This window comes from Ochotona princeps, chromosome 2 (assembly GCF_030435755.1).
Source record: "Ochotona princeps isolate mOchPri1 chromosome 2, mOchPri1.hap1, whole genome shotgun sequence".
Classification (NCBI taxonomy): Eukaryota; Metazoa; Chordata; class Mammalia; order Lagomorpha; family Ochotonidae; genus Ochotona; species Ochotona princeps.
The window spans coordinates 118934129-119185067 of NC_080833.1; the positions used below are offsets into that span (position 1 = coordinate 118934129).

The following is a 250939-nucleotide window of genomic DNA, read 5'->3' on the forward strand; positions in this document are numbered from 1 at the left end:
CAGCGAGCCCAGCATTCAATTTCACCTCCCCTTGCTCAACTTTCATTTCTAAAAAAAAAAATTTAATTATTTTTATAGATTTATAGAGAGAAAAGGAGAGACAGAGAGATCTCCCATCCACTGGTTCACTCCCCAAATGGCCGTAACTATGCTGGTCGAAAGCCAGAAGCCAGGAGTTTCTTCTGCGTCTCCCACATGGGTGTAGCGGCCCCAGCACTTGGGCCATCCTCCACTGGTTTTCCAGATGTGTTAGCTGGGAATTGGATTGAAGTGGAGAAGCTGAGACTGAAACCATTGCCCATATGGAATGCAGGTGTCTCAGGCAGAGGCTTAATCTACTATACCATGGTTTTAGCCCCTTGACTTTTTTCATTATGGTTCAGATTAAAAAAAAGAAAAACACCCAGCAGAATTAATTTTTCTCATTCCATTGCTGATCCTTAAACTTTCTCCAGTAATCAAACAATTTTAGTTTCTGTACATCGTTGGACGTGTCTAAACTGAAAAGTTAGACCACGTTGATTAAGTGTCTCTTTCCTGGGGTGCATCTGTTCCCAGAAGCCTGGCTGAGACTCAGGCATTGAGTTCTGGATGCGTTGGCTCAGGACCTCAGATCCCAGTGTCTCTTATTTCCACCCTGAGATGAGTCTGGGTGCCTGCCAAAGGCTGATGTGTTAAAGCTTGGACCATGGGGTCAGCAGGTGGCATAGCAAGCTAATCCTCTGCCTGTGGTGCTGGCATCCCATATGGGAGTCAGTTCAAGTCCTGGCTGCTCCATTTCCAGTCCAACTCCCTGCTAATGGCCTGGGAAAGGAACAGAGGATGGCCCAAGGTCTTAGACCCCCTGCTCAAGCATGGGAGACCTGGAAGAGGTTCCTGGCTCTTGGCTTTCAGATCAACTCAGCTCTGGCTGATGGCAGCCATTTAGGGAGCAAATCATCAGATGGAAGGATGCAAGAGCTCTCTCACTCTAACTCTGACTTTCAGGCAAAAAGAAATCAATCTTAAAAAAATAAAATATACAAGCAAATAAAAAAAACTGGTCCTTGGGGTTGTAAGACTGGAAGGAAGTGAGACTTTGAGACCTCTGGAAGATGGGGTCTACTGGGTGGTCCTTTGTCATTATGGGTGTGGCCTTCCTGCAAAGGAGTTATCAATTTCTGAATTTGGGGTCTGCTCTCTCTCTCTCTCTCTCTCAATCACTCTCTCTAGCTCTCTCTCTCTTCCCCCTCCCTTATTGATTCTATGTGTGACTCTTTCTCCACATGTTCCTTGACATTGTCATCTGCCATCTGACCTTGAATCTCCAAAACTGGGCTAAATATGCCCTTTCTCTTCCTCCACAGCTTGTCTCAGATAACTCATTTTCAACACAAAACACTGGCTAACACCTCTGCCCCGCACACACCCAAGATAGCTTCTGGGGCAGCACAATAACACACCCCTTGTGCTCCAAGCAGTGCCAATATCACATTTATTATATCCTCATTTACTTTCCATGGCAAGTGAAAAAACATAATTTAAACCAATTTAATGTACAGATGTTTGATGAGTTTTCCTAGGAATTTTCAGAAAGAACCCCAGCGCCTTAAATAGCAAGGAACGGCCACTTTTAACATCTATACAAAACTCCACCTATGAAAGTCTCATGTGTAAAAAGGTTTTCTTTATTATAAGCAACACATTTGGGGAACAGGAAGGGGGTCGGACTGGGAGGAGGAGGGCACTGTGCAGGTGGGGTCCACACACCTGCCTGCGGTGATCCTGGGTGGGGAGGCGTGGCTGCTGGGGCTCAGGTGATCTGCAGCGGGGTCTCCAGCATCTCCATGAGGAAGGTGTCGATGGGCGTGTCTCCGATGAGCTTGAAGAAGAACAGGTGCTCCAGGCACTTCAAGCCAATGGAGCGCAGCGCTGGGAGGCGCAGCAGCAGCTTGGCAAACCTGAAGGAGAGCCAGAGGGTCGTTAGGGACCAAGCGGGGCACGCATAGGGCACCGGCTGCAAAGAGGCAGTCTCTGGGGTCTTGTCAGCCAACCTGGGACAGAAAAGCTGAGACAGGGAGAAGAGGCAGGTGGAGACTGTATGTGCATAGAACTTTAAAAACAGGCTGGAGAGCCGGCTCACGTCCAGGGCAGAAACTTTAACCCCATGACCTCTCAAGTACATCTGAATCCTGTGGCCATGTGGCTTCACAGTGTGGAGAGGAGGGACTAGACAACTGAGGCCAACTCACTTGGCTGACCCCAGCAGATGCTTCTTACTCTCTGCATGCCAAGGGGTTAGAGCATGGCACATCAGCTGTTCTGTCCTCACTAGGTGAGCACGCTGGAGCACCTGCTGTTGGCGAGAGCTGAGGCATCCCTGCTCTGAGGACACCATCCTTCCCCCATGATCATCAGTTAGTTGAAGTGACCATCGCTTATTCAGATGACCAAATCTCTATTTCCAATCTGTAACTAAATGTCACCAATTACCACGGGCCACTTCTTAGTCTGTGCCAACCTCTTGGGAAGAGGGAGAGAAATTACAGTCCTTGCCTCCCAGAGAACCCATCATCTGTATGGGGAGACCACAGCCGTGTGTGTGTGTGTGTGTGTGTGTCATACATACACACACCAGCAGGTTCTAGACAAGGTGTTGACACGCACACACACACATCTCACACGTACTCATCCGGACCACCTGCACCTCACGTGACCTCACCACTGGCACATGTACACAGCCCCCCACACTGTTCTGTGATTGAGGTTCACAAAAGGAAGAGGCAGCTGCGTGTGGAGGACTGTCTCATGTCTCTGCCTCTCTCTCCAGCCATCCAGGCCCATTGCTCTGTGTCTGCGTGGCTTTCTGCATTTCTCAATCCTTCCCTGCTAATGAAGCTCATTAAAAAAAATTTACTTTCATTTACTTGAAAGACCAACAGACTGAGACAGAGGAACACACCTATTCCATCCACTGACTTTATCCCTAAATATCCCGACAGAGCTGGGACCGGGCCAGGCGAAAGTCAAGAGCCTGAAACTCCACTCAGGCCTGCCATGTGGGTGGCAGGGACCCAATGACTTGAACTGTCACCTGCTGCTGCCCAAGCACATTAGCAGGGAGAGAATTCAGAAGCAGAGCAGGTTGAGGCTTGAACTGTCACTCCAGTCGGGATGCTGGCTTCACAAGTTAGTATCACAGAGTTTCACGGAATTAGGCAAAGCAAAAGGCATCTCTCGTGAGGGCAAGGTGAAATGCACTGAACTCTGAAATAGTCAAAAAGTTTTACAATCTGTAAACAGCCAATATGACATAATGCTGGTTTTGAGTTTAGGAAGCAAGACCATGGCTAACAGATATAACTGCAGTAATGGACATCAATGCTCACTGCCCAAGCCTGACATTAAAATTCCAGTGGGGACACTCAGATTCCAGAGTGGAGTGTCCAAGTTTGAGTCCCAGCTCTACACCCAATCCCAGCATCCTGCTGTTGCGGACTCAATGGCTAGAGTAATTAGGTTCCTGCCACCCATGGGAAAGACCTAAGTTCCTGGTTCCTTGCATCAGGTCTTCTTACCTCCCTACCTCCCCAACCAATGCGAGCATTTGAAAAGTGAACCCGTGAATAGCGGATGCCTCTGTCCCACTGTCGCGCTCTCACTTTCTCTTTCTACTGCACCAAATCAAATAAGTACTCACAGCCACGGAACTCAAGGCGGATTGGCCTGTGGAAGTGCCCGCTGCACGTGGGAGACTGTGTGTGAGCTCTGCAGCCTCTTGCCTCTTGATTTCTGCCTCTGACTTGGCCCCTGTGAGGTGTATTCTCAACAGTGCCCACGGGGCGGCAGCACTGCACCACTGAGAAGGCTTCCTTGGCTCTGCAGGCAGCCAGATGTGAGCAGTCTGCAGCACAGCGCCCACTGGTCAAGCCTGGGAAGCCCGGACGAACCTACAGCACACTCGGTCAAGGCAGCCTCCACACCCGTCCAGGCTGCACTGGCTGGACACAGCAGGCCAGCCAGGGACGTCGCTTCTGCCACTTTCCTGAACATCCAGGCTCTGTCCTAGTCCTGTGGTATTTCTCCCTGGGTTGCCTGGAAGACCTTTTCCAGGAAAACAGTCAAATTCCAAAGTTTCTAAAGCGATATCCTTTAGAAATAACCTAAGTGTCAACCATAGGGCAAAGACTAAACTACATCAGGATATGCCCACGCAGCAAAATGTTATAGCACCATTGAAAGATGATAATTTGTAGCTTTCGATAATCTGGTAAAATTCCTAGACTGGAAAAAGAAAAATATCACACACTAAATTGTCACTCCTTAGAGGTAAATAGATATTCTTGTGTGCATATACATAGGTACACAAGTGTACTGGAAAAAAATAGGAGAGTATTTGTAGTCAACCTACTTTGTGCCTTAAATATTGTCCTGATTTCTGACTGCACAATGTATTGCTTTTGAAACTAGGAAAAAGTGAACAAGAGTTGGGCTTCTTTTGTCTGTTTCCCAGTGTTTAGGAGAGAGGTGTGTCTGAGGCTTGTTATTTTTAACGCCTTGCCTACACTATTCACTCAGTGCCCACAGCCAATGCTACCATGGAGCTGGACACCATGGCAGACAGCATGCCACCTAGGGCTTACCCAGGGCCCATGGTTGTCTGAGGCCAGCCACATCTACACCCTTAAGCACTTGGAGTCTCCCCATTGCCAGGCAAGCAACTGCCACCTGTTGCCAGATGTACTCTCCTCCTCCTCCGTGTGCAGCAGGGCCCTGTGGCTAAGCTTCAGCCAGATAGGCGTGCATGAGTGAGGGTCCCCCCACTGAACTTGGCCTCTCTGTCCTCCCCTTCTGTCATCTTCCCCTGCCGGGGTGTGAAACACTGCATGGTGCTGGGTCCCAGTGGATCCACAGGAACGAAGGGGTCGAGGTCCCTGAGAGAACCCCTCCCACCCCCACACCAACTGCCCACTCAGCTGGATGGATGCTCAAAAAATAGACTCCCATCAGGTTAAACATCTGAAATTGGGTACCTCTGGTACTACGGTTTAACCTATCTGATGGATATACGAGGTCTCCCTACTCAAGCCCAAAGGGCTGAAATTCCCCTCTCAGATTCAGTCTCCAGCAACATACACAACACAGTTTCTCTTGGACATAAGACAGTGGCTTACGACTCGGGATAGGAAGCTTGAAGAAAATGGGGCTTCCCAGACGGGCATCTCACAAAACTCCCCCAATAATGAGCATCTCACAAAACTCCCCCAACCTCAAGGCAGTTTTCTCAGTTTCGTTTCCAGTTTTCTGTGAGAGCTGAAGATCATGCAAGGTTGCTTCATAAAGCTCATGGAACAGGGAATCTAAAGATACTTTCACTTTGGCAGACACGTTTTAAAAATCCATGCATAGTTTTTTTTCCACACTCATGCATTTCCAAGAGCTCTTGGAAGCACTCCCAGCTGCCCCCATTGTCACTGGATTAGCAGAGAGAGGGACACCCTCCCTGTGTTGTGCTCGGGCGAACTTTTTTCAGTGACTCAGGAGTTCCCATGCTGTTAGACGGCGTGAGATCTTCTAGAACAGCATCCTTCTTCCCAAATGAGGAGCCCAGACACAGGCCTAGAACGTTGTTGGTGGTTGCAGATGGCACCCAGGGGACTTGTGTCCAAGCTTCGGACCTACTGCAGTGTGTACCTGAATGGCATGCGGCTCCCATGAGGGCACAGCAGAGAGCAACACAGTCGATTCAGAACCGGGCTGATCTGCCTTGTGCCAGCTGTATGAGCTGGGGTCCTGGCCCAGTCTTCCTTAGGTGCTACATCTTATAGAAAACCCAACACAGTGACCCTCCATTGATGCGTCCTTTTGTTCGCCCAGCATTTAAATACATACACCATGCTGCCCTCTTACCATGGGGGATCAACTCCAAGATCTTCAGGGGATACATGAAACAGACAATGGGCCCAGAGCTTCCATGCATCCACTATGCTTGTTTCCACACATTGGTACTCACAACAAGTTCAATGCACGCATTAGGCCCAGGAAGGCATCAACACCACAACTCATAATAAAGAAGAATCATTCTAATAATATGCCATCATAGAAGTGATCTAAAATGTATGTATTGTTTATTTCTGGAATGTTCTGCTTCATAGTAGTTAACCTGGAGTATCCAAAACCACAGACGAGGGGAATTGTGGTGCTACGTCTTGGGTACTGGTGCCTGGGTGGTGAGTGGCAAGTAAGACAAACAGGACTCTGACCTCGTGGGCTAACACACTGGTGGCTTTCTGCTTGTCATACAGATCCAGCGGCATCCAGAGACCTCTGTGTGGTGCAGGGTGCCCTCTATGGGAACAGTGGGAGTGGCAGCATGGGTAGGACTGTTCTTCCAGCCCTCTCTCACCTGCCTGGTTGTTCGGGATACTTCTGCTTGGTGTAGGCCTCCAGGGTGGCATAAACCTTCTCTCGTAGAGTCTCCACCTCAGAAGGGTTGGACAGACCCTTGGCATCTGAAAAAGGCAACTGAGTTAGCTTCTGGTTTCTGCCTAGGCCAGACACTCTTGGACAGGGGCCATCCTCACTACCCTGGCTACCTGCTCCAGCCTTAATGGAGATACCTGAATAGGGCCAACTGTGCAATAAACACAACTGGACACTGGTGTCCCCCCAATTCTTTCTAAGCCTAACCTGATACCACCCCTTTCCCACCCCCACCCACTAAACCAGAGCAAAGCTTCATGCTAACTAGTCATCACCACCTCCTTCCAGAAGCACTTCTCTCCTGGGCCTGTTCTCTCCCTCCCCCACCCACTGACCCTTCCTAGGCTCATCTACCAGCCCGTCCTTCTCTCCTGACCTTCAGATTTCACCAGGCCCCAGGCCCAAGCCACAGCCTTCTGCTCCATCTTTCCTCACTCCCCAGAGGTCTGCATGCCCATCTCCTGTCCTTATCTGCCAACCTAAACCTGGCAGCTTCACAGACAGCCCTGCAACTGCTTCTCCCATGAAGCCTGAACTCAAATGGAAATACTTCCAAAAAACTTCATGGAAAAAACAGATTGATGAAAATACTATGGGGTTTAACGTTTTTTGACATCAAAATAAATTTATCTTTTAATTTTGTTTTTCCATGAATATTTTAAAGTCTGCTCCTGAAAAAAAAGCTGATTCTGGGATGGTTAATCTTAGAAGCTGATGATCCATCCTATTTGTTTGTCTGAGAATAAATCCTGATTCGTACATATCCACCCCCAGAACTTGGTCCCCCTGAGCCCCTGGATTTGTATTCATCTCAGTTAATAAGGACTCCATTATTCCAACTGTTCAGAAAAACAAAACAGAAACCCTAAGAGCTCTATTTAACACCCTCTTCCTTTCACATCCTGCATTTACCCCTTTAGCAAATCCCACTGACCCTACCTACAAACACATCCAGTCTCTGATCACTGTTGATGACCCCTTCACTATCACCAGACACTACTACCATCTCATCACTCCCACCCGAACATGTCCACTCCACACCAAATCAAAACCCTTTTCACGATGGCTCGGGGAGTGGAAGCAAAGAGTGGTTCACCCTTGTGTTCTCTGCATTCCTGGCCCTACTGCTCAGTCTCTGCTGAGCTGAGCACTGGCCATCAGCCTTGAGGAGAGCTGGACACTCCGCAGCCACTAAAGGAAGCAGCAGTCACCTGGGTTAAACAGCACAATGGCTCGCAGGCATCCCAGCTCTGACTTATCCATCTGCATGTCTTTCATTTTGGAAACCAGCTCCGTTAGAACTCTGGTCACAGGAAACAAAGGCAGAGTGTAAGGAAACCGAGGGCAAGGGCCAAGGACATGAACTCAACATTTGTTGTCACTGTACCCACCCTTTTTTGCAGATAATGCACCAGCTACTGGGAGTTCAGGGGTGAATCAGGCTGTCCCTGATCATCCCAAGAAACTTACTTTAATTGAAGAAACAGATGTTGGAACAATAAACAGTAACACAAAGTCCAGAAAGATGACTGTCTTAAGCCAGGTACAAGGGAGCCTCAACAAGGAAATGGTGGACTCTGAGCAGGGGCTTAGGAAGGTATCCCAGAAGCTTTGGGAATTAGGAGTGGACCAGGCTAAGCAGGGAGAGGGCAATTTGTATCTAGGACACAGCAGAGGGCAGCATGAAATGAAAGGGTAGGAATCCACGTGTATCCTGAAGAGGATGAGTTGTCCCAACGAGCAGGCACGTTGCCACCACCCAGACAGAACACGTGGAGCAGCCCAGGGATGGAGCACATGCGGAGATATGCTAGGTGGACATGCATCTGATCCAAGGAAGTCCCAGGCCCTGACATTGGACGAAGACCCTTTTAGGTTTACTCTTCTCTTCACTGACTGGGTCTTGCTCTTCTCACTGCCAAGTCACTGATTTCATTCATCTCTTTAAATCAGATGGTTTAATTTTCCTTCAACTCCATGCAGGCACAGAATTTCTGTGGAGGCACCACTGCCTGATACAGAAGATTCTGAGCTGCTACTTGTCCACCCCATGGATTACAGAGTACAACATAAACTCAGCCCACCCTAGTAGGCCTGGCTTCTGAAGATGACCCTTAACCCTTCCCCTATCCATGGCCCATAAAGCAAGCATTTTCTCAACCTATTTCCAGCTTGTCAGCTGGTAACAGTCATCCAAGCTCTTCTTGAAAAACTCTCAGGGATAATGGTTTGTTCTATCTGCCCAGCAAATATGTTGGCCTCTGGCTGCCTCAATCTTATTGCAACCCCAACTTTTCTTTAAATTTCTCCCTCATTCCCCAGATTTCTATTTTCATGTGCTTAGTGGTCACTCCATGGTCTAGTACAGCTGTTTAAGCTGCTCATCCTAGATGCCAGCACTTCCTACAGGGAGGTGCACATACCTGAGTGTGCATATGCACATATGTATACCCAGCCCCCACACGCTCAGGATAGCAAAAGGGAAACACCTGTCAAAGATGGAGCCAACCCCAGCGCTGTGGGCACTGCTCCGGTGGACATGCAGACCGGTGGCCAGGAGGATGCCATCCTGCACAGAAACTGAGCGGTGGGAGAAAGAGGCAATCAGCAGCTCATTCCACCCTGCAAAGGAGAAGAGGCAGCCTTAAGGGAGAGCCAGCTGCATGCTTCATGGACAACCATCCAGTGTTACATATTACCATCCCGCATAATGAAATCACATCTGCAACTCTAGGGAGGCTAAGAACTGGTTCAAGACAAGAACAGCCCTTAGTGAAGAAACATGGTCAGGCTCCGTGCATTCTCACTTCCTCTCCCATGCAACCCAGAATGACTGCCTGAAGACAAAAACCCTCTTCGTCATAAAAAGGCCAACAAATGTGGATTGGACATTTAGCAGGGCATGGTCATTATGTTAGCTGCCATGGCAGATAAAGTGCATATGCCTTATGGAGTCTGCCTTCAGGACCTGACAAGCCAGTTTTATTTCTTTGGCATTGTCTAGTAACACCCAGCACAGTGTGTAGCCTTCAGCTGACATGCAGGGATTGCTCATTATCTAACAGGAATGAATGAGTGCATTTGGTTCCCAAAGCTCAGCCAGTCTTCATGAGATTTCCCTGCTGGTTCAGTGACAAAAGAGACATAGCATGTGTCAGCAGGCTGCATGCTGCCCCAGAAATGAGAGGCAAGAAAGAGTGGAGCACATGGAATCCTAAAACAAGAAGGGGCCTTGTACTGCTTGTAGTGCATGCTTAAAGCAAAAGCTTTGGCTTCTCTACCTTATCTGTGAAATGGGAATAGCTTCATCTGCCAACTTCATTACAGTAATGAGGTACTGTCTCCAATTGTTGTCAATAAAGGTAATTCAACAGTTTGTAAAAATCAATGAGTGTAATGAAGCCATGGTAAAATTTGCATGGGCACAAAAGCCCCACTTCTCCAGTGATCAAGGATGTTTTATTTGGGAATGAAAGCTTTTTGGAAGTCCTATCTAGGTCAGGAAGTCTACAAATCACATGAGCTACTTCAAAAGTTTGTACATGGAATCAAAACGTAAGTTTATTTCAGTGCACAGTCTGAAACTCACACACGTTTTTCATAGTGTGTCTTTCCACAATCTTTTGGATGACTCCTCATATTAAAAACCTAACAGCCTTGGGGTTCACTTGGTGGTGAATAGAGCTGCATTCCCCCATCAGAATGTGTGAGTTTGACCCCCAGCTACAGCTCCGAATACCAGCTTCCTGACAACGTAGACCCTTCCAGGCAACAGCTGATGCCTCAAATAAGTAGCTGATTTTCTTCCACTCTCATGGGGAGCACATATTGAGTTCCCAAATCAATCTGGCCAAGTCTCAGACATTGCAGGCATTTAGTGAGTGAATCAAAAGATGAGCCTTTGGATAGGATTATCACATCAGTATAGTATACATCTTGGGCAAGTTGTAGCCATCAGATTACTTGTTTAAGAAGCCTACATGTAATTTCAAAATGCCACCCCAGGTTATCGTCTAGAGAAAATAGAACCCCAGCATGCTTTACCTGCACGGAGCAAAATGACCTGATCCTCCAAGGTGAGATCAGAGAAGTGGGGAATACGCTTGGCCCATTCCACAAGGGTGAAAAGCTGCTTATCAGCCGCATGGCATATGTTGGTGACAGGGTCATTCGTCTGAAAAGGAACAAAGGACTGTGAGGGGGCAGGTCTTGGGTCTTTAACACACCCCTTCCAGATATCAAGACCCGCGAAAGAAATAGGAGATGGCTGGAGATATGAGACACACACCGAATTCTCCATGTTCACGTCACCATAGGATTCTGTCTTTGGTTCAACAGCAAGTTCAGCTTCTAGAATCCTCTCCACGGGCATGTCTTCATGGCCACTACTGGCGCACTCGGCCTCACTCTCAGCTCGCTCCCGGCTCCTCTGCCTTTCTTCTTGCACAGCTGACATGCAGCAGGACATGCAGAAGTTACCATAATGCCCAGGACAAGTGCAGAAAACTCAGTTACCTCTCTAAGCCTCAGTTTCCTCATCTATATGATGGGGCTGTTACAATGCTCGCAGATGAAACAAGGAAAGCGAAGCATTGGCTATGACTGTTCAAAGCAAGGATGGCATCCTTAGTCCACGTTCTTGTCCAATCTATTCCAGTGACCACACTAAGAGATGGACATCTTAGCTCCAGTTCAGTCTGACTCTATCCTGTCTTCTAAGGCTACTGTTTCTTGCATTCTTCCTTCACCTGCCTGCTCTGATAAACCTTGAGCAGGCAATAGTTAAGTAGCAAGTACATTGCTTTAAAATTTCCTCTGTCAGTGCACTTATTTGGCATTCGTTATTGTAAAAAGTATTTAATTGCAGTTAAGGGAAAACACAAATCATGCAGGCAATGGTAGTTGCTTCTCTACATTATGCATTTCTTTTCCTGCCTGTATGGGAATGTAAGAGCAAGTGTCACAGACTTTAGCAATAAGGTCAACCATTCTTCAGTTGCCCATAGGATTTGCCAACTGTGCAGTCTCTGTTGTTAGGGACACAATCACAGGATGTATCTGCATAGAAATAACAAATGCAACATAGGATATAGGCATCAGATTTGGCTTAGAAAATTAGGAAGCAAAATGAAATTCGGCTTATAATAAATACTCTCTCATTCCTCCAAAAAAAAAAAGTTTCCTCTGTCAGATCCTATGCATCAGCCTTGGCATTCACATCCCATTAGGTCTGCCCCTCGTGCACCAGCCTGAACATAACATCAGCTGATCTGACTTGTCAGGGAAGATCTTCAGGGAGCCAGCTGCAGGGATGCAGTAAGTGAAGGGTGGAGGGCTGTCACCTATATGACATTTCCAATCAGTGCTGATTTGGGGCAGGGGGAGGGTACTAAGGCAGTGGTGTGGGCTGGGATTTTCTCAGCCTCCCCCAAACCTAGGGCTTCCCGCAGAGTTCGTTCCAGTTCTCGAAACCTTCTGGATCGGTGCCTCTTTCTCCCTTACCTCTGTTGGGTTAGTAGGTATTCTTCCATTATGTAGAAGGCTGCAGTTTCCATCTTATTCCCAGCAGTAATAAGCAGAATTCAATATTAGAACTCATTGTTTCATATCTCAAGAGTCAAGAAAAATTACACTCCGAAGCAGGCAACTATCCTGACAGTCACAGCTCCTTCACCGGTAACTCTGACTCAGCTCCTCTCCTTTTGTGCCCACAGCCTGCTTGCAAAGGCAGCCCCTAGTCTCTGAGGGGATAAGGAGGCCCAGAGGCCACAGAATGGGCTGGCACTGGGACACTGGACGTGGAGATGTGGAGTCTGTCGTGCAAGTGACAGACTATGGCCCTCCTCTAGGTCAGTGTGCGGTGTGGCCACTGAGGCTCCAGAGCTCAGCACAGAGGCCCCACACAGCCTCTAGATGAGAACGGGATTCTGTGGTTGGAAAAGTGGGAAGGTAAAGGACACGGAACCAAGGCAGGAGTTCATAAACCCAGGCAGTGAGAAGAGGGAGAACCTGACAGGAGCAGAGACAGAGCAGAGCAAACAAGAGAGAAAAGAGACAAGACCATGTACCCGAGTGTCAGAGCTCTACCACAGCCTAGTGAAATGGCCCTGGACATGCCACTTAGCCTATTACACCTCAGCTTCCCCCTCTGAAAAGCAGGAGTTGTAGTGTTTAATGGAAATCATTTTGTGATAATCAATGAAATAAATGACAGAGTTCAATAAACATGTCTACTTCCTCTCCGTCTATGGCTTCCTCCTCCCACTCCTTGTTTCTCTTCCTTTTCCTTTCTCAACTTCACTTTCTGTCCACCCTGTCTGTCCCTATTTACCGACCATGTACAAAATTCTAACATGCATTTCGTCATGCTTGGATTTATCAGTCCAAACTAAATGCTTCTTTCACTCTGTAAAGGTGAGTTCACAGGCTTCTATTTGTCTTAATTTTAAAAGATGGAGAAAAGCAAACTTTGTTAAGTTCTCTTTGTGGTTCTCAACCAATTTCTTCTACCGATTGGTAACATTGAGGAAAAGTAAGCTTCAAACTTCAGAGAATGTAACCTTGGTTTCAGGGAATTAGATTTTAGCCCAGATTTTGCCATGAATGGGGTGATCCTTTCTTATGATTTTTTTTTCTCTTTATACCCATCACAAATGAACAGTCCTGGATGTTAATGAAGGGTATCTTCTGGATTGCAGACACTGGGAACTAATGTTACTCGGCAACTCGGGCTGCATCCTAGAAACAGCAGATGCTCTAAAACAGTGTCCAACTCTCGCCTTACAACAGGGCTTTAATCATTCATATGAGCTGGATCTATTGTACAACATTCATCATTTATGGAACTCTTCCCCTGTCTCAGGATAATGCTCAACACTTCATAGAAGTTGTATTTCATTTAATCCTCACAATAACCCTCTTGGTGTGCTATGAGCCACAGAGAAGCTGGGAAGTTCTTTGAGGTTGCAGGGCAGACATGCCGTCTTAAACCATGCCATCTCCAGGCCGTCTCAAACCATCTCAACAGTCTCCAGGTCACTGAGCTTGCTATATTCATAAAGCCCCAAACGGATGCCAAAGCTGTTCACAAATGGCCTCAGAGATAATTCATTCCCCAGTCTTCAGAAATCACAGAAATAGGCTTTTCCAGAATTCCTGAGTAGCCTAGCCATCGGAGCGTCACAGTTCTACACCTGACAGTCATTTTCTGGCTGGGTGGGTGGGGCAGGTCCCAGCCTCTCAGAACCAGTGTTTTTCATATTTCAGGGCATGGATGCGTGGCAGCAGAGAAGACCAAATGTTCATTGTGGATTCTCACTAGGTACTCTGAAAGGGCAACAGGTACAGGCCTGTGAATCCTGAGCCTACCTCAATTCCATCTTTTTTTTTTTTTTTTTAAGCTACAACCTTCATAGAGTCTCTGTTCTCTGTTCTAGGATTTCATTATTTTCGTCCTCAGGAAAGGATCCAAACAGCCTCGAATTCTGTAAACTAATGCCAGAAACAACGATGGGAAAGGTCAGGCTGCCCAGAAAGGGGTCTTTTGCGAGTAGCCCCTCATACCATGAGATGACGAATCAACCTGTTTCTTTGCCTCTTCAATGTCAGGCCACATGGTACTAATTTCTTCTTCAGGAACTTTTATGGCTCCTTCTCTTCTGATGTTTACTACTTAGCTTCTCATCACAGTTTTTCCACATTTGTTTTTTTAAATAGAGGAACAAAACCTGTGTTGAATTTTCTATTAAAGTGTGGTTTAACAAGCAATGCTAGGTTTCAAAGAAGGCCTACAATCGGCATAGTAGGCCCTACTTTACATAGCTTCTACAAGCGGGAGCCATTCTTTTCCCCATTTGGCCCACTGACCACCCTGACCCAGATGGAGCTAGGAGATGCCCAGCGTGAGTGTTGAAAGACACACTGGCTACATTGCTTGTAGACGTGATGACTTCTCTGACGCAGGCCATTCACTTTCCTTTAATTCAGTATTATGGGCTTAATGAAAATTGTTAGTTCTCCAAATCAATTTAAAATATATCTCATCTGTCCTAGAAGGTAGGAAGACAGCTCCTGTAGCCATTACTTTTTCATGGTCATTAATTCCATTCAATCTCAATGAAGACAGCCTTATTAGGAAATTTTTTATATCAAATGTCCCATTCTTTAAGACTACTGATCTCCTTGTCATGACAGCTGTGGCATAAGCACAAAGTATGCACTCAGCACCCACGAGTAAGAGATTTTTAGCAACACATACAATTCTAAAATGTCTGATTTCAGCATTCAGTTTAAGCCTGTCACACAATTCAAGGCTATACCGAGCTATTCACTGGTAATACAGAAACGGAAAACACAAAAATAAGACAGAACTCCTGCCTTGAGGGAGACACACAGTAGACAGGATAAACAAGGTGTTCAAGAATGAGAAATGCTATGAGAAGCAGGTTGGAAGTGTTGGGAGTATTAGATCATGTAGCCAGGAGAGGCTCCACCTAGAAGATAATGACTGAGGACCCAGCTGAAAGAAGAGCAGAAGGGAGCTGCTGCAAATACCTGACGAAAGATTCTAGGCAGGCAGACAGCAAATGCAAAGGCCCTATGGTGGCGACATCCCTACTATGCTGGAGGAACAGCAAAGAGGCAGGAAAACTGAAGTAAGGAGGCTATGGGCAGCCCAGGTATAACCTTGAAGTCATAACAAGGATTTTGTCTTTTCTTTGTGAGAAGGAAAGGTGCTGGAGGACTTTGATGGAAGAATCATCTGCCATCATCCACTTGTTCAAAGCTTCACCTTGGCTGCTATTCCAAGAGGAAACTGTACATAAGCAAAGAGGAGACCAAGGAGATCTCTCGGGATGTTGTCTGGATTATTGCAAGAGGTGTCAGTGTTATGGGCCAACTAGAACTTCTGAAAAATAAATTGGTGGTTTGGGTGAATTTGTTAATAGTGAAAGTATTGAGGCATGGAAAGCTTCTGAGCGTATCGGGAGGAAGATACAGGATTTCTTCATTCATTATACATACAGCATGGGAGAAAAGTGGCAGTCAAAGGATTTGGGTTTGAGCAACTGAAAAATGGAACTGCCATTTGCTACTAAGGGGGAAATTGTGACAAATGGACATAGGAAAGGCAGATAATCAGGATCTCAAGTTAGGGTCTGGTGATTGGGAGATTCTGTTAGATGTCACAGCATGCGTTGCACACCAGCGGGAGACAGGCACAACCTGGGAGTTGGACAAGGAGCACATCTGCTCACCACTTTCCTTTGGACCTTTGGAAAACCCACTTCACCCGTCTGAGCCCGTCTCCACTCCCGTGTGATGTGCACAATTGATTTCTGAAGGCTCTCTCTTTCCCAACAGCCCCAAAGGCCAAGAACATCTTCCTTCCCTCTGATGGGTGGCATTTCCTCTTAGAAGGGGAGCAAAGAAATTTCCCTTCACAGACCTTTCAATCAGACTCATTTGTGGAGAAGGGAGAGTCTACCAGGGCTGCCTAATCCTGTCCCCATGGCCTCAAGGAGACACAACTTCTTTACTCTAAAATCTATTAAGACGCATCAGTGACACTGTGTACCTCTTCAATTTATTTGTGTTACTTAATGAGAAGACATTTTTATCTGTGAAAGGAACAGAAAGCGCCTCTGGATTTTTTTTTCCTGACACCCAAATAGTCCAACTAACCCACACTATAAATTAAAAGATATAATGGCTTAAAGTCACAATGATGGTCTCTGAGGAGAAGACTAGATTCATCAGACCTGCTAATGCCCATAATCCTAAAAGAACATGCAGTACACCAATTTGAAAGGGTTTACAGCAGACCCAGCTTACAAAATTCCAGAGAGTGAAATCAAATCTGAAGTTGTCTGCAGAGGGAGATCTAAGCTGACAAGAGAGAAGTTGGATCCAACTTGAAGGTCAGTGTGGTGTTCACGGAGAGAGCTCAGTGCAAGCACCCTGGTCCCTGAGCTCAGAGGCTTACTGCATTTACTTTTAACATTGGTTACTCATTACTATGTCAATTAATTCCATAATGATGTAAATTTTTTGCTGATGGTATGTTGGAGCTTTTAATTGATCGGGATGATACTCTGCTGGCTCTGTCTTCAGACCAGAGAGGGTATACCTAAGAAGCCGTTGAACTTGACTGGACAATAAGATGCTGGACTCTATGTTTGGTAAATGCTTGCAATGAGGGAATCTCAACTGAACTTCAACTGTGGTTATGCAACAAGGTGGAGGAATCCACCATGGGAGGAGGGTTTGGGGAGGGGTGGGGAGAACCCAAGTACCTATGAAACTGTGTCACATAATACAATGTAATTAATGAATTAAAAATAATAAAGAAAGAAAAAAAGAAAGAAAAAAAAAGAAAAGAGGGAGAGGGTCAAGTGAGAGGGCCACCATCTGTGCTCCAGAAGAAGGGTAACCATAGCAGAGGAAGACACTTCTCACCCTCTTTACCCTGGAGATACTTCCTGGGGGGGGGGGGGTGAAGGGACATTCATTTGCAATTCATGAAAAGTCATGGTACCCCAAGTCATCCTGACCCTTACTACAAACTTCTTCCTTGCACACAGTCCAATGCAGAGGGGTTCTTTTCCTATATACTCATCTCCTACAGTTATTCAGATGCAAACTCCTCTCCCCTGGGTGGAAGGGCGTGCTGGGGGAGCCTCACCTTCCCTCTTCATGCCCATGACAAGGCACTTCTGATAGCGACAGTATTGGCAGCGGTTGCGCTGGCGCTTGTCAATGAGGCAGTCTTTATTATCCCGACACGTGTAGATGAGGTCTTTCCTTATGGTTCTCTTGAAGAAACCTTTACAACCTTCACAACTGTACACTCCATAGTGCTTTCCTGGTGGCAAGACAAGAGTATTCCGTCAGTTGTGCTGTAGTTATCTGGGTCTTTGGTTCACAAGAACCCCAGGGTTTCCATCCTCCCCCTAGCATGGGAACAGGCATGCCATCTGGGCACTGGGGACAGATAGCAAATAATACCAGTGGATCACAGAACCCACAACAGCAGAGTAAATCCACTTTTCTCCTGTCTTCCTTCTGGCTCGCTAATTCCAGGAAGCACCAGTAGAAGAATTCTTGGCACAAGATTACTTCTACATTCATTTGATCAAGGCAACTCTTGGGTTTGATGAAGCAAATGATCTTCCTCAGTTCAAGACAAGTGTATATATACTACGTAAGATATGTGGTTGGCATGTACTACTTAGGAGGTGAAGAATCAGCCAAACTAATATTCCTCAACACTGAGGCCAAGGTTCTTAGGAAATTAGTATCCTTTATCATTAACTATGGGCAGATTCTGAATTAAGAATTTGTAAGGGCTACTGCCCACTAAAGAAATAAACTGGTATATAATAGTTACAGCAAATAGGATACTCAGTGTTGCAAGATGACATAAACATCTGATAGATCTGGTTTTACTTGACCCAAAATTACCTGCTGCATGTTTCATTGCCTTATTATCTACTCCAATCATTCAGTTCTCATTACCCCCAGGTTAAGTATGTCTAATTTGTGCCAGGAGAGCCACCATGCCCATCCCCACACAGGCATCATCAATCAATCATACTCCTCTAAGAAGAAGCCTTCTCTGTACTACACACCAGGCAGTGACGCTTAGGTGACTGGAATTGTAGAACTTGACAAATACAAGAAAACAGATTATTGCAAATGCATTTATATCTGATTTTTGAACTTGACATGTGATGACACATAGCTGTGGACCTGACATGATATTCTAAATCTGTTTTGTTTAGGTTGGTCTTAAAATGCATGTGAAGTCCCTGAGATGGAGTAGATGCAAACATCTGCCTTGCCAGGGCTTATATTTCAGAGGAAATCACCCTAAAATGAAATGGTGGCTGGGATGGCTAGTCCATGCTAATTAGCTGACTCTACTAACGCAGTGAGCCAACAGCAATGATAAATACAGGATTTTATCTTGGGCACAAAGAAATGAATGCTCTCAGCTCTGAAATATTTGTCTTTAAGAAACATGGGAACAATTTGTCAACTCTATGACCCAGTGATTCCCATGCCTTTTCAATATATGAATTAACCTGCCAGACTCTGCACTAAAATAACCATGGCAAGCAAAATGTTCTGTTGAACTGAGACTGGCTTTCTGTTATGGCAGTGGCGAAGTCTGCACAATCTAAAAATGGCTCTGATATCAAGCAAGCACAGCCCCATGGAGCTTCAAAATTCCAGGTGCCTGGAACTTTCCATGGCATGGCACAGCTTTAGTGGCTTTAATGACAATGACAGTCAGCCATTACAGACAGCTATAGAAAAGAAAACAACCTTCAATCTCTTAAGCAAGCAAATGAGACATTTCAATGTGCTCAAAATGGGTGCAGAGAGGAGTAGATGGCAGGGAAAGGAGTAGAAGGAGCAGAAAGCATGGGAATGAAGTGAAGGGGGTCGAAGTATAAGAGTTTGTGAAAGCACATTTGTTTTTGACTCTAAAAACATTTTAAATCTGGAATGTTGCAAAACACAGAAATATATTAAAATGTTAAGGGGTTTATCTTTCTTGGGGACATTTCTCATGATTTTTATTTTGCTTTATACTTTTCTAGTTCTTCCAAATGTTTTTATATTGAGATGTTATTTTCATAATTGTTTGGAACTGTTTTATGACGTTAAAATGTTTTTGAATTTAATGTTAAAAATATGAGTTCCTTGGCAAGCACAACAGCTGCTTTTCCCCAGTTATACATGCAGCTGGGTCACTCCAGAGTGAACCTTCAAAGCAGCTTTCTGTGACTCTACTCCTCCAGTGTAAAATGATGCTTCTCATTCATATATACTGGAGTGGTCCTTGTGGTGTGGTGAGTTATGTATGGTGCCTTTGGGGATGCCTCCATCCCATATTAGAATGTCTGGGATGGAGTCCTGTCTGTTTCCAGCCCAGTTCCCTGCTAATGTGCATAAGAGGCAGCAAACAATGAGCCAAGTGCTTGGCTTCTTGTTGCCCATATGGGAGCCTCAGAAGAAGCTCTTGGATTCTGGTTTCTATATACCCCAGTCACAGCTATTGAAGGCATTTGGGTAGTGAACCAACAGATAGAAGATCTCTCTCTCTCTCTCTCTCTCTCACACTCTTTCTCTTTCTCTGTGTGCATTTCTCCCCACCTTACCACAACTCTTCATTATTCAGTCTTTAAGACAAATAAAAAAATGGAGCACAATGGGTTAAGATACCATCTGTGATGCAGGTATCCCATATTATAGTAACAGTTCGAGTCCCTGCTGCTTCAATTCCAACCAAGGTCCCTGCCAACACTCGTGGGAAAGCAATGGCAGATAGTTCAAGTGCTTGGGCCCCTGCATCAATGTAAGAGACATGGAATGGATTTTGAGGCTCCTGGCTTCAACCTGGACCAGCTCCAGCTGTTGTGACCACGTAGGGGAGTGAATTAGCAAAGAGAAGTTTCCTTCCTTTCTTTCTTCCTTCCTTCCTTCCTCCTCTTCCTTCTCTTTCTATCCCTCCCTTCTTTCCCTCTGTGTGTATCTTTCTATGTAACTCTGCATTTCAAATAAACAAATAGGTAGCTTTTTTTAAATAAAAATAAGCTCACAGATAGTGCAGTCTATGAAATGAAGTCAGTGACAAAAATTTAGAGGCTAGTCCCAGCTGGCCATCCTAAAGGATGCACCGGTCCAGGTGTGCAGTAGGGTAAGCCTCTTCCTGGGATTGTGTCCTTGGGTAGCCAGAAGAGCATTTGCTGCAGCATGTACCTGAGGATCTGTCACCGCAGATGGCACAGATGTGTTTAACCAGAGATCCGGGGCTGGTGGATGGGTAGTTCATGTTTCCAATCCCAGGAATCCCTGGTAAGGGTTTGATGTCCTCTGAACTGCTAACACTGTTGACCACATTCAGCTACAAGAGAAAAACACACAATAAAGTCCACAGCCAGGGTCACCCCAATCCCTAGGCCCCATGCAACAAGGGCACACTCAAGACAAATTCTATTTCAGAAAGCCATTTCTAAGTTCAGAGCACCTGCATGTCTGTGATATGAATTTAAGGGAGGGGGAAAAAGGTGACATGAGAGGAATGAAATCACTTCCAGAGTCAAATTTAAACCTAAAATCACAACACACCTCCATTAGAATCTCTCTGATTTTATTCCCTTAACTCATGCGTTTTACTGAGCTGGAAATCCACGCTGAATTGCACACCTAGTACAATGTCAGCTGTGCATTTTTAAATATTTTATCAACTCCTCACTGCCTGTTCAGCAGTGCTCCAAGAAGAGCTCTGGCCCTCAGGCAAGACTGAGACTCTATGAGAGGCAAGCAAAAAATGTGAATCCATTCATTAACCAATCAATAGACATTCCCTGAGTGTTCACCTTGCCAGGGACTGTTCCAGGCACTGGGGTACAGAGGGAAACACAGGTGCACCTCTAGCAGGAGTTCACAGTTCATGGAAGAGAAGGAGAGCTAAAATGGTCATTTTCATGAGCCCATTGAAAATGCCAACCCTGATGCACAAATCAATACAGCAACACACACACACACACACACATACACACACACGATAGAACGCACCAGATCATGAATCTGAACTTGCTTGTAAATAACAGAGTATTCTTCTGAGAAATTACAAAATCTGTAGAGCCATATACCATACCTTGACTTCCCAGTGCCTGGTGTGGGGTCCAGCTGGTAGATTGGAAAGGCTGAATAAATGGTCATTCCAGTCACCTTTATCACCATCGTGTACTTCCTCCCTACCACCACCCCTGAGTTGCCCAGGGCTCCTGGGGAGATAACTAAGATGATGCTGATAAATGTTTTATAGCCATCAAAGAAAACAAGTCAAATAAGCATGAATCAGCCATCCAATCAGCATTATTTGAGTGCCATGACTGTAGAGCAACAAAATCTAGCAGGTATCTTTGCAAAGCCTCAAAAATGCACTGTTTCATGAAGTCAGATTCTGTGCAAAGATTAAGAAAATTGATAAGCAGATTTAAATGGAGATGGTGAAAGCATGCGTCAGTGTGCACCTGCCCAGTAGAAACCAGCTGACAAAATATCCAGAGCCCAAAGGAAGGGTCCCTGATTTGCCATGGTCTGTCTGACTTTGCAACATACAACTCAAATGACTGTACTTCTTAAACGGACCCAAAAATAGGGCTTTCCCCCTCTATTTAAGACCTTTAAAATAGAAAGAGTGATCAATAAAAAATAACCCACAGTGGAGACTGAGTTAAATTCCTTCTTAAGTCCCTAGTTCATCAGTTCACTAAGGACAGGAGGTGGAGAGAGACTGTGGGTTAAATGCCATTCGGGTTAGAAAATAACTCTGTACTGGCTTCACACTAAAGAACCAATCAACATCATAGGAATTTTGTTGTTGTTGTTGTTGTTGTTAGCAATAATTTACTGTGGATGAAAACACATACGTGATGGGAGATCCTTATGATCCTTTTAAAATCTTTTAAAAGTTTAATTGTTTTTAGGGGCTCAGGGAGAGGCACAGGTTCCATCCACTGGCTTGCTTTTCCAAAGATTACAATAGCTGAGACTTGACCAGGCTGAAGGCAGGAGCCAGGAACTCTATCCAGGTCATCCATTTGGGGAACTGGGACCCAACCACTGGAAGCATTACCTACTGCCTCTCAGCAGCTGCTTGAGCAAGAACCTGGAGTTAAGAGGCAGAGCTGGCTATCAAACCCATGTACTCGGATAGAAAAAGTTGGAATCTTTTTAAGATACATATTTATTTGAAATGCAGGCAACCAGAAAGACAGAGATACAAAGATAAATCTCCCATCCCTTGATGTACTCCCTAAATGACCACAAGCAAGAATTGGTCCCAGCCAAAATCAGAAGCCAGCAACATGATCAGGTCTCCCACATGGGTAGGAGGGACAAGCCATTTGATTCATCACCTGCTCCTTCCAAGGGTGCACATTAGCTGGAATCAGGAACAGAGCCAGAGCTCTAACCCAAGGACTCCAATATGTATGGGATGCAAGTTTCCAAAACAGCATCTTAATTATTAATGTCAAACACTCAACTCCAGATGTAGACATCTTAGCCACTAGAACATACTGCGACCTTCTCTACTCCTTTCAAGGTTAAGACACAACATCTGGAATCTGTGACCAATGTTTTGTTCTAATTTGGGGTAGTACAGTGATTCTGAATCCTTGATGCATGCAAAGGAGCTTTGTGAAACCAATGGTTGGGGCCTCTGCCTGGAGATTCTGACTCAGTCTGAGCTAAAGCCTTGGCACTGGCATTTGTTAAAATTCTCCAGATGATGTTAACGTGCAGCCAGGGTTAAGAACCACGGGGGTGGTGGGAACTCAATCAATGTGTTCCTAGGCAGCAGCTCTTCCTAGTGACTCAAATAGAAATTCACAAGTATTCTAGCTGACCTCAGCACTGTTCTCAAATACTCAAGTGGACAAGTAAGGTCAAGGGAACGAAAAAAGCAGGCCACTGTCACCTGTGGCTCAGGAGGACTTCACCTCCTCCTGCTCCACCCGGTCTGCAGAAGGGTTGATCTCACTGCATCATGCTGCAGCAACCACAGGAGAATTATTGCTTCCATTTAGGTCTCAAGAGCGCTCTGTGCTAATTAGTTCCTTTCATCCTTCTCATAACCTAAGGGGTCTTCCTACCTGTTGAATGAGACAATTCCGTCTTAAAGTATCTTATTCATCTATTCATTCAGATATATTATGAAGACAGCAAAAGAAAAAAAGACACAGGCTTCACCTCAAGAAACTGGCCATTTACAAGATTCAAAATCAGTTGAGATAGTGTAGGATGGAAAGATTGCACACTACTCTGATCTGGGAAGATGTTCTAAAAGAAGTGGCATTTGGGCTGGGACTGGAAAGCCTTCAAAAACAGGTAGGATTTGGATGGATCCAACACTGGGCAGCAAGGCTTTGAGAGCAGAAACCCAGAAGGAAGCTGGGCGGTGGGGAGAGGCGGGCTGCAATGAAGTTTAGAGGTTTGATTGTTGGGTTAGGATATGGATTTAGTTTGGGAGGCAATGAAGAACCACTGGAGGTTTGAAGCAGGAGGGGAAAAAATAAAGACCTTGAGACTCTACTGTGGTGATATGAAGAAGACAGTAGCATGGGAACAGGTCAAAGGAGACATTCAGGCTATTGTTCCAGGAGTGTCTGTTAGGTACCCAGTGAGCTTCTTTGCCAGGTCTAACCGGACGGAGGTAGAAAGAACTACAGGGTTCTAGTTCCCAGGTAATTGTTCTTCCATCACCATATTGTCTGCCTTGAGTGGCAGGAGATTCTCAATTTCCATTTGCCTGTGCAACTCAAGCATTGGCGAGGAACCCCTGGCAAAGCAGTCTGTATCTGGGGTATACTCTCCCTGATCAGAGTGAGCAGGTACTCCCTAACACATCTACATGAGTCTGGGAGATGGTGGGAGAGAGAGGCTGGGACAGATGTATTGCTATTCTATACTCTGCCCATCTTTCTGGGTGGTTTGGTTTTTGTGTGGACTCAGAGCAAAGGCAACCATCTGAGCACAAACCCATTAGCTGACTGGCCCTGAGGCCCATAACCTCCTGCTGTCTTGTTCCATTAGTGGCAGCTCTGCTGGAAAAGGCACTTTAGAGCGAAGATTTACCAGGTGTTCCCACCTACCCCTGCACACCAGCTGACTGCTGCCTGAAAACAGGATGGAAATTTGCCTGGCTGCTGGCTTGTCTGCCTGTCCCATGCAGACACAGACAGAGATCAAATGCTTTCTGGATGCTTCTGGAACCATCATGGAACAACCGGTCCCACTTATCTGAATTGTCTTCAGCACAGATTTGAAACATCCAGGCTACAAGCAGGTGCTCCTGTCCCATTTAGCTCCTGCCATTTAGCTTGGTAACTTTATCATGCTGGGTAATGAGCCTGGTCCCTGGGCCTGGATTCCTCTCTGTAACTGTTCCTTTCTCCCTGTGTGATCCTGACCTGGTCCTTTCACTTAGCATAGATTGTGCTTCCTCGTCTCTAAATCAGTGGTTTTCAAACTGGGAGACAGAGGGAGGCTGTGCAGAAGTCGGTTGGGGTTGGGATGGGGTAGTGGAGGCTTCCCATCTCCCACCCCCCGATTCACCCAGATCTGTTTTTATTTAGCATGTATGTCGGGCTTCCAAATATGCTTTCATTGGAAGCAAAGGCTTTATGGCTTAATTTGTTTTCATCATCAGGCTCGGATGACCTTTAAGGTCTATTCCAGCTCTAACATTTGCAATTTTAATTATCTAAATATTCTCTATAAAAATGCAAACAGGTTTCAAAGGATACTAACTCAGTTACCAATAAATACCTAAGCAGCAATTACCAAGGACAGAACCCAGGTCAGTAAGCAGGGTTCCAGGGTTCAGGAGGGGGAGAAGACATGTAGGGTCTGCTCAGAGTACAAAATACTCTCTCTCTCTCTCTCACACACACACACTCACACACACACACACACACACACACACATAAACACACACACACTCCGAATGTATCCTAGATCACTCTATCTGAAAGGTACATAAATGTCTTCCGAACTAAACGTTTAGCATTTGTTGTGGGCGGGGGATTGCTCACTCCTCCTAAATCCTACCCCACCCCCACCCACTTTCCCAGAGCAGAGAATAAATCGTAGTTTTTCCTTTTTTGGGTCTCTCTAGTGTTTACTGCTGGGCCTGCTTCAATGAGCATTTGTTGAACTGGATGTCTCTAGAACCTTTTCACAATACAGCACACCTGAATACATGGTAATCCAGGTGTCTAATACCTACCCCAAGTGATACTAACAATGACGCTTTCCCGCCATAAAATACTGTGGAGCTGAAGACGTGATTTTATAAATCCACATCTCCTTTACCTGTCATTTATCAGGGCCAGGACTTGTAAGTCCATACAAGAGGAACAGAAACTGAAACAAAAAGTGGTTTCCAAAGGTACCCGGGTCTCGGCCTCCATTGCTCTAGGTCAGCTCTCAACTCTTCAAACCAGGAAGCCCAATGAGAACCAAAAGAGAAGCTCAGACAGCAGAAGGACAGAGCCGGACACCTGCCTGCTGCCCCCACGTGGAGCCCCCTTCCCTCACTTACCAGGTCACCATGGGAGGAGTGGGCTTCCCCATGAGTCCCCTCTGAACCAGGCCTGGGCTGGGAAGGCACGATGCATGGAAACAGTCAGCCCAGAAAGTGCAGAGCACCGCTCACCGGAGCTCACCCCAAGGCCTGCTGCCTTGGGGCACCAGCTGCCCGGGTCAAGTCCTCCTGCTATGAGCTCTGCAGCCCAAGGCCAGAACTCTGCTCGGCATCTGAGGCTGCTGTGCCTCACCAGCACTTGGCAAGTTTTAATATCACTTCCCAAAGCCACCGTTGGCCTCGGCCTCTGCGCCCAGCCCACTTGGCCAGGCCCACGGCTTTCAGCTGACCTTTCAACCCCAAGCCCTCTGTACAGACATTCAGTCCAGGAATAGCGGCCCTGCCACTCACACGGCTATGGAGATGAGTTTACTGGCCAGGTCTGGCCCAATCAGACTTGAGTGTGGTTGCTAAAAGTGGCCTCAAAGGGACGGTGCCTTACCCACTTCCTATTCTTGAGCCCTGCCACTCTGTCTCACTTCACCCTATTTTACTTCTTCATATAATGTTCACTATTTGAAACCATCTCATGTATTCTATAGGCTTTTGTCTGTCTTGTCTGCCACAAGAATCGAAGACCTTAGATCACCTTGTTCAGAGCTTGACCCCCTGAGAGTAGCACCAAGTAAGGCCCTATGTGTCACAGACCCTCATGCGTGGTTTTCTTGAGTGAACATTAATGCTCTTTACAAGTCGTGTTCATGTCAGAACTTCTGTGTGTCTTTCTAACCACTGGCTCTGACTTGCCCCCTGGAGTATGCCTACAAGAGAGAAAGCACATCACCAACCTCGAGCATGCTGGAGGGGAGGGTAGCACTCACTCTGCTGCTGCCAGTAGGTGGGCATAGCACTGCTGTCAGGTCCCCTCTGCCCTGCACAGCCCTTTCTACTGGCAGCAAGGAATGTGGCTGGCAGATCCAACAGTCCCTCTCTCGGCTCCTCTTGGGTTCTGCTTCTACATCTAAGACAGCAGATAAACCCTCCGATTGCACCCTATCTGTACAATGTGGCCACCTCCCGCACACATCCCTGGAGGCACACTGAGCATCCGATCTTTAAGTTATAGCAATTAGTGGGAAGATCACTGCTGAAGTCAGCATGAGGTGCATACAGTATCAGAGAACACAGAGCTCCAAGTCAGAAGGCTGCAGTCCTGACCCTGCCTGTGCTGTTGACAGGCTGTGTCAAGTTGAGCAAATCACTCAGGCTCAACGAACCTGGTTATTTCATTTATGGAAAAATAGATTAAAACAAGACAAGCTGAGCGATCCCTGCTTAGGCAGGGCTGGGGTGGTTAGGATGAACTATGGGGCTTTTGCAATCTTTACAAGTGTCAAAATACAGAATGGGGGAAAATGTATATTTTGAAAAAGATCCCACAGAGAACCATTTGATTCACAATCGGGGTGGAAAACACTGATCAACTGTGACTCACAGAAGTTCTTTACCGAGCTGGTGGAGTGTTTTAAAGCCTTTGAACTTGAATGACATCCCACAGTCTCCAGTAACTGTGTGGACTTCCATGTACCATCATTCACTCATCTGTGTCACTCACCTGGCTCCCAGTTCCTGGAATCATTACAATTGAGGGTCTCCAATCCAAGAAGCAACAGTTATTTTAGGTTATTCCTGGCTCTAAGATTCTGTGACTCCCCCGCCCCACAGCTTTGTTTTCACATCCCTAGTGTGTGAGGTATTTCAGGAAAAGTCCAAATTTGGACTCTACGTTTCTTCTGTATTAGTGGGAAACACTACTGGCACAGGGGAGTCCCACTTAGTCTTTGAAATCTAAATTTGAAGGTGGCTTCAGGACCGTGTGAATGCCCTCCAGGGAAACAGGGCCAGTAGGTGACATCTGCACCTGTGTGTGCCCCTGTGTGTGCATATCTATTTAGGGATTATCTCATGTGAACAATGAGGTTCACAAACTTGAGACCCAGAGGGGGAATGGACAAGCTAAAGACCCAGGAGAGCTGGCAGCACCAGCTGAAGGCCAGCAGGCATGAGGTCCAAGAACAGACAATATATGACATCCAAAGGCAGGGAAAAAGTGATACATCTTGGGAGCCTTTGGGCAGGGAAGTGCTGTCTTACTCAGAGGAAGGTTAATCTTTTTTATTTTATTCTACCCTTCAACTGCTTGGGAGACACCCAACTGCATTGGAAAAGTCCAGCTGCTTCATTCAATCTGCCTGCTTAGGTTAGCATCATTCAAACACCTTCAGTAATGCATGAGTAGACATCTGAATATTCCATGCCCAACCACATGTAACTGACCATTCTAACACTCTATCATTCTTCCCCCAGATGTGTTGGGGTTGGGACAGTGGGGTTTCCCCATTGTAATCCAGGGAGAGGGAAAATATGTGCCAAATTCCTCATCTCTTTGCACCATGTCTTTTAGGTATGGGATGAGCCACAGCCATTCCTGCCACAGAGATGTTGGAATCAGCCACATGATTTTCTCGCCATCGCAGTAAAACTAGACACATGTAAGCAGAGGCTTCACCCTGCTGTGTAATGTGGTTTAGCCTTGGGGTGTGCTGTGAGACACCATAAAAAAAGAATACTCCAGGAAACTTCTGGGACTGGAGAAGCAGATCTGTGCCCAGCCTGCAACTGAACCCGGCTCACCCACATCTGAAGCAAAGTCATCCTAGCCTATTACAGACTTGAAAATGAATAGGCAAATGCCTGGTTTTGTAGGCGACTGTGCTCTCAGAATTGCTTAATATGCAGCCTGATTGCAGCAATGGCAACCTACATAGCAGGGACATGGAGGTGGGATGATGCTCTTGATGTGACATTGCAGGAAAGAGTGGAAGGACACCTGGGAGTCTTGTAGACCCTACAGGGCAGCAAGCGAGTCTTTGCCATCAACACATCCTCTTGCTCCACTATAACACAAGGTGCCTGGAATTAAGATAGTTTCCTTCCTGAGTCCCCATGGCTTCAGGGGCAGCACGTATGGTACACAGCTTACCTTCTCCACATTTATCCATATATGATGCCTGCCCATCATGTGCAAGCTTACAGAGACCAAATATGTCTTGAATATTTCTAAAGGTCCATTAATAGGAACATGTGATACCAGGGACTTAATAAATGCTCATTATTAACTTGAGAAGAATAAAGAGGGCTCCACCGCTCAGACCTGTAATCAAGAGGCAGGCTCACGGAGTTGGTCACTGCCTCCCAGGATATAAACAGTCGTCACTCCCCAGGACTGCTCAGTCTGAGGACTCACTGAACCAATGCCCTGCAGAAGGGAATTCTGCAGAGGCAACGCCAGCCCTCCAGCAAGAGACTCACTAAACACTTGCAGAATGCTGAGTCTGCTCCAGGAGCAGCCTGGTGAGTCCACTGAAGATAGCTAGAAAGACCACTGGGAGAAAGGATACCTACCTGAGAGCTGGGCGGTGCTACCAAATTGATTCCTGGAGGGGCTGCCAGCGCTCCTGAGGGTGGGCCCATGGCAGAGGTGATGACTCTGTATGGAGACCCCAGGGCATTGAGGGGTGTCCCCACTGCACTCAAAGTCCTTGGGGCACTCACTGGAGTGTCCGTGTAGCTGGGGTGGCTGTCCATGGGCTTCCCTGTGGACAGGGCTGCTGATGGGCTCATAGACGTGGAGCCAGTGTGACCCGGGGAGCCTGTAAGGGGAAAAGAACAGGTGACGAGAGGTTACAGGAGAATAGAGAAGTACTTGCAGGGACCTGGACCCACCCTGACTTTTGTCTCTTGTATCGTTCCCTCCTGTCAGCCACATCTACACACCTATACACCTTGGTGCACACATCTATGAGAAGGTAGAAGTAGAAAGGCAAGAAAAAACAAAGAGGAAAGAAGATGTGCTTTCACTGGAGTCTCACCTAGAGTCCATTCTGGACCCACAGAAAGTACAAGAGCACAACACATGAGTCCAGGCCTGGTCTGAACATACAGGGAAGGTGAGTCAACACCAAACGCCATGAGAGGCATGCAGTGAACAGGTGCCTAGGCTGCCCCAGAATTCCCTGTCCCAAACTCACAATGCTCTGAAATTGGAGCAATTCACCCATATTCAGCAAGCAAGGGAATCAGAGCTGGAGGGAACATAGTTCCTGGTCCAAAGGTCTCACTCCATAATGATGGGGCAGAGTGGCTGTCATCACATGCCTGACTGCCCAAATCTTTTGAAGCTTTAGGCCTGGCAAGTTCTTTTTGCTACTCACTTCTCCAATACCTAGGGATAGAGATTTGAAATGGCTGAGCATGGTTTAAGGCCAAAGAGGCCCAAGAATCAAAAGGCAGACAGATCTGCAGACAACTATTTCTGTCTTCAGAGACAGGGTGCTGTGGCCACAAGTTATCTGGGGAATGGGCTCTGAACTGACAAGCATGGCAGCAGGTGGCCACCTGGTACCAACTTTCTCAGACCAGTTGAGCCAGTAGTTATCTCAAGATGAAAGGGACAAAGGCACCCCTCTGTCATCTTAGATTCCAGCATGGAACACACTCTATAGAAGAACTCTAAACACCAGGAGATGTGCAGCAGCAAAGTAGAACCTGGGAAACATGATAAACCATCCCGTCCTGAGTCACAGCTCTGGATCCTTGTGCAGCAGGCATGTGAGAATATGTGTAACAAAGTTATGACAAAATACAAAGCACTTAAGAACTTTGTGGAAAATTGAATTGAAATGTACGTCTATAGGGGCCAGTGCTGTGGCTCAGGGAGTTAAACTGCTGTGTGCAATCCCAACATCTTATATGGGTCCCAGTTTGAGTTCCATCTGCTCTACTCCCAGTCAGCTCTATATTAACGTGCTTGGAAAAGCAACAGAAGATGACCAAGTACTTGGGTCCCGACACCCATGTGGAAGACCTGGATAAAGCTTCTAGCTCCCAACTTTAGCCTGCCCCCAGCCCTGGCTGATGAAGCCATTTGGGGAGTGAACCAGCTAATGGAATCTCTCTTTTTTCTCTTATTGTCTGTCTTTCTCTCTCTGTAACTCTGCCTTTCAAATAAATAAGTCAATAAATTTTTTTCTTTAAGATTTTATATTATTTTTATTGGAAACACAGATATACAGAGAGGAGAGACAGAGAGAAAGATCTTCTGTCTGATGATTCACTCCCCAAGTGACCACAATGACCGGAGCTGAGCTGATCTGAAGCCAGGAGCCAGGAGATTCTTTCAGGTCTCCCAAATAGGTGCAGGGTCCCAAGGCTTTGGGCTGTCCTCAACTGTTTTCCCAGGCCATGGGCAAGGAGTTAGATGTGAAGTGAGACAGCTGGGATTAGAACTAGCATCCATATGGGATCCTGGTGCTTTCAAGGCAAGGACTTAAGCTGTTAGGCTACCGCACCAGGCCTAATAAATCTTATTAAAAAACAAAAGATATGCTTAACTGATTCAAATGTCCAGTCGTCCCAAAGTCCTTCATGACACTCCTGATCTGGTCTAATGCAGTGTCTGTTTTCTCACAGTTAGTGGCCTGTTTTCGCTCCCCTCATAGCACTTTAAGATATTGTCCTGCCATCCTTGATTATTTCCCTGTCTTTTTCATGAGACAGAGAAGAGAAATTGTGTTAATTTCTCTTTCTCCACTCCTACCATGATACTTGGCATTGTCCGGGTAGTAAGTGGCAAAATCGAGATTGGAATCGTCAATCTGAAGCCCACACTCTCGCCTACATTTGGGCAATTTGGGGAGCCATCCACATAGCCCAGTAAAATATGACTCAATCATCAGGCAATCTCAAGCTGAAAGTCATTCTGAAGGACACAGCAAAAGGGCCACTTCTCAGAACTCAGGCCAGGGAAGCCTAACAGCCTCTCAGGCAGCCAACCAGCAGAAAGAACAATGTTAAACTCTTCTGAGTCACTGGAAGACCATGACATTTGAAGATGGCCATGTATGGATACCTTGAGTCAGTGACCAATACGATCTGTGACAGGTGAGTTGGGAGTCAGCCCTGACTTGGTGGGTAAGGAGCCATGAACTCCACCAAGACGGCAGCTGTCCTGCTTCCATGGCCAAGCTACTTGAAGGAAAGCGACTTTCCCCTCAAGCTCTGGCTTCCCAAATGCACCAAAGGGCTCTTTGGAGTTTGCATTAAACAGACCTCCGTGAGAATGTGCCTTTTATTGCAGGACTCCAGGGTCAAACCCAGGTCCTGACACCAGAACAAAGAGACAAGACACGAGGGAGTCAGCTTTGCACATTTATCAACCCAAGCCTTCCCAAGGGAGACCACCTGTATGTACCACCAGGGACAGGGACATTTTTAATGGTGTGTTGGCAAACTTTTAGAAAATAGTGATAGTTCTACTTTCTTCTCTAATTTTCTTCTGTTCATGGCTCATGACTGTGTCCTCACTTTGTTTAAAATTATCTTCCTAAAGGTAATTATTTAAGTTTTTAAAAAAAGACTAAATTGATTTTAAGAATCAGTCCAGAGAAAGGCATTTTTAGCCCATAGTAAAGATGCCCACATACCCTTTCAGAATGCCTGGGTTCAAAGCCCAGTTCCAACTCCTGAACTAGTGAGACCATGGGAGGCTGTAGCTATGTGAGAATCAGATTCCATTTTTTGCTGGGCCCTAGTTACAGGCATCTTGGAGTGAATTAGCAGATGCGCTTTCTCCCTCCCTCCCTCCCTCTCTTTTGTTTGTTTAAAATAAAAGTAAATCCTGAACCTTAAAAAATAATTAGCTTGAGTATATGGGATATCTAGCATACAAAATGTCATGAAAATGGATATTTGAGAAACTTCAACCTGCACACAAAGACCTACCTCCAACCATGAACTTTGACAATGTCATCAGATATTTAAAATACAGAATCAGATGATTTGCAAGTGGTTTGAGATTCCAAGATCTTTCTTGCTGTGATTATTACTATGACTAGTAAAATAATAAGGCAGTATGACTACTCAATGTTGATAAGGCTGGTACACAACCGAGACAAAATAAAATAAGTTCAAGTTTGGTTTCACTTAAAAATATGGTCTGTGGGGCAGGCATGGTGGCATACCAGGCAATCCTTCATCTGCAATGGTTAGCGTCTGATATGGGCACCACTGGAGTCCTGGCTGTATTACTTCCAATACAGCTCCCTGTTAGTGGCCTGGGAAAGCTGTGGATGATGGCCTAATGTTTTGGGCCTCTGCACCCATGTGGAAGACCTAGAAGAAGCTCCTGGCTCCCAGTTTCATATCAGTTCAGCTCTAGTGATTGCAGCTATTTGGGGACTCATTCAGCAATGAAAGACCTCTTTCTCTGTTTTTCCCCTCTCTCTTCGTAAATCCAACTTTTAACTAAAATGAATAAATCTTAAAATAAAATGTTATTTTCCCCTGCTGCTGAGTCAATGACTCAGAGGAGATGGGCCATTAATTATCAGATTTAAAATAAAACTTTAAAAGAACTAATTGCCTTATGCAAACATATTTTGGTGCTTGGCTTATCACAGTGACCCAAGTGTTCTTAGAAAAAAAGTAACTATTTTTTTTTGTTTGTTTTTTCTTTTTTTTTTTTTTAAGTGGGAGAAACAAGATGGTGGAACAGGGTAAGGACACATTTAAATGGAGAATCATTAGCCAGGGTGAAGTAGAGAGGCCTTGATCCTGGGAAACAGGAGAGACAGGCCAACAGCAGAGGGACACCTGGAGACCTGTGGACACAGGGAAGCAGCAGAGACAGTGGAGTGGTGTTGCAATGACTAGATACCCCAGTGGCGGTCAGAGATCTGTGAGCAGAGCTCCACCAGCAGCCAGGTGCTCAGCAAGTGAACCCAGCCACAGAACTGCTCATCCTGCTGAGTTCAATCCTAAGCAGAAGCAGAGTGGCAGAATCTAAAGAAGCAGGAAAGGAACAGGGTGGATTCCATAGCTCAGACCCCCAAGCGGTGGCACACTGGGCACCGTTTCGTGTGCTGTGGAAAAGGCTGTGGGGCTGAAGAAACAACAGTCAGCTCACAGGCCCTGAGCCAGGAGAGAACTCACTTACATCTCAATGCAGTGCACTGGTCTCACAGGGAAAATAGTACCGACTTGGCATCCTATGGGTTCAACCCAAAGTAGGTCCAGGTGGCCCATAGATCTAATAGCCAGCAGGTTCCAGCAAGACCAGCACCACTGACAGCCCAGCTGTTGTCTCCCAAATTCCAGGCACTGCTTAAACCAGGAGCAGGAGAAAGGCTGTGAAAAGTATTAAAACAGAGGAAGAAGGACACCACATAATGATCAAAAGATCCATTCAGCAAGAAGAGATCATCTCACTAGTTTCTTAGGATGTTTCCTTTTTCATCTCTAATCCTGTTTCTTTTTGCTCTCTTGTTCTTCTTTCCTAGTCTGGCTGAGTTTGTTTTCATCATCTTCTTAAAAAAATGGCTTTTTCTTATTGCAATTTGTACATTTTTACTTTCAATTCTATTTATTTTTGCTGTCATTTTTATAATTTCTTCCTCTTCATTTCTAAATTTTTTTCATAAGTCCTTGAGATGCATTATCAGATCATTTGTTTAAGATATTTCTATTTTTGTAAGCAACTGATGTTATAAATGTCCCTCTCTATATTGTTTTTGCTACATCTCATGGATTTTGATATTTTCCTTCAAAGAAGTTTTTTTTTTATTATACGTTTCTTCAGTGACAACAGGTAGGTCATATAGTAGCATCATTTTCTTCAAGAAAATCTTTGATTTTCTTTTACATTTCTTCACATTGGTCATTCAGTAGCATTTTCCTTCATGTTGTTGTAAATTTTTAATTTTTCTTACTGTTGTTGATTTTGTCTTATGGCTTTTTCGTTTAAGGGAATGTACATAGCTGTGTAATAGAGACTATCATATCCAGATGTAAAGATATATTGCAGTTTGCATCTGTACTTCCAAATCAAAGATGGACTCCCAATGAAACTGTTCAGTATATCTCGGCAATAGGATGCTGGACTCTGTGCCAATGTCAGGATACACTTCAATAGCAGAACGATGGACTTCTCACTGCTTGTGAAGTGCTATACTATTGTAGTAATATGGGGGAAATCAGTGTGGAGAAAGGGACTTGGGGAGGTGGGGAGGAGAAATTCCAGAGGCTATGAAATAAGATTTAAAAACATAGCCTCAAAATGAGAGGATGAATTGAAAGAAGAAATGCATTATTACTAAAATACCCACCCCACCACAAGGTAGGGAGTAATGACTTTCAACAGTTATGTTTCTCAATGGGAAATGAATCCACTCTCGCAGGTAGACAACAGTACACCCTTGTAAATTACATTTTTTTAAAGATTTGTTTCATTTATTTTTTTGGACAGGCAGATATATCAAGAGAAGGAGAGACAGAAAGAAAGATCTTCTAACCGCTGGTTCACTCCCCAAATGGCCGTAATGGCCTGATCTCAGCTGATCCAAAGCCAGGAGCCAGCAACTTCCTCTGGGTTTCCCACATGGGTGCAGGGTCCCAAGGCTTTAGGCTTTCCTGCACAGTTTCCAGCAGAAACTGTATGGGAGTTGGAACAGCCAGTGCCCCTATGGGCTCCTGGAGCATGCAAGGGAAGGGTTTAATCACAATTACATCTTTATCTGCTTCTCTCATTGCTCCTCTTCTTTTTTCCAGCCACCTGGTAACTAGAGCCAATACCAAAAGGAACTGCACATTTTCTAGAAACACTGTAATGTTTTTCTTTCCCTTCCTCATCAGGCATTCAGATTGATGTACAAGGACAGAAAATCTTCCTTTCTGGGTCAGCTGCTTCTAGAAGGATGAGGAGCATTTGCTACAAACTGACTCAGGGTGGACTCTGTTTGGACCTCAGCCCAGGGCACAGCTCATCCAAATCTAAAGCCAGGCTTTCCTCTAATACCCCTCTTTGGCCCTTGCTGCAACCTGAATATATTTGTTTCTCTGATGATCAGATTAGAACTTGATGTATCAGCAGGTGGCACCTCTGAGAGGTAAGGGGCCCTGTGGGCTCCAGCCTCACGAGTGAGACAAGTATCCTTTAAGAAAAGCTTTTGAGGAGAGGGAGCTTCCTGGCCCTTCCATCTCCTAGCAGCAATCACAGTACACAGTGCTTGTTTCCCTTTGCCCTCTCTGTCCTGTGAGGAGTCAAAAGAGACACCACACTGGAAGCAAGAAGTTGACTCCTCAACAGATCTTCAACTGCTAGCAGACACCTCACCCTGGATTTGGCAGCCTCCAGCACCAGGAAATCAACACTGTGATTGGTAAATCACACAGGTTGAGGTATTTAGACTGAGACAGTCCCTCAGCCCAATCCCAGCTGGAGGACCCTTGACCTCTGCAGCCTGTCAGCCTTGCTGGATCCCTGATGTTGTGTCTCCCACCCTAACTCCCACCATACACACACACACACACACACACACACACACACACACACATACCCTACTGCATAATCTTCCAGGCCCTCTGCCCACAAGCCTAGAAAATACACAAATTCCATGCGCTTTGGTGCTGATTCTCTTTATGCAGGCAATGATTTCATTAAAAATGGCGTATCTGCTGGGAAGTACTACAATTTCTCAGGAGGTTCCCGTCTCTCCTGGTAACAAACCCAAGGCAAACATCTCGTATTCTGAGATCACTCATCCCCAGTAGATCTCATTCTGTAGCCTCTGAGATCCCATCTGGCTTCATGGCTATTGGTAGAATATGGCTTTCTGAAAGGGAAAAGGAAGAAGAGCAGGAACAGGAGAGGGTCAATGTCTGGAACAGTCTGAGGCAGCACCAATGTAACTGGCCATGTTAAAATTTCAAGCTGCTTGGCATTGCCAGTCACAGCTGTGAAATACCCCACAGAGTACAGTATAGTACAGTGGTCTCTGCAATCCCTGTGTGCACTGAGGCACGGCAGCTCTGGCAGTGCAGTGCCATGGAGAAGATGGAGTTCTGAAACCAGCAAGTCCAAGGTTGTACTCAAAGCTTCACCACTTTCCAGCCATGTAAACCTGAGCAAGAAACTTGATCTTGAAATTACAGCTTCCTCACCCATAAAGGGAGACAAATATGCCTATCCTAGAGGCCCACTGGCCAGTGACAGTAGCTATATTTACTTCCTGTCCTACAAAGGGGAAGGGGAGATCATGTATGGCTTAAAAATCACAGAGGAAGGTTATGTATGTAAAGAGCTTATCTCAAGCCAGGAAAAGGACAAGTGCTCAGTTAAGGGTCACCCTTGTCATAGGTTGTTAAGGACAAGTCAGCTGTTTATCATCGGTGTGAGTTATCTGGGTGGTTAGTTTATAAACCATTGCTCTGAGGCCTCAGTGTTTCTCTATCCCCCAGCTACCCCAACCCTTCCCCAAATACCCTTAGATCTCCCCACAGTGGAGCCTGACATAGAGATCCTCCATGCCCAAGTTCTTTGTGCCCTACTGGACGTGACCTATTTTGAATTTCATCCCATTACTGTTAACAATAATCATTATGATGCCTAGCACTAAGCTTGAAACATGGTAGATGCTCCAAAATTAATATTTTCTTAAAAATGTTTATTTGAAAAGCTGAGAGAGATATCTCCCTTCGACTAATTCATGTCCCACACGTCCACAGTATCCAGTGCTGAATCAAGCAGAAGCCAGGAACTAGAAACTCAGTTTCCCAAGTATTTAAGGCATCACTTGCTGCCTCTCAGGATACACATCAGCAGGAAGCTGGAATGGAAAGCAAGTACAACCAGGAGATATTTTAAGGTGGGTATCCCAAGAGGTAACTCAGCTACTGTGCCAAAAGCTTGCCAAAAATTATTGACTAATCAATGAATACAATAACTATTGAGTTCACCAACAAAAATTATTTGCCCAAGAAGCTACCATCCCTGGTGTTTACCAGAACTGAAATCTCTGAACAACAAGTTGAGTGTGTGTGTGTTTGTGGGCAAGAGAGTGCAAGAGAGAGAGAGAGACTTACTGAGAGAGAGAAGCGAGGCTAGAGTACTTAGGACCACAGAGTTTTTACCAAGGTAAGAAGTTGCTTAGCAACCTCATCACTGGCCAATAAAAATAAAATGTCAAGCACGCAGTCTTTTTAGCTGGTCAGACATGGGAGCAAACTGCTTGGCATTTTCACCCCTTGCTGCTGTGCCAGGATGGAGCGTTCACTCTCCCATTAGCAACCCACTTCAGGATGGAGAAGAAACTTGCCATAAATCATTGACAATGGCTAATGCCCACCCATGGAGGAGGGGACTGAACCAAAAATTTGCTATTTCCTGGAGTTAGGACCATCCACATGAAGTGCCCAGAGCATCTTGGGAACAAATCCCAGCAACATCTCTCTCTCTCAGAGAACAATCACACCACAGCCAGCCTCCTTCAACCCATGCAGTGACATCGTGCCAAGGCTGACAACCAAGGAATATTCAGACACCTGATTGCTCTTCTTTGTCTAAGAAACTTAACACACAGGTGGGCTGCTGAGGAAGATGAACAGGGGGCTGACCTGTGAAGGCCCTTCAACGCTGTCTGTGCTAAGAAAACAGCCAATGCTAACACTCACTGAACAACTGTCACGAGCCAACCATGGCTCTAAGCACTCATGTAGATGTACTCACTTCTAACTGGCAACTTGGCTCTGAGGTTGATATGCTTATCATTCCTGTGGTACAGAGGCACACGTCCAAGGATAGAGAAATTAAGTAACTTGCAAAGCAAGGCTACCAATTATGCAAGCAACATTCTAGCTTGGGAGAAGACAGCAGATATGGGTTCTAATCCTAGCTCCATTGTACACTACATTGTTCAACTTCGCAACTTCTAGCATTTTCTCAGGACAGATTTTTCTGCTCCTTCCCAATCCAACTCTTGACCTCCGCTGGAATGCTGACCTGGACACACCAGTAGTGACCCCAGGCCCTCACAACTCAAAGCCTGTCCCTGTTTCCCTTCATCAAGGCTCCTAGCACAGTCTAACCCTCTCCTGCCTCCTCCCTCCACAAAAGAACCACCCAGGCACCAGGAACTTGCCAAGATGCATTTTTTTTTAGGTTTAAATTATTCTCAGCATTTGCACCCAAAAGCACTATCACGAAAGCATTAGGGTTCATCACACGGAGATTGGCAGGGATTCTAGACCCATGGACTGGGGTAAAGCACTGCATTTGAACAGATGGGAGAAGAAGTTATTAAGTATTAAGCACCCTGCAGGTGGGCAACCAGGCTTAGAAGCCCCAGCGTTTGGTGGGAAGCCTTCTCTACTACCACAGCCCTTTCTGGCTCTCCCAACGAGGGCAATACAGAAATGCATCTAGCATGTAGGACAGACCCTCTTTCTGTCCCTGGGAATATGAGAGCAAAATCATGCCTTAGCTATTGAGTTGACCCCATTGAATGCAATGCCAACCCAGGCCAGCCCATAGCTCCAGAGGAAAACACTGCCGCCTGGATTCCTGCAGACCCCAGAGGAGGGCTGACTGGCTATACAGGGTGAGGACTGGGCTGTTTCCTCCAGCTCCATAAGGAGGGTGAGGGAGAAAGTAGCATCCCCTGTCCCTGTCCTCAACACCTCCCCCACCCCATCACTCCCATCCCTCCTCACTCCCCTCATGCTCAAATCCTTAATGATGGAGGTAGTGAAAAGCAGGGAGAGAGTGATACCCAGCCTCATTATTACTGGCATTATAAGTAATTATAGCAAAACCTCACTCATTTGGATCAATTGAGAGAAAAATCAGTCTAAATTCGTGACAAGTTGGCAGATTACTTTTAAATTACAATTTTATTACTTCAAAGTAACACACGTGAATAGTTTGTGCTTCAAGCACCATGAGCTAATGGTTACTAAGTGGGGATTTTATAAAACCTGCTTTCAGAGAGTCTTTGGTAATTAACACCCTGTTAATATGCTAATGATGCTCCCACTCTGCTTTTTAAATTGCTTGAAAACAGATGTATCTTAAATAGACTCCACACTTCTATCATTTTATTTGCTTAGCAAACCTTTTCCCCTTTATTATTATTTTTTTGTGAATGAGCAAATACAAAGCAGTTCATATCATGACCTATTTTATCATGGTTTCAACGTAATTGTGTCATGAATTAATAAGCACCATTGCTTTTGTTTAGAAACCAGATTTTGAGGAGCGAAGGGAGCACCCCATTTATAAAAGAGGAAATAATTTCAGAGAAGTTAAGAAGCTTGCATAGGCTCACATGGAACAAAAACACCAGGCCTTCCACTCACTAGCACTCAAAAAACTCATTACATGTATGCTTTTTCCAACAAGTTAGTCACCCAAAAAATATGTGTCAACCCTGTAGTAGGCACTGCAAACATAGTGTGCCACCTGGAAGTCACTTTTTTCATTTGAGTTTCAACTTAACTCAATAGTATGTGAAGCACAAGTCATGCCCATTATATGGATAAGGAAACCGAGCTCCCAAAGCACAACAGATCTAAACCAGGCTGGTTTCACAGTATCTCTGTCAGTCCTTCTGCACAACGTTAGTGCCATTTTGCTTCCACACTCCATTTCCACCCAGGAAATTAAGGATCAAATTAGAAGCCTTGCTGGGCAGTTGGATAATGTGCTGTCCCTTAACAAATCAGAGTCACCTAGGAACTGCACAAAGAATGCTTCTGTAGGAACTGGCACCGTGGTATAGAGGGGTAAGTGGCTGCAAGCAGCAACAGTGTCCCGTATGGGGCCAGTTCAAGTCCTGTCTGCTCCACTCTGATCCAGGTCATTGTTAACGCTCCTGAGAAAGCAATGAAAGGTGACTCAACCCCTGAGTGCACGTGGGAAATCCAGAGGAAGCTGCTGGCTTCAGCTTGACTCAGCCCTGGCTGCCGTAGCCATTTGGGGAGTCAATCAGCTGATGGAAGATCTCTCTCATTCTGTCTTCCGCATTTCATTCTGTCTTCTCTAACTTTCAAATAACCCTTTTAAAACAAATACTTAAAGAGAGAGAGAGGCAAAAGGAAAAAAAGAAAACAGAGAGTCAAGATGATGGAATAGGGAAAGGACACATTTAAATGGAGAATCATTAGCCAGGGTGAAGTAGAGAGGCCTTGATCCTGGGAAACAGGAGAGACAGGCCAACAGCAGAGGGACACCTGGAGACCTGTGGACACAGGGAAGCAGCAGGGACAGTGGAGTGGTGTTGCAATGACTAGATACCCCAGTGGCAGTCAGAGATCTGTGAGCAGAGCTCCACCAGCAGCCAGGTGCTCAGCAAGTGAACCCAGCCATAGAACTGCTCATCCTGCTGAGTTCAATCCTAAGCAGAAGCAGAGTGGCAGAATCTAAAGAAGCAGGGAAGGAACAGGGTGGATTCCATAGCTCAGACCCCCAAGCGGTGGCACACTGGGCACCGTTTCGTGTGCTGTGGAAAAGGCTGTGGGGCTGAAGAAACAACAGTCAGCTCACAGGCCCTGAGCCAGGAGAGAACTCACTTACACCTCAATGCAGTGCACTGGTCTCACAGGGAAAATAGTACCGACTTGGCATCCTATGGGTTCAACCCAAAGTAGGTCCAGGTGGCCCATACATCTAATAGCCAGCAGGTTCCAGCAAGACCAGCACCACTGACAGCCCAGCTATTGTCTCCCAAATTCCAGGCACTGCTTAAACCAGGAGCAGGAGAAAGGCTGTGAAGGCAGCAGTACAGCTACAGCACAGGGCCACAGGGAATGGAGAGAGGTGAGCGAGGAATTGGGACTATGGAAACCATGCTGAAAGTCTAGCACAACAGCCCAGGACTGAAACTTGCTGGAGGGCTGGCAAAAGTGACTCCAAACGAAGAACCAGCTACGTAAGTAAAATTGACTTTTAGACCCATGGACAACTCGGCTTATGAACTGGTTCTAAGGAGAGGAATCTGCTAACCAGAATACCAATGACCAAGAACAAAACAAGAGACAGAGACACAATGAACACTACTGATGCCTCCCCAGCAAAGGAGCAAAAGCGTTTGTCAACCTCAATGTTACCCGAGGAAGACATCAAGGAAATGAGGGATAAAGAATTTTTTAAAACTTGTTACAAACCTTCTTAAAAACAATGAGAAGCACAGGAGTTCAAGAAATTTAAGGAATATATCACACAGGAATAGCAACACAAACAAGATCAAGCCAAATTATTCGATATGAAGGATATAATGGGGCGAATTAAAAATTCAGTGGAAAGCCTCAAAATAGAATAAGCAAGGCAGAAGAAAGAATTTCAGAACTAGAAAACATTTCCTTCAGCAATCAGGAAACAATCAAAAAGCTGGAAGTGAAACTGAGTCAAGCTAAGAAAAGTATTCAGGAATTACAGAGCACTATTAGAAGGCCCAATATACGAGTTATGGGAGCTCTATTGACAGAGAAAAGGAATAGCACCTACCAAAACCAAAGGCAAAAGTGTAGAACTTCCCAGTAAAACAGCAAAAGACTAACTCAAACAAGGAACAATCGATTGCTAAAATGATAGGACCAAATTACTACCTGTAAATATTACTTGAATGTAAAGGGTTTAAACTCTCATCAATCAAGTGTCATAGATTAGTACGCTGATTGAAAAAACAAAACCCACCTATCTATTGGTTACAGGAGGTACATCTTACTAACAAAGATACGCAATACTGAAAGTGAAAGAATGAAAAAGGTATTCTAGGCTTATGGAAATAAAGAACTGATACAATCATTCTTCTATCAGATAATATAGACTTTGATGTGAATAATATTAAACGAGATGAAGAAAGACACCACGTAACAATCTAAAGATCCATTCAGCAAGAAGAGATCATCTCACTAGTTTCTTAGGATGTTTCCTTTTTCATCTCTAATCCTGTTTCTTTTTGCTCTCTTGTTCTTCTTTCCTAGTCTGGCTGAGTTTGTTTTCATCATCTTCTTAAAAAAATGGCTTTTTCTTATTGCAATTTGTACATTTTTACTTTCAATTCTATTTATTTTTGCTGTCATTTTTATAATTTCTTTCTTCCTCTTCATTTCTAAATTTTTTTCATAATTCCTTGAGATGCATTATCAGATCATTTGTTTAAGATATTTCTACTTTTGTAAGCAACTGATGTTATAAATGTCCCTCTCTATATTGTTTTTGCTACATCTCATGGATTTTGATATTTTCCTTCAAAGAAGTTTTTTTTATTATACGTTTCTTCAGTGACAACAGGTAGGTCATATAGTAGCATCATTTTCTTCAAGAAAATCTTTGATTTTCTTTTACATTTCTTCACATTGGTCATTCAGTAGCATTTTCCTTCATGTTGTTGTAAATTTTTAATTTTTCTTACTGTTGTTGATTTTGTCTTATGGCTTTTTCATTTAAGGGAATGTATATAGCTGTGTAATAGAGACTATCATATCCAGATGTAAAGATATATTGCAGTTTGCATCTGTACTTCCAAATCAAAGATGGACTCTCAATGAAACTGTTCAGTGTATCTCGGCAACAGGATGCTGGACTCTGTGCCAATGTCAGGATACACTTCAATAGCAGAACGATGGACTTCTCACTGCTTGTGAAGTGCTATACTATTGTAGTAATATGGGGGAAATCAGTGTGGAGAAAGGGACTTGGGGAGGTGTGGAAGAGAAATTCCAGAGCCTATGAAACTGTATCAGAAGAAAAAAAAAACTAAAAAAACTAAAAAATATTTTTTAAAAGAGAGCGAGAGAAAAAAGAAAAGAACAACTTTGACCCAGGAAGCCAGTTTGGCATGCTGGCATATCAGGTACACTCCTGTTAGTCTACCAGGAATGTGCAAGGCTTTGTCAAGCGCCCACCCGGCTCACCTCTTGTTCCCCAAGTCCGTGAACAGCAATTTTGTCCACACCCAGCTCTTGAATCCTTGACCTCCATCCCTTTGCTGTCTCCATGGACTCATTTTCCAGATGGCTCTCCCAGCCTCTTAACTACCGACTTTTCTAAAAATTACAATCCTTTTAAAATACAGCAACATCTATTCCTAGCGCACCGTTACCACTAGGTAACATACGTGCCATTAGTTGTTCTCTGCTTCTAAATATATTGTGTTCTTTGGATTCCGTCACTTAAATTCAGTCCCAAGGGGAAGAATCCAGAAACAATGCTCTGGGGCTTCAGAGTTTGTAACTAGGTGGTGGCTCTCGCTTTCTTGATGTCCTGCACAGCTTCCGCGCAGTGCTTAGCTAGTATGTGATGAATGATTGACTGGTAGACATATCTCTCATCAGCACATTTCTTCCCTGCTCTGTTACTTGCATTCCTGGGCCCAGAAAATACAGGTGTTATGAGCTGCAAAGCTCTAAGAGCCCTTCCCTGTGATGTTCTTGACCAAAGAGGGATAAGGGAGATGGTAAGTCTCAGAAATGAAACCCATGCAATCACCCTTTTGGGGATATGATTAAACAGCCAGATGTCACTGAGGGGTTCTGAAAAGCACATGATGTTATTGGGGGAACATCATAGAGTTTGTGTTCAGAAACTGAGATGGCATAGCCCCATGCTACACCTGAGCTATGTGGTATAGCCTGCTCTACCTAAGCTTTAAACTTGCAAAACAAGATACTGTGCTGAATATTGCAGATGGTTGTAACCCAGCGTTAAACATCCATGTATCTACACATATATAAACACAGGAGGGACACAGTTCTAAAAAATAATAAAATGGAGCCTACATTGTGGCATAGAGGTTTATGTTTCCACTTGGGACCACTCATTCTGTATCCGAGTACTGATTTGAGTCCCAGCTGCTCTGCTTTTATCCAGCTCCCTGCTATTGTGCTTAGGAAAGAAGCAGCAGATGGCCCAAATACCTGGGTCCCTGTAGACTTAGATGGAGTTCCTAACCCCTGGCTTGAGCCTAACCTAGCTTGAGCCTCTACCGATACAACCATTTGGGGAGTGAACCAGCAGATGGAGGCTGTCTTTCTCCCTGTCTCTTCTTCTGCTTTTACATAGATAAAAATAATCCTTTTTTGAAATACTAAGAAAATAGAATTTTCCAGTTCTCTTATACTCTTATAGAGGGTAACATCATACTTGCAATCTGTCCCTGACCAAAATGTCATTCAAGATACAATCATATTTATTCTGTACTTCTTGTGATGATTCTCTGATTTCTTGCAAATACTTTTTTTAAAATAAAGACCACGTGTCTTCCCATGTTAAAGTTTTGTAGTAAATTCTGAAATCCTCTGAGGAGTTTACAATTCATCTTTAACCTGCAAACTCCTGCTTTCCTTTTTTTTTAAACTGTGTCCCTTCTGTGTTTAGATATGTGTAGATACATGAATGCCTAACGCTGTGTTATAACCATCTGTCTCCAACCTTCACAGCCCATCTGGTAATGACAACTGATGAAAGGGAGCAGGGACCCCAGGTTGGACACTCTGCAGTGTGGCAGGTCTTCACCAAGGCCACTGTCCTGTGACCAGGTTACCCTGACAACTACAGGGTTTGAAGTCCTAGGTTCTGGTTTCCACTCTGCCTCACTTCAAGAATTCATGCATTGCCATGAGCTTGGATAAGCTGTAATTCATTCATTCATTCTCTCTCTCTCTCTCTCTCTCTCTCTCTCTCTCTCCCTTCTCTCCTCCCCCCACCTCCATTCACTGGTCTAATCCTAAGATGGCTTTGATGGTCAAGGCTGAGCCAGGCTGAAGTCAGGTACCAGGAGCTTCATCTGAATCTCCCACAGGGATTTAGGCACCCAAGTGTTTAGGTTATCCTCCTCTGCTTTCCTAAGTGCATTAGCAGGCAACTAGATTTGAAGTGGAGCTCAGACAGGGTACAGATGAAGCATGCAGAGGTTTGACATGCTATACTACAGTGCTGGCCCCAACATTTTAATTTTCTGAAGACAGCACTTCATCTGGGCAGAATACCCCTCCCCACCACACACACTGCCTTACATCCTCAGCTCTGCTCACATCTCACAGTGCAGTGATACTGTCAGAACAGCTGCACTTCCTTTAGCTGGATTTAGTACCAGTCTCCAATTCTTCCATGGAAAAAGTGAACTTTCCTTGTGTATTTACAATTTGTCGGGCTTTATTTTTACTTAATCCTGTTAAATAAAAGTTGAGGGACAGCCTTTCCTTATATGGTTGTAGCACTGAGCTACTTTGCTGAAGGCTGGGGGATGACTGCTTTTGCTGCCATCCAAGGTATCTCTGAGGGGTATGGGGAAATCCAGTTGAAGACCATGATATCCTGGGCCAACCACACCTGCTCTCCCAAGTGTCCTCCCTGCAACTGAGGGCACAGACCAGATGATTGGCAGGCTGTTCTGCCTACATTTGAAAGTTTAACATCCCGACAGGAAAGTGGGAGGCAGAGTAGCTTTAAGCTGAAGTGGTGGCAGTCGCTGCTAACTGAAGAGAAATCAGAAATGGGAGATGGAAAGAAAACTCCCAAATGATCTGCAAGCCCACCGGAACACAGCTACATCTGTCCACATGTGTTCATGCATTAACCACGGCTGCACTGGTGTTACAAACGACCTGAGCATGTGAACAGCTGTCACGCACCAGGCAGCCAGCAGAGACTCAAATGTCTGCTATCTGGCCCTGGAGGGGGAAAGTTTGCCAAATCCTGCTGCCCCAGGATGGAAAGGCGGGTCCTCCACATTAACATCTGCAATCCACTGGAAAAGCATGTTAGGCTATGTGTAATTAGTACCATTGAGGGCCCAATCGCCTGCTCCCTTTTCTAAGTAATTTTCTTTCTTTGCTGAACATTTATATGTTAAAAAGAAAAAAAAGTGTTATGATACATAAATTTTGAAAAACATAGGGAAAGAATGGACTATCTGAGATGTTCTTTTACACGATGCAATCCTTTGGAGCTGACTGGGCACTTCGCCCCTTGTCACCACTACCCAACCCATCATGGGATGACAACCCCAGGAGAACACCAGGCACTGCTGCCCTGGCATTTGTGGATTTGTGTCCTGGCTCTGCTCCTCCCAGCCTGGAGATTCTGGACCATTGGCTCAGTCAAATGGGGATGGTGCTGATGATAGTGTCTTCCCCACAAAGATCCTTGAGCAGATTAAATGAGATGATGCATACAATGCCTTTGGAAGAAAGCTTGGCACATGGCAGGTGCCTCAAAAATGTTGGCTACTATTCTGAATCATCTGAGAGGATTACTGAGCCAAGACTGAGTCAATCTCAAGAGAGCCACCCAAACCCAGGCGTTGTACAAAATAAGCTGCTTCTATTTGCCAAGGCTCTGTCTTCTACTTCCAAATAAGAGGAGTGATACAAGTTTCCTCCAGGGGCACCTGCCAAGCAGCTATCTGATTCTGGTGGCTGAATTCCCTGTGAATCCAGAAGCCACGTAACAAGGAGGCAGGGAGGGTTGGGACTTTTTGACTCCTCTTTGCAGAATGTCTTCTCTCAGTTTCTGTTCAGTTCCCCATCTCTTGGTGAGATTGTAAATGTTTCAGAAAATAGTTTATACTAAATATGTTCCTTCCTACGTCTCATAAACAGTTCCTCCTTCCTACTCAAATCCTAACCACTTACACCCACAGAGGCTCCAATTAACCACCCACATATCCAAGGAAGGGGAAAAATATGTCCTGCACACACACTCATGTATACACACAAATACATATCTATACAAGCACCACTGCCTTAACGCCACTCTGGGGCTCCTCTCAGGTGAAAAGCGAGCTTTCTACACATGACCTGAATGATCCAGGCAGCTCTTGTGCACATCAGCAGAAGCTCAGGAGAAGCCACCAGTTAACTCTCTAGCACTCCCTGTTACTCCTCCCCTTGTAGCTCACTGCTCAATGGCCAAGCCATCGTGTGTGTAGCCACCAGTCATTGCTGAGGCTACAGAGTGGATGGGGTTTCCGTCTTTCAGTGGGTAGCAGCTGTCATCAGCCATGTGTGCCACACAGAGCTGAGACCCGAAGGTCATGCCATTGTCCAGCTGTAAGACCTTAACCAAGTTATTTCTCTTCCCACGCCTCTGTTCTGTAACCCACAAAGGGAGCATGGTGATGCTGCTACTAATACCTATTTGTTGTTCTGAGGATTACGGGAATGGAAACTGGACAAGTGTCTAAAGGGGCAGCGGGCATGCCTGGAACAGTGCACTTGCTCAATGAGAGGTGTGAAGCCCCTCTCTGCCTGAGCTGCTTCTCATCCTGAGGATTACTGCACAATTGGATGGGGAGATTACAGGCTTTGTTTTTACCATCTTCTAAGAGGCAGCAACTGTCTCAGCCCAGAAAAACAAATCTCTTACTGAGCAGCTGGCACACCCAGGACTTGGCAGGGAAAGAAAAAAGGCTCTCACCGCAGAGCCCAGAAGTGGGAGAATGTGCGCCTTGGCGGCGGAGGGGGGGCAACCACAACCCAGGTGGCTGCCACCTCCAGCCAGTTTGGCCCGTCTCTCCTTCATGGATCCGAGGGCACTTTGCCAATCCGGGGAACACCGGCTCTGGACACAAATCCTGGGTGCTGTTTCCCAAGGGTGACATGGCTTCCCCGGAAGTTCTCACACAAACCACAGGGGCCCTCTAACTTTCCATTGCTAATGTGTGAAAGAGCATGGAGTCACATCCCAGATTATTTAGTAAGTTGCCCACAAGGGAGAAGGTGGTTAGAGCTGCAGGGTTGCCCACTTGGAAGTCCCTGTTACCTGGTGGGGGCAGGGATTGCTGCTTTTTCCCTGCCTGGACACTGTGGATTCTCAGACTTCCTGGCCTCCTGTTAATGGATACGTGCAAACAAAATGGAAAACATCAACAAAACTAACCACATTGTGCACCTCCCTCAGGAAGGACAAGGAAAAGTAGCTGAAGAGGCGGCATTCCCACATTGCAACAAACTACTGCTTCCCTGCTGTACCATGATGTTCCCTTCTTGAAACGTAATTTCACTAAAATACTATAGTCCTCCCAGTCATGAAACCTCCACCTGCCAAACACATTGGGGCTTTATTCACTTACTTTGGCAGGTTCCTAATTCATCATTCTATACTCATGGCCTATATTTACACTAACGAACAGGTTAGTATCTTAGCAAAACAAAAAGGAGATGACGACATTAACTTGCAGGGACAGCCACTTTCTCTTGTGCTGACAGCCACTTTCTCAGTTCCCACATTATAGGCTGAGATGCTACATCGCATTTTAGAAATGAAGACACTAGGGCACAGAGAGGTTCAGGAGCCCATCTAAGGTCACACAGTTAGTGAGCAACCAACTAGGAGCTAAATTCACCTCCCTGTTACTCTCTCTTCACTGTATCAATATTAAAGAAACACTATTAAACATTTGAGAAAGAGGCATCTATGGAAGTGCTCTACCCCTCAACTATGCAGCCTGAGCTAGTCCCTTCCTTCAGGCCTCAGTTTACACATCCCTAGACTGGAAGTGCTAAGATCCTCAGGAGGTTCCCTTAGAATGCAGGTAGCCTCCCCATGTCCCCCTCCTCCCATGCCAGAACTTTGCACTAGATCTTCGTTTTCCAGCCCTTACTTTAGCTCTCACCCTAATCCTTCTACCTTCAACTCTTCCATTCTCCCCACCTGTCTCCTAGTGTCTTTGGCATGTGTAAAGCCGTAATCTCATGGAGCTTGGAGTTCTAAGACCCCAGCTGCAGAGGATACCAACACAGGAACTCAAATGCAAAGAAAGAAGCAATGCTCGGCTCTGAGTCAGCCTGAGAATGGAGCTGTAAGAGGCCCAGCTCTACACTGGAGATCAAATGTCCAGGTCACAGTCTTGGCTGCCACTCTCACTCCATCATCAAATGGACCCAAACAACTTGAACATTCCTTCTGGAACATTTCCATGACTCCTTACCTCCAGGTCCAAGCAGCAACCTCCTTATGCCTCTGATGCTACACACTTCACCCACTATTATAATGTGCCTGCTTAATGAGCCTGTCCCAGTCAGGCAGGCAGAGACTATCTCTCATTCATATTTGCATTCCCAGTGCCTGGCTCAGAAGCCTGAATGAATGAGCAAACCCTGGGGCTCAACCCCTCCAGGGCAGAGACCAAGTCCATGTTGCAACGTCCCACCAAACTCCTCAGAAGGGCTTGGCCTGCAAAGCAGGCAAGGTTTATTCCCAAGCCTTCCAATGAATTGGCTGTCTGTCCACAGGGGAGGTCAGCAGAGTGGGAACTTTTCAGTTCTCAAGACCTTACAAAAAATGTCTGCTTTGTCCTGCCTGCCAAAATCTATAGGGCAAAGGCTTCCCTTTTGCCTCACAGGAGCACAAGCTTTGTGTCACCAAGGAGCAAGAGGCCCCTTGCTCAGCTACTGGTTCTAGTACCTTCAAGCTGGCGGACAGGGAAATCGGGGGAGGTGAGCAGGCTACTTCTGTCACTAAGTCAAGGATGTGATGGCCCAGTCAAGGCAGCTGGGAGACACAGGCTCCGGAAGCTTCCATGAAGTGCGACAGGGCTGCCATGCCTGGCTGGGATCTTCAGCCTGCCAGTTCTCGTCTTAAGAGCCCAGACCACCTTTGCAGAGTGGGGAGAGCTGCAGGGATCCCAGCGTTGGGAAGGGGGCCTGCCAGCCACCTGCCCCAGGAGAGGAGAGAAGAAGCTATTAGCAAATCAAAAGGAAAGCCAACGCAGGCAGGAAAACCGGGTGGCAAATTGAAGGGCTGTGTTTTCTTTTCAAAAATCCAATTAGAGGGAAACCTGCTTTAAAGCAAAACAAGCACGCCCTTGTTTACAAAGTATCATGGGGACCCTCCGCCTAGGTGAAACTGCTCTGGCCGAGTTTTTCCCGTTACAATTCGGGTAACAGGTACATCCTTGCAATTTGCCTATCACTCTTAGACTTTCACACCCACGCAAACACATCAGGGTTTAACAATGCTTTTGCTCTTTGTCAGGAGGCAAATGCTCAAGCATGTTGTTGGGGAGCTATGGGGAGAACAGCCTCTACTCCTCACTCTATTTTCCCGCGTATCCCCTCCTGTGGTCAGTCTTTCTTTCTCTCTGCCCCCTCTCACTCCCTCTGTCTCACCCCCCACAGGCGCGCACACATACTGGCAGCAACACGCTATGCACCACTATAGATGCACGTAAACACTCCTGCTCTCTGTCTCATTCAACACTCATCCAGACATGCTGAGTCCCCGCTTTCCTCCTGCCGCCTCGGGACAGGTCCCCACGTGAAGCCCAAGTGGCATACTCACCGCCAAAGCCCGTGGGAAACTTCATGAAGTGAGAATAATTTCCATACATGTTTGCTCTTCAGTTCATAGCCCTCTTCCTGCTGTGCGTCTGCTGAAGAGCACGGCCTCTCCCGGTTCCCAGACGCAGCCGGGCTCCCTTCAACTTGGGCTAACAAGAGTGGTCATCGCTTCCTTGCAGCCCTGGGAGCAGGGGCTGGGCCAGCCCTCTGGGATTAGTCAGGAATCTGCCTCGAGATCCGAGAGTCCACATAGTGGGTTGGAGCGGTTGTGGCGGCTGCAGCTGGTGCCTGTCAGTAATCACGCATAACGCTGCTGCCGCCGCCGCCGCCGCGCCAATGCGACTCTTGCCACCGCGAAGCTGCCGCCCGAGATCCTGTTGCTAGTTTGATTAAGTCGGGGCTGGGCTGCTGCGTGCGGCTCTTCCAGCTCCTGGCTGGCTCCCTGAGGTGCCTACTAGGTGGCACCATCTATTATCTGGGAAGCCAATCGATGTATGACCTGGAGAGAGGTAGAGGGGGAATGGGACAGCCTCTCTAGGTGCCTTTTCCTTGACTTGCACCCGCGAAAATCAATGGAGGCTTTATTAAAATCCGTTCCCTCCCCCCCCAACTCTGGCGTCTGGCTGCCCAATGCACTTGGTATTTGATCTGTGAATGGGCGGTGGGGGCCGGGACCAAGAAGGGTTTCACAGGCACAATATTAGGACCGCACGAGGCTGGAGCTCCAGCTGTAGAAAACTAAACTTCCAGCTTTCACAGCTGGTAGCATCTGTTATACTTCAGCAAAGGAAGCTGGAGTATGCAGTTGGGATCCAGCGCTCACACACCTGAAAAACTCCCAGGTGGGGAGGAGATGTTGGCTGGAGGTAGTGGTCAGAATCTGACGGGCTCAGAGTCCACGCCACTGTCATCATGCTATCATTTTAAAAACTACCATGGGGTCCCCTTGCCACGGAGTCTTCTGGCTGGAAGGAACCCCTACCCCACCCCCAAACACATCAGGGTCTGAACATTCCTTTGATGGTTGGGTGTTGTACAGCATCCCTGCAAGGTACTCTCCAACCTACACTTGAACGTTTCTGATCACAGGGAGCTCACTATTATGCCCTTCTGTCTTTAGAAGGCTCTCATACTACAAGCAAGTTGCTTTGCTGGAGTTGAAATTTGCTGCTCCCAGTCCTACGCTGCTCCCTGAAGCCACACATAGGACTCTGGGGGCTCTTTCCCAGTGCAAATGCTGTATTTCTGCACGTTTGTACTTCTGCAAGTTCTGGCATAGATCGGCTGTGTCCATAACTAACAGCGTTCGCAAGGCACTCTTGGGCTCTTCCAGTCGCTGCATACAACACTAAGTGTTCAAGTCTGTTCAAACCTAGCCTTTGTCTAAAACTCCAGACATAGACTTCATTCATGGTGGGGAGGAGGTTAGCCAAACTTAAATGCAATTGCCTGGATATGCTCCACATCTTTTCATCTTCATGTAAGTGTTGGTAAGGTGATGGGATGCTGTCAGCACACTCAGCAAGGGCTGGTGTCATTGGCTGAGCATTGAAAGGCTACAGTAAGAATGAGTTTGCTTCCAATGTAGCCCAGGACACACAGCCAAAGAGGAAAGTCAAGTCTGGACCCCAGCAGAAAAACCCAAGTTTCCAAAGTTACAACCTAGAACACAAGCTAAGATTGAAAGGTTAGAGGCAAGAACAAAGTCAGGACCATTACGAAAGGAAGCTAAGTTAGGGATCAGAACAAAAGCAAGTCAGGAAAGAGGAAAATTTTTCCTAGCCCACTGTGAGAATGCTTGAGAACCCACAGCTCTTTTGGTTGGTTGCTGCATCTCACAGCATGGACTGAAAGCCAGGCAGGAAACTAGCATTGTGGTGCAGCACGTTAACCCTCCACTTATGACATGGCCATCCCAAATGTAAGTGCCCACCAAGGCATAACTGCTCCATATCCAAACCAGCGTCTTGATGATGCACCTAGGAAAGCAGCAGCAGATGGCCCAAGTGCTTGGGCCCCTGCCACCCACCTGGGAGACCTGGTGTGAATTATAGGCTCCTGGCTTTGGCCTGGCTCACATCTGGATGTTGCAGCCATTTGGGGCTAGGGATTCAAACAGCAGATGGGTGGTATCTTTCCCCCGCCTCTGTCCCCATCTCTGATGCTTTAGTTTCCAAATAAATCTTTTCAATATTTTTGGTTTGTTTTCAGAAAGACCTGGACAGATGAGCAATGCAGAATTCAGGAGGAGCATTGGCCTCTAGCATTACCCTTTGAGCAGCTCTACATATCAGTTAATGGACAACTAACTTGCTAACATTTCCTTGTTCCCCAAACTGTGTTCTTTTCTTGATAGTCTTTTTACAGATCATAGAAAATACATATTATTTTTAAAAAATCATGGGTAGCTTACAAAAATGTTTGTACAAAAATGAATCTCTCTGAATTCCATTTTTCCAAGGATTTTTTTAAGTAGCCTTGTACACATCTTTCCCCCATTCTTGGACAATTGGTTTGAGCCCTACCTGCATTATCTGCCTATATTTCTCTGAAATGAAAACATTTTTAATTCATGCATCATCCTAAATCTTTGGGGACCCCTATTTCTGGCATTTAGTACCTTTCTAATTCCTACCCTCATTTCATGACTTCTGAAAATATGATGAACTGCTTTCTATGTCTTACCTGAATTACTGATTAAAATGTTCAAAAGAATCTAACAAAGGCATAACAACATTTCGAAGGGTCACTCGCTAGTGCCACTTCGCTCTGCCACTTACTTGTTTTATGTCCTGGAAAGGCTCTGTGTCCTGAGAACGCACCACTCACTGGGTGCAAATCCTAGTTCCACTGCTTCCAGCCATGTTATATCGGCAAGTTACTGAATGTCCCTGGGTCTCAGTGACCTCCTAGGATTGCTGTGAGGACTAAATGACTCAACACAGGCTAATCCCTTAGAGTATGCCTGATACATAGTCAGTGCTCCATCTATGTAAGTGAATTTTATGATGATGTCAAGCTCACTTTAAGCAACTTGCTTACCTTCTGTTTCCATATTTTTGTTTGTAAAATGATGGAGCAGGCTAGATGAGCTCCCATATCCATCACAACTTTTAAAATGAGTACAATCTAATCCATTACTTATTCCTATCCTGCCCACTGTCTCCACAGCAGTATACACACTACAGTTCTTTAGTATATTCCTGTCACAGAACAGAATTAGTTATTCCAATTGGGTTTTTGCTGAGCCTGTGCTTGCAAAGATTCTTCCAAAACCATTTTTCAAAATTTCCGCCCAAGAGGCTTGCCCAAGATCAGTGTCAAAATGATCTGCTGGCAGATTGTGGTAGACTAGGAAATGATGCTTGCCTACTTTCTTATAGGATAAAAGGTTAATTTCTGGGTCCAGCTCAACAGCCTAGTGGCTAACGTCTTCGCCTTGCATGCACTGGCATCCCATGTGGGAACTGGGAACTAATCCCAGTGGACCCACTTCCCATGTAGCTCTCTACTTGTGTCCAGGGAAAGCAGTCAAGGACCGCCCAAAGCCTTGGGACCCTGCACACGTGTGGGAGACCCAGAAGAGGCTCCAGGCTCCTGGCTTCAGAATGGTGCAACTCCAGCCATTGCAGCTCCTTGAGGAGTGAATCAACAGACGGAAGAACTTTCTCCTTCTCTCTGTGTATCTGAATTTCCAATATAAACTAAACAAATTGTTTTTTTAAGCTAATATTTTGACACAGAAAGGCTTCACCATTGCGTCTCAACCTACCTTGTGAGCTTTTTTGAGAAAAGTGATCCACATCCGTCATGAAACAGCCAAAGGTTTACACAGCTCTGCCACTCTGCAGCAGTCTGACTTTAAGGAAGCCTGCTTTTTCTCTTGGGAGAACACCAATCTCTTATGAGGTTCATCCTTTTGATTTTGTGGGTCACATGTTAGGAACTGGGCACACAGTTTCTCTGTAAGGCAAATGCTAAGAATTCTTATCTTCTTATTTTTCTTTCCGCCTTTTCATCTGAATTCGTTATTTGGCCCATTTTCATTTCCCAGTGTGTCAACATTTAATTCCATCTCAGTTCCCACCATCACTACACTTAGCCTAAATCTTATAGAGCCTGTTGTCTCGTGTGCTCAGGTAATGCTTAGCAGGTGAAAATGTGGCATCCCTTACACAGTGAAGCTGAGTGGTTACCTGGTTTCCTTTGAGAATGGTTCATCTTTTCACATGACTCTTCAGACAGTGATGGTGCATTGGATGTTTTCCTGCATAAATGCTAGAACACAGATTTGCTCAATCAACATTTTTGCATCAGAAAATTCTTAACTCACTTATTCTATGCAGGAATAGTATACCAGAGGATATACACTAGTATGCTTTCCATATGCGTTAACATCCCTTAATAAATTACAATCTTGCTCTAAAGTTAAAGAAATATGAAAGTGGCTTTTCCTTTCAATTCAAAAAATTTTTTTTTTGCTTGGCACTGCTGTCTTGTCTAAAATTGTAATCGATATAACAACATTATCCTAACTGGATGATATTTCTAGCTTATGCTCTTCCCAGGCAACTTCTTTCATCACTCAAGCCGTTAATGCGTTAATGAATTCTCACTAGGATGTCAAGTGCTCAGTATCCATGTTAGGAGTTAACTAACTCATTCAAAACTATTCTGGGCTTACTTTTGGTCAATGCTAATTATCCAACCCTCTTAAATTATCTGTTCAGCTTTTGTAAAGCCATTACTACCTTTTAAAAAAATTTAAAGATTTTTTTATTTTTATTGGAAAGGCAGATATACAGAAAGATATACAAAGAGAAGGAGACAGAGAGAGAAAGCTCTTCCGCCTGATGATTCACTCCCCAAGTGACTGCATTGGCTGGAGCTGAGCTGATCTGAAGCCAGGAGCCTGGCACTTCTTCTGGGTCTCCCACATGGGTGCAGGGTCCCAAGATTTTGGGTCATGCTCAACTACTTTCCCAGGCCACAAGCAGGGAGATGGATGGGAAACTGAGAAGCCAGGATTAGAACCACTTCCCATATGAGATCCTGGGGAGTGCAAGGCAAGGTCTCCAGCCACTAGGCTACTACGCCAAGCTAGCCATCAGTACCTTTGAACAAATAAAAAGGACATGCAATTTCACTAGTGTATATCAATAATATATCCTATCTTGGTCATCAAAGGATATGGCTTTATCTCTGATTTTTTTGACCAAGGTTTAAATAAAATAATAATCTAGCAGCAAACACAAATGAAAATCCAGACTCATTGATTTGAAAATTGCCAATAAACATTAGATACAGAATTGACATGCCCATGTCTCGACACTGATGTTATGGATTCCTGTTTTTATATTAAGTCGTGACAGAAATGGGTAGAAAAGCCAGGTCCCCAATCCTGACTCCTGGCCAATATGTCATTCACCAGACCATGATCTTAGTCACCTTAATGAAATATCTTTATTAAATGTGTGCTTGTTATTATTGTTGATTCTTTCTGCTGTTACAATTCTCTAAGTTTTCATTTGGCTAACACATTGTGAGAGTTTATTATCTGTCCATTAGTGAGGATACACTAAGGGCACAGAGAAACACAGTTCTGACCTAATGCGGCTTATGCAATTTGCTGCAGGTGATCGATATTCAACAGGTAAATAGCAATATAAATCATGAAACTACTATAAAAAAATTACTGAACAAAATGAGAGATTATAGAGGGTATATCTGATTTAAGTGGAAAAGACTGGGTAAACTTTTTTTGAGAAAATATCGGGAATACTCATGTTGAAAGGACAAGTAGGATTCAGCCCCGGGGTGAAAGGGCAGGTGGCAAACGGGTATCAAGTGGAGAAAACAATAGGCGTAGTAGCCCTGGGAAGGGAAAAAGCTCCGTGTACCCAAGAAGCCGGGCGGTGAGAATGGTCAAGTCTCCCATGTCAGATGTGTCAGATGGTCTAATTGTACACAGTTTCATTGTTCTATTGTTGCATCCATGATTCTGTTTAACATGCCACATGAACTTCAGCCTCTGTGCTGCTGGATAACCTCCTACCTGGATTTGCCTCCCCTTAACCTGCTGATCAAATGGACGGCTCACTGCTTTCCAACGACAACCCCAACCCCCATCCCTGCATTCTTCCTTCTTGTGTATATTCATTCTCACCCTTTGTTCAGGCCTTCCCTTCCTTCTGTGCTCCAACACTAGTTGTTCTTCAATGTCATCCTTACAGGGCGTCTTAGATAGTTTTAAGTAGCCCTCCTGTCCCCTGACACTCTGTGTGTCTCTCTCTTTCTCTCTGTCTCTCTCTCCTCTCTCCTCTCTCTCTCCTCTCTCTCCATCTCCATTCCCTGGATGCCATAGTCTGTGGGTGAGCCTCTGTTGTATTGTTCACCATATTCCTTCTTGTATTATCAGGATTAGATCTGAAAAACCCTCTTCCTGGATGACAAATCCTAGAAGACTGACAACTGGATCTGAGTCATTTTGTAGACCCTAAAACCTCTACAGCAGAATCTAACATAGTAGAAACCTCGTAAGAATGAATGAATGTTTGATTGTGCTGGGACATTCTAAAGTCAGTGCCAAGCCTTTGGGAAGAAGTGAGTGCGTCCAACTCCAGGTTCCAGCAGTTTTTAATAGCTCAATGTCAATTTTCATGGGCTTATTTTCCTTTAATCACACACTGCTGTGTGGACAGGCTAGATACTAGTATTGGTACAGCACATCAGTCTTAATGACTGAAAGCCACTGAGGTCAAATTGAGGCACCTACACCAGAAAGAGTGATGATTATCCTTAAATTACAACTATATCAGCTAATGTCATTTCCACTAGGCCTCAATGTGTCCTGCAAGGCATCATCCAAGGCTTAAGAACCACCTCTAAGTTTATACCACAGCTAATTGCTTCAGGCCCTGTGAAACCATCTGAGTTACATTTGTTTTAAGGAAGTATTTCCAAAATTTTCTGGCACTGTAGTCACTTCAGAAGCTTAAAAAGTATAGCCAGAGATTGAACAATAAGCCTGGGGTTGTAGTCTGAGTCTTGTAACTGTGAAAAGAATCCCATGTGAGTGTATGGTGAAGCGGTTAAGATACCAGTTGGGGGGCCCGGCAGCGTGGCCTAGCGGCTAAAGTCCTTGCCTTGAAAGTCCTGGGATCCCATATGGGCGCCGGTTCTAATCCCGGCAGCTCCACTTCCCATCCAGCTCCCTGCTTGTGGCCTGGGAAAGCAGTTGAGGACGAACCAATGCATTGGGACACTGCACCCGCGTGGGAGACCCGGAGGAGGTTCCAGGTTCCCGGCTTCGGATCAGCGCGCATTGGCCCGTTGCGGCTCACTTGGGGAGTGAATCATCGGACAGAAGATCTTCCTCTATGTCTCTCCTCCTCTGTGTATATCTGGCTGTAATAAAATGAATAAATCTTTAAAAAAAAAAAAGATACCAGTTGGGATACCCATAAACCATATTGGAACTATTTCTGAGTCCTAGCTCTGCTCCCAATTTTAACTTCCTGTTAATGTATACTCTGGGAGGCAGCAGATGATGACTCAAGTATTTGAGACCCTGTCAATCATGTGAGAGACAAAATTGAGTTCCCCCAGCTCCTGAATTCAGCCTGACCTATGCTACCATTGCTATCGACCATTGCTACCATTTGAAGAATGAATTCATGGACAGATATCTCTCTCTCTCTGCCTTTCTCCAAAATAAATAAATAAATACATAAGTAAAAATAAGATTCAGAAATAGTGCTGCATCCTTTTAAAACATGAAAAAAGAGCCTGAGGGCTCTCATGTGTAGACAAGTTGGGAAATATTGACATAGGAAAACAACTTCTTATAACAATAGAAAGGAGGATCCATCAGCAGCTAATGAGAAACAGCTTCTCAGGGAAATTCCAAAGACCCTGGAAGATCCACTTCACCCATTTGCTAAGACACACAATTGGGGCTTGTGAACACAACAAACATGCAGAGCATGAGTTATGGCTTGCATTGCCCTTCTGCTGTGTAGCCATAGCATATATTAACTTGTGGTCTGCTGACACCAAGTTCTCAACATGACATGCTCTCACCTCATCACATATGTTGGCAATGAACTCCTACTCAATAAAGGCTGGATCCTCCATCGGTCCTCCCTTAGAAATAATCAATACTTCCACTCTTCTTCATACCCTCAGAAAAAAAAAAAAGCAAAACCAAACAAATCCCTTAACTTTTCATTACATCACTAACTGGACTTCCTCTGTACTATACCTAGCTGTTAAACTAGAATCATCTATTTAGTGCAGGAAACCTCTTACCATCTGTACATTAGCCAAAACTCGAGCATCTTGCCTTGCACACAGCAAGTTGTTGAATGCCTATTGAAAGGTTGCTGAAATAATAACTAGAAACAGACTTGATCCTGCTGTCTTGGGGCCATAAGCTATAACTTAAAAGATAGCATATAACTGTTCTTAACTGCAAACAATATAATGTTGTTACAAAATTTTCAGGGTAGAAGGAACGGTTGCATAGAGGTCTCCATCTCTTGGTTCCCAGCCAAATTGTGTTCACAAAACCTTCCTGTCATAAACAACCACAGCTGCAATGCACATGGGAGCTGTCAGGATGCAGAACAATTGTGATCACATTGAGAGGAGACTGGGGCTGAGACCAGGGGAAAACATCTGGTCTCCTCTGGAGAGGAGCTGGCAATGAAAAGAAGATGCTCTAATCCAGACTGGGTTCAGATCCAAAGACTCCTAGGCAAAGAGACAGATGTCAACTTCAGAGTTCAAGGAAGCCTGCTGAAGTCTCTGAGAGGAAAGAAGCCATGTTAAAGTTCAAGCCTAACCCGAGATATTACACCACGACCATGTGTGACCAGCATGTATTGAAAACCACTGTGTGCTGGCCACTGGCTATGCATCCATGTACTCAGGTATAGATTTGGAAGCTGCAACTCAATCTCACGCAGGCAGTCTATTTTCAGTTCCCACTTACTCTTGGGGAAGAGTCTCTAAATATACCCGCCAGTGAATGCAGGAGGCAGATAATCATTGCTGGCAGCTGAGCAGGGTGGGGCAGACAGGGAGTCAGGAACTCCACCATTAACCTCAGCATAGTCTCAAGGCCCCCACCACTTGTAGAGCTATATTTACATAAAACAAATGTCTGTTATGTCTGACTTGATTTTTATTTCTGAGCTCCCCATGATGGGTTTTGTATGACAGTGAAAGGTCCTGTGCTGTCCTCTCCAAAAGTCCACTAGCCAAAGCACATTCACATCACCAGGTAGGACTTGGGCAAACTGACCTTGTTTCCCTATGGGATAAACAACAGTTGTGCATTTTCCAATGTGTGTAACATTCAATAGCTACAGCAGGCCTTTGTAGCTCATTCATAAATGGCCATGAAATATTTTTAGTAAAAAAAATCCAGGCAGGCTGCAGTCAGGAAGGATGCTGGATATTAGAACATAAGAATGTATGTAGTCATAATGATTTTTTCAGTAAGGGGTAAAGCTGTTTCAGTTAGTATTCAGTGAATGCACTTTTCTTATGGCCCCAAACCAAACAGGCCGTAGTCTCCTCTCAACCTCCCATATTTCCAGACAGCTAATTTTGAAACTCCAGAAGGCATTTTTTTTTAAAGATTTTATTATTATTGGAAAGCCGGATATACAGAGAGGAGAGACAGAGAGGAAGATCTTCCATCCGATGTTTCACTCCCCAATTGAGCCGCAACGGGCTGGTGCGTGCCAATCTGATGCCAGGAACCAGGAACCTCTTCCAGGTCTCCCACGCGGGTGCAGTGTCCCAAAGCTTTGGGCCGTCCTCGATTGCTTTCCCAGGCCACAAGCAGAGAGCTGGATGGGAAGTGGAGCTGCCGGGATTAGAGCCGGCACCCATATGGGATCCCGGCGCGTTCAAGGCAAGGATTTTAGCCGCTAGGCCACGCCGCCAGAAGGCATTTAATTTAAAAGGAATTGGGAAGAAATGGTACTAACCACCAACATTCATATTATATTTTATCCAGCAACAAAGAAGAATCAAAACAACTGTAGGTGAAGAAGCAGTTCCTTGGCTCCAACAGAGAAGCTCTTTTAGTCAGAATGTTAAACAATATCAGAGTTTCAGAAATCTGTGTATTATACTAGCCTTGAAAAAGGGATGAGATCAAGTTTGACTGCCATCCATCCTAGGACATAGAACATTTGGAAGCTCCTTAAGGAGCAGAGGGTGGTGAAATCTGAACTGATTCCCCATAGTAGGGTTTTCCCCAGCAACCAGGACACCAGCTGCATTTGACCCACCTGGGAGACTGGTTAAGCACAGAGATATCTGGGCTTTACCCAAGCCTCAAAAACAGGCCTGGACATAGGCATGTCCTAGGAGACTAGTGACTGTGTGACTAATCTGGCCGGTGTGCACACACCACAGGGTCAGGGAACGTTCCTTGTTGTCTCCCGGTTACCTGGCAGAGTTAGTATCAATGACATTTTTGTCTAGTTTCCTAGAGTCAGTTGCTAAGTAGTAAAGTGAAGACTTGAAACCAATTCTTTGACTTTGAATTCTGTGTGGTTTCCACTTCACTTCACCATGAGGACACAGTCCTTGAGCTGTCCACAACCCTGTCACTGGCAAGCAGAAGTGCCAGCCTGCGGCCAGACGAACGTTCTGGAAGACAGAGTAGGGTGGGAGGTGGGGCTGTGCGTGTGTAAAGTGGGAATGAGGCACAGCTGGTCTGCAGCTCAGATCTTGGAAAGACTCCGTTGAGAGAAAGTAGGTGCAAAAAAAAGAGAAATGATTCATCAAAGCATTGAGAACACAGAGGGCCGAGAGCTGTCCCGGAAGCTCTCCTATTAGAGTGAACTGGCAGTATTCACGGGTCGACAGGAGAGAGCTGGGAGAGCTAGAAGCAGTCCCTGATGCAAAGACATGCAGAGCAGAAGGGTTTTTTCCCAGCTGCCTGTGACGTCACGTGTGAGCAGCTGTTAAGGATGCTACGCTATTTCTGACATGGCCCAAACATCAGTGACTCCCTCTGTGGAATTTCAGACACATCAGTAAGCTAGGGCACTGATATTTGGGGACTGGAGCCTTTCTGATGACAAATCAAATCCTATACACGAGGCTGATGTCGTCGGCCCTTCCCTGGGAGAGGCCACTTAGTCCTGCACTGGCGCATTTCGCCCTGATCCTGAGAAGGGGTTATCGAAGTAGAGATGGAGATGGCAGCGATGACAGAGAAGATTTCCCCTTGATATCCTGGCAGAAAGAGGTTCCAAGGCTACCAAAAACGGAAGCAAAAAGGGAGGAAATTAAATTAACCCAACAACGTATTCTTCTTCCGTTATTTTCCCCCCGAGGGCTTGAGGGGCAGGGATAAGTACGCTGCACGCTCCAGGGAGGCATCAGTCAAGTCTGGAAATCAGAAAAGCGATGCTGATTCATGATATAAAAATGAATCACGCCTTTTCCATTGGTGAGTGGGCAGAGGACGGTTCTCCAGCTGCTATTTATTGACTAGCTTGCCAGTGGTAGACCAAGAGGTGCGGTCAGTGAGTGAGGTGGAAGGGCGGCGATGGGCGGAGCAACTGCCAGCCTTCCTCCTTCCCTCTGCCATCCATCCTGTGTACGCCTGACAGAGTAATCCTGCTAATGCACATCTCTGATGCGTATCATCAGACCGAGTCCTTTTCAGGGCACAGAGACATCTCTACGCAGGGGCCCCCACCATTGCTTCTAGCGCTGTAGCACAGGTCCACCAAGCACCTTAAGCACATTCCCATCTCCAGGAAAGCACACGTGCAGCACCCTTGCCAAGTTCACCTTGCATATTCTTTGTCTCTTGCTTTTGCTCCAAATGCTTCCCTTCCTTGGATGCAGCCCTCCTCACTCTACACACCCATTAGCTGATTCCCAGATCACCCTTCTCCAGGCAGCCTAAACCCCACCTCTTCCGGATCCTGCCATCAGTGAGTCCCTGTCCCTTCTTGCTCCCTCAGGGCCATGAAGGCGTCCATCTGATTGACTCTGTTTCCATCTTTCCCCCTGCCCTTGGCACTCTCATGCCAACCCGCCACCTCCCAGCACAGTGTATCGGTCTCTGATGTGCACGTGGCGTTGGATTTTTCCCGAGAAGCATACCCACAAACTGATGCTGTTGAACCTGCTGCTGTGAAAAACCCACCCCTCCTACCCTCTGCTTTCACTTTTATAACTAAAGATCTTCCAGCTTGGCCTAAAGATGATGAGACATGGTTCTCCATTCTCCGCTGAAGCAGGTTCTCTGCTCCCACTTCTCTGGATCAAAGTCTTTTCCTTGGGAAGCTTTCCTCTGCCTTGTCTCCATCCTACTATACCGACCAAAGCTGGAAGCTCCGCATCGGCATTATGTCCGTGCACCTCTTCTTTCAATTAAATGATCTGCTAGCTGGTACATAAATGCCAGCCTCCCTCCATAGATGGAAAGCTCTCTGAACACGTGGCTTGCATGTGAGCTTCAGCGGCGAAACTTCAACCAATCCTGAGCTGTAGTTTGCAGGCAGGAAATAGGTGGTGAAGAGATGAAGAGTTTACCACCCTTCACAGCAGACTGCAGTCTTGTGTTCACAGTGTGTCTTCCCCACCCTTCGCTGTCTTTAAGATGATGCAAGACACACACCATATTCCCTCAATGCTTTCTTTCTTTAAATATTTATTTATTTTTATTGGAAGGATAGATATACAGAGAGGAGGAGAGACGGAGAGGAAGATCTTCTGTCCAATGATTCACTCTCCAAGTGACTGTAACGGCTGGAGCTCAGCCAATCTGAAGCAAGGAGCCTGGAGCTTCTTCTGGGTCTCCCATAGGGGTGCAGGGTCCTAAGGCTTTGGGCCATCCTCAACTGCTTTCCCAGGCCACAGCAAGGAGCTGGATGGGAAGCAGGGCTGCTGCAATTAGAATTGGTGCCCATATGGGAAGCTGGCGCATGCAAGGCGAGGACTTTGGCTGCTAGGCCACTGCACCGGGCCCAATGCTTTCAACATAGATGCTTCAGAATAGGTGTTCATTCTAGGTGCTCCCAAAAGAGTGTCACGTCAATATCTCTCCTGGAAAAGTACTCCAGATCCAGCGATGGCAAGTTGATAACACCACATCTGATTCCCAAGGAGACCAAGGAGACCAACATAGAGACGAACAGATTAACAAACACTAGTTGTTGAGCACCCAATCTATAAAATACATAGGAGCTTGAAATCTGTGTTTCCATATGCCTGCCTGCCTCTTTTTGTCCAGAAGCAGATACAGAGGCAGTGCAGGGTCAGATTATCAGTCCTAGCTTTGCCCTTGAATGTCTGGATGACCTTGAGCCGTCAGTGCACACTCTGATTGCCAGTTTCATCAGCCTTTAAAATGAATGCAAAATTCTTAGTTCGCAGGGATATAGTGAGGATTGAAAGAAAGAATGCATTTGAAAGTCTTTTGTAAAACGTGAAGTGTAATAACATGTATAATTATTATGAGTGCATGATGAAAAGGAAAAGGCAGTGAAATGAAATACGACGCTGGGAGTCTCAGTCACTCTCTAAGCAATGAGGCCGACAGGCTAGTAGTGGGGCAGGAGGTCCGAACTCTGGACCGGCTTCCCCTGACCCGGTGATAAATCCCTAAGCCTCTAAGACACAGGTTCATCATCTTGTCACATGGGCTCCAAGGCGCCTAGCTTCCTGGGAGGAGCAGGCTTACTAATAAAGAGATTGTCTTAATAATGCGAAGTACCCGGGTGCTATGGTAACGGGCATTACATGATCTAGAGAAGAGGAGCTGCTTTTGATAAGAATAGGGAGCCTGCAGATGGGGAAGGGGGCGGGGAGGCTCTCAGGGTGGGGGTGGAGGGAAAGGCAAGCATGGATAGACACAGAGGAAGCCAGAGAAAGAATGAGCAAACGGCTTCGCAGCTCCTGCCTCTGCTGTCTGGGCACTCTTAGCTGGACGCTACCTTGAGCATCTTCCAGATTGTCATGGGGGGCTGTTGCAGCCATGTGTATCTTTGTGGCCTTCTGAACACATAGGAACAAATTATCATCCAGTAGCCTATAAAAGCACACAATTATTATTAACTTTAAAAAAGAAGAGATGTAAGAATTAATAAAGAATTAGACCAGACTGAGACTTCACAAAAAATTATAAGTATTTTTTTTAAATATTTACCAAAAGAAACATTTAACAGGTTCTCGTATAACTCAGTCTTTCCTGGCCTATTGGTCAAAGATATTTTCTTAAGTCTTCCCCATGTGCAGAACCGTAAAGTTTGTGCTCTGGGATTAGAAGATCCATGCCAATGCCTCTGTCCAGGTCATCAAACTTCACTTTCCTCCTAAAACAACAGCCACCTGTCAGAGGGTGTACTGCAAGGCTGAGAGGACCACAGGTGCAGGGAGAGCGCTACAGACAGAGCAGGGGAAGAGGACAGCTGTCTGAGCACTTCCTGTTCCGGCTTGCACCTGGCCCTCGCCCACAGCAGCTTCCCTCAGGAGTCCCATAGCTGGGGTTCTGGATCCAGCTTGCCACCAGCCAGCTGTGAGCCCCCGGGTTCTTTTTAAAGGAATAAATCTGGTCCCAATTTTTCCCAATCCCATGACATGGCGCTTTCTCTTTGTGGGGTCCCCGAGGGTCTCTTGGTTAACCCTTGTCTTCTTTTCACCCCCTGCTATTTCCTCAGTAATCGCTGAGGTCCCGAGCCAATCTAAACAAGGAAGAGAGCTTGCTTCCTTCCTGAATTTGTATTTTGGTTTGGCCTCTTTGGTAACATTTTAAAAGGCTGGTTGAGTGTGGCTATTTTTGTGTTTATTGAATCACAAAGATGTTTCTCTTGCTGCCACTAAAAGAGGTGGATGTTAAAAGCAAAGGATTCGTTAAAGAGCTTCCTGGTTACCAGGATGCAGCACCCCCTGAAATGTTGTACCAAGAGTGGCTTTGAAGACTTTTCTTAAAAAAAAAATACTCTTTGCTTTTTCCATTAAAGTAATATCAAATATGCCTGCAGGCAAAAGGAAGAACTATCCACGATTCCTTTCAATATTTTATGTTAATTTAAAGTAGCTTTGGATTTTTCAAAAATATTCCTTAACCTAGAAACAAATAAACCAGACTTCAAACAATGGTGAAGTCTAGGCCATACAATCTTTCAGGTGTTTTCGGTTCTCTTTTGCAAACCTCTCAACACTTCATAAATTCTCTATCTCTTACATTTACAATAATAAAATCAACAGAAATATTTCTAAGTCTTAAACATGCTATCCTTTAGTCTTGAATTAATTGTTCTGGCCATTTGTACACCAGGAGTCAAGGCCAATTTCCTGCAAACATTTTATTTTATAAAACATGTATCTGAGGAACAATGGGGCAGACAAATAAGCAATAGCATGGACTTGTCACTTTTTCTTTGGAAAAAAAAATCTAACTAGATTTAATTATTATGAAAACAGTCAAAAGAGAACAAATGCTAATGAGGGTGTAGGAAACACGGGACTCCAGAACACGGTGTGTCGGGGGAAGTAGATCGGAATAACCACTACGGAAAACAATATGGAGGTCTCTAAGGAAATAAAAAATTAGACCTCTCCGTGGCCCATCAATCTCTTTTCTGGGTTTTTACCCAATGGAAATTAAGTCCTACCTCCTAAAGATACTTTTTCTTTCATGCTCATTTATAATATACAGGAAATAATCTGAGTGTCCCCGACAAACACACGGATAATGAAACTGGCACATTTACACAATGGAATCCTATTCAGCCCTGGAAAAGAACATGATCTTGCCATTTGCCAACACATGAATGAGCCAAGGGAAATGAGCCAGACATGGAAAGGAAAAAAATATTACCCTCTCTCACACAGATGTGTAATCTTAAAAAAAAAATCAAACATTCAGAGATAAAGAACAAAACCATGGTTACCACGGAGGAAGAGGAAATCGAGAGATGTATGTCAGAGAATACAGTAAGTTGCAATTACATAGGGATGAAGAATTCTAGAGATATTAATGCATAGTGTGAAGTCTATAGCTAACAAAAGTGACTCCACATGGAATCCATATCAAATGAATACATTTCAGCTGCTCTTGGCACAAAAGAAAGGACAAATAAATAAGTAAAATAATTAACTTAAAAATGAACAATTTTGAGATGGTATATATGTTTGTATCACTACAGTAACTTTTTCACTATCTCTATGAATCTATCATATTCACCTCACATTGTCATGCTTTGTGCCTTAAATATGCATAATAAAATCTATTTGCAAAAAAATATTGGAGCCCCCACCCTCTTGGGTCACTACTCCCGCGAGAGGGCATGAAAACTAGGAGGGGGGCTGGGGTGGCTAGAAGGAGAGGCACTCAGCAATATCTGTGAGGGCTGGAGAGTTGAGTTGGTTGGAGGGAACTAAGCTTCAGTGCCCATTGACAGGTACTGGAGCCATATGGGAAGCGGGACAGACTGGACTAGTCTGCTATGTATACTGGCAGGCCAGGGTGAGGGGCAGGCCTGGTGGCGGTTATTATGGGTCGCCCCGACTGGGCTGCAGACCCCACTGGTTGATGAAAGAGTCGAGTGCATGTTGGACAGAACCAGGCTGGACTGCAACACCCTTGGTTCCAGTGCAAGTCGGGACTGAGAACAGAGCCAGCCCAGCAATTGCAACCACCAACTGATTGTGGCGATGGACTGTGCCAGACCCGGTGCTTGCTGGAACATGCGGGAATCTGATCTGGGAATACCTCTAAGTCTCTTTGGTGATCTCCCCAACCGAACTGCTGGACTCAGAGCCCTGGCTAGGAGAGGACGGAGGACGGAACAGGTCAATCAACCACCTCAGCTAAACGTTGGGCAGCGAAATACTGAGTAAACGAAGACTCCATGATGGACTGTGACAACAGTGGCTTCTTCAATGACCTAATCGAGCTGGGAGGGATGTGACTGGCAGCGATCCATAACTGGAAAACTATTAAGACCACTTGAGCAAGTATCTCAGCATGCCCCACATCTGGGACCTTGGGCGGGTGGGAGACTGGGTGGGGATTCTCCCTCAATATCCCCCTTCATCTCAGATACATAAATAATATAATAAAAATATATATTAAAAAAATATTGGAGCCCCAAATCAAAGTTTAACAACATTCTTTGGACACAGCCACTTGGAGATTCATTCATCTCGATAACATAAGGCTTTCTGGTTCCCATGAGCGAATCCATCTCGCCAGCTACCCCTCCCCCATTGCTCTTTCAAGTAACATCTCACATCCATGTTTCTCAAGTCACTGAAGACACGTCATCAGGGTTCTTGCACCATTAGAGCTCATCTCCACTTTTCCCTGGGCTGCTGATTCGCCATATGCCATTAAAATCATGTGGCATGTGACTGGTGACATCAGAAGACCAAGGTTCAAATCCTGACTCAGCTTAAAAAACATACTTACCCTCTTTGAGCTTTCATGCTCCCGACAATCACGCATGGATGACAGTTGTGATGGTAAGAAGAAAACATACAAAAACACATGACTCAATGAAGAATACACATTAGGTACTCAGTCAACAGAAAAGCCACCTATGGCTATCCTGGTATTAAAAGAACAGTACAACACTGAAATCTTTCCCTGGAGTTCACCAAGACAGCCACCAGATCCTTTTCATCTTTTGCGAGTTGAACATTCAGTACCTGACCCCACCCCCCCACCTCAAGGGTAAGGATGATCCATGAAAGTCCTGTCAACAGTGCAATTATCTGTGCCTGTGATCCGTCTCAGCAGAAGCACTAGGGGCTCAGCATGGAACTGCTTTGCCTATAATGGAACAGTAGAAATGTTCTCGAGTAATCCAACAGCTCCAACAAACACAGCATAACAAACTATCATGTGCCAGGTGCTACTGATGGAGAGGACCAGAAGAACTTTAAGAAATGACCCCTGCCCTTTCGCAGATCACAGTCTAACAAATCATTTTTTGGTGTGGGCACCATGATTGTGCCACACTTGCTTTGGTGGTTGTCCTATTTGCCCCCTCACCACCAACACTTGTCAAAAGTGTCCATTTGCCCGCCTTGTGCCTGCTTCTCAGGTTGCATAATTTGGACTCTAAATCCACCACTGTACTGGAGAGCCATTCTGCAAAATCATCCAAAATGCCATTGCTTCAAATTTGAATAAACACATTACAGATATCTTTCACTTAACAGGATGGCAGAATCTGGTGCCTCCTCCTTTACTCCTTGAAGCATGTTGCTCTGGCCTCCCGTGCCACACGCTTGCCCAGATCCAGGTGTCCAGAAGAGACTGTGCTTGGATGTGTCAGTCATGTCCCACCCATCCTAACTCAGCTAAGCACATACCTTCCCTCCAAATCTGCTCTTCTTCCAGGCTTCTCCAGCCCAAAATGGCATTTTTTTAATCACTAAGTTGCTCCTAAGAAATGGAGGACTCATTCCTGGAACCACTTCCTGCCTTGCTCCTTCATTCTGTCCATTGTCTAATCCTGTCACTTCACTCCAACTCAAATGTGTCTCCCTTGCATTACCGTTTTCTTTTGCCTGGACTGTGAAAAAACTCTCACCTCTTTCCTTGTCCCTGTCTTATCCTGTCCACATAATAGCCACAAAATAGCGAGGGTGGTGTTTTTAAAAGCATGAATATGATCCTATGACTCCCATGCTTAAAATACTTTAAATTAGGTTGCCATATCCCTAATTGTATTGAGAAATTAACTCTCTTCTCATTCCAACTTCCTGCTGACATAGACTTTGAGAAGTAGAATTCATAATTCAAGTAATCAAGTTTCTACCAGCCAAGTGAAAGACCTGGACTGAGTTCCTAGTTGGGGAGTGACCAGCATATGGGAACCTTTCCTGTTATCTATCTATCCATCTAGGATCGATCTATCCATCTCTAACCCTGCCTCTCAAATAAATTTTTTTAAGAATGAAACTAAACTATAAACATAAAGAGTTCAATTCATACAGTGGCAGCTCTCTGGAAGGCCTAGAAAGTCACCAAGCAAGAGCTCTTTGAGACGAATGTTATAGAGTCAAGATTTCCCATACAAGGTCATGGTGACCTTATAGATAAGGAGAAGCGAGAGAGGCAATCAGGAATACCAGGAGCACCCGACAAAGAGCTGTTGCAAAACCACAGTTCAAATACACCAAAAGGAAATCTCTCCTGCTTCTGAGCATGGGAAGAAAATGTGAAACCAGAAGCCACCTGACTCTACTTCTTGGGGTATTTGCCACTCAAAAGGAAACTTAACACAGAATTGCATCTTTTACATGGCTCTGATCACACTACGTGGTCCTAAAGAGTAGTAACTATGTAATCATAATGTAAATTATCATTGATTTTTAATTTGTAAATTCAACAGAATGTAAATATTAACCTAATCAGGGTATGAGTGCTGGAGTAGTCCAAAAGTGGAGGAAAGCTGCATTTTTTGTTTCATAGAACTGAATTAGGAAACAATATCTGAACTTGAGTTACCTAGATAGATAATCTGTTTAAATATAAATTTAAATTTATTTAAAATTATACAAGTAAGCAGTGAAAACAGGAGTAAAATTAGGAGGTTTCTATAAATAAGCTAAACTCTTACTCATTAAGACTAAAACATTAAGTACTGCTTAATGTCAAAAATAATTTAAAACTTGGGAAATTCCAAAATGTCCATGGAAAATGGAAGGAAAAATTATTTTGGTACAAAAACATTTGAAATCTATGCATGCAGGAATTTTTTAGAAATTCATGGAACTGCCTATTAAATATAATTTTACACCAAAATAAAATTTTTGATTCTACTTTTCGGAATGCCTTGTTATGTAAGCATTAAAGTTTACCTGAAGAGTTACCAAAAAAAAAAAAAAAAAAAACCCCACATCTGGGGAATAAGGGATAAGGAATATTTTCACTATTTTCTTTTCTGTGACTCAAGCATTTACTACTCCATCCCTTTTGCTAGTTAACTATGGAGCGCATAAGAGACAAACCAAGATAATCCTGTTCTGGGCTCAGGGACTCAACCACAGAGCTCTCTGAGCCACAGAGGCACATGTGAGCACAGGAACCATCCAGGCCAGAAACCATCCACAGGGTCCCCTCAAGAGTCCTTGTGAAGTGGGTGCCGCTCCAGGTATGCCCTTCTAACACCCAAAATATAAACATCCTATAAATCTGAGATTCAGAAATGGCTAGCAAGACAGAGGATCTAAAGGTCGTAGAAGGCCACAACTCAAGAGTAGTGTGACTGGAAATGGCCTCAGTTGTGGACTGTGGAATGCAGTGGGCTGGTGAAGGAGGTGTGATACAGTGGTCAAAAAATCACAGACCCTGGTACAAACTGCCTATGGGACTGTCGCAGGTATTTTACCTGAGGCAAGTGAAGAAAAAGAATTAGACCCATTCAGCAGGGGTTGTGTTTGATTTAAATGATCTCATCTGTGTTAAGCAGTTTAGGACAAGGCCTAAGATGAATATTAGCTATTACTATTATTATAAGCAGATGCAGGAGTCTTAGGGACAAAGGTAAGTGATCGAAATTCTAGTTGGTGATGATTCGTAGGGTACTTTGTCTCCCTCACTGTTAAACGAAAAACTTGATTTCAGCCTGGAAAAGAGATGCTAATTTGGGGAGCAACAACTATTAACACATACACTAATAGCAGTTACTATCTACAGAGCACTGACCATGTGCAAGAGGCATGTGGAGTGCTTCCCACATGTTACCTCATTCCGTGTTCACACCACCCAGTGGGACAGACTTTGTTTCCACATTTCACAGAAGAAGCTCACAGGAGTTACTGCACAAAATTGTGTGCAAAGGCTATCATTCAACCATGTATTACTTATGGAGCTGGTGTTTGGAATAATTTAATTTCAGAGGCAAGTAGCCTCTGACCAATGTTAGCACAGCCAGGGGACAAGTCTGTGACCCAAGGTATCCCATGCAGATGAGGGCACTCCTATAGCGGATGACAGAGAGCATCCAGGACAGTGAATAAACCAGATGGGGCAAAGGAAGACGCAGAAATCACAGGGGAAGTAAGTTGCACTTTTCTGTAACATATGAAAGAAACATTAATGTTACACTAAATTAAAGATATATTTATATGTGTGAAAGGCAGCATGGCAGCAGAGAGTAAGAGAGAGAGAGAAACACTCTTCCATCTACTGGCTTGTTTCCCAAATGATCACAATGATTGGGGCTGAGGCTGGTCAAAGCCAGGAACAAGGAACTGCACCCGTGTCTGCCACATGGGTGGCAGGCGGCATCACAAGGGGCACCTTAATGCACTGTGCCAAAACATCAGCGTCAGTTGTTCTACTCTAGCAGAGCCACAGTGGGGGGAACCCACGGTTTATGAGACCTGATGCTGATTCAACTTAATGGGGCCTCTTTTTTTCCTTTAAAGTATTAAACATGGACATATATAGAGGTGGGTATTTTACTCATCATCTTACAGATCCCTCATCACTATGGATGCCTTCCTCAGAAACTGCAAGGCATTAGTCACCCTTGAAGATAGGCTTTTTATGGGTATAAGAAGTACCAGAAGACATCAGCGGCTGCACACCTGTCTGAGTTACAGGGAGTAGTCACACACAGTCCCCAGGCCGACTGGTACAAAGCCCTGCTCCATGCCACAGGATTGGTCATGCTACTGTTAGGCCAGGAGGCCTCCTTAGAGTCTCTATTGCTTTCAGATCCAGGACCTCTCCCATGAAGCTTCAGAAGCCACAGAAACACCCTCTATCCATCAATGCTTTCTATAGGTGTTTATTTTTTTCCACCCTGACCCCTGCCTCATGTGCCAGGGGCCCCCATCCTCCACACCCTCCCTCTTCCTTCAGCACCTCCTAATCCATCTCTGCTCCCTGAACACTCAAGCTTGTACAGGCTCAGGCTTCCTTTCCTTATGACTTTCAGAAAATTCTGTAGGTGGCAAGAAATTTAATCGGTAATAATAACACTTTCTATTTTTAGGGCTTCTGCCTTCTGAGCAACCCGAAGCAGTAACGGAATCAGTTGAAGGGTTGAAAGGGTCTTCCAAAGTTCTTCTAGGAAAGTCTCCTGCAGTGAGGCAAAACTTGTCTGAAACCTCTCTCGGCAGATGGTGGTCTCTCCTAATCTGACCCTGAAATCAAACTCAGCTCCAAGCCAGGGAAAATCAACCACCAGAACCTCTCCCTACTCCCAGCCAAGTCCTGTTTTTCCATCCCTTCTCCCATTTCTCCCTTTGGAAGGGTTGTAACCGACTCCTAATGTTGTTCCAGCCATTAGCTTCTTAATCAACCAATCTGCTCCCACCATTGTGAAACACAGCTCTAATTACATGTGACATACAAGGTTATAAGTGCAAAGTATCATAGAAACACACATGGGACAGAAATTATGGGAAAGTGTCATTATTTCTGAACTTAAACTCATGGTTCAACAGAAAGAGTTAGAGGGCAAAGGGCAGGCATAGGGTCCAGCTAGTGTTGCAGTCTACTTGATAAAGTGCTTGGATGTTTGAGGTCCAGCAGAGTGCAGAGTGGAATGAATGTGGAGGGAAGAAGAGGAGCCTCCAGAATAGAGATCAGATAATAGAAGTGAGGCCAGCTTTCTTCATGGCAGTGGGTAGTGGGGGTGTGAGTCCCAATGAAACCTTTGGGCAAAGCCAGCTTGGCAGACTTCAGTTTTAAGAAGCAGAGGGCACCTATACCAGAGGGGAAGGTGCTAAAAGTAAGACTGACACTGTCGCCACCTGTCCCATTACCAGGGTTCCAGATTCCTTCCACTGTTGGTCCCTCCCCACATGTGGATGCACAACCCTCCCTTTCTGTAGGCTGAGAAATCCTAGTATCCCGGTGCAGTTGCTAACCCATAAGACAGTAAGGAGAGCCTTTGGACTGGAGTCAAAAGCCCCAGTTTCAAATTCTCTCGGGCGTGCTTGACCTCACTGCTGGTGCCTCAGCCTCTTTAGGGCAAAAACACAGCAGAGACAGCTTCCTCTGGAGTCGGGTGGGAATGGCAGAGGAAATCACTTGTGTGGGGTGACCCACAGTGGTTCCTGGCACAGGCAGTGGTCAGTCAATGTGACCTTCCTGTAAATGTTTCTTTGGAGCCCTCTCTGTACTCCCTGTGAAACCTGTGTCTCCAGGTTTAGGGAGCCTTCATCTTTGGCAAGTAAGGGGTCCAGATGCTCTCTGACCAACAGTACCGCTCACGCAGCTCCAGTGGGGCTCTGCGGGATTCCTCTGCCGTGCTGTTGCGGTAGCATTGACATTTCCAGAAAGGGTGTGACTAATGAGAAAGGGTGGAGTGTGTGTGCATGTGCTTGCACACGGACGTGCAGGTGTGCATCTGTGTGTGTCAGTGCTGCTGATGGTGAAGGGAGGATAGTAGAAGCAGCAGAAAGCCAAGAAGGGGTGGAGCAAAGTGCAGCTGTGCTAGAGGACTAAAGACAATGAGAGGCTGGAGAGCTGAGGGAGGAGGTGGGAATTAGCCTGCCCATGTCTTCATTCAGTGCCAGGGGTGAGGGATACCCAGAGGAGTTGCCAGCATGTCCACACCCTCCCTGTGGACTCCCCACTGGTGTCCTTCCTCCGATGCCCTATCTCCAAGCTGGAAGCATTTCTCCAGGTCTAGGATCTGAGGGTGGAGCAGCGTTGGTAACCCCAACAGCTTTGAGGACTGCCCCCAAGTTTCCAGACTCTTCCAAAGCCAGGCTCTCAGAACACATGCTTCTCCATGACATCACTGCCAGCGACCTTTAGGGGCCAGCAGGGTGGAGTCCAAGGGAAAAAGGACAGGCCACAATTCTTTGGTCATCACAAAGATTGGGATTGTGAGCAGCCTGGAGCTGGACAGTGGCCTCAGTGGGGACAACGGCCCTCACTGGGTTGGGAATGGCTATCCTGCCCTAGGATATTGTAGGATTATAGTGGACCTGTTGTTTGGGGTCATTTTCTATATGAAAAAGCACATTGTAGAGTACAGAGGCTGTGTGTGTGTGTGTATGTGTGGTAGAAGTGTAAAAAATCTTGCAAAATTTCATTTCACTTTTAGAACAAATGGTGATGATGTGGAGCGGAAAACTTACAGCCCAGCCAGCAGAAAGAAGTACGTTTTTGCTCTTTGGAAGCCTGAGCGACGAGGGAGGAAAAGAGGAGTGGAAGCACGAGGGGGGAGGGGAAGACAGCAGTGGCTGGCTGCTGTTTCGAGGAGGACACCAAACAGCACTGGGAGAGATCGATATGCCTGATGGGCCCAATGCTGATTACTGCAGAGCAAACACAGCCAATCACCCTGTGTTCACTTTAAGTAATAGCCTTAAACACTTGAGGAAATAACTCAACTGCCTTATTGATTGGGGATTTCACCACCTCCCCCGCACCATGCAGCACACGTGAACGCCACCACATGCCCATACATATTGTTCAATTTCATTTGGCTCCTTTTTAAGACAATGAATGCAACTAGCCTGATCCGGTCCACCAGCTTGGAAAATAAACCAAAGATGTGTCTGTCTTTTATATACACATTCATCGCTCAAATGCCCAACTGCCCAAATGGAAGAATGGCCAGTATCATCTCTCTTGGGATCTCCTCCCCCAAAACTAAAGAGCCCCAGGTGCTCACTCAGCCACAAGCTGTTAGAGATAATTGAGAAATCTGATCAGTTCATCAGACTTCCACCACCCCCACTTCCCATGGTTGTCACTTCTAGCCCCTGCCTCATGGTGCTGCTGATAAAAACCATGCAGGTAAATTTCTGGTCCCTGTCAGGCCAGTATCTGGCTAACCCAAGATCCCCACATCAGCAGCAGGGTGTTTCCAGGGTAGACTAGCATACTGTACCAATGTGCACACACCTGCTGTTCCACTCACACTCAGCACCCATCCACTGCCCAAAGGCCAAGCCTCCAAACAGGAGAGGCTTCCAACGACAGCCAGAAGCTGACCACTCAGAGTTCTTCCCCCATAACTGACCTTAATCAGGGTGATCAAAACCACACTTGCCAGCTACACCACTGACCAGCTCAACAGGCTTAGAACATGTGTCTCAGATCTACCCAGTGCTATGTCCTTGTTTTACATCCTAAGAGAATGAGGACTAGCAACTCCAGGGGATTCACACTGAACCAGAGACTACTACAAATGTGGGGAAGAGCTGGGGTTGGGGTGCAGTCTGCCATGGGGGGATGTTGGGGTGAGGCCTGTAGGACTCAGTTTAATGCCTCTGATGTGTCTATGTGTGTGTGTGTGTAATACTTGGCTGTGAAGAGGTCCCATGTGCCTGCCTCTTCCATAATGGTGCCAAATCCTTGGAGATTCTTGGTCCTGCTAAGTTGGGAAGGTCATGCCTTTGCTGCCAGCTGTTTCTCATTGGGCATCTTCACACTATGGTTCCATCTGGCTCCAACAGAAGAGTCCTTAGACCCAACATATTTCTCTCTCTTCCCTCTGCCTTTCCCTGGCCCTTTCTCTAGTTGGTCCTTACCTACTCTCCTATAAAAAAATACCCTCCCCCACACACATACTCACTCCCCCCCCTGCAACTCCCTTGTACAGGGTGCTAGGAAAGAGATGTCACAGTCCTAATAGCTTCCTCAGTGACCACGTGGCCATGTATCTGGAGTTTCAGACACTCCACTTACAATCCAATCCCCTGCTAATGTGCTTGGAAGGAAGATGGTCCCATGACTTGGGTCTCTGCCACCAATATAGGAGGTCTAGATGAAGCTCCAGTCTCATTATTGGCCTAGACTAGCCTGGAAGGTCTCTCTCTTTCTCTCTCCCAAAACTGGTCTGTTGGGAGAGCAGAGAGGCACTTGTTGGGCCCTTCAGATAAGAAGGTCACTCACATTCATCCCTGGTCTGACCCTGCCACTGGTCTCTCTGCTCAACAGAACTGGTTTGAAGCTGTAGGGGTCCCTTCTTCACATGTGCACGTTCCTCTTGTCCAGCCTTTGCAGGAGCTTTCTTAGTGGCTTCCATGACAGTCTTCAATTTTCCTAACACTGAGAGGGATGGCATACAGGAAACCAAAAATGAATCAGCACCTACTATGTGCCAGGCACTGCTTCAGGAGCTACACATACCTAAGTAAGATTGACATACTCTCTGCCCTTGTGGGATGTACATTCTGATGTGGAAACAGACAACAGATGTGCACACACAGCCCGTAGTTACAGAATGAAAGAAGTGCTGAGAAGGAATTAGCAGAGGGCTCTGTGGCCCAAAACACCATAGAGGCCTGTCTTAGGGTGTGGGGAAAGGCTCTCTGAGATAGCCAAGCTGAGACCTGGACAGAGGGGCTGGAGGCACAGTTAGGATGAAATTAAAACCTTGCTCACCACAACTCTGTGAATCCCATCTGCAATTTTCACAAGAAATCCAGGTAAAGAATCCTTGGCTTTTTGTTCCTTTCCTTCACTTGGGGACCTTCTTCAAGTATCTTCACTGTAAATCATAGAGAGCACCTGGGACCCCAGCTGTAGGCAACTGCCAAGGTTGCCTTGTGCCTAGGCAACTGCTACACTGCTGGGAGAAAAGCAGCAAATAAATGGTGGACATTCTGGGACTGGTTAATGACAAATATTTACGTTAATTATACCAGTGTGCCAGCATAGTCACCTATTCTACTTTTAAAAAAGATATGTGGAGGGGGGGGTGCAGGTAGACACCAACATGGTAACAGGCAGGGTCTGGGGACCTGCGCATGAGTGTGCATGGGCCCTGGGTAGGGAGGCAAGGACCCAGGCTGGCACAGCACACTGCCAAAGAACCACCCTTGGGGATCTATATTCTCTTGGGCATGGAGGAAGATGGATTGCTCAGGGATGTGGTTCTGGAGATGTGTGGGAGGGAGGATTACTGAGGGAGAACATGTCAGGTGAGGAGTGACTTCTGGGGGACTTCCACCAACCAGGCTACTGTACTTAAAGTAAACGAGGGAGCTGAAGCCAAGTCATTTAGAGAGGGAAACCAGAGGACGTTTGAGGGCCACGTGGGAGACCTGAACTGGGACATTTGGTATGAACAGTTGCCTCCCAATGCACACAAAAGCCATCAATGTGGCATGCCTGGCAGGGCTCAACCACAGTATAAGCCGGTGAGTGTTGGGGCAGGGGTGGACCATGTTAGACTGGGCCATGACACTAACCAGCTCATAAGAGAACTGGGTCTGAGAGCAGATTCTGTAAGGGAGATCATGGGCTCACCCCATGGAAGCTGGTTTGCCCGAGGGTTGGGGGTGGTGTTAGGCTGAGCTACGCATGACTATGGAACTCAACAACACTCATGGGAAATGGGACTTGGAACATACCAGGATGGTCCAGACTGTGGCACCCAATGACTCACCCAAGATTTGGGTATGCAGTGGGCCAGGCTGTAACATCCACCAACACACACAAAGGCTAACACCAGCGAAAGACTGTGCTGGGTAAGGGCCTAGCAATCATTGGCACATCTGAGATCTGGGTCTGGGAGTGGGTCTGGTAGAAGAAATTGGGGTACCCTGCTGGTGGGCCAACACTCCCACTGGTGGGCATGTGATTGAGGCCTGGGTGTTGGTCAGGCTGGGTAGGGTGCTTCATTTGTCAGCAGGTGTGTGAGTGAGCTCTGTAGGGGGTGGACTGGGCAGGGCCAGGCCAAACCAAAAAATAACATATTGGCATGTGTGGGAGCCAGGATGGAATTTGGCCCACGCTGCATTAAGCTAGGCTATCACACCTACTGGTTTGCGTGAAAGCCAGGGATGGGGACAGACTAGGCAGGGCTAGTCTGCAACACCCACCAGTGAGAGCTGGGACTAAGGACATGCTAGTCCAGGCTGCAGCATCTGATGGCAAAGGCCAAGCTGAGTGATGAGTTATGTCGGGTTGGGTTGGAACAAACACTGGCATGCACAAGATCTGTGGCTCTGAGTGAGCCTGGACAAGGAGCTAAGGGGACACCCCTGCTGGGCTGTAGTTCCCACTGGTGAGCACAAAAACTAGAATGCGGGTAGCAAACTAGTTGGATATGGCTGCCATATTCCTCGGCATGGGTATGGACTATGTCTGAGCTGTGCCAAATTGGGCTAGGCTCCAGCACCAGTTGGTGGTCACAAGAGCTGGAGTGGCTATAGGACAGGCTGGGGTAGGTGTCTGCACCCAGTAAACCACTTGAGAGCCATGTCTGGGAGTGGACCAGGCAGGGCTGGGCTGTAACACCCAACAGTAAGAGCCAGAATGTTTGTTAGCTGGTTGGACAGGGCCTTTGTATCTGCCAGGTAGGGTGTGGACTAAGTTAGGCTGGGCCAAGAACCCACCAGTGTGCACAACATTTGTGACTTTACAGAGGAGCTTTGGAGCTACTCTGTCAGGATGCAGTCCCTGTAGATGACCGCAACAACCAAAGCTAGACACAGTCCAGACCTAACCAGGTTCCAGTACCTACCAGCAAATGTGTGAGTAGGCTGTGGGCCGGCCAGGCTGGGCCAGTTCATAGTACCCACTAGTGGATGTGAGAACCAGGACAGGGTGCAGGACAGGCCATGTTAGGCCACAACAACAGCCAGTTAACATTAGGGCCTGGACTGGGAGCTGGTTGAGCTGAGGTAGGTTACAGCAAGCACCAGCACCAGGACTAGCCAGGCCACAGCATCTGCCAGTGAATGCCAATGTGAAGTTAGCCACACTAGTCTAGGCCATAACACCCCCCAGCACACGTAAATTCCGGTTCGGGGCTGAGTCCAGCAGGGGTTCTGCAGAGGTTCCCCTGCTGGGACACTGCTTCCACTGGTGAGCATGAGAGCTATGATTAGGCAGGCATAACAAGGTCGGGAAGGGTTACAAAACCCCTTGGTCTGCATGTGAGTTGAGTTAGCAGGAGGGCCAGGCTGAGCTAAGTGACTATATCCAGTGTTGCATGCATGACCCAAGGTAAGTGCAAACTGGTTGGACTTTGCCACAGCATCTGTTAACAAGCGTTGGGACTGGGGATAAGGCCTATCAGTTGTCAAAAATTTTAAAAATAAATAAAAAATAGTCCTATCAGGCTAGACCAAAGGATCACCTGCAAAGTGTAAAATCCGGGTCTGGGAGTGGACCCAGTAGGGAAACTGTGGGCACCTCTTTTATATGCTGCAGCTCCTACCGGTGAGCATGAGAACCAGAGCTAACTGCAGGCCTAATTGGACAGGTGGTGGCACCTGCTGGCATAACTAAGGACTGGATATTGGGGTCAGTTGGGCTGAGTTGGGCTTCAATGCCCATCGATGTGTACTCGTGTTGAATGGGATGTGGGACGGACTGGACCAGTCTGATGCACATACCAGCATGCATAGGAACCTGACCTGGGAGCTGGCCTAGTTGGGGTCTTTGGAGGTTGTTCAGACTAGGCTGAAATTTCCTCTGGTGTGTGAGAGGGCCAAGTATGTGGTGGGCAGGTTTAGTTTGCATATGAAATCGGGCTGGAACAGAGCTGACCAGGTGACTTCAGCAACCATAGTGCGTAGACTGATTTGGGTGTTGGATGAGCTGGATCCCACACTGGCCGACCCACACACACAAGTCAGATCAGGTGAGGTGTAGTGAGGTTTCTTTGGGAACTCCCAACTGGATCACTGGATTCAGAACTACAACCACAGTGAAAATCACAGGACCTGTGGTCTCTCTGTGCAGGGCATGTGTCAGAACTGGGCTGGCTCAGTTGCCGAGGCCTATGCAATGGGCTCCATGCCCAGATGCTCATGGGGGACATGAAAACCAGTTCATCAAGGCCTGCACAGGATGTTTAGTATCATGGAGGGCAAAATAAATTGGACAGCTCTCCCAGTCAAGCTTTGACAGTGAGCATCTGGGCAAGTGGAGACTAAGGTATACTATATCAGCAAGTGGACCCTGGAAGGATTTCCTCAACCTTGGAGCAACATCTCAGAACTACTGAAACCATGCTCCACATCAGGGACTTTGGGATGACATTAGGTAGCCATCCCCCATTCCTGGGTACTGATGCAGACGCACTGTTGGAAGCAGCCCTCTTCCCTTCTCTACTCCCTTCCTCCGGTTACAGGAAGAAAAAAAAATGGAAACAATTATCTCATCCACTTTCCCCCATTCTTCACCCCTCTGCACCCTAGTCGGTGATCCACATGGGCTTGCATCCCTCTCAACTATGAAAACATCATCAAAAATAAAATGAACTTATTATATATATTAAAAATTGAAAAGCACCTGGGGAGCTTCCAGCTCTGGGCATGCAGCCCTTGTAAAGTGTCAGTACTGAGCTTCCTCTGAAGACCCAAGGCAGATTGTTCTAATTGTTCTATGTCCTTGGAAGACAAAGCAGGCCAGAATTTAAGACACTGTGAAGAGAAGCTCTTGGGGACGAGGTCGGAGCTTTTGAATGTAAAGGCCCTGCAAGGGCCAGGCAGAGAGCAACGGATGGAAGATCTTTGTCATTTCTCTCTTTTTCTCTCTCTCTATAACTCTGCTTTTCAAATAAACAAAAACATAATAGTACACACATAAATCATAAACAAAATGCAGGCCTCTTGTGAGGTATAAAGCAATGATGACTCATGGCACGGAACATATGTCCTACAAATATTGGTGTTTCTTTTCCAACTACTCCCCACTTAGGTGTTGGAGCAGACAAGTTGCTCCAACTTCCCATTCCCAACTGTACCATCAAAGCTCTGTAAGCCAACGGCATCAGCCTTGTGGCTACAGCACTTTCCCAAGCAGGGCAAGGGATCATGCTTGGCCATTGGCACACCTGCATCTGAAGCTAGCCCCTGCAGAGGAGAACCCCCAAGCACAAGCTGGAGGATCAGTGAGGGGGCTCCACACACTTGCCCTTTCTTGATAGAGTAGACCTGACTTTAAAAACATAATAATAACTTAATAATAATAAATTTAAAAGCTCCAAGCAAAACAGAATTTATACCAACAGCTTACACTAATGGCTTCTTAAAAATCCATCTTGGCTTATCATCTGGAATAAAAACAATGATTTCTCCTGGCCAAGCTTGCTATCTTTGGGGAGTATTTTTCATAGACATCACTTCACTTGATCCTCAGAACGCTGAAAGGGAGACTGAACAGGCTTAGCTGTTCCCTTTCAACAAAGAGCTCCATGGTTTAGAAGTGGGCACAGGCACTGGTATGCGCGAAACCTGGCACTGGGAGAGTTTCTGATGGAGGAGCCTGGGCAGCTCCTCTGGCAGGACACAGTCCCTACAGGTAAGCGCAAGAAGCACAATAGGAAACAGCCCAGAACAGGCTACGGAAATTATCCCACTGGTATACACATGGCATGGATTGGGGGCAGACCAGGCTAAACCTGTTCACATCACCCGCTGGTGAGTCCGAGCGCCAGAACAGAGTGTGGGTCGAGCCAGGTTCGGTTGCGACACAAACTAGTACACAATAAGGAATGCCAAGGTGAGATGAGCTGTACCAGATGTGATTGCAGCGCCCAAACAGTACATGTGATAATCAGGGGGAGGAGGCAAAGCTGACAGGGGAATGTGGGCTCCCCTACTGGACAACTACTTTCATTGGAAAGCGTGGGTCGGGATGGGGGCAGATCAGAATAGGCAGGGCTGTTACACCTGTGGGCCTCATGTGGGCTAGATAAGGGAAGGGCCACGGTGGGCTGACTGTTCCGACTGGTGCAAGCAAAAACTAGAGTGGGTGAGGGTTGGTTGGGCTAGCCGCAGTACTAGCTGGCAGAGGCTGGCACTTGGAGCTAATTCTGTCAAGTCTAATGCCAGAACTACCTGGAGAGTGCATAATCTGGGAGTGGGTGTGCCCTAGAAGGGAAATAGTGGGCACCTCCATCGGGGCTACCACTCTCATTGGACAGCACGAACACCACGACAGGGGCAGGGGTGGCTGTACAGAAGGGCACCTGCCAGTAGGTATGTGGGCTGGATAGTAGGTTGGTTGGGTTGAGCTGGGCTTCAATGCCCATTGACACGTGCGAGAGCTAAATAGGATGTGGGACAGACTTGACAAGCCTGTGGTGTGTACTGGCAACCATGGGAACCAGGGTAGGGGGCAGAACTGGTGGGGGTTATGGGGAGTCGCCCCAACTAGGCTGCAGCTCCAACCGGTTTGCGTGAGGACCAAGTATGAAGTGGGCAGAATCGAACTGGACTACAACACCCGTTGGTTCAGCAGGAAGACAGGGCTGGAAACAGAATGAACCCAGTAATCCCAATGACCAGCATGAGCATAAGCCGATTGGTGTGACGGATGGTGTCGGACTCTGTACTAGCAAACTTGCGCAAGAATCAGGCCTGGGATCATCTCAGACGAAGTTTCTTTGGAGGTCCCTCCAACTGAACTACTGATCTTAGAACCCCAACCACGAAGAGACTGTTAGCCAGTGGATTCTGAATAGGGTTCATTGCGATTGGAACTGAGATATTGGCAGCAATCCAGAACTTATGAACAATCAAAACTGTATGAGCAGGACCCTCAGAGCGTGCCTCCCGTTGGGGATCTGGGATGGGTGGGAGGTTGGGTGGGGCTTTTCCCTTTGTTTTTTTCCCTGACCTACAGGGTAAAATTATATTGCTGTGGAAACAATGATATTACCCACTTTCACCCTGTAGCCCTTGACACTTTGTTCCCTAATAAACTAAGTAAGATTATTAAAAAAAAAATTTAAAACATTATTAGAAAAAAAAAAAGAAGTGGGCACAGGGTGGGGGAGGAGGACCCAAACCCCAGCTGGTGGCAGTCTCTTCCCCCTTTAGGCTCTGCCCACTAGCAAGCTCTGATGTTTGGAATCCTCCTCCATTCCACTCAGCTACTGCATCACTGGAGATGCCCAGAAGGAGCTCAGGCAACTGTGAGGATGAGGGAAGGAGTGTGAAAAAGTGGCTTTGCCAAGATAGCTGCCCTGGGAATAGTCCGCAGGTTTGCTAAGTGCTCTACCAAGTACAAATGGCGGCAAGGGGGGTTTCTAAGTCACAACCTGTCCAGAAGTCTTTGCTCACTGCACCAACCCTCTCTCCACTTGGGACCCTCGGAAAATCAGAAAACTCTCTGAGGGGTCAGTTCACCTGAGGTCCAGGCTGGGCTGAGCCTCTAACCTCAACTCGAGGATGTAGTGCAGGTACCGTGTAGTTAGGTAACATGTTATTCTAAGATCCTAAAGGACTCCTGCGAGACTCTGATGTGTGGTAGACCTGCTCTGTCCAGCAGCACAGAGGGTCCCAGAACAAAACAGCAAGTATGTGTGCCCCAGCATCCCCAGAGGTCTTAGGCTCTTTGGATAAATGGGTGAACAGACCTGACAACATCTCCTGCTTTCATGCGGCTTATGTTCCAGTGGAGAAGCCTGAAAAGGAAGCAAGGAGCCTAAGTCAGGGGACAGGTGTTCCACTGGGAGAATGGCAGTGCCATCCGCTGAACTGGGGTACTGACAGTGGAGCAGCTGAGTGTTGGCCAGGAGCTCAGATTGTTGTGTTGACTTCTGATGTCTACTTGTTGAGGCAGCAAGGCACTCAAGCCGGCTATGTGATCCTGTCTAAAAGATTTTAGGCCACAAACTCAATGGCACTTGCATTATCCAGAAATAAAGGCCCATGGGGGAGGCTACCCACCAATGTCATTTTTAATCACCGAGTGTCCAGCTGTCCACACCAGGCCATGTGTAACCTCTTACAAAATGGAACTGAAGGCTCTGAGGCTCACAGCATAAAAAGCAGCCAAAGGAAAGCATTTCAGAACACGTCTAGTGATGTCCAGAAATTTCCCAGGTTGAGTCAAATCCATGCTCCACTCCTTAGATCCCACTTAGATCCAGAAAAGCCAGGTTCAGGCCTTGTGACAATAAATAATTCAGACTCAGTCAACATTACTTTTTTTTTTAATTTGAAAGACAATTAGCCAGCACTAATTGAGGACCTACTGTGCATCAACACTCCGTGAAGTACTTTCATTTCTATTTTCCAATCATAGAATCTGTTATCCATTTCTGAAGATGAAGCAATTAAGATTCATAAAGATTCAAACTTGGCCAAGCTCACAGAAGCAGCAAGCAAAGACACTGGTATATGAATCAGCCTTTCTATTCCAAACTCATGGCTGTCATGCCCTGTTTTCCGTGCACTAATATTTCAAGGTCCAATTCATCTAACATCTGCTCTGTGGAATCTGTGTCCAGCCCCAGGTCAGATCATTCCCCAGTTCAGCAATTAGTATATGCTCCTCCAAAGGAACCATAACTGTCCCAGGACAGGTAGGACCTGTGTGTTCTGGTCCTTCTCACCAGATTGCAATGTACTTGAATACAGAAACTACTCATTCTTCCTCCAATGCTTTTTAATAATCCTTAAAGTGATATGTGCAGTACACTTATTAAAAGAATGATAGTTTGCACTTCTTCCATTCTCACATGCAATATTACTGTTGAGGCTCATTCAGTCACTGGTTCTATTTGCCTCATCACAGTTAGAAATACGTTAACACCTATTCAGAGAAGTTAGAGGACTTGACCAAAGCCAGACAGCTGTGTGGAGCGAGAGAGACCTGATCCCAAAGTTGTGACATTTGATTCAGTGTATACTGCAATGGCCAGGTGATCAGGGCTGGCTAGTATCCCTTGGCCCATTCTGAGCCTTGGGTCTGTCCTAGAAGTGGAAATTTCCTCTTTTGCCTCACTCTTAGCAAGGGGAGGCAAGCTCTGAGGCAGAGAGCAGCTGTGGGCAGGCAGGCCTCTGAGCAGACCTGGGACCCAGCGCTAGAGGGTAGGCACCTGTTCTGATCACCTTCTATCCCCATTCTAGATTACAGGCCAGGTCAATACAGGACACTCAGCTCTGCACAGATGAGATAAGCAGATGTTCACAGTCCAGGAAGCAGGAATTGCCACGTGGGATTCACTAGGGGAAAAGGGGAACAACCAGAGACTGTGGGACACAGGCTCCATGGTGTTAACAGGGTAGACTGCTCCTTGGTTCCCTGGGGGAAGCTATAACAGCAAACTGAATAATTGTAATTGTGCAGCTGTCAGGAAACTGAGCTGTGCCCATCCTTTGGGTGAAGAGGGTTGTTTGAGCAGGAAATGCCACATGCAGAAGCAGAGGAGGGATGGGAGGCAAACGTGCAGTTAAGCCATGCCAGGCCCTCCCAGCTTTCTCAGAAGACAAGGCAGCAAATCACATTGGGCCTTTCCCACCTGTCTTGCCTTCACCAACTACTTCATGTTGCTGAGAAATTTTTATTTGGGGATAATTTCTGCTTACAAAAATGTGACAAATACAAAATAATTCTTTGTACTCTCACACAGCTTTCCCTGAAGTTAGCATCTCATGTGATCATGGTGCTTTGACCAAAAGAGAAACTGCTGCTGGTAATCACCAAACTACAGACATTGTTGGGTTTTTTTTTTTTAAAGATTTATTTATCTTCATTGAAAAATCATATTTACAGGGAAAAGGAGAGACAAAGAAAAAGATCTTCTGTCCGCTGGTTCACTACCCAAATGGCTGCAATGGCCAGAGCTGAGTCGATCTGAAGTCAAGAACCAGGAGCCAGGAGCCTCTTCCAGGTCTCCCACTCAGGTACAGGATCCCAAGGCTTTGGGCCATCCTCTACTGCTTTCCCAGGCCACAAACAAGGAGCTGGACAGAAAGTGGAGCAGCCAGGATATGAACCAGTGCCCATTTGTGATTCTAGTGCATGCAAGGCAAGGATGTTAGCCACTAAGCTACCAAGTCAGGCCCTTTTCCTTTTCTAAAAGGACCTGACATAGCAGCCTAGTGACTGCTAAAGTCCTCGCCTTGCACATACCGGGATCCCAGATGGGCACTCCACTTCCCATCCAGCTCCCTGCTTATGATCTGGGAAAGCAGTCAAAACAGCCCCAAAGCTTTGGGATCCTGCATCCACATGGGAGATCTGGAAGAGGTTCCTGGCTCCTGGCTTCAAATCGGCACAGCTCTGGCAATTGCAGTTGCTTAGGGAGTGACTCATCAGACGGAAGATCTTCCTCTCTGTCTCTCCTGCTCTCTGTATATCTGACCTTCCAATAAAAAAAAAATCTTTAAAAAATGTTTTAATTTTTCATGATACAGCTCCTTATGCTCATGGATTTCCCCTTCTACCCTTCTACATTCTTTTCCTTCTAAAATATTTATTTGTTTGTTTGTTTGTTTGTAAGGAAGCTCAAATAGAGAGAGAAGCCTTTCAGACACCAATATACCCTCAAGGGACCAGCATGGCTAAAGTTGGACAGAAACTGGAATCCAGAAACTACATCTGGATCTTCCAATCCAGGTACCACATTGCATGTGATCATCCTGTCTCCTTACTTGTCTCTATCCTGGGCAGTTTTTCCATCTTAGCTTTTCATGACTCTGATGCTTGTAAGGAGTGTTGGTTGGATGTTCTATAGAACATCTCTCCCTAACCCCAATCCTAGAGTGGGCCTGTTTGAAGCATTTGTATGCTTAGTCTAGGGTTTTGGATTTAGAGGAATAACACCACAGAGGTGTGCTACCCTGCTCATCACATCGGGGATTTGTGATGTCCACATAAGGTGGTGTCTGGTCTGCATGATCACTCCACAAAGTGACACTTTGTCCCATTCCACAATTTCCAGGAAGAGTAAATCACTAAATTCAGCCTGCACTCAAGGGAAGGGGAATAAATGCCACCTCCTGAGGGGGGAACACTCTACATGCATTATTGAGAAGTCTTCTGTACAGATATTTGTCCCTTTTCCTAACTGGCATATTTTATTCAGTGATTTATTTAAACCAACACAAACCCATGAGCAATTATTCTATTTTTTCAGGTTCTAATACAAGACTACCATCATCACCTTTGTGCTAGCTGAGAGTTCTTATGGCCTGGTCCCAGTGTCCTCTTGAATGCTCATTTTTTTCTTTCCCGAGTCCATCATTGCTTTTTACAATGATAGGATACTGTAGGCTTATCTTGGTTTCTTTTTTTCTCCTGCTCTTTCAAGAATCTGCTGTTTTCCAAGGGACCCTAAGTTCCTTTTACTGTACCACAATAATTAGAAAACAAAACCTGACTGCCAGACCTGTTCATTGCTTCCAAAGGTATTACTACATTGAAATTCACCAGGTGCAGCCCGGCGTGATAGCATAGCAGTTAAAGTCCTCACCTTGAACTCACCAGGATCCCATATGGGCACCGGTTCTAATCCCAGCAGCCCCGCTTCCCTCCCAGCTCCCTGCTTATGGCCTGGGAAAGCAGTCGAGGACAGCCCAAAGCTTTGGGACCCTGCACCCAAGTGGGAGACCTGGAAGAAGCTCCTAGCTTTGGATTGAGTCAGCTCCAGCCATTGCGGCCGCTTGGGGAGTGAACCATCAGAAGGAAGATCTTCCTCTCTGTCTCTCCTCCTCTTTGTATATCTAACTTTCCAATAAAAATCAAAATAAATCTTTAAAAAAAGATTCACCAAGTGCACAGAAATATATTTCTGATATTAAGCAACACATATCCACATCTCTATATGCTCTACTTCTACCTGCCTACAAATATCAGGGTACTTAATTAAGTTGGTGGAGGAAAAAAATGAAAGTTTCTTTTGGTGCAAAAATAAAATAGAAATTTATGCATCATTCTTGCATAACATGCATTTTCCACAAACATTATGGTGCTCTATATTTAAATAAGCATGGTTTTACTGACTATGATTCAGCACCACAGGATCCATCCTGGTGTCCCTTTCTATTTACCTATAACTGACTACTGTTCTACATTATTTTTTGCCTTCCTTTTCTCATTTATTTTCTACAGATTTTCTTTTTAACTGCACTTCAACAGTGGAAATGCTTTAAGGTAGAACCGGGTTCCTCAAACTTCATCATGCATCGGAATATCCTCAGAGAGTTAGTTAAAATACAACCACAGGGCCTGTGCTGGAGTTGCTGATTCAATAGGTCTAGGCTGCAGCACAGCAGTTTGCATGTTAAGAAATTCCCAAGTGATGCTGTGAGTCTGAGGATCACTTGCAGGGCCTTGGCCCTATATTCTCCAGTGAAGAAGCCCTCCTCCCATTTGAAAGAGCAGTAGCTCAAATAGTCGCTGTGGGGCTACTTCATTCTGCCATGTCCCCACAGTGACAGCTACATCGGGCTGTACGCTTGGGAACTGTGAACAAGGCTGATCCATTGCTCTGAAGCCACCTGTGCAAGGAGCCTGAACTATGCAGCAGAAAGACCCAGTTTCCAATAACGGCTCCATTGCTATGCACAGACATCTGGTGGGCAATGTAGAGTCTGGGTCTTCATTCTATTGGGTAACCCAGTGTCACCCAATACCCAAGACAGGTGGGACTGGGAAGGGGTAATAAAGTGCCCTGGAAAATAAGCACTGAAGAAGAGAGGGAGAAGGAAGACATTTTGAGTTATGGTTCTTCTGGTGTTACAAATAGGCGGAGAGTACAGAGTTTTGGACTCAGCCTAGGGGCAGGTGCTGTGAGGAGGAGGGAGACTGCAGTAGAGGAGCACCTGGTATGGTTTTGGCATTCTGCCTCAGAACTCCCGCAGGTCAGCTAAAAGCTGCACTCAGCAGCATTCAGAAGCCACTCTAAAGGGTGATGTTAAGAAGTGTCCAACTGCCCAGGGTCTCACCCCAGGAAAGCAGGAACATCAGCTTCTTCCTTTAGAAATCTGTGCAGCCACAGGTAAAGAGTCTTTGCAAAGAAAGAACATTTGTGCAAATCTTGCTTTCACTTGAATCTTCCTCCTAATAAGAAACAGGAAGGAGGATGGGGAGGACTGGTCTGGGGCACAGAATCTCATGTGGTGTCCCCTTGGGTGCCCATTGCAAAGAACCATGTGGGCAGGTGGTTTTACTCTTTGTGAAAGTTCAGACAGTTCCTGGGTATCATGAATGCATGTCCTCCCATTGAATTCCTTTAGTGAAGTCCTAACGCCAGCACTTTGGTGTGGCTATGGAGAAAGCGACTTTAAAAAGATCTTAGAGTTATAGCGAGGTAGTTATGGCTGATGTTAATCCAATCTAAGCAAGGTCGTTCTAACAAAGGATTAGAACACATAGGTCAGAGGGACACCTATGTGAAGAGAAAAGAAGGCAGCCAGGTTCAAGCCAACTAGAGAGACCTCAGAGGAAGCCCCTCCTGCAAAAGCCTTCATCTTGGACTCAGCCTCCAGAATCATTGCTTAAATTATTGTTTAGGTCCCCCAGCCAGGTGTGTGGACATTACTGTGGCAGCCTTGGGTAACTAACACACTGGGGACAGGGTCTTTATGTGATCTGAAGGAGGTGACCCAAGAGATTCTTGGCTGCAGTACAGCTGATCATGTCATCACTGTTTATTCCTATACCAACTTTGAACCACCATTACACAACTCATACTTGAGTTTTTCTCACATGCTAGCCATGATACCAGGTTAAGTTTGTTTTTATAATAAGTATTAATTAATATTTATATGATATTTATTATCTAGAAAAACCATACAGCATAATATCTAATATAAATTTAATAACCATATAGTATTTAGTACATATACACACTGTGACATAAAATAATGTCACATTAATGATTTAGCATAGTATTTCTCCTACTACATTAATTAATGATAAAGGAGATGCAACATACAATATTACATTAATGTTCATACAAACCTAAAACTCAAAAAAATGTTCACTGCAGGCATAGAAATCTAAAACTTACTAGAAGGACTAAGTTCTAGTGTTGTATAGCACAGTCGGGTGACCATAGTTCACCATAATTTATTGCATAGTTCAAAATAGCTAGAAGACAGGATGCTGTTGCTCCAACACAAAGAAATGACACATGCTTGACATGCTAATTACTTTGACTTGATCCTACACATTGTATGCATGTATCAAAATAAAATACTAGGCCCTGTAATCACATATAATTATCATGAGGCAATTTAAAACTTGTTAAAGTTTTAAAGTTAATTGGTTTCTCTGAGATGCACCAGTTGGGGCTTATAGGAACCAAGGGAAGCCCAGATCCTCTGATTACAGGGCCAAGGTTCCTCTGCCATATTCAGGGGGCTCCCTCGAGGCTCTTTAGACCAAGGTATTGAGGATTGCTCGCTGCTCTCCGTTTCTGAAGTGACCTCAGAGCTCCCAGAAATACACTCACTGTGGTCTGTGTCTATGTCCTGTGACACAGAGATGGGAAATATGTATCAAGACCCAATTTTATCTTGAGAGGAATCTTCCAAGCAGGATCCTGAACTGACCACCACATTTCCTGTGGCTCGTTAGAGACATCTACAATCCCAAGACATCACTAGGGATTCATTTAGGAAAGAACATTTGTTCTCTAGGAATTAGGCTGCTCTGCCCTATTCAGGTAAGTTCACTGAAGAAATTCCGGAGCTCTTGATCAATACCATTTTAATGCAATACATTGATAAAATATTTATAATATAACCTCCCTCTCATGGGCACTGTTTTTTTTTTTTCAGAAGCACAGAGGTGTTTCAACAGATTGCCCAGAGCAGTGAAGGAATGGCCTGGTTGTCTGTGGAATGTGAGCATTTCTGATTTCTCCACTCCATGCATGCCACCCACTGCAAAGAAAGTCAATGCCCATTAGGCTCTAGCTGCCACTTCCACATCGCAGCTGAAAGAGACAGAGATTAAAAGAGAAATCTTCCATAGAATTTTCTGTGTCTGGTTTCTGTTTAACTACCTTTATTTTCCAGATAGCATACCTAAGCCTCAATGTTTGAGATGTGGCATTTTTAGGAAAATGAAAGAACAAAATCATCAGCACCATGAGAAATCTTAGAGCTCACTTTGTCTGATTCTCTTACACGAGACAGGAGGAACATGATGGCAAGCCTGGAGATGTGACTTGTCAAACATCAGAGTAGGCTCATGGCAGAAAGGGCTGGAGGGTCCTCCTGGCTCCCACTCCAAAGGTCCCAACTTGCTCTGCAAGAGTCAGACCAACATAAAGCAGACTATCACACCCTAGCTGACTCACCACACTGTGAAATGAATGTGCACGGTTGGAAAGGGTCCATTCACAAAAGAACCCAAATGAACACAAGAGAGAAAATAGATCTTTAAATCACACGACAGGAATTTCAGCTGTCCACATGGAAGCACTTTTGGCTTCCAGAGTGATAAAGTATCAATTTGAGCAAATGTTCAGAAATTCTCAACAGCACCAGAGACAAGCATCTGTCTGTGATCATTGCAGGATCTTGTGGCCCCAAATAGGGAGCAAATAACCTCCCAGTCCACCCAACTCTATTGGAAGTCGGTTCTGATTCCAAGAGTCTTCTGCAAAGCCCTAGTCACACAAACTGCTGTGACTAAGCCCATCTATATCACCAATCTGATCATTTCTATAAAAGTTTCTCTTACAGTTTTTGTTTTGGCCACCTTGTTCTATTGTTTTGTTTTTGCTTTGGGTTTTTTTTTTTTTTTTTTAAGTTCTTGAGACTAATGGCCAGCAGGTTCTGGCAAGATCAGTACCAACAGCAACCTAGTTATTTAGGACACCTGATGTCTCCTTAATCCTGGGGACTGTTTAAACTAGAAGTGGGAGAAAGGTTTTACAGACAACAGTACAACCACAGCACCAGATCACAGAAGTGGAGAATATTAAGCCAGGGGCTGGGGTTTTGGAGACCATGGTAAAACCTAACACAACAGTCCAGATCTGAAACTCACTGGAGGAAGCGGCACAAGTGACTGCAAGGAACTGGGTACCAAACACAATCAGTAAAATCCAACTGTAGACCTGCCCTAAGGAGAAGAGCTGGCTAACCAGAAGTACAATGACCAAAAGCAAAAGAAAAGACACAGGGACAATGAATATTACTGAAGACCCTCCTGCAAAGGAGTAAAAGCCTTTACCAACCTCAGAGTTAACTTAGGAATACATCAAGGAAATGGAGGATACAGAATTCAGAAAACTCATTATAAAGCTTCTTATCAGCAATGAGAAGCACATACAGGAGTTCAAGGGTTTTAAAGAATATGTTATATGGGAAATAGCAGCAAGTGACACAATAGAGCAAATTAAAAATTCAGTGGAAAGTCAATAAAGTGAATGAGGCAGAATCTTTTTTATTAAGATAATTATTTTTTTATGTTTTTATATAGTTGATTAGGACGATTAGCGTCAAGGGAGGTGGGTGAGACCATTATTTCCACATTCTCGGTTTTTTCCTTCCTGTATCTGGGGGAAGGAGGGAGACAAAAGGGGAAAAGCCACATACAGCCTCCCAAATGCCTCTACACCCTGGGATGGAGGACAGCCACCCAACATACCCCAGGTTCCCTGATATGGAGCATGCTCTCAGGGTCCTGCTCAAGAGGTTTTGATAGTTCAACAGTTCTGAATTACTGCCGATTTCACACTCCAAGCATGATGAAATCTTTCCAACACTTGGCTTGGGGTAGTTGATCAATTTGTTTTTTTCCTCGATCCTCTGTTATGGTACCAGGTTTCCTCTGAAGACTCCAGTGGACTGTCATATCCTCCATGTACAACTAATATGCTGTCCACTGCTCTGTCTAAGCCACTGAAGAGTCCCAGCTCTGACACATGCACTCCACGGTCAGACCATGGAACCTGCAATTCTCTCCATGGTTGGGGTTCTGAGTCCAGCAGTTCAGTTGTGGAGGTTCCCATAGGAACTTCATCTGAGGTGATCCCAGACCTGATTCTTGTGTGTGCTTACCAATACAGGAACCAGCACAGTCCATCACCCCGGTCAGCTTATGTACACGCTGGTGATTGAAATTGTTGGCTCAGTTCTGTCTCCAGCTTATCTTCTATACAAACCAATGGGTGTTGGAGCTTAGCCCAATCCTGCCAAACACACACTTGGCCCTCATGCAAAACAGTGGGAGTTGCAGCCTAGTTGGAGTGACCTGCACTAATCCCCACCAGATCCTCCCCCTACCCTGGTTCATCTGCTTGCCAGTATGTACAGCAGATTGGTCCAGTCTGTCCCACATCCCATTCAGCACTCATACATGTTACTGGGTATTGAAGCCTAGTTCAACCCAATCAGCCCCACTATCCAGCCCATACACATGCTGGTGGGTGTCACTCTCTGTCTAGCCATGTCTGTCCCAGTCCTGGTTTCTCATGCTTACCAGTCGGACTGGCAACCAAAGAGGAAGGTGCCCACTGTTTCCCTATTGGACCCACTCCCACTTATCTTGCACTCACCAGGTGGTTCTGCAATGTAGCCTGACAGAATTTGCCCCCTGTGCCAGCATCTACCAGCTGATGCTGCGACAAAGCCCAACAAACCCACACCCACTCTGGCTTATGCATGCACCAGTAGGAATAGTCAACCCAACCTGGCTTTCCTCTAATCCAGCTCACATGAGGCCTACAGGCATTGCAGTCCTGCTTGGCCTGAACTGCCCCCATCCCAACTTTCACGCTCATCAGTGCAAATGGTGGTCCGTCAGGGGAGCCCCTAGCAAACCCCCTATCGGCTTTGCCCCCTCCACCCTTCCAAGTCTCATGTGTGCTCGTTTGGTACTGCAGTCCGGTCTGGCATGGCCTGCCTCACCTTGGCATTTACCAGCAGGTGCTGTAGCCCGGCCTGGCTCACTCCACTTCCAATTCCAGCCCACACTGGTAGGAGTTACAGCTTAGCCCAGCCCAGCATGCCCACAGTCCTGGCCCTCATGTGAACTGGCTTGTGTTGTGACCCATCTGGCCCGACCCACACTCCATTCTTGTGCTTGGATTCATCAGTGGGTGATATGAACAGGCCCAGCCTAGTATGCCCCCAACCTGAGCTGAATGTATGCTGGTGGGTACCATTAACTGTCCTGATCTGGACTGCTTCCTTTCTTGCTACTTGTGCCCACCTCCAGAGACTGTGACCCAACAGAGTTGCCCATGCTCTTCCATCAGAACCTCTCCCAGTGCCAGATAGCAGCCCCTACTTTGGCCCTCGCACTAGCAAGTGGGAACCACAACCCAGTCAGAGTGTCCACTTTTTCCCCAACCAGCTCTGTTCCCAGCCACAGATCTTGCACGTGCCAGTCGGTGGTTGCTGTGACCCAGCTTGGCATAGTCTCTCACCTGTTTTGGCCTTTGCCTTTGGATGCTGTAACCTGGCCTGACCTGGCCTGTCCCCAGTCTCAACTGTTGCTGGCAGGTGCTGGCACCTGGCCCTGCTCGGTCTGTGCCCATCCATGACTCATGTAAACCAGTAGGTATGACAGACTAGCCCAGCATGACCTGTGCTCCAGCCCGGTTTCTGTACTTGCCAGTGAGCTAAAGTTTGTTCAGTCCTGCCCAGTCTGCTCCCTTCCAAAACCAGCCTACACACTTGCCAACAGATGGAGCCACCTTGCCCAGCCTGCCACATTGCCGTGCCTGGACCACATGCTCACAGTGGGAGCTATGACCCACTAGGGGAGTTTCTCAAGTTCCCCCACTTGGCCCACTCCCGGACCCAGATCTCATGCATGCCAGCAGGTGTTAGGCCCTTGTCCAACCATAGCCTGTCCCTCCCTCTTGGCCTTCTATGAGCTGGTGAATGTTGTGCCTCACACCCTGTTTTAGGATGCACATGCGGTGCTGCAGCCTGAACCTGCCCAGACTACTCTCGGTCCCTGTACCCATGAGTGTTGGCAGGTTCCATGGTCACACTAAGGTCAGCCCATCCCTACCCAACTCTTTAACTAACCAGCAGAACTTGTATTTCCACAGGGTTTGGCCCACATATCCCCCAAAGAATCTACTCCCGGACCTGGTTCTCTCATATGCTTGTTAGTGATATGACCCTGCCTAACGTGACCCATCCCCTGTTCTAACACTCACTGTTAGGTACTGGGATCTAGCTCTGCCAGACAGCCCCCAGCCCTAGCTTTTGTGTGTACTAGCATGTGGTGGTTGGCAATGTTCCATGTTAACAAGCCCAACTAAAGACTTCCATGTAGGCTGGTGCATGAGTCTGACCCAACAGATCTTCCAGTTTCTTGCATCCAAAGCACAAGGTCTCAGATCCCTTGCTTACCTGCAAGTACAGTGGCCCTGTGTTGGGAGTCCCTCAGGATTGATTCCTCATCTACACATACAGCAGCTCTACTCAAGGATGTCCCTAGGCAGTAATGCCATATCCCTAAGACCCCAGTGCTCATTACTGGCTGACCAGCTGGCAAAGCCCGACGTTGTTGGCACTCTGGCCTCCCACAAGCTCAGGATTTGCCCACTGCCTGATGGAGAGCTATGATTCCCCAGTAAGAAGCCTGGCCTGGCGTGGATTCCCCCAGCCACAGCCATGTGGCTGGGAAGTTCAGACATTCACACCTCTGCCCAGACTTACCTGGACTCTTCTGCCTTCATAGTGTAATTACTGTGGAGGGAGAACTCTATCAGGCTTAGACAGGCCCAGGATTTACCTACCGCCTGGCAGTGGTGGCTGGAACTAGGGCCCCAAGCATTGAGTCCAACCTGGTTCAGGTCGCCCCAGCAACTGCTGGGAGGTCTGTACACCTAAGCCCTGAAGTTGAACTCACCTGGGCACCTCACACTAAGATGGTGGTGGTGGGTAGAGCCAAGGACCCGAGCTGTATAATTACTTTGATGGGAAAAATTTCTCAGGCCTATAGAAGCCCAGGATTTGTCCACTACCTGGCAGCAGTGGCTGGAGTTAGGGCCCCAAGCACTGAACCCAACATGACCAAGGTTCCTCAGCATGCGCCATGCTGCTTGGAGGTCCATACACCCAAGCTCTCAGGTCGGGAAGATATTTCTTACCACAATGGCGAAACAATCAAAAAGTTAGAAGGGAAATTGGGCAGAGCTTAAAAAAAAAAAAGAGTATTCGAGAATTAACAGATGTTATTAGAAGGCAAAATATAAGAGTTATGGGAGTTCCAGAAGATGCAGAAGGAGAAACTGGGTTTACAGATGTATTCAATGAAATAATAAATGATAACTTCCCCAATATGGAGAAAGAATTAGAAAGCAACATTCAGGAGGGGCACAGAATTCCCAATAGCATTGGCCAAAAGTGATCTTCACCACTTCACATAATAATCAAGCTCTCTGCAAACATAAGGAAAAAATTCTTACATGTACACATGAAAAAAAAATCAACTGACATATAGAGGAATCCTAATCAGACTCACAGCTGACCTCTCACAGGAAACCCTACAGGCCAGAAGACACTGAAGCAACATATTCCAGATCCTTAAAAAAAAAAAAAAAAAAAAAAATTGTCGGCTCAGAATAACTTACCCAGCAGAACTCATTTGTCTTTCAAAATGAAATACAATTCCCCCAGAGTAAAGAAAAGCTCAAAGAATATGCCAATTCCAAACCTGCCTTACAAATGATACTCAAAGCTGTTCTATTGACAGAGCAAAGTAATAGCACCCACCAAAACCAAAGGCAAATGGGAAGAACATTCCAGTAAAATAACAGAAGACTAAATCAAACAATGAACAACTCATTGCTAAAATTACAAGACCAAATTTTGACCTATTCACATTAACCTTGAATGTAAATGGATTAAACCTATCAGTCAAACATCATACATTAGTAGGCAAGGTTTAAAAACAAAACCCAATTATCTGTTGCCTACTGGAGTAACATCTCAATGACAAAGATCAGTGTAAACTATACCTCATGGATTTTGATGTTTTACTTTTATTTTCACACCTCCAAAATCCTTTTTTCTTATATTGAATTCTTCATTGACTCATAGATCATACAGCAGCATCCTTTTCCTCAAGAAGGTTTTTGATTTTCCTTTTAATTTCTTCTGCAGCACATTAGTTATTCAGTAGCACGTTATTTAACTTCATGGCATTGTAAATTTCTATTTTTCTTCCTGTTGTTGATTTTGCATTGTGGCTTTTCATTTAAGGGAATATATAGTAACTGTGTAATGGAGACTATCATATCCAGATGTGAGGATACAATGCAAAATGCATCCCTACTTCCAGACAAAGATGGATTCCCAATGAAACTGTTAACTATATCTCAACAATAGAATGCTGGATTTTCTGCCATTGTCCATGCCCGCAATGATAGACTTGGGAGTATTTGTGAAGAACTATATATTGTAATAATATAGGAGAAATCAGCATATAGGGGGAGGAGATTTTGGAATGAGGTCAGGGAAATCCCAGAACCTATGGAACTGTATCATAAAATAATAATAGTAACAATAATAATAATTTAAAAATGGAGAAAAGTCCTTGTCATAAGTCAGAATTTGGCAAGTGGAATTTCAGGCTCTTACATTTCATATTTTTTTTATGAAACCCACCACCTCCAACCACCTCCAGAGTTGACCTGCTGAGAAATTAGAAGCCTAACAGCATGATCCAGACAAGCAAACAGTCAAGCACAAAGCAAGGCTTATTCACAGATAGTACAGATCTGGAATGGGCCAGGTCCTGGCTATCAAACCAGGGACTTATATATGCAGCAAAATTCCAACTTTAGAGAAAAAAGTTACTTTGCTTTCCACCCTTTTTGTATAATTTACTAAATTCAGGTTGCTTGAAGTTTAAGGTGCATAGCAGAAATAGGATGAGGTCTGAGGCTTGACAACACTAGTTAGAGATGCTGGAGATAGCTTGAAACAGGCCACCATCTTTTATCTCTCCTCCTCTCTAAGACCACACTGATGCCTCAGGGTCACCCTGGAGACATCCAGAAAGTCTGCAACCTTCAAGTACCAGCAACCCATGAAAATGAGGTAAGTTCTGTCTATAGGAAACAAGAGAACACCAAACTTTCAGGTGACAAAGGGAGCCAAGACCTTTCAAAACAACACGTTGAAAGGCAACTCTGCAATGTCCCTAAACAAATGCCAACCACCATCTTTGGGCCTCATCCAGACACCTCTCTCCTCCAAGACAAATCTCAGACTGATTCCCACTGAAGTTGAGCAACAAAGAACCTGTTACTGGAAACGGTCTCCCACACTGTTGTTCGCTGTCTCAAAAACTGGAATTAGCCAGCTAGCCTGCCCCCAGAGTTTACAACAGTTGCTCTGCTCCTATGAATCTCCACAGCTGTCAAATGCAAGAATGACAGGCCCTTGCGGCTCAGCTGAAGGTCACCCACTGCACATGAAGACAGAAACGATGTATATGATGACAGAGCCACAGAGGAGTAGGCTGACTTCTTAGGCATCCATATGTTCTCAGATACTTGTCCCCTCCTGGGCTTTGCTTTAACTCTCAGTGCTCAAAGATTTTAGTAAGAGTACCGGCTGTGAGAAAAGCAATGGCAACCCAACAAAGACTCCCAGGTGTTAAATCCATTTGTTTCAAGGCTATCCCCAAAAGCTATTAGGAACTTGGATGCAAACAGATCCCTAAGTTTCATTCACTTCATTGGACCCAAGGCTTGTTCTGAACCCCCACATCCTGTTGATGTTGCTTCTGTTTTGAGCCAGAGGAAAGCAGATAGATTGATGAATTTTCCTTCCCTTGCAGCCTGTGCTGTGTTGAGTTTCTGTTTATGTACACACCAGGAAAACATTAAGAAAATAGCTGTTGGTTCTTCCTATTTCCTCTTCAACACATCCCAGGAGAGAATTCTTTCTATGTGAAAAATGAGTGTGTAGGAATGCACCGATGTGCGCATGCACAAATTACAAATACTCAGGCTAGAATCTGGCAAGTGGTCAAATCCTTTACTTTAAAAACAATGGAATCCCTTGCAAAAGTCTCCACAGGAAGATTCGCAGACTTCAGAAAAATATTAAAAACTGTTACTATTGACTTCCGTGTGCTCATATCTCCGTGAAGGCATGGTTACCTTCATGGAAGAGATTCTGTCATTATTTTGGGATCCATGATACCCTGCCCTATATCTGAAAATGACAGTCACTTAAGAAAACACACAGCTGGCCCTCTTCATATACTGGTTAAGCCAACCATGTATGGATTGGTAATATTCAGGAAAAACAGTTGCACCTATACTGAACAAGTACAGAAGATTTCTTCTAAAAATGGAAGCAGAACAACTGTATACACAGGCTTTACATTGTATTAGGTATTATGAGTAATCTAGAGATGATTTAAAGTTCATGGGAGTACTGCTTGGTTAAAGGTAAATGCTGCACCACAGCAGTAGGCAGTGAGCTAGGTTGCACTGCACCTAGACTGTGGGAGATCGCCCCTGGATCTCTGCCTGCTTGGCCTATGTGGGAGGTCATACACGTGGCACACTGTGTCCCCATGGAAGCCCCCTGACAACTGAGACCATAAACTGGCCTGATCATTGGCTACACAGGCAAGGATAGTGGGCTGCTCTCCAGTCTCTCTTCTCTGTTCATGGACAAGCTGTGCTGGGACTTCCTTGATAAGCAACTCTGATAAGTCAAGTGCATCCCATGTTACCTGCCAAACCTGCCTGGTTTATGTGACCCTCAGTCTATCTGCCAGCCACGAGTGTTGTAAATGACCTGTAACATGATTGGAGAGTCCAGAGAGATAGACGTGCGTTCTAGTCAATTACATGCCATTGTTGGGTGGCAGGACTGTCAGGAGATAACCCCTACTTTTCCCCCTTTTTCAGTCTGTATAAATTTGTGCTTGCATTACAATAAATGGCCATAGCTACCACTGACCACTGTAGCCTTTTACCCTCAGTGGTTTTGGAGGTCTGCTAGTCAGGAAACCCCAAGACCAGGCAGATATTACACTGCTGGCAGAAAAGCGGCTGATAGCTATTGGGCATCCTGGACCTGGTTAATGCCAAATATTTGGGTAAATCATGCATAATCACCTATTCTATTTTTTTTTTAGGATATGCCAGGGGCAGACACTAGCATGCTAACAGATGGGGACTGGGAACCTGCGCATGAGTGTGCATGGGCCTTGGGGACGCAGGCAAGCACACAGGGCAGCACAGCACACTGCCAGAGAACCAGGCTTGGAGATCTGCATGCTCTTGGGCATGGGGGACTGTGGATTGCTCAGGGAAGTGGATCTGGAGATGTGTGGGAGGGAGGATTGCTGAGGGAGAAAGTGGCAGGTGAGGAGTGACTTCTGGAGAACTTCCACCAACCAGGTGACTGCACTTATAAGTAAATGAGGGAGCTGAGACTGGGTAGTTTAGAGGAGGAAAACTGGAGGACCTTTTAGAGGCAAACCAGTATACCTGCCCACATGGGAAGCCTGAGTTGAGACTGCTTGGTGTTAGCTACCACCTCCCAGTGCACACAAAAGCCATGGATTGGGGGCATGCCTGGCAAGGCTCAACCACAGTACAAGCCAGTGAGTGTTAGGGCAGGGTGTGAACCACATCAGGCTGGAGCATGACATTTATCAATTCATAAGAGAACCGGGTCTGAGAGCAGATTCTGTAAGGGAGATCATGGGCTTACCCCTGTGGGACTGAAATACCAGCTGGTTTGCCCGAGGAGGTGGTGATGGGCTGAGCAAGACAAGACCGTGAAATTCAATAATACTAATAAGTACTGTGGTTGAGAAGAAGCTGGGATGGTCCAGACTGTGGCACCCACTGATTCACTCAAGATTTGGGTATGCAGTGGGCCAGGCTATAACATCCACCAACACACATAAAGGCTAACACCAGCGAAAGACTGTGCTGGGTAAGGGCCTAGCAATCATTGGCACATCTGAGATCTGGGTCTGGGAGTGGGTCTGGTAGAAGAAATTGGGGTACCCTGCTGGTGGGCCAACACTCCTACTGGTGGGCATGTGATTGAGGTCTGGGTGTTGGTCAGGCTGGGCAGGGTGCTTCATTTGTCAGCAGGTGTGTGAGTGAGCTCTGTAGGGGGTGGACTGGGCAGGGCCAGGCCAAACCAAAAAATAACACATTGGCATGTGTGGGAGCCAGGATGGAATTTGGCCCACGCTGCATTAAGCTAGGCTATCACACCTACTGGTTTGCGTGAAAGCCAGGGATGGGGACAGACTAGGCAGGGCTAGTCTGCAACACCCACCAGTGAGAGCTGGGACTAAGGACATGCTAGTCCAGGCTGCAGCATCTGATGGCAAAGGCCAAGCTGAGTGATGAGTTATGTCGGGTTGGGTTGGAACAAACACTGGCATGCACAAGATCTGTGGCTCTGAGTGAGCCTGGACAAGGAGCTAAGGGGACACCCCTGCTGGGCTGTAGTTCCCACTGGTGAGCACAAAAACTAGAATGCGGGTAGCAAACTAGTTGGATATGGCTGCCATATTCCTCGGCATGGGTATGGACTATGTCTGAGGTGTGCCAAATTGGGCTAGGCTCCAGCACCAGTTGGTCGTCACAAGAGCTGGAGTGGCTATAGGACAGGCTGGGGTAGGTGTCTGCACCCAGTAAACCACTTGAGAGCTGTGTCTGGGAGTGGACCAGGCAGGGCTGGGCTGTAACACCCAACAGTAAGAGCCAGAATGTTTGTTAGCTGGTTGGACAGGGCCTTTGTATCTGCCAGGTAGGGTGTGGACTAAGTTAGGCTGGGCCAAGAACCCACCAGTGTGCACAACATTTGTGACTTTACAGAGGAGCTTGTGGAGCTCCTCTGTCAGGATGCAGTCCCTGTAGATGACCGCAACAACCAAAGCTAGGAGCAGTCCAGACCAAGCCAGGTTCCAGTACCCACCAGCAAATGTGTGGGTCAGTTCTGTGGACAGGCCATTTTGGGCTAATTCATACATAGCACCCACTAGTGGATGTGAGAACCAGGACAGGGCACGGGTCAGGTTAGTCACAACAGCCAGTTAACATTAGGGCTAGGATTTGGGGCTATCTGAACTAGGCTGAGTTGCAGCACCTGCTGGTGGATGCTAAGGTGAGGCAGGCCATGCCAGTCTGGACTCAGCACCTACCAGCACACATAAGACCCGGGATGGGGAGCAAGCTCTATCAGGACTCCCCTGCTTGGACATTGCTGCCACTGGTGAGTATGAGAGCTGGAAGTGGGCACAGACCAGGTTGGCAGGGCTACAACGCCCATTGGCCTCCATGTGAACTGGTGTAGTGGGAGAGCCAGGCTAGGCTAAGTGACCATATCCACCAGTGCATGCATGACCCAGGATAAGTGCAACCTGGTTGGACTTTGGTGTAGCATCAATGAGCAGGTGCTGAATTGGTGGGAAATTCCTTTCAGACTAGACCATAGAATCTTATTGAAAATGAAAAATCTGGGTATGGAAGGTGGTCCAGTAGGGAAACTATGTGCACCTCTCAGATGGGCTACAATTCACAAAGGCAAACATAAGAACTAAGGCTGGGGGCAGGCCTGACTAGACAGGTAGTGGCACCCACTGGCATGAGTGTGGGCTGGACAATGGAGCTGGTTGTGTTGAGCTAGGCTTCAGTGCCCATTGGTGTGTACTAGTGTTGATTAGGATGTGGGATAGACTGGACAGGTCTACTGTACAGTATCCAGGGATGGGGGAGGGCCTGTCGGGTGTTATTAGGGGTCTCTGGCACTAGGCTGCAGTTCCCATTGATGCACATGTGGGCAGAGTATGTGGTGGGCAGGGTTACAGTGGGCTGTAGCATCACTGGTATGTGTGTGAGATGGTACTGGGGACATTACTAATAAGGTACTGCAACCACCACTGCGTGTGTAGGCTGATTAGGTGATGGACTGAGCCAGATGCAATGCTGGCTGGCACACACATGAGTTAAGTCTGGGGTTACTGCTGGTAAGGCTTCTTTGGGATCCCCCTCCAACTGGATCACTGGACTCAGAACTCCAACCATGGTGAAAATCATAGGGTCTGTGGTCTAACCACAGATCGCATGTGTAGAACTGGGTCTCCATGGTTGCTGAAGCCTGTGCTGTGGACAACATGCCTAGATGCTCATGGAGTCATATCAACCAGTTCACTGAGGCCTGCAGAAAATGTCTAGTACCATATAGGGCAGAACAAATTGGATAGCTCTGCTGAACAAGTGTCTGGATGAATCAGGACTCTAACGTGTGCTGTGTCAATGGATCTTGGAAGAATTTCCCTAAACTTAGAGCACTGAAATCGGCAGCATCTCAGCTCCCATACTGGGGACACTGGGATGACATCAGGTGGCCTTCCCCCAATTCTTGGGTACTGATGCAACTGTTTCGCTGGGAGCAGCCCTCTCCCCTTCTATTTCCAGTTTCTGCAGATACCAGAAGAAAAAGTGAGATTGGAGGTAGTTGTGTTATCCACTTTCCCCCATTCCTTGTCCTCACCCTAATTGGAGGTCCTCATTGGCATGTGTCCCTCTCAACTATGTAAGAATTATCAAAAATATAATTAATTTATTTTTTTAAAAAAGGTAAATACCACAGAATTTTCTTTAAAAAATACTTATTTTCATTTGAAAGAGTTGCAGAGAGAAGGAGAGATAATCTTTCATTCTCTAATTCACCTCCCAAATGGCTGTAATAGTCAGAGCTGAACATATCTGAAGCCAAGAGGTAGGAATTTCTTCCAGGTCCCCCACGTGCGTGCAGGTGCCCAAGGACTTGAGGCATGGTCTGATACTTTCCAAGACCATAAGTATGGAGCTGAATTGGAAGTGGAGCAAATGAGACTTGAACCAGTGTCCATAGGGAATGCCACTTTTGCAAGCAGAATAAGAGGAATGAGTGAAAAACCTGTCTCATTTTTTAAAAAAAGATTTAATTTGTTTTTATTGTTAAGTCAGATATACAGAGAGGAGGAGAAACAGAGAGGAAGATCTTCCGTCCCTTAACTCACTCCCCAAGTGGACGCAACAGCTGGAGCTGAGTCAATTTGAACCCAGGAGCTTCTTCCAGGTCTCCCACATGGGCACAGGGTCACAAGGCTTTGGGCCATCCTCGATTGCTTTCAAACAGGAACTGAGATCCTCACTGCTTAGCGTCTCCATGGCCCAATCCACAAGTGCAGGCTCTGGCACTTGGCTCTCTCCTAATATCTGTTTTAACTCAGGACTCTGGATTCTTGAGGCATGAACTCAACTAACAGAGTGGGCCACGTCTGTCCTGAGGAGTTTAGAGTTTCCTGGGAGCCACCCTCCCAGTATGGCTCTGAGTGGGACTCACCTTCAGGCTGAGAAGTACTGATGGTCGGGTCCAGCACGGTAGCCTAGTGGTTGAATCCTCATCTTGCACACCCCAGAATCCTCTATGGGCACTGGTTCATATTCTGGCTGCCCTACCTTCCATCCAGTTCTCTGCTTGTGGCCTGGGAAAGCAGTACAGCAAAGCCCAAAGTCTTGGGCTCCTGCATCCATGTGGGAGACCCAGAAGTACCTGGTGCCTGGCTTCAGATTGGTTTAGCTCCGGCCATTGTGGCCACTCGGGGAGTGAATCAGCAGATGGAAAACCTTCCTCTCTGTATCTCCTTTCCCTCTCTAAATCTGACTTTCCAATAAAAATAAATAAATCTTTTTAAAAAAAGTACTGATGGTCCCCACTTGTTACACAGCTCTAGGACATCAAAACTTTCCTTGCTTTCCATAAACTCTGCCACATCCGAAAACAGTCCCCTATTGGACTCCGACTCAGTCCTCCAGATGGAGAGGGCTGTCTCCTTCCTGCTGGAATCCACAGTCGTACCACCTTCCTGGACTCCTTATTTCTGATCCCAAGTAAACAATAAACAAGTTTCCAAGAAATGTTTTCAAGCGTACAACTTCCTTACAGAGCATAGCTGCTCAAAACGTCTCCATGAAATCACAAAATCCCTGTCGAGACTAAAATTAATCTCAGTCTCCTCCAATTACTGATAAGTAGACAATTTATCCTCCATTACAAAAGTCTGGGTTAGAACATGTGATATTTTCTGAAATAAGTCTCTTTAAGTTGACAAGTCTATCTTATTTTTTTTTTTTTTACTAAATCCATTATTCTCAACCTTCACTGCATGACAAACAAAGGAAAAAGTATTATACCTGTGGCAACTCTTTGGACCCATCCCCCTACCCCAGTTCTGATTTAATTAGTCTGGAGCAAATCCCAGACACCAGCCTTTTTTATAGCTCCCTGGGTGACTAAAGGGCACCTAGGGTTGCAAATCACTGTTCTTGACAGGACACACCTTCTCCTTCCTGGGAGTGATAAATCTCTACCTTCCCATACCGAGGTTGCACTGGTCAAAAGAAAAAAATTTTAAAAACCTATATGGAGTATTGGGAGGAAAAAGTACCAAGGGAAATCTTTAGAAAAACACATTCCTGCTTAAACATAAATTTGGTAAATAAATGAAATGAAATTGCTGTGGCTGTTAGGTCACCATGGAAAGTTTCAAGTGGAGAGCTTTGCTCTCTAGCGGAGTGTGGTCAGTGCTCTGTTAGGCTGCGCGTGTAGGGCAGCTGGGCTGCGTTCTTGGTTCTACAGAAGCACTGGAGTAGCATCGAATGGCAGGTTTGGGTTTTTGTTTGTTTGTTTTTTGGTTTTTAGTTTTGTTTTTCTCCACATGAGTCTAAGGTGGCCAGTGCTAAGAAGAGTCTAAACAAAGCGCTTTTTCTAAATACCTTGAAATTCATACAAGATGTAGTTCTGCCCTTTTCAGATTGTTTATTTCTGAGTAAAAGAGAGAGAGGGAGAGGCAGAGAGAGTGAGCTTCCATCTGCTGGTTTACTTCCCACATGGCCACAATAGCCAGGACTAGACCAGGCTGAAGCAGGGAACCAGGAGCTTCAGCTCGGTCTCCAGCATGGGTGGCCAGGACTGTCTTTCACTGTTTTTCCTAGGACATTAGCAGGGAATTTGGTTGGAATTAAAACAGCGTGGGGATGAACCAGCACCCAAATGGAATGCTGGCATTGTGAGCAATTTAACCTGCCACACCACAATACCAGCCCCATACTGGCTTTTTAATACAAAAGTAAATTCCAATTTTTCTTAAAGTAAAATCCCAATTTTAGAACACCTTGAAGTGTTTCTTACCTATGTAGTGCAGTTAGATGGTATTGCTGGCTTTGACTGAATTGTGGTAAGGCAAGTATGTTCGACTAGACTAAAAGTAGCCAGTTGCCATGGCTGCTTGCTGACATCCAAGGCAGATGCTGAGTTGGTAGCCAGATGCTTTGCAGGGTGACAATTGCCCATGTGCTTGGTTATATTGAAAATGATGGCTGCCTGGACACGTGGTCCCCATATGAAAATTTTTTTTCTTGTAGAAATGCATCACTAGCTAAGGGTTCATGATTCACATTGACAACGGGAATGGAAGCAGAGAGCAAGGTTTCCAGAGCATAAACAGAAGGCCAACATGTCAGGCCAAACCCGGGGAAGCAGCAGAGGAATCTGTGTTGGTTTCTACTGACCTCAACTACAGTCAATAATTACACTTGCCTGAAGATCAGGTACTAGAGATGAAATCACTACTTTCCTTGAAATAAAACCCATTTCGTAAAGACATTTTGCAAATTTACATGTTGAAGTATGCTTTTCATTTATGGCAAAAACCACAACAAAGGGAAACAACCCAGTGTGTCGTAACAACGCTAAATGAGAATCTGATTTTGTTGCTAACAAGCCGCACACAAGGCAAGATGTTTTCTCTCTCTGGCTTCCTTTTTGAGGTTTCCCAACCTTGGCTGCTCAGCAGAATGCCCAGAGAGGCATTAAGCATATCAGACACTGACTCAATTGGTCTGGAATGGGATCCAGGCATCAGAATTTCCTAAATACCCCCAAGTGATTTCCACATGGAAGCAAGCTGGGAAGCTCTGCTTCCCATCAGCTCTCATGCTGCCTCGGGATTAGGAGTTCTAGCTTTTGGGAGTGTGTGGTTTTTAGACGAGGTTAGTAATGACTGATGTAATACAGAAGAACACCCAATGCTAGCCACTTTGACTTATAAAAAGGCCACTGTTCCTTTCCTTTAAAAAAAATTATGTCTATTAGTCAAACAAACAAAAAAATCTGAAACTGCTTTGGAAATAAGCTCCTAGACAGGTTATGCCTCTGACATTTTTGCCATTCTAACAATTTGTCCATCAGCCCTTCCTATAGCTCTGTCACCGAAAGAATCACCACTTGTAAGTGGTGATTTCACTGTAACTAAGGTTTTCTTGGTCACATTTCAACCTTTCCCTTTCCCTAATGTGTCCTGTGGGCATTTGGGCCGTGGACCCGTGTACATTTGCACATTTGGCCTTGATTCTTATTTTGGTTTGGATTTGTTGCCAGCTGTCCCAGCCCAAGTCCAGTTTCCCATGGGCTGGCTGAACAGCCAGCGTACACTAGCTCAATAATATTCCCAGGCTGGAGTTCCTCCAGTCATGTTATGCCAGGGGAACTGAGTCTCTGTTGATTTCAGAGGCTCCCTGTGTTCTCACAGCCAGGGAGCCATCCTGGAAGCACGTGCATGGACGGTTCCAGAATGTCTTTTCAACACTGTCCAGTCACTGATTCCAGCTGTGGTGAACGAACCAAAGGGAGAGGGAAGGAAGGCCAAAGAAGAAGGAATTCAGAGCCAATTTCCACAAGCAAGCAATTGGATAAAAGTTATGAACCAAAACACACTTGTAGACATTTACATACACTACAGAATTAATACAAGAATTAAGGTATGTAGGTCGAGAGACTGATTAGTAAACTTCAGGTTTATGACTGAATTCTTCATTTAATTGCTTCAATCTGCACTTTTGTACGGCTAGAGAGACGCAGCATCTCTCCATCAACACTGAGAAGCTATTGCTTTTCCACCTGAAGGTTGAGGCGATGCTGTGAACATACATCTGGCCCAAATTTGGTTCTTTGGCTCAAGGGCTGACTGGGTTTAGATGGGATACATTTTTATCACACACAAAAAAATATTTCTTGTGCTGTTCCTGCTTTGTAGAACTGTGCTTTGTGGCAAGATTTCTTAGTGTGCAAGAATCAGGAGTACTGATTTGGTTTCTGCTTGGCCATATATTCCCCATTTTCAAGATTAAAAACCATGTTGAAGAAGAGCATCACTTAGGTTTTAGCATTATTCATTCAGATCGCCCTAGATCTTTCCCACCAGACGTAGAAACAAGAGAAGCCAGAAACAGAGAGCCTCAGGAAAGGTCAGGGACACGTTTAAACATGTCCCACTAAGCAGTTCTGCCACAGTCCCTGATCTCTAGCTCCCACGCCAGCTGTCACTCACTGTACCTTTTCCCTGACTCATCCTTGCCCAGGACCAGGGAAAGTATCCAAAGAAATCCCCAACTCTACAGAGCAGTGAACAGGTGCTCGGTTAGCCCCAGGAGAAGCCCACCGTGGTAAGGCAGGATGTGGAAGTCCCCTGTACCAAGGCCAGGATGGATCACTAGGTCATCCTGGGGAAGACAGGGGAATGCATAACTTTTTTTTTAACAGATTATATTCTAAGGGTGGGTGCCTAGAGACATTGTGCTGTCTGCCCTGTAAAGCTAGCTCAGTGGTGAAGAGCATGGGATTTGAAGGTAAACTGTGTTTTGTTTTATACCCAGGTCCTTTGTTCACTTACAGGGAAACCCTGGGCAAATTCCACAGAAATGGGTATAGACTCACCTTGTCTTTTTTTATCCTGTAAAAGTGGGAGAAAATCAATCTATTCCATAGAACTATTTTGAGGTTTAAGCCAAAGTGCATGATGAAGTATAAGAGGGTTACAAGAAATTCAGTCATATTATCTTTTTTTTTAAAGATTTATTTTTATTACAAAATCAGATATACAGAGAGGAGGAGAGACAGAGAGGAAGACCTTCCGTCCAATGATTCATTCCCCAAGTGAGCACAATGGCCGGTGCTGTGCTGATCCAGAGCCAGGAGCCAGGAGCCAGGAACTTCCTCCAGTTCTCCCACGCGGGTGCAGGGCCCCAAAGCATTGGTCCTTCCTCAACGGCTTTCCCAGGCCACAAGCAGGGAGCTAGCTGGGAAGTGGAGCTGCCAGGATTAGAACCAGCGCCCATGTGGGATCCTGGCGCATTCAAGGTGAGGACTTAAGCTGCTAGGCCACGCTGCTGGGCCCCAGTCATATTAACTTTTTAAAATAATTGACCTTTTTAAAAAATGTGTAGTTTTTGTTTTTGTTTATTGTTTGAGAAGCAGAGTTTATAGAGAGGGAGACAAATAAAGAGATCCATTAGCTCACTCCCCAAGTGACACAATGGCCAGTTCTGGACCACGTTGAAGCCAGAAACCTGCAACTCCATTCAGGTCTCTCACATGGATGTAGGGACCCAAGCACTTGGGTCATCCTCTGTTGCTTTCCCAGGCCCAGCAGCAGGGAGCTGGATCAGAAGTGAAGCAGCCAGGATTCTAATTGGTGTTCACATGCTATGATAGCATCACAGGTAGAAGTTTAACCCACTGTGCCACAATGTCAGCCCCTTTGTTATGCCTGATGGTTGTCTTGAATGATGGACTATAACTAAATCTGTGCCAGTAATACAACATTGCTCAGAGCTGAATTTTGTACACTGACTTAATTTTATAGGGAGTGTTTTTAGCACTTCAGATTGAAAACCAAAGCATGGCATAAGCCACTAAGTAGTGGCATTAGCTAAAGCTAGTATGAATATTGCCAGGGAAACCAAGACATACAGCCTTGGCTGGTTCTTAAGCCTGATTCAGACCAAGGCAAGGACAACGTGGTTCTGTTAACTGTCCCAATTAGGGATATTTTTAAAGGAAAGCAGTTTTATAGCTTTCAGACGCACACTAGAAGTGAGAATGGGCTGAGGAATTATTGTGCAATCACGCTTTTTAGAGGCTGCATTAGCAGCTAGGTTGATTAACACATCAACTCTGGGTACATGAGGGTCTCTAACATGTTAGAACAGATTGAGAAAGTTCATACTTGTGTATGTTAAAAATTTTTCAGAACACTCTGCTAGTATTATGTCTGAGCCCCTTAGGTTCTCTTTCCCTAGGCAAAATAAAAGAATTTCAATTCCTGGCCGCATTTCCACTTGTCTTCATTATAAAGTGGGGACAGTAGGATCACTTTCCCTAATGGACTGAGCCAAAGCTTGTAAAACATTTAATCATGTACTCAGCACAATGTAAGTGCTCCCAAACAAGTGCAATTGTTTTAGTGGCTGTGGCTTTGTTGCCTCAGTTATTCAATCATTTAACAGACTTTACACCATACCTACCTCTCGGGGGTCTTCTGTCTAGCAGGCCCTGAGACCACTGAGGGATGAGGCAACAGTGCTCTTCTGCAGCAGAAACACTGGAGACAAACTGGTGGTGAAGAATATCCGTTTATTTGAGGGAAGTCACAAGCTTATACAGGAGAAGGGGCACAGTCCGGATAGTACAACAACATTGTGACTGGTTAACAGATATGTCTATATCTTCTGGACCCTCCAAAGAAGTTAAAGGTTAGGAAGCATAGGAAGCACAGGAAATTGTATCTCAGGCCAGGCTGGTTAAAGCAAGATGAATGTAACATTTGACTTCCTAGAGTTGTTTACAAGGAAGTCCTAGCAGAATAGGGAAGAGAGACTGAGGTGCAGCCCATCACTCCTGTTGCATTCCCAGTGAACAGGCCATGTTGAGATCTGTTAGCCAAGGGCACAGTGTGCCATGTACCTATGGCCTCCCATATGGGTTAGGTGTGGGAGATCCAGGGGCGATCTCCCACACCTACCCTAGACACAATAATCTGAGAGTATATGAAGATCAGGCTTTCAGACCAATAGTTAAGGTGTCCATATCCCGCTTCAGAGTACCTGAGCTTGATTCCTGTCTGCAATGCCTTACTCCAGCCTCATTTCAGTGCAGACCTTGGGAGGCACTGGCTCAGTTGGTTCCATGTGTGAGAGCCACATTGTGTTCCAGCCTCTGGCTTCTTCAAACATTTGGGGGATGAACCAGTGAGTAGGAACTAACTCTCTCTCTCTCTCTCTCTCTCTCTGTGTGTGTGTGTGTGTGTAAGCCTCTCAAATGAGTACAATAAATAATGGCCATAAGGAATGACCATTCAGCCCAACAATTAAGAGGCCTGTGATGCATATCAGAGTATCGGCCCCAGTTCCAGATTCCAACTCCCTGCTAATGCAGACGTTGAGAGTCAGCAGTAATGGCTCAAGCATCTGGGTTCCTGCCATCCACATGAGAGATTGGGATCGTACTCCTAACTTCTGTCTTTGCCCTGATTGGGCCACTGTGGGTACTTGGAGAAGTTGAACCTGCAAATGGGAGTGCGGCATGCTCGTGTGTGTGTGTGTGTGTGTGTGTGTGTATGCCTGTTCATCTGTTTGCCTTTTGAACAATAAAAAAATTAATAATAACAAAAAGAAAGAGAAGAAACAAGAGTATCTCAACAAGTTAATGGAAAATGTATACTGTCCAAAAACTGAGACATTTTTACCCCAGAACTAAGCTTGTCTTTAATTCCATTTTGCAAGACCTTTTTAAGTAGCCTCGTATACCAGAGGTTCAATCCCTCAAGATGCACAGATTCCATGTTCTCATATAATTTTTATCTATTTATTTAAGAGGCACACAACATGATAGAGCAGAGAACTTTCATCTACTGGTTTACTCTACAAATACTAGAAAGCATTTCACAAATGAAACTTGAAGACATGGCACAGCAATTGTCTACGTAGTAAATGGACATGTAAAATTCAAATCTGAACTCATACTGCCTAGTTTCAGAACCAGGCATTCAAATATTTCTTACACAAAAGAAACAGCAATCATTTTATTCGTGAAGGAGGATGAAGGTTTGGACCAGAATTGTAACAGTGGAAATGGAATGAGAGATGAAATTCAAGAAAATGCCTGAAATGGAAACATCAGAACATGGTGATTGAACATGAAAAGTGATGATGAAAAACACATAGTCAAAGAATACTGAAACTTTTAAAAAAGATTTATTTATTTATTGGAAAGAATAGATTTACAGAGAGAAGAGACAAAAAGAAAGATCTTCCTTCCACTGGTTCACTCCCCAAATGGCTTCCAAAAGCTGGAGCTGACTTGATCTGAAGCCAGGAGCCAGGAGCTTCTTCCAAGTCTCCCATATGAGTGCAGGGTTCAAGGAGTTGAGCCATCCTCAGCTGCTTTCCCAGGCCACAAGCAGGGAGCTAGCTGGGAAGTAGAACAGCTGGGACATAAATTGGCTCCCACATAGAATCCCGAAGCTTGGAGGGGGAGAATTAGCCAATTGAGCCATTACCCTGGGCCCAAGACTGAGACATTTTTACCTATGTGATTGAATAGATGGAAATCCTTCATTCAATTAAGAGTACAAACAGATTACCTTTGAGGGAGGTTATGGACTGAATGCTTGTGATTCCCCCAAATGCCCATGCTGAATCCTAACCCTCGTGTGATGGCATTGGCAGGTGATAAGCTCAGGAGGGCAGAAGCTTTACAAGTGAGATTAGTGAAGGGGTGTTTCTCAACCTGCCCAGTAGAGAAGGACACAGAGAGCAGATGTCTGGCCTGTGAACCAGAAAGCAGGGTCTCCCGAGACCAAATCTGTTAGCTTTGACCTAGGGCTTCAAAGCCTTCAGAATTTGAGAACTTGATCTCCGTTGTTTGTAAGCTTTCCAGTCTATGGCAATCTATCATGTCAGGCCAGAAGGACTAAGACAAGAGGGGAGACAATAAGTCCATACTTGGATATATTAGTTTCAGCTACTGAGGAATATACTAACAGTTACAGCCAGAAAGCCCTGGAAACTGATGTCTGGAGGGAGCTTAAGACCAACAGTTGGGAGCCAGTAGCCCCAGACTTGGTGATCATGGTCACACGTGTAAATAAGATTATCCACTGAGCAGGGGATAACAAACGACAGGCCCATAGGGAACATCAGCATCTGAGAAGCAAGCAGAGAAGGCGAGCCTGCCCAGGAGGTTGTGCAGACTTGAGAGGCGGGAAGAAAACCAGGAAACAAGTGGTTGCCTGGAAACCAAGAGAGGAGCAGGTGATGGTCAGTAGGGCCCAGGCTTCAGAGAGGACAAACAGGAAGAGGACTGAGAACACATGATTAGGACAGGCTCTGTTTGGAACTGAGGGTGACTTGGTCAGATGTGACCTGAAGGCAACAAGTGATCCTGGCCCTTGCCAGAGTCTCCTTGCATGCCCCTGGCGTACCCGATACGAGGCTGGGTCTGCCCGCTGGGGAGTTATGGACTCAGCTGCTAAGACAGAAAGCTAAAGGGGCAAGGGGAGGTGGCAGATGGGCCACTGCTGTTGACACATTCATTACCAGGTGCTACTTCAGGTCCTACAGCCTGACACGAAAGAGCCATAGAAACAAAGCATAAAGCATAAGCAACTGATTTAAAAACAAAACAAGAAAAGCAAAACAGAAGAACAGACGCTCTGTCCTTCTGTAGCAAGAGAAAAACAAAGTCCAGTCCCATCCTAATGAAACTTCCATGCAGATTCATGGCTACCAGCCTATGGCTGCCTGACCTTTGACCCCAGGCTAAACAATGACAGAATCTTATTAAACCTCAGCAAAAGATTCAGGAAGAGGCAACAGGCCTTCCAAGCATCTCGTTTCATTTCCAAGCACAAATAGCTTGCAAGTGACCTTGAAGCTAAGGGAGAGATTTTTCCATTCAAGACAATAGGGCAAAGACGAAGTCGTGACAGGGTTTTAAATGGGAGCCACAACAATACTGCAAAGCCACTCTGGTTTTAATACCCCCTCGGGAGAAAATGTGGAAAATTATGAGCTGTGCTATGGGAAGATATGTGAATGCAACCAGACCCTTTCTCAATTCTAGGCCCTTCTGCTTAGGAGGAAAACATACTCTCTGTAGGCAGATGCGTGACCTTTCCATATGAGCTGTCCATTAATTATCTCCACACCCTTCAAGTGGTATTGCCTGGGCCATTTCTCGGACTCTGAAACCAGGTTCCACATCCAAGTTTGTGTGATCAGCCAGGCATTACAAGGTCTTGCCATTCATCTACCACACTTCATTTTTCATGTGGTGAAAAGACCAAGTGGAGCATTCCTGTGGGGAGAGACCCCACCCAGGCCTCCCCTAGTGGCCTCCTTCAGACTCATAACCCCTCACACCATGAATTATGCCACAACTGGCGGCTGCAACCTGTTGCCATCAGCTTGCTTTTCTCTTGGCAAGATATCAGCTCTATCCCTGGAGACAAATTCATCCTTTGTAGAGTTCTAGAAGATTCCATAGGACAGGGGAAGCTGCTCCATCCCAGCACAAGGGTCCTATGTGGCTCTGAGTCTCAAGCCAACATCTCAGTCTGGCTGTGCTCCTTTCTGTGTCTCATCAACAATTCTGCCACAGTGGGAGGTGGTGTTTTTCAGTCTTTCATTTCACCACCCCTGCCCCCTCTTCCCAGCAGTTGTCAAAGCAACAGGCTAATTCACAGGAAAGTTCAATAAGGAGAAACGATGCGGTGAGAGGGATAGGATAGGAGGAAAATGACTGAGATAAGCAAAGCACAGGGGTCTCACAGAGCATATTGCAGGATTCCTGACCTGCAACCTCAGGTACACCTTTTTCTTCTGGCTGCGAGACTAAGGTGGAAGTTCAGGATCCCATTCTCTTTGGCCTCAAAAGTTTCTCATGGTCTGGAACATGAGGAGAGAGAAGTGCAAGGATTTTGAAGGGTCGCTCTCCAGTATATACTGGTTTGCACTGTGACCCACATGTTCACATGGGGCACATTGACTCCATAGGCCTTGCTTGGGCCAGCTCTGCTTGCGTAATCTCCCTCTATTCAGACTCTACTAAGAACAGGGAGAGAGGCCACCTGCAGCCTCCAGCCACAAAAGCCCGGCACTGAAACTCTGAGCTTGCGAGCTGAATCCCACCTCTCTCCAATTCCAGCCATTTGCCCCCAAATCAGTTACTTGTTCTGGCCATTTCAGCAACTACTCAGGAATGACTGAATGGACCCACCATTCAGATGAACCGGCATGCCTTTGGGACCTGCCAAAAGGAAAAGAACCTCAAGTGGTCTGGTGTATCTCATTGTACTGACAAGAGTTGATGCAGACAAGCTGCATATTTTCTGGGGAAAGTTTCCAATCTTAGATAAAGGTGAATGGCAGTGCCACCTATCTCAACTGGAACTGGGGACCTTGGGCAGCGCTGATGGGTATGTCTGTAGCAAGTCTGGAGAACAAGACCCATTTAAATGGGGGTGTCGTGATCCCCAGACTATAGAGGGAGAGTGCAACTTCAAATGGCCATTGGTTCTGTTCGCTTCATCAAAACTTACCATTTTAGAAAACACAGAAGAACTAGACTTTTTTGAAAGTATTCAAAGATAATAATAAAAATGTTTAAAAAGATTTATTTATTTTTATTGCAAAGTCAGATACACACAGAGGAGGAGAGACAGAGAAGATCTTCCATCCGATGACTCACTCCCCAAGTGACTGCAACAGTTGGAGCTGTGCCAATCTGAAACCAGGAGCCAGGAGCTTCTTAAAGCTCTCCCATGTGTGTGCAGAGTCCCAGGGCTTTAGGCCGTCCTCGACTGCTTTCCCAGGCCACAAGCAGGGAACTGGATGGGAAGCAAGGCTGCCAGGATTAGAACTGGCACCCATAAATTCACAATAACCTCACATTCCCTTAGACACCAGGAGTTTCTCCCAAGAAATCAAGTCTCTGCCTCATAGATCAAGGTCTGGGCTAAATGATACTAACAATGACAGCTAAGATTTTTGTAATCCAAGGCTCCCTCTAAGACAACATGTAAGTCATTGGCAGATAAAGCTTGGAACATATCTGGGTTCTGACCCTAACCAGGCAACCCAGCAGCTCTTCGAAGAAAACTGCATTAAAGAGATTCATGGTGGTCCTTGACGAAAGATGGGGCTAGAGCGAGAAACATCTCATACTTCCGTGATCACATGACTTCAGAAACAATGACTAGCATTTAGTGAGCTTTCACTATGTGCTAGGTATCATCCCAGGTCACTCACTGGTTTCATGCTTACAGTGACTCTTACAAATGGGGAAAGGAAAGCACACATAGATGAAGCCACTTGCCCAATACATATAAACAAAAGGTGGCAATGCCAGGATCCCAGTAAAGGAATCCTGGCTGCAGAGCTCACCTGTCTACCTCTGGGCCCCAGCCACTCTGCAGCTGAGCCCAGCGAGACATCTGGAAGGCAGGTTAACATGCAGTCTGCTGAAGCACACTCTGAGTTTCCCATTCAGTAGCTCTGGCTGGGGCCCTGGGGATATACATTATCAGAGCCTTCCCAGGTGTTGCACGTGCTACTGGACCACACACACACAGAGTCCCTGGCCTAGGTTATTTTGACTTGGGAGAACACTCAAACCCTTGCTCCTTCCCCTTTTTCTTCCAATTCAAACACAAAGCTCTATGAAGGAAAGCATTGCTTGCACTGAGCAGCCTCATGAGATCAATCAACCAGCCCATTGTTCAAGGTGCCTCCCCAGTTTCTCAGGTTGATCAATGCTAAGACCTGCGAGCTTGCTGAAGCAGAACCTGAGCCTTCCCCAGGACCACTGTCTATCCTCACCCCTTTGTAAACCACACTCATAAATCTCCTGCATTTGCTGGCATGGCTTTTGTAGATGTTTGTAAAGTGATTGTACCTCCCCAGGTCAACTCATGCATTCACTTCAGAATCACTTCAGAAATATGGATGTCAAAAGAATACACACAGAGAGGTGAGGAAAATCAGAACAAACATAAAACACAAGCTGAACAGTGCTAGCAAATAGACATGACAACCATGTAACAGACTCACAGAAGGAAGCACACTAGGCTCCGAGGTTGAGTTTCATGGACACACCGACCCACTGAAATCTACCAGCTGTTTCTATCATTAAAAGGCGCCCTATCTGACGTAGGCTACAACAGTTCCACAATACTCACAAGTGAAACACAAAAGTGCAGCTCAGGGCATTTCTTACAGCAACCCTGAGAGCACACTTTGGGCTCTAGTATTCTACAAAACATGGACCCTACGGAGAGCCACATGTCAAGGCCAAATCCTGGCCTGCAGATTTGCAATAAATATTTCTGTAGTGCAAACACTCTTCGCAGTTTAGCTCTTCACTCTCCTTAGTGTAAAGTGCATTGATGTGAAGAACTACAGCCACACTTCATTCCGAATACCCTATAATTCTGACACTTTTACACTGCCCTTCCAGTCAACTGAACTTGTTAACCTGAATTTAATTTTCTAATACTCCAACACTGTTATTAGATAATTAAGGCTGAAGTCATCACACATTCTCTTCACCAAAAAAAAGCCCAGTCTTCTTAAATGATGGCTGTTAATAGATTTCCCACTAAGCCTTCTCATCAAAGAATTCATTCATTAATAATCATGGTCTGTGACATCTTCTAGTCTGACATCTTTCAGGACCATTTGTAGCCCAATGGAAACCCCTGAAGCCTACTATCATAGGCTGGGATTCAAGGATTAGCCCACAACATATGATTTGTTTGAGTTATCTGCTCCTAACCTTGGTTTGTGTCATTTGCTCACTGGGAGAGAAAAAAAAAACTTACCACATAAACATTTTTGTTTATTATGAAAGGAATTAAAAAGCTGAAAGAACCAATGTCAGCCCTTAAGACGATGAATTGAAGTTGTAATGGTCCTAACTAATGGTCATTGGTTGGCTTTTGTCCAGGAGTGCCATGCATCCCCAGCAGTAAGAAGCCACAAAGGTATAGATTCCCATCCTTCAACACAGTGGACTAGTCAGGGGCTCCATCACTGCCCATCTGTGCTTGCTAAGATTCAGAGGCTGAATTCACCTGACACAGCTACACTGATCATTATGCCTTAGGGATGAAAAGCCAAAAAGTGCAAATAATTTGTAGTTAGCACATGGGTTATGAATAAAAGGTCTATCAAAAGCCAAAGTCTATCAAAGCCAAAGTGCAAACAGGCAGGGGTAGAGAACAAAAAGAGATGAGAACAAAAAGCTAGTTGAAATAGGAAAACAAGAGTCAGTCTGAAGAAAATTCTGGAGATGCCAAGCCAGTACCCACAGGAGGACTTAGTATTCTTCAGGAGTAGCTTACCCAGACCCTCACCCAATCTATCTTCCAATTACCAGCTTGTGCCTACAGCTTGCCATGAGACATAAACAAATAGGTCAGCCCGTCTCAAGCAAGGCATCACCAAACTGGCATTCTCACAGTCTCTCATCTTCTAGGCTTCAGGGATGTGTTTCTGATAATAATTAATCGCTATGGCTTTCAATTACCTTATACATACTTTGTTACGTAAACGTAAACTGACTTGAATTTTTCCCTATGGTAACTCTTCTTTCCCTCACTGATACACCAGTGTATGTGTGTGTGTGTGTGGGGGGGGGGGTGTTTAAGCAAAAAGACCGAAATGAGGCAAGTGCCAGTGGTCTGTGATGGCACATAATCTGAGGATGACTCAAGGGAGTAGGACATATGACACTAGGCATCACAGAGCATAGAGGTAAACAGTTTCTTGAGCCAAACAAACTGGAAACTCATGGAAACAACTCAGAGAGGAAACGGTATAGCTGCAGCAGATCTATGGTTTCAGAGGGCCTGGGAAGGCACCAGGACTCCACAGCTCAATGCTCACCAAGGCCAAGGGCAGCCCAAGGTAATTAGAAAGAATTTTCTCTAAGTCTGGGCTAATGGGCCATCTTGGTGCTAATCACAGATCTTCCTCCTGAGAAATGCTCCAGTAATTTCTTCAGTTGGTTTCACTCATTTGAAATTTTCTAGGACTGTGGCATGGAGATGCTGATTGCTGGAGCAGAGGGGTGCTTAGGTTACTTCCGTTTTTAATGACTCCTTTACAGTGAGTGGTAGCCAACCTTTGAGACAGCCCTCTGCAATTGCTCCCTCCTGCTTCTGTGCCTTTGTGTCGTCCTTGCCAACACTGTGCCATGCTGGTCTGTGTGACAAATGAAATATGGCATAAGTGACAATGTCTGAGTTCCTCTGCTAACTCCTGAGAGACACTCTTTTTATGTTGTGGCCCTCACAACGCTGGTTCTGGGAGAAGTCAGCTTTCATGCCATGAGGATGCCCAAGCAGCCCTAAGGATAATTCCAGGTGAAGACCAATTGAGGCACCCACTTCCAGTCATGCAAGAGAGCTGTGTTGCAAGCAGATCCCCCAGCCCTTGTGACACCATCAAATGAGCATCATGATGGAAGTCTCAGAGAGTCCCAGAGCCAGAACCAGTCAACTAATCCACTTCTAGAAACCAAGTAAGAGAAATGCTTATTGAAGTTTTTTTTACATCATGATTTCTTGGAGTAATTTGTTAGGTAGCAGTAGCAAATAGATTCATAACACATGTGCTAACTACAAATTATTCTTAATGTTCATTTAAACCAGATAACCAAGTATATTTAATTTCCAGAATCATAAAATATTTGATGAAACCTATTGCTAATCCCCTGTAAATAGCCCCCACATTTTCATAGTTTATTGAATTTATCACATTTGTTTATTTTTTGATTAATGGCTATATAATTTATTTGGGATTACAGTCTGTTCTCCACTAGTAGTTCCTAGAGACAAGGCATCTAAAAGCTAGCCATTGTGTATTTCTGCAGGTCTTAGGATAATTTCTAGGCTATTACTTGGGACATGAAATAATAAGTTATTTGTGTTTAAGCCACAGAGGGATAGAATTATTCCATTGGTCTATGTGACAAGTAATATAGAATGTAAGCAATGATGTCAGAGTGCTTGGATTCCATACCTGGTTTTGCTTCCAATTCCACTTCCTTGGTGATGCAGACTCCAGGAGCCAGCAGTGATGGCTCAAGCAGCTGCTTTCCTGCCACCTGCATATGAGACATGCGTTGAGTTCCCAGCTCCTGCTCTTGGCCCTTAGGCAGGAGCTATCTGGAACATGAACGAACAAATCTCTCTCTCTCTTCCTTCCCTTCTCACTCCCTCTCAAATAGCTTTTTCAAATTTCAAAGTTAAAATTACAATTTAAATTAAACTTTAAAAATCACATTCTCATCAGAAGAATTTATCTCATCAAAGAAATGTATTTTCTCCCATAAATTTAGCCAAAAGATGTTACGGCCCCAGGAAAGAATAGATAGCACAGGTGGCTTCTGAGTATTTTTGCCACCTACAAAGTAGATCAAACAACTTCAGAATTGTGCTCGTCTCTATAGAAGTTAGGCAAAAAAACCCCTAAAACCCAAATCATTATTTCTCACCACAGGAAAGGTGAGACAAAAAGCACTGTCTACAGAAAATGGATCCACTTACGCCAGAGTGTCATCCTGAGGGACGACAGCCTCCAGTTCCTGGAGCTTCCTGATTTGAGGACTTCTGGAACATCTGGAAGGAGACAGAAAAAAAAAATATTCCAAGGCCAAATAGGATTTCTGTTTAGACTGTTGCCATCTGAATTACACGGTCTCCTTTAATTAGTGCTAGCACTAATTTAACAACCAAAAACTACCAGTAAAAGTCTTAATTTGCTTGCCTTAAAAGAATAAAAACCACTCATTATTGGTTGGAAAATGAAAGAAATGAAATTCTAATAAAAAAAATGTTTTTTCCTGAAAGACCATAGAGAAACAGGTTATTCAGGGGGTATTTTCCAGGTATTGTTTTTTTCCGTATACTTCTAGAGTGCCTTTCTATCTGATGAGATAGTTGTTGCTTTTCATCTCACCCCCCGACAAAGCTCTTCTACTACCCAGACTGGCTGAAGGAACCCTCCTCTGTGCTCTCCCTCCACACTTTAAATGTTATGATATGAAGTCCGCAGAGCCCAGCACACACCTGGCACAGGTAAGAAACAGATGGTTCCCTAACACATACACTGGACTCAGAATTTCCACCCCATTGCGCTCTTTCTCTTATCAGACTTATTTGATCATTTCTTTGGAAGACGTTTTTTTCTGCTCATTCGCTTTTACACGTCTGTGTTTTGAATCGACAACAGGCAAAACACAAACAAACAAACAAACAAAACAGGACAAAAATATCTTCATTTTATTGCTCAATCTGTGAGCCTACTACAACCCCCCAAAGGCTAGCATGTAACTTCACAGGCAACAGAAGGGCTGTAAGCAAAACAAGCATAGCAGCTAGCATCACTGAGAGTGTGGAAAAACCGGAACCTTTGCAGATTGTTGGTGGTGATGTAGAGCCGAGCAGTGATTGCAGGACTTAGCTGGGAAGTGCCTCGAAAATCTAATAAGAAAAGCATCACGTGACTTCACAAATCCACTCCTAAATACAGAGAGAACTGAAACCAGGCATTCAAACAAAAAACCTTGCATGCAAGCATTCATAGCAGCACTATTCCTGATAACCAAAACATGGAAGCAATCCAAAGATCTATTGATTGTTGAGTGTCCGCATGCAGGGGATACTATCTGCTCACAAATGAATGAAGCTGTGAAACACGCCATGGCAAGAGTGCACAGAACATGAGTACATTTCTATAAAATGTCCATATTGGGCAGATCCATGCAGGCAGGAAGATGACTGTGGCACAAGCCTTCAAGGAAGATGGTGTGTGGGTGACAGCTGAAGGATGAAGAGTTTATGGTGATGAAAGTGTCCTGTGATCGATTTTGGCGCTAGTTACACATATCTGTGAGTATACTAAAAACCACTGAATGGGTGAATGGTCTGATATGCAAATTATATCCCAATAAAGACTTCTTGAAAAAACAAATCTGTCATGTGTCATGAAGGAATATGCTGAGTGGTTGAAATTTCTCTAGATCCTGTTTGTGTTGCTATTTATATGATTATGCATATTTTAAAATCTCCACAAAGTAAATTTTATTGTGTAATAGCAGTATATCATAAAAAGTTTACTGTGTGTAACCTTAGTTGGAATTATAAGTGAGGCTCCATGATCAGTTTCAATGGAAATTGGTGAAACTAATTAGAAATTCCAGTCTGTGCACAGAGGGAACACTGAAGACTCGGGCTTGTGGTATAGCCAGTTAAGCCAACGCCTGCAGTGTCATCCCTTAAGGGTGCCAATTTAAGTCCCAGCTGCTCTGCTTCCCATCCAGCTCCCCACTAATGTGCCAGGGAAAGCAACAGAGGACAGCCCAAATGCTTGTGTCCCTGCTTCCATGTGGGAGACCAGGAAGAAACCATTTGGGGATTGAGCCAGCAGATCCAAGATTCTTTACTGTGTGTGTGTGTGTGTGTGTGTGTGTGTGTGTGTGTGTCCCTCTCTATAAATACATTAAAATAAATACAACAAAATACATATAAATACAACAAAAACTTTATAAAGTTAAAAAATACAACAAAAACTTTTACACTCAGTCCCAAGGACCCCAACCTAAGCCTAACCCTAACCCTCGATACTTAGCAGCATTCTACAGATGAAACCCAGTTACATTAAAAATGAAACCACATCAGAGAGGTTACCTCTCTTGCAATCCCATGTCTATATCACACGTGACTGGGAAGTCAAGCTTTCACTCCAGCTCAGGAGATTGCTCTGAAGTCTACATTTAACATGGACCAGATAAATAAACTCCACCTTTCTTCTGCAGGTATACCAACAAAGTTGAAAAAGAGTTTGTACAACCCTCCAACTCGAAGCCTTCACAAGATGATTCAAGACTTATAAACACATTACAGTGTGATACAATGCCTATTTACCATCAGGAACCCTCCATTTTACCTTCAGTCAGAGGTGAAGGGATTCTAGGAGCAGCAAATACAGAAATGGTCACCAGGAGATCAAAGCTTTCCAGCACCACAGGCCCCAAGGGAAAGACATTACAAAAGTGCCAATACATTCGCTATCAAAACTCTGTTAATCTCACCAACTGGAAAAAATCCTAGAATAGAAGCATGAGGGAAAAAAATCTTGGGTTCAGAAGGACCTATGCCGCAGGTGGTCTGGGGAGACACCCAAGAGCCTAGAGAATTTTAAGGCTGTCACTAACCATGTGACATGTAAACAAAGCAGCACTTTTTAGATGTTCTCTGTAATTAAGTCTTTCTACAACCCCAGTGCTCAAAGTGCATGCAAGTCGTGTGGGTTCCAGCTGTGTGGCTCCCTATACAGCAGTTTGTTATTTGCAGTAGGATTTAGTGGCAGGTAAAGGGATATTTTAAAATAATTTTTAAATTTGGTCTCTTCAGCCTAATATGAATGCTTACTCGTAAGTGGTGGATCCCTCAGAAAAGTTGTGCAAAAGTCACACCCTATCCCCTGTTCCGTCACCTTCCTAATCCCATCTACCTGGGAACCAGCACCTAACCCTAAGACTTCCTGTTCCTCCACCAGCCTGTCCTCAGAGGATGCAGCCAAAGTGTTCACTGCCAAATTGCCTTGTTTCACAGTCTGCCTTTTACCCTTGGTTAATACATGCAGTTCATCAGCCACACATATTCACTCACTTTGGAGGCTGATTTGAAAGATTGGATTCCCAAAAGTGTTTAAATATAAATCCTGGGAAATGTTTATGTGACATTCCATGTGTAAAGGAAAATTTTCCTAGCTGTCACTGTAATATCTTCCCAACAATGGGGACACAATGAGGATTGAAGGAGTATGAACTTGGTTGAGCCATTCTGAGATCGTCCATCTGAACTGACATCCAGACCTAATGCAAAACCACATCAGAAAACCAGGCCCTATACACAGACAGTCCTTTTACAACACACAAGCTCTTGTGCTGGGATTTGTGCTCATTGCCTAAGGACACACGCCCATCCTCTACTGATCCAAAGACCCCACTACTGCTGGAGTGGGCTATATTGTCCTGGGGATCCCACACAGTAACTCTTCTTTTACTTCATTGAGCATCTCTGGGCTGTAGTTTCCTCATCTCTAAAATGTAAAAGCGCAGGAAGGGTTGGGAAGAACTGACTCACTGTTATCATCGCTTCCAGAGCTAAGATTCTGCAACCCTTTCCTAGGGACTAAGCAAGTCCTATTCATCCAAGCACCTTCTGAGTCCAGACTTAAGCTCCAGCCACTATTGCTCTGACGACAGAATGTTGAACATAGAATGTTCTTAAGGCAAGGAAAATGAGTCATAAAGTAAATTAAGTGACTTGCATTATACTAAAAGCAGAGATAGGACTAAAATTTGAGTCTAATTTTCAAGTTCACCACTCAAACCAACACAGCCCAAAATTTTTTGACATAGTAATGAGTAACCAATATGTTAAAAGTAAATGCGAGTTCTTAACCACCTTCTGTGACCACCTCATTGACATTTCAATTTTAGTTTATACACAACATATAACATACATAACATCATATCATCTTAAATTAAGGCAAACATGTGGTATTTAACCTTTTGGGATTGGCTCATTTCCCTTAGCATTATGGTTTCCAGTTTGGCCCATTTGGCCACAAAGAACTGCATTTTGTTTTTTTTAATAGCTGAGTAGTATTCCATGGAGTAGATGTACCATAGCTTTCTTATCCAATTCTCTGCTGATGGCAACACAGCCCAAATTTTACCAGAAAAAAAAATCTACCATTAAAAACCAGAGTTTAGGGCCCAGAATGGTAGCCTGGTGGCTAAGGTCTTGCCTTGCAGGCACTGGGATTCCATATGGGTGCCTATTATAATCCCAGCTGCTCCACTTCCCATCCAGCTCCCTGCCTGTGGCCTGGGAAAGCAAGTACAGGATGGCCCAAAGCCTTGGGACCCTGCATTCGTGTGAGAGACCTGGAAGAAGCTCCTGGTTTCTGGATTCGGATTGGCTCAGCACCGGCCATTGTGTCTACTTGGGGAGTGAACTGGCAGACGGAAGATCTTTCCTCTCTGTCTCTCCTTCTCTTTGTAAATCCGACATTCCAAGAAGATAAATAAATCTTTTTTTTTATTACGTTGCATTATGTGATAGTTTCATAGGCTCCGGGATCTGTTACTAAGCTTTCCTTGTTGTTCTCCGTCTATTCTAGTTTTTCGTTTGTTTGTTTGTTTGTTTGTTTGTCTGTTTGTTTGGAGGGGTTTCTGGAGTGATCCTGATGGTCATTACGAGAGAGGGTGGGGACCCAAAGTCGAAACCAGGCAAGGACCAGAAAAAGCTCCTCTCCCTAGTCCCGAAGGAAGTTTACTGTTCTTTTGTTTCTGTGGACCGCTCAGTGCTCCTGGTTGTCGTTCCGATGACCTAGTCAAGATTCTTTTTTTGTAAACATATACCAAGCACAGAGTCCAGCATCTTATTGTCCAGATAAATCCAACAGTTTCTTGGGGAGACCATCTATGGTCTAAAGGTAGAGCTGGCAGAATATCATCCCGATCAATTGAAAGCCCCAGCACAACATCAACAACAATTTACAACATTATGGAATTAATTAACATGCCATTGAACAATCAATATGTTAAAACCATGTAAGTTCTTAACCACCTCCTGTGACTACTTCATTGACATTTCATTTTTTGTTTATACACAGAACCGGCTGCTATACACCTTAAAGTGGCTATGGGGTACTGTTCAGGTGTCTCATGTCTATTTTCATTTTAGTATTTGGCAGTTTATAGTGTTGAAGCATAATTTTGCTGAACTTAGCAGATTTTAAGATAGTCTAAACTGGCTTATAAATCCAACAAGGCATATGTCAACAGTTGAGGTGCAGAACAGTTTTAGGAGGGGTGTGCAGAGAAATCTTCAATACCCTAGTGAGGAGTAACTAATCTTTGTGTCCTACCTAGTAAGGTAATATGTGGATCCACGCTGACTGTTTCCTGAAAAGTAACTAAATCTTAAAAAATAAACAACCAGTGTTTAAAACTCTGAAACATGTTGAGTCACTGTTTTAAAACTAATGTAATTATCCAGTTAAGAATTTGATCTGTGATTTAATTTTGACAATCTTGTGTCTTATTTAGATCTCAGAAGCAGTCATTTTAATATAAGCATTATTGGGCCTGGCATGATAGCATAGTGGTTAAGGTCCTCGCCTTGGATGCACCGAGATCCCATATGGGCTCCGGTTCTAATTCCGGCAGCTCCACTTTCCATCCAGCTCCCTGCTTGTGGCCTGGGAAAGCAGTCGAGGACGGCCCAGAGCTTTGGGACCCTGCACCCACGTGGGAGACCTGGAAGATGTTCCAGGTTCCCGGCTTCAGATCAGCACAGCACCGGCCATCCCATTGCAGTTACTTGGGGAGTGAATCATTGGACGGAAGATCTTCCTCTCTGTATATTTGACTTTGTAATAAAATAAATAAATCTTAAAAAAAAAGTGACTTATCACTTTTCATATTGGTCTTCATCACCTGGTGTCAGTGTTTATCATGTTTCTGCGTTATAAATTTATTCTTTTTTTTACTCTTTATCTGATACTTTTACTCTTTGTGGGAAAGTAATTTTTGCATGTGATCCAGCTAGTTTATTTAAAAATATTAGGTTTTCCAACTATAGAATATAGCTTCTTTATGACTCACAGGTTACTTTAGTAGATGAGATCAAGTGATTTTTTTTTCAAGGGTTGGCAGTGAGTTGCTTTTGTTGTTTAAATATTTTTAAAATATGCATTCCATAGGTACAGTTCCAAGGAGACAATACCACTTCTCCCCTCCTGTCCTCTCATTGCTCTCCCTTCCTATTTGGAAATTATTTTGAATAAATGAACCAGGCTATATTAAATGTTCTCCGTGATTATTCATTCACTTGGCTCTGACTGAGCACCATGTTAAAGCTATTTTGAGCAAAGCATCTTGTCAAGCAGACTTAGGTGCTTCCTTTGGGTTCTATCAACCCAGGGCAGCCTCCCTCCAGACCTCATTCTCTACAATAGCATACTCTGGGTATTCAGGCCAGTGGTTCTCAAACCTCAGCTCTCATCAGAATCTCTTGAAGGGCTTCTTAAAGATTTATTTATTTGCAAGGCAGATTTTTACAGAAAGAGAAGGAGAGACAGAAAGAGGTTTTCCATCTGCTGCCTCACTCCCCAAATGGCTGCAGCAATCAAAGTTGAGCTGATGTGAAGCCAAGAATCAAGTGCCTCTTATGGGTCTCCCACATGGGTGCAGGGTCCCAAGGCTTTGGGCCATCCTCTGCTACTTTTCCAGGCCACAAGCAAGGAGCTGGATTGGAAGTGGAACAGCTGGAACACAAATCAGTGCCCACATGAGATGTGTCACTGCAGGCAAAGGATTAGCTTACTATACTACCATGCCAGCCTTCACTGGAAGGCTTCTTAAGACTCAGATTGCCACACTTCAGGTTCCGAAGCAGCAAGTATAGGCTGAGGCCTGAGAATCTGCATTGCTAGTGAGGAAACCACACGTTAAGGATCACTTCTTTTTAATTTCTATTTTTTTAAATTTTATGGTACAATCCCATAGGGTCTGGAATTTCCCCAACCCTCCCCAAATTCCCACCCCCGACTGATTTTCTCCATACTATTACAATAATATAGTCCTTCATAAGCAGTTATAAGTGCATCATCAGTCTGTTATTTAAGTGTGCCCTGACATTGCTGGTACAGACAATGGCAGACAGTCCAGCATCCCATTGTCTAGATATTTCCCACAGTTTCATTGGGAGTCCATCTTTGATTTGGAAGTACAGGTGCATACTGCATTGTATCTTCACATCTGGATATGACAGTCTCTATTATGCCTTCACTATACATTCCCTTAAATGAGAAGTCACAATACCACGTCAACAACAGATACAAAATTAAAACAGAAAAGTTACCGCACCATGGAGTCGAAAAGTGCTCCACTGAATAACCAATATGCCAATGAAGAAATGAGAAAGGAAACACAAAAGCCTTTTGGGTGAAATGACTCTGCTTTAAGGGGCCAGTGCAGGGGTGCTGCCTGCTATCCTCTGCTTGTAGTGCTGACATTCCATATAGAGGCTGGTTCTAATCCCAGAAGCTCCACTTCTGACCCAACTCCCTACTTATGACCCAGGGAAGCAGCAGAAGATGGTTGAAGTCCTTGGGAACCTGCAGTTATGTGGGAGACCCAGAAGAAACTCCTGGATCCTGGCTTCAGACAGGCTCAGCTTCAGTCATTACAGCCATTTGGGGAGTGAACTGGAAGACCTCTCCATGTCTCTTCTCCTCTTTCTGTAATACCAGCCTCTCAAATAAAATAAGCATTCTTTAAAAAAAAAAAAAAAACAGGGTCCGGTGCTGTGGTCTAGCAGCTAAAGTCCTCGCCTTAAACACGCCAGGATCCCATATGGGCGCCAGTTCTAATCCTGGCAGCTCCGCTTTCCATCCAGCTCCCTGCTTGTGGCCTGGGAAAGCAATTGAGGACGGCCCAAAGCCTTGGGACCCTGCACCCGTGTGGGACACCCAGAAGAGTCTCCTGGCTCCTGACTCTGGATCGGCACAGCACCGGCTGTTGCGGTCACTTGGGAAGTGAATCATCGCACGGAAGATTTTTCTCTCTCTGTCTCTCCTCCTCTTTGTATATCTGACTTTGTAAGAAAAATAAATAAATCTTTAAAAAATACAAATAAAAAATTAAAATACTATTTTAGCTTTTCCATCATTTATAACTGCATTCAATCTTATCTGATACAAGCCATCCCCACATCAGGGAGCTTTCTTCTTCCCTCTGTTGCCGGATCAGGACACTTTGTGACCTTGTAGCTTTTGGGTCTGCACTAGGACATATGGCTACTTCATCCAGAGCCACAGCAGATAGAGCTCAGGCTGTGAATGAAAGCAATCACAGACATTTCTATGCTTAGAACCTGAGACCTGCCCAGCTCAGCACCCAGGAGAGTTAAAAAAGATTAAAGCTGAAAGAGATGTTAATTATCATTGGGTCTAATTCCTTCCGCCCCCACTTCCTTCCTATTAAAGATGAGAACACACAGGGCCCAGAGATGCTCAGTGTCTGAGATGACTCAGTGCGTTACAAGTGTGGAGTGAATGCAGAGATTCCACAGTCCCCCTCCACCTGTAGAGGACAGGATTGCGATCTCGCCTATTTGAGACCAAGCACGGCCATCAGGTAGGTCTAGTATGATTTTACATCTTGCAAAAGAGCCAACAGTGCAAATCAGAGTGCATGTTTCCACCTCTTCCTCCTGAAGACTGGAAAATCCGGAAAAATTCAGACTCATAAAAAAGCAAATTCACAGTGACTTCACTAGTATGGCTTTTATTCCTGTCCCAAAGTCCTGTCATTAAGATACACAAAGCTAACTATGCCTTCCGCGGAATACTCCTGGGTCTGAGTACTCCATCCAGTTCGCACTTATTGTATGTGGTCAAAGGTACCATTTGCTCAGCGCAGAAGAGAACAGCACTGACTCTACAATGGATGGGGTGAGTGCAGAAGGGGAAGAGCAATATATAAGAGACCCAAGAAGCCGTGACTTCCCACTAGAATGAACCGTACAACCTGTCGATACATACAATTTCACGGCCCTGTCTAGTTTACCCACGGGCAATAAATGGGGTTAATCACATTTGAACTGCTGCTTATTAGCTTTAGGAAATGTTAAGCCAGTGACAGAACTGGATGATACCAAGCTCTCAGATTGGCACATTAGAAGCTATACTCTAATTACTAAGACTCAGATGCAGAACACTATGAAATATGCCAGGCCCATGTTACAGCTTGAATGTATGCATTCGACCCAAAAATTCACATGAAGGCACTTCAGGAAATTCATGGAAAATAGAATTAAAACAGGCTTATCTTTTCTTCAGGTTTATCTTGATGCAAAAATATAAAAAGGAAATCCACGCATACAAAAGTTCTTTCCAAAGAAGTTCATCAAAAATGAGCATTATGGAAAAATTAGATTTCAAAATGTTTCACACCAAAATCAACTTACCTTTTAATTCCATTTTCTTGAATTCTTTCAAATACCTTGGTCTGTTGGAACTTCAATCCCAATGTGATAGTGTTATAAGATGGGCCCTTAGGAGTCAACTACATCATGAGGATGGAGCCCTTGGGAATGATATTAGCAGACAGAATGCCAGCCACTGGCTGGTTCTTTGGCCCATCTACCTGGTGAGGACACGGTGCTCATCCCCTCTGGACCAACTTGGAAGCAGAGAGAATCCTTCACCAGACAGAGACACTTCTAGTACATTGATTCTGGAGCGCCAAGAGCCAGAAACTGAAAGCAAGAAATTTCTATTTCAGGAAATAGTTTCAAGAACTTTGTTACAGCAGCATCAATACACAAAGACAGTAGATGAGCCACTTAAATGAGTATAGTGGGAGTGGAAGGAGAATCTTGAAAAGAGAAAACAGCAAGTTTTAAAATGCCACAGAGCCTGAGCTGTTTTTTCCCCAATCTTTTTGAACCACCTCAGAAGTCCGTTCCTTACAGGGTCCCCCCTTTAAAGGCAGGAGCTGAAAAGTTTCTGGAAGTATTCGTGTAGGATTTTTTTTTTCTTTAATATAAACTAACACCCTCCTTCTTGTTGGAAAAGCAAAGGTGTGGCAAGGGAAGACACGCCATTCTTCACCCCGTCTCCAGACATATTCATTCTGTGAGTACTTTAGATGGTCTCCAAGGATACATTCATGTTTACAGGCAATGGGAGGGAGGTGAAGTGAAGGGCAGATCGCATGCAGCTCCTCCTACAGACTGTGGGGTAAACATTCAGGATGTTTACATGTTGTTGCAGAATGGTCACGAAGCCACAGAGTTGATTTGGCTCTACCTCTAATCGTGCCTCATGCACCAGAACAGTGTCAACATTTGGTTTCAGCCTCTTTTCAGTTTGGTACCAATTGGTGAACTAGCACTGACACTCTAGCAGCTGCGTGTAAGGAAAAGGCTGTTGTAGGGGATGGGTCAGGGATGACAAGAAAGGCTGGAAGTTCAGAGAGCACAGAAGCTCAGGGGAACCCTGAGCTCTCTGCATTATTGTCGTCCCAACTGGGTTTGATTGAGTTTCTGGTGGTTGAATCAAGGCTGCAAACTCTATGACTGCAAACTTTATGACTCTAGTAACCCGTTGTGGGTGCTCAGCCTCACAGATCTACTCTATCATTCATGTCCCTGCTGTGTAACAAGGAATAACGTCCCCTTTTCTTGCTCAGTAGAGACCTGCTAGAAGATCTTGCACTTAAGGAAACTATCTAACCTACACCATGGCTGTTCCCCCAGCAAACTTTCAGGTATAACGCTTAGGGTAGATTTAATGTTTGAGAATGTGAACATCTCACCCTGTCCTACTTTGAGGTATTAGAAACTGCACTTTTACTTCCCTGATGTGCTAGGTCTCCATCACTTGACGTGTTTTTTTCCATGTCTTCCCTTTAGCCTCTCACAGGTGTGGGTACCAGAAAAAGGCTTCCAGATTATACTCTCTGGCTGCCCCCAATGTTGGAGCTCAGTGGGTCTCTGCCTGCTCACAAGGCTGGGAGAGCTTGAAAACAAGGGTGTAAGAAAGATCTGAAGAAGAGCCCTGAAGAAGCAGCAAGGACAGACGTGCATGGTTGCTATAGTGATTGGGCAGCGTGGAGATCTAAACAAAGCAACCCTTCCCTGCAAAATGCAAAAGAGCGGATGCCCAGGAGTTCAAACCCAGCTCACCCTGTGAGCGAGACAGCAAAAACTTGGTCACTGCCCACTCACTGTCACACTGCCAAAAGCCACATTAGCAAAGGGAGGGGAGGAGGACACATACTGGAAAGTCATGAGGGGAATATCTGCGAAGTTTAGAATAAGATCGGACCTGCACTGTGGTATAGCAGCTTAAGTTGTCTGTCACGATGCCAGCATCCCTAACTGGAACACAAGTTGGAGTCCCAGCTCTTCCACTTCTGCTCAGCTCCTTGCTAACATGCCTGGGAAATCAGTGGATGATGACTCAAGTATTTGGGCCCCTGTCTCCCACATGGGAGACCAGAAAGGAGTTCTGGGTTCCTGGTTTGCACCTGACCCTGCCCTGGTTGTAGTGGTCATTTGAGGAAAGAATGAATGGTAGAAGAGTCTCTGTCTCATTGTTGCAATCACTCTCTACCTCTTCCTCTGTCTCTTGTTTAACTTTCAAATAAATAAATCTTTTTTTAAAAAAGATAGTAAACAGTAAAAGCAAAACCCCTATTCACTATACTCTCTGAGTTTCATTTTGTTTTGCTTTGCTTATTTTTCTTTCTTTTTTTTTTTCAAGCAGAACTAACGTCACATCTGTCTCCCCAGTCCTCGTATCGGGATAACCAAGCACAGGGCTGGGGCAGTACGGACATACCTGTGCCAGGACCTGGTGAGGAGGGGCTCCCCCACCTACCTGAGCCTCAGACTGCGGTTTCAAGCTCCAGATGGTGATCATGATTGTTAAAAAGCAACCATTATCCCCGTTAATGAGGATAATAAAACTGAACAATTCATGAGCACCGACAACATATGGAGCACCCTGCAAAATACAGATTTACCAATGTTGTCAGGAAATGAAGTTTTCCACATCAGTGAGTTTTCTGGAAAATTAGGGCTTACCTCTTTATCTTCTGTATTTTTTTTTTCTGTAGGTATTAACCATTTGGGATGGAAATGTGTCAAACATACTATACATTTCCTATCTTGCTAAATAGCGTAACAAATACCATGCACACCATTTGGTCTGGTTGCCTCATTAGAAACATGCAACAGAGCACAGGGTAAGAGTCTCCATTCATTGCATATTTGTGTCTTCATTGGGATAGTTAATTCAGTCAACTGAACACAGATCTCTCTGGACATCCCTAGCCAGCTATGTCACCATCAAAAAAGAACTCTATGGGAAACACTGAGTAAAGTTCAGTCAGTAGTATCAGATTCTATGGGGAGAGAACCCAGAAATCTATCTTAATTACACGTAGTGGGCAATTCTGACATGCACCAATGTTTGTCAAGTTCCAACTCCAGCTTTGCTCATAGGTTGTACTAAGACTTCTTTAAATGAATGGATTCCTTGGGCTGCATAAGAACCTGAATGGTATGTTTTGCCTTGTGAGAGTCAACTTCCTTTTCTGATTTTCTAACATAGTGGTTAGGATCTCTGACCAGACATAAAAGATCACATAGCATACGATTGCATTTACATGAAATATCCTGAATAGACGTATTTGTGGAGACAGAAATTATACTAGTAGTTTCCAGAGACTGGAATAAGCATGACAACTCAGGGGAACCAAGGTTTCTTTTTGAAGTAAAGAAAATGAAATGTTGGGTTAGATCAGGATTATGGCTGTACAACTTTGTGATACAAAAGCCCAAAGAATTATATCTTTTAAATGATGCAGTTTGTGACACATAAATTTTAATCTTAATCTTTAAAAGGTATTGGATAACCTGAGTTCAAATTCTGGCCCTGTCAAAGCTGATGTATGACCTTGCACAACTTAATTAACTTCTTTCAAACCCAGTTGTGTTGTCTTTAAAGTGTAAGATAATAGCCTCCATGTCACAGGCTTGTGTTGAGATTTAATATATGATCTTTGTAAACAATGATCAGTTGTTGGGGGGTCAAGTCACACTACCCAAGAATGTTGGTCTCAGTGGACAAGAATATGCCATCCCAAAATACCCCATTTTGCCATAGTAGTGCAAGTTGGTTAATTTGAAAAACTGCAGACACAGGAGTAGCTCTGAAAAATTGCCTTTTTGTAAAGGAAATTTACATCTATAAGGGAATTTTTGTTGTTAAAGAGTTTGTATGAGGACTAGAGCTGCTCCAAAGACAAATTTTATCACCTGAGAAACTTAGCTGCATAAAGAAGCTAGCTTTGTTCATCACATATTTCTTCCCTTCTTGCTCCCATAACCTAACCACTCTGCTCCCCAGTCCTTATTACTTCCTATAGCTCAGGAATCATCTCATATGTTTGTATGAGACCCCCATGCATGCATTACTAAAATGTTTCCTTCCTATTAATCCTTTTGATGTCAATTTAATTCACAAGCCACCCAGGAAACCTAGAAGAGCAAAAAGATAAATTTTTGCTTTCTGTACACTGGTGCATCTTAGGTGCTAATGAATGTTTGCTGTTAATCCAAAGGCAGAAAGGAGGTTACATCGCTTTGATCACCTATCACAAGGGTCAATACTCCTTTAGGAAAAGACCAACTAACAAGCAAAAAGCGTAACGAATATAGTTTAGTATCAAAGCTTTGTGTGACATAGGGAGCCTTCAGCAATCAAGAGCCAAAGACCAGGGAAACATGTTTATCTTTCTGCTTCGGTTTGATGAGAAAGGGTCAGCTGTACTGTGACTTGGCAAAAGACTATGACATAATGATAATAGACCTGTTCATTCATAATTTTCACAGCTTTGTCACAGGCTCCTCCTCCAAGTACAGGATCTTCAGGGGAAAGGTCAGAGATAAAGTCTTATGGTTCATATGGCTTGCTTCTGGGAAAGGGGCTTTAGTTTCTATGGCCCACCATAGAGGCATAGAATTCCAGTTTCTATAATTCACTTCTGGGCAGAAGGAAGAATGAAAACATCATACGATGGGAGAAGATCAGGAAGACCTCCTTCTGATTTCTGATGGCCTTGAGATAAAAATACACGCTCTGTGGCCTGGCACGTAAGCCTAGTGGCTAAAGTCCTCGCCTGGAATGCGTTGGGGTGCCATATGGCCGCTGGTTATAATCCTGGCAGCCCCGCTTCCCATCCAGCTCCCTGCTTGTAGCCTGGGAAAGCAGTCAAGGACGGCCCAATGCCATGGGACCCTGCACCTGCATGGGAGACCCAGAAGAGGCTCCTGGCTTCAAATTGGTTCAGCTCCAGCCGTTGCAGCCACTTAGGGAATGAATCATCAGACAGAAGATCTTTCTCTCTCTCTCCTCCTTCTTCTCTCTGTATATCTGACTTTCCAAAAATAAATAAAGTAAAAAAAAATATTGGCTCTGACAAGGGACCATTATCTTGGGATCTTTCTGAGCCCTGATACCACCCAACCATCCTTGAACATTAAAATGCACAAGAATCATCTATTGCACATGAAAATATGAATACCCCCTAGATGGGTATGTTTATGAGTCTGGAGTGGCTTCAGAATTACCATTTTTAATGAGCTTACCATTCTGATTACAGATGGTATAGAGATGACACTACGAGAAATCCTGTTTTAAGCTCATAAACTGGAAATGATTACAATGTTTTCAGAATAATGTGCTAGTCTTTCACTTAAGATGTGCAAAAAATTGGAAAGACTGTTGCTTCTCCTATCCTTACACTGAAAAAACAAAATCATGGGAAGCAGCAGGAACATGTGCTGGGTTCCGAGCAGAGGTCAATGACAACAGCCGAGAGCTCTGCTCCTAACATGAAGCAAAACACCTGCCTATGGCTACGAAAAGACTTAATCACAGCAATGGAGAACGCCTCCCTTGTCCTGTACCACCAGGCTAACAAGCATCGGCTAAGATGTAACAGCCATGTTTTGCTGAGAGAGGTTCCGAGGCATCAACAAATTCCTGCTGAGCACAAAACACTGAGGGCTGAGCAGACACTGAAAAAAGAAAAAACAGCTAGAGGACTCTATTACTGTAAAATCAGGGGCAATGGGAAGAAGAGAAGGGGAGAGTAAAAAAGAAGGGAAGCCTTATACCTACAAAACTATATAATGGAACATAAGAATTGAATGTACAGGAGACATTTAATTCCCATAGGAATAACAAAATCACAAACCGATTCGACTCTTTAGTGGGCTGACTCATACCCCCACATTAAATGTCGAGAGGGAGAAAAACCATGCCTATTTCCAAGCATAGCGACAAAATAATTCAGTCTGTGTCATCCTGCATAGGATGGCTGGCTTTCCTCAAAAACGTAAAAAGACATACAAGGAAACAAGAAGAAAATCAACAAAAGACTAGCAGTCAGATTCAGATATGACACATGTGTCAGAAATACCAAGAAGAGAATTTCACACAATTATGATTATTATGTTAAATGCTCTAGTTGAAAAGGTGATAACATGCATAAAGAGGATAACTTCTACAGACAAATGGAAACTATAGAATCAAATGGAAATGCTGAAAGTGAAAAACGCGGCAGTGGGACAGCGTGCTTTCAAACGGGCTCATCAGTCAACTTGAGACAACTGAGGCAGAATAACTAAACTTGAAATCACCCAAATTGAAATCCAATTAAAAAAAAAAAGAGTAGGCAAACAAAAGACACCAGGGCAGAAAATTTAAGTTCTGCGGGGCAATATCAGTCTAATGTGTAGGTAATGGAATCTTAGGAGAAAACATAGCATAGCATTTTCTTAAATACTTAAATCTATCTTCATTTATTTTTCATTTTCATTGTTCTTTCATTTTTTGTGTAGATTCAAGAGTGTTTCTGGTGATTTTTTTTTTTTGTCTGCCTGAAGAATTCCCTTTACCATTTCTTGTAGTGTATGTCTGCTGGAAAAAAGTACAGTTTTTGTTTGTCAGTATTTGGTTGATGAAGTGTATGTTTCTAATTTTTGAAAGTTTTTTGTTGTTCTTTGGTGGATATAGAATTTTGGACTGACAATTTAAAAAAAAATGCTCTGTTTGAGGAGCCCGGCAAGGTAGCCTAGTGGCTAAAGTCCTTACCTTACCCAGGATCCTATATGGGCGCTGGTTCTAATCTCGGCAGCCCCGCTTCCCATCCAGCTCCCTGCTTGTGGCCTGGGAAAGCAGTCAAGGATGGCCTAATGCCTTGAGACCCTGCACCCATGTGGGAGACCTGGAGTGGACTCCTAGCTCCTGGCTTCGGATCAGCATAGCTCCGGTCGCTTGGGGCTGCTTGGGGAGTAAATCATTGGACAGAAGATCTTCCTCTCTGCCTCTCCTCCTCTCTGTATATTTCCTTTCCAATTTAAAAAAAAATAAATCTTTTTTAAAAAATTCTCTATTTGAAAATCACAATTACAGAGAGAGTTCTTTCATTTGCTCCTTTATCCGCAATGGTCAGGTTTGGATCAGGTGGAAGTCAGGAGCCAGGAGCTTCTTCTGAGTCTCCCATAAGGACTTGGACAGTCTTCCCCTGCTTTCCCAGACACATCAGCAGGAAGGGCACTCAGAAGCAGTGTGCTGGTGCTCAAAGGGACACCAGCCTTTCAGAAAACAGCTCAACCTGATGCACCAAATTGCCAATCCCAGTGTTCTTCTTTTAGCTCTAAAAGAATGCCACTCCATTATCTCTAGTTTGCATAGTTTGTGGCAGTAAGTCAGCTGTCCCAGTTTTTTTGTTGTTGTTGTTCATCCAAATGTGGTGCCTTTACTTTTTTTTACATGTTCTAGCTACCTTCCAGAAAATTTCTTGCATTCAATTTTCTGTAGTTTGAACGAAGCATTTGATTGTATAAATTTTGGTACTTATCCTACTTGATGTGATCTAAGTTTCTTGGTTTTGGCGGTTTTTTTTTTTCTTAATTTTGGACTTTGTCATTAAGGTATAATCTTTAGGCTGAGTACTGAAAAATGAGTCTTAGAGAAAGAAAGGATAATTAGTGTTTCAAAGGAAAGGATTCAAAAGATGAAAGATACAATACAGTATCATAAACGTGAAAAAAATCTTCACATTTCCAACAAATTAAAAAGACATCTGCAGATACATAAAAAGTAAAAATGAGAAGGTGCAGTAAGTACGGTTAGAGAGACAGATGGGGGAAATATTTTGGAAAGCATGTAATATATACTAATTATTCTTAGGCTCAACATTAAAATTTTTATTCATAGGAGTAACATAATCAGATTTATATTCAGTTTGTAATTAATAACGTTATTCTGCCTACTTAGTGGAGAGCAGATTATGCAATATTATATATGACCTAGAACCTGAGTTCTACACATTTCCTTGGACAATAGACAGATGAGCTCTTTTTTTCCACCTTCCTTTATCCTATATAATCCATATGAGTCTTCCTATAAAACTAACTTCTACTATGGTCCATTCTTTGGGATAATACTAAGTTTTTTCCAATACCCTTTATACAGTTAAAGTATATTTTCCAATTCTAATTGCTTCTAGGTATAGTCATGTGCTTGAGTTCTGGCCAATACAAACAAAAAATAATTTATTCAATATCACTAAAACTAAGTATTTAGGTACTTAGGAAGAGCATCTAACCTACTCTAATAATTAAGCCAATTAGCTACCTGGTTTAAAAGTGAACTAATCTGGGCAGATATTTGGGACAATAGTTAAGATGCTGGCTCCACTTCTGATGTGACTTCCTGCTAATGTGCACCCTGAGAAACATCTGATGATGGCTCAAGGACTTGGATTGTTGACACTCAGATGGAACACCTAGACTGAACTCCTGAAGGTCCTGGCTTGTGGCCTGACTCACCCCTAGCTGTTTTAAGTATTTGCGAAGTAGAACAACTACATAGAAAACTTGTCTCTGTTTTTCTGCCTTCAAAATAAATTGAATTAAGTAAAATCTAAAAACAGTAAACTAACATTTTTCAATGATTCATGAATTCTTGGTGCTAATGTGTTGGCTCAACTGACTAATCTTCCACCTCTAAGAACTAGCATCCTGTATGGGCACTAATTCATCCCAAACTGCTCCACTTCCCATCCAGCTTCTTCTTTGTGGCCTGGGAAAGCAACAGAGCATGGTCCAATGCCTTGGGACCCTACTCCCAGGGGGAAGACCACAAAGAAACTTTTGGCTTCAAATAGGCTCAGCTCTAGCTGTTGTGGCCATTTGGAGAGTGAACCAGTGGATGGAAGATCTTTCTGTCTCTATAAATCTGTCTTTGTAATAAAAATAGATTATTCGTTAAAATGTTTAAGTATTTAAAATATTTTTAAAATATCCATTAAAATAAATTCTTCGGATATAGTATCAAAGAAAAATAATTTACAGAATGATTGGGAATTGATAAATTAAGAACAGATGAGTAAAAGTTTGTACATTCTCCAACTCATACAGCATGTAAGGCCACAGACTTCATCAGTTTACCTTTAGAGAATCCCTAACAGAACCCTGAGATTCATACTGTAGCAAAATAACACTATAGTATAACAGTACTGTAGCAAAATAAGCTTCTGTTTGCAATGCTGGATCCCATAAAGGCAGCAGTTCGAGACCCAGCTGCTCACTTCCAAGCCAACTCTCTATGTTTGAGGAAAGCAGAAGAAAGTAGCATAAGTGTTTAGTTCCCTGCTACCCAAAAGGGAGACCTGGAGAAAAGCTCCTGGCTCCTGACTTCACCCTGGTCCGGCACTGACCATTGCAGCCAAATGGAGAGACAACCAGCAGATGGAAGATTCTCTCTCTCTCTCTCTCTCTCTCTCTCTCTCTCTCTCTCTCCTCTCTCTCTCTCTCCTCTCTCTCTGTCTCTCTTCTCTGTCTCTCTCTCGTCTCCCTCTCCTCTACCTCTCTCTCTCATCTCCCTCTCCTCTACCTCTTTCTGTAATCATGACCTTCAAATAAATACTTTTTTTAAAAATTAATATCTTATACATTAGAAACATAAAATGCTACGGATGAATCATGCAGCTTTAGAGATGCCTTTTGCATCTTTGTTATTCATTTTTTAAAAGCAATAAAAGAGAAGACAATGGCTAAGCCTACTTGCAGCAATGGCATCCCATGTGGCCACTGGTTCATGTTCCGTCTATTTCACTTTGGATCCAGCTCCCTGCTAGTGGTCTGGGAAATCTTCAGAGGATGTCCCAAAGCCTTGGACCCCTGCACCTGCACCTTCTGGAAGACCCAGAAGAAGCTCCTGGCTCCTGGCTTCAGGTCCACCCAGATCCAGTTGTTGAAGCCATTTGGGGAGTGAGCTAGTAGAGGAAGATCTCTATCTCTCCTCCTTTTGTAACTCTGCCAAACAAAAATAAAATAAATCTTTTAAAACAAACAAAAACAAAGATAATAGTACCAGTCTTTAAAAGTAAAGATAGCACTACAAATATTAAATGAGGAAGTATCCGTGTGGTAGATTGCTATAACCATACAATTATTTTCTTTCCCTGTATCTACACCTTTTGCTAAGTGACTGAACTCCTTTAGCAAAAGTAGTGGAATACATTTCTCACACCTCAATACTTAATTCAGTCATGCAACTTCTTTGGACTAATATATATGAAGCCTTACATGTTTCTGCCTATTTTCTTGGGTCTCTTCCATCATCTCCTTCATTACTATGTGGACCTGCCTCATTTGATGGAATGTAAGAGAAACCCAGATCAGAACTGAGTCATATAAATCTTCTCAGTCAAGCCAACCCCCAGACAGGAGAGCAAGCCTCACCAGATCAGCAGAGCCACCTAGATAATATCTGGGTATGTAATCAATAAACACATTGATGTATGCACTAACACTGTATTATTTTAATTAATTGGTTACTTTGAAAGGCAGAATAACAGAGAGAGGTGGAGAGAGACAGAAAGAAGGAAACAGCACATGCATGGGAGCAACATCTTCCATCTACTTGTTCACTCCCCAGATACCCACAACAGCCAGACAGGACAGATAAAAGCCAAGAGCCAGGAATTGCATCCAGGCTTCCACATGGCTAGAAGGGATTCAAGTACTTGAGCCATCACCTGTTGCTGCCCAGGCAGATCAGCAAGAAGATGAATTGGCAGAATAACTTGAACTTGGTACTCTAAAAGGGAATGCAAGGGAATGCAAGCAACAGTTTAACCTTCTGTCTCACACAACCCACACTGAAAGCATTGTTTTGACAACAGATAGTCTGTAAGATTAGGCAGGAAAGTACTATACAAATTTAAAGTTCAGAGGTTAGTTGCAATCGGGGTTCACCTATGAGACATTAGAGTCTGTGAAAAATCTCATTAAATTCTGTTCCAGAGAGTTATGGGACCAAAATGTGAGTTGGATAGGGCCTTGGAGATGGTCTAGTCTATCATTCTACCTACGCATAAAATCTCTTCTCTCCTTACTGGCCTTGCTTCCCTTTCTACTGTACCAGCAGACCTCTATACTCAAACAGCTATGAAGGATGCTATTTTGAAGTCCTGCCTTCTCTCTATCGGTTCCTGTGCAGACAACCCAGGAGGTTTGGGCCAGTTCCATCGTTCCCAAATGGCCACATCTGTATGACATCATGTGTCAACTGTGTCATGCTGCAGTTTGCCATTTACAATTTTCCCAGATGCTTTCAACAGGCAACCCCTCTGACATGCTAAAAGCTGCTAATGCTGGATCATTTATCATTTTCCCGCACAATGCATTCATCTTAAAGACCCAGCTTGAGGCACATAAGGACACCCTCTATGAATACAGGACTAGTTTATAAAAGTTCATGAAAATAAGAATCCTCCTGGATTTCCAAAGGAATGGAAAGCCACAAGAATAATTTGGAGAAGAAACCAGGCAAGCTGTTTCTAATTCTCCAAAGGAAGGAAGAAATTATTTAGCTTGATTTAGGGCTCTTTCAGGCACCTCACACATTGTTATCACTGAACAAATGCTTATTATTCTTAACAATGAGGTAACCTGAGACGGACGGTTTCTTCCCTAAAAGGAATAAGGAGTATTTCCAGGTCCCACTTCTATATCCTGAATGGTGCCTTCACCTCGGCAGCTGAAGAATCTTTCTTTCCCCCTCTAACCTGGAAGAAAGCAGGAGGCAGAGTGCCTGTCTACAAAAATGACAAATCAGACATGACATACAGACAGACCCATTACCTCTGTCATATTTCTCCCCTCAACTTTTCTCAGCAATTAAGGTTTCCATGAGCCTCCCACTCCTTTTCAAATCCTGCTCGTGAGGCAGTTGTAATTAAATCTCCTTGATTTCCCAATGCTGCTGCTTATAAAATCAGGATTTTTTTTCTTCATAAAAGTTCCCCTTTAAAATTTCCCCTGAACATGCTTTCTTGATTTTAGCTCTGATGATCAACAAAATCTTTTCCTGCCTGTCTCCCAAGTCTAAATTCGGGTCAAACACTAGCACTTCTCTAGCTATCTAACCTGGCTTCATTTGAACATCCTTTCTCTGGATTCTCACAGCCTGTTATACACGCCTGGATCAATATTTAGCACACTGTCTTATCGTCATCAGTGTCCTCACTGTCTCCCAAGTCTAGCCTGCCCACAAAGGTCAGGATCATGTCCAGTGAAGTGAGTTGTTTTTGCATCCACGGGCTGAGTTTTGCCAGTGGACTATCACAGGAATTACACTGACCACTTGTCTGTCCATTGCAGCAATAATTTTGCTTCCTTTGACAGTTCTGTCACTGTATTAAGCCTACATATCCCATTGCCTTTGTCCTTACCTTGTCATCACAAAGAGAACAAGATGCCATAAATTAGCAAAAGATGAGTTTTGTAGAACCTTCTGAAACCTTCATATATCTCAGATAATCCTTGGGTATCTAGTACGGGACCAGATTTATGCTAAACACTATAGTGAACAATGAGAATTGTATTATCTGCTCTGTGATTGAATATATGCACATGTATATATATATATATATGTATATATATATAGTGTATACATACATACATATATGAAACACTAACTTTACATTATGGCACTAGAGTGTGATTTAAGTCACACAGACAATGTAATGGAATTTATCTGACAGATAAATTCTGACAGAGAGATTACTGGAAAAGAAGGAAAGTTGAATGGGTTTTCAGGCAGCTTGGCCAAAAGAGCTAGATTAGATCTTCCAAAGGAGCAGGATCTTAGCAGAGGGCAGAGCGGCCCAGCATGATACTTACAAGGATGACTTCAACAAGCCATAGATCTGCAGAGTCTATTTAGATTTGCAGAATAATGAGTATACTTGCCTGGCTGGGATAGAGGTCCTGTGACAAGGAATAATGGGAAATTAGGCTCCAAGGCCAGGCTGAATTATCTTCATTTTTTCTCCCAATAAAAAGAACCACCCAAGTCACCTACTTCTAACAGGCTCTGTCAAGCCCAAGAACAGGAAATGTGCACTTAAATAGGGAATGTGCTGAATTGCCATAACTCAGCCATCAAGAGCAACGTGTTAACTCTTAGCTGGCCAAAGACTATTCCTTTGATTTGTGCTTTCTCCACTTCTACCAAGCAGTACAAAGTGTATAGCTACTGCATGCTGATCTGTTACACTCAAAAGTGAAGATGACAGAATTCCTAATTTGGGAAAATGTATTTTTCTCTTTCCTCTTTGTTTTTTTCTGCCTTCATGATTTTCTGCTCTTCTAACCCTTTATCAAAGGCAGGATTCTCTGAAAGAGGGAAACAAATCAGTACATAGTCTGATTTTGAGTGTAAAGTGGTTGAGTTTTGAGCACCTTCTTGGTAATGTTAGCTCTTCCACTGTTCTCTCCTCTGCGGTTAACAGTCTGCTCTGTCTGCCAGAAAACTTTTGCGTCTGCTTCTGATGAGAAACAAGACACCTCTCTTCTTGTCCACATGAAGCATGAAGATGGTGGCCACTCCAAAACCTTACAATCCAACTCACTCTTCTGAACACGACATGGTCTAGCCTCTGAGCAGACTCCAAACCAGCACAGGATGCCTGGAAAACTCTCCCTCTCATCATGCCAAGCGATGTGTCTCCTGTCATTTACATAAATCTTGAAATCCGGCCTTCCCTGTAGTCTCTACTGACTGCAGAGAGGATAACGAAATCCTTCCCCTCAGCAAATCCTGTCTCCGCATGAAACACAGTGGTCCCCTTTTATTACCTCCCCCAGCCAGAGCACAAGCCCTGCATTCCCCTTTACTCCGCACCTCTAAGCACATGTGCCCTTGAACTGCACTTACTATAAATAGCTTATTAACTTATCTGTGTTGTAAACCCTTTGTCAACCAAGCAGTCTTGGGCTTGTCAGAAATCCAGACAACTTGCCTTGTCTAGAGTTGTTTTCTCCAGTAGTTTCAGGCATGACTAAACCAGACAAGCATTCATCCACACTGCACGACTGCCCCTCAAGATCCCAGGGGGATGGGTCCCAGGACCCCTCACAGATACCGAAATCTCAAGATATTCAAGTAACTTACATAAAATAGCACAGTATTTGCATAAAACCTATTCACATCCTCTCATACACTTTGAATGATCTCTAGGCTAGTTACAACACTTAATATAATGTAGGTATGTGTAAGTACCCTATTGTGTTATTTAGGAAATAGTGATGAGAGAGAGAAGATTGTTCATGTGCAATGCAGATAAATTTTTTCCTAATGTTGAATCAGATTATGTGAATATATGAACAAGGAGAGCCGACTGTATTTTCCTGCTGGAATATGCTGATGATCACAATTGTTAGAACAATTGTAGCACAGTGGATTAAGCCACTAAAGTACCAACATCCCATCTTTTTTTTTAAAGCATAAATCACTGGAATAAATCACAAAAGACCAAAGTATAATACATCAGTCCACATAAAAATGTAGAACTTTTGAATTCTGTAAACCTAATAAAAATACACGACAGTGGCAGACTTTAGGCCCAATGGTCATGATGCTGGTTAAAATTCCCACATCCCACAATGGAGTGCCTGGGATAGATGTTCAACCGGCACCCCAAACTCCAGCCTCCTGTTACGTGGACTGTTGGAGGTAGAAATAATGGTTCAAGTGCGAGGGATACTTGCATTGCATTCCCAGCTCTCAGCTCTACCTCCTGACTGCTGAAGGCATTGGGGGAGTTAACCAATAGATAGTATAACATTCTCTCTCTCCCTTCCTCCCTCTATTCCTCCAAGCCTCACTTTCAAATTAACTAATAATACTTTTTTTTTAAAAAGCCAGTAACAATCTGAGTAAAATTACCCTTAAAAATTAGATACAGATATAACTACAGATTTCCCACAAACTGTTTTGTAAACCTCCTAAAAGCTGATGGCCAGACACAGAAAGAAACAACTTGTGGAAAAGTAAACAATCATCTACCAAGCACATTTTAAAGGTTTGACTTTTGTGAAAAGCAAAGACACACAAAAGACAAACACACACAAGAATCAGTGAGGACACTTTTTAACCTACCAGTTTAATTGTAATGGTAAGACAGAGTGTAATGGTAATGATACAGTGAGTACAGACAGTCATCACACTGAAGTGTAAAGGGATTTGCCCCTAAGAACAATCAGGTCTGTTCTCAAACATTTATCATCAGTAATATTCGAATAACAATAAATTGCATAAGTCCACATTCTAATATATCCAAATAATAAACACTAAACTGTTTTCAAAAATCATGTAGCAACTTTATGAAAAGCAAACACACTGTATTTACAGTGTGATCTTGATGTGTGAAACGCTGATTTGTTTAAATCCTGGACAGGAAGAAGGAGGTAAGAGAACAAAAAGGTTTACTGGGAAGTTGTCCCCAGAAAGAAACAGAGAGACAGCAGGAGCACATGAAGAACTCTCAAACTATAAATTAGATGTGGAAAATATGTCCAGACCAAGAGAGTGTCCTTTCAAAAAGGGCATTTCTTGGAGGACCTGGCCAGGTTCCTATGGCAGGGCAACACCCCGTTGCCAGCTAAGGTCACCGTCACAACACTGGGACTTTAGCTGAGATGTTAAAGCCAGTCACCAAGGAGCTAGCAGCTGGAGCCAAGGTGGCTCTTGGAAGGCCATCTGAGCGGCCCACATCTGTGTTTACACAGAGAAGGGGCTGAAAATCCCCCCAAGACATCAATAGCCATTATGGAATTACACATTCTTTTTTCTCCTTCTTTCCTTCTTTATACTTTTCTATGTTTTCCATATTTCTGCAAAATGCATAATAATCAGAGGAGGAAAACAATATCCTCAGAAAAATAAGAATTTTTATTTTAAATTGAGGACTACGTAGAGATATCTGTTTTCCTCAATTTTTCTTCCTCCCGTCACCACACTCCTTTGAGAGTAAAATGTCTAATATATTCATGGTTTGCTTAGCGACATTTGTGTTAGGCTATTATATCCAGAACAAGACAAAGCTTTGAATTACACACACAATGGGACTATTTTTGGTTCATTCTTGGAGGTCTTCCACTCCTTCAAATTACATGAGGAAGTTTCCAATGTCTTTCCTACAGTTGGAATGCATTGGAAAGAAAGAGAAGAAGGCAGCATGGGCAAAGAAAAGGGTCCACACTTACTGTTTGTCACAAAGGGGCCAGGTGATGGGTTTTACAGTATCCATGATATTATCTATCTGCAATTAACAAGAAGCAAGGCTTGGAGTCAAGAACATTGCCACACAACTGGCAAGAACTGAAGACAGAATCCACTCTATGCTCAGCCTCAAATCTTCGTTCATTTATCTGCACCTCACTGCTTCAGTCAAGGTGTGCCCATACCCCTGCTGTTTAGCAAATCTGGGAAAGCTGATAACTAGAAATGCCCTTGCATGCAATAGGAATTCTGCCAAGAATGGTCCAGGAGTCAAGAGACTTGTTCCTACAATGACTGTGTCCAAGATGTCAGATGACTTTGGATGGATGGTTTGCTCTTCTACCCAGAGTAGCAATGGCTAGGACCAGTGCTTACAAAAGGTCTTTCCTGCCCTTAACCTCGGACTCCCTCAATGTTTATTTATACAAAGGCACTTTAGAAAGTTCCTGGAAAATGAAATTGAAAGATGAGGTCCTTGAATACAAAAAATTGTGAAATCCTTATATACAAAGACTCTTCTAAAAGTTTCTGAAAAATGTGTATTATGATAAAGTTATTCATGAATTTTAAAATGTTTGCACCAAAATAAGATTTTCTAGTTTTCTTGTTCCGTGATCATTGTTAAGCATCCTCATATATGCATGAAGTATTGCTTTTAGGAACAAGCCAGTGCTAGTGCCAGGCTGCATTTAAATAGCTCATCAATTTATTCAAAAAGTCCCCTGTGATTACCTCATCCAGAACCACTGATAAAGATCATTGCATTCACGTTGGCACTGTTTACCAGCCAAAACCAATGGGTACAGCAGTAATTAAACAATGTAGAGTCTCATGAAATACCAGGCAGAGAGAAAAAAATGGGAAATGGATCCAATGTTTTCTGTGCTGGGTTTCTAAGATACCTCATTCATGCTTTCCTCCTCTTTTTTAAGATTTGGGGGGAGGACTGGTTTAAGTGAAGCATGAGTGTGTGATGGCCAGAACCAGGATGGGCTGCAGTACTCATTGGTTCCAGTGGAGGTCGGGGCTGAGAATAGAACCAACCCAGCAGTTGCAACCACCAGCCGATCGGGGTGATGGACTGTGGTGGGCACTGTGCTTACTAGTAGTGCATGTAGGAGCCTGGACTGGGAACACCTCAGAGTTTCTTTGGGGATTCCCCTGAACAAAATGGAGGAATCAAAACATTAACCAAGAAAAGATGGAAGATGGAGTAGATCAATCAACCACCTCAGCTATATGTTTGCAGCGGAAAACTAGACAAGGGGAAACTCTAAGATGGACTATGTCAATCAGTGGACTCTGCACCAGTCTCATCGTACCTGGATTGTTGCTGATGATATGTTGGAGCTTCTAGTTGATCGAGGTGATGCTCTGCTGGCTCTGCCCTCGGACCTGAGAGGGCCTCCCTAAGAGGTCGTTGAATTTGGTCAATGGGACACTGGACTCTATGTATGGTGTATGCTTGCAATGAGGGAATCCCAGAACAACTTGAGCTGTGGCTATGCAACAGGATGGAAGAATCCACCGGGGGGCTGGAGGGTTTGGGGTGAAGGGGAGAGAATCCCAGTACCTATGAATTGTGTCACGTAATACATTGTAAATAATAGAGAAAAAAATAATAAAATAAAAAAAAAAGATTTGGGGGGAGGGGGGGAGTCAGATATACAGAGAGGAGGAGAGACAGAGAGGAAGATCTTCCTTCCAATGGTTCACTCCCCAAGTGGCCGCAACAGCCACCGAAGCCAGGGGCCAGGAACTTCCTCCAGGTCTCCCATGCAGGTGCAGGATCCCAAGGCTTTGGGCCATCCTTGACTGCTTACCCAGCCAACAAGCAGGGATCTGGATGGGAAGCAGGGCAGCTGGAATTAGAACCTGTGGCGATATGGGATTCCAGCGCGTTCAAGGCAAGGACTTCAGCTGTTAGGCTATAGCTCCTCTTTCACTGGCTACCCCAGCTCAGTCTCCTTTATTGGCTTTTGCTTCTCTTCCCAACTTCTACATGTTACATGAACCCAAAGGTCAGTCCTCTAGCTGTCTTTTCTCTACATTCACTCCCAGGGATCATCTGGTCCAGAGTTCAGTGTATCACCTGAGGACATTCAGATTTCTGCTTAAGCCCTAACTTAAGCCACACTCTCTAAAATAAGCTTCTTGTTGATGTCCAAATATTGGTACATGAGATAGGCATTTCTGAATGCAGCTGACCCAGACCATAAAATGGCAGTGCTATCACTCTAATTCCTCCTATGCATGGCTCCTCATTTTAGTGAATTCACACATTTACCAGTCACTCTGGCCAAAAGCATTGAAGTCATTTTGATTTTTTTTCTCTTACACACCCCCCCACACACACACATTCTGAAGGCTCTGTTCCCCAAATATAAATCCATGTTACCATTCTGAATGAAGCCACTGTCTCCTGCTTTCTGATTCTGGCAATAGCTACCTGTTTCCCTCCATTCCACTCTGATCCTTCACTTTCTACTCTCCAGAAGGCTTTTTTAAAAACACAAATTAACCATTGTCCTCCTGCCCAAATCATTCGATGGCTTCTCATGTCACGGAGAACAAAAGTCAAACTCCTTCCCACGCCAGCAAGGCCCCCTGGATTCTGTAGTTGCCAGACTCTATGACCTTCTCTCTCCCAACGAAGTCCCATCTCACCTCATTGGTCTCCCCTCTGTTCCTCTAATGTACCCAGCACATTCCTACCTGGGGGGCCTTTGGCCATGTCATTTCCTACTACCTGCAAAGCTCCTCTATTCGCTTTTGGCCTGGGTTACTTCTGCCTCTTATGCCATCCCCAAGATATCTTCCTGGTCTTACCTGATAGAATCACCAACACTTCTATCCCCATACTGTTTCTAGCTTCCCTCACAGTGTTTAGCACTACCAGGCATAGCATTTCACAATTATCATTTACTTATTTGTTTTTCTGGTACTGTCACTAGAATGCAGAGAGCTAAAATTGTTGTCTTGCCTTTCTACTGCTGTATTTTCACTGCTGAAAAAAGTACTCAAATATTTGTCAAAATGATTAATGAATACATATACTGTCACAAAATAACCTCCAAAACATATTTTTTAAAGATTCATTTTACGTATTTGAAAGAGACAGAAAAATAGATATTCCCATTGCTGTTTCACTCTCCAGCTGGCCACAATGGTTAGGGTTGAACCAATCTGGATCCAGAAGCCAGGAGTCAAGAATTTCAGCCAGGGTCTCCCATGTGGGTATAGGAGCACAAGTACTTAGGCCATCTTCCACTGCTTTCCCAGGCATACTAGTAAAAACCTGGATCAGAAGTGGAACAGCCAAGACTTAAATTGATGCCTATATGAGATACTAGTATTGAAGGCAGTAGATTAACCCACTGAACCACAATGCCAGCTCCTCCAAAATACACAAATATGTAACAACTGGAGCCAGTGTTTTGGTGCAGTGGGTTAAGCTGTCCCCTGCAATGTCAGCATGCCATGCCTCAGTTCAAGTCCCACTGCTCTATTTCCGATACAGGTTCCTGTTAATACTCCTGGAAAGGCAGCAATTGATGGTTTAACTACTTGAGTCCCTGCCACCCATGTGGAAATCCAGGATGGAGCACCTGGCTCCTGGGTAATGTCCTTGGTCTGATCCAACCCTGGTTGTTACAGCCATTTTGGGAGTGAACCAACAAATGAAAAGTAACTCTCTCCCTCTATCTGCAACTGTTAAAAAAAAAAAAGCAATAAATCTTTAAAACATACCAAACTTCAGGTGATGCCATATTTCTGAAAATAAGAAATTGTAAAAGACTCTGGGAATGGAAACCAATGGGTCTTTATAAATAAGGAGGAAACTATTCTTCAGTGACCATTTTTGTATTTGAGTTTTTCAGTGGGTATAAATTATATTTACAGTGTTTTAAAATATCCGTTCATGCAGTCACTTGTGTTGTTCCATTTATAGCTCAATACTACATTGACCTTAGGAATAAACCCTTCAACCTTCCCTACTGTCTACCACGGTCCTTTTTGACATCTCTGAATGAGAGCCTCCGCCCCTCAGACGGTTTTACCCACAGAGGGGAATTTCCTCACTCCCGGGACCAAAAGACAAGGATTTGATTTCTCCAGTCCTCCTGAAAGGTCATATAAATATACAGTTCTGATGGCATTTAGGGACAATAGTTCTGTAGGACACTTTTCTTCTTCCCTCCCAAGGAAGTGGAGAGTTTTGTTATCCCCAGGTTAGCATTTCCTGCCACCTCAGTGGCTCGTGGCTGTTCCAGACCTACAAGCAGCCAATTCTAGGTTGTTTAGCCTCATCATCACGGATCATTTGTTTGGACAGCACTATAAAGGACAGCTTGAAAGTGTCTTCCTGCAGGAGGTGAAAAGGGCTATTTCCTGCCCCACTGCTTGTTCCTGGCCCAGCTCCACAGAGCTCAAGAACCAAAGATGTTCTTGTCTTGCTTCATAGATGAGGACACAGAAGCCTAAGCAGGGAAGACCCTGTCCAAGGTTACACAGTGAGTTCAGGAAGGCACTAGCACCAAAACTTAGATCCCCAAATTTCTGGTTGCAACCTTTTTACAGTGAGATCCCCCATATCATTCTAAATCCAACCTCATTATACTTCCTAACATAGCTTTTAGAGGGACAGGGACATGGTGAGGAGGCTGCAGCTTACAAAAAGGCAGCTCCTGGTCTCTAAGAGGCACTGGCCTCTCCAGATTTGACATGTTCTTGAGGCCAGCTTGGGAACGCTCCTAGGACTTTCAGGCCCCCCCCCTGGGAATTTCAATGAACCTCCTATGCATACATGCAATTTCCCTCTCATGCTTCAGAAGCAAGTATGCTTGAAGCTGACTGCAAATTTCTTTCCTTAAAAATAAACCAGGGAGTGAAGGGTAGTAATTGTAAAAGCAAAAATCAGATAGTCAAATTAACCACTCTTCCCTTTGATAATGCATGATTCAAGAATGTTTCAGAAGATAGCAACAGGGGCTGGCTCATCGTGGTGCAGTGTGTTATGCTGTAGTTTGTGAGGCCAGCATCCCATATTGGAGTGTTGGATCCATTCAGCTCCGATAATGCACCTGGGGAAGTTTTCAGAAGACAGCCTAAGTTTAGGGATCTCTGTTATCAACCTGGGAGACCTGGATGCTGTCCGTGGCTCCTGATCAGCCAGACCCAGACCTGGCTGTTGCACCCATTTGCAGTTCACTAGCAGATGGAAGTGTGCTTGCTGTCTCTCTCTCTCTCTCTCTCTCTCTCTCTCTCTCTCTCTCTCTCTCTGGTTTTCACTTTCAAAGAAGCACATCTTAAAAAACAAAAAACTACAAAGACATCAAAAGGCCAGGCATTTGGTGTAGTGGTTAAGATTGCGCCTAGATCACCCTCATCCGCTCTTGGAGTACTTGCCTTTCATCACAGCTTCCTGTTGATGCACAAGCAACAGTGGAAGATGAATCGAGCAGCTGGGTCCCTGCCACTCACATGGAAAATCCAATTGGAGTTCTGGCTCCCGGATTCAGATTGGCCCAGTCCTGACTCTTGTAGGCACTTGAATCAGTAAATGGAAAATCCTGTGTCTCTCCCTCCCCATCTCATTTCCTCTTTCCCTTTGCCTCTCTTTGAAATAAAATATTAAAAAAAAAAAAAGAACTCATCAATGACATGAGATTACATTTGAAATCAATGTATTCATCAAAGATTACATATTCACACACCCTCTCCTAGTTGAAATGGCTGACAAGATTCGGGAATGACAGCTCTGACGGGAGGAGAAGAGGCAGCTTTAAGTACAGCCTCCCTAGAAAGTTCACCAGCAGCTTTGTACCTGTGCTGATGGCCTCCTACAGGCTGGTGTCGTATGCAGAGACTGCCTGTGTCATCTGTGCTTTGCATGGCCTTGCTGAATGCTTGTACCCACGCAGCTGTGTTCCCGCCTTACCCACGCGGTGCGCCCAGGAACCTGACCAGCCAATCTGCAGTGTTTAGAACCACAAAGACCTGGACAACTGCACTCTCAGCCTCTCTTTGGAGACCTTCTGCAATCACCTCTGACCTCTGACAGGGCTCAGTAACTAACAACAAACCAAATTTTAACTCCCCAATAAACTAGTAATTATTACTACAATTGTTATTTCCTAGGGGAGCATACAGGATCGTTATTTGGTATTGCCGTTATATGGTTTTTTTTAAAGATTCATAACTATTTCAGATTCACACAAAAATAACTTATTTGTCTTCTTTTGTTGACTGTTTTCTTACATGTATCTCAAATATCTTGCTTAATGCTTAAAACAATCTTAGAAATCAATTATGACTTCCCACTTTGCAGATGACAAAATTTAAGATAAATTCAGTCAACGCACTGATATCAGGCTCATCCTGTTTTAACAACCAAGTAACATGGCCTTTCATTAGTGAGTATTTAGAGCATTTATAGGATGCTATAGGTACCGTTAAGGAACTGATTCTAGGATTTGGCACTGTGACATAGTGAGTAAAGCTGTTGCCCGTGGGCCTGGCATGAAAGCTTAGTGGCTAAAATCCTAGCCTTGCATGCACCAGAATCCCATATGGGCTCCAGTTCTAATCCTGGCAACCCTACTACCGATCCAGCTCCCTGCTTTTGGAATGGAAAAACAGTGCAGTGCAAAAACCCTGCACCCATGTGGGAGACCCAAAAGAGGCTCCTGGCTCCTGTCTTCAGATCGGCTCAGCTCCAGCCATCGTGGCCACTTGGGGAATGAATCAATGGACAGATGATCTTTGTCTCTCCTCCTCTTCGTATATCTGACTTTGCAATAAAAATAAATAAATATTTAAAAAGAAAAAGCTTTTGCCTGTGATGCCAGCATCCCATATGGATGCCAGTTTGAGTCCCAGCTGCACCACTCCCAATTCAGTCCTCTGCTAATGCACCAAGAAAAGCAGCTGAGGATAGCCCCAATGGTTGGAACCCTGTACACCACAAGGGAGACCTGGAGGAAGCTCCCGGCTCCTGGCTTCAGACTGTCTTAGCTCCAGCCATTGTTGCTATCTCCAACATATTTAAGATCTCTGTCTCTCCCCTGGACCCACACCCCTCCCCTGTAACCCTGCTTTTCAAATAAATAAATGACTTTTTTTAAAAAGAATTCTAAAGTCTCTGACTTCTAGCTTTCAGCTAGTTAACCCCAGAGGTCATAATAACCCTAGGGTTAGCTTCATACTGCTGCTCCAATGAGAACCTGTAGAAGTTTTACAGGTACCACCACAGATGAGAACTGGATCAGAGAATTCATTCTCTTATAAATCTTTTGACCTCATAATGTCATTGGCTTCATTTCCTACAACAAGTTAACTGGGGAACTATATTATCTAGATGTTACATGAACATACAAATAAGTGAGTTAAGGTCCCTGCCCCCTAAGAACTCATAGTTTAGTGTAAGGAATGTGTAATTATGGCACACTGTGATGAGTGCGTCTTAGAAGTACACAGTCTAGGAAAACTTATAATAGCTCTATACCTGGGAATCCAAGAAGGTCTAGCATTTAACTAGATATGACATTTGACCTGGGTCTTAAAGGGTGAATAGGAACCTAGGAAGTCAGCAGAGTGTGAGAAAGACAACTCGAAAGAACATTAGATACCTTTGTGGCTATGTAGTGACCAGTGAGTTTGGAAAGGAAAGGTTCATTCTAGTTCTTAAGGCCCGCCCTAGACTATATCCTATTAAGAAAATCAGGCATCATCTGTACATAAAACAACAGTGAGCCATTGAAAGCTATTGAACAGAGTAGAACAGCCAGAAAGCTTTCTAATAAACAAGCAAAAATCCTCTCAGGAGCTTGAGTGGCCACCAAAAGATGAATAGGTATTTGGGTCTGTGCAGATTTGATGGCTCTGAATATTTAATTAAATGAATTTCCTAAACGCAGAAAGTATGTTACATGTTAATGTGTTTCTGTCTCTCTCTCTCTGCTTCGCTATGGCAACTAATCTTAATTACCTCAGAACTCTGAGCTTAAGAACATAGCTCACCTGTTTATCTTCAGAGGGAACATGTCAAAAGTTTATCTGAGAATTAAATGTACATTTTTATAGGTTCTGGGCTTAACTAAATAGCACCGAAATCCATCTACAGGTCACTGAAAGTGTAAGTTCCCTGAGTGATGGCGTAAAAAGCATTTAGGAAGTGACATGACTACTAAAAGAATAGAAAACTGCATTAGAAGATAACTCACAGTACCCTTGGTTCTGTTGACCATGGGTAAATTCATGTCCCTTGGTTCCTACAGCATCTTCCTCTATTACAAATAAAATCCGTGGAGCAATGTAATCTAGTCCACATCCTTGTCCTTCCTGCTGCCGCCTCATTTAGCACCACACACACGGGCACGTACCTGCCACTCCACACCTACATCAGCATCATAGCCTGTGATACCATAGTGGTATATGTGACTCCAAACGCTGAAAACTAAGTCCTCCCCAGGCACAGTCAGTTTGGAGGCAACTATACAGGATAGCAAGGCAATTGAAAAAGGACACAGTTCTGTGGAAGTTAGGCAAAAGGGGGAAATCCGCAGAAGAAAAAATATGCACCAGTATACATATTCAGTAACCAGAAAGCACCAATATTATGCCAATGACTGGCCCAGGACATCGCGAAAGATAACAGAAACCAGAAATGAGTCTGCTTGATAAATTCAGTTCTAGAGCCACAGAAAGTGTACAGAAGAAAAAACTGAGACTCAGAGATACTCATTCACTTGAAAATCAAAGATCACATTGGATAGGATTTGGAGTGAGCTGAAAGAGCAAAAGTGGAAGTGAGGACTGAGCCACTGACACTTAACAAAAGCTTGGAACAACATGTAAAAGAAATTCTGAGACAAACATTATTATAGTATAGTAGGCTAAGCCTCTACCCCCGGTGTTAGCAACACATGTGGGCACCTGTTTGTGTCCCAGCTGCTCCATTTCCAGTTTAGCTCTCTGCTAATGAGCTGGGAAAGTGGTGCAGGAAGGCCCAAGTTCTTGGGACGCTGCACCCCTATGGCAGACCCAGAAGAAGCTCAGCTCGGACCACTGTGGGCCTTTGGGGAGTGAACCAGTAGATGGACAACCTCTTTTTCCATCTCTTTTCTCTGTAACCCTGCCCTTCCAACAGAAATGAAACAAATCTTTTTTAAAAAGGAAAAAAATTCCTGATAGACATGTGAATTTGCCAGTGAAGCTGTCACTTGAGAAGTGTGCATCCTAGATGAGATAACTTGGGTTGGCATCCTGACTGCTCTCCATTCCAGCTTCTTGTTAATGTGGATTCTGGGAGGCATTCGGCAATGGTTCATCTGCTTGTATCCCTGCCACCCACATGGGAGACCCTGGCTGAGTTCTTGCCACCTGGCTTCCACCTGGCCCAGCCCTGGCCATTGCAGGCATTTAAAGAGTAAACCAATGAATAGGATCTCTCTCTCTCTCTCTCTCTCTCTCTCTCTCTCTCTCTCTCTCTCTCTCTCTCTCTCTAATAAACATCCACAGAAGTCCCTGAGTTGGGACCAAATGACCAAATGCACACATAGGGAGCAGATGAGGGACCAGAACAGCACCAGGAAGGAAGCCATGCAGAGCATGGTGCTCCTCCCAAAGACCTTCCTGGCATGTAAAGCCCAACAAGGGAGCAACAATTAAAGACAATTAGGAGATAATAAAGTGTGCCTCCTCTGCAGACTCAGAGATGGGTTCACATCCCAGCTTCATGCTTTAATAACTGTGAACAACTTACTTAGCCTTACATCCTGTTAATAACTTTATTGTAAAATTACAAAAGAGATAGTGTATGTTAAGTGGTTCTCAGTGAGAAGCCAGATGAGTGTGCTTTGTGTCATTAAGCCCCCAAAGCAAAATCATTATCTGTTCTTGCAAACCTGCTTCTCCTGCACCTGTACTGTCTATTTGCATGCTTTCTCCCCAGTTGCCACAAACAGGAGCCGTTCTTAGTATCATCTCTTACACCACCTGCCTTACACCTTCCTCAGCCATCATCAATATCACAGCTAATATTTCTGGTGCAGTTCTGTGTTCTTAAAATGCTCAGCCAACCACTTCCAAAAGCTTCTTCTTTATGTGGGGAAACTCTCAGGAGGAAGTTACTATCCTTTCCATTTTAAATTGAGCAAGGTGAAACTTCGGTTGCGAAACTTCCCTACAGTCATCCAGCTCATGAGTGAGAGCATTAAGATCCTACAGTTTGGGCCCGGCGGCATGGCCTAGCGGCTAAGAGTCCTCGCCTTGAACATGCCCCGGGAGCCCATATGGGCGCCAGTTCTAATCCCGGCAGCTCCACTTCCCATCCAGCTCCCTGCTTGTGGCCTGGGAAAGCAGTCGAGGACCGCCCAAAGCTTTGGGACCCTGCACCCACGTGGGAGACCCAGAAGAGGTTCCAGGTTCCCGGCAACGGATCGGCGCAGCACCGGCCCGTTGCGGCTCACTTGGGGAGTGAAACATCGGATGGAAGATCTTCCTCTCTGTCTCTCCTCATCTCTGTATATCCGGCTTTCCAATAATAATAAATCTTTAAAAAAAAAATCCTACAGTTTGAGTCTAAAACCTATGTGCATAAATATTATATTCTGTTACTCCCCAGTCAAGTTTCTGAACCCTGTGGATTCTCCCTTACATCCCATGGAACCACCATCCTCCAGTCAATGCACATCCTACAATGGGGTTGTAGGATGGTGGCTTGAGACAAGTGTAGGGAGCTTTGACTGGTAGGCTCAGGAGGAATTTGGTCAAGTGGGTTTGAATCTGAAAAGAAATGTCACTTGGGTGGGTAGCAGCCCCATCAAGGAGCATGGCCAGAAAGCCCAGATGCAAGCAAGAAGACAAGTGTCCCAGCACAGCCGAGAGACGCAGAGGGCCTGAAGCGAGGGAGTGAGAGCAGGAATGAAAAGAAAAGCTGGATGTGACAGACATTATCTCACCAGACACAAATACTCCCAAGGCTGGAACTCAGTTTAATAGTTCTGTTACTAGGGCAACAGCAAAGAAAGAACCTGCCACAGAGAGAACCTAGCATGGCCTGCTTCTATACTAGAAGCATGGTGTGTTGAAGCTGGGAAAACAAAGTCAAGTGACCAAGACTTCACATCAGCATTTTTCTAACTTTTTACTCTTTACTACCATTTGAAATTGGCTTTCTAGCAAGCAAGATAAAAAAAGATCCATGAAGCAGAATTCAGTTAAGCTCCATGATAGACACGCAACTCTACCTCTTTCCAATACCTGGGCTGAGCTAAAGACACTCCAACAGGCATGAGGAATGCCCTCCCTCATCCATCGTCCTGTGGATTTTTATGGAGAAGAATTCAGACAGACAGCATGCCAGGGAATGGAAGCAAAATCATTTATGAGGTTGATCAAGTATTTATGCCCAGTGAACCAGTTGCTCAACTATCTGCTTCCCTCCAATTTGGTGCCACTGGCATCATGGCCAGGCCTTGAAGGTAAGTTTCTCAGCCTGACCAGAGGGGAGCCTGCCCAAGGGGGCTAGGTTCAGGAGCTGTAGATGAGGTTTAGAAATTTTCTTAACAGTCTCAGGCAGAATTAATGGTATCCCATCTAACCTCCAAACCAAATGCCAAGTTGCCCCTCTATGTAACATCATCACAGAAGCCCCTAACATGGGTCTTAAACACTTGCATTCAAGGTCCTCACTTTATACAACACATATTTTCTTGGCAATCTGGAATACTGAAGGACAGACAGGACCAATGACCTTTATTCTTTCCCCAAGCTATGACTACACAAGCTAACATGAGGTAAAGTTTCTGCCTAAGGAACCATCCCAAACTTCTTCATTGCCATAGAATTATGGTTTCAAATATTGCTTCAAAGAGTAGGGTGAAGTGAGCGAGCACCCCAGTTACAGCGAGATGGCCACTGGGGTGATTGTATACTATCAAGACCATTGCTGTGCATGTAGCAGTTTACTCAGTGGGACACAGGATGCTGCATTTCATCTAGCACGGAAGTCCCTCTACAAAGACAGCTGTATAGGAACTATGAGTCACCCCAGACCTCAACAAGTCAACCCTCACTGATTCTATAACTCACTCTCTGAATGAGCTTGCACAAGTCAGTTTCCCTTGTAATTTTTTCACTCAAAACTAGACTGAAGAATTAATATAAGAAATAATACAAGAATTAAAAGCTTGAAAAACATCTTAGCTTTCTGAAAGACAAGGAATCCCAAAGCATGTTCAAAAAACGTGCACACAGATAGATAGAAATTTAATACAATCTAAAATCAAGATGTTATTAGTGCTAATGAAGGGATTGTTTAGTCAATGGAAGCAATACGAATAACAAAAATTATAAAATATGCATGCATGATGCAGTGCTGCTGCCCATGAGGTAGGAAGTTATTCTCAGGAGTGAGAATTCCTAGACCACCTCATCACTCAAGCCCTGAGAATTAAGGCAAGTGGTGCCTCTTAGAGACTGTTTCTTCATTCACGTGACAGCAGCCATACCACATGAGTGCGCTGCCTGACACAGAGGAAAAGAGCAGGTGGTAGATGCCATCTTTACTAGCCGCCTAGAAAAGCAATCCTCGTCATATAACAATGTTGTAGACATTAAGATGCCCCCCACAATCACTGAGCATAGATTCTTCTCATTTCAGAGTTCTCACAACAGTCTTCTCTTCCATCTTGAAGTCCACAAGGTATATAGAAAGAGGACCTGTTGACCCTGTTTGGCTCTGCTAGGTGTTACTGTTGGCATCATCAGAGTGTCAGCTTCAGAAATAATGACCATGACACATACACCTAGCCACAGGCAATTGTATACAAATTGATGTAAGCAAGAAACATGATCCAATATCTCCTGTAAAAATAGCATGCAATTCCTAAGCTTTCCCTCAGATTCCTCTGCACAATGAGTATTGCAGAAGAGTACAGTGTGGATGAAGTCCGAAAACAAAAGCATCCCCAGGGAATGGAACAAATTGTAATGCTCTCCTCTGGCCTTTCCTGTGCATGGGTCCCATCTCCCAAGTGGAAACTCCGACTGCCTGGAGGGAAAAGATAAAAATAGTTTACACCAGCTGGTACCTAAAACAGGCCCCAGTTCATGTGGAGACAGATACATGCACACATATTTAGCCATTAGGCCTCAACCCTCCTGGCATATCTTGAAACTCAGGCTGACATTTGCATTCATTTTCATCTGCTTTGAGATTTGTCCCAAGTCCCACACATGCTGTAGTGACTTTGTTGAGAACTGAAGCAATGGCAAAATCTGAAATGAGCTGTTAACCAACAGCAGCTCCTGAAACAAAGATTTCAAAACAGTAACATTCTATATACCTGAATCTGGAACATTCCCTTTATGGGAAGCAGAACAAACTAACAGTCATGAAACACATGTAAGTCCTGCCTTGAGCATGTCAAAGACTGAAGTTTTTAAAGTATATATTTTTAAATTGATGCATGGTAATTGGACATATTCACAGAGTGTGTAATGTGGTATTTCAGTACATGTATACAACGCAGAGGGATCAGTTCAAGGTAATTGGCCTATCACCTCAGACGTCTGTCATGATGTTAACAGCATTCAAAATCTTTTGTTAGCTATTTCCAAACATTCAGTTGTTGTCCTAGTGTACTACAGGAAGAAGCCATGCGTCCTATTCAGCTGGTCTCCTGTATCCATTAGCCACCCTCTCTCTAGTCCTTCCCTCCACAACATCATTTAACTTAATGACAAGGCATATGCATTCTTTTTTGCTATTTCTCTCCTGGACAAATACCCCAGAATTAAATTTCCCTTAGCACTTGTACTCAGGCACTAAAGTGGAATGCGTACCAATTAACCATTAGGAACCACTGTACTGTGTAAGTCCTGTGGCCTTGCCTGACTCTCTGACCCTACTCTGAGTCTTGACACTGCAAACATCCCTCCTCTCCCCTTGCAGCTGAATCCTGATGCCATTTGAAAATTGGGAAGGTCCTTCGAGAGCATCTGCTTTGTGTTACTGAAAGGAGGAAACTCCAGGATCTCGGTGATGTCTGCTTGGCCCTATATTGCCCTCCATGTCCCTTCTAGGATATTAGGGTCTGTAGCCACCTGTATTTTAGGTCAGGAGGGATGCTTGGAGGCATATTCGCACTTGAGAGGGATCTGCTAGCCTGGGAAGGCAGAGAGTCTCAATCAGATACAACTAAAAATAGAAGCCAACCCAAGACTAAGTCAGTGAGATTGTACTGATAGGAGAGGCCACTAGCGTGCTTGCCTGGGATGCACCTGTTCTCCTGGGATCCAGGCATCCTGGCCACCAAAGGGGCAGAGGTAGCTGATAAAACAGCTGCACACACCATTCGCAACCCCACTGCAGTGGAAGCCACAGGAGTAGCTCACTGGGGAAAGCAAATGCTGCCTCTGCAGCTACCTGACAAGTGGAGCCACACAGTGTGATTGGAAGGATCAGGAACGCACTCCTCTTGGAACCCACTGCTCTGCCGGGTGCTGCCCAGCACCTTTCCATTAGGAGGCAAGGTGGAAATCCTGAGTTGACTCGGGAATTATGTAGTCCACCTCCCTCCATAGGTAGATGTGGAAAATAAAGCACAGAGAAGTTAATCTACTCACCCAAGGGCAAACAGCCTGTAATTTCTCACAGCAGGACTTCTGAAACAAAGATATCACAAGACTTTTGACTGAAACAACTTTACTGTGAAGTGTCTGAAATCAGTTGGTTTAGGAAGTGCTACATTCTCCATTCTCCTCTGCCTGGTCTTCTTCTTCTTCAACATACATTAATTCAATCTCAAAACGAAAGGCATATTTTACGCATCTCGTTTAACCTGGCAAAGCCGAAGCTCACCCACAAATATTCAGATTTCAGGACCAAGAAAACAGAGCAGCAACAAACAGAAGGAATATTACTCAAGATCCTCCATGCATGAGGGTTTTTGTTTTGTTTTGTTTTTCATTGACAGTGCTCCAGAGACAAAGAGATGTAGCTGAGTGGTGTCAGTCAATAACCTTGAGTATGATTTATTTCTCTAAGGCTTGCTAAGGGAGCGAGCACTTAGAATCTTATGACCAAACAGATCAGACCAAACCTGAGGCTTTTGTCTTCAGAAAGTAAGTCTAGACAGAAGGCTGGAAATCAAGGGAGAAAAATGTGGAAATTCAGACTTTCTGAGGAAGAGGGGGAGTGGTGACAAAGGCGGGAAGTCAGCTAAATCACTGTGTGCTCTTTGGCAGTTTGGTCAGTGGTCATCTCTCCTTGAAAGAAAGCCTACAACACATTCAATGCACTCCCAACAAAGCAACCCCCTTACGCAGCTCAGCGTCACCAGAGCTCCCAGAGGACATGGTCACTTTTCAGATTAATTCTATTCCATGGAAGTCTTATTCCAAATTTCTTTCCTTGGCAATTATTTAGAATCTAGGGAGAGACTTACTTTTGAATACAATTTCTTTTTTAATTATGAGGAAAGGGTGGCTTCCCTATCTATTCGATCCCACTTCAATTAGCACAACTGTCGTTTGGGTCATTACCTTAAGTGTTTGAAATTTCTGCTTTAATAAGGTCACTCTCAATTTGGTAAACACTCCTAAAGTCATCATATTAAATCACCACCAGTCACCTAAGGAATGCTGAGTAAGTAAACATAATCAAGCATTAGCTAACTAGCCATGGATGCACTTGAGTTTATTAATTTCTCTCTTGGCAGAGAGGCAAAAAAAGGAAGCAAACCATCAGAGACATTCAAGCACCATTCATTTAATAAATAGTTCTTACATACCAGGTGCCCATCACCAGGCTAAGCTGAATACAAGCTCCATTATGTTATTGCCACTCACAGCTATGGATATGAATGTTTTCAAGAATAAAATTCTACTTTCCCAGAAAAATAAAAATACTTGCAATGCTCTTTCTTCATTTCTGCTCAATATACCTTTCTCCAAGAATGGATGATACCTTGCACCTCTTGAACTTCTAGATTCTGCAGGCCTCCCTCCAGAGGATTCCCAACCATCTGTCAACTGGGTAACAACTATACACTCATAGTAGAAGCACTGGAGAGGCCCAACAGTTACTAAAGTCTTAGAATACAAGCGGCACTAAATAGTTCATGTTGCCACACTTGGATTTCTTTATTAATCTATACATTTTAAAATAGATTATTTAGGAGGATGGAGTTCATATTTGTTCTACTAGGTTTTTCAAGTATTAGCACACACAGGAAGTTACTTCAAAAAAAATCACAGAAACTAGTTGAAAAAATAAGTTTATTTGGGGGCAAATGTTGAAATCATTACAAACAAAAGTTCATGACAAAAATGTGTATGATGAGAAAACAGACTTTAAAATATTTTTGCACCAGAATAAATTTAATTTGATTTTCCACAAACATTTTGAAGACCCCTTGTGTATTTTCCAAATGAAGACAGTCATATATATATAACCTGGGAAGAATGTCCTAAAAGAAACCCACCGTTTATCCAACAGAAGCAAGCATGAGCTAACTAGACACAAATCCACTTGAGTTTGTCAAAGGCAGCAGCCCAATTCCCATCTTCTGATAATACCACCCCCTAAAAAACATACCTATCTGAATTCAATTATCCAAGAAAACATCTACACTTACAACTGATCTTATTAAGCAAGTCACTTTATCAGCCAAGAAGGATCAAGCATTTGGGCAGGACACTTACCACGTTCCCTCTCTGACCCAATCAGCCTACTATACACCTCCAGGAGGCACGAATTCCCATGCGCAGTGAACCCCACGCGTGTCCAGCCTTCACACATATGCTGCAGACCCCTCCCTCTGAGGCCTCCACACTCCAGGAACAGCCCACTTACCAAAACACACCCAACCACCCCCACCCGCAGCACCCAGAAGCAGAGGTGAGGAATCCTGGGCCAGCTGCTCCTGAGGCTGCGGACATCACAATGGAGCCGACGGGCAGCCTCATTGTCATGTGAGTCTCCCCTGGCTCCCCTTCACTGCCAGCGCAGGGAAAGGGTGAGACCTTTCAGAGCGGCCAAGTGGGCAGGCTTCCAGCAGCAGCCTGGGAGCTAGCGAGCGGCAGAGCCACCCAGCCGGCAGGCACGGCATTGGGCCTCGCGTTTCAACTTCTGTTCAGTTCTCCTGTAATGGAAAATTGCTTTGCACAAAGCTAGAGTGTTACAGTTCTTTCCAGCGCCCCTCCCCCGCCCCGCCCCACCCTCGACAGCCTTCGGATCAGAGGGACAGCGCCCGGAGGAAGGTGCAAGGAGGGTAGCCCTGGCTTCTTACTATGTCCCTTGCTTCAGGCCCTGGTCCCCGGTGGTTACTCTTTTCCTTTGGAATGGGGCTGGTGTCGGGATCCAAGTGTCCACATAATTGCCTGTGTCAAGCGCAAGAAGTGGTTTGCTCAAGGCAGCAATTAACGGAATACCCTTCTGACATCCCCCTGAACACCCGGCGGCTATTCCTGAACGACAACAAAATCACTAGCTTGCCAGCCATGCATCTAGGACTCCTCAGTGATCTTGTTTACTTGGACTGTCATAACAACCGGATCCGAGAGGTGATGGATTATACCTTCATCGGGGTCTTCAAACTCATCTACCTTGACCTCAGCTCCAACAACCTAACCTCCATATCCCCATTTAGCTTCTCAGTGCTCAGCAACCTGGTACAGCTGAACATTGCCAACAACCCTCACCTGTTATCGCTTGATAAGTACACCTTTGCCAACACCAGCTCTCTGAGGTATCTGGACCTTAGGAACACCGGCTTGCAGACCTTGGATAAAACAGCTTTCCACCACCTCACAGTCCTGCAGACGCTCTATCTGAGTGGAAACCCTTGGAAGTGTAACTGTTCTTTCCTGGACTTCACCATCTTCTTGATAGTGTCCCATCTGGACCACCCAGGTGAGAGTTTAGCCGAGTTGGGGAAGAGGAACCGGCTTCAGAAGAGGTGTTAGTCAAAAGCTAAGATGGGAGAAAAGGGTGGGTTAAAGTGAATGTACTCTTTCCTGCTGCTCTGGGGGTTGACCAGAGAGGCTGGGTGCCCTGTAGGAAAAGTTCAGAGATAGAGTCCACGGAGCTGAGCTCAGGTCTTAAACTTAGAAGCTCTTGAAGATGTCACCATTTCTCACAGATTCAGTTTCTTGATCCACAAATGGGGAACTAACTTTACTTAACATACAGAATTGCCATTTCAAATAAAATGATGTGTGCAGAAATGATAGAATCCTAAAACTACAAAGTAACAAAGTAATAGGAGGACTCTGTGGTTCATTGGTTAAGCTGTTGTAGTCTGTTCAATTGGTGATTAAAAGTTTCCAGAATCTAAAAGTAACTTCAGTGATGTAAAAGCAGTACAGAACCCAATACGATTATGAGGTATAGAAGGGGATGATTTAATAGAGATGCAAGGAGGGACACGGGGACCACCTACACAATGAGAGGAATAGGGGCAGGGGGTGGAAAAAGAAAAGGCCTTTTGTTGTGTGCACATTGACCTCATCAGGAAGGAGAGAAGGGCACAAAACAGTGGAGAAAGGGCACACGGCTTGCTCACTGCGTGGCAGCAGATTCTCAAGTCTTACTGGTGCCAGCTGCTACCACTTTGCCCACTGTTCCCAACCTCTTCCATGACCCCAGAAGCTGTATCTCCGTGCTGTGTTTCGTCCTCTTCTTGGGACATCACTCTTACATCCTTTCCCCTCCATTTTCTCTGTCCAGCAATAGTCTTCCACCCAGAAATATCAAGAGCTCCAAAGAACTGAGCAATAACTCAGAGAGCCAGAAGCCACCAATAGAATCTGGTACAATTGGACTTGGCACTGAAAAACACACCCTTCTACAGCATATCTTCCTGTCCTTCCCTGGGTGCATGCTTTTGAAAATCACAGACCTCGCTTCAAAGTAGTCCTGTGAGGCTTCCACCCTGATGTCCCACCCCTGTGGCAATATCTAAAAAATATTCCTGGCCAAAGCAACAGACTTTAAGAGAAACTGGAGGAGAGGGAACAGAGTGGTGACTAGACATGAAAATGTCCCCTCTTGGCCTCCCAGTGGACCCCTCTAACAAAGTCTTCAGCAGAGTCAGAGCTAGGTGAGGCAAACAGGCTCCCAGGATGCAAATGTGAGGAGGAACTAGAAGTTATGCCTTGAGAATAAGCACATTGAGAATATGAGCCTCGGTGTACAGTAGGCACCTGACCCTTCCCTGCCACGTGTTTTTGAGCGACTACTAATTAACTTTGTCAGACATCTCTTTAAATTTATTTATTTGTTTATTTGTTGTTTGTTTGAAAAGCAGAGTTGGAGAGAGGGGAGAGGGTAAGAAAATCTTCCATCTGCAAATCTTCCATTTGCTGGTTAATTCCCCAAATGTCCACAACAACTGAGGGATGTGCCAAAAAGGAGCTAGGAGCTTCATCCAGGTCTCCCAAATGGGTGGCAGGAACCCAAGTACTTGGGCCATCTTCTGCTATTTTCCCAGGCACATTAGCAAGGAGTTGGATCAGAAGTGGAGCACACCAGAACTTGAACTAGTACCCATATGGGATACTAGTATCACAGGCAGTGGCCTGACCCACTATGCCACAGTGCAGGTCCTCAGATATGTTAACAATCCTAATCCTAACAGGAGACAGATGCAGTAATCTTGAATAGGTTGTCTTGCCTGTCCTGTCTGTACCACCATTCCTGGGAGACAGAGATGTTATCTACTTCACTCCATAACAGGTGCTGAGATGGTTTTTTTTAAAAAAATCTATGAAGATGAGTCTAAATCAGTCATTCTCATTCAATAAATGTTCGTGTAACTGGCCCGTAGAAGGCTCTCAACTTCTCTTGCCCATCCTGATCACATCAGAACATCTTCCTTGAGTAAAATTTTTGAGACTGCCAGAGGGACATCCTACTTTGAGAAGAGTCAACTAACTTGGCTGCCACTCCAGCCCCTAAGCCAACCATCCCTGCCTCTCTTTCCCACTCCCCACTCTGCCCAAACCATTCTCCTTTAATCACCTTTCTGCTTGCAATGGGTTTGTCTTCATGGAATTTTCAGGTTGATTGCTTTCCTTGACTCTAGATCATAAAGCAAGTCTGTGTCATTGCATGTATTCAAGGACATCTAGAGGAAGCATCTATCTGGGCAGTCTAAGTTCCTCACAAATGAAGAGTCTGTCTTTTGAGGTCAACAGCGTTCTCACGCACTGGCCAGTATACCCCACAGATGCACTCACAACTGTTGCTCTGCTCATTTCTCTGCTGTGTGGTAGCCCGGGGGACCCTTCAAACTATGTCATGCAGATATATGGTCCCATTGCTCCACATTGCTATTGTTTTCTCTGAAAAGCATGAGTGAATCAGCCGTAAGCCAGACACAAGAACAATTTAATTTGCATACAGCTTTGTCACTGGAGAGTATTTTTTTTCACAGTATCTTTTTCAATATCATATCAACCCTTAATTTTGTGCTCTCAACTAGTGGAAGAGGCCAGGTTTGGTATTTTTAACCCCATTTTTTGATGAAAAAAAGTTTGACTTGCCCAGAAATCACATAGGTGGTAAATGGCAAGAAAATGATTTGGTCCTCTTGGTTTCAAATTCAGGTCATTCTGTGAAACCAATTTCTCTTAAATCTCTGTATTACATAGTAGCTATCTCCCTGGAAATCAATGTAATTATAAATATGTCATGCCATAACCATTTGGCCACAGGTATCTAAACCCCAACATTATTCCCTGTCTTGCTACCATGTGAACATCTCCCAAGGTCATTCTCATTAGGCAGAATTATTATTTTTATTAGCTTGGTTAATAAGCGCTAATTATCATAAATTCATTTTACTCCACCTATACTTCCCTTGCAAACCAGAAAACCTAAATCCACACAGACAAAAGGATGAATCTAAGTTTAATGTTTCCTCTCATTTGGCCCTACTCATTTGGTTCACACATCCCTTACACAAATACAATCACAAACATGCACACAAACACACATACATATACACACACATATGAACACACAAATATAAACACAAAGAGATCATCTCAAAGACATACCATCTATGTACATTCATGCCCACATACATAACACATACTTATTAAATACACATACCACATTGCACACATAAATATATAATACACACCCACATGTACATGAATTTGAACACACAGTAGTATTCACCTGATGCTTCTCTTGCCCTTTAGTCACATCTCAACAAACACAAAGGTATTTCTTTCATTTGAATCGTACATAATGATTCATGGTCTATGCTAGATAGATATATCTCCTGATAAAATCTTAACCTCAAGCTCACCGTTTAATGTGACATTTGCTATCAAAATGAGAATCTGTGACATGTTCTAGAACAGAGCCCACACATCTCTCTTCAGGTGCCCACATTTTAGGAAATAGGGAGAATTTCTAGGAAATAAATGGAGAGTAATGTAACTTTTCATAAAGGATAACCCAAGGTACAAATAAGTTCACTTTAAATTTAAGGAGACACTAAAACTTAGCATTGGGAGATTTTATATGTGTTATTTTATAGGGATTCTTCAAAATTTCATTTAAAGGGCAGTATGAACAATTGGATATACATACGTATATATATATATATAATTTTATAGATATATAATTATTCTTTTTGAAAAGCAAGGCAGTGAAGTAAGGAAAAGTCGAAGCTACCTCTTACTTCACTTACTTCACCTCTTCATTTAAATAATTACTGAGTGCCTAGTATGTGCCAACAAGTGAAGGTAATTAAGAATCCAGAGACTGAGTAGGGAGACTCATGTGTCTCTGGGTTGTCTATGCCATATGTGTCCTTTGTCCACTCAGGCATAGTGTACTAAACAAGGCAGGACAAAAGAGGCCTTGTATGCCTATTGTGAAACAGCCTCAGCCACAGCTGACAAGAATAACCTCTACGCAGGAAATAGGACTCAGTGTTGACAGTTCAAGTTCTGGAGTGAGACAGGCTTGGGTTATAATCCTAGCCAGGCCATTTACAATCTTTAGAATATCAGTTGAATTTGCTTAGGCCCTCTGAACTTGAATTTCCCCATTTTTAAGACAGGGGTAATGATAGAACTAACTTTCAGGGGCTAGCACCGTGGTTTAATAGGTTAAGTTTCTGCCTAAAGCAACAGCATCCCTGTATGGGCACTGGTGTGTGTCCTGGCTGCTTCCCTTCTGATCCAGATCCCTGCTTATGGCCTGGGAAAGCCATGTAGCCGACCCAGAAGAAACTCCTGACTTCTAGCTTTGGATTAGCCCACTTCCAGTCATTGTGGCCATTTCGGGAGTGAATCAGTAGATGAAAGATCTTTCTCCTTATCACTCCTTCTCTCTGTAACTCTCTATTTCAAATAAAAATAAAATAAATCTTTAAACTAAAGGGATCTTGTTTTGAAAACAGCTAATCTCAATTATCATAAGGATAAAATAGGAATATTTATATATTTATAAACTGCTGTTAGGATGAAGTTTGACACACCATAACGTTCAATAAGCAAATGGCTCATATATATAAAAAAAAAGCATGTAGGATATAGGACATTACAAAAGTAGGCTGGCAAACACACACTAAACCCAAATAAGAAAGGACTTTGGAAAGTCTCTGTACATATGGTATTAGGGGACACTGTACCTGAAGAGACTGGCTGAAGACTATATAAGTAGAGATATCGTTTGGAGAATGGGCAGCAAATCCTAGGACACCAATCCCCAAGAAAATGAGCAAGGAAATCCTAGAGGAGGTTGAGTGTTAATTATGACACAGGGGTTCAAATGCAGAAGATCCAAACCAGAAGCCCAAATACATTTTTGATCTCAGACTAAAGCCATAGAGATCCAGGGCTGGGCCAATAGCAGTCAGGTGGCTGTTCCTAAGTTGACAGAATCCAAAACTGAAGCTCTACCTAAAGACACGTCTCATACCAGAGTCGGGAGTGGGTGTGCAAACAGCTTCCTAGGGGTGGCTACGGTTGTAGTACATAGACCTGAGAGAAAGAAGTCATCATTGTCATCAAGTCTGACTTTCTTGAGTTAAGAGTACCAAATGATAACTTTGTCCCAATATTTTCCCATCCACTGCCTGCTACTGCACTGCAATTAAACATTAGAGATTCGCTTTTTTTCAGTCCTATTGTCTTGAAGAGGGTCTTACTTATAAAAATACATAAACTCCTGGGGAGAATACTGTAAGCATTCCTTGCCCTTTATCAGCTGTCAAGGCAGAGGAAGGAGTAAATTCTTGGGAAATTTATTTAGTCAGGGTTAATTCTGCAACAGTGGAGAGCCATGCAGGAATCAAAGCTATAGGAAGGAAATGAAGAGGTGTTTTTTTTTTTTTTTCGATTTATTTTTACTTTTTAGGTATTTGAAAATAACTAAAAAATCAGGAGAGACAGAATCTTCCGCCTGCTGGTTCACTCACCAAATGGCTGTAAAATCCACAGCTGAACCAGTCCAAGCCTAGAGGCTTCTTCTGGATCTCTCACATAATTTTAGGGGCCCAAGCACTTGGATCGTCTTCCATTGCTTTCCCAGGTACATTAGGTTGCTGGATCACAAGTGGTGCAGACAGGACACAAACTGGCATTCATGGAATCCAGTGTAACAGGCAAAGATTTCATGTGATATACCATAGCACTGGCCCCAGTGAAGAGATCTTAAAAGGAAAGAAATGGCCATAATATAACCTTCATCGTATCACATTTGGTTGACAACAACCCCCAATGGAGGGCTATAGAAGAAGCCAAATCCTTCATTTTCCTTATCATAAGGCTGTATTGAATAAAAATATGGAAACATCCTCAAACTGGTAGCAAGGGAGTTAGTATCAAAGATCTGGAGGTAAGGGGACTTCCCCATGACACACTCCCCAGGTTTACCGAAAAATAGTCACTCCTCAAAGAGTTCACATATCCATTTCCCAAACAAAATATGACAACAGAAACAGAGTTGCACAGTGAAGTGTCAAGTACCCAGGGTGTTCTATATAAGAGGGTAAAACAAACGCAAGCATTCCATTTCTCTTTTGGCATAGGCCAACAAGTAGGAGGACTGATTCCTGGCCAGAACTGTAATTTTCCAGTCATTAATGCTGTTTGAAAGTAAAAATGGCAGTCAAGTTCTTCCCAGGATATTTTATGTGGTCTGCCAGGACAGGGTTGAGTGATTCTGAGAATGATCTAAAAAATGTACTTAATTCTAAGCTACTGGACACAGAAACATGATCTTCTGATACCCCCTTTCCCTCACTTCCAAACCCTTCCAGTACTGTTTGACCAAAGTTTCTGCACCAGTGGAAAAGATAGTTGTATGTGGTGTACAATACAATGGCAACTGGCTTCGTGTTGCTATTAAACTCTCAAAACTTAGCTAAAGCAACTGAGGGCCATGAAAATGTTATTCCTTTTTTGGTCAGAGAAACCTTAAGATGCTTAAGCTGCAACTCTGGAATTCATTCTTACAGTTAAGGGAGTATTGAGCCAAGTCCTGCACAGACATTTCCTGCCATCCAAGTTCAATGTTTTTCCCAATGCCAGGGTATTTTCATGCCATCAAGCACACCAGAGTTCATTCAGCTCTGAAATATGGTCATCATATAATGCTGGGGTGGTTTTATCACAAAGAAAGAAGCTACACCTCCTATTTTTAATAATCTAGGGATACAAGAAGCAGAAAACTGAGTGGAAAATCAGGAAGCCCTGAGCTGATCACAGAAATGCCACTGTGTGCTTTGGGGAACTCACTTTCCCTCTTTAAGTCCCATTTACCCTGTCTTCACATTAAGTGGGCGGCATTAGATACTGCCAGAGGCCTCTTGTAGGTGCAGCTATAGACCTCAACAGGAAGGTAAGACATACGTGATGTAAGAGAGCAGCGTTCAGCATACAGGGTCCCTGGTTAGAGAGTGTACAATGAGTGAGCACCAAGGTGCAGGTGTTCCCAGTGCTGAGGGGAATAGTTACCTGATCAGGAAGCACAATGCAGAAGCAGACAATCTCTAACACATGCACTCCCCTACCTCCTGTCTTAAACACCCTCCACTTGACTAAGACACAGTGGACTCAGTGCCTCAGATTTCAGATTTTCTGCCTAGGCATGGCCTGCTCAAACAGTGCTTTTCAAAATGTGATGAGCACAAGAATCCAAGACTCCATGTTCTGAGATCCTAGGTCCCGTGACATACATATACTTCTTTGGCCAACTCTCAGAAATTGTTTTTCTATTTAAAGTATTTATTTTTATTGGAAAGACAGGTCAGATTTACAAAGAAAAGAAACGGAGATAAAGATCTTCCATCTACTGGTTCACTCCCCGAGTGGAGCTCAGCCAATCTGAAGCCAGAGGCCAGGAGCTTCTTCTGGATCTCCCACATGGGTGCAGGGGCCCAAGGCTTTGGTCTATCATCTACTGCTTTCCTATACCACAAGCAGGGAACTGGATGGGAAGTGGATCAGCTGGAATACAAACTGTCAACTCATATGAGATACCAGTGCTTACACAGTAAGGATTGAGCCATTGTGCTGGGCCCAATTTTCAGAAATTCAATGGCAAAGATCAATGATCTAATTTTTAACAACTGCTCCAATTAGTAACTATGTTGATTTTCAATAAGATGGTTATTGTTGGGCCCGGCAGTGTGGCCTAGCAGCTAAGGTCCTCGCCTTGAACACACTGGGATCCCATATGGGAGCCAGTTCTAGTTCCGGCAGCTCCACTTCCCATCCAGCTCCCTGCTTGTGACCTGGGAAAGCAGTCAAGGATGGCCCAATGCTTTGGGACCCTGCACCTGCATGGGACACCCAGAAGAGGGTCCTGGTTCCCAGCTTCGGATCGGCGCAGCACTGGCCGTTGCGCTCACTTGGGGAGTGAATCATCGGATGGAGGATCTTCCTCTCTGTCTCTCCTCTCTGTATATCTGACTTTGTAATAAAAATAAATAAATCTTTTAAAAAAAGATGGTTATTGCTAATAATGTTCTGAAACATATCCCTCAGAGGATATTTACAATTCAACAAGGAACAACCAGAAGCATTGAGAATTCAGAAAGTAACAGGCAACCAGGAATAGGAGTAAAGCACTTTGAGAATAGAGGGTCCCTCTGTGTCAGTTCTCAAATTGTAGTCCTTAGGTAGTCTTAAATGAACCCAGAGGCCTACACATCTGAGAGACGCCTGGACAACGATGCTACAGAGGTGGATAGACAAAGCCACACAGGAACACGTGGAGGGAGCAGATGGTCTGGGTCATTTACTACTGCAAGTCCAAGTCATTTCTGAGGGCATTTTGAGCACAGAACATCTTAGTTTCATTCCAAGGCTATTTCATCCTATTTTTGAGACTGCTATAATAGGATAATGGCCCCATTTCAACCCACTAAGTACAAAGTCATCCACCACTGTGCCAAAACAGATTTTTCAGAATGAATTCAGATCCTCTCTCTATTCCACTGCTAACACTTACCCTTCTCTATCAGGGAAATTGAAATACAGAACAGAGGCCAGAAAAGACAATAGCTGGGCAGCTGACAGCTCCAAAGCTGTTGGCTTCTCTACCAGGATGGCTCTTCTACCTTGCAACAAATTCCCTGGCCTATAGCTCCCTCCTACAGACAGCTGTTACAGCAGCCTTCTATGAGCAACAAAGAAACTTAAAAGGTACAACTGAGTCAGGGCTCCTCAACCATCTAGAAATCCAAGGCACAAAGGGAGTAGCAGGTACAGTTAGGAAGAACCCCCACATGATTGCTGCACACTCCCTAATTCAGCACAGCTGGGATGCCTGAGGGTCAGTAATTTCAGGTTCTTTCAAGCACCCCAATGCCAGACCCCTACACATGGCCTACCAGTTAGTTCTCCAAATGTCATGCAGGCCTCTGGAAAGCTGAAGAATGGCCAAAGGAGCCAACACCGATTTTCTCACCTCTAAATGTGAAGTGCTGAAACACCCCCAATGAAAAGTGGCTCCAGCATTCAAAGAAAAAAAAGATATGGGTTCAGACTTAAGGGTTTTGAATAGTTTTCTAGGGAACAAGCAGTGTAGCCCGAGATGCTCTGGGAGATAGGCAAGCCTAGCAACAGTGACAGGAAGGAAGTTCCTGTTTGCAACTGGGCAAGAGTTTGTGGCAGTTCACAGTAGTAGTGAGCATGGAGAGGTGTGGATCAATCAGGAGCCACCCTTAAGATGGAAACTACAGGACACAGGCCTAAATTCATGCTAGTCATGGTTGCGTTTACTCCCTTCATAACTTCTCATACAATTCTAAGTAGGTAATAAATTCTATTCAGTTAGCTTCCATCTTCCCTCACAGGCTGGACAGTCTGTGGAGAGCAAGTCTGAATCTTTAGAAACTATCCCAAGGCCCAACAGAAAAGTTTCAATAAATATTTATTCAATGAGTGATATATCAAAAAGAAAGAAAAGGGAAAAAGTCAAAGCCAGCTCTGAAGACTTTGGCTTGAAGAACAGTGAGACAAACACTCCTGAAGAATGGGCTGAAGTGGTGCCTCATCTTGAGTTTGTTGATTAAGAGGAGAGGAGTAGGAATTTGGATGTGTTCATCTGAAATTCAGAATAGAAAACAGGGTACCAAGTACGTGTTTGGGAATCACATATATTTTTGGCCCATTGGTAGTCACTAAAGCCAAACAGAAGATGAAGCCAGACCAAAAAAAAAAAAAGTTTAGAATGAGAGGACATCAGGGGCCAAGGACAGAAACTTTATAGAATGCCAATATATTATAGGATCATGTTAGGAAGAATAACCCATACTGAGCACTGGGTAGGAGCAGTCATGGGTCAGAAACTGGAAAAGGTGCAAGGAAGCCAGAGAATCCCACATATGGGAGCAGCTCAGACAGGAAGTATAAACTGTCCATCAAATTTGCCCCTGAGGTTGTAGCCATGAGTTGGCTATGGGCTAAACAGAAAAAAAAGGCTGAGAAAACAATGTCAACTCATCTTCCAGGAGGCATGACTGGGGTGAGGATATAGTGTGGCAGGTGGCAGTTAGACAGGGAATGAGAAAATGAGCTGGTTTGTTGTTGTTGTTGTTGTTGTTGTTGGACCAGAGATTCATGGTCATGTTTAACTAACTGATTATGAGAAAACACAGATAGAGTGAAACAAGTAAAAGACATGGAAGGGAGAGATAATAAATAGGGGACATCAAGGGCTTTCAAATGCCTCACCAAGGACTTTCAAATGGAAGGGATAAGCTGTGAAGCGGGTCTGGTACCTCCTCTGTCGTAAGGGTAAGCATTCATGGAATGAGTATGACAGTGTATGTGATAACTGTAACTGAGGGGCCACCCTAAGAGCCTCTATATTCGTTTTATTGAGATAAAAGACAAAGAAATGACTTAAAAGGCACATGGGTTCTAGTGTTTTCTATAGTACCAACCCAGTTAGGTCATTATAAAAGATCCCTTCATTTTTCAATGCTCACATCCTTATTGATCACATAAAACTAAGGCAGGCTTTGGATTCAGACTGGTTTTTAATCCTGCCTCTGTCTCTTACCAATGACTTCACTATGGGGAACTGTCTCCATGAAATCCAGGATCCTCACCTATAAGACGAAAATAAAATAGAACTCATTTCCTGGAACTGTGATAACTAAACAAAATAACTCACAAGAAGGTTTTAGAACTACACTGGCAAGTATTTGACTAATGCTAGCTAGAACTGTTGTTAGAAGTCTTCCAGCAATGAAGAGCCTTGTTGCCTAGTTACAACTCTGAATACCGCACAGGATACAGAAAAGGCATAAAACAGTGTGTTTTACAGAAACAGGGTGAACCCATCGTGTCTTTCTGATGCGGTACATCATCCACAGCAAATCCAACTCAAGAGCAGCCAAGCTCCTGGAGAGAGGGGGTATTAAAACTTTGAAAATGAAAACATAACATAAAAATCATCTAGTCTGATGCCTGGTCCATGTGCAATGATAATTAAATTACACCATGGTACCTCAGCCTTCCTTTCAACTAAGATGTCTTAGTCCATTTTTTGTTGCTAATAACGCTATATCAGAGTCTGAGCAAGTCACAAAACAAAGATTTGTTTTGGTCTGCTGTGAAGTGTCCACATCAAATGATGGCCTCCTTGCTGGCAGAGACCCAAGGCAGCACAGGTCATCACATGGTGAGAGTTCTAGAAAAAGTGACTTTTTTTAAAAAGATTTCTTTTTATTGAAAAGGCATATTTACATTGCCACAATGGCCAGAACTGAGCTGATTTGAAGTCAGGAGTTAGGAGCTTCTTCCAGGTCTCCCACATGTGTAGAGGGTCCTAAGGCTATGGGCCTTCCTCCACTTCTTTCCCAAGACAGAAGCACGGAGCTGGACTGGAAGCATAGCAGCTGGGGCACAAACTGGTACCCATATGGGATCCTGGCACTTGAAGAAAGAAGATTAATCAATGGAGCCATTGCACCAGGCCCCCAAAGTGACTTTTATAGCAGAACCACTTTCAAGATAATCCAATAGCCCACTAAGCCATAAATATAATAATTAAAATAAATAGCTTAATCCATTCATGAGGGCAGAACCCTAATCATCTCTTGAAAGTTCCACTTGGTTGTTCGCTTTAATATCTCATAATGTTAATTAAATATCACCATGCATTTCAGAGGAGAAACCCTTCTCAAAACTGTAGTATCCAATACAGAAATTGCTAATATATTTGGTACAGTCAAAGCATACTTTTTTATGATTTGTTTATTTCTATTGGAAAGGCAGATTGACAGAAAGAAGAAGAGACAGGTAGATCTTTCATCAACTGGTTCACTCTTGAAATGGCTGCAATGGCTGGAGCTGAGCTGAGCTGAAGTGAGGAGCCCGTTCTGGGGCTCCCATACTGGTGCAGGGGCACAAGGCTTTGAACCATGTTGCACTGCTTTCCAAGGCCATAAGTAGGGAGCTGGATGGAAAGTGGAACATCAGGGACATAAGCCGGCCCCCATAAGAGATGCCTGCACTTACAAGCATAAAATTAGTAAGTTGAGTCATCACACTGGCCCCTTTAGGATATAATTTAAAAATCTAACAGTCAAGATTCATTTGGCCAAAGTAAAATACAAGCATTGTTATCCCCATGTGACATTCACAGGGAGTGAAAAAACCCAATAGGCACCTTAAAGCATTCCCTCACTGACATAATTGAACAGCTAATTAGTGCCATGGCCTGGCCCACATACGGGGGCATATTACTGTGACTAGAAGCAGACATGCTATTGTGGAACTTACATTCTAGTGGGAGAGGAAGAAAGAAATAGCATAATGACAAATGCTATGGAGGAAAATAAGAGAGGGCATGCACCTACAATTTGAACATCATACAGAAGAAAGTAAGGGGCAAGTGATAGAAATGTGACATGGTACGGAGAGGATCTTTATAAACAGAGGGAAGAGTTAATACAACGGCCGTGGGGTAGAAGGATTTTGACTTACTAGCAAATGAGTATGGCTGAAGTGGAACATGGTGAGAAGGGAAAGAAATTAGATGGAAAATGTCAGCGGCTGGATCATATCAGGCAAATAGACCATGGAGAAGCTCTTCATTTTACTCTACATGTGGTGGAAAGGAAGGGTTTTGAGCAGAGAAACAACATAATTTATGATTTACAGATTGTTGTAACGACTGAATGGAAAACAAGGTGGGAGGGAGGGATGTGAGTTAGGAGGCTGCCTAGCACAGTTGCAGGCAAAAGAGGACGGTAATAAGATACGGTGAATGGCTCAGATGACGAGTCAAGACAAAAACTCAGATGGTACTTTGAAGGTAGCACTAACAGAATTTTCTAATGAGTTTCCCTTGGGATATAAATGAGGCTACAAAGACTCACATATTTCTCACCTGTCTTCTGATAAATGGTGGTGCCCTTCAGCTACAGAGGTTTTCTAAATTTCTAGCTATCTGTGAGGACAGTACTATCTGGACTTTTATGAACAGATGGGTGATTATCGCACAAGTCAGGTTCCTAGAGCAGGCTCCCTGACCCCATCACAAAATCTAATCCAGAAAGATAGGTGCAGAGGTCTACCCATGGGAAGGGATTTAAATCATCTGCTTTTTTCTCAGAAGAATGTATACCTTGTCTTATTTTATTGGTGAAACAGGAGGGTTTCTCTCCTACTAATAGGAGTCCAGGCACCAGCAAGCACATGAGAAGGTGTTACGGGGAAGAGGCAACTTTCTGTCTATAAAGCCTGTCTTAACACAGCCAGTTACAGCAAAGCCCAATCCTACAACTTAACACACCTTCAGAGCACAGAAATAATCAGATGTAACTTGTTAAAAACTCTAAGGTCCCTTCTCTGTGTTTCCTGAGGCTAGGAATCACATTTAACCCTTCCAAACTATGGCCACTTTATCTAAAGGGGAAAAGTTGTACCAAATAAGACTGTACTTTGTACAGCCCAAATCACCAAAAATACATCAGGTTTTAGGATGTTTGGAATAGTTTAGACCAGGAATCAGCACATGTTTTCTATAAAAGGCCAATGATAAATATTTTAGGCTTTGTGGAGCTGTACTGCAATTCAACTTGGTTATTCATGCGAAAGCAGTTTACAAAATGACTTAGTCCACAGAACCCTGACTAATGGCTTCAGGAGAAACAGCTGAGTGATGAGCGAATGAATCTTCAGGTAGGCAAAGGGAGAAGGACCTGTTGGGGCTAGAAATGTTCACAGGACCACGAGTGAGGGTCTGAGAAGGGCACCTTGTTGGCCAGTTGGCATTACTGTTGCCAGGCTGCTCTAGCTCCCAACCTGAGTTCCTCCTAAGGAGCCATCTTGTCTGGGCCACCTACAAGACAGTAGACGGTCAAAGTGATGTCTTGTCTTCAGATGCCATCAGAAACTTGTCTTAAAGAGCAAATCAAAGACATAAGAGATTAAGAAGATCTTTAAAAGACCAGAGCAACGTTCTACCCATTCCCTCAGCTATGCATTCAACACATGCTTACCGAGCATCTCTGTGTAGCGAACACAAGGATACAGAGAAAGCAGACAGAGCTCTACTGTCTAAAGTATCTCAAACTCCAGTTGACAGATAATCCTAATCGCCATTGGTGGCATACCTGTTGTACCTAGGTTCTAATACTCTTACACTTGTTTCCTTGTCTGACATCACAGAGGACAGAGAAGTTGCTGCTGCAGGCTCAAGGCTTACTTCTGCATTTGGTCCTAGAGACCACTTGTGCCTGCCTTCTCAGGGACTCCACTCATGTCAGCTTAGAGCCCTCCTCAGACTCTAACCGGGTAGACAGCAAATGGCATCCTCTACTGTGGGGTAATCTCCTGGGGTCAGCGGTTGGCTGAACCACCTGTGGTTTCCTACTGCCAGATTCCTTTTTCTCCCATTGAGCATCATGTAAATATGACAGTAAGAAAATTAAGATTTAGCTCACGTAACAAACACACTCTGAGTTCTAGCAAGTGTTAGTCATTGATACAAGTATTCTTTCATTACTTCATTTTTACTGGAAAGTCAGATATACCGAGAGGAGAGACAGAGAGGAAGATCTTCAGTCTGCTGATTCACACCCCAAGCGGCCACAATGACCAGAACTGAGCTGATCTGAAGCCAGGAGCCAGGAGCTTCTTCCGGATCTCCCACGTGGGTGTGGGGTCCCAAGGCTTTGGGCCATCCTCTACTGCTCTCCCAGGCCGCAAGCAGGGAGCTGGATGGGAAACAGGCTTGCCAGGATTAGAACCGATACCCATATGGGATTCTGGGTCATGCAAGGTAGGGATTTTAGCCACTAGGCTACTGCCCAGGGTCCCATTTGCTCTTTCTTAAGAGAAGGTTTGTTTCAACTTACAATTGGTGGTCACATTTCAAGTTTATATGAAGCCATAGTCTGGGGTCAGGTGGAAGCTGATCAAAGCAGATGTGAAGGACTGATCACACGGTGAGTCAGGTAGCAGAGACAGAAGAGCTAGGCCAAATTTGAACTCAGATTGTGAGAACCACCCTCCAAGATCACAGCCCCACTGACCTAAACACCTCCCACCAGACCCACCTCTCAGACACCATAACCGGATCCAATCTCCACCCTTGACATTAACAGATCAGAGTTCAAACATTTACGTCAGTTTTGGAGGCAGTCTTCCAAGCTAATCCTCTCTGCATTGTCATCACCTGGAATTTCCCCACTTCCAGCCAGCTCATGTGACTCCTGAGCAAGTGCCCTCTGGGGTCTCAGGACAGCCCACACACAAGAGCTGGCCTCTCTGTGCATCAAGTCATTGGAACCTGCAGCACATGCCTGGAGAGAAGTGTGATCCTCTCTGTAGGCCAAGAAAAAGCAGTTCCTTCTATGAGAGGACTTAGAAAAATAGTCTGTGGACAAAGAAGTGAAAAATAACTTCATGTTGATACAGGAAAAGAACTGAAATCTGCAAAAGAAGTGTCTTCAAAAGTTAACTAAAAACACATATTATGGGAAAATGCATGGATCTCAAAATTATTGCCCCCCCAAATAAACATGTTTTGGTTTCGTTTTCCTTTTTTATGTTTTACAATTTATTCATATATGGGAAGGCAGAGCAAGAGAGAGAGAGATCTTCCATCTGCTGGTTTTTGAGAGCTGCAATAGCCAGGTCTGGACTAAACTGAATCCAGAGTCCAGGAACTCCCTTGCTATCTGTTTGACAGTGACCACAGTACTTAGGCCATACTCTGGTGCTGCTGCTGCTGGTGGTAGAAGAAGGGGTCAGCACGATGGCTCAATCAACTAATTCTCTACCTGTAAGTGCTGGAATCCTATATGGTGCCAGTTCAGCTCCCAGATGTTCCATTTCCCAACCAGCTCCTTGTTTATGCACTGGGAAAGCAATGGAGGATGGTCCAAGTGCTTCTGACTCTGTGCCCCATGGGAGATACAAAAGCTCCAGGCTCCTGGCTTCAGATAGGCTCAGCTCCAGCTGTTGCAGTTTCTCTCTCTCTCTCTCTTTCTCCTTCTTTCTGTAAATCTTCCTTTTACAAAATGATACAAGAAATGCTATGGATGAACTCAGGTGTGGGAACAATCACAGATCCTCTGAGCTTATGGGAAAGAGAAAGAGAAACTGGAGAAAGAGGCATTTGATAGGGAAAAAAGCCATATAACAAAACCAGTTAAAGATGAGGGCAATGGGGTAGCACTTAAGCATGGGATAGTGCACAGTTTAGTTTGTCTGAAGTGGAGGTAGGCTATGGTAGTACTGAGAAGTACATTGGAAAAGGGAGAGGGGAGCAAAAGCTAAGGGCTCCGAATGCCAGGCCAAGTAGTCTGAATGTTATTCTTAAGTCCACAGTGAAGTTTGAGCCAAAGTGTGTCTGAAAAGAACTGTACCTGAAGAAGATAATCTGGCAGGACTGTGTGAAGTGAACCAGTGCTGGAAAAGCATAGGAATGATGAAGGCAGGGAGACAGAAAGAGGAGAGCCCCAATTTTGGCAATGACAATGGGGAGACGGGGAGAGGCAGCAGAATAACCCAGGTCTCCCTCCCAACAGAGCCACCCACATCCTTCACTTAACAGCAACCTTACAATGCATTAACATAACTGCCTAATTGCTCCTTTCAAAGTTAATGCTCTGAAATGGGAAAACGTGTGTTTAATGTTTAGTCTCAACTGTGCTGCCCCAGCCGCAACTGAAAACCCCAATCTTCTTAAATATAGAATGATATTTAAAAAAAAAAAAAAAAAACTTAGACACAAGCCCAGACCCTCCAAGTCCCAGGTTTTGCTTTCACAGGTATATCTTTCTTTATGTGTTCCTGAGTCTCTGGCACTTGGGTCAGGTGAGCCCCTTCTTGACAGAATTCCTGTACAGTTCCCACAAGTACTCTCCTACCTGGGCCTCCGGAGCAAAGCCCAGAGGTCCTTAAGGCAGACTGACTGGAAAAAAGATCTACAGGCATAACTACTCCTGCCCTTTCCCATCTTCAAGCCTTTCCCGTATTTGAGAGCTCTCCTGTAAGAGAAGGGCTCAACCCTCCCCTTCCTTCCTTGTTCTTCCCCTCCCCTTCTCTCCTCCACTCCCCTCCCTTCCCTCTTCCCCTCTCTTCTGTAATCACTGCACAAAGTGACAGTGACATAATCTTTGCACTGGCTGCCCTTTCTATGTCTACCTCACTAGCACTGTAAACTTCAGGCCATCTTCTTCAAGTAGCCCAGTGACTTCCCCGCAGCTGCATTTATCAGAAGCTGGTGTAAGTCATGGTCTCCAGCTGAAGTGGTCACTGCTTTGTCCAGCCATCAAAACCAAACTGCCTCCTCCCTTGTCAACCCAGTCGTGTATTCTCTAATTCTACTGCCTCTGGTTCCCATTAGGACTTCCCTAGCTGAATCTGATTTCCCTAACTAGCTTGATCACCTTGAACATTGATGTTTTCATGTTGTCCAACAGATAATATTCCTAAAGTTTACAGGAAGCTTCTGTCCACAGTGGCTTCTATTTGCATCTCCGGTTCTGCAAAACAAGTTGACAGCTCAGTCCTAATCTTTTCTGTCTCCTATTTCCTGCCTAGATCCTGCAGGTTTTTCAATCAGAAAACCTCCTCAGAATCACTTATTTGTAAAATAAGGGCAATATTGCAGCCCTCGATATTGTTTTAAGAATTAAATGATGGAGAGAGTACTGTAGTACAGTAGACTAATCTTTAGTTTGGGAGGCATGCATTCCACCTCAGAATGTCTGCAATGGAGTTCCCACCTCCACTTCCAATCCAAATTTCTGTTAATGTGCCTGTGAAGCAGCAGGTGATGGCCCAACTACTTGGGGTCCTGTCATAGACCTGGGTGGAGTTTCTGGCTTCCAGCTTCAAACTGACCCACCTCTGCTTGTTGTAGTTGATTTGAAGAGTCTTTCTCTCTCTCCTTCCCTCTCTCTCTCTCTCTCTCTCTCTTTATCCCTCACTCTTTTTGTCACTCTGCCTTTCAAAAAATAAATATGTTTAAAAACTTTTAAGAGGGTGGTATCGTGGCATAGTGAGTAAAGCCTCCACCTGTGATGCCAGCACCCTATATTGACAACAGTTCACATCCCAGCTGATCCATTTCTGATTTAGCTGCCTGGGAGAAGCAATGGGAAGATGGCCCAAGTGTTTAGGACCCTGTCACCCACTGGAGGCCCCAGATAAAGTTCCTGGCTTCAGCCTGACCCAGTCCTGGCTGTTTGGCCACTTGGAAAATGAACCAGCAGATGCAAGACCTGTCTGTCCCTTTGGGACTTTTTCAAGCAAATCACGTTTTTAATATTTAATAAACTTTTAAAAGTTCACAGAAAATGACTGTAAACATAGGTTTAAAAGGTAAAGCAACTAGAGGCTGGCACCATGGCTTAGTGCATTGTGCCTCTGCCTGTGATTCCAAGACCCTATATGGTCACTAGTTTGAATCCCAACTGCTCCACTTTCTGTTCAGTTCCCTGCTTATACGCCTGAGAAAGCAGCAGAGAATGGCCCAAGGCTTGGGTACCAGCAGCCATGTGCAAGAATGAAAAATATCTCCAGTATTCTGGCTACAGACCAGCTCATTTCTAGTTGTCGCAGCCATTCGGAGAGTGAACCAGTAGATGGAAGATCTGTTTCTCCGTCACTCTGTCTTTCTCTCTCTCTCTCTCTCTCTCTCTCTGTCTCTCAGTAAATCTGCCTTTCAAATAAAAATCAATCTTCATAAAAGTAATTAGTGAAGATCAGGTGTTTAGCCTAGCATGTAAGATGTGGGACACTTATGTCCATCTCTAAACCCCTAGGCTCAAGTCCTAGGTTCTGGCTCATAGTTCCAGGTTCCTGCTAATGCATGCTTTGAGAGGAACAAGTGATGACTTAAGTCTTTGTGTCCAGCCACTTACATAGTAGACCTCATTTCTGTTCCCAGTTCCTGGTTTTAGTGATGGCCCTATCATGGTTATTCAGGCATCTATGGAGTGAAGCAATGGATATTAGTGCACTTTCTCTCTCTTTGCCTCTGAAATTTTTGAAAAATATGTTAATGGGATAACATTTGTGGATCACTCAGCATATGGTAGGAGTTCAGTAAATATAGCTGCTATTAGCAGCCTAATCGTGGCTTTAGCAAGCCCAGATCTCAGCCCTGAGGTTGCGCTCACTGAGTATGTTCTCCTGGACATCCCCCACAGGCATCAGAGTGGCACAGCACTGGATCTAGAAAGCCACAAGGCTAAAGGGCTAAGTATAAAACTCCAGAGACTGCACCCACCCCAATAGCCTGCCTTGTCAACCTGTGTCAGTTAATCCTCTCTTCTATCCTGAAGACAGATATCATTTCTTGGAAGTGAGAGTCAACCGGGCATGAAACAGTCTGGGTTGGAACCCAGGTTTGACTAGCTCCAGAGCTGTTTCTCTTCTGCTTTGGACTGAGCTCCCTGGTACTGGTGATGGAGAGGTGCTCCAAGAATTAGTCAGGCAACTAAGCCAGCTGCTAAAAAAGACTGAAGACTCACATGGAGCATGTTATCTGTCCATAAATGTCAACACCACCTCTGCAAAGTGGAGCTGCTTCCCCTGGTATGATCTTGTTACCCTGAGTTCCCCCGGATTTCTCCTGGCAGAAGAACACACAGCAGGCATCTCCAGGAACTCTCATCTCTCCCTAGAGTTTGGATCAAATAGTTTACAATGCTCTTAGGTAGCACCAGCAAGCCCTGGCTAGGCTCAGACACAGTTGAAAAGAAAGTGACAGAGTGAAGACGAAAGGGGAACGGAGAGTAGAGAAGATAGATGGTGAACACTGGTGTAGGTCTTGGGAGTGTTAACCACCCAGGGAAATACTGCTCCAGTTTCCTACCTCCTGACCCCATGTTGTTGTCTCTCACATTGGGAATCCTGGAGAAGTAAGCCCATTTTCACCTCCCAAATGCAGCACAGCCTGCGGGCCAAGTGGTAGTGCAGGCACTGTCCTCCTTAAAGGTCAGTATGCCACCAAGTCCCGAGGGAGCTTACTGAGATGCAGACTCAGTTGCAGAGGCCAACGGTAGGACCTGTGGTTCTGTATCTCTAACAAGGACCTGGTGATGTTACCATTCCTCCTGACCCACACACCGCACATTGAGCAGGGAGGGTCCAGATAACACCTGCAGCCTCTCTGAGACCTTAGCACACTTGTTTCAGCCCCATGCCTGCTGTGTTTTTCTTCATAGATGGTCAAAATGCTACATGCATGGAGCCCACAGAGCTGATGGGATGGCCCATCACACAGGTGGGGAACCCGCTCCGGTACATGTGTATCACGCACCTGGATCGCAAAGACTACGTCTTCCTGCTGCTCATCGGCTTTTGCATCTTCGCCGCGGGCACCGTGGCTGCCTGGCTCACAGGTGTGTGTGCTGTGCTATACCAGAATGCCCACCGCAAGTCAAATGAGGATGAGACTGAGGACGAGGCCAGGAACAGGGTGGAAGTCAGCAGACGGATTTTTCAATCGAGGGCTAACTCAGTCCATGTTGGGTATCCTCAGCTGACGTAGGTCCCAGAACCACCATCTGACGTGCCTGCCCACAGACCCCCTGCTTTGTCTTCTTATTCCCCCCACCTAGCCACCTACTCACCCCATCTCTCTGGAAGAGTCATAGAGACTGAAGTCTAATAGTAAAATAAACATACACTGGCCATTTCACAGGTTGGTCCCTCCCTGCACCACCAGTCAAGTTCATGTCTTCAAGCTCAGCGGCTGAGACAGAACAAAGTCTAGAAATGCTGTTGGGTAGACTTCAGTGCTGAGGAAGTCCACTCCTAAACAAGTTGACTCTTGTTCAACCATCACCTATTATACATCCAAGCTAAGTGCACAAGGAAGGATAAGAGAACTATAAGATTGCATTTCTCCCTGAAAAGCAAACCATTTGGGGCTTAAAGTCCAGATGACATATGTCCACAGGTCATACTTACTCTCTGTCTCACAATTATCACAAATATCCTCTAGTGTTGATACTATTTATCAGTGAAAAGTTGAGGTCTAGACTTCAGTAACCCAACTGGTAAGTAGCACAGATGCTCAAAGCCCACATTTTCTATAGTACATGAGGCTGCAAAATATTAGCAACATAAGCTAATGGTTCATCATATAAGCCTTGTACAAAGCAAAGCAATGAAGCATATAGGGATGATCACCACTTACTGAGTCCTCACCAAGTACCAGCATAGTACCAGCTGCCCGCAGATTTCCTCAGGGGGTTAGTGCTCACAATAACCAGGTCAGACAGTCCCACTACACTTCTGTGTCTGAGACTGAGAGAGGCAAAGTAACGACTTCAAATTGCATAGTAAGAAGCAGAGAAAACAGCTGAATCCCCAGGTCTGCCTACTACCCATGCTCTCTTGCTCGAAGAGCTACACAGAGTGGCCATAGCTACCCAGGTATGGTCCGGCTCTTAGAATTGTTCAGAGGAAGGAAAGGAGAGCAGAAGTAGGAGGAGGCTCAGCTGAGGCCTGGAGTCCCATCACAGGCTGTGCTTTTCTCTCTGGCCAGATCAAATTACGCTCATGATTAAGGCTCAGCTCAAACTCCTACCAGGAAGCTAGCTGTCCTTGAACTCACAATCAGCATGGTCTTTTGTGGGGAGCGGGGTGCTATAGCTGCTCCTGGGACTGGGAGAGGCCGTTGCAAGATGGCGGCTGGTCCAAGACCAGGAGGCGGAGCTGGTCTCACCAGCAGGTAAACAGGAAGTCGCAGGGATAGGCTAATGCCCCCCCCACCCCGCGATTGCTGGCCTATCATAGCGCCAAGTGGACCCATGGGGGAGAAGTGATTGGTGGAAAACGATATAAAAGTAGCAGGTAAAAGCTGGGGAATGAAGCAGAGAGAACGGGAAGAAATGTGGGAAGAAGGGTGGCGGAATATGGGAGGAAGGGTGGCGGAAAAAGCAGGTAGGAAAGCTTAGACCAATGAGTACAGGCACAGCGGAGAGAAGGTTTTAGCTTTTCCCGGACCCCCAAGAGTATGACTCAGCGTTTTTTAGTGTCACCGCTGCTGGGCGGTGGCGACAGTCTTTACCCTGAACTTCATTCTGACTTGTATATGACTACAGTTACCACCCTCAGGATCTCCTTCTGTCTAGTGCAAAGGTTAAAAGAGTAATTCTTCAAGAACCAAGTTCAGTGCCTACATCTGCACTTAACCCCTGTGTGTAGGCTTGGACTTTCTACTTCTAGTGATGTTCATGGCAAAGACAACTTGCTCCAAGTTCTCTTTATTAACATAACACATTGGGTGATCTCCTGTGATAATAAATGTGATAATAACAACAAGCATTTATTATCACAATGCTTAAGTCCCAACCCTCCAATTTCTACCTTGTTATTTTGAGTGAGGGGTGACTCCGGGCAACCCTCTTCTCATCTGTGTACCTCAGTCTCTCCATACGTAAATGGAAATCATTAGAGTGCTTATAACATATAGCAATATTATGAGAATAAAATGGATGGCAGTCAGGAGAAGAACAATGACTCATTTTAGACTTATAGAAAAGTTACAAGATGGCACAGAAGTTTCCCTATACACCTCATCCAGGCTCCCCTAATGTTATCTCCCAATGGTACAAGTATCAGTGCAAAGATCCTCACACTACAATAAAGTCCTGACTTCATTTGGATTTATCAGCTTTTTCCCCCTTTTCCCTTTGCAGATATCCCCATCCAGGTACCATATTTGCATTTACTACGTTTAAAAATAATAATATTTAATAATTTATGTAACAACTACCAGACATTTTAGTATGCCAGGTATTGTTCTAAGTACATGTACAAAGTTATTTCAAAAGTTCATGGGAAACAAAATTTTAAAATAATGTGAATTTTCTATGAGCTGCTCAAAGTTTCTGACTGTGTGTGTGTGTGTACACGCACATGTGTATTTATTGATTTCTACCTTCATTGACACACTGAATTATATAGCATTGTTATTGTTCCCACTACATCATGAAATCAAAGATAAAGAGGTGAAGTGACTTGCTAGGCATTACCCAGCTAGTAAGGCCGAAAGTCAAACCAGCTCTGTGAGACTCTAGACTATTTCTCCAAAGCATCAAGGAATATTACATCTCAGGTAGTTTAACTACCCAGGAAATCTCAACAAAATAAACACAAATTACAGCTTTTCACAATACCTTCCCCACAAAGATCTTCCCGCAAAATAGCTCATTTCACAGAAATGGACGAAGCACCTGCTGTGATCAGCCCTGACATGATGACAGTGAATGGGGAAGAGACACAAAGCTCAGAGAGCTTCCAGTCAGGTAGTGGAGATGCAGGTAAACAGGCAATTTCATGACAGAATGGTTCATGCTTGGAAGGTGGACCAACTGTTCTACGAGGGCATGGAGGAGGGCACCTCACCCAGCAGATAGCAGGGAGTCCTGGAAGGCTTCCCAGAGAGGTCACATTTAACTGCAGCTTGAAGGTTGAGTTTCCATTAGTCAGGCAAAGTGGCCCACAAGAAAACATTCTAAGCAAGAATTGCATGTATAAAGGCAAAAGTGGGGAGTCTGGCATGCCATTGTAGTTGGAATACAGAGCCTAATCAAGAAAAAAGAAACAATGTTTAAGAAGCAAGATCAGACCCTGAAGGGCTTATCTCCATATTTTGTGTCAGTCTGGGTTGTGGTAGGTTAAGCATAACAAATGAACCCAAAAACTTAATTGGCAACTCTCTCATGCAAAGTGGGCAGGATAGCCCTTCTTCCCATAGCTAGAGTACTTAGAACATGGGTCTCAGTGGCTATTCTGGAAGAGAAAAGAGCTATAATAGGTGCATAGTCATCAACTGCCTGGACTTGGGGGGGAAAAAAGCACATATCCCTACCACTCACTTTTGTCATGGTCCCCATATTACTGCAAGGAAATGTATATGTGTGTCAGAATAATAAACTGCATTACCTCTATCCTTTACCATACTAAGGACTTTGGACTTTTTCCTGTGGGCCCCCAAAATACTCTTCAGAGTTTTAAGCATGAAAATCACATGGTTCAATTAGTGTATTAAAAGCTTGTTCTAGTTGTAAGGTTAAGAAGCAATCAGAGGGAAGCATGATGGGAAACAGAAATTTAACAATATTATAATATTGTAAGGGGGGAGATGGAAGTGACAGATCAAGTCACAGGAACAAAGAGAACTGCATAAATTTCAGATACAGAGTTGACAGAATCCCATGAGTGACTGGAGGTGATTAGAATGAATGGGGAGAAGATTAGGAGAAAGAAAAAGGAGTTCTGGGAGATGCCCACATTTCTGATCTGGATGATTGGATGGCTGACTGTACCAGCCATCAGGACAGGGAGAACAGGGCAGCACACCCTATGCAGTAAAACTCCAGGTGCTGAAGGCATGGGCAGAACAGTGGGTTAAACTCAAAGCAGAAAATCAATAGACAGTGCCAAAACGAAAATCAAATGGGAGCAATAGAAGCACATTTTTAGAGATAACAAGAGAATCCATCAAATGAGTTTCAAGTGTTTGCCTCCGGGGACAAGCAGTACAAGACTGCTTTTAATAACAAGTGTTGAACGATGTTTAAACAAAATGTGTACATTTGATTAGAATGAGTATATATATCTTTTAAGAACAAGCCACCTGGTCTGGGAAGTTGCTACCTTTCTCCAGGAGGTGACTTCAACCACCTTACCCTGAGACTGTCCAGCTACAGTCCAACGAGGTACTCACACACCTGCTGCACTTCTTCACTTACACTGTACCCCTGAGGGCTTCATGGATTTCCAAGGTCTTCTGAGTTCAGAGGTGCCATTGACCAACAGGTCAGTCCAAGAGGCAGAGGATGGTAGGGAATCAACACAAGTCCAACAGTTCCTGCCCAGCACTTCCTGCCATTCCTGACCTGGTAAATTGTCTCCCACTTCATATGATGTGGTGGGAAAGTACTGATTCTAGTCTCAGTTTTTCCTCACTGCGTGACATTAGGATGCCACTTGAGAGCTTGGACCACAATTTTTCCAGCTGGAAAACTAGATGGTTGGACTAGATTACCTCCAGGGCCACCTCTAAACCCAAGCTTCTGAAAGCAACTACAGGGGAAGACATTCGGTGCATTGATTGAGCAACTGCTCCAGAAGACAGCTTCAAAGGGTGTGGGTTCAAGGCCAAGCTATGGCCCTCCATTCCAGCTTGCCACTAGTGCAAAGCCTAACAAACGGCAGCTGACTGAGTTCCCAGATGAAGTCTTAGACCATCATCGAGGCATTTGGAAAGTGAACCAGTGCATGGAAGAACACTCTTTCTCTTCTCTTCCCGAAATAACTATATTTTTATATAAAATAAAAATAACTGTAGATGATATCCAGGAAGTCCTATAAGTCAAAAAGGAAAACCAAGAATCCTAATAGAAAAATTAGCTAACAATATGAACAGGTAGTTATGGAAAAAGAAACCCAAGAAAGCTTACAAACATATACTGTACTCACTCCACTAGAGGTCAGAGAAAAACGCATTCAAATAAGAGATGGCACTTTACATCTGTTAGATTGGTGAGGAAACTGGGCTACAGGAACTGTCCTCCACCACTGAAAGGGATCTAGCAACTGTGGCCATCCACTAGCCTGGAGAGCAAAGAGGCACTACTTCAGTCAGGTGCAGGGACACCTTCCCCACGGATCAGCACTTCCACTTGGTCCTGGATGCATGTCCGCGGAAGCGACCACACAGACCCCACAAGGGACAGCCTGGGAGCATGACCATTGCATTCAGCACTCCTTGTAGTGGTAGGAGGTTACCATGGTAACTAAGTAAAAGCAATGACATGCTGTGAAATGACTGAATCACCCAATCAGATATACAGATGCAATGTGAGTTTAAAAAAAAAAAAAGGAAGAGGAGGAAAAACATAAGTAGAAGCCTCTACAACATCAAAGCCCTGAAATGACTCCTTAGTCTCTTCCCACCTGTAGGATGTCCTCCAAGGGCCCAAATGCTTTGCCTTCACCCCATCTCTGCCCTCTAACTCACTGGCATTGCCCTCTCCCACTATCACTCTGCCCAGCCTCATCAGCCTGCCTGCTGTTGTGGAATCCCAGAGTATTGCTCCTACCACAGGGCCTTTGCACTGACTGTGCTTCTAGGATTTTAACACCTTGGGGTTCTACCTATAGATTTAGCACCCCTTACCCTGTTGGACAGCTGTAAAAACTAAACTGAATAGTATCCTAAAAGGTCATAGATAAATAAATACTGGACACCCAACCCCTACCTTCACAACCAGAACATTCACTCCTGAGGGCAGGAAATTTTGCCTGATTTGTCTATGAAAATCTCCCAAGTCCTAAAACAATGACTACCATGAAAGAGGTACTGTTTCTCAGGTGTATTTATTTGAAAGGCAAAGTAAGAGAAAGACAGATTCTCCATCCACTGGTACACTTGCCAAACACCCACAACAGCTTGGGTTGAGCCAAGAAGGAGTCCAGAGGCGTGGTGAGAATCCAGGTACCTAAGCCATCAAGGAGTCCCTTAGCAGGGAGCTGGCTGAGCAGCAGAGGTAGAACTCAAACACAAGCACTTGAACATGAAATGCAGGCACCCCAAGCAAAAGCTTAACCCATGAAACCTAACACCTGCCCTAAGAGGCACTATTTTAAGCACATTTTTTAAACACATTAGACAAAGGTGCATGAGAAAAGAGCAACTAGGAGTAAGTGAAATAAAAACGGAGGTTGGTGTAGGCTGGTGATGACAACATACCATTGACCAATGGGTATGAACAACTCAACCATCTGTATGTACAGTGGCTAAAGGGTGTAACTATGAAGCAGTGTCTTCTCATTCCCTCCCTAGGCCTTCCTGTCAGAGTGTCTTTCTCTGCCAAGAATTTGCCTAAACTTACCTTTGGTGCACACAACCCCACCCATCTCTTCACACATGCACAAACACAGGGCATACCCTATGAAGAGAGGATTGGGCCCCACACAGAATACAACCTGACAATTATAAGTAACTTCCAGCTCACAAAGCTGAAAGGACACTGCTACACCCATTGTATGGATAAGAAAAACTAAGGCTTTATGACATCACTAGTCAGCTGATTTCACCCAGCTGGTACCCAGTAGAACTGCGGTATTCCTCAGTGCAGGTCTTCCTTATACCACCTGTTGTATTTCTTCCACCACTCTACTCTCCCTCTCTCTACAGAGGGGGAAAAAATTTTGAAGTTGGGTAAATTAACAACACATTTTTCCTAAATTCAATTTTACATCCTGCTCTCAGTTCTTTTCTGTTCCTGACTCTTCTTTTCTGTCCCTTGCTAGGATTCAAACTCAGAGGCTGTGTATTTGACACAGGCTGTGTAAAAGCTGATGCTAGGAAATAAGGCCAAGCAAGGCATCTATTACTATTAAGGCTTTAAAAGGATTATCCATTCTTGGCAAGCAGCCAGATGGTGGAGAGTGAACTATCAGTACTGGCTACCGCAATTTGGCTGAGGGACACAGCAGCACCTGAGGAAATCTCACAACAGTGCTGTGTTAGACAGCTGTCAGATAAGGAAAGAATGCACACTGGTGGGCTTCTTCAGCAGCCAGTTATTTAGGCTGAGAGACTGACCCCAGAGAAAAACACACTCAGGTGCAGAACTTGGGGTTGACTTACTTGCCACTCACTCCCTGCACTCATTTCAGGGCTCCCCTACACTCACTGCCAGCCAGCAAAAGGGACTAGAACTAGCCTGTTCCTGCGATCTGATCTCCCTCAGAAATAGCCCATAGCATATAGTTCTTCTGTATCTTCACAAAACTTGTCCCAAAGGCAGGACACAGGATGGCAGGATCACTGAACCCCTATGGCCGTGTGCAACTTTGCATGGAAGAACTGCACCCCACAATTCTCCTACCCAGGAACGTCTGGGGGTTATTAGGCCACAGGGGGAAAAAAAATCCATGTAGGCTGATCAGGTCTTAACATGTCACTCCATACAACAAACAGGTAAAAACCTCACCATGATGACCAGCAGCATTAAGTGGACAGTCCCTTGTGAGCCGCATGGACCTTGAGCACATTATCATATGTCATGCTCGTCTTCTCTCAATAGAAAATGAGAATTGAACTCCAAGTTATAAAATTCGAAAATTCTTTATATAAGAAGTTCAATATAATCCTTGGCACAAAATAGGTCCTAAAAAGTAACCGCATCACCAATGAAACTGTTGGACATATCTAGACAACGGGATGCTGGACTGTCTGACATTGTCTGTACCAGCAATGTTGGGGCACACTTAAATAACAGACTGATAGAATCATGACTGCTTATGAAGGACTATACTATTGGAGAAAATCAGTCAGCGGGGTGGGAATTTGGGGCAGGGGAGGGAATCCCAGACACTATGGAATTGCACCACAAAATTCAAACGAAAAACAGTAACAGTATTGGGGAAAGAATGAGCCACCTTAGCACGCCATGTGTGAGACTCCTCCCTGCAAGTGGAACTCCCATCTTCATTCCCTTTTCAAAATAATTTTATCCATTTGCTTATTTCTTTGAAAAGCAGAGAGAAACAGAAAGGAGAGCAAGCAAAGATCTTCCATCTGCTGGGTTACTCTCCAAATGTCTGGAACAGCCAGGGTTGAACCAGGCCAGTCAGAAGCTCAAAACTCAATCCAGGTTTCCCATGCAGTGGCAGGGACCCAGCTACCTGAGAGCCATTACCTGCTACCTCCTCTTGGTGCACAGTAGCAACAAGCTGGAATCACAAACCACAGAGCCAGGACTCAAAGAGCCTGGCAAAGTGCTATGGGATAAGTAGCCTTTCAACCACTACTGCAGGCTTTTGTTCTTGCTTCATTCCCACCACCTGCAACTTCAAGCACACCATTTCATTCTAAATAAAGAAATGTGGACAAGACCTCTAATTTCTCTTTCTCTTCCAAATATTTTTAACATTTTAAATATTTTTATTTGAAAAGCAAACTTACAGAAAGAAGGAAAGATAGAAATCTTCCAGCCACTGGTTCACTCACTCCACAAATAACCACAGTGACTGGAGATGGGCAAATCTGAAGCCAGGAGCCAGGAACCTCCACCAGCTACCCAGTACGGGTGAAGGGGTTCAAGGATGTGAGCCATCCTCCTCTGCTCTCCCAGGTCATAAATTGGGAGCTGGATTGAAAGTGGAGCATCCAGGACATGATCTGGTGCCCATATGGGCAGAGGCTTAGCCTATTCTGCCACAGTGAGTGCCCTAAATATTCATAAAGTTTTATGTATTTATTTGAAAGACAGAGTGACAAAGAGAAGAACAGAGATCTCCCATCCACTGATTCACTCTCCAAAAGGCTGCAGTGACCAAGACTGAACCCGATTGGTGCCGGGAGCCAGGAGCTTCATTTGGATCTCCCACATGGATGGCAGAGGCCCAAGATACCCAGGCCATCTTCTCAGACTGCATTCCCAGCCATACTTCAGTACAGAAGAATCCTTTCCCTAAATCCTTTTTTTTTCTTTAGATTTATTTTATTTTTATTACAAAGTCAGATATACAGAGAGGAGGAGAGACAGAGAGGAAGATCTTCCGTTCAATGATTCACTCCCCAGGTGTGCCTAACGGCCGGTACTATGCCGATCTGAAGCCGGGAACCAGAAACCTCTTCCAGGTCTCCCACACGGGTGCAGAGTCCCAAAGCTTTGGGCCGTCCTTGGCTGCTTTCCCAGGCCACAAGCAGGGAACTGGATGGGAAGTGGGGCTGCCGGGATTAGAACCAGCGCCCATATGGGATCCTGGTGCGTTCAAGATGAGGACTTTAGCTGCTAGGCCACGCTACCGGGCCCTGCATATACTTTTTAAACCCATAAAACAGAAAACAATTCTCTCAGCTTAGAAATGCTGTAGAGGGCCTCTTTAATAAGGAAACAGCTGATGTTGAATTTGTTGAATTTCAGAGGTGGAGGTCAGAGTGAGACTATTCCAAAGAGACAGAAGCATATGCAGTCCCCAGGGTAGTAGGGAGCATGACACATTCAAGGACTTCAAAGGAGAGAACATTGTAGCTACAGTGTAGTCAATAAGAAGCTGGTATAAAAATAAACCAGGAGAGACAAAAAAAGGCCAGATGATGCAGGACCCTGTAGAACAGAGAGGATTTGAGTCTTCATCCTAAGAGTTATGGAACTGCATTAAAGAATTTTAAATCAAAGGGAGATATGACCAAGTTTGATTTTATTTTCCCTAATCACTGGCTGCCACTGTAATACAGAACACAAATTAGGGAAAGAAAGAGAAAACAAAGGAAGACAGGTAGGTGATATTACAAGAGGCCAGATGAGAGAAGACTGTGGTTAGACAGTGACAAGTGGGAATGGGAAGGTGTGGCTAATCTGAGTCCTTAGGGAGGTCAAGGGAAGAGAACCTGCAGGTGGACTAGATAGAATAGTGAAGGAGAAGGAGTTACTAAAGATAAGCATTGCATGTTCCAAGTGCACAACTGTGTGGATGGCCTGGTCCTAGAGGAGAAAATAGGGTGACCAGAACTGGCTTTTGTAGTTTGGAGATGAACATAGACATCATAACATAGAAGTCAGAGAACCAGCTGTGTGCTCTGAGCTCCTGAGGCATCTGAGCTGAGACTGTTGACATTAGCATTCATCGGAGGGTAGCCAACTGAAGTGGTGGTCATGTATGAGATCCCCGTTGAAACAGACATGGAAGGGCAAGAAAAAGGAAACCTCAGGAACACCACCGTCAGAGCGAAGAAAGAAAGATGATCACACATGGCTTTGAGTGCGAGGTGGGGAGAAAAACACAAGAAATCTTTCTCATAATTATCTTCCATCAGTACTCTTTAAATAAAAAACACTGAAAAAATTAAACAAGAGTACGCCAGAGTAAGCCAGAACCAAAAACGAAAGAGAAAAGCAGAAACACTCAGATTATCCATGTAGACAGAGAATAATCCTGGGATCTTGGATAACTGAGAATTACCCCTGTGAGGGTCCATTCATATGAGGGCTCTTCAAAACTTTCATGACAAGAGCTCCCCTGTTCGCTCAACTGGATAATCCTCCATCTCCAAGCACCAGCATCCCATATGGGTGCCAGTTTGTGTCCTAACTACTCTACTTCACATTCAGCTTCTTGCTTGTGGCCTGGGAGAGCAGTGGAGGGTGGCCTGAGGCCTTGGGACGCTGCACGCACTTGGGAGACCCAGAACAAACTCCTGGCTCCTGGCTTTGGATGGCTCAGCTCTGGCTGTTGCAGCCATTTGGGGAGTGGACCAGTAGCTGGAAAATCTTTCTGTTTATCCTTCTCTCTGTGAATCTGCATTGATAATAAAACTAAACATTTTTTAAGTTAGTGACAAGTACATAGTATTAAAAAAAACTTTGTGCAAGGATTTCAAGATATTTTTGCATCAAAATAAACATCTTTTAATTCCAAGCTAGTTTTACAGTAGCCTTGCATTAAGATTCCTGCTTGCTGAGGTAGATTATATTTGCAAACCTCTACCAACCTCCTTTCTAATCCATGTGTACTTCTCCATAATTGACTTAGACTTTGGCCAGATGACAACACATGTGAGTAGATGTGTTATAATCCACTCGTGTGGATTTCCTCAGTTGTCTTGAGTTTCTTCAACATGAGAACAGCATACACTTTCAACTAGGGACCTAGAATAAAAAGACAAGCCCTCACAGGACATAAACAAGAAGTAAACGCACATGTTTTTAACCGTTGAGGATTGGGGGGATGCTTGTTGAGAATACAGAGCAAAATCTGACTGATACACTTGTTCAGAGTGAGATTTTATTTAAGGCTCACTCTAGCCATTTCAGACTCCAGGAAAAAGGCAAAAGGATACTAATTGTCTGGATCATCTTATCTACCATGCAGTAACAAGCAATTTACAGACATTATGTCATTATAATCCTCATGATGATCCATTTCACCATGCCACATGAGCAAACTGGAGCTCAGATATGCTCAGCAGACTTCCAAGGATCAGAAAAACACTCATTCTAAAGCTGTGCCCTCTGCACACTGCTTTACTAAAGGCTCAAAATCAAACCCAAGTCCATTACATGGGAAATAAGAGAAAAAGTGGCTACCCAACAAGGCAGCCCAGCTCTAGACTGTAACCCACCCACAGTCCTGCTGCTGTTCAATGGTCCAATTAGCCAAAGGACACAGACAGTACTGGACCTGAAATCTCACCTTGCCACAAGCCCTGCCTTGCCCTCACAAATGCTATCAGTACCGGGAAGTTGAAAATCACCAAATGAAACTTAGAGCACCAGTCAGATCACACAGAAAATCAGAAACCAATGCTGCATTTTATCTGAAGCCCTAGAGCCAGACTAGCTTGCCAAGATCACTCCCTTGTGAATGTAGCTTGGTTTTCTTTAAAAAGAAAGGGAGGGAAGGAAGGAAGGAAGGAAGGAAGGAAGGAAGGAAGGAAGGAAGGAAGGAAGGAAGGAAGGGAAGAGAGAGAGAGAGAGAGAGAGAGAGAGAGAGAGAGAGAAGAAAGAAAGAAAGAAAGAAAGAAAGAAAGAAAGAAAGAAAGAAAGAAAGAAAGAAAGAAAAAGGAAGATAGAAAGGGAAAGAAAGAAAAGAAAGGGAAGGAGAAAAAAGAACAAGATGATTTATTTATTTGAAAGTCAGTTACAGAGAGAAAGAGATCTTCCATCCACTGGTTCATTCCCCAAAATGGCTACAACAAAACCAGAAGCCAGGGGCTTCATCTGGGTCTGCCACATAGGTACAGGGGCCCAAGTACTTGATCATCTTCTGTTGCTTTCCCAGGCACATTAGCAGGGAGTTGGATCCAAGTGAAGCAGCCAGGACACAAACCAATACCTATATGGGATGCCAGCCTTACAGATGGTGGCTTACCTGGCTAGGCCATGGCACCAGCCCCGACTGTCTTCCAGTATCTTGGGACGAAATTAGACCTTTAACATGTTTAAGTAATAAGTTAAGCAAGAAGTATTTGCTGCCTATCTATGTTATGTGCTCCACTAGGAACATACCACTGCCTTGCAGATCCCCCAGTGAGATGTTGCAGGGTCAGCAGGGGTGCTAAGGGACAGTGGAGAAGCACGGGCTCGGAAGCTTGTCCAGTTTGACTTTTAAATCTGGCCTTTTCTCCAACTGGCTCAGTGGCCTTAGGAACAGGACTTTCTCTGAATGCAGTCTTCCTGATGTAAAATGTAGATGGTGATAGCTAACTCAATAAGCTGTGTGGAGATGAGATGAGATGGGCATCTCCATCACAGGTCGTTAGCGTCTGCCTTGAGCTGGAGGAGACTCAGTGGCCAAGAGGAGGCCCTGAGAGCAGACTCCCACCCACCCTCAGCCCTCCTCTCCTCTTTGGCAACTCCCACAAAGCCATATAACTGTCATCACATGCAACAAATAGCAAATTCCAGCTACATGCCGACATTTTTCCAAGTCCTTGCCATATATTACCTCACATCCTCACAACTTTGAAGGCAAATAAATTACATTGCTCAAATTCTAGACATCGGCAAGCTGAGAGGTTGCGGGACTTTGCTAACCATCACAACAGGGCTTCCTGACCCACCACACCCCAAGGCTGTCCCTCTTCTGCTTGGTCTGCTGCCTCCCACCCTTAGCAGCAAGCTGCCCGTGGCTCTCCATTGCCTTTATTAAAACCTCAGAGAGAAAAAAAAGGCCTCCCTGGCTGAGCCACGCAAACTCTCAACCAGGTGGTTTGTTTCCCACAAACCGTAAATCACTGATGGGAGGAATTTTTAAAAGATGTAAATTAAGGGAGATCTCTCTGTATCTTTGCATTGGAAACCTCGGTATTGTGGGGGGGTCACTGTTCCCCCAAACTGATCTATAAGTTCAACAACTCTTGACACACAAGAACAACTCAGCAGGCATTTATGCCAAAAATGAGAAGCTGATTCTAATATTTCCATGGAATTTCAAAGGATCCAGAACAGTCCAATCATTTGAACAAAAAAAAAGATAGGACTTACATTGCTAATTGCAAAATATCAATAAACTATAGGAATCCAGACAATGTCGTACTGACTATAGATTTAAGTGAATGAAATGAAACTGAAAGTTCAGAAATAATTCTTTATGTTCCTGATCAGTTGATTTTCAACAGACTCCAAGCAACTCAAAGGGAAAGCATATTCTTTTCAAAGGATGATCCTAAGACAACTGAATAGCCACAGGCAAAAAGATTACTCTAGATCCCTGCTTATATTATGCAGAAAAGCTAACGCAAATGAATTTAATGTTTATACCTAAAACCTTGAAAATTTTAGGAGAAAATCATGAATTTTAGATAGGCAAAGATATCTTAAATACAATGACAAATGCATGATTTATAAGCGACACAGTTGATAAAGTAACCTTCATCAAAATTAAGCATTCACAGACATCAAAAGACACCATAAAGAAAATGGAAAGATAATCCACAATACTTTCAAATACTTTCTAGGGCCCGGCACAGTGGCCTAGTGGCTAAAGTCCTCGCCTTAAACGTGGTGGGATGCCATATGGAGTTGGTTATAATCCAGGCAGCCCCGCTTCCCATCCAGCTTCCTGCTTGTGGCCTGGGAAAGCGATCAAACATGGACCAAAGTTTTGGGACTCTGTACCCGCGTGGGAGACCTGGAGGAAGTTCCTGGTGTCTGGCTTTGGATAGGCACAGCACCGGCCCTTGCAATCACTTGGGGAGTGAATCACCAGACGGAAGATCTTCCTCTCTCTCTTCCTCTCTGTATATCTGACTTTACAATAAAAATAAATAAATCTTTTTTAAAAATCACTTATCTAATAAGGGACATACTATCCAGAATATACAAAGAACTCCTACAATAAAACACATAACCTTGAAAATGGGCAAAAAAAAAGATTGGAAATTGTTAGCCAAAGAAAATATATGAATGATACATAAGTACATGAAAATATCACCAGGGAAACACAAAAGAAGACCACAGGGTGATACAACGTCATACCCACTACAGTGAAACAGAGAAACACTGTCAAGTGCTGGTGATAAAGTAGATAAATTGCAACTTCATATATTAGTACTGAAGCACAAAATAGTATAGTCAGTTTGGAAGACAATTTGGTCAATTTCTTAAGAAGTAAAACATAAATGTATTATACAACCCAGCAAGCCCATTCCTTTCTATTTACCCAAAAACAAATGATAACCTTGGGCAAACACAAATTTGTACATGAATATTCACAACAGCCAAATTCATAAAATCCAGAAAGTGAAAAAAATCTGAATTTCTATAAACTGATGAAATGGATAGATGAATGTGACACATCCATGCGCACTATTCATTACACACTCAAGAAGGCACTGACGCATGCTACATCATGCGTGAACTTCGGAAATATGTTAAGTAAAAGAAGCCAGACAGGAAATATTATGCAATATATGACTTCAGTTATATGGGATCCAGAGTGAGATTCCTGGTTGCCTGGATATGGACCTGAGAGAAGAAATTGACTGCAAACAGGGACAAGAGCTCATTTTAGAGCCACAGAAATATTCTAAAGTTAGTTGTAGGAATGGTCACAGAGTTCTATGAGTCTATTAAAATGCACTGTATAGATGCAGTTTATGGAATGTAAAGTACACCTTCATAAATCTGCTTTTAAAACGATATGAATTTATTTCTCTACAAAATATCCCAGAGTGAAGGAGCACACCTGAGCGAGACTGCTCTCCAACCTTCCTCCTCTCCATCCCCCTGGAAGGACCCTGGGGTCCCTTTGTAGGACCATCTCCCTGAGCAGGGAGCAGCAGGATTGCTCTGCTCAGTGACTCTTAGCGGCCCCAATTCAGGCCCCTGGCAGAAGAGCTCACCTTGCGGAAATACTGTAAGAGTTATAAATACTTTAAGTCCCTGGGGAGCTCTGTCAGGTCTCTGCAATAGCCCCAGTGACCTAGGACAAGGAAACTTCTGCTCCTAAGCCTACGGAGTGGCAATGAGCTGCCTGTCTCAAGTCACTTCACATAAGAAACCTCCTCATGTCATGTCTTGGACCTCTACAACAACTATGCTTGTCTTTTTTTTTTTAAGATTTATTTTTATTACAAAGTCAGATATACAGAGAGAGGAGGAGAGACAGAGAGGAAGATCTTCCGTCCCATGATTCACTCCCAAAGTGAGCCGCAACGGGTCGGTGCGCGCTGATCCAATGCTGGGAACCTGGAACCTCTTCCAGGTCTCCCACGTGGGTGCAGGATCCCAGTGCATTGGGCCGTCCTCGACTGCTTTCCCAGGCCACAAGCAGGGAGTTGGATGGGAAGTGGAGCTGCCGGGATTAGAACCGATGCCCATATGGGATCCTGGCGTGTTCAAGGCGAGGACTTTAGCCGCTAGGCCACGCCGCCGGGCCCAACTATGCTTGTCTTAAAAGATAATGTCTTCAATGGGGGAATCTCAACTGAACTTCAACTGTGGTTATGCAACAAGGTGGAGTAATCCACCATGGGGGGAGGGTTTGGGGAGGGGTGGGGGGAATCCCAGTACCTATGAAACTGTGTCACATAATACAATGTAATTAATGAATTTAAAATAAAATTAAAAAAAAAAAAGATAATGTCTTCAAGCTAATTGTAGCCAACACCCCCTGGAAAAGCTGCATTCAAGTAATTCCCAGGAAGCCCACTCGGCAGGCAGAGGGCCTGGGGAGCCTGGCTTGAGAACCACAAAAGGCTCTCAACCTTAGTGCCATTCTTAAATCACATGCTAAGTTTTTTAAAAGGCCATCCCTGGGCACCACCCACAGAAATCCTCCCACTACCACCAGAATACGGTCCTCTCAGTGCTGTCCATGTATCTCCATTAATTCCAGATGAGTTCATGTTAAGGGTAATGGGCTATATGTCTTTAATCATCACACCCAGAACAGATGATGTTAATAATATAACTGGTAGTGGAATAGCTACAACAGGAGGATGGTCTTTATTTTCAGTATTAAGGAATTTTCTCCACATCAGAGCCCAAGAACTAAACCAATCCGCACTAAGTACAATGGAAGCACAGTATTATATATGAAAGGAAATTTTTAGCCATGAATCTCAGGCACCCAGAATCTGCTGCCTTGAGACTGCGTGAGAGTTGCAGCTGGATCTTGCCAGACTGATGGAATTTAAACTGGGGAAGTGGAGAACAAGAGAAACAATTGCCCAATAACAATAATCACCATAAAGCAGAAGCTCTCATTTCAGTTCAGCATCTTGCTGAAGTATCACAAGCCCTCATGGTCCTCATTTTATAGATGAGAAAATACAGGCTTAGAGAGGTCTTAAAAAGTGCCCCAAGAGCAGGAGTTTCTCTTAGCAATTAAGATGCCCACCTCCCTTATCTGAGGCCTGAGTTCAGCACCCGGTTCTGGCTCCTGATTTCAGTTTTCTGCTAATGCAGACCCCGGGAGGTAGCACGAGGGAGACCTGGATGGCTTTCTTAATTCCCAGCTTTAGCCTGGCCCTGCTCCAACTGCTGCAGACATCTGGGAAGCGAACCAGCAGAATGATGTCTCTCTCTCTCTAATTATCCAGTCTCACAATCAGTACACAGGATTCAAGCCCCAGTAACCTGACTACAGAATGTGTCTAGCTATGCCAGGATAGCCATCATTTCCATGACAAAGAATCCAGCAAACTGGCAAAGCTGGGCTCCTGTGGCCTAAGAAGGTTGCCTGACAAGAAGAAATTCAGATCACCCGCACAGTTCTAACATGCCATGATCTGAAAAAGGAAATACACAAGTATTAATGGAACTGCAACAAGAAGAATTTAATCTAAAGAGGGATTTCCTTTTCTAAAAAGGCAACATGAGAAAAGGTTCTGGGGTGATTCAGGGGGACCAGGTCTGAGAAATGCTGAGGGAAGTGAGGTTGGGGGACTGGAAGAAAACTGCTTAGGGTGCATCTCTGTTTTACTCACAAGCAGACACTGGGAAGGTGCAAGGGTAAGGAAAGCAGATGATTCACAGTAAGCAGAAAACCCACAGTGCTCATAGGGCTGACAAAAGTTAAGTCTACTAGAGGAGCCTGCCTGCTTGGTTACGTTTCTCAAAGTGCCTGGTTGTAAAGCAATCAGAAGACTTGGGTACCCATTGTGTGTCCCGGTCCTGGGAGTGTGGTCATGGAAGTGTCTGGGAGAGGCTCATGGCGCACGTGGCCCCTGCCTGCCAGGAATGCATACTCCTGCCGAGAGACCCAGGACAAAGTGGAACAGTAGTCATAATGCCTTCAAATCCTTACAGCCCAATGGACAGAAGTCTGCAACTATTTTAGCACCTCCCAACACCACAATCTGAAAAGAAACCACTGAAAAAGAAAAGCTAGTGGATGCGAGGCAGAGACAATGAGAAAGGGGAGGGAGGACAGAGGAAGGGGAGGGAGGACAGAGGAAGGGGAGGGAGGACAGAGGAAGGGGAGGGAGGACAGAGCAAAGGGAGACAGGCGGGAGAGAAGGGAGGTAGTATCTAGAGGATCATGCTCAGGTGGTGCAGTGCACACGCCATCAGAGCTGAAGCACCCTCAGCATAGAAAGCGATGGGCTGGAACCTGAACTTCCCTGAGTGGCTCAGAGGGTTCTTGCAGTGCCAGAGGCTGGAATGTCTGGAGAAGGGAGGGAGGAGCAAAGTCCTGGGGCATCAGGAAAGTGTGGAATTACACACAGAGCAAAATCAAGGCTTTGGAGGGAGGTGAACTCTGCTGAACCCCAGTTCTGTTTCCTCCTGACAGATGCTGTGGGCAGATGACTAAGACCCACACACTGCCGGTTCCCCAGTCCTTAAATCCTATAGAAGGGGCAGGCCAGCCAACAGGAGCTCTCCATCTCCTTCCATTCATTGTCTTTCAAGACTGTTCCGGGAAAGCAGCAAAAATTGGCCCAAGTACTTGGGCCCCTGCACCCACATGGGAGACCAGATGATGTTCCTGACTCCTGGCTTCAGCCTGGCCTAGCCCTGGCCGTTGCAGGCATTTGTGGAATGAACCAGTGTGTGGCAGATTGATTGCTCTCTCTCTCTCTCTCTCTGTCTCTCTCTCTCTCTCTTTCTTCTTCTTCTTCTTCTTCTTCTCCTCTCTCTGCAAGCTCTGCCTTTTAAAGAAATAATGCTTAAAAAAGAAGAGAGAGCTAGAAAGAAAGAAAGAAAAGAAAAGAAAAGAAAAGAAAAGAAAAGAAAAGAAAAGAAAAGAAAAGAAAAGAAAAGAAAAGAAAAGAAAAGAGAAGAAAAGAGAAGAAAAGAAAGGAAAAGAAAAGAAGAGATTGGCATAATGGCTCAATTGGCTAACTCCCCGCTTCAAGTGCCGGGATCCCTATGGGCACCAGTTCATGTCCCAGCTGCTCCACTTTCCATCCAGCTTTCTACTGTGGCCTGGGAAAGCAGTGGAGGATAGCCCAAGGCCTGCACCCACATGGGAGATCCGGAAGAAGCTTCTGGCTCCTGACTTCAGATCAGATCAACTCAGCTCAGCTCCAACCATTATGGCCATTTGGGGAGTGAGCCAGTAGATGAAAGATCTTTCTCTGTCTCCCCTTCTCTCTGTAAATCTGACTTTCAAAAAAAACCAATAAATATTAAAAAAAGATTGGATCTCTTTGTAAGAGAGACTTTCCATTTGTTTGTTTCACTTCCTAAATGCCTGCAATTAGGTGGAAGCCAGGAGCCAGGAGCTCAGCTGGCTCTCCCACATGGGTGACAGGGACTCATAGCTCAAGTCACTACTTGCTGACTCCCAGATTGTATATTAGCAGGAATGCTGATAGAGAACAGTGCTGGGTATCCAACCCAGGCACTGTGGCATGGCATCTATGTGCCCAAAGTGATGTCTCCTTTTAAATGAGTAGAAATTTTGAAAAGTGGTTGTGCTAACCCTTGCTGGGACATCAGAACCTGAATGCTTCTCCTCACCTCGGATAAGGAGCAGAAGTTGCCACCTGTTTCGCTTGCGTCACCACATTTCCTCTCCGGGATGTTCTATCTGCTTTATCTCACTCCATCTCCTGAACCTTCTGTCGACGTCATTGGCCTCCAGGTCTCTGTGAGTGCATTTCTCTTTGTCTGAAACACACATATGCTCCTTGCCTTTCCAAAATCATGCTCATCCTTCAGTGTCCTATTCAAGCAGCAGCTCTACTTTAAAACCTTCCCAGACTCAATCCCCTGACCCACCTACCCCTGCCCACTGCTAGTGGCTGCTCCAAGAACCTGAGAAAACTCTACCAGTCTCATGTCGCCACACTCTGATGGCAGTTCTTCTGGTCCCTCTCTCCTCCAGACCATGGGTTTTCCCCCAGAGAGCAAACATCCTTGCCTTGTAGTATCATGCCAGTAATCAGCAAGTACTCCATCATCTGTGGAGTTAATATATTCCATACATAAAAAACCTGAAATTATGAAACTGACTTTTCTCAGTGTTAGAACTTACTCATACTGTTGTCTTTGAAAGCCCATGTCAGAGAGAAAAAAATCATCATCACACTTCTTTGGTCTCTATTTTTCACTCTGAGTCAGAATTACTCAGCTTATCTTCCACCTTGTATATTAGATTTGGCCCAAAATATAGATCCAACCCCTTCAAAGGAAGGTTTCCCACCTCCAGAGGTATTAAGAAGATTGTCTCTGACTTTAAAAGTAGTACAATGAATACAAGGTGAGGTACTTAATTGAAAAGAATGCTTTCAAAAATTTACCTTGCTGATGGAAGCCAAGCCCGCTTCTCAAGGTGTTAACCTCCTTTCCCGGCTGCAGGCTCTTCCCCAACCCATCTCCGGGTTTTTGGAATTCCATCATTGTTCAGAGACAGAGTTAAAAGTTACATTTTCACACTAGCTGTAATCCCAGTTTATCTTGCTTCCCCAATCCCAAATTTTCCCATGATTAAATCATGGTCCATGCCCTTTATTTGCTATTTTCCATGCCTGAAACTCTGTTTTTACCCAAATCATTAACAACCACTTTTCAAAATTCTACTCATTTAAAAGGAGACATCACTTTGGGCACATAGATGCCATGCCACAGTGCCTGGGTTGGATACCCAGCACTGTTCTCTATCAGCATTCCTGCTAATATACAATCTGGGAGTCAGCAAGTAGTGACTTGAGCTATGAGTCCCTGTCACCCATGTGGGAGAGCCAGCTGAGCTCCTGGCTCCTGGCTTCCACCTAATTGCAGGCATTTAGGAAGTGAAACAAACAAATGGAAAGTCTCCCTTTCTCTCTTTCTCTCTCTCTCTCATATTTCAAATACACAATAATAAAAAAATTTATAAAGAAAAGCTACTATTGGGGCCAGTGCAATGGCTCACTTAGCTAATTCTCTGCTTGCAAGTGCTGGCATTCCATACAGGGGCTGGTTCTTGTCCCAGCTGTTCCGCTTCTGATCCAGCTCCCTATTGTGGCATGGGAAAGCAGTGTAGGCTGGCTCCTTGAGTTCCCACCCCCACATGGGAGACCTGGAGGAGATTCCTAGCTCCTGGCTTTAGATCATCTCAGCTCCGGCGATTGTGACCATTTGGGAAGTAAACCAGAAGATGGAAGATCTCTTTCAGCTTCCCCTTCTCTCTGTAAATCTTCCTTTCCAATAAAAACTAAGTAATTCTTTTAAAAAGAGAAAAAAAAAAAGAAAAGAAAAACTACCATGTATTGGCTGGCTGTACATGGCAGACACTCCCAAACATCTTTTTTATGTTATTTTATTTTTACATTCTCTTTTTTCATTACTGTATCGGGGGGGGGGGGAGGAGAGAAATAAGGGGAGAAGCCACACCCAGCCTTCCAACCATCCAAGGGTCCCTGATGTGGGGCAAGCTCCAAGGGTCCTGCTTGAGTGGTTTTGATACTTCATGAGTTCTGTATTGCTGCCAATCTTGCCACTCCTATCATGCTGAAATTTCTCTAAAATCCACTGGCTGACATAGTCCACCTTAGAGTCTTCATTTGCCCAGGTTCACTGCCAACTATTGACTGGGGTAGTTGATTGATTTGTTCTGTCCTCCATACTCTGTTATGGTTCCAGGTGTCCTCTGCAGACTCCAGAGTACTGCCATCCAGCCTAATCCTGCCAGCTGTACATTTGACCTTCATGCAAACCATTGGGAGTTGTAGCCTAGTTGGAGCGACCTGTAATAACCCCAACCAGGCCTGCTCCCTGCCCTGGTTTCTGTGTTTTCCAACATGTACAACAGACTGGTCTCATCTGTCCCACATTTCATTTTGCTCTCATACATGTCAATGGGCATTGAAGCCTAGATCACCCCAACTAGTCTCACTTTCCAGTCCACACTGGTGCCGGTGGGTGCCACTCTTGTCAAGCCATACCTACACCTAGTCCTGCCCCAGGACCTGGTTATCTTGAGTGCTGGTTGGTGCCATGCCCAGTTTAATGTGACCCATCCATTGTTCCAACACTCACTGTCAGGTACTGGATCTAGCCCTTCCAGGCAGGTCCCCAGCCCTATCTATCGTGTGGGCTGGGGTGTGGTGGTCAGGAATGCTCCATGCTAACAAGCCCAGCTCAAAACTCCAATGAGGGCTGGTGCATTGGTCTGACCCCTAAAGGTCTTCTGGTCTTTCCCCTTCAACCACCAGGTCTCAGTCCTCTTGCTTGCCTGCAAATACAGTGGACTTATCATTGGGAGTCCTTCTGAAGTCACTCCTCACCTACACATACAGTGGCCTTTTCCAAGGATGTTCCTCAGCAGTAATTTCTCTTCTGGGCATGAATCCATTGGTCGTCGTTCACCCTCACCTGTGTGATTCCCCAATCTCTCTGCAAATCCACAACCCCAAATCCCCAGAGCACACCAACAGGTGGCCCAAGGGTAGACCTGGTGCCATTGGCATGTGGGCCCCCCAAGCAGTCCCCAACCCAGGTCTGGGGAGATGCCCCCTCCCCTTTCATGTGGCTGGGGGCCCACCTGAGTGGGCTTTGACCTGGATCAGGGGAGACGTCCTCCAACATCTTAAGTCTCAAACAACCTATGACCATGTATTACAGGTGCCCTGACAACCAAGTAGCTTAACAAGTGAGGGACCTATATGACTCCAAAACCCATGTTCTCAACCACAGAGTGTCATGCCAGTCAATTAAGTGAGCTATTCCAGTTATTCACCTCTTCGCAAACTGCCACATCAATCTTGCCAACATAGGCCAGACTGCAACCATCTAGGAGATGGAAAGAAGAAAAGGATGGCCCGATCTCATCTGATCTCAGAAGCTAAGCAGGATCGGGCCTGGTTAGTGCTTGCATGGGAGAAAAGGATGAAAAAATTGGCCCTCAAGGCACAATCTGGGTATTTTCAGACATGAGACATAAACCAGTAATTTGCCATTTTAACCTTAGTTACTCTGACTTGGCTATAGTATAAATGTCTCCCAAAATTCATATGTTGAAATCTAACCCCCAAAGTGGAGATTTCAGGGAGATGCATGAGTCATATGATTGGGGCTCTCAAGAATAGAATTAGTGCCATTATGAAAGAGGCTTGAAAGAAATCCCTCCAAGCCCGTGAGGACACAGTGAGAAGATAACATCTATGAACTATGAAACTGGCCCTCACATGACACCAACTCTTCCATCTGATTCCAGAACGGAAAAATAAAGGCATTCACTCAAATGAAGGCAGTTTCTCTCTCTTTTTTAATTTTATTGTTTATAATGATTACATGGTTGATCAGGTAGGGAAGGATCAAGGTTGAGGGAAAATTTGGTGAACTTATTGTTTTCAAATTTGCTATTTCTTCCTGTTGTTTCTGAGGGAAAGGGAGAGACAAAGGGGAAGCCACGCACGACTTTCCAAATGTCCCAATACCCGGGGGCAGTTTCTTTCAAAGCATTCACCTTGTACTAAATGAAGTTACATACAAGGCAACATCTAAAGCGAGGTGGAGAGCTATGAAAAGATGACCCATGTTACAGCACTGCTCAAGCAATGGCCAGTGTTTTGGAAGAAACAATGAATTTAATTTTGCAAGCAAGGTTATTTCACATTATTGTAAAATGCAGCTCAAGGGACAAGAAAAAATATTTACATTTATTCCTGTGCAAACCATAGGCACTTGCTCTGTCAGCGCAGGAAAAGTCCATTCTGGACAGGGGTATGTAATAAATGAGTAATCAAGCATCCTATTTCTGAATTATCAGGCTGGAAGCCACCATATAAAGCCCCAGTTCTCAGCAAAATCAAATCTTGAGTCCCCAGATGTTCAGACAAGTCATATGCCAAGAACTACCTTTGACCTCAGTATCTCCTGTTCCCAGCCCTATCCTGGCTGCAACTCCGTGACCACTCTCCTGGGACAAGGTCAGGGGTTCAGCTAGGGCAGCACGTGTCTGTGCCAGTTCACGATCTGTGCTGGAGCAGCTGCCCAAATTATTACACCAGGGGACTCAGGTCATAAGACGATGCTTACCACAAGCTAGGATATGGGGGTAGGCGACTGGGTTGCAAATAATTCTCCCTTTACAGCTGTACTGGTTCTTTTTCTGTGAGTAAAGGGACACTCAAGGTCATTGTGCAATTGCAGAAGGACCTAATTAACCCCAGGAAGAGTTTCCTGGTTTTGAAGAGAAAAGGACTTCAGAAGTGATTCCCATCAGAATGCAAACCCTGAGACCCTGTTAAGGCCTGGCAACCCCATGGAAACAAATTCACCCTTGCCTGCCCCTCTAATGTAGTCCTTGTTGGCACTGGTGGGACTCAACACAGCATTGAGCTCTATTTCCTGACATCACTGCACGAGAGAGAGTGAAAACACAAACCAGCGTCTATGTTACCAAGCCTGCCTATTCCACAAACCACATTGCTGAACTCAGTTTCATCTCCCTTTAAAAAAAAAAAAAAAACAGATTCCCCTGCTTTCTAAGTCAAGATCCCCTCCAAAGCTCCTAACAAACAGCAAGCAAAGGCATCAAACACAGGTAAGAAAAAGATAACAGGAAATAAAAGAGTCTAAATTAAAAAGGGAACGTATGTAGGCCACAAGCTCCAGGGAGCAAGAATTAGGGAAAAGTTACCAGAATATTCGTACAAAAAAATACCAAAACCACCCCTTCTGAAATAGATAGGGGGGAAAGTGTGAGCATATGTGGATCCACAGAGTTGCAGTGAACATGAATTGGAGTTACCCTCTCCATATAGGAAGGAGTGAGTGTGAAAGCAAGAAGAAAACACCAGTTGAAGTGCAGCTAACAGAAGCATTAACACTCTATGAGCTCCTTCATCTTCCAGCTTCCCACTGGGGATATGGAGGAGTCTTGTGGGCCAGATACAGAAGGAATCAAAAATCTCTCACAGTGCCTGCTCAAGAAATACTGCAGGTGGGGCCGGAGCTATGGAGTAGCTGGTGCAATCGCCGCTTGTGACGCCACTGGCATCTGTATGGGTGCTAGTCCAAGTCCCAGCTGTTCCACTTCTGATCCAGCTCCCTGCTAATGGGCCTGAGACAACAGGGAGTAGGGCACAAGTGCTTGGACCCCTACACCCACGTGGCAGCTAGCTCCTGACTTCAGTCTGGTCCATCGCTAGTGGTGTGGCCATTTGAGGGGTGAACCAGCAGATGACAGCTCTCTCTCTGTCTCTCCATAACTCTGACTTCACTTGGGAGTGAATTATCTGTCTCTCCTCCTCTCTTTGCAATAAAAAAATAAATAAATCTAACATATATATTTTTTTCTCTGATTGTCTACCTGGTATAGGACTGGCGAAGAGCAAGTCAGTCATCTTTTTATTCCAATGGAGTAACTGAGCTCCACCTAAGCTGGTATGGGGGTAACTATGCTTATGCTCAGATGAAAAGACTTAAACATGACATTGAAATCCAAATAAAGGTACCACATAATACATGTTCTATTAATCTCTCCTTGCGTTCCACTGCCTTCTATTCAACAAGCAGCTCATCCCCACATGGCCAGAGAAGAAAACAGCCTCCAAGACTAGATTACGCTGCAGAGACCCATGCCTGATAGAAGGCACAGCCATGAAACTCCACACTCCTGATGGAATTTCACAGGCAGGACAGACAGGCGCCACATAACTGGGGCCAGCGTCCTGGCTAGGGCTTCTCAGTCCCTGATCTGGTTCTATCTCAGAGTCAAGGGAAAACTTAGAAATGTTATCCAGTCACTAAACATGAAGACGTTTCCAAGGGATCCAGGATTCCATTCCCCAGACAAGTACCTCCTCTTGCAACCTTGAGGTCAGCCCAGCTTCCCAAGCACCTTGTAAACATGGCTGCAGAGAGGTAGCTCCACTAGACCTCCCAAGATGAAACACGCTGGGTGTTGGGATGATCCGGATAGGAACACACACTTGTCTGGAGCACATCTGAGGAGTTCATTTCTACACAAGCCCTTCGATCACAGACATCAAGACCACCCAAAATTCACCTTCCCCGACTTTAGCTGTCATCTGACTGAGAAGCCAGGAACTTGAAAGGTTCGGTCTAAAGAAATGATTTTAAAAAGAAATACCTTGAGTGGGTGCTGTGATGTAGCAGTAAATCTACCACCTGTGATGCTAGATCCCCTATGGGCACCAGTTTGTGTCCCGGCTGCTCCACTTGTGATCAATGCACCTGTGAATACAGCGGAAGATGGTCCAAGCGCTTAGGCTGCTGCACACACATGGGAGACCTGGATAAGGCTCTGGGCTCCTGGGTTTGGCCTGGCCCAACCCTGGCCACTGCAGCTAACTGGGGAGTGAACCAGCAGATGGAAGATCTCTCTCTCTCTCTCTCTCTCTCTAAGAATGTAAAGGATAAAAAAGGAAAGAAAGAAAAGAAGTTCATGCAAAATGGGATTAAAACATCAGTATATTTTGGTGCAGAAATTTTAAATTCATGTGTAGTTTCTTTTGGTTTGCAGGTTTCGCTTCTTGTTTGTGGGTTTGGGGGGTTTTGTTTGCTTGCTAAGAGGCAGAAAGACAAGGAATAAGCTTCTATCAGCTGATTGTTCCCTTTATGTTTCCATAACAGCCTGGCCAAAGCTGGGAGCTGGGGATGCAATCGGGGTCTCTCAGGAGGGTGGGCAGACAACCAACAGCTTGTGGCATCACTGGCTGCTGCCCATGGTCAGCATTGCTGGAAAGCTGGACTCAAGCAGCAGAGCCAGCCCTCAAACCCAGGCACTGTGATGTGGGATTAACCTCGTGGCTAATATGCCTGTGACCCATAGTCTGGTTGGTTTTGCTTTTGTTTCTAGTTCAGGTGTTTGTTTCAGGTTGCTGCTTTTATGAAAGACAAAGAGTGATCTCCAGCCACTGGTTCACTCCCCAGATGCCAGTAACTGGCCAAGGTGAAGCAAGGAGAGGACTCTATCTAGGTCTCTCATGGGGGTGGCAGGAACCCAACTGCTTGATCCATCATCCCTGGGAGTGGAGTCAGGACTGAAACTGAGGCACTCTGATACAGGATGCAGGGGTCATGCGGAGTACCCACCACCTGCCACAATGTTAATAATGTACATTTCACGCAAAAGTTTTGAGGAACTCTTGCAGAGGTGCAGTTCTAAAAATAGTGCTCAATCCTTGTCTTACTTCTCCATGCTATTTGCCACTGTCAGCCCCTCCTGCTTGAAGTTCTGTTTCCTGGACCACAGTGGTTTTTTTTCCTTGGTTTCTTCCTTCCTGTGTGGCAACTCTCTCCTCATCACCATAAGCTCCTCTTCTGCTACTTGCCCAGTACTCCAAGCCACAGACATTTGCTTTTCTCATCCTCCCTCCTGTCTCTGAAACTTTCACATGTACCTGTTGCCTCCATTTTCACTTCTATTCCAATGCCTCCAGGAGAGTCTGTGTTTACGGACTGATGCTATGGCATAGCACACTAAGCCTCTGCCTGTGACACCAGCATCCCATGTATGAACAAGGTCGAGTTCTAGCGTCTCCATTTCTAATCCCACTCCCTGCTAATGGAAAGCAGTGGAAGATGGCCCAAATCCTTGGGACCTTGTAGCTACGTGGAAGACTGGCTCCTGAGTCCTGGCTTCAGATCAGCACAGCTCCAGCTGTTTAACCATTTGAGGAGCGAACCAACAGATAAAAAATTGTCTCTCTGTGTGTCTCTCTCCTCTCTGTATAACTGCACACTTTCAAACAGAAACAAAAAAGGCTGCAGGCACTGAGGGAGACGAGTTCTAGTGTTCTGTAGCATCCTAAGACGACTGCAATCATAGTTCGTTATAAGCAGGAGAACTTCAAAAAGAATTCACAGAAAATGAAATTAACAGAGAAGTTTGTTTTTGATACAAAAACATTTGAAATCCAGGGATAGCTTCTCCATAATATATATTTTCCATGAACTCTTTGAAGATCCTTCATATTTTATAACTAACAGAGAGGAATTCCCAGCACAGAGAAAGGAAAGCTAATTAAAGAAATGCAAATCACCCTGATTTAATCATTACACATTACATATGTGTATTATCACACAGTACCCAATGAATATATACAATTATTGTCAATTTAAATTTTAAATTTTCTAAATAACATATTTAAAAAAGAAAATGTTTGAAGTGATTCTTTTTCTTTTTTTAAAGAAGGCATGCAGGCCTGGGATCAGCCTGGGTTCTCGTCCTATCCCAGCTTTGTCACCTGCTGGCCATGTGACTTGTAGCTTCATCTTGCTCCATTGTAAAATGCAGCCACAGGATGATTAGAATGTAACATCATCTTCTCACTCCTGTTTCCCTGTCCAAACCCACTTGCCGCCACTCCAGTAAACTCCCACACTGCCTCCAGTTTCATTGCAACGTACTCACCATTCCACAGCAACACAAAACAATCTAACGTGAATGTCTTTGCTAAAGACTTACTACTCTGGAATGCCCCAACCGAGCTCAGCCCTGTCTGCTTCTGAAGATGTCTGCTTGCAGCACCTCCTTGCCTTTCTCTCCACTTCTAAAACAAAGTGTGCTTCCCTGAGGTGAAGCCTCCCACATCAGAATGGTTGATCTGCTTGTTGTGTCTCTTTTCCAGCAAATTTAAGGCCTGGCAAGCAAGGACTGTGTCATATTCATTGCTCAACTCTATCCCCTATCTCCTGTATAGCCCCAATTAGCAGGTATTTAAATACATAAATAATTAGTAAGTGACTGGTTAATCGGACAAACCAAGATAAGCCCAGAAGCTTCATGCTCCTTTTGTTGTTATTGTCAGTGGTAGCATGGTTAGTCCAAATTCGTGCTTCCTGATCTATAATTCAGAAGCTTTTCTGGCTTAGGCCATGCCTCTAGCTTTTCACCCTATTTTTCAAGATGCACCTCTTTTTTTATTAAATTTTTTTTAAATGATGCTTACATAGTCAATCAGGGTGGGAAGGATCTAGGTTTAGGAAGAACTGGGTGTGGGGAGAGGGGGAAGACAGAAGAATAGACCATACCCAGTCTCCAAACATCCCAGTACCTAAGGATGGGGAACGGCCAACCGATATCAACCAGGTCACAACGGCATGTGCTCCTCATCCAATGGCACAACGGCACATGCACGATTCCTCATCCATAGATGGATGAGATCAGCACCATTTCAAGACAACCTCCCTTAAAGCTAAAGCATGGTTTTCATTTTCTCTCTGGTGCTTTGAATTCTCCAAATGTTGCCTGATTGTTTGATACACACCAAATCTGTGAAACTACACTTTGATGAAAATGAGAATATTGAAAGGAAAACCTGAAAGAACTTTAAGTCAGCAACCATAATAAGACTCTAATTCATATAAGTCGAGCCACTGTGGTTCCTATTATGGCTCTGAAATTCAGCTAGCTTGCACTGGCATTGGCAGTAGGCAGAAAGCATAGAAATCCCAGGGAACAGATATGAAAAACACAGAACTTTTTTTTTTCCAAGAAACTTCCTTCTAAGTGGGTATATTGCATAGCATTTACACTACTGGTTGGTACACCCACATGCCATATCAGAGTGCTGGGTTCAAGTCCTGGCTAGTCATGATACCAGCTTCCTGATACTGCACACCCAGGGAAGCACCCATGTGGCAGACAGGGTCTGAGTGCCAGCTCTTGGTTTGGCCTGCTCTAGAACCCCAACCACTTGAACATTTGGAGAGTAAGCCAGTATGTGATACAAGTGCTCGCTCTCTCTCTTTCTCTCTCTCTCTCTCTCTCTCTCTCGGTTACTCTTTCTAATGAATAAATAAATCTTAATACATACACACACGTATCCTTCTAATTCAGAGATGTCATGTGTCACCGGGAATGGACAGGGATCAAAGTATGAAAGCCATTTCCCAGTTATCCATATAATCTTGCAGGAAGACCAGTCTTTGATATATGTCAACAGCTTCTGTATGAAATGGCTATTGCAGTTCTCATCCAGCTTCTTGGGGTTTACGTCTCTACACTTTCATTCCTCTCACTGTGGCCTTGGGTACAGGTCAGGGGCAGGGGGTTCCTGCTGGAAAGTAATCTCTCTAACATCAGCTTCCACAGCTGGGCATCCACCCTCAATGGGTGACCTCTTACTAGGCACCCTCATGCTGGGCCAGAGTAATCTCCCCTGGCGTCTGAATAAACAAGAACTCTCTATCTTCAATTTCTTCTGGTAGTTTGGAGGTTGCCATTGTATTCCAGAGTGTTAAACGTTTTGTTTTGTTTCGTTTTTCTCATTTTTTAAGGAAAATTTTCTCATAAGTTGAGCTAATAAACCACAGGTGCCAAAAGGGAAACTTGGAGATCAGTGACTACTTAGACAAGACTGCCACCTATTGGTTAAAAACAAAAGCATCATTTCCACGGATTTGAAATGGACTCCGCTGTTATTGCCACTGTTACCGGTACAATAAATTTTCTGTTTCATAACAACCATAAATGCAGCAGGCCCATGAGTTGGGATGGCAGCAGATACTGAGATCCTGAGACTATAGTTGGAAACCAATTTATTAAAAGAGGAAGTAAAGAATCTGGAAAAAGTGCCTCGTGAGAAAAATAGAGAAGCAGCAGCCCTCGTAGACCCAGCACATTCCATGCACCACACCCTGACTCAGTGTGGCTCATTCCCATAAAGAAGCTAATTCCACCCCCACCAAACCTTGCAAGCAAGACCAGGACTTCTGAACCTGTGATTAGGCGCCCAGAATTAGGGTGTAGCCAAAGAGGCCATAGATCAGCATAAACATTGAGGTTCACCACGGCAGTGCAGTGAGACCTCAGATCAGTCTGCTCTGTCTCCAAAGCCCACTCTCACTCCACCAAACCAAACCACCAGTTCTCACTTCTCAGCTTCACTTGGGGCATACATTGAGCACGAAAGATGGTTCTGACTGCACTCTCCTACTGGGACATCAGACAAAACCAACGCTTTAAGTTGGAAGCTAAATGGTGAAAAGAGCAGTACCTATTCTAGAAAATTTGGTTTTCCAAATTTTCTATTCTACCAGGACTCGTTTTTGTTTCTCCTGCTGCCCAATTTCCCTCACCCCTCTAAATACCTGTTGCTAACTGTAGCTACCACAATGGTTTAAACGTGTGCTGTCCAGATCAACAGCCTCCATCTGCAAATGCCAATTGAGCGCTTGAGATAAGACTACTCCAAACTGATTGGCACCCTTCACATAAAATACACAGTTAGTTTAAGGTCTCTTACAAAAATGAAAAGAGAAAATGTCTCATTAATGATTTTTATATTGACCGTGAAGTTTGAACATACTAGGTTAAACAATGTATAGTCTTGAGCCGCAAAATGACCTTTTATTCACCAACAGAACAAATGTACACAAGTGGTTCAGATAATTATGATGGAACTGAAAAACTCCTATTCCCCAGTGACACCACTGCCATCATAAAGTGGTAGTACAGCACATTCCTCACCTGTTTGCGGCAATGCTGGTGTAAACAGATCTGCTACACTGCCGGTCCTCAGAAAAGCAGAGTTCATACAATTATGTACAGAATGCAATATTCTCTAATAAGTGACTATGTTCCTTATGCATGTTTATGTATTTACTATGTTATTTAGCACTATTTTAGAGTGCGCTGCTTCCACACCATGCTCTTAGACCAGTAGCAGCAGCATACATTCTAGGTTTATCATGGATCTCAATTACTTCAAAAGTCCACGTGAATGAATGACTGATCTATGCCCTCTCGGTCCATGTAACTACACTCTGTAACATGCCCTCAGTCACAATGTCACCTAACTTGAGTTTCTCAGAACGTGTTCCTTGGTTAAACAACACTTGCTATATATCATTAAAATCAATTTAATGGGCCTGGTGTGATGGCTCAGTGGCTAATACTTGCCTTGCATGCGCCAGGATCCCATGAGGGCACCAGTTCATGTTCCAGCTGCTCTACTTTCCACCCAGCTCCTTGCAGTAGAGGTTGGACCAAAGCCTTGGAGCCCTGCATCCGTGTGGGAGACCCAGAAGAGGCTCTTGGCTCCTGGCTTTGGATTAGCTCAACTCTGGCCATGGCAGAATATGAACCAACAGACAGAAGATCTTTCTCTCTGTTTCTCCCTGTATATCTGCCTTTCCAATAGAAATAAATACATCTTTAGAAACATTAATTTCATTTGTTTCTCTTTTTTAATGGGATGACTAAAAGATTTTTAATTACATAATGATGTGAGTAGTGCTGCCTTAAATGCACACAAACATGGTTTTGTAAATTAAGACACTTAACACATTCATCAGAACAAGATCTCGGGCATGAAACTGAAATCCTCAGTTGATTGGCAGAAAACTGCCACTTGAAATTCAATTGGGACAAATATAATTATTAACCAGGAATTTCACATAATGAGGAAACTAATCTCCAGTTGTAGATTTTATAGTGATTGGCTCTTTTACTGATTGTCTCAAACCTTTCGTTCTACAGATTTCATTAATAATAGTGTAGGAGCAGGCATTCTGGCATAGTGCATTAAGCCACCATTTGTGATGCCTGCATCTTATATCAGAGAGCCAACTCAAGTCCTGCCTGTTTGCTGTGCCTGGGAAATGGATGATGGCCCACGAACATGGGCACCTGCCACCCACATGGATGGAGTTACATGGTCCTGACTTCAGCCTGCCCCAGAGCTGGCTGCTGTGACCATCTGAGGAGTAAAGCAAGGACTAAAAGATTCTCTCTCTCTCCCTCCATCCATCCCTCTCTCTGCATGCATCTATTTGTCTCTCTCTCCATCTCTGTCATTGTGCCTTTCAAATAAATAAATAAGTACCGAAAATAAACCCCAAATAGCATAATTTATATGCTAGGAGAAAGTGGGCTATTAACAAAGAATTTCCTACTACATTAAAAAAAAATCAGAGATACTACCACTATGTTCAGTAACGTGTTTCTAAGAAAGGCTGTGGAATCTTCTTGCCTCTGACGCTTGGTCTTTAAATGATATGCAAATATTCTGGTCACACCCTAGGATTAAACCAATTCCACTGGAAAGACTCCTTTCCAAGTTAGTCAGGATTTCTTAGCAAATTTCTGTTTTTATATCATCAAAAACAACCTTGAAGAAATGGTTCTAAAGAAATCTACACCAGGGCTGGCATTACGGCATAACAAGTAAAACCCATGCCTGCAACGCCAACATCTCATATGGGAAGTGGTGGAGCCCTGGCTACTCCATTTCCTATCCAGCTCCCTGCTGATGACCTGGAAAACCCAATGGAAGATTGCCCAAATGTGTAAGCCCTTGCCACTCACATGGGAAACCCAGATGAAGCTCCTGGCTTCACCCTGGCCCAGTCCTGATTATGATAAGCCATCTGAGAAGTGAACCAGCAGATGAAAGATTCTCTCTCTCTCTCTCCCTCTGTAATTATTTCAAATAAATAAATAAATCTTAAAAATAGTTTTATAGGTACTGGGAACTGTGTCACATAATGCAATGTAATTAATAAAACAAAATAAAATAAAAGAAAACAAAAAATAACAAGAAAGAAAGCAAGAAAGAAATCTGGAGGGCTAAAGAAAATAATAAAGGCAAAGTACCTGATCAATGATTGACAGATTTTGTCAGTAACTGTCAAAACTGGCAAAGCTTTGTTCTAAACTGGATGAAGTTGTGAGGAGCGACTCGAACATCAGTTCTGAAGATTGATAAGGTCCCCAAAACAAAAGAAAAAAAATCCCCACGACTGGGCACCATTTTTCTCACAATTCTCCTCTCCACCAATCCACTGTAACCTCCCTGGCACCATACACGACGGCCCTATCCACCAATCCCTTGCGTCCCCTCCTCCTCCTAGTGCATGCCTACATCCGAATATACCAATCCCCCATGTAGCCCGCCCCTAGCCATAAAGGCACCCTCCCATAGCCGCCCCCTTCTTTTCGCTTTCTCGCTCTTCTCTTGGCTCCCCCTCCTGCCACTATGGCAGCAGATTCATTCTCTCTCTCTCTGTCTCTCTCTGTCTCTCTCTGTCTCTCTCTCTCCCCACAGCCATCTTCCTCTGCCCTCCTTTCTCTCCCATTGCCTGTGGCCACCTCTCCCGCTGTGGCTTGCGACCTCTGGCATGTTGGGTTAAAAACGAAAAATCAGGAGTTACTTCGCCTACACAGCTCTCAGAACAACAGTGACCTGGACTTGAACAGTTAGCAAGAGGAAGGCGGCGAGGACGCATGCCCACTGCCTGCCTGCCAGTTTCAAGGAGCCTCTTTTTACAACGTGGAATCGGGCTCCACATCCGCAATGATGCTGAACTTCCAGAGAGAGAAGGATGGACTAATTGATTTCTCAAGTTCACCCTCAGAACCAGACTGATTCCTGCACTCTCCCCCAAAAGGGAACACACCCAACAAAATAACCTTGGTCTGAGGTCTCAGGAATCCAATTGAACTGTGCACAAAGCAAACTTCACAATATCCTCTGCCAACTCTTTTCCATTTTCTGTGCTATGTGTGATTTTTTCCATAGATGAGACCCGAGATCTTTGGTTGTAAATGACTGTCAGATGTTTAAACGATTCTATTGCTGAAACAGGATCATTTCCAGAAGCCCCTTCCTCTGAACACAGTATCTTTGGGTAAGACCCACCACAAGGAAAATGAGTTGTATAAAAAAAAAAGGCAGAAGATCTGGAAATTAACCAGGAAACTGGACCATCACATGCCTCAAACAAAATCAAAAAATAAAAAATCATTAATAGGAAACAGGCCAGTTTTTAAGGGTCATGGAAAGAATATACGCTGGGTTCCCAGCAACTGGCTGTGTTTCAAAGTCGGTAACCTCCAACTTGTCAGGGAGGATTGTGGTTAATGCTGCGAAAGACATGTGCTGAAAGATTTCTATTGCCCTTAAATTCCTGAATTTCTAGTTGGGATATCATGCCACACATGTGCAAAACAGAAAAGTCTGGTAAGATTGAAATGGGTTCTGCTGTGAGTAAACCCAATACTTAAATTTCCAACTTACAAAATCAATACATTAAGTGGTAATCATTTATATCAAAAATGTGTTAGCTACTCACCTACTGCAGTGGATCATCTGTAATTGTTTGGCAGCTTTGGTCTTAAAATTTTCAATAGTCTAGCAATTCCATGTGATTCAATCTGTAGTTTATTAACAACATAGGTGCTATTGAAATTTGAAGAGTATTAGGAATCCCTACAAATTTCCAGGTGGCAAAAATATTTTTTTTAAATGCACACCAAGTAATGATTCAAAGTTGATAGGAAGATCAACGTTTTCCAATCTATTTATCAGAAAAATATTATGTCTAATCTCACCTAAATTACCATGTAATGGGGCCCGGCTGCGTGGCCTAGCAACTAAAGTCCTCGCCTTGAACACGCCTGGATTCCATATGGGCACTGGTTCTAATCCCGGCTGCTCCACTTCCCATCCAGCTCCCTGCTTGTGGCCTGGGAAAGCAGTCGAGGACGGCCCAGTGCATTGGGACCCTGCACCCGTGTGGGAGACCCGGAAGAGGTTCCTGGTTCCTGGCTTCGGATCGGCGCAGCACCGGCCGTTGCAGCTCACCTGGGGAGTGAATCATGGGACAGAAGATCTTTCTCACTGTCTCTCCTCCTCTCTGTATATCTGACTGTAATAAAATAATAAATAAATCTTTAAAAAAAATTACCATGTAATCTAGTCAGAGGTCTAAGAATTTCGGCAACACCTTAAGATAACAGCAGCACTTCATCCATACCTTTATTAGAGTTCAAAGCTACTTTACACGAATCTTTAAGCTACATCCCCAAATCTTCCATGAAAATGGGACAAAGATGGGAGAGGGACAGCAAAAAGGAAAGACAAACCATTTCAACGATCAGCACTGGCACATCCACTTAGAGGTGGTTTTCAGCGTTCCCATGGGCAGCAACTGTCCACCTAACTCCAGGTGGCATTGCCGCACTGAACACCTTCAAAGTGAGGAAAGAAAACTAAAACACACAGCAGTCATACTCCTTCTGTTTCTTTTAAAAATCTAAAATGACATCCACAGGTCCCTTTATCTTCTCAAAATGTTAATTATTATATGCTAAACTGCATGTGTAAAAATAAAATAGAATTTATTCTTGGGGAAGAGAATTTTGTCTTTTTTTTTTTCTACAGGGAGCAGACCCAAGAAGGTCTGGAAGTTTGCCTACACTGAGGTCACTGGTATAGGCTCCCAGGTGCTCTGCACACATCACTCACCTCCTTCAGTGAAGGAAAGTTAAATCCACTATCTTAAACCAAAGCCATTAGGAGTGCATCCGGGCAATTCCCTCCATGGTGTCCTGCCCAGTTTCACACTAAGTGACATCAGTATATGCCTCACTCTTCCTGTCCTTTCCAACGGCTCCCAACACAGCAAACAGAGTTGATTCCATCTACTTTTTGGCATTTGGCAGAAATCCATGATACACCTTCTGTATATGAGAAGAAACACACCGTGGGCACCTAAATCACACATTGTGATTGCATATGCAGCAAGTATACTACAAAGTACTCCTCAATGTCAGACTAAGAAGCTTCTGTCCAGCAAAGAAAGTGATCAACAAAGTAAAAAGGCAACCAACTGAGAGAAAATCTTGGCAAACTACACAACAGATAGGGGACTAATATACAGAATTTACAAAGAGCTTCAGAAACTCAACAATAGCAAAACAAACAACCCTATTAAGAAATGGATGACACGGGCCCAGTGGCGTGGCCTAGCGGCTAAAGTCCTCGCCTTGAACGTGCCGGGATCCTATATGGTCGCCGGTTCTAATCCCGGCTGCTCCACTTCCCATTCAACTCCCTGCTTGTGGCCTGGGAAAGCAGTCGAGTACAGCCCAAAGCCTTGGGACCCTGCACCCGCATGGGAGACCTGGAAGAGGTTTCTGGTTCCCGGCATCAGATCGGCATAGCACCTACCATTGCGGTCACTTGGGGAGTGAATCATCAGATGGAAGATCTTCCTCTCTGTCTCTTCTCCTCTCTGTATATCTGACTTTAATAAAAATAAAAACAAGTAATAAAAACAAATAAATCTTTAAAAAAAAGAAATGGATGATGCAAATGAGCAGATATTTTTCAAAAGAACAATTTCAAATGACTAATAATATAAAATCACACTGAATTCCATCTAACTCCATCAAGAATGGCCTACATATAGAAATCAACTAACAGCAACTGCTGGCTAGCATGTGAGAACAAAGGTTTTCCTTTTTTAATAATATAGGTTTTTTTATTAATTACATTGCATTATGTGACACAGTTTCATAGGCTCTGGGAATCCCCCAACCCCTCCCCGTACCCTCCCCCCATGGTGGATTCTTCCACTTTGTTGCTGTATTACATTTCAAATTCAGTCAAGATTCCTTCATTGCAAGAGTATACCAAGCATAGAATCCAGCATCTTATTGTCTAGGTAAATTCAATGGTTTCTTGGCGAGACCATCTCTGGTCTGAAGGCAGAGCTGGCAGAATATCATTCCGATCAACTGAAAGCCCCAACACAACATCAACAACAATTTACAACATTATGGAATTAATTGACATGGTATTGAGTAACCAATATGTTAAAAAAAAAATGCAAGTTCTTAACTACATCCTGTGACTACTTCATTGATATTTCAATTTTATTTTATACACAGAACCGGCTGCTCTACACCTTAAAATGGCACTAGGGTATCATTCACGTGTCTCGTGTCTATTTTCATTTTAGCATTTAGCACTTTATAGTGTTGAAGCATAATTTTGCTGAACTTGGCAGATTTTAGGAAAGTCTAAACTGGGTTATAACTCTAACCAGGTATATGTCAACTACTGAGGTGCAGAACAGTTTTAGCAGGGGTGTGCAGAGTAATCTTCAATACCTTAGTGAGGAGTAACTAATCTTTGTGTCCTACCAGTAAGGTATGTGTGAGTCCACGCTAACCGTTTCCTGGCTGGTTCTGAGCTTTCCTTGTTAGAACAAAGGTTTTCTACTCCGCTGTTGGTGGGAGTGTAGACTAGTGTAGCTGCTATGGAAGTCAGTATAAAGAGTGCTCAGACAACTGAAAATGAATCTATCATATGACCCTACTATTCCACTCCTGGGAATATAACTAAATGAAGTGAAATCTGCATACAAGAGAGTGACCTTCAACCCTGTGTTTATAGCAACACACTCCACAATAGCGAAGTCATGGAAATAATCCAGATGCCCCTCAAAAGAGGAATGGATAAAGAGACTGTGAAACATCTGCTCTTGTTAGGAGGTGCAGCCAGTGATAGCCAGCACCCCTTGACATCTGGGCAAATGGAACATGGCTGTGCCCCCCCCCCTTTCTGTTCACAGCTTGGTGGAGTCTGTGAAGCTAATTGTGTACTTACAAAGAGTTCCTCAAAGAGGGGTGGGCTAACAGCCCTGAAATGTTAATTATATCCTTCGTGGGAAGTACTTAGTGCCTCAGGACCTTCCCTTCCTCCTTCCTGCTAAAAGGTTGTACTGTGTACCTTCCAAACTAATTGGAAGGCGAGGGCTTAAAAACCCCTGGCTTCTGACATGCGGCGCAGTAGTTCCTGGAGTGTAGCGGGAGCTGCTGTCCCCAGGCTTGGGCAATAAAGACTCCTCCTGAACATCCTACAATTGAGTCCGGTGTGATCTCTCTCGTACTCTACAACACTCTGAGGAATACTACTCAGCCATTAAAAAGAAGGAAATTGTACCATTTGCAACAAAGAGGTACCAACTGAAGACCATTATGTTTAGTGAAATAAACCAGTCCCAGACAGAAAAATATCACATTCTTCCTGATGTAAGGCAACCTTAATGCAAAATACAAAGCAAACAGATACATGAATGAGCATAGATATATACAAATTTCTCGTAGAGGAACTGTATAATGGAGGCTAGCACACCAGTAAGTGAAGACACATTGCAGTAGGCATCGCTACTCCCAAATAAAAGGAGAACTCCTAATGAATCAGTTAAATATACCTTGACAGTAGGAGTCTAGATTTTTCCTTTCCCCATATCTACAATGCCCTGATACACTTAAATAGCAGCATGTTAAACTTTTAAGGGTTACTAAAGGACTATACTGCTGTGATAATATGGGGGGAAATGGTGGGAGCAGAAAATGGGAAGGCGAGAGAAGAGGGGGAGGAAGGAATCCATAGACCTACAAAACTGTATCATGGAAAATAAAATTACAGCAAAAACGTACTTCTCAAACATTTGTAGCAAATATAGATATACATTGATACAGATGGTTTAGATAACTCAACAAGCCGGAAATGCAATTTTCTCACAGAAAAGCCCAAGGCTAGGCATGTGAGAGAAAGGCTGACTGCCAGTATTTTGTTTACTTTCTTTTAAAGATTCACTTATTTTTATTAGAAAGTCAAATTAACTGAGAGAAGGAGAGACAAAGATGTTCCATCCCCTGGTTTACCCCCAAAATGGCCACAAGGGCCAGAGCTGAGCCCATCCGAAGTCAGGAGCTTTTTCCAGGTCTTCCACACAGGTGCAGGGTCCCAAGACTTTGGGCCGTCCTCTATTCTTTCCCAGGCCACAAGCAGGGAGCTGGATGGGAAGTGGAGCAGCTGGGATATCAGCACCCATATGGGATCCAGGCGCATGCAACGCGAGGATTTTTGCCACTGAGCCATTGTGCCGGACCCTGTTTACTTATTTTAAACAATTATTTTGAAATATAAACGCATTTCCTGTATTAAGGAGTCTTTAAGGAGGACGAACAAAGAACTTTGAGGACTGAAGAATGAAAATTAGGGATCCCTTCACTTGACAAAGCAGGCGCCCATGGTTCTTGCCATCTCTTGTAATCCATATGAAGTCTTTGGGAGAAAGCGGTTGGGTGGGGGGGAGAGTATTACACCCAGGTCTGCTGGGGTTCTGCACGGGCAGACCTAGGGCGTCTCCGGTTGCTACAGCAACCCTCCCCCCCCCCAGCTTCTGGCTGCGGCCACCGACCCTGCACCTGGTGCCTGAGCCTTTCATTGCAACTCCGACTGGCTCCAGATGTTGACAGGAGTGGAGGGCCTGCCCAAGGATCGCCGGGCTCCTTCACACACACACAGCGATCCACCATCAGCAGCAGGTGCCTCGTAAAGCCCGGAGCTGAGTGGTCCAATTCACAGAGCCGGGGCGCAGAAGCAAAAAGAATCAGAAATGGGCGCCCCTTGACTCGCATGCTGAAAAGTGGGGATTCCTAGTTTTGCCCAGTACCCCAGTTAGGGGAGGCCAGGACTTCCTGTGAGATGCAGGGGCGGTGGTGTCAGAGGACCCCAAAAGCCGCGCTCTAGGGTGTGGGAAGGGCTCACGGAATCCTGTCCAGTCTGAGTCACACACTGCTCGGCCTCCAAAGTTTACTTCCTGAGAAAGAAAAGCAAGCACCCCTATAACAACAGCAATAATCATCATTAGCCCTACCCCAGGTCAGTTGCGCAAGTCCTAAGGAAGTCAGTAATTGTGTAAGTGCTGGCAAGATCCTGGTCCCTGAAGTGAAACAAGGATCTGAGTGAACCAGGAACAGGGGACTAGAGGTTTTTTTTTGGGGGGGGGGCATATTGTTCATTTTTTGGGGGGAGGACAAAGTCACAGAAGACCACAAAAGAGAAGAGAGAGACATTTGGTACATCTGAGAGAAGAAAGCAAACAGCTGAGCCAGAGGGGGGAAAGAGCAAACTCCACTGTGACTGCTCTGTGGGTAGTTCTGCCCCCATTCCTGGAATAAATGCTGAAAAACACCTGTGCTACTTGTAGGGCTAGCTAGCTGAAAATGCCAGATGTATGTTTGTCCACCTCCTGGCAGATTGAAACTGGTAGCCCGGAGGACAGAAGGGTTCATGCATGCTCAAGGAAGAACTCAGATCCAAAGGACCTTGCAGTGTGCACCGCGCTTCCTCAGAAAGCCTTGGAACAGGTCAGAGTGCAGTATGCATTCTTGACCGGAATCCGTTCACACCCTCTTCTGTCGACACACTGGTGCTTCTAAACTGTGCAGATCCTGTCCCTTTTCTGAAGGGAATGACAGTGAGGTACTTGTCACCACACTACGGTCCTCCAATCTCGACCGCTCTCTCTTGACAACTGCTCAATGTCCCATTCTGTCAGCAGCTCTGCCTCCCTGCTGCTGGAAGCATTTCCCACAGCTCACATCAACATTTTGGTTTTTCCTTCCTTTCCAAGCTTGTTTCTTACTTACTACAAAGGACTGTTCTGAGTTTCTATATGTGGAGTTTCCAGAAATCTTAGTAAAGAGAAAGGTTGACCTGTCTCCCTGACGGCTTTATCCTGATGCCACCGGGTGTGTGGTGTCTGCGGAGATCAGCTTTACTGTAATTGATCTTCGCTTCTGTAAGCAGTGCCTCCCAGTCAGGTCTCCGTTTGTCTCTCAGGAGTTTTTTGTGTTTTCATTTTTGGACAGCTGGAGTGTCTTCATTAGAACTCAAATCTCTTGCTCTTGAGCTGGTACAGCAGAGGGAAGAGGTGGGAAACAGCTGGCTGACTGCATGTTTTCCTAATCTGAAGAGGCAATTGCTTCATTCCTATGGCATCCTGACCCTTTCCTCCTTTCTTACGGCTGAGACACTTCACTGAGATCTTGAAGTCACTTTATGCATGAGCATAAGAGTTTAATTATATTGTGGGTCATCAGGCTATTTAAAGGAGCAGACAAGACTGTTAACATATAGTGCAGGTTCCCTTAAAATCTCAGTTATCAGGATCATCAGGTGATTTCGGCATCCCATATGGTCAGCAGTTTCAGAACCAGCTGCTCCGCTTCTGATCCAGCACCCTACTAATGTGCCTGGGAGAGCGTCAGAGGACCCACCACCCACCCACATGGGAGACCTAGAAGGAGCTGTGGGCTCCTGGCTTCAGCCCTGGCCACTGTGGCCATTTGGGGAGTATCTCTATATAACTCTGCCTTTCAAATAAATAAAATTAAATATTTCAAAAATAAATAAAAATAAAGATCTGTTATTGCTGCACCCAACATGGGCAGATGGGTGTGTGTTATTCTTTGATGTCCCCCATATCCGTGTAAGTCATTGCCTGTATGCAAGGTCATTCACTGTCTGTGTGCAGCCCCTGCTCTTCCATCATTTTGCTAAGCATCGCAAAGATTCTGGACATTGTCGTTCACTCCTGAATCAGCACAGTCTGAGTGCTCAGGACAGATGCAGGGTAGGCGTCACGTCCACCCGCACCAAGCCACAGAACAAGGAACATGTGGTTGCGGCCCTACACAGGGTCAAGTTCAAATTCTCTGGTCGCCAGAAGACCCACATCTCAAAGAAGTTGGGCTTTACTAAATTCAATTCAGATGAATTTGAAGATATGTTGGCTGAGAAGCGGCTCACCCCTGATGGCTGCAGGGTCCAATACATCCCCAACTGCGGTTCCTTGGACAAGTAGCGAGCCCTCCGCTTGTGAGGCCTCTGCTGTTCTGTGTGCTTTATTCTAACCAGTAGTAAATCCTGATTGCTGTTGAAAAGAAAAGAAAAAGATGCAGGGGAGGGAAGCAGCATTCTGACATAATTGTTTAAGCTGCCACCTGCAATGCCAGCTTACCATGGGGCTGCCAGTTCAAGTCCCAGCTTCTCTGCTTCAGATGCAGCTCCCTGATAATTGCCTGGGAGGACAGTAGAAGATGGCCCTTTCTGTGGGAGACCCCGATGGAATTCTCCACCCCTAGGTTCAACCTGCCCCCTCCCTGATTGTTGTGGTCTTTGGGAAGTGAACCAGCAGGTGAAAGATCTCTTTGTATCTCCTTAACTCTGTAACTCTGCCTTTCAAGTAAAAATGAATCTTTTTTTCTTTTTTAAGGCAGTGGAGAGAACACAAAGAGTGAAAAAAAAAGCTAACGTTAAAGCCTTTTTTCAAAAGCACCTGGTCAAGGGAAATTCTGTGAAAGACTAGAAAGAATGCATAGACACCTGGAGCGGTAACTAGCAGCTAAAGTCCTCGCCTTGTACGCATGCACCATGATCCCATATGAGCGTGAGTTCATGTCCTGGCATCCCTGCTTCCCATCTAGCTCCCTGCTTGTGACCTGTTAAAGCAGTCCCAAAGCCTTGGAACCCTGCACCTGAGTGGGAGACCCAGAAGAAGCTCCTGGCTCCTGCCTTTGGATCAGCTCAGCTCCCGCCATTGCAGCCACTTGGGGAGTGAATCATCAGATGGAAGATTAATCTTTCTGTCTCTCCTCCTCTCTGTATATCTGACTTTCAAAAAATAATAGTAATAATTTAAAAAAAAAAGGAGAAAGAGTCCAGAGACAGAACCTGAGTTAAGAGGCAGATCTGACCTCAAGGCCCTAATAAAACATATAAAGAAGATAGAACACACAAAGGGTTTTGAGCACAAACTCCTGGGTTCAGATCCAGCCCTGGCAGTTACGACTTGCGTAACTCTAGACAAATCACTCAGCTTCAGTCTCCATGTCTACAAAAGGAGCTTAATAGTAGCATCATATTTGGAGGGGAGGGGGATTTGAGAAACTTAAACGGACTAACTGTATAAAGTGCTTAGAATAGGACCTGGCATTCACAAGGGCTAAGCAAGCATTCGCTGTCGTTATTGTAGAAAGGTATTCCTGGCTCACGGAGCTTGGGCAACATGTGAGTATTTCTGAAACCATCGTTTGTTGGCTAAGGAGAATGGAGCATATGTTCTCATACTTGTTTCTTACCGCAGGCTTTTACCCGGTGTGCAGGACACTAAGCAAGCATGCTTGTGCTTTTAATTCAAAGAAAGCATCGGAATCTCTCTGCATTTCTGCATTTCTGCTACCATATGAGGATGAGGATGAAAATGAGTCGTTGTCCACAACAAGGGGTTTCTGGACAAACGCTCCTCAGCGAGCAGATGAGCACCTGCACCAGCAGAGAGACACATCCTGAACTTGGCACTCCCCATCCCTCTGCCTGATCACTGAGCATTCCACGATCATGACCTTCAGTGCTACGAAGGGTCGCCAAAGAAATCGGTGTTCTGAGACCCACCTCTGAAAATCAGTCCAGCTTGTGGGCACAATTCAAGTAACCTTTGACTTTCAAAGATGTAGTCGTAAGAAGCTATAAAGAAAGAGAGGGAGCCTTTGGTGAAAAATGGTAAGGTGGCCACAAGGTGGCACCGCGTGACAACCCCAAGGTGCTCCCTCTCCCAGGTGACAGGCACAGCACTGTTTCTACTGCCTTTTTTTTTTTTTTTTTAAGATTTGTTTTATTTTTATTCGAAAGTCAGATATTTAGAGAGAGGAGGAGAGACAGAGAGGAAGATCTTCTGTCCATTGATTCACTCCCAAGCGTCCACAGCAGCCGGAGTTGAGCCAATCCAAAGCCAGGAGCCCAGAGCCTCTTCCAGGTCTCCCACGCGGATGCAGGATCCCAAGTCCTTGGGCCGTCCTCGACTGCTTTCCCAAGCCACAAGCAGGGAGCTTGTGGAAGTGGGGCTGCCAGGATTAAAATCAGCACCCATATGGGATCCCAATGTATGTGGGGCAAGGACTTCAGCCACTAGGCTACTGCAACAGGCCCTTCTAATGCCTGCTTACATCTTAGTGCTCTTAAAAGTTGCCATTGCAAAGGCTGATGCAATCTCTCCTCCCTTTTCTCTTCTCATTCCTTCCTTCCTTCCAACAAGTCTCAGTCGCCATCATTACACCTATGGATTCCCTTCTCTCCCAGCTGACTCCAAATTGCTGGCTCAATACTCAACAGCTCGCCCTTGTGCAAAATCAGCTCCTGCTGTGTATTTCTGCATCACATGGTTAGGGTATCTGAGCAAGGCATACACCAGGGTTCTGCTGGCTTTTCATGAACCAAGCTGCAATTCAACAGGGATGAGTACAAGACTGTTAATTTACCTCACATAACCTTCCAGAATTTTCAGAGCAATGTCACAGCCTTTTGGATGACACAATCTTTTGTGGCGAACATAGATTGGGGCAATACAATTGGGGAGAAGTACCCCCTCTGTGCTTTCTGGCCTATAAGACCTGGGCCGTAGCCCCAGCCTTGGCATTCATCTTGTGCTTAAGTCAGTTGCTTAATTTTTCTGAATGATATTGCATTTGCTATAAAGCAAAGATACTATTTGTCTTGTAGGATTGATACCATATGCAAAATAGCTTAACTCAGCACAAGTTAGTTCTCCTGTCTCTCCTCCTCTGCAAAGTGAAGGGGGCTAGACCACCTTTTCATGTTCATCCTTTGTCAGATTTTATGTCCTCTTTTCTATCATGATGGCTCTCATAAATTAATAGGAAAACTAGCAGCAAATATAAGGTTTCTCCTCAGTTGAAGGCTCGAGAAGCCTTATTTTTGGATTGCTTTATACACTTGTGAGCATCCTATCTTTTCTCTCTTTATCTACAAAGGACAAAGCGGGTTCTAGTTCCTCATCAAAGGCTCACTATGAATAAAGAGCTGCCCCAGCTTCCAACCAAAGACCCAGCAACCTTCCAAAGCACAGAGTACGTCACAGCTGCTCACGCAGAGACGCTTCCTTCCAAAGCATCTTCCTTTCCATGCCTTTGCAACCTTTTCTCAGACCCCCGAGACCCTGCCGCGCTGGTGTCCAGGACGCTTGTCCTGCCTCATAGTCACTGGGTCAGCACTTCCTACAAACCCTGAGGCCTGAGCGGGAGGCTCCACACGTGGAACAGAGGTGGATTAATCCCAAAAGTTGCCTGCAGCTGTTTCCTTCATGTTCTCAGGACTCAGCCTCAATAGCATCCCTGACTCCTACAACCATCCTCCATGTGGAACCCAGGCACCCCAACCACTGGGCTAAAAGCCTACCCTACAAAGTGCTTTGATTTAAAAAAAAAAAAAAGTTCAAATAATGGACTTATTAAGACTAAATGAGCCACTATACCTAGGGTTGTTTTGTAAATACCTAATGCTTTGGTCAACTGCCTACTTCTAGGGCCAAGAGCAATGGCTCCTTGACTAAATCCGCACTTTGCAAGTGCCCGATTCCCATATGGGTGCTGTTTCATGTCCTGGCTGCTCCATTTCCCATCCAGCTTCCTGCTTGTGGCCTGGGAAACCAGCAAAAGATGGCCTTGGGATCCTGACCCATGTGAGAGACCCTAAAGAAGCTCCTGGCTTCTGGCTTCAGACCAGCTAAACTATGGCCATTGTGGCCACTAGGGTTATGAACCAGCAGATGAAAGATCTTTCTGTCTGTCTCTCCTTCTCTCTGTAAATTTGCCTTTCCAATAAAAAGAAATAAATCTTTTTGAACAATGCCTACTCTACATGTAGCATACATGTCTCCCAGTTCAAGAGACCCCACCTATCTTGCGGAATGAAATCTTTATTAGTAAGGTCTCCAGACAGGATATGTGGAGAGAAGTTTTACCTCATTTCCTACATCACTCAATTCAGAGCACCAACCTTCTTTCTTTTGTGGGCTGTCAATCAATTTCCTGCTGGTTTATGACTATTTTAGTCTCAGGATGCCACCAACACATTGGTTCCACAGAGGAAGGATAGTTTATTTCTAATTCAGGGGCTGGTATTGTAGCATACGTAAGCCTCCACCTGCAACACTGTCAGCCCATGTTGGCACCAGTTTGAGTCTCAGCTGCTCTACTTCCAGTCAAGCTCCCTGCTGATGTTCCCAGGGAGACATGAGAGGATGGCCCAAGTGCTTGTGCCCCTGGACCTATGCGGGGACCCTTAGGAAGCTCCTGACTCCTGGCTCTGGCCTGCCCCAGCCCTGGCCCTCACTGCCATTTGGGGTGTGAACCAGTGGACAGAAAACTCTCTCTGTCTTGCCTCCTCTCTAACTCAGCCTTTCAAATAAATAAGAAAAACATTATTTTAAAAAATAAATCTTTAGGGCTCGGCAGCGTGGCCTAGTGGCTAAGGTCCTCGCCTTGATCCCATATGGCCGCTGGTTCTGATCCTGGCGGCTCCACTTCCTCTCTATCTCTCCTCCTCTCAGTATATCTGACTTTGTAATAAAAATAAAATAAATCTTTAAAAAAAATAAATAACTCTTTAAAAAAAAGAGGGAAGAGAAAAATAAGCATGGACAAACCTCTCTCAATTTCACACAATCTTCTGGGGCCAGGCTGAAACCCTTAGCAGAACCTTATGGCTGGTTTGCCATGCGTGAAAGAGACAAAAAGAGCAAGTGAGAGAGGCAACAATGCCCTGTAACCTCTGCTATTCTCAGGAAGTAGAGTTCTCGGTGAGGAAGAAAGGTAAGGCAAATATTAGATTACATTAAAACTACGTACTGAAATATTTCTAAAATAGAGGAATATTACTATTAAACTGTGGGGTGTTTCATGGTTCAGAAATGCCCTTTTTATTTTTTTTTTAAAGATTTATTTATTTTATTACAAAGTCAGATATACAGAGAGGAGGAGAGACAGAGAGGAAGATCTTCCGTCCGATGATTCACTCCCCAAGTGAGCCGCAACGGGCCGGTGCTGCGCCAATCCAAAGTCGGGGACCAGGAACCTCTTCCAGGTCTCCCATGCGGGTGCAGGGTCCCAATGCACTGGGCCGTCCTCAACTGCTTTCCCAGGCCACAAGCAGGGAGCTGGATGGGAAGTGGAGCAGCCGGGATTAGAACCGGCGCCCATATGGGATCCCAGGGTGTTCAAGGAGAGGACTTTAGCCACTAGGCCACGCAGCTGGGCCCTACGGCCATACCACCCTGAACACGCCTGATCTCAGAAACACCCTTTTTATTTCCTCTGGAAAGACCAAAACATCATTGTCAACTCAGGAATGATGAGCATCTCAATTGTCAATATTATGCTCTCAAAATATACTTCCCATTGAATGAAACCATGGCTATTTGGACAGTGGTGGATTCCATATTTGGGGCAGGAAAAGTACAAGATTCATCTTATAATAGAATGTGAGAAAGCTACAAGTGACATTGGAGTTATGTCAGAGGAATTCAGGAGTCACCGAACACCAATAAAGAATAATTGGTATGAATGTGTTTGAACACTTTGAGTATGTTTAAAACCTTGGTTTTAAGTGATGCATTTGGAAAAACCTATTTGATCAGGCTCAGAAGATAACAGGGATGAAAACCAGTAAATAAAGGGAAATAATCTGATTCTTGTTCTTTCTTTCCTTTATGACTAGAATCTCTAAATAAGTAAACAGTGGGAAGGGGAAGAAGGTTCTCTAAGTAGAAATATTACAGCTAACAAGTGGGGCAGGCATTTGGTTTAGCAGCTCCACCCTCACGGGAGGCCTGGATTGCACCCCTGGTTTCTGCCTTTGGCCTGACCTAGTCCCAGCTATTGTAGGCAAATGGGAAATGAACCAGCAGATGGAAACTCACATTATCTCTCTCCCTCGTTGCATTCTAAATAAATAAAAAGGAAAATGTTTAAAGTTATGAAGTGAAGGAAATGAGGTATTGAGTTAGAATGTCATGACTGTTACAGCCCTGGAAGAGTTCATAGCTCCTGGCATTGAGGATGAGTGTCTCCTTACACCATGCACAAACATGCGTCATGTGCCGCCTAACAAAAGGACACAGTCCCATGTACACAGTGCTATTCCCATAAAATCAAACCTACCAAAACATTAAATCCAACTGTAAAGTTACAGAAAATAAATGCTAATTTAAGGGAATGCTAATTTAAGCCATGCAACGCAATTAGTAAAACACATACTACAGAAATCTTTATCAATCAAGGAATTCAGTTTACTCCATAGAAAATATCGAGGTGGAGGAAGAAGATACGGGAGTTATAGATGAAGAGATTTAAAAGCTGTTGTAAACTGGAAAGATTTAATTAGTACATGGCTTGGGATGCATACATGGGTGATAATGTACATTTTAAAAAAGAAACGATGAGGTTACTATGAAGACCAGGATGGAGGGCCCAGTGTGGTAGCCTGGCACCTAAAGTCCTCGCCTTGCAAGTAACAGGATCCGATATGGGTGCCAGTTCTAATCCTGATGGCCCCACTTCCCAGCCAGCTCCCTGCTTGTGGCCTGGGAAAGCAGTCAAAGATAGCCCAAATCCTTGGGACATTGCCCCAATGTGAGAGACCCAGAGGAGGCTCCTGGCCAGCTGCTCTGGTCATTGTGCAGCTTGGGGAAGGAATCAACAGATGGAAGATCTTCCTCCCTGCCTCTCCTCCTCTCTGTATATCTACATTTCCAGTTAAAAAAAAATCTTTTAAAAAAACAGGATAGAGCAAAAAAAATTTAGTGCACTCTTAATCACTGAAGGACTAAAAGAATGTGTTATTTGTGATATCTCAAAGACTGAGCTCTTTGAGTGCAAACAAACAAAACAAAACAAAAGCAGAAGAGATCTTTTCAGAATAAATCCTGATGACAACAGCAAATTTAAATCTTTGGGATATGGCCTGCCACTGTGTTTCTCAAGCTTTACTAACAATGACCATCATAAAGAAAAAAATTTTGCTTTTTAATTTCTTTTTATTATTATCATTTTATGATACAGCTCCATAGGCTCCTGGCATTTTCCTTATCCCCTCCCCAATTCCCTCCCCACGATTGAGTTCCGCTGTATCATGCTGTAGTATAGTCATATGTCCATCATTGCAGGCATGGACAATGGCAGAAAGTCCAGCATCCTATTGTCAAGATATAGTTAACAGTTTCATTGGGAGTCCATCTTTGTCTGCAAGCAGAGATGCATAGTGCATTGTATCCTCACATCGGGATATGATAGTCTCCATTACACAGTTACTATACATCTCCTTAAATGAAAAGCCACAAAACAAATTCAACAGGAAGAAAAATAGAAATTTACACTGCCATGAAGTTAAATAATGTGCTACTGAATGACTAATGTGTTGCTGAAGAAATGAAAAAGAAAATCAAGAACCTTCTTGAAGAAAATGATGCTACTGCATGATCTATGAGTCACTGAAGAATTTAATCGGAAGTATTTTGAAGAGATGAAACTAACAAAAAAATCAGAATCCACGAGATATAGATTCTGCTGATCTTTTTTGGTGAAATGTGTGTCCTGCATAAAGAGATGGATTTTGTTTTTTAATACAGTCTACTAATCTATGGTGTTTGATTGATGAATTTAAGCTGTTGACATTCAGGGTTAATATGAATGGGTGGTAGTTTGGTCCTGTCATCTTAGCAATGGGTTGTTCATTGATTTAGTTTTCTCTTGTTACTTCACTGGGATGTTCTTCCCATTTGCCTTTGGTTTTGGTGGGCACTATTCCTTTTCTCTGTCAAGAGAACATCTTTAAGTATCATTTGTAGGGCAGGTTTGAAAGAAGCAAATTCTTCTAACTTCTCTTTACTGTGGAAGAATTTTATTTCATTTTCAAAGACAAAGGAAAGCTTTGCTGGGTATGTTATCCTGGGCTGACAAATTTTTTGCTTTTAGAATCATACCATTCTCTTCTGGCCTGTAGAGCTTCCTGTGAGAGATCTCCTGTGAGTTTAATTGGCATCCTTTATATGTCAATTGATTTTTTTCACGTGCACATTTCAGGACCTTTTCCTTATGTTCAATTGAAGAGAGCTTGATGATCATATGTCGTGGTGAAGATCGCTTTTGGTCAAGCCTGTTGGGAGTTCTGTGCCCCTCCCGGATATTGTCTCCTAATTCTTTAGATTAGGTAAATTTTCCTTTATTATTTCATTAAATACATTTGCAAACTCAGCTTCTCTTTCTGCACCTTCTGGGACTCCCATAACTCTTATATTTGGCCTCTTAATAGTGTCTTTCAGTTCTTGAATACTTTTTTAGCCTGATCCAGCTCTGCTTCCAGTTTTTTGTTTTCCCCTGGTAACAGGAGATAATCTTCTGATTTTGAGATTCTTCTGCTTGCTTCATTCTATTTTGGAGACTCTCCACTGTACTTTTAATCTGCTCTACTGTACTCTTCATTTCTGATCAGTTTTCATTTGATTCATTTACAGTGTGACATATTCCTAAAATTCCTTGAATGCCTGCTTTATGTGCTTCTTGTTGTTAAGTTTTATAATAAGTGTTTTGAATTCTGTATCCCCCATTTCCTCAATGTCTTTCTCAGTTAACTCTGAAGTTGGCAAAGAGTTTTGCTCCTTTACAGAGGAGTCTTCAGTAATATTCATTGTGCCTTTGTCTCTTCTTTTGCTCTTGGTCACTGTACTTCTGGTTAGCAGAGTCTACTCCTTGCGTCAGGTTTCTAAGCTCTGTCACCCACAGGTCGACAATTCGATTTTACTGATTGCAGTTGGTACACGGCTCTTTGTTCGCAGTCACTTGTGCCACTCCTTTCAGCAAGTTCCAGGTCTGGGTTCTTATGTTAGATTTCCACCATGGTCTCCACAGCCCCAGCTCCTGGCTCACCTGTGATGCCATACTGAGGCTGCACTGTTGTCTGTACAACCTTTCTCCTGCTTCAGGTTGGAGTAGGTCTCAGGATTAGCGAGACACCAGATGTCCTATATAGCTAGATTGTTGGTGGTGCTGTTCTTGCCAGAACCTGTTGGCTGTTAGGTCTGAGGGCCACACGGACCTATTTTGACCTGCATGATGCCATAGTCAATATTATTTTCCTGTGGGACCAGTGCAATTCACTGAGCTCAGTGAGTTCTTGCCGAGCTCAGCGCATGCACAGCTCACTGTTGTTGTCCCTGCAGTCTTAAATTCTTTGCCACACTGTACAAAATGGCACCTGATGTGCCACTATTAGAGTTCTTGATCTGCTGGCCATCAGGTCTGAGGGCCCAGACCTAACCTGGGTGGAACCAATAGGATATCACAAGTTGTTCCAGTTCGCTGAGCCAGAAATGAGTTCGCTTCCAGGCCAGTGCATGCGCAGTACTGTCCATAGTCCTTGCCTCCTTAAGCAAAATGGTGCCCGTTTCGGCTCTAGAAGGTAGACTGGGTTGTGTAATCCACCCTGCTCCTGCACTCTCATCTGGGATCTGCTGCTCTGTCTCTGCTCCTGGTCAAATCAGACCATTAGGATGGACAGTTCTTTGGGTTCACCACCTGAGCTCCCCGGTGAAATTCCCTTCCCACCTGGTTGCTGGTGTAGCTCCAACTGCCGGTGGAGTTCAGATTGCCACTCGCTGAATGCTGCTGGGTATCCATCACTACAACACTGCACTATTGTGTCTGCTGCTTTCCTTTGTCTCAGTTTCCAGGTACCCATCTGCTGTTCTGTCCTCTCCTGTTTCTTGGAATGTGCTCTCTCTGCTTCACACTGGCTAATATTTCTCTGTCTGCTTAAACATTCTGCCATCTTGATTCCCCTGATTTACTCTTCATCCGTGAATTTGTTTGTGCCTGCAGGTGCTGGCTTCTGGGGGATTCTCATAGGGCCTCTGGTCTCTCTCTCTTGAATTTTTAAATTTTTTTATACAGTTTAGTTGGTGCTGGGGGGGGTCTCTATCCCTCCACACAAGTTCTCTCCCCTCCCTTCTGTTTTCCCCTCCAATCTCATATGCATCATTGCCTTTCTTCATGAGATCTTTCAAATTGACATTTTAAGGTAATGTTTTAGGCAATTCTTGGCTATATGTTGTAAGCAAATTCGTACATATAGGTAAGTAACAGAGGTTTAGGATTCAAAAAACAATAGTGAAAATCCCCCCTTTCTTCCCTGTCCTCCACTCCCTGTCCTTTCCTCTCCAGGGGCAATACCTATTACCAGGTTCTGTCTCTTTCCCCTCAGATCACAAACCATCCCTACAGTTTGCCTAAAGGCTGGAAAGAATGTTACATTACACAGGTTTTGAAAACTTTGCATTTTTACCACCTGATGAATGAAAAGTTTCAACGTGAGGAAAGAGCTTGAGTCTCGCTCCTGCATTCTGGAAGCATCTGACACAGCAGTGGTACTTGCGTTGATGTCATTTGCTCACAGGTGTCTCTTACCTCCTGAATGGAGAATCAGTCCTACTTCTAGCCCCATGACAGCACACTCAAAACCTGCAGACTCCTGTGGAACAGATCTCCATGGCCTTCATAATGCATAATAACTCCAAGAAAAAAAGCATATCTGGGAGCTATCCTTGGGAGCCCCATCCAGTGCCACTTGAGCTTTCAACCTGGGATCCTGGTGACATATGCCCCACTGAGGAGCAGTAGGAATGAGTAATGTATGTTCTGCCCAATAGGCCCTTGTCTCACAACACTTTGCCTCCTTTTCACAAGTGGGTCCACTAGATTGACAGACAAGCCAGATTGGTACCACAATCACCTTGGGTTTTGCTCTTTCTCACACCTCATGCCATGGGCTCGACGCTCTAAGAGAAGACCTAAAATGAGTTCATTACTCAGGCTATTAGCACCTGGAGAGCCTGGCCCAGGAAAATGTGTAAGGCCTAACACCTGAGCCAGCAGCTGCTGTGAAAAGCAGATCACGAGAGGCAAGAATCCCAGCCACAGGGACAGGAAGTAGAGGAGGGAGATGTAGCCAGATCAAGGTCAGACTCACCACTCACAAGGTTCAGGGAAGACACAGAGGAACTTTGAGTTGATCAAGGCAAAGGAAGTAGAGGGCACAAGCAGAGTTACTTGCCGAGAGCTGCATTTTCAGGGAACAAATCCTCTGTGCCCTGGGAGGAAATGGCCTTTGCCACCTAATGCCCTGAGATGTCTGTCTCGCCCTCCATGCTCAGACAGTGGTAGAAGGTTCAGCAATGGATTCTCCCATCCTAAGACTCCCATACATGCTCCTAGCAGATTTAACTTGAGCAAAGGAAATGGATTATTTGGGCAAATGTCTTCAATGTGATCATCATCATAACATCTGTGGATGAGTGGAGGACTTCTCAGGGTCTAAAGAATGTCATTTGAGGGCCCAGCTGCGTGGCCTAGTGGCTAAAGTCCTTGCCTTGAACGCCCCGGGATCCCATATGGGCACCGGTTCTAATCCCAGCAGCTCCACTTCCCATCCAGCTCCCTGCTTGTGGCCTGGGAAAGCAGTCAAGGACGGCCCAATGCATTGGGACACTGCACCTGCATGGGAGACCTGGAAGAGGTTCCAGGTTCCCGGCTTCAGATCGGCATAGCACCTACCATTGCGGTCACTTGGGGAGTGAATCATGGGATGGAAGATCTTCCTCTCTGTCTCTCCTCCTCTCTGTATATCTGACTTTGTAATAAAATAAATAAATCTTTAAAAAAAAAAAAAGAATGTCATTTGAGTCTATGTGAGGGATCACTACAACAGTAATAGTGAACATACCCAGTCACCTTAACTGCCATGGTTGATAGTCCTTCCTCACCAAGGTCATACAGGGATGCTTGGCACTCTTCGTGTACTCAAGTGGAAGGATAGTGTCTACTCCATTGCAGGCACCCAGTTAGGTGGTAACTGTTATGGATAAGATGTTGAATATCCCCTGGAGGTCTCTATGTTGAAGGAACTACTAGGAGATGGTAGAACCTTCAGTAGGTGGAGCCTCACAGAAGGTCTTAGAGCACCAGAGACTACCCTTGGTAAGGTTCTGAGCACAGAATTGCAGGAAAATCCCGAGTTTGGCCCCTCTCAGTCTCTCTGCTTCCTGACTTACTACATGATCCTTCCCCACCTAGTACATCACTGTCCTCATGGGGCCTGCGCCACATCTTACCTGTACTCTCAGCCTCCAAAGCTGTGAACAAATCAACATCTCTCTTCCCTTCACATGTGACCATTTCATGTATTTTGTTGTAACAAAATAAGGTCACCCATGTGATGTGCCCAGTGTTCTGCAGTCGACCTCAGATGTTTTATAAGACATATTTGGGATCATAATTATTGAGTTATTGAGTTATTAAGCCAGAGTAGACTAAACTGCAGTAATGCATATTCAGTTTATCATGATCAAAACCAACAGAAGTTTCTTGTTTACAAGAGTCCGGGGTAAGTGTTCAGGTTGTGTCCCATACAATCATTTGGCCAGGCTTCATCCATCTTGTAACCCCTAATCCAAAATTTCATCCTTGATGAAATACAATCAACCAAAGAGGCAAGAACATGATTAATGGTACTGTATAGGTATTCGTGGGATGGGTACAGAACTGGCACACAGTCGTTAGAGAGGCCAATCCAAGATTACGCTTAGCTGCTTTGGAAACATGGTGAAGCAACATCTAAAATACAGCAAGAAATTGCCACCTTTATTCAAATAGCAGAACAGTGCCTGGCTTTGATTACCGCCCCACCCCAAACTTTCTTAGGCTACCCACCCATGGAACCATACTGTGGGTGTGTTGCTCTGGGTAGGTGGATCAGGTGGATCTGGTGATGCCTTTTGAAGTATTGATTGTTTTATAAACAAAAACAGTTGGCTCTGTCGGCTATAAGTGGATAACTAAAGGTGACATATAGATGTAATATCTGAAGAAAGTAGATGAACATGATGATCTGAAATTTTCTGAAAGAACATTTTTTGATCCTCTCACTAGTAAATGGATAATGAAGGCCTCAATGAATGGAATGTGGTTCGGAATTGCCTTGCCCCCCTCAGGAAGCCCACTGCCTGCAATTGGAAGGTTACATCATAGTGGCTGCTTCAGTTATGTAGAGAGGAGGGATAACAAATCTGACCCATCAGTCGAGCACAGAACATTGTATACACCACTGGAGGGGTTGGCTCTCTAACTCCAGTAACCCATGTGTATGTAGTAGCTGGCAATGATAGAGTGATAGGCTTCCTGATTTAGCATGGAAACACTCAATCCACACCTAGACAAGTGGGTAGAATTCAAAGAAATGGGCCAGAGGCCGACACTATGGCTCAACTGGCTAATCCTCCACCTATAACAGCAGACATCCCATATGAGCACAAGTTCATGTCCCAGCTGCTCCTCTTCATGTCCAATTCCCTGCGGTCTGAGAAAGCAGTGGGGGTGGTCCAAAGCCTTGGGATTCTACAACTGCATGGGAGACCCAGAAGATGCTCCTGGGTCCTGGATTCAGATCTGCTCAGCTTCAGCCATTGTGGCCATTTGGGGAGTGAACCATCAGACAGATCTTTCTCTCTGTGTCTCCTTCTCTCTATAAATCTGCCTTTCCGATAAAAATAAATAAAAGTGAGAGGGGGAAGAAGGGAGGAAGAGAGAGAGAGAAAGAGGGAGGGAGGGAGGAAGAAATGGTTCCATGAAGAACAGGCAATGGAGTTAGTAAGCTGTATGACTGCTTATATATTGCTGGTGGTTTTGATAATTCTCTAAGTTCATTTGAACAATATGATCCTCAAAGCAGCAAATGGAATTAAGTGGCTGCACTTACCACACCTGGGGTGGAGTAGATATCTCAACAGTGATGGGCAAACTCTGCATTTGGTGGTTATAATGGCAATATATAGCTAAATACAGACAAAGCATTTGACCTGCTGAATAGGCAGGAAACTGTGGGATCTGTTCTCAGTGCAAAATGGGAGTCAGTGTGGCTGTGTGTGCCTGCTTAACCAAATTCAGGGCCTACAACACAGATCCAAAAATGTTGCTGATTCTGTGTGATCTGACTTCCATCCACCAATTTAGCCATACCTGAGACAGGCTTAGGTATAAGGAATAAGGAATAAGAAAGGAAAGTAGTCTAAACAAGATTTTCTCTGAAAGAAATTTTTTTTTAATTTGGATGACTCAAAATATAATTTTTTAAAGATTTTATTTATTTATTTGAAAAGTAGAGTTATAGAAAGAGGCAGAGATAGAGAGAGATCATCCACCTGATATTTCATTTCCTGAATGACTTCAACAGCCAAAACCAGGCAAAAACCAGAAGCCTGGAACTCCATCCAGGTCCCCTATGTGGGTGGCAGAGGCCCAAGTACTTGGACCAACTTCAGCTGCTTTCCCCCTGCAATAACAGGGGGCAGCTGAAATGCAAACTGGAGGCCACGTAGGATGCTGGCATTGCAGGTAATGATTTAATTCAACCTACTATGCCACGACACTAGCCTTCAATGTGTACTTTTTCTAACTGTATAGAAGCTAAGTTTGCTATCAGATACACTTTTATAAACGTCCTGTATAGACTGTAGTTTGCTGGTCAGTTCAAGTCCATTTTAACCAGTAAAACCCATTACTGATGAAAATGAGGGGAAAAAAGATAAATTATTGGCTCTGTAGACACACACATTGCACAACAATGGGAAACCCAGTTGTTACTAATCCATGGATTCCTGCCGTGTTGAGTAATCTGTCACTGCACCACTCTGGGAAGATTCCCTTGTCCATTGCTTTTTGTGGTCTCCTGGCTCTGTCCTCTGGGAGTCTCTTCCTTGTCCATTACCCTACTTGGATGCATCTGAAATAGTCATTCAGGAATAAACTTTACTTGGGAGATGGGCAATTTTCCCAATATAAAAAGTTGAGATCCGGAGTTGGCACAATGGTGTAGCAAGCTAATCCTCTGCTTGCAGCACCAACATCCCATATGGGGGCCAGTTCAGGTCTCAGCTGCTCTATTTCTGATTCAGATTCCTGCTTATGACCTGGGAAAGCAGCAAAAGATGGCTTAAATCCTTAGGACCCTGCACATATGTGGCAGACCCAGAAGAAGCTTTTTGTTCCTGGATTTGGGTGCACTCAGCTTAGACCATTGTAGACACTTGAGGAACAAAGCAGAAGATGGACAATCTCTCTCTCTCTCTCTCTCTCTCTTTCTCTCTCTCTCTCTCCCTATTCCCTATTCTTACCACTATGGACCCTTGTTTATTGAGAGTCCCCCTGCTTTGTTTTTCATTGTAACAGGACAAAAAGAGTCAGATAATCCAATTCAGTAAAAGTTCAGGCTGATAATTGCTGGGAACTGAAGATACATTGTCTCATAATTTATAGGTTTTCTATTTCATTCATGTCTGCTTTCAAATCAGTTGGCTCTTGCCCGAGACCATTCCATTGCTGTAATTCCTCAGTGGAGCACTCTGAAGCAACACACACCAACACCACCAACACCACCAGCACCGTCCTCTATTGTCAGCTACATTCCCTAGAATGAATGGTTCGTTTGGTACTTGATCTGCCTCTCAAGTTGTCACTAGTCACCACATAACCAGCTAATAAAAGTACTTCCAGTGATGGCATGATCCTATTTTCATTTCTACAAAATCTTTCTTCATGGCCAAGCCAGCCAACCACTAAGCCAGTTATCACCTGTTTAGGTTTTGGTTTTTGGAACTACTACACCCTCGTCCCCAGTTTGGGATATCGATTTTGAATTTATTTGGGAAAAGCAAAGTAACAGTGACAACTTAAGTCCTTTCTTCCTTAGATAGGTATTCAGATAGAAACGTTGACCCTCTTCCACAGTCATTAAAGAGTCTTGCTTCTTATGACTCCTTTGTGGTTCAAGTTCGTATGCCGTTTGCACTCACCAAATCAAAAAAGAAAACTGCGTAGAGCAGCATATAGGAGAGTTCTGAAGATATTCTCACTTTCCACTGGAGAGGACTCAGTGTCACGGACAAACCTACCTACAGGGAGGAAGTACTGTGTAGTGGAGTGCTAAGAGGAGTGAAGAGTTTTGTTACATACTTTACAAACCTTTCTTATTTTTAATGTTCATTACAAAGGTGTGGGAATTATAGACTCATTTGGGTTAGTGGTTGAGACAGAGTGAGGGAGAGAAATATTTCTTCCTTCCCTCCTGAGTGAGGGGGGACCCAGTGGAAGAGGGTGTGCTTCTCCTTGTTGTTAGACTATGTTGTTTTTGCATATAGTATTATTATTATATGATACAGTTCCATAGATTCTAGGATTACTCCCTCCCCTCCCCAAAACCTCTCCCCACACTGACTCCTTCTATATTATTACAATAGTATAGTCCTTCATAAACACTGTTAGACTACATTTGTACCAAGGGAAGGAGATGGTCTCTTGATACTGTCTCAGGGGCCTCGGGGAGAGGGAGCAGGGAGACTATTCTGGGGCGTGTTACTAGAGTAGTAGATGGGTGACACTGACTGAGAGCAGCCTGTGGCCCTAAACTCACTGCATAGTTGACCTGATTCTGATCTTCATTTAGTGAATGTTTATTGCTGGCTACAGGGAGGCTTTCCCTTCAGTGGCTATGGTTATGTCCCCTGCATCATCTCAATTGCTCTAAGAAGGTGTTGAACAATTGAGATGATTGGCTTATACATGTACCATGATTAAGAGGTGACACATTCCATCTGTCATCACAGGGGCTACTCATTGTTCTGTTTAAGTTCTAAGGCTTGTTGGTTGTCCATATCTCCCTCAGAGTATCCACAGACTTAGGCGCTTTCTGTTGAACTTGGAGCACAGTGTTATGCCACTTGCTTTTCTTTTCACTCTTTGAAGAGTTACTTGAGGTCTCCTTCTGGATTAGAGGAGCAGATTGTTTCATCTTTCATATGCATCTGCATATATTCTTCATCCTTTCTGCAGAGTCACCAATAGAGGTGGCCTAGTCTTGCAACATGTACTCCACAGGCAGAACACATGTCCTTGGCATGTTCCGTGAGATTGGGAAATTTGTGGATCCAAAGCACTCACATGATTCAGGAAGCCAAGTCCTGATCCTGACACTCTACCCAGATCACCATCAGCCCTATTTCCTGCACACATCTTCAGGTACAATCACCTGGTTAGGAGGGAGCCCTGCAAAACCTCTACCAGGCTGGGCCCCAGCCCCAGCTCCCACAGCTCCCCAGCTCTGCACAGGTGGGTGCACTGGCCTGACGTGGCCCATCCCCAATCCCAGCTCTTACATGTACAAGTGATTATAGCAGCCTACTCAGGGAGACTCCATGAACCTCTGCTAGGCTATTCTCCAGACCCAGTACTTGCATGCAACATAAGGTATAACAGCCTGCCCTGCTTGCCCCAGCCCAGGTCCCAGCCCCAGTCCTTGCATGTACCAGTGAGTGTAGTTGCCCAGCCTACCCCACACGCAGACATGGCTCTTCCACTCACCAGCTAGTGTCTTGCCTCCAAAACCCCTACCAGCCTCCCTCCCAGGCCTGGCACTCATGCATGCCAGTGGGTGCTATGGCCTAACAGACATTTTAACACCAAGGCAAATTACACTATATCCATGGTAGCCGTACTAAAGAAGACAGGGGCAATCATATTTAAATGTAAGCACTACACAGTGATCTCGATTTAGTGGCACAGGAACCAAATACTTAGACATAAAATGAAGGACATGCACTATATTTATTTACTGTTTGTACAATCAACAATATGTGCAAATCATTCTTCTGATGTTAACTTCTTAAATATTATTTACTTTCACATACTGAAGGGTAGAGCAACAGAAAGAGAGAAATACAGAATTGATGCAGAGAGGTCTTCCATCCATTGGTTCACTCCTCAAGCATACACACTAGACATGCCTAGGCCAGGCAGAAGCCAGGAGCCTGGAACTCCACTCAGGACTCCAAAGTAGGTAGCTGGGATCCAAGTACTGACGCTGTCCTCTGTTGCTACCTCGTGCACTACGACAGAAAAACTGGATTGAAAATAGAGAAGCCAAGCACTCCAGAATAGCAGGACTAAGATACTGGGAACCATAGCTTTTCTACACCACACAATTTCTTTGATAATTGTTCCTGACCAATCTCAACAGATTTTTTTTAAGATTTGTTTATTTTTATTGCAAAGTCAGATGCACAGAGAGGAGGGGAGACAGAGAAGATCTTCCATCCACTGATTCACTCCCCAAATGGCCACAACAGCCAGAGTTGATCCATCCAAAACCAGGAGCCAGGAGCCTCTTCTGGGTCTCCCACATGGATGCAGAGTCCCAAAGCTCTGGGCCCTCCTCTACTGCTTTCCCATCCCAAAACCAGGGAGCTGGATGGGAAGCAGGGCCACTGGAATTAGAACTGGCACCTATTGGGATCCTGGTGTATTCAAGGTGAGGACCTTAGGCTACCGTGCTGAGCCCTGGATTTTTTTTCAAATGAGAGGGAAATTTGTGATACATTTCAAAGAGCTACCCATTTACAATAATGATAGCAACAAGACCCTTTCTTTCTCTCACTCTCTCTCTCTCTCTCTCTTAAGAAAACTAACTCACTTCATTTCCCTTCCTAAGTGTACCATCTTCCTATGGTCATTAAAACCAGCACAGTTATTTTGATTGAAATCAAACTTTGCCCCAGGATACTGACCTCACTAAATACTGCTTTCCTAACTTGAAGCATTGTGCTAACATAGAGAATTCTTGCCAACAAACAAAAGCGTTCACCTTTGCACCCCGACAGCTCATTTCCCATCTGTGCCAAATGGGCCACATTAATGCTCATCACACAATCCTTTAGCAAAATATGCTCCTTGTCCTGTCGTCTTTCTGCCTATTCTTGACTTTGACCTTTTCATTAAAGAGAGAAAACACTTTTACTTTTGAAACCCAGGCAATGAGCAAAATTTAGAACAGTTTTTATACTATAGGAAGAAAATAGACACAGATGAAACAAACGGGTATTCAAAAAATAGACCAAGTCCATATGGCACCTTCATTTGTGGTATTTTAAGAAAAGAGGAACAAAGCAGACCCGTTAATAAGCTGTGAGTAGGGAAAAGTTAGGGGCCTTCTGCATTTCCTCATTTTGTTGTCTCAAAAATATAAATAAAAGTCATCAAAAATTCAATATGTACTAAAGAATTGAACATAAAATAAGCCATACATTTCCAACAGAAAACATGAGTGCAGGTAAGTGAGATCATTTTAAGAATGATACAAACTTGAAAAATCATAGCCTAAAACATCAGTAAATATGAGTACAAACCTTTCACTACGAAACAGAAGTAATTTTTAAAACAGTCTAAAGATCAGTGTCACAAAGGGCTAATGGCCTGAGTTTATAAAAGGCCAGAGGTGAGCTTTCAGCCTCGTGATTAAGGTCCCACTTAGGACATGGATGCCTGTATCCTGTATTGGATTTCAGGTTCTGGGTGCTAATTCCACATTCCTGCTCATGCAGACCCTGGAAGGCAGCAAGTCATGGATCAACTAGTTGAGTCCCTGTGATCCACAGGAGAAGTCTTAATGAGTCTTCAGACTCAGCCCAGCCCAGGCCCAGTTTTTGTGTACATTTGGGAAATGAGCCAGTGGAATAGGGAAACTTGCTCTGTTCCAAATAAAGTAAATAAATATATTTTTTTAAAGTAAGACCTTGCACCCACCAGCTGCTTTTAGCTGTGGGAGGGAGCACAGCCTAGCCTCTGGACCTGGGACTGCCACTGTGCCAGCTGCTTGAATGCTGTTGGCGTCATCTTGAGTTGGGTGGTCAGGGCACCAATGACACCAGGCCAAGCCCACTGGCCACCCAGAGATAAGCTCTGGAGACTTGGGGGTATGGGTCTATAAGGATTCTGGTGGTTGGCACTGGTGGGGGCATGTAGGAACCTGAGAGTTCATGTTCAAGTGATAAATGACTTCTAAGGGACATCCATGAACATTGTCACTGTTCTAGCAGGTAGGAATTACTGCCTAGGGACATCCATGAATAAGGCCAACTTGCATGTGGGTGAGGAATGACTCCCGAGGGACTCTCAACAACAGGGCCACTATACTTGCAGGTAAGCAAAGGGACTGAGACCTGGTGGTCTCAGAAGGCCTGTATGGGATAGACCAATGCACCAACCCACATGGGAATCCTGAGTTGGGCTTGTTAGCATGGAACATTGCTGACCACAACATGTCATCCCTCACAAAAGCTAGGGCTGGGGGTCTGTCTGGAAGGGCTAGATCCCAGTACCTGACTAAATATTGGAACAGGGGAGGAGTCACATTAGGCTAACCAGCATTCAAAAGATCCAGGTCCAGGGAGAGATTTGTGGGCCCAACCCTGTGTAAATACAAGTCTTGCTGGTTAGCTTAAAAGTTGGGAGTAGTGATGGGCTCAGCTAGTTGTGAACATGGAACACGCCAACACTCACAGGTACTGGGGCTAAGAACAGCCTGGGTAGGTCCAGGCTGCAGCACATACGTCACCCTAAACAGGTTGAGGGGCAGGCCAGACCACAACATCCACCATCTCATACAAAGGCTGGGTTTGAGGGGCAGGCTATGCCATAAAAGGGCCTAGCACCCACTGACATGTGTGAGATCTGGGTCTGGGACTGGGCCAAGTGGGGAAACTTGGGAAACTCCCCTAGTGGGTCATAGCTCCCACAGGTGAGCATGGTGTCCAGGCATGGGTATTGGGCAGGCTAGGTAAGGTAGCTCCATCCATTGGCAAGTGTGTGGGTTAGTTTTGGAAGGGGGTAGACTGGGCAGAGACAAGCAAACCTTAGCTCACTGGCAAGTGCAGAAACCAGATTGAACACAGGTCATGCCAGGCTAGGCTGTCATACTACCGGTTTGCATGAGCCAAGGATGGGAGCAGGCTGAGCAGCGCCAGGTTGCAGCACCAGCCAGCAACAGTTGGGACTGAGGGCAGGCTGGATCAGATCCGGCTGCAGCATCTGAAAGCAAAATCCAAGACAGGTGAGAGACTATGCCAAGCTGGGTCAGAGCAACCACTAGCATATGCAAGCTCTGTGGCTGGGAACAGGCGTGGTAGGGGAGAAAAGGGGACACCGAGGCTGGGTTGTGGTTCCCATGTGTGAGCACGAGGGCAGGAGTGGGGGCTGTGATCTGGTCTGGACATGGCTGCAGTGTCCCTCAGCATGGGTGGGGCTGGGTCTAGGATATGCCGGACTGGGCATATCATGAGAATCAGGGTGGGTGTAGGATGGGCTGGGCTAAGTTTTTGCCCCTCCTGAGACATGCATAGCTGTGTCTGGGTGTGGAACAGGTTTGGCTGGGTTGTAACACCCAACAGGAAGAACCAGAATTGAGGAAAGTCAGTCAGGAAATGCCACTGTTCCTTCTAGGACAAGAAGTGGAGAAGTGGACTAAATAGGTCTGGCCCAGGGACTCACCAGTGTGCATGAGATTTGCCATTGAGAGAAGTTCTGATGGAGGAGCTTGGGCAACTCCTCGGTTAGGACACAGTCTTTGCAAGTGAGCACAAGAACCAAGATAGAGACAAGTCCAGACCAGGCCAGATAATGGTACCTACCACCATACATTTGGCTCAGGTCTGGGGCAAGCCAGGCTGGGCCAGTTCATATCACCCGCTGGTAAATCAGAGCACCAGAATGAAGTGTTGGTCAAGCTGGGTTGGGCCACAACACAAGTCAGTTCACATTAGGGCTAGGACTAGGGGCTGGCTGGGCTGGACTAGGTTATAACCCCACCAGCATGAGCTGGAATTGGGGGTGGGCCAGACCTAACCAGGCTACAGCACACACTGGCGAATGCCAAAATGAGGCAGGCCATGCCAACTGGACCACAGCACCCAACCAGCATATGTGAGACCCAGGAAAGGACAGGGGGAACCCAGTAGAGGGGCTGCAGGGGGGCTCCCCTGCTGAACCATTACTCCAACTGGTGAGTGTGAGAGCTAGGATGGGGGTAGACCAGGCCAAACAAGGCTGCAACACCTGTTGGCATCCTTGTAGGCTGGATCGGGAAAAAGTTACTCTGGGTTGACTGTTCCTACTGGTGCATACATAAGTGTGGGTTGGTTAGCCTTTGTCACAGTATCAGCTGGCACATGCTGGCACAGGGGGTAAATTCTGTCAGGATACATTACAAAACCACCTGGAGAGTGCAAGATCCAGGAGTGGGAGTGGGCCCAATAGGGAAACAACAGGCACCTCCCTCTTGGTTTACCACTCCCACTGCTAAGCACGAGAACCAGGACTAGAGGCAGGCATGGCTAGACAGAGAGTGGCATCCACCGGCATGTGTGTGGGCTGGATAGTGAGGCTGATTGGGTTGAATTAGGCTTCAGTGCACATCGACATCTATGAGAGCTAGATGGGATGTGGGACCGACTGGACCAGTGTGCTGTACATGCTGGCTAGCATGGGAACCAGGGAAGAGGGCAGCTCTGGTGGGGTTATTGGGGGTTGCTCTAACTAGGCTACAACTCCCACTAATGTCTGTGAGGGCAGAGTGTATGGTGGGCAGGATCAGGCTGGCTGGCAACACCTATAGGTTTGTGTAGAAGACAGGGCTGAGGTTCGGGCCTTGGGGTTGGGGCAAAAGCAGCTCCCTACAGTGTGGCGGCTGTGGGTGTGCCCCAGCCAGGCTGGACCCAAAGCTGGGGACTCAGGCCAAAGCCACTGCCAAAAGGCAGTGACAGTCCTAGGCTTTCTCCAGCCCTGAGAGAGCTCTTCCCTCGGGGTAAGTACACCATGAAGGAAACTTGGGAACTGGATTAAAGTCCTAGTCCTACCCTGCCTCTAACATCTTGTGGCAGGACGAGTTTGGGAGGGGTTTGGGTCTTGGGGTTGGGGAAAAAGCAGCTACCTGCAGTGTGGTGGCTGTGGGGGGTGCCCCAGCCAGGCTGGACCCAATGCTGGCGACTCAGGCCAAAGTCACTGCCACCAGCAGTGAATCCTAGGTTTGGGTGGCCAGTGCACCAAGTGGTGCCAGGCTCTGCCTGCTGTCTGCCCAGCGGCGAACTCTGGGGATTTTAGGATATGTAATTGCTGCCTAGGGACACCCATGAATAATGCCAGTGTTAGTGTAGGTGAGAGATGATTCCTAGTAACGGAGTCACAAAACATTCAGGCAAGTGTGGGGACTGAGACCTGCTGGTTTAGAGGGGAGTGTCCATAAGATCTATTTGGGCCAGACTGATTCATCAGCCCAATTAGGAATCCTGAGGTGGGCTATTAGCATAGAGCATCAACGACTGTCACACACCAGTCCACACCAAAGCTATGGATGAGGGCCTGTCTGGCAGGGCTAGGTACCAGTACCTGGTTGGGTGGTGGAATAGTGGACTGGTCACACTTGGCAGGGTCAAGACACTAACCAGCATGTGAGAGAACTAGGTCTGGGGGTAAACTCTGTGGGGGAGGTGTGAGCCCAACCCTGTGGAAATACAAGTCCCACAGGTTAGCTCATGAAATGGGGTGGTGATGGGCTGAGCTAGGTGTGACCATGGCACCTGCCTTCACTTACAGGTAAAGGAACAAATAGCAATCTGGGCAGGTCAAGGCAGCAGCACCCAAAAGTGCATTCTAAAATAGAATTTGGGGTGGACTGAGCTGCAGCTGGAAGGGGGCA

The 250939-nt window shown here is 44.7% G+C and overlaps 2 protein-coding genes across 4 annotated transcripts; one reads left to right on the plus strand and one right to left on the minus strand.

Moving 5' to 3' along the window:
- Positions 1-1651: 1651 nt before the first annotated feature.
- On the minus strand, positions 1652-120907 carry RXRG (retinoid X receptor gamma). Of its 3 annotated transcripts, XM_058660568.1 has the most exons (11): positions 120837-120907; positions 120310-120394; positions 29036-29283; positions 20233-20377; positions 17147-17326; positions 10751-10911; positions 10507-10636; positions 8952-9084; positions 7674-7765; positions 6386-6491; positions 1652-1940 (listed from the first exon to the last, which is right to left on the minus strand). In XM_058660568.1, exons 3-11 carry the CDS (start codon positions 29252-29254, stop codon positions 1793-1795), a joined length of 1314 nt encoding a protein of 437 aa, XP_058516551.1. In that variant the 5' UTR covers positions 29255-29283; positions 120310-120394; positions 120837-120907; the 3' UTR covers positions 1652-1792. The 3 variants fall into 3 exon arrangements, with proteins under 3 accessions (XP_058516551.1, XP_004589198.1, XP_058516552.1); XM_004589141.3 differs by lacking the exons at positions 120310-120394; positions 120837-120907 and adding an exon at positions 50748-51176; XM_058660569.1 differs by lacking the exons at positions 29036-29283; positions 120310-120394; positions 120837-120907 and adding an exon at positions 25589-25872.
- A 42105-nt stretch (positions 120908-163012) lies between these two features.
- LRRC52 (leucine rich repeat containing 52) lies at positions 163013-185191 on the plus strand. The gene is made up of 2 exons (XM_004589142.2): positions 163013-164452; positions 184716-185191. Exons 1-2 carry the CDS (start codon positions 163831-163833, stop codon positions 185039-185041), a joined length of 948 nt encoding a protein of 315 aa, XP_004589199.2. The 5' UTR covers positions 163013-163830; the 3' UTR covers positions 185042-185191.
- The last annotated feature ends 65748 nt before the right edge of the window (positions 185192-250939 follow it).

What these genes read in the sequence shown, in the direction of transcription:
- LRRC52 (XM_004589142.2), top strand. Translation starts at nt 163,831, where the DNA reads ATGTCCCTTGCTTCAGGCCCTGGTCCCCGGTGGTTACTCTTTTCCTTT. An exon ending in GTCCCATCTGGACCACCCAG is followed by an intron (nt 164,453 to 184,715) that starts GTGAGAGTTTAG and finishes TTTTCTTCATAG; the next exon opens with ATGGTCAAAATGCTACATGC.
- RXRG (XM_004589141.3), bottom strand. Translation starts at nt 50,796, where the DNA reads ATGTATGGAAATTATTCTCACTTCATGAAGTTTCCCACGGGCTTTGGC. An exon ending in TAGCACCGCCCAGCTCTCAG is followed by an intron (nt 20,378 to 29,035) that starts GTAGGTATCCTT and finishes TTTCTCTTGTAG; the next exon opens with CTGAATGTGGTCAACAGTGT. An exon ending in TATCCCGAACAACCAGGCAG is followed by an intron (nt 1,941 to 6,385) that starts GTGAGAGAGGGC and finishes GCTCTCCTTCAG; the next exon opens with GTTTGCCAAGCTGCTGCTGC.